General features: G+C 46.5%; 1 protein-coding gene and 7 long non-coding RNA genes across 14 annotated transcripts; 5 read left to right on the forward strand and 3 right to left on the reverse strand.

Annotated features, from left to right (window-relative positions):
* Positions 1–11,985: 11,985 nt before the first annotated feature.
* On the reverse strand, positions 11,986–126,016 carry SERTAD2 (SERTA domain containing 2). Of its 4 annotated transcripts, XR_012003628.1 has the most exons (4): positions 125,905–126,016; positions 125,234–125,308; positions 39,747–39,862; positions 37,752–39,122 (listed from the first exon to the last, which is right to left on the reverse strand). XR_012003628.1 is itself a non-coding variant. In XM_072768621.1 (3 exons), exon 3 carries the CDS (start codon positions 17,436–17,438, stop codon positions 16,437–16,439), a length of 1,002 nt encoding a protein of 333 aa, XP_072624722.1. In that variant the 5' UTR covers positions 17,439–17,442; positions 125,234–125,308; positions 125,905–126,016; the 3' UTR covers positions 11,986–16,436. The 4 variants fall into 4 exon arrangements, 3 of the variants coding, with proteins under 3 accessions (XP_072624722.1, XP_072624723.1, XP_072624721.1); XM_072768621.1 differs by lacking the exons at positions 37,752–39,122; positions 39,747–39,862 and adding an exon at positions 11,986–17,442; XM_072768622.1 differs by lacking the exons at positions 37,752–39,122; positions 39,747–39,862; positions 125,234–125,308; positions 125,905–126,016 and adding exons at positions 11,986–17,442; positions 35,314–35,512.
* On the forward strand, positions 17,168–21,564 carry LOC140600368 (uncharacterized). Of its 2 annotated transcripts, none has more exons than XR_012003629.1 (2): positions 17,168–17,557; positions 18,027–21,564. It is a non-coding gene; the product is annotated as an uncharacterized lncRNA (long non-coding RNA). The 2 variants fall into 2 exon arrangements; XR_012003630.1 differs by having other exon boundaries at positions 18,303–21,564.
* LOC140642325 (uncharacterized) lies at positions 103,260–107,449 on the forward strand. The gene is made up of 3 exons (XR_012038800.1): positions 103,260–103,438; positions 105,760–105,927; positions 107,327–107,449. It is a non-coding gene; the product is annotated as an uncharacterized lncRNA (long non-coding RNA).
* A 17,138-nt stretch (positions 126,017–143,154) lies between the features above and the next one.
* LOC140642326 (uncharacterized) lies at positions 143,155–145,767 on the reverse strand. The gene is made up of 3 exons (XR_012038801.1): positions 145,452–145,767; positions 143,682–143,819; positions 143,155–143,393 (listed from the first exon to the last, which is right to left on the reverse strand). It is a non-coding gene; the product is annotated as an uncharacterized lncRNA (long non-coding RNA).
* A 5,238-nt stretch (positions 145,768–151,005) lies between these two features.
* LOC140642327 (uncharacterized) lies at positions 151,006–153,979 on the forward strand. Of its 2 annotated transcripts, XR_012038803.1 has the most exons (4): positions 151,006–151,494; positions 152,265–152,438; positions 152,548–152,711; positions 153,669–153,979. It is a non-coding gene; the product is annotated as an uncharacterized lncRNA (long non-coding RNA). The 2 variants fall into 2 exon arrangements; XR_012038802.1 differs by lacking the exon at positions 153,669–153,979 and having other exon boundaries at positions 152,548–153,162.
* A 15,896-nt stretch (positions 153,980–169,875) lies between these two features.
* On the reverse strand, positions 169,876–183,061 carry LOC140642328 (uncharacterized). Of its 2 annotated transcripts, none has more exons than XR_012038804.1 (3): positions 182,401–183,058; positions 181,757–181,874; positions 169,876–170,810 (listed from the first exon to the last, which is right to left on the reverse strand). It is a non-coding gene; the product is annotated as an uncharacterized lncRNA (long non-coding RNA). The 2 variants fall into 2 exon arrangements; XR_012038805.1 differs by lacking the exon at positions 169,876–170,810 and adding an exon at positions 178,872–179,990 and having other exon boundaries at positions 182,401–183,061.
* LOC140642329 (uncharacterized) lies at positions 181,108–183,591 on the forward strand. The gene is made up of 4 exons (XR_012038806.1): positions 181,108–181,616; positions 181,796–181,901; positions 182,768–182,888; positions 183,150–183,591. It is a non-coding gene; the product is annotated as an uncharacterized lncRNA (long non-coding RNA).
* Positions 183,592–248,920: 65,329 nt separating this feature from the next.
* On the forward strand, positions 248,921–272,582 carry LOC140600370 (uncharacterized). The gene is made up of 4 exons (XR_012003631.1): positions 248,921–249,130; positions 250,005–250,208; positions 255,902–256,067; positions 265,680–272,582. It is a non-coding gene; the product is annotated as an uncharacterized lncRNA (long non-coding RNA).
* Positions 272,583–288,358: the final 15,776 nt, after the last annotated feature.

A 288,358-nucleotide genomic window follows, 5' to 3' on the forward strand; every position in this document is an offset into this window, starting at 1 on the left:
GTGGCTCTGTGGTCTCCTAGAAGGCTCCATCTGGGAGATAGAGAAGCTGTGCCCACTCCCTGACCCAGAGGAGGCCAGAGTCCCTGGAGGCAGCAACTGGCCCACCTGTTCTCCACCTCCCTCCAGAGCAGGGCTGCCCGGGACCAGGGCCTTGGAAACAGTGTTGTGAGGACTGAGCCTTTACAGCAGCACCCTGAGCACCTGTGACATCCTCTTCCCTGAAGATCAGGAAAGAGGTGGGGGAACAATTGCGGTTGCCAGTACAAAGGACCCGGAAGCCCCCCAGTCTGACTTCACCTCTCCTGAATGAATGAGGGGATGGATAAATGAATGATTTGGCTCTTTTTTTTTTTTATTTCTTGAGTTAATTAACATAGGATAAAATGTTCATGGAAAGAAGAGGTAGTACACACATGCACACACACACACACGGAGGAATATGACTCAGCCGCCAAAAAGCATGAGGCATTGCCATTTACAACATGCATGGACCTGGAGGGGATTATGTTCAGGGAAGTAAGTCGGACAGAGAAAGACAAATACCATATGTGGAATCTAAACCCTATAAATACAGAGAACAAACTGATGGTTGCCAGAGGGAAGCGGGTTGGGGGACGGGCAAGCTGGGGGAAGGGGCGTGGGAGACACAGGCTTCCAGTAATGACACAAGTCGTGGGAACAAAAGGGACAGCATAAGGAATATAGTCAGTGATACTGTACCGCACTGTGCGGTGACAGATGTGAGCAGGGCGCGACACAGAGAGAGGTTGAGGCACTGCGTCGTACACCTGAAACTGATACACCATCGTGTGCCAACTGTAGTCAAGTAAAAGCTGTTTTTAAAAACTCTGTAAGGGTGCCAACCTGTAGACGATAGCTAAAGATGGGCGCCCGAGGGGCCCACCCTTGACTGCAGCTCGGGTGGCGATCTCAGGGCAGTGGGGTCGAGCCCCCAATCGGGCTCCTCGCTCAGCAGGGAGTCTGCTTGAGATTTTCTCTCTCCCTCTCCCTCTGCCCCTCCCCCTGCTCATGCTGCTCTCTCTCAAATAAGTAAAATCTTAAAGAAAAAAAAAAAAAAGAGGGAAATAAACCCAGAAGCTTATCTGAGCACACAAGTGTCGGTGGGGAGTCACATTTTGCATCTGCTGCTTTGGCTTAGCAGCTAAACCCAAACTGGGCCTGCAGGGCACTAATAGTTCCACCAAGTCCTGACCAGGTGAATGAATGATTTGACCAGACATCTCAGATAAGGCAGGACCAGGGGAGGAAGCTCCGGGTGTGCCTCCGCACCACATAGAGTTGAAGCCACTTACACTTCTCCGCGTGACCTGAGAAGGGGTGAGAATTTGGAGTCAGGCGCCCCCAGATGGGAGGCTCAATTAAAAACGCAAAATTCACAGAGCAGGAGGGCCAAGGGCAGACTGGGGGGCTTCCGTTCACACCGTTCACACCACAGGCTGCGCTCCCCGCTGGCGTAACTAGACCAGAGCATCTGCTGAGTGGGACAATCCAGGGACACCTGCCCGGGCTCTAGGTCTTCCCCCACAGAGTCGCTGATGCTCTAAGAGCCACCTCTTCTCCACATACGCACTCTGACCCTGTCCTGGGCTATCCTGGGTGTTGGATGCCTGAGCCACAGTTAGGGTTTGTGTGGACCGGATTCCCTGGAGGATGAGCTCCTGGCTGGGACCAGGTGCCTAAGAACTTCTGGGGTGAACCCAACTCGGCCTCTGGGGCCTCCGGCCTTACTGCTCTGTTGTTGACTCAGGTGGGGGGTGGGGTGGGCGTTGAGGCTCTCCCCATCTGGACTTGCCCCGGGGCTCTGGCCTTCTGCCCGGCCCCTGGGTCCCGTCTCCCACCCTTGGACTCCCCTAGACAATGGGCTGCTCCAGCCTGAAAGGGGCAGTACCAGGGGGCAGTGCCCAGGCCCGGTCCAGCTGAACCTCGGCGCCAGGCAGCATCTGGAGTGCAAGGCAGGCCCACGAAGCTGGTGTTTTTCTCTTGGGGAGTGGCCCCTTTCTGTGACTCAGACCCTGGGAATCTGGGAGCCTCGCTAGCCTAGGCTCTTGCCGGCTCCCAGGAGCCCCCACCAGGCTGAGAGTGAATGCACTTGGGTTTCTTAGCTCCCCTGGCCCCCTCCCACTCCCCTCAGTGGGTTCCTTTTGTTGTCACTAAATCCCCTCCAATCTCCCTTTCCAAAAGCCGGCAGATCCAAGTGGAATTCAACACCCAAACACTCACACAAAAGCTAGGATTAATAGCTGGCTTTGTCTGGGCACAGATGTGCAGCAGCTTGGAAGGGGGGTGGCTTTCCTGCCACTTGAGTCAACCCGGCTCCACACTGGGGGAGGGAGGGGGAAGGAAGGAGGCACCGGGAGGGTGGGGGGAGCCATGCCCGACCCCTCTGAGCTGGTGTGTTCTTGGGGGTCTGGCCCCACCAAGGAGGAGACAAAGGTCCCCCCTCGCTGGGAGGCGCTGGGAGGCCCCTCCGTCTCTCCTCCTTCCCCTCCTAGCAAGTCACACTCCCCGGCGGCAGTGGGCAGGCGCTCAGTCTCTGGACTCAGTCCCTGCCCTTCTGGAGCCTGAGCCCCGAAACAGGCCCCGGCAATCCTCAAAGAAACCCTGTGAGCCCAGAGATAACAGGTCGCTGCCGGGAAGGCAGGCAGGGAGGGCTCCTGGGGGCGGCGGGGCTGACGCTGAGCTCCAGAGGCCTGGGGCAGGGTCTGGGGGGCTCCAGGGGAGGAAGGACTTCAGAAGAGTCTGGCAATGAGGAACCTCCGAAAGTTATAGGCCCGGAGGAACACGGTGGGGTGTGAGGAGGACAGGCTGGTAGGCAGGTGGTAGCCGCTGGGGCAGGGCCGGTTCTCACCCAGTGCCCTCTGCCTCCAGTAGGAAACCTTTTTAGAACAATCCTTGCTACTGTTCAACCACAAGATCCGGGAGATTCTGAATTTGGTCCTCAACACTTATGGGAAAGATATCATATTTCCCTATTGTTCTATGTCAGGTAAACCAGGCTCCATTCCCAGCAGGATCGCTGGTTGGAAATATGACATCAGTCAAGTTTTGGAGTGGCTGGAGGCTTCCCCCTCCCCAGAATGGTGCAAATATCTACGGTCCCTGGCCTGGCCTCTGAAGAATTTATCAGCCAGATAAGGTCCCTACTGTCAGGAGGTTTATATGCTACAGGAAATAAATGAGTAACAAACAAGGAAACAAATAAATGAATGAGATGACGTCACATGGCAATAAATGTTATGAAGAAAATAAAACAGAGCGGTGTCCCTGCCTGAGGATGGTGTAGCATGGATGCTCAGGGATGGCCACTGTCTGAAGAGGTGGCATTTGAGCTGAATCTTGGAGGATGAGAAACATGGGATATATTAGGTAGAAGCTCATGTCATCGTGGATATTTAACTTTTTTGGGGGGCGGGTCTACAAAAATACTAATTTCATAGGGTTCAATGAAATATAAAGACAGAGAGGAAAGGAACAGCAAATGCAAAGGTCCTGAGGCAAAACCAAGCTGGAAGTGGTGGTCCAACCTCAGAATGGTTAGTGGAGTTGCGTGGTGTCAAGCAAGGAAAAAACACTTAGGAAAAATGAGGTTGGAGGGGAAGACTGGTCAGGGAAGGAGTCGGAAATTTAAGTTCAGTGGTAAGTTGTTGGAGGGCCAGGATATAGCCTGATTCTTATTTGGAATGTTGAGATATCAAACGTTTTTAGAATTTGAAATTAAAAACTTAACACCGGTTATATTAACACTTTTTATACTTAGGTATAAATCTCACAAAATCTATGGGCAAAATAGATATAGATAGGGAAGGAATATGAAATGCTGACGAAGGAAATCAAAGATCTAAATAAATGTTCATCACAGTCTACTTGGGGATGCCTCAGAGCCACCCGAGGCCTGTGAGCTCCTGCTGCCACCGTTCACCACCCCCGCCCTTGCAACCTGGGACTAGGGGATGAAAATAAACTTCATGTTCATGGAGAGAGAAGACTCCTAGATGCCTAGTCTTCCAAACTCGACCTACAGATTCAATACAATCCCAATCAGAATTCCAACTGATTCTAAAGTTTGTATGGGAAGGCCAAACCCCAGAACAGCCAACACAATATCGAAGGAGAAAACAAAGTTTAAGGTCTGACCACCTGACCTCATGACTTACAATAAAGTCACGATGATCAAGACTGCACGGTATGGAAGGAAGAAACACAGATGAGTGGAAGAGAACAGAGGAACCCGGAAACAGACCCACACAAATATAGCGTCTAATCTTTGATAGAAGAGCAAAGGCAATTCAATGTAGAAATGATAGTCATTTCAACAAAACGTGCTAAAAAACTGAGTATTCACAACACACCAAATGAATCTAAACACAGACCTTGTACTCTTCATGAAAATCAACCCAGAACATGTCATAGACTTAAATGTAAAATGCTGAGCTACTTGAAACTTCTACAAGATAACATTAGAGAAAATCTAGGTGACCTTGGGTTTGGCATTTATTTTTTATTTATTTATTTTTTCTTAAAGATTTATTTATTTAGCCATGGGAGACACACAGAGAGAGAGAGGCAGAGACATAGGCAGAGGGAGAAGCGGGCTCTCCACAGGATCCCAGATCCCAGGATCACGACCTGAGCCGGAGGTGGACACCCAACCGCTGAGCCATTCAGGCGTCCCTGGCATTTATTTTTTAGATAAAATGCCAGACGTGTGATCCACGAAAGAACAAATTGAAAAGTTGGACTTCGTTAAGATATAGCATTTCTGCTCTGCAAAAGACACTCCTAAGACAATGAAAGGAAGTCATGGAGTGGGAGAAAGTCTTAGCAAAACACATGTCTGATCGTGAACTGGGATCCCAAATATACAATGAATTTTTCAACAATAAGGAAAGAAACAACTCAATTAAAAATGGGCAAAAGATCTGAATAGGCACTGTATCAACTGACGGATAAGCATGTGAAAAGATCATCAACATCATAGATCATTACCACAAATTAAAACAACAAGCATCGCTACACCTATTAGAAAGGCTAAGGTAAAAAAAAAAAAAAAAAGGAAAGGCTAAGCTTCAAAACACTGACAACACCAAATGCTGACGAGGATGTGGAGCAGCAGGGACTCTCACTCATTGCTGGTGGAGTGGCCACTTGGGAAGACAGATTTGGCAGTGTCTTACGAAGAAAACCCTTGGGGCGCCTGGGTGGCTCAGTCGGTGAGGTGTCTGACTTTGGCTCCGATCATGACCTCAGGGTCCCGGAATCAAGCCCTGCGCCGGGCTCCCCACTCAGCGGGGAGTCTGCTTCTCCCCCTCCCTCTGCCCTCCCTCCCCACCTCACCCTCTACTCCTTCCCTCTTTCTCTCAAATAAATAAATATTTGTAAAAAGTACTCTTACCGTACGATCCAGCAATCGTGCATACAGCTATTTTTCCAAGGGAATCAAAATCTTACGTCCACACAAACACCTGCACACGAATGTTTAGAGCGGCTTCATGCATAACTGCCAAAACTTGCAAGCAGCCTTCAATAGGTAAATGGATAACCAAATAGTGGTGCGTCCAGACAGTGGAATATTATCCAACAGTAAAAAGAAGCGAGCGATCCAGCCATGAAATGTGTATTGCTAAGCAAAAGAATCCAGTCTGAGAAGACGGCATAGGATAGCATCCTAATTACACGGCGTTCTGGAGCAGGCAACACGACGGAGACAGGAAAAGGATTAGGAGGGGACAGCGGGTCCGGGGGAGAGAGGAGGGAATGAACAGGTGGAGCACGGGAGATTTTAGGGTGGAGGAACCATTCTATGTGACACTGGAATTAAGGACATGACATCATGCATTTGTCAAAATCCGTAGAACCATCCAGCCCAGGAAGTGAACCGTCCAGCCCTACTCTAAAAGATAATATTAATGCGTTGAGATTGGCTCATCAGTTGTAGCAAAGGTTAACATTCGAATACAAAATGATATAATGGGGGAAGCGAAAGGGGGGTAGGGAGAGGGGATAGATGGGAACTCTGTACTTTTTTCCTGAGGGGGAGGGGGCCGAGGGAGAGAGAGAAGCTCAAGCAGGCGTCCCTACAGGGCGAGCAGAAGGCTGCCCTGAAACCCGAGGGAGGTGGCAGTGATGGTGCCAACCTTCCTGGGCTGTCGTGGTGTAATGAGCTACCTCTCGGATGACACTTCGCCGAGGGCAGGCCTGAGAAGAGACTGACCACACCGGTTGGTCGCTGCCCCCCGTGCCTGTCCTCCTGCGGGATCAGGGTGTAGCTCGCAGCAGGGCAGGTGCCACCCGCGTCGCTCGGGCCTGGAGCCAGGGCGCCCGGCGGGAGCTAGTCCGTCCTTCCACCAGCAAGTCGTTCCTAAGAGTCGGTCCCCACGGCCAGGGCCACCCAGATGCCAGCCCCCGTGGGCTCCGCGATGCAGTGGGGGGACGCTGGTATCAGGAAGGGAAGGTGCCCCCACCGGGCGCCAGGCCCGGGTGCGTGTGAGGCAGGTGCGCGGCCCCCTCGCGGACCCGCTGGGTTAGAAGCCACCCTTGTGCGGGATCCCGGGGGGTTTGCGCGCACATTGTGGGGGGCACGGTAATGACTTCTATTTCCAAAGGAGCATTCTGCTGTTCTGTGGAAGACAGATGACCCCCACAGGGGTGGGGGCGGGGACACCAGCCGGCGGCTGCGGGACCCCCCTGGAGAAGGGTGACAGCGTCAGAGCCTGCATCCATCGGCTGGGAGGCAGAGCACAAGGTGAGCGGGCTGGTGGGGGGGGGGCAGGACCGACTCCAAGGACTCGCCTCATCCGCCAGGTGAGCGGTGCCACCGTCTACTGCACCTGCACCGGGGACTCGGCAAAGGCTACTTGAACAAATGAGCCAGGAGGGTCCCCAGACCTGAGGTGCCCCTGACGAGCCCCGGGGGTCAGCCTTGCTGGGCGGGAGCCCTCCTGGCCTCCGAAGTTTCTCTCCTCCCGTCCCGTTCTTCTTGCAGCCCAGCTGAAGAGGTTGGCAGGCCGGGGATGCAAACTGCTAGGGTTTGGGGACCGGAACCTACGCCTGGCCCCTATTTTCCTGGGCCCGCCCCGAGGCTACAGACAGGGTCCAAGCATCGCAGGGTAGCTTCTCCACGATGGCCCAAGTGCGGCCCGGGTCCCCTGGACCGAGGGGGCTGTGCACCCCGCCGGGTGCGGAACAGAGTCCCACAGGCACACACAGCACCCCTGCCCCGAGACCCCAGGTACCAGCTATACTGCCTTGGACAACTCGCCTGACTTTTCTGGGCCTCAGTTTCCCTTATGGATTAGTGACAGGGTGGCCAGAGAGGCCCAGCCCAGTGTCCACAGAACGAAGCGCCTTGAAGGAGGTCGTCTGCCCGCGCTCATCTCCCTGAGGACCAGGCCCTCAGCCCGACCCCTCGGCCTCCCTCGGGGCCAGCCGCCCCCGCCCACACCGCGCGCTCTCGGCCACTGAGAACAATGACCCACACTCGTCCGATGTCCATTCCCTGCGAGTGCCACCGGGCCCTGTCCTCTGCCGGGCAGAGAGCTGCCCGCAGAGCCCCCTCAGCCAGGATGACACCCCCAGCGGCTGGGCCCCCCCCACCCAGGGGTGCTCAGGCCCACGGGCTGGCGACACTCAGTCCCGTCACAGCTGCTCAGGCCGCCCTGGGACGCAGAGCGAGTCCTGTGTCCTGCCACGGACCCCGCAGCCGGTGGCCTCACGTGGGGGGCTGAGGACTCAGAGGCAGCACCCAGGCCCCCGAGGGCAGGGACCCCCCACCCATTGTCACTGGGTCACTCGGGCTGTGCCCAGTCCCCGGATCCCAGGGCAGAGACTCCGGGCAGTGCAGCCCACATTCAGGCCCTGATGTAGGAGCCGGAGCGGCTGAGAGTCAGAGACCTGGAGAGACGGAGAGACAGAGAGACCCGGAGAGGCGCAGGGCAGCCCCGGGCCGGTGGCCACAGAAGCTCAGCGCCGCCCAGGCCGAGGGGGCGCTTTGGTTTGGGGGTGTCCTGGGCTGTGCTCAGCACTAGGCCGACTCCGCGAGCGCCTGACTTTCAGCTGAGCGTCTGGGGGGCCCGCCTGGCTGGGGAAGGCCGAGGGCTCAGCTGAGCTGCGTCTGCCCCCCGCAGCCCTGGGGGGGAGCACCCCGGATGCGAGCTCCCAAGGCCTTCAGCCCCTGCTCAGAGCCCCGGCGCTCCTGGGGCTCCCGGAACCACGGTCCTGGCTTCTGCGGGCGCTGAAGGCAGGACCCCAGGGCTGCAGGCAGCCTCCCCCGCGCCCGCTGCCTGGGCACCTCGGTCTCCCCAGGGGTGCCCCGCCGCCCCCACCGCCGCCCCCTTCAGAAGAGGCGTGAGAAATCCAGCGACTGAGCCACAGCCCCGAGCTGCACCTGTGCGCAGGTGTCGGGCCGACCACCCCCCCACGCCCTCAGGCCCCCTCCCGAGCGCTGGGCACCGGGCGCTGTGCTGGGGCACCTGGCGGGCAGGTGAGTGACCCCCCCCGCCTTCCTAGCGCCTTCGGCCCCCTGGACAGTGGCGCAGGCTGGTCACCGGTCGCAGCGGGAAGACGGTGAAGCCGGCGGCCGGGGAGGGGCGTCTGTGCTGGGCGACCCGGGAGGTGCGGTGGGGAGACGGGTCCCCAGCTCCCCCTCCTCCCAGCCTCGGGCCTGTGCTCCCTCAGCGCCCCGGCTCGTGCCTGCTTCACGGAGGCCCTGTGGCAGCAGTAGCTGCTTGCGGCCCAGGCAGCTGGCCTGGGGGGCTCCCCAGCTCCGGGGACCCCTGGCCCACGCACCCCCGGCCATCCCAGAAGCCCCAAAGGCTGGCCCTGGTGCCCCCGGGGCAGTGGGAGCCTCCCCGCCAGGGTTTGTGGCAAATCCTGGAGGCCCCGAGGTGCTGGTGCTGGAGGCCCGGAGGTGCTACCCATCCTGGGATTCTAAGTGTCTGCGTCTGTCCCCCTCCATTGCCACCGAGCCCCGGAGTCTCCCAGGGGGCAGGGGCTGGCCCGGGGTCACGGAGGGCCAGGGCGACAGAGCCTGGCGGGTGTCCGGCCCTGCGGGGGGCCCTAACTTGGGGGTCACTACCGGGGGGGATGCACAGCCCAGGGAAGGAGCGGTGGGTGAGGGGACAGGTGACGGAGCTAAAGCACAGAGTGGGGCAAGGTCTCTTGGCCCCTACCTGCCCGGCCTCCCACCTTGGCCTGTCCCCACCTCCTGACGCCAGCAGGAGGGCCACAGGAGGGGCTGCCGAAGGGGTCAGGACAAGGGGCACAATCCCGGCGGTGCCACCTGCCCGCTCGTGAGCCTGGAGAAGCTCGGCACCCCCTGAGCCCGGGCTCCCCCTCGGGGCGGTGAGGCGCCCACCAGGCCTCCCCGCGGCCTCCCGCCGAGCGCTGCCCGGTCCCTTTCCCGGAGGAGCCCGGGGGGGGGGGGGGGGGGGCGGGGATGAAAGCACAGAGGAAAGAGGCAGCAGGCCCCGGCGCCGGCAAGCAACAGCTGACGCCCCGACAGGTACGACCAGGACGGCGTCGGGAATCGGCCGGGTCCCCGCAGAAGGTGCCTTCTGCCGCCCTCCCGGTGGGCGGCTGCCCTCAACGTCCTCGACCGAGTGCTGTTAATCCCCAGCGTCGCGGGGAACAAGCCCAGGCGTGACCCTTGTGGCCCTCGTCCTAGCGATGAGAGCTGAGGACACCGAGACGCGGGGACCTGCCCAAGGGGACGGGCCGCGAGCGGTGGCGCGGGGCCTCCGGCAGGCCGTCCCCTCGCAGGGCCCTGCCCGACCCCCTGCGGGACACCGCGGCTCACACTGGACGCTAATCGCGCGCCTCGGCTTTTATGTCTGTAAAATGGGGCCTTTTCACCGCAAGGATGTGTCCAAGCCTCCTCCCACGCCCTCGGCTCTCAGACGTCCACCCTGGTGTGACTTTGCCGCCGGCTCTGCCCTGGGCCGCACTCGGCCCCGGAGCCTCCTGCCCCCTGCGCTCAGGCTGCTTTCGGCCCGCGCCCCCGAGCACAGGGCCTGCCTGCCCCGCTCTGGGGCCCCCGCTGCCCTCAGACACCGTCCTAAGCCTTACGTGGTTTGCACAGACCGGGGTTGGGGCAAACTCTGGTAAGGGCCAAATATCTCAGATTCGGGGAGACTTCTGGGCTCCGCGCCACGTGGTAGGGCAGCAGCCACAGGCAGTACCCCGAAGAACCAGGGCGGCGGTGGGTTGGCTCTGACTCGGGGGAGGCCCAGAAAGCCTGACGCGCGGCCACTTGCGCGTGGCCTTGGAGCGATGGGTAGAATTTCTACAAGCAGGAGTAGGGGCACGAGCAAGAACATGGAGCGCGCCGGGAATGGGGCACCCGGGCGGTTGGGCTAGGAGCGGGCCTGGGACCCAGGCAAGAAGGACCGAGCTGCTTCTGGGCTTCTCCCACATGGTAGAAAAGAGAGAACTATGCTTTTTTTCTTTTCTTCTTCTTCTAATTCAACAGACACACCGAGTGCCTACTATGTGCTAGGCACGGCCGTGGGCAGGAGGACGGACACTACCCGTACCTTGCATTTTCATTGCACTGCGAACATTTTCAAAAAGATTTAGGACCTGTGACTTTATCTCGCCCTCCCAAGCACAGAGAGCGTGAACGATCTGCCAAAGTTAGACCTCTAATTAATAGCAGATGCTCATACTGCAGGGACCAGCCACTCCACCGAGCAGCGCGCTCTTATTTCCAGCTGCCTAAGGAGAATCTTCCACCGGAATGTTTGGAGAGAGCTCATCCTGCCCGTTCTCCCCTGTGTGGGTTTGCTAGGGCTGCCATCGCAAAGTACCACAGACCAAGTGGCTTCAACAACAGAAAAGTATTGTTCTGGGGGCTGGAAGTCAGAGGTCCAGGTGTCGGCGGAGTTGGTTCCTCCTGAGGGCGGGGAGGATCTGCTCCACACCTGTCCCCTAGCTTCTCGTGGTTTGCTGGCAGTCTCTGGTGTTCGCTGGCCTGCAGACGTATGGGCCGCTCTCTCTGCCTTCATCTTCACACGGTGCTGTCCCTGTGTGCTCAAGACCTCCCCGTCTTATAAGGACATTAGTCATATTGGATTAGTCATTTTAATCTGGTGATCTCTGTGAAGACCCTACTTCCAGATGTAAGGTCACATTCTGAGGTCCTGGGGGTGAGGACGTCAGCACATTTTTTGGAGCACGCAATTCAGCCTGTAACACCTCCCCGGCACCAACCCCCCACATATTCCACTGCTGGCTGACTGGGATCTTCATTACACAGGCCCCTCAGGTCCAGCTCCATTCCCTACCAGCTGCTATGGTAGGCCAGGAAGGCCTGGACCAGGCAAGGCTGGACCCCGTGACTCCCATCAAAGAAGGTTGCCCAGCATCTCCTCCGTGAACCTCTGGAAGATGATGGTGAGTAAGGCGGGCAGGGAGGGGACCTGCTGGAAGAGGAGGAACACGGTGGCGAACCACTGGTGCTTTGTAACGTCAAGTCCAGCCTCAAGGATGTTAGAGAAACCTCGGGGGCACTCAGCAGATAGGAAGCAGCTGCAGCAATGGGAGGCAAGGAGAGGCGGGCCCGGGGTAGGGAAGCTGTGGTCGGGATGGAAAGGAGGCAGCCCGGGAGCGCGGATGTGGTGGCGCGGGGTGGCCGGGACTGCAGGGAGGCCCGGAGGGGCAACAGGGTGAGTGTGAGGTGGCAAGGCTGGCAGATGCTTCACGCCAGGGCCTGAGAGAGAGGGGCAGGAGCTGGACACCAGTTTTCATAGTCCCAAGTGGGTCAGCTCCCGCTGGGAAAGAGAAGTGAGAACGAGGAGGTCGAGAAGGGTCAAGGGGGGGTAGGAGAGCCAGGAGGCCGAGACAGTTTGAGAAGTTCAACAGCACCAACCCCAGCACAGGCCGCCGAGTGGGCCGTTCCTTCACACAAGCAAACTGTGACACCCCAGCTGGTAGTGCTCCAGTCAGAAGCAAACTGCAAACACGCCTCTCTTCATCTTTTAACTGTTTATTGTATAATATAAAACTACAAAAGTAAGACTGCTCATTTCCATGTACATTTAATCTGTCCAATTGTTTAGATTACAGCCCGAACCTACGTGTGAATACAGCTATCTGGGTTCCGATGTAACGTCTGTAATATTGCATAGAAAAGGCACAGCTCTCAGGTCTGTGGGGGAAAGGTTACACCTCCTTTCTGACAAAAGCCTTCCTCAAAAACCATGCACCAAACATGTCACTATGTACATCTCTTCCAAAATCTTGTTTGTTTGCTTGTCTGGACTGCACTTCTCTTCCAAACTTGTTATCCCCAAAACACGTCCGAAATTTTTATTGGCTTTGTCTGCAATAGCATTTGATCCTGGCTAATTTTCAAGAACCATTTAGACTCATTCTTAGAAGCACTGAGAACAACTGTACACAAGCAGGACGCACACACCTCGCTGCCTTTGGCAGTTACAGGAAGTTAACCATTCACAGCCAGAACAGGTTAGGTATGCTCTTTTCAGTATTTTCGTAAAATGTATAAAGGTCCAATTTGTAACAGCAAGGTTTTGAAATTAAGACAATTCATACAGAGGGTAACAATCGCTGCACAAAGTAGAGTCTTTTTGTGTTTGTTTTTTTTTTTTTTACATCTGTCATTTAAGAAGGCTGCCCTGTGGTATTCATAATTCATTGTTTACCACAAAGGTGGTTAATAAATTTAAGCTTTAAAAACGATCTGTAAGATGATACTTTGGCTCTTTGGAGCTTATTTATTTAAGAAATTTTCCTTGATTGACCTCAGGGCAGTTGGGATACTCCACGGGGATATGGCAATAAAAAGCTCAATTGATAAAGACACTCGAGGTGTAGCGGAGGCTCTGGCTAGTTCTCACCCTTGGGGGTGAACGAGGGTCTCAGTGTGGTTGCCCCTTCTGTCATCAAGAGAAAGTGTTACTAAAAAAAGTTTAAAAATATCAACCCTTTGATGCTTGATTTTCTTAAAAAAATTTGGAGGTATTAAAACATTCCTCATCCATACCTTTTGCATATTTCAAATAGACCTATACAGAGAAGAGGATAAAACTGAACGTGGACGGTGCATACAATGAGAAGATCCAGGGGTCTGGCTCGGACCCCCTTTGAACACAGACTGACATTCCTACAAGAGAATGAATACATTCCTACCATACATTCTGCACATGGTACGATCCAGATGTTGTTAGAGCTCCACAGTAAAATAAATATATTTACACAGAAAAAAAAGGAATAAATAACTTATGAAAAAAATCACTTCAAATTCAAAGCTCTTATTATTCTGCTCTCATCTTGTCATTTCATTGCACATCACTGTCAATAATTTTCCTCTCCCAGCCCCACCCAGCACGTCTTTCTCATAAAGGCACCTCAAACCGCCTGCCTGACTCCAAATGCCACACCATGTCCTTTAGAAAGGGGGAAGGCACTACAGCCAGGTGGCGTCTGGAAGCGCATCCCAACACTCAAACTGGGGCTTGGAGATCACACCCAGGCCCGCATTCTTCCCCATTGGGACGTCGCTTTGAAAAAAATAAGACAAAGATAACTTGGACGCTTGATGTTTTTGTTCTTCGTAAGATGGGCCATTAATTTCCCATGTCTTCCTCAACAGACCTGGAATATTGAGCATTTATGACAAGGGTGTCCAGCGTTAAAAAGCACTTGCCTGCTGTTGTTGGGGGGGTTTTGTTTTGATTTTGAAGCCCAGCCTTACAAATATGAGAGAGTCAGAGAACCATGTTTGGGCAACACTTTGCTGTGCTTATTTGAACTGTTGCCCAACATATGGGATTTGTTTAAACACACGATTTGCTAATCCAACCAAAGTACAGTTGTTCTAAGTTACTGTAAATCAGTTTTTAACAATGGCAAATCAACCGCCTTGCCCTGTTATTGTTCAGAATAATCAACACTATTGTGTCTGTGTACGTACGTATGTGTGTGCGGCATGTGGGGACTTTGCCGGGTTATCAGAAGGATGGTGTCTGGGCAGACTTGTTCTCCACAGGAAAAGGAAGCTCTTAAAATGGACAGGCACAGTGACACGGAAGCATCTACAACCACCCTCACCCTAACTGTATGGTCCCTGGTCCTGTCAAAGGAAATGACACATCTGCAGCAGTGAGAGGTGCCCAGGTGGAGGCTGCTTGTAGGAGAACAAGTGCAATTTGATCTGTTTCTCACTGCTCGGAGTTGACAATTAGCCTTTAAAAACACATTCAAATGGGGGAGGGGGGGAAGTAAATTCGATTATAGAAAAATTTAATCCTATCACACGCAAATCTTTTGCTTAAGTGAGCAGTTCCTTCATCACAAATGTATTTGCTTTGCCATGTGCATTATAAAAATAAAACTATCTATGGCTTGTTTAAAGTGCCATTTTATAAAGCTGTCTTATTTTAATTGGCCAGAAAGACTCAATTTTATCCATGGCAAGAAGTGAGCAGAATTGGTGACTGAATATTGACAAATGACCAACAACAAAGACAACAACAATAACACAAATCCCATAATTTAAAAATTCTTAAATAAATATAAAAGTTATTCCTAAAGAAGCCATCTGCATTTCAACAATATAAGGTTGTAACCAGCTAAAGTACCATTGGAAGAAAGAAAAAAAAAAAAAAACTGAAACGAAAAGGCCATCAACAATTTCGGCAACAAGCATGATACATTGCAAATGTTTTAAAATTAAATGTACACCGCTAGGAATAAAAAGCTACTTCTCAAGTGTCCTGGGGGTGGGGGTGGGGGGTGGAGTGGAGGGGAGGCAGGGGGAAGGAGGAGGAACATGCATAGAAAGTCCTGTCTGTGTATTTGGGTAAAACAGCCTTGTAAAGTGTAGTTGAAGCGGTTGATTCAAGGAAGCAACCAGACTGGAAGCTGTGACATAACGGTACCAACTCCAGGTTCAAGAGCCAACGGATGTTACAAGACAGCATCCCTGGCCGGGCCGAGGTGAGCTGAGCTCACTGTGGTGATCATCAGGATGCCATTTTCAGCACTTAGCAACAGAGGGAACAAAAAGCTCTAGGGAAGGGAAGCTGGAAAAGACAATTGAGCAACACAGTGGATGGATGCCTTCTGGGGTAGTTTCTTCCTTGCGAGCCCTAAGCATTGCAAACAGGGTTTAGTTCCACGAAGAGGTCGGTTTCTTTTCAGAAAATTTTGTTCTCATGTAAAATTTCAGGTCATTGTAAAAATTATGCCAAAAGGGAAAGATCTGGGTTTCTGTCTAAAAAAATAAGAACAATTAAAAGCACAAACTTGGCATAAATACGGTGAGTATTCGGTAGCCTTCCCCTCCAGAGAGGGAGCTAAAGAGAACCATCACTTCAACCCCCCCCCCTCCCCCGAGCTCCAAGGCCATCTCCCGCCAACTGCTGAATGCAAGTTTGATGAGCGGATATGGCTCTGGCTTTGGAAGTCACAGTGCTGGCGGGTGTTCATGCCAGGGGGTCGGTCGCCTGTGGGATTTGGGTGTGATGCATCGCCTGGCCCTTTCTTAAAGCAGTGTGTGTGTGTGTGTGTGTGTGTGTGTGTGTGTGTGTTTGCATTTGGGGACATCGACTGCGGATTAATTTGATCCAATTTTCTCTTTGCACCAAACACATATAAAACATTACAACTCTATAAAAGTACAAGTGCAACTTGTACATCTGAAGTTTTGCAGGAACTATGTGAGCAAATCCTATCAAAATAGCTATCTCATATGTATAAACAGCATTTGTTTTTAGAAAAACAATATCATAAACTGCAGAATCTGTACAAAAATATAAAATAAATTTGGGCAGCAGTTTCTAAACAGCCATGTAAATGCAACACTTAGGAGGAGTAGTTAATGCCTCTAAAAAGGCTGAATTGCCAAGTCAACCTATACAGGGCGAAAAATGCCAGAAAAGGTACTGAGATTATCTAAATAATATATATATATATTTTTTTCTCTTTTTACCTCTTGCAATAAAACTTATAGAAAAAATAGACAAATATGCACATGCAATTTACAGCTTTTCCAACTTCTTCCTTGTGCTTCACTTGAACTGTTTGTCTTTTGTCATTCGGCATAGCCACGTGGTCTTCAAAGGTGTTCCTTCCTATTCCAGGGCAGGTAGGTCTCTGGGAACCACTCGAAACGGCGTATTGAAAGTGGTCCTACGTGGATGAAGGCACTCCAACTCTGCTCAAAGCAAAAAAAAAAAAAAAAAAAAAAAAAAAAGGAAAGAAAGAAAAAAAAAGAAAAAGAAACAAACAAACAAAAAAATACCCCAAAAACAAACTAGTGTGATCCTCGAGTAAAACGATCTTCTCTGGAAAAGGCAAGCAAGGGCGCATGCGCAGTGCGGAGAGCTGAGGGTGCGCGCCGCCGCCGCCGCTGCTGCCGGGCGGGCGGGGCGCGGGGACGCCGGTCCGCGGGGCCCTCAGGAGCCGACCAGCACCTCCATGATGTGGTCCAGCTCCGTGAGGTCCATCTTGAAAGGCTGACTCGGGGCGACCGGCTGGCTGCTGTACGGGGCCAGCGTCTTGAGGAGGTCGTCCGCCGACACCGACACCGGCGCCATCTTGGAGGCCGTCCCCGCCGCCGACGTGCAGGGGTCGAAGTCGTACATGGACGTGTCGATGTCGGCGAACAGGATGTCGTCCAGGGTCAGGTCCGTCAGGAAGCCCGTGGACGTCGTGATCTCAAAGTTCCCGGGCAGAGGGTCCATGAGCTTCGGGTCGTCGGGCTTGGCGGCCGCGCCGCCCCTGGAGCCGTCGGGCCCCGCCGCCGCCGCCGCCGCCGCCGCCGCCGCCGCGGCCCCGGGGGAGGTAGGTGTGGGGCACAGCTCCTCGATCTCGTCCAGCGCGGAGGCGAAGCTGTCCTTCTCGGGCGCCGGCGGCGGCGGCGGGGGGGGCGGCGGCGGCGGCGGCGCGGGGGCCGGCAGTCTGAGGGGAGCCGCGGGCGGCGCGGCCGGGGAAGTGCAAAACGTGCCGTCGTCGTCGTCCTCGAGCAGCGAGGCGGGCGTGAGGCAGGCGTCCAGGGGCGTAGTGCTTCCGAGGTCGCCGCCGGCCGGCGGGGGCGGGGCCGGGGCCGGGGCCGGGGCCGGGGGCGGGGCCTCCCGGTAGCTGTCGCTCAGCGGGCCGGGCGGGGGCGGGGGCGCGGGCGCGGGCGCGGCGGCGGCGGCGAGCGCGGGCCTCAGGCTGCCTTCCTGCTTGAGCTCCTCCTGGATGCGCCGCAGCATGTTGTTGATGAGAACGGTCTTTTGCAAGCTGGGCTCCGTGAGGGGCCTGTGGTTGTAGAGCTTCATAAGGGAAATGTTGAAGATAGTCTGGCGCTGTAAGGTGTAAGACACCTTGGACGGACCGTCGGAGGGAGCCAGGATTTTGCCTTCCAGCCCATCTTCATGCTCGTCAAACTTCCGTTTTTCCCCTTTACCCAACATATATCTGCAGAGGAGAAAGGAAAGGGAGCGGCATCAACCACACGGAAACTCATCATTTTCTGCCCTAAAAGGGACGCCGATTCGGGGTTCGGGGCTTGGACTTCAGTTGCTTGCCCCAGGTTGGTGAGAAGACACGAACTGGCGGGGCAGGGCGTGTGTGTGTGTGTGTGTGTGTGTGTGTGTGTGTGTCTGATGGAATGCGAGAGCATTGGGAAATCTACCTTTGTATGCTGGTGGAGCAATTTTTATCACTAGGTAGTCTGGTGAATGTATTTCTTGAGAAATGTGTACGACACGGACAAGTTAAACGTTACCATGGAAACCATGATTTTGACTTTCTCCACTCGTGCGCTTGCGTTCGCCTGCCTAACATTACCATGCAGGTTCAGTTTCCCTCCCCCAAACAGATTTATTTTTAACGCCCAAGAAAACACCTACAATGCTATGACCTAACAGATAAAGGTGTCCCAGATTACAGCTTGAACACGTCTCGAAGGATTAAAAGGACCAAGGTGGGGGGGGGGGGAGAAGAGGAGGGCACACACAATTTTGCTAGAACCCTGTGCAAAACGTCTTTTCCTTCCTCAGCATGCACAGAGCTTTTCTGCCTGTTGGGTGACATGTGGCCTAGCACCCGGCCTGGGTTAAGTGACCACAGCGATGGAGCAGCCACCGCTTCTCAGCCCAGAATAAAGTGGAGGAATGTGGCTTTCCCAGCCCAAGCGCCAGTGGCTCAATTTGATTGCGTACAGTTAACGTCTGACTGCAACCGCACGAATTTAAAAGTAATTTGTTCTGATTATAAGACCTGCTGTTTGAGTACGTGAGACATTTCATAACAAAATACCTACTGTGATTCCACAGATACACACGTGCTTCGGAAAAGAGCCAACCACCTCATATCTCAGACCTTGACATTTGGGAATGGCGTGAGTTTTAACACCTGCCCTGCCTCACCTGCCGCTCCCTGCCTATGCCGCTGCCTCCTTGCCTGCTCTGGCCTTACTGAGGACTCCCTCGGCCGGCTGCACCTTCTGGAGAGTGTTCCTTCCTTTCAGAACTTCTACCGTCTAAACAGAACAACTGTTCTGTTTAGTTCTGTTTCAGTACAACTGCAAGCCCACTGGTCTTTGCCTCACAGACCTCACTTTCTAACCATTTAATCAGGAAAGTTGTTCTCCTGCTGTCCAGACCAGAAGACATGGTTCTCATTAAGCCGGGCCTGTGCTTGCTCCCCCAGCCGGTCTGCAGCACTTACCCACAGGCGAGTGTTAATCCTCTCCTGGGTGCCACTCACTGATATCTTCATATACAAGTAGTTTGTACTTATCCAATTTTTCTTCTAAAAGCGACTTGCCTTTTACTGAATTGCTTCAGCTGATTTTGATGGAGCCTCATTCAGTCTTTATATTTGTTTACTCATTCTGCATCTATGCTGTCGTGGGCACTCTGCCAGAAAGTGGGTAGTCCTGCCAATGAATAAAGCCTGGTCTTCAAGGGGCTGAATATCATCTCCTACACCTCATTAGCATTTTGAGTTGAGTCTCATCCTAAAGGAATAAAGCTAACCATAATAAAACCTCACAGATCTTCCTTGCAACACTTTGTTAAGGAAGACCACGCCACACCACCCCCCATCCCTCCAAGGCGGACAAACATGCAAGTGGGTCACAGGACACACGAGTTCCACTTGCAGTAGTCACTGCCTTCACGTGCCTCAGTCCCCAGGAGAGAGAGACAGCCGCAACCCATCAACGTCAGAATCAGCTTGCGAATTTATTAACGTTCATAAAGAATGTACAGTTACTTGTATGAAACACTCTGCCTTATGTAAACATTAAGAAAATGGATGTCAATCACAAGGACCAAAGACCTGTCCCATAATGTTCTCTGAGGCAAGGAAGATACGCTAGTAATAACTCTTATATCTACTGCTCCACATGACAAAAACATTTCCTACTGTTTAGTGCTAAAAAGTCATTTGTATATATACTTTGCATAGAACATTTCCTATCTAAAGTATCTGTGCTCATTTAAACTTGAGTGTGAATCAGAGACGAGGTGATTCCATTTCACGTTACAAAACACTTTTTCCTTTATGCCTTAGAAGTGTTACTGGACGACTGTGTTTTGAAACAGTTATACTATTTGTATCTGTTTAAAATTTAACCTTTAAAATACTCACTTCTAGGAAAATTCCATTTTTGCCAAAGAGCTCACTGAGCATGTGTAATTCTCATTATAAGGCTATAAAATGGTCTATGTTACTGGTTACAGGTAATCGCACCTGATACATGTAAACCTGTGCAACAGTACACATATGCATATAAATACACTCTAAAACAGTGTTTCTCAAAGTGTGGTCTGTGGAAGGTGCCAGTCTGTGAACTGTTACTGGCCCCTGACGAGTTAAACAGAGATACTGTGTTATTTAGAAACTTTTACAGCAAATTTACAGAATAATTGTATATCTGTATATCTAATTTCTAAAATGGGGCTTCCATTTTTGTCTTTGTACTTTGATTTCACTTCTCTAGTAAGTATTTTTATGTTTTACTAAAGTATTCATCTATGAAGGAGGAAAAAACAAGATGATCCTTTATCACAGAAAGTTTGAGAAGCACTGTCCCCAAATGTTAACCAAAAACAAATAACAAACAACTAACAACAAATTACAGCAAAGACTTTCCTTTTAGTCATCGATACAGGATTGTCTTTTTTAAAGAATTGGTGACAGGATAAACAATACTTTCTCAATAACTTTCTCAGCAAGGATTACTTACTTCTCTAGAAATAATTACTGAATGAATAAAACTCGAATATTTACCAAGCATGCAGTACTATGGGCATTTAGCAGAACTCCCACAGCTGAAGGAGACGGGTGGCGATGTTTTGGATGAGATTTCAAAGTGAGAAGCACTTAATTTCCAAGTAGAATGATCCAGCTGGTCATAGCTGTGTGATAATCCTAATGATTTAGGAACAGCCTGGTAAGATGTTGTAATGCTGGAAGGGGAAGGTGGAGGACCCTCGTAAGCAGGATAGACAAATCGAACCTTGGATGCTTTTCAAGTGTGTAAATAAGAACCCATGATAGAGTGTGTCTCAAAGCAGGTTTGCCTTCATTTCTCTATAGCATTTTATGAGGCAAAACTGGCTCCACACACCCAGTGAGATTGCAAAACGCACACGATCCTGAGTCGTATTCCTGATTCTATCTACCTTGTTATCAAAAGGAAGAAAATGCAACAATATAATAAAAACAGCCCCACGTTTTCCCTTAAAGACTTTAAATTAAAAAGAAATTTTGTTAAAGGTCAAAGTTTTTCCAGAGTTTGCTTTAGCACATCGTCTGAGTCCAGTCTTCCCACTGACCACGTTCAGAGGAGGCCTCCAGCTCCCGGAGTGGGAGGTTTTGAGAACTCTCACTCGCAGCGCAGTAAGGGTGTTAATGACCACCTTCTGGAGCAGGGCACGCTTCAAAGAAGACGAGACAAGCCACTCAAGAACCTGAGGGCAAAGCCAAATGGTGTCTCTGGGCCTGGAGCTGGGCTGGCCAAAGCCAGGGTCAGCAGCTCCTCAGAAGCCTCTTTCCCCAGGCACGCGAAGAAAATAACAATAGCTCTTGAAAGCACGCCTAGTGGAGACGCACGTGACCTTTTAAAAGGCCTCACTAGGCTGCAGCTTGAAGATGAAGCAGTAGCTGGGGCTCATTTAAGGGAACCCTGGGGCAGGGGGTGTTCCGCTGTTCCTGCCTCAGAGGCCCCGGCTGGGGACAAGGGGCCTGCCGTCCACTGAAAGGAGGGGCTTGTGACAAGTGTGGCTTCTAGGCCATCCAGAGCCCTGACCCCCCTCTTTGTCTCCTCTCTTGGCTTGTGAGGACTTAAGCCCAAAGCGCATGTCTTCTACCCAAGTTTTCAAAGATCCAAGACCAACCCTAGAACTTGAGGGCTGGTTAGAGACCTCCTCACATGGAGGAAGGAGGTGGCTGCTTCCTCCCTTTTCTGCCCCTCCAAAGGAGCCGAAAGCCAACCACAGGCACTCTTCTCTTGGATATCCGGTGGTTCTTAATATAAGCTTCTTGAGATAAAACACCCTTCTTTCCAATAAACCTGTTAGAAACAAACTTCTAGCGTACTGATTCTCTTAACGTAAATTTTAGCAAGTATTCACCACAGCAAACTAAGTTTTGAAAATAAAGAGTGAAATTCTTGAATACCAACATAAATGAAAATGTCTCTTTGGGGTTTTCTAGGAAGTTTAATACTGAATACAACTCTGTACACCAAACCTGGCTTTCAGTTGCACAGCTTTCACCAGAAAGGACCCTGCCCTCAAAAGGTACAATCTGCCTGGACAGAAGATCAAAAGTAACAAAGGGTCACTAGGGCTGTCTTCGGAAGAAGGAGGACCAGAAACACAGGGGCTGATTTTACCTCACTCTGGAGGGGTTTGCACTTCCAGATTTTACTTTATTTATTTACTTATTTGAGAGAGAGAGAGAGAGGATAACGTTATTTTTCAGCCCTTAACTCTGTAACTCAACAGTATCAAACTACTTTCACCTTTTTAAAAGTTAAAGTTCTTAAAAAAAATTCAAAGTTCTATATTTACTATGGTATATATTTATTAAGAATTTAAACTCTTTTGAACTATGAGAGAGAGAGAGAGAGAGAGAGAGAGAGAGAAGTGGGAGGGAGAGAATCTTCAGACTCCCACTGACCCTGGAGTGAGGTGGGGCTGATCCCAGGACCCTGAGATCACAACCGGAGGAGCCCTGGAATCAGCAATCAAAAGTCGCCTCCTTACCTGAGACTGAGCTACCGAGGTACCCCTGCACTTCCAGATTCTGAGTGACATCCATAGCAAGGTTATTATGGGCTGGGGTGATAGGAAAGACTTTTGGAGATAGGATTTGAGATTTAAATTTAAGGCGGGATTGCCTCATAATGCCTGTTTCCTACTCCAGATGGTAAGCTCTATGAGGGCACAGACTCCGTTGCATTCATCTCTGGATTCTCAGGACAGGGCAGTCCCCAACACACACAGAAGATGCCCCATAAGTAATTCCTGACCAGGGACACCTGGGTGGCTCAGTGGTTGAGCATCTGCCTTCAGCCCAGGGCGTGATCCCGGGGTCCTGGGATCGAGTCCCACATCGGGCTCCCTGCAGGGAGCCTGCTTCTCCCTCTGCCTATGTCTCTGCCTGTGTGTCTCTCATGAATAAATAAAACCTTAAAAAAAAAAAAAAATCCCTGGCTAAATGAACGGTAAATGGAAAGAATGAGGAAAGCCTCTGAAGGACAGCCAGAGAACTGTAAGGCAGAGACAGAGATGTGTGTGTCTTTCCCTGAGTGTGAACTGTGCATGGGAGGGAGGGTCTGAGGAGGAGGAGAACTGAACAGACCTCCCAGGTGACAGCTGTACAGGGCGGGACCTCGTAAGGCAACTTGGCTGGATTGAGGCACGTCGGGTGGGCAGGGAAACCTTAGCTCTCAGAAGGCTGTCTCGTGAATGAATGCCTGTCACACTTCTCGAACATGGGGAGCATCCGACCCACCTGAGGGCTTGTAACACAGAATGCTGGCCCCCTTGCCGCTAAGATTCTCATCTAGCACATCTAGTGTGGGAACCCAAGAATCTGTATTTCCAGGTTTACAAGTAATGCTGGTCTGGGGACCCTATTTTGAGAACCACAACCACCTCTTTTCCCTATCTGGCCATTTCATGTTTAAGCCTGTGGATATTTTTACCCAATTAATCTTGAGTCCAAAGGTCTTCCCTATTTGTGTCTAAGCAAGTAAGGAAAAAAAAAGAAATGAACAGTGCCTTTGCAATGGCAACTGACAACTGACATTAAAAAAAAAAAAAAAAAGCCTATGCAGATTTAAAGGGTCTTCAGTTTAACTTTAATGGTAAAGCCCAGCTTCTCAGCCTAATGCATCAGATCCCACTGGCTCAGTGGGACCCAGATTCTTCTTGGCTGTGATCTCAGAGTATAAGCTAGTGAGGCCTTAACCCCAGTGTCCAAAACGGAACTGAAACAGTACCTCTGTGTTACCCATGTGTTAAAAGGCTGACGTTTCATAGCTTTTGAATTGTTAAGGCATTAAGGAAAAAATGCAAACTCAATAAATAAATAAATAAAGTTCTTTTTAACTCCATGTTTTTCAACTTTTTAAAAGCTGTGCCTTAAAATTAAAAAAAAAAAAAAACACCCTCTCCTTTAATGCTATTTGAACTGTCAAACATAAGTATTATATTTAAATTAAGACTATTAAATCTAGGGACGCCTGGGTGGCTCAGCAGTTTAGTGCCTGCCTTGGGTCCAGGGCGTGATCCTGAAGTCCCAGGATCAAGTTCCACATCGGGTTCCATGCATGGAGCCTGCTTCTCCCTCTGCCTGTGTCTCTGCCTCTCTCTGTGGGTCTCTCATGAATAAATAAAACCTTTAAAAAAAATAATATTAAATCTACTTTTGCAAACTACCACCTCTGTCACCCACCCACATCCCCACCCTCCCAACAACCCGTTGCTTTAACCTGCAGGCTTTCCACAGCACTCCTAGGGACAGGCCCCAGCCCCCCCCTCTCCCCCGCAGCATCCCTGGTCCTGTGGGGCCCTGAATGGGAAGTCTCCTCAGCCTACCAGGAGGGCTGACTTTCTGACTATGTGCTGGTCCAAAAAGGATGTAGATCATTTCTTCAAAACACCTCAAGGCCGAACTGGTTCATACCTTGTATGCATTTTCAAGAGCCTGTTCCAATTTCTTTTCGACTAGTAAATAAAAACTAGAAATCCAGTGTTTTCCCTTCTCAGGAGTGTTAGCAGGCTTCACGATTGACATGTTGTTTTAAAAGTCAGTTAAGGAGGCAGAGCTAAGCCATGATGTCTGCAGTCAGGGAAGGGTAGGTGGGGCGGGGGGCATTGCTCCTGGGGGGCCGGTCACCAGCCTGCACACTTGGGGTCTGTGCGTGTGTTCGTGTGCATGCTATACTTTCAAAAAACATGTTTTAAAAATACAGTTAAGGGATCCCTGGGTGGCGCAGCGGTTTGGCGCCTGCCTTTGGCCCAGGGCGCGATCCTGGAGACCCGGGATCGAGTCCCACGTCGGGCTCCCGGTGCATGGAGCCTGCTTCTCCCTCTGCCTGTGTCTCTGCCTGTGTCTCTGCCTGTGTCTCTCTCTCTCTGTATGACTATCATAAATTTAAAAAAATTATAAAAATACAGTTAATAGCTCTTGAGAAAAAGGCTCCCAGTTCAAAGGGGAGCTTTGGAAGCCGTATCCCTAATCTCTTCAACTGTATCCTGCAATGTGACCGCTGGTTGCTGAAGGTACAGAAGTACCAAAGCTGACGCTAAAAATCATAAAAACGAGACATTTACAGTGATGCCAACAATTCAGAACCATGGTTTGATCTCATGGATCAACTTCATCTGAAGAAAACAAGAACCTAAGACAAAATGTGTGACAAGTGTCTTCAGAAAGGCTAGCAGGGGCTATTTCCTCATCTGACATCCTGTGCTGCCAAAACCCACAGCCCTTTAAGTGGAAACACACACAATCTTTCAGTTTCTTTTGGGGGTAGTAGTAGAAGGAAGGAGTGCCCTTGGCAAAAATCATTGTGTGTGCGTGTGACAGTCGACCAAGACCCAAAGCGAGGCTGGCCAGAGAAATGGCTCAGAGACAACTTCTGAGCACGGAATATTCTCATTTCTCTTCTCCTCCCCCCATATACTTGCCTTAAGATGCATTCTGGGTCCTGTGTTTGAGGTGGTCCAAACAGAGAACTTCTGTGCCTAAGAAAGGACACCTCCCACCGGCCACAGGGCACAACTCTGAGAAATGGTTCTCCTGTCAGACTGTCACACAGCAACTCCCAGGCAGGACGGAAAAGCCGGATCCAACTGGGGGCGGGGGGGAGCCACACTTGCTTAGACAACTTTTTACACTGGTAAAATAGTACACCTTAAAAAACACACAGGACTCAGAAATCTGATAATGTCTACACTTTTTAACACCCTCCCTCCCCCAAGTAACAACAGAACACACCCAGAAACAAAAAGCAAAAAGGCCACCCTATAAAGGACGCGGTAGGTTGAGGGGTGGCGGGGGCAGGCGGACAGGATCACGGAAACAGCAACAGGAACAGGCCCAGTCCTCCAAGGGCTCGCCACCCACGGCTGTGCCGATCGCCACGCTGCTCCTGGAGGTGGTAACAGAACCCCCAGCTCGGGGTGGGTGGTGGCGTGGGTGGGGGAGACCGGGCGGAACCAGCCCTCCCAAAGGCGGCCTTCAGACCCCAAAGTGACTGCCTCTGGCCTCGGGGAGTGGCGGAAACAGGGGCAAAATTCCAATGGGGAGCAAGCCTCTCTGCTTATTACAGGCAGGGCCAGGACTCCCAGAGGACAGGGGACAGTGTCAGTAACAGAACCCCTAAAGCTGCCCGCACTGGGAAGGGGTTTTGCTTTGTGTGTGTGCGTGTGTGTGTGTGTGTGTGTGTGTGTGTGTGTGTTTAAACAGAGCAAAAAAAAAAAAAAAAATCCAACCGAAGCTCATCCAGGATGAGGTCCCTGCAGTAACATCCATGCTAATTGGTAAGTAAGACAAAGCCTCCCCTAACAAATCAGCAATGTAATTATGAAGCCAGTCACTAGATGAAGCCAGTTAGGCGCGCTCGGGCGCTATTCTGAAGCTGTAACCCGACACCACTGTTTGCCGCGGCGCCTCCTCCGGCTCTGCCCGCTGCGCTGGGGTCTGGGGGGGCTCGGGGGGCTGGGGGGACACCCCCCCCCCACTGCACTGCCTTGGGGACCCAGGCAACAGTCCTCTCGGCTTTCTCGACAGCGCCTTAAAGCCTAGAGATAAAACCCAAACCCGGCCAGGGAGTCCGCCTGTAACTAAATTGAAAAACATAAAAACAAAAAACTTTTACTCTCTGCGAATGAATGTCTTCTGAAGTCCACATTTTAAGAAACTCCAGCTTTCCCTCTCAGGAGTTTTACTTCCAAACTTCCGTGAAACTGGGGACAGTTTCAGACACAGTTGGTTTGTCAAATATAATCTTTTCTCTTGGAAAAAAAAAAAAAAAAAAGCAGAAATTTAAACCTGGACAACTAACTGCGTTTAGCAGGCAAAACAGACTCAAATTCTGGGAGAGAATGTTTCAAGTAAATATTTCTTTGGAATATATTATGGCCTTGCTAATAAACATCTGCAAAGAAAAATGGTCTTTTCAGAATGTAACTGTTCAGTAGTATAAAGGGTTTCTAATAGCCTCCTTATTGGTTCCTCCACCAGCTGGGCATTTTAGTTCTAAGCTAACCCTGAAGAAACTGGGGACACCAGTCACCTTCTTCCAAAGACAGTGGAAATGCTAACTATTTAGTTTATTTTACCTGGGGATTCTGGCTAAAAGCACCACACCCTTAAAATAAAAGACTAAGCAGAAATATACAGATTCCTAAGTTGAACAAAAACATAACCAATACATGATGCCTGGACTTGCTTTAAAATGCTCTAGAAACAAACAAACAAACAAAAAACCGGTCATGGAGCTGAAATAAAATCGACAAAAACGTCGACAACTATTGAAACCGGGTAATAAGTACAAGGGGATGCGTTGCACTCTACTTTTCGGGTGTTTGGAATTTTCCATAATAAAAAGTTAAAAACACCCTCCCAACGCCACGCGTCCATACAGACGTTTAAAATCCCACGAGTGAAAAATCAAGTAAGCGCAATACATCAATTGCACCGTCGGCGAGAACTCTCCATGACTCGATGGTGAGCTTCCCCAGAAGGCGGCTGTCGAGGCCGAAGCCGATGCCGGGTAAACAAGCAAGCCCGGGGCAAGTCCACTCCTCTCCAGCTCCGAGAAGAGGCGCAGGCACAGCCGCGAGGGGGCGCGCCCGGCAGCGACCTGGGGATCTCCCCAGGCCCGCACAGGCCAGGAGGGGGGCCCCACGGGCCAGGCCGCGCGGGACCCTGCGAAGCAAGCCAACAGCCCTGCCAAGACCCGACTAAGTCATGTTGGGCTACGGGTCAGGCTCTGAAAATGCTGTCCTGAGAGAAAGGCCGTTGCCTGTACCCAAGTGACACTTGCCGTTTCAAAAACCACAGGTCGAAACCCCTGGAGGAGTCCTGAAGTGAGAATGCACAACAGCAGCAACAAACATACAAACATACAAACCCAAGTCAGGACTTGGGAGAAGCCAACAGTTCAGAATTTCCAGGGGAGGGGGTGGATCCTAAAGTGGACTCCCAACCACACCAGGAGTCCGTCTTGGTGTCAGCATTAAGAATTGTACTAGTATTGAAAAGCCTTCGATAATCCTAGTGCTTCTTCAGAACAGTGCTTCCACGCTAAACAGCTGCTTCAGGCAGTTATTTGGGAAAACTTCATAAAGGATACGGGGAGGAGCCATTTAATTGTAAAATGTAACAAAGTTAACCTTAGATAATGAAACCAGTTACTGTGTAACTAGCTTGCTGAAGTTTTTTTTTCTACTCAAATTACAAGTTGTGGTTCTATGATGCTGTATGTTCCACAATAATGTCCATGAGCCATGAACTATTATCACCAATCTTTCCATTTGAAACTTTATAAACATATTATTTTTATAATAATTTATTACAATTGTTAAAATTACGATGCTAATTCATACTAATTGGGTGTCAGGAACATCTTTTAACATGCTGAATCTAAAGACTCATAATCAATTAAGGGAAAAAATTCTTAGACTTCAATTTCTTTCTTTCCCTTGAGATAATGTGTCCGTATAGGCGAGGCGGCCTTGCTCCACCCCCATTCCCGCGCATAATGAAAATATTTTTTTCTCCTGTATTTATAATTGCTTGGATGGGATTCTGGTATCAACTCTCCTGTAGCGTCTTTTCCCCAAAGATACCTTGTTTTTCCCCTCACGTTAGAGACCCTTAATAAACAATGTCAAGGGGAATAAAAAGGCTTAGGGTAGAAACCAGATGCTTTGCCAAAAGTTAAGTGACAGTTTTTTTGTATGTTTTCTTTTAAAGAGAGCCATCGGATATATTAAACAGTCACCCTAAAACAGGCCAATGTAATTTGTTAGAATGAATCTGTATATTAAAAAAAATTGCATCTTTAGTTAAAACAAAAGGTTGTCTTCCAGGCTTTGTTAGCCAACTACTTGCCACTGAAACTAACAAAAACTAAGCATGTTACTTACATCAGGAAGCATTTCTATGCAAGTGTTTCTTATGGACTATGAAGGTTTTTGTTTTTTTATTTTATTTATTTATTTACTTTAAAAAGATTTTTTTTATTTATTCATGAGAGACTCAGATAGAGAGAGGCAGAGACACAAGCAGAGGGAGAAGCAGGCTCCCTGCAGGGAGCCCGATGCGGGACTCGATCCCGGGTCTCCAGGATCACGCCTTGGGCTGAAGGCAGGTGCCAAACCGCTGAGCCACCCAGGAATCCCTATGAGGGGTTTTTAAACTCAAATTCAGAATGCTTTATTACTGTAAAAAAAAATCATTTTAAAGAAGACAGGTTATAAATATGCCTCACAAATATCGAACAAATTTTGTCTTTTAACTTCTACATGCAGTCTAGTTATTTTTTAAAATTCACTTAATGAGTAAAACTGAACCCTGTACCGTAATGGTCCAAATCTGGTTTCCTTAAAAGAAATTTCTACAACAAGACATACATGAGAGGATAAAAACTAACTGAAGGTATAGGATAACAGAAATATACTTAAGAGACACATGAGAGGGAGTAAACTATGGAGGGTGCAGTCCCATATGAGTGACATCCATACTTGGCATGTTTATTTTAGTTACTCCTAAGAATTAGGCAGGCTAGTGATAAGGTTTTACAAAGACAATTTAAACTTTATATCATATACTTGAATAATTTCACAAAGTAGAAAAAAAGACAAACTAAACCAGAGAGCAGTAGATGATAGTTTGTAAATATGGCCAGCATTCATTTTTAAAAGTAATTTTGGGGCTACCTTGAGATAAAACCTATTTCTTTATGAGGACTTCTGCATATTGATAATTAAAGACCCATGGAATGGAAAGTCACTTGGTGGAAGACAGTAGGAATAGCCAGAGTACCACACTGAACATGGTAAGTATAGTTTTCTACGGAACCGACCTCCTAACACTTCAAAGACCTTCAGTGACCCCTAAGCACAGCCTTCCTCCAGCCTACTGCACTTGCTACCCCTAACATGCCGTTCGCCCTGCCTATCTTCAGGAGTTTCAGAAGCAAGAAGGCAGGTGCCACTGGAAGAATCCACGCTTTGAGTCTGTAAACCGCTCGAGCTAACGATCGTCACCAGGTGAAATCGATTTTATTTTACGTTTCCATATGCGGTAAAACATATTTTTAAAAAATCAGCCTGTTTTAAAAAGTACTCGGAAAAGAACATCACCAAATTCATGCCAAGCAGAGAGGCAGCACAAACATTTCTTCTTCAGCTGCAGACCACAGAGTTCAAATGCACATGGAGGCTCCCTCCAAGGAGAGAAATCTGAAAAGCAAATCTGTCGCATGCGTTATTTTAAAATGGGCTAACCACTCAGGGAGGATCAGTTTAAAACAGTTGCCACCTTGTTATCTCAGTTAGTGTGGCTAGAGTTTTATGCAAACCTGTTTTGGGGTAGAGATGACCTTGGGACTTTGAGATTCCCTGAGTTCAACTCCGGTAACACTTCTAAACACCAGGGTGGGGTGCTCCAAACCCCAGGAGCTGCGGCGTGGCGTGGAATGATAAGCAGCCACCAGGAGAGGAGAGCAAGGAGCTAAAGGTTGATCTGCAGCAAGCAAGTGGCATATCCGTGTGTAACTCTGTGACCGTGGCACATTCAAGTAGTTCTTTTTTTCTTTTGTTCCACGGATTCACACAGCCCTCTCTAACCATGAGTGTGCCTACAGAAAATGCCCTTAAGAGCCGGAATCCCTTCCCTTCACTATTCCACACGGAACACCCTAGAACCACAGAAGATGCCTGGTGTAGGGGGCTTCTTGGCAGTTAACCGCCTATGAAGCTTATTACGGCAAAAACCTGAGAACCGCTTGGTAACTCTGCAAAGTTACAGGTTCTTGCAGGGAGACAGAAAGATAGTAATTCAGACATGAATCAGTTTTAAGAATTTAGGTTTGCTGCTACCTGGAGTCACCAGAGAAACAAAGCTGCCTTTGGGCACCTAAAACTAGTCAGACCTGCTGTAGCGGTTGCACGGTGGTGGCTCGAGCTGCCCTCCGCTCTCCTCCCTCCAGCCCCCGCCCCGCGCATCCGCATAGCTCGCTTCCCCCAGGGCGGTGCCGGGCCGGGCACACTCACCCCTCGTCCTGCCATCCCCGTCCCAGGCCTGCCTGTCCCTGGCCGGCCAGGCCTGCTCGGAGGCGGGCCCAGCGCTGCACGCCCAGTGGGTGAGTGCAAGGGGAGGCCACACGGGCCAGCAGATGCCCGGCTCCTTTCTGAACCCAGGGCGGCCAGGGGGACAGAAGACAGCTTGTGCGATCCTGGGTTCCTAAAATACATAAATCAAATAAATGGTGGTGTCCGTGTCAGTGAATCCTGGCAGGTATTTCCAGTTGAGTTCAGACGAGGGACAGAAGACCTTGACTGGAGACGAATGAGCCTTTCCAGGTTTTGGAACCCTCAGAACCACAAAGAGAGCCGAATTTCCAAAAGGGAATTTGCACTGTCTCAAGTGCTGAGGGGAAGTGAGAAGCATTGGTTTTGTTCTAGTAAAAGTCATATGTTTTCAAAGATACTGTGATTTTTTATTTTGAAATTTTTGTGTTTCAATGAAAATTTGTTTAGACTGCCAAGCATGTTTTTGTTTGTCTCATGATCTTCAGGAAAAAAAGAAAGAAAGAAAAAGAAAAAGAAAAAAAAAAAAAAAAGCACAAGGCATCTATTTATTACCCAGAATAGGAATGTCGTCTTATTGGCCTGACATATGCCATTCACAGATTCATACAAAGAATGAACTGCCACACAGTGCTCATGGAGAAAGACACTGCTCCACACAATGAGTGATGGGCGCTCCAGGGGACAGTTCTGTTCACAGGGTTTCCCAGCATCTGCACAGAGGGCAGAAGTTTGCTTTTCATACCAATTGCACTGGCCATTGGAGACAATTTTTTTTTTAAAGACACGCCAACTTTGGTGAGTAGCTGTTTCCTTCAAGAATATTAAAACTAAATATTCACATACTTCTTAAGCAGGAGTCCTAGCTTATGGGTTTCTATCACCTGTTTAAGTAATAAGTATTAACAGTAGGTAGAAAATTATGGTTTATGTATATGCAAGTGTCTGCAGAATTTTTATGTTCTGTTGCTCAGTATTAATGGAAAGATCTATGAAGGTAGGTGCTACCCTTACTGTAAGGCCACTTTTCGCTTAAAACTGAAGCTTGCCCTCTGGTGCCTTTAGCATATATGCGATCTTTGGACTCAGTAATCAAAGATACCTCTCTCTTTCTCTTTCTGTCCTGTGCCAAGAAACTACTGTGACTAGAACCATCTCCTACAGGATATGCCATAACAATAAACATGAAATTTCTGTAGCAACAAGAGTTTTAAAAAAATTCTACAAGTGAATTAAAGTTCACACTCCTCAATATCACATTTATCTCTACACGTTTGTAATCTACATACAATACTGACAGTGGTCTTGATTTTTCTGATATAAATGGAATACGAAATAAAGCTTCGTGCTTTTACTAGTAATCTTTAACAAGAAACCACAGCAAAAAAACCAAAAACAAACTCAAAAAGTTCCTGTTGTAGATTTTACCTTTTTTAGTTCATTAAAGTGTAAAATATTTTGACAGAGGATAGCCTTGTAATATAACTTGATACCAATAATTTGTAGTATGCTACTTTATTTAAGCAAAAAAAACCTCCCCTTTATGCATTTGTCTGTATTTTTGACCTCCCCATGCCTTTTTTTATGTTTTGTGTCTGTGTCTCTCTAAAGTACTGTTATACTTTTATTCTGCCATTGGAGCGTTATTTAAAATAGTGGATACCAAAAATATCAGTTGCTACATACATTTGAGTGAGTTTTAAAATAGCAAAATTTTTACTATTTTCTATGTTCATTATTAATAATACAGTGCACGGCAACTGAGTAAAATTTATATTTCAGTTTCTCGCTAAAAAAGCTTCCAAGAGGGACAATTCAGTAAACGGGAGCCTAAAGAATTTCAAAATCTGAATTAATATCCTTCTCTTAGTTCTTAAAGGGAAACAAGCCTGAGCAGCTGTTACCTAAGAAGCTGTGACACTTGCCTGACAATAACACTGTTCCTTAGGACACCTCTTGTTGTATATACTTGGTTGGTATTATAAATTGTGAGTCCGCTCTCCTACCTGTTGTAATACAGCAAGGAACAGACTGTTAAAAGGGGAGAGAAAAAAAAGACTATCAAATCCATTTCGTAGGATTTGTCACCTGACAGCAACATGGTTATGTACGTTTTAATGGGGGGGGGGGGGGTATTTCCAAGGGTTCCAAACTTGATGAGCAACATAAACAACTTCACATTAACATATAATTTCTCTAAATCAGTCAGTGAGGCTAAAGGAAAACTTTCCAACATTTGTCTTTCTTTTTTTTCCACAAAGAAACTGATAAAATTAACAGGAAAAGCAGAGATCCATGTAGAAGCTATTCTTGCTCAGGCCAGAAGCTGGGTCTTCCGATGGGTATTTTCACCCTCACAGCACACCCTCGCTCACTCAAATCAGAATAGACTGCTATAAAAAGTGGGAGCAATGGGAGGAGCTCTTGGAGTGAGGCATGCCTTCTGGTTAGCTGAGCAACTATCCCCTTCACCCCCCTCAGCAAAACAATGGAGAGGCTCTCAGGTGGACTGTCCTCCAGGGGTTGAGTGGAGCCAAGAGCCCACTTCAATCTTGTCAGAGACTAGTCCTTAATTATAAAATGCTACTTTGAGCACTTAAGGCCTCGCAGATCCTATTGGCTGCGACAACTTCTAGGTTCTTTACACACACATTATGGACATTTCTTAACATACATTGGGAAATCAAAAAGCTTATTTCGCGAACAAAGCTCGAAAACACGTTCTGCCTTCCTTAAGACTAAGCGGGGCTGCCCAATGCAGTTCGAATAAAAACTGCTATCGTGTGAGGCTGTATGTCTCGCCCTGCTGATTGCCCTTCCTCATTCAGAGCCTGTAAAAACTTACTTTCTACCACCCGAAACATTCTGAAACTGCCCATTTTGAAAGCAAAAAGTTATCCTAAGACAGGCTACGTACACCTAATCTTTTTGTGAAATTTAAGACTAAACGCAAAAGACTCCTCCTATCTCTATCGCTACTACTTCTGCTAAAGGTAAGCTAACTAGCTGAGGGCCAAGAATAAAAACAAGAACAACTTGGGATTTTCTCTGGATGCGCTGGCCCTCTGACGGCACCCTCGGCCCTAGAGGTACAAAGTCCAGGGCCAGGGCCAGCTGGCTCCCCTCGGCCCCCTCCCTCTCAGGCAGAGGCGGTTACCACCAAGATGACTTGTAGGTTTCTAACTCAAAAGCCAGTGTCACGTTAAGTTTAATACACACATACATTCAAAATCCATTCACTTGTCACGAGCGGAAGGGGGAGGTTTTCGAGCTAAAAGCACAGGCAAACTCACAGAAACACACCATAGCAAGTTAGATGAAGACCCGGTCAAGGAACCCAAAAGTGAATCCAGCAATCCGAGCCTTAAAAAAAAAAAAAAAAAAAAAAGTCTCGTGCGTTCACAACAACACAACGGCCACAACACGCACACACATCCCAGCTGTAAGAGCGACAGCTCAGGCTGCCTCGGCCCCAGCGCCGGGCTCCGGGCAGCGCCGACCCCTCCTGACCCGGGCCCGTGACTGCCCGTCCCCCGCCCTTCCCCCAGCAGATCAGCCCGCGCAGGCTGGGGGGGCCCGGCGCCGCCCCCGCCCCCGCCCCCGCCCCCGCCCCGGGGGTCTCAGGGTGCGCGGCCGGGCAGCAGGGGGAGGGCGCGCTCCTCCGGGTACCTGCACCGGGCCAGGTCCCCCGGCCCCGGGCCCCCCTCCGCCCTCCGCCCTCCGCTCTCGGGCCCCGGCCCGGCCCCAACGCCGCCCCCCACCCGCCGGGAGCCCGGCGCATCCGAGGATCCCCTCCAGCCTGGCGCCGGGAGAACTTACCACATGCAGCTCCACCTGGGAACTAACGCATCAGGAGGGGTTTCCGCCCACTCCTCAAGCTACTCCCTGTCCATGCGGAGTCCCCGCTCCGGGGGCCCGAGGGTGGCGCCGGGGAGCGGGCGGCCGGCGAGACCGAAGCTAAGACTCCGCAGTCCTCCGCCGGCGCGCTCGGAGCATTATACAATGGTGGCGGCGGCGGCGGCGGCGGCGGAGGAGGAGGAAGCGGGAGGCGGGCGGAGGGGGCGCCCTGCCCGAGCGAGCGGCAGCTCGTGCTCCAGCACCCGCCGTGCAGGAGTGACGTGCGGCCAGCGAGCCTCCCGCGAGCTCCGGCCCCGGCGCCGCAGGCCCCGCCCCCGCCCGGCCCCGCCCTCCCCAGGCCCCGCCCCCTCCCCCTCCCCTCCCCTCCCCTCCCCCGGCGGTCCCGGGAGGCGCGATAAAGGCCGAGCCGGGCCCGGCCGCCGCAGGCCCCGCCCTCCGGCCCCGCCCTCCCGGGCCCCGCCCCCTCCAGGCCCCGCCCCCTCCCCCGGCGGTCCCGGGAGGCGCGATAAATGCCGAGCCGGGCCCGGCCGCCGCAGGAGCAGGAAGGGGCAGGCGGAGCACGGGAGACGTCGGGTGGCAGCGCCGCCCCCGCTCCCCTCGGGCCGGCGCGCCCTTTATTTTCTCTTAAGCAAAGACTTACGGAGATGGCGAGAGGGACAAGAGGCAGTCCGGCCAGGGGACCTCCGCTAACCGCCCGCAATCCCCTCGCACTCCAGAAAACACTCATGCAAATGACCGAGCGGCTGGTGACAAAGGCGGCGGCGAGTGCAGCGCGCGCACAGCCCGCTGAGTCGCGCGACCGCAAATATGACAAGCATCTGAGCTATTCGGCAACTCGGGGCCGGTCAGCGGGGCGGGCAGGGTCCCGCGGGGGAGGGGGGCCGCGGAGGTGAGGGGCCGGCGTTCGACCCCGGGGTCACCGGGTCCTCGCGGTCCCCGGAGGGCGGCGGGGGGGGGGGGCGGGAGCGTCTGCAGCCGGGACCCTCGCCTCCGGGCGCACGCGTGGCCCGCAGCGCTGCACCGGGGCTGCTCCGGGGCTGCACCGGGGCATGCTCCGGGGCTGCGGGGGTCGCCGAGCCAGCCGCTCCCCGGGAGGAGGACGGAGCCCCGCCGCTCCTCCGGGCGGAGCGCTCGCAGGTAGGGAAGCCAGGCTCGGGGTCGGAGGCCGAACTTCCCAGGGCACCACCTTCCCCACCCCCACCCCACCCCCACCCCTTAAGAAAGCACCTACTTCCACGTAGCAGGAGCATTTCTACTAATTGCGAGAGCTGTGCCAATTTACAAACACCAGGAAAAGAGAGACAGGCTCCCTCTGGAAGATGAATGCTCCGTTTAAAAATTGCACGCGCGTCCAGCGTAAAGATGCTACAGAAAAGTGATTCAGGCACCTTCAGATTTTGGCTGCCACTCCAGTCACTACCGTCTCAGATCCCTGGCGTTTAGGGGTTCACTACACTAGTTATAGTTAAGGATAAGAAAGCGTTAAGGCCTAGCTAACCTAAAGTCGTTGCCATCAAGACCGGTTGAGACCTATTCAAGTCTTCTGGAATAATTTTGTTATCAATTAAATTGATGATCTTATTGAAATTAAACCTGGGTTAAAATGCTGGTAGGGACGGCGTTGTTTTCTTGTTTTATCTCTAAGGAGAATAAAAAAGGTTCTTACTTGACCCTCACTATAATTAAAATCTCACGGATTTTTCTTTTAAGTGTAACCAATGCCCAAACCTAATTATTTGTGGATATCTCTGGAAAGTTTCGTTCTAGTGGCGCTCCATATTACACATCATGGAAGTAGTGCTCGGGGCCCTCTGCAGGTCCTGCTCAGTCTCTGCCTGGGTGGCGGAGCATTCAAACATTTTGCTGCGAAAGCCAAGATATTTTTCATTTCCAGAGTTCTGCCTTTTCGAGACAACGGTAACTACTAACAGTTTCCTAACCACCCACTCACTTATACTTTCAAGCGCTCACTTTAAGGAAAAGCCATCGAAATAGAAGCTGCAGTAATCTCTTCCTGTGATATCTTTGCAGCAGAGGCCAGAGGCTCTGTTGAATTTAAAATTTAAATTGTTATTCATGAATGGAAGTTAGCAGCAAGTTAGACTTGCAGAATTTTTGTGACACTTGGGTACTCTCTACCAAATGGATTTCCAAAGGCAGCGTTCCTGTACAGAAGAACTGAGGTCAGAAAAAAGAACTGAGGTCAAAGTGACAACTGTTGTGTCTCCAAGTTCTGACTTCCTGGGAGAGCAACCTGAGTCTTTGGGGGATAAGGTTTTCACCTTTCCACACTTTTAAAGGAAGTAGCCTCTTAAGAGTGTGCCCATTATATATACGGGTTCCACTTCCCCCACTTTTAGATTCTGGTATCTTTCACCAAAGCATGAAGTGGCAGCTTGGGCAGCTGCTACTGTGGTGCGACACAAGGTGGTTAACCGCCCCTCCCCCAGGCCGAGCCCCCCCCAGCCCGCACCGCAATCCCTGCCTGGCCCTGGGAGCCCAACTCCACAGATAGGAAGAGCCCTCCCTTGGGCTTTTGAAGTCCACTCCCTTCAGTATGCAGTGGTCTGATTTTTAAGAAAGCCTTGCTTATTCCTAGCCAATGAACAAGAAATGTTTCGTGAACATGTAAGTGTGGTTTTTCACTCTCACTCTTTGGAACATTTAAGAAGCCCATTTAAAATAATCCTACCCTCAGGATTTAGAGTTTAGAGTTTCTCCTTCTCACTTTCACGTATAAGAAATGAGGCCAGCCATCCACATTCAACTATCAGCAACATATCCGTTTGGGGAGAGAACAAACATGGCTCTTGTAAGTACAGGACGGTGATGGTAATTTGCAAAAATACTCATTAGTTTAGTTTCAGAGAGGTGCTTCTCAAGCGTGCTTTGTATTCTGGGTACTAGTTTGCACTTCACTGCTTCTCTTTGAGAGTTTCTGTGCCTTCAGGTCTTGCAAACTACTAGACTACTTCACTAACCAAAGGCCACTTTTAGCACTTCATTAGCATGCACCCAAGAAATGACACCAGGACAAGCCCGCTGTATAAACCAGAGAAACAAAGACTTTAAAACGGTTCTAAACTTTAATTTTTCTTTCTCCTTTACTGTAATTTATCTGTGGTTCCACTTAAAATACTAGTAGTAATCAACTCCACCTATATACCTGGGAAATGTTGGTCTTATGGAGAAAAAATAAGATAAACATGTCAGTTACTGAAACACATTGTATGCGGCCAGCTGGGCTAAATCATCTTTTCATGGAAAATACAGACATCTCACTGAACCTGGACTTCCCATTCACTGATAACTTAAAACCGTTAACTTCAAAATCAAGTTCTGGAAGTCACATCACCCAACTGAGATACCAAGGAGTTGATACAGGACACAGTGATCCGGAAAACTCTACTTTCTCACAAAGATGGCACAGACAGGTTCAGTACTTTGCAGCCACTAGCAATTTAAAGCTTCATGGTAGCAACCGAGCACCTTAACACGTCCACTTCTGCACACTCCTCTCCACCTACTTTTGTCAGGTTTTTTCCCTCTTTCTCCCTGAAGTCATGGCTCACACAAGCAGAACTTCAACTCCAGAGAAGGGCTGCTTTTGCAAAGCTTCCCTAATTCTTACTGGCCTGTTTTGCATTGACAGTCCTTCCCTCATGTTCTGAGAGAGGGTTATTCTTCTGTTAGCAATATGCCTTCCTCTCTTTTAAAAATCTGACAGTAAAAAAAAAAAAAAAAAAAAAAAAAAATCTGACAGTATTGAAATCCTAATTTGGGACAAAATCTTAATGATAATATTTGAAGAAAATGCTTTTAAAACCTTTTTTTATTTTCCTAACGTTGATTAATCCCTTCTAACCATTACTAGAAAAGATAGCTTCTGTTGGGCATTAGCTTCCTTCCTATTCCGTTTGCCACTACTTGACGTTAAAATCTTCAGATAAACTTTGAGGTCCAATTGGGAGCAGCTCTTCTTAGAGACTCCAGCCTTTGCTCTCACTCTTTTCTCAGCTAGAAAGCGAAGGCCCTTCCTGGTAACAACTCCAGTGTTTCCTTCCTGCTGGATGCTGCTCCACTGAAGACTGGTGGTGGCTTCTTAAAAGCATCTTTCCTCGTCCCCAGTTCCCTGTACAGCACCACCCTCTCAGTGGCTTCTGCATGCTGACTCTGTACTACTTGTCTGTAAACCATCCTCCCTTCCTGAGAAGTTCATAGTCTTCTCATGATACTTGGCACTACTGGCATCCACAGAAAACATCAAATAAATGTTAGAAATCATGTGGCCTCCAGGCCTGCCTTGTCCTTGGGAACCAGCTTGATGAGATGATGAGTCCTGGAGCAGGAGTTGGAAGATTTTGTACAAATACATCACTTAACTGTGATTAATTGTTGACTTTTTAGTTTCTTAATCCATATGTCACAAATTTAGGGGCAGCACAGGTTCTGGGGAAAAGAGCACAGGTTGTTGGTCAGGAGATTTCAGGTCTAGTTCCTCAGCCACAGCCAGCAGGGTGGCTGAATCAGACCCTTGGCATCACGGGGCCTGCTTTCACAGCCTTCAAAAGGAGGTGCTCAGGCTCAAAGACTTCTGCAGCCCCTTCCCAGAGTTAGGAGTCTATAAAAAAGTGATTACAATGGAGACTACCCCCATGGAGGAGTTTTAGGCTCCAATGAGATCATCTGCTCAAACTGGAGGAATATAAGGCTAACTTCACATTCACACATTTCAAAAAGAAAAGTACAAATAATGACAATATACTCTATTTAATAGGATATGTTCTTGGAATTACTTTCATATCTAGAAGACAGATTTGAGCAATCTATCCACATTCTCCTGGATCTGTTGCCCATTTTGGTTCAGGTCATTTAGCAGGGAAATCTGTATTCCGCCGGCCCCCCAGCCCGGATGCCCCCAACGTTTGGATAGTAGTGGGATGGTTTACAAGGTACTTTCATGTGGATTTACATGTTCACACTTCATAACACCTTCCCCATGCCATAGGCAGGACAGGTACTCCTTCCCACATCTTACAGAGGAGTTAAACAGAGGTTTGGGGATGGACTTACCAGTTGAACTCCTTTATCAAGCTGACTCCCAAGGACAAAGAAAGTCAGGAGGCTGTGAGATTTCTAACATTCACTGAAATTATTTGTGGGAGCCAGTAAAGACCCAGCTGAGGGTCCTGAGAAGAGAAGAACATGAAGTCCTCATGAAAGGAAGGTGGTTTCTAAGCAGGAAGTACAAAGTTGACATGCAGAGGCCACCAGGAGCATAGTGCCGTGCCATGACCTGGAAACCACTTTGCTTTGACCCTACACTAGAGTCATAAAATAACAATTCTACTTCTTACCCAAAGAACTCCAACCCCGCAACCCTCCCTGTCCTTGGCTTTGTTAGCATCCTATTTTAGTCCACAGAATTAATAACCCATAAACACTACAACAAAAAAAAGAAAGAAATTTCATCACACCCTTCAGTCCCCTCACTCATTTCTACTACGGTTTGCAAAACTGGCATTCTTGTTTACCACTTTGTCTCTAGCCTCTGGAACAGTACCTGACACAGCAGGTATTGTAAGTTTTCACTGAACGAATAATTCAAAGAATGCCGAAGAGTTTATACCAGCTTCATCAACTCAAAGGGTTAATCTTTCCTGCTAATGTTTTCCTCTCACTGCCTTTTCACTAAGCGCTGTGTGTGTGTGTAAATAACACGTATAAATAACCATATACCATGAATTTTTAAGTGGTATTCGAGGACCTTCATAATTAGAAGAATCACTGTGAGTAATATAATATTGTCCTTGTAACTGCTTTTCAGCAATTCTAAAATATACCAGTTGGGTTTAACATAGTTACAAGGACTAATGGGCACTCCCATAGTACTGTTTGTCTATACAGTCTCACTATGCGGGGAATAACCCTGCAGATAAATTATGCCCTAACTCTACCATTCTGTACTTCTTTATAAGGATTTTCTCTTCCTACTTTAGAATTAAGTCTTGGGGCACTTGGGTGGCTCAGTCAGTTAAGTGTCTGTCTTTGACTTGGGTTATGATCCTAGGGTCCTGGGATTGAGCTGGAGTCAGGCTCCTTGCTCAGCAGGGAGCCTGCTTCTCCCTTTCCCTCTCCCTGCTGCTCCCCCTATTGCTCCGTCTCTCTCTCTGTTGAATAAATAAATAAAATCTTAAAAAAAAAAAAAAAAGAATTAAAGGTCTCAATCAAACGATATTTAAAACCACAGCAGCATTTGATAATTACAGAGGGAGTATGTGCAAAGACTCGCCTATCCAAATTTTCAGTGATTATCTGAAAGGTTCAAATGCCCACTCATAACTGACACCTTTATGCATTCATGGTCATGAAATATAAAAATATGCCAATGTCAAATACATTATGAATAGCATCAACCAATATTAACTTCCAGGAAAACTTGGCAAAATGATGACAGGAAAAATAATTTTTTTTAAAGTATTACTCTAATGCCAGCTGTCTTTTATGTTTTAAAATCAAGCATTTATATAACTGGCTAGGCTAAATTCTATTTTTGGCTAAACAGAGTCTCATATCTCTTGTAGAAACTATCTAGGATGTGTACCTTTAAATCACCAATGAGTACAGAAGTCACTTAAGAGAACTCTGGTAATTTGGGAAATGTAAATAAAATATTTAAGTCATTTTTGAAGTCCCAGCTGTAAAAATTCTACTTTGAGAAGTTAAAAAAAAAAATGCAAAGCTTTAATGTGTATAGATGCCCAGGAAATGCCTCTAACTTGAGGCTATGAGGTATCATTAGAAAATAAGCATGTGGCCAGAGAACCCAGTTTAAATGTAAGCATAGTATACAACTAAAAATGAATCAGCTTGTTTGCCACTTTGAATTTTTACTGGGTTTTCTGGAAGATAGGTAACACTTGGGTAAAATGGTATAGACTTTTCTTAGTCACCAGTGTAGAACTATTTTTTTTTAAAGACTTGTTGCCAGAATAAACAAGAATACACAATTTTTTCAAAACTATCCAACTGTCCAATCATATTGGCCCCTTGCTTTAAATTGAAAAAAGGTTATATTTTTAAGTTAAAGTTTTTTTTTAATTTAAAATTTCAGAAATGCACAAAGTGAAGTCAAGTAGGAAAAACCCAAGCAAGCATCCCAGATAAACACTGACACATCAGATACACTTGTGTGGCCAGTCAGCTGTTTTTCTAAACATGCTTTAAATATTGAACAAAAAATTTAAGCGTGCTAAGTAACACTTGTTTCAAAACTGTTTTCTTAGAGAAGTCTCGTTTGAGTTATATGAAACTCCTTAAATGGGCAATTATCAGAGAAACTGGCTTTTAAGGAGAAAATAATAGTGTGAATGAGCTATATGTAACTTCCCTTTTTAAAAACAGAAGTTGAATCTGAGACACCAAATTTAGAAAGGAGAGTGCGAGAATATCATGTTATAGCATAGACGCCCACTGGTGTGCTGTTCTGTTACAAATCAATGTACACGCTATGAATTTGAGTTTGCTCACACAATATATGTAGTTAATCATTCCTAAAGATGATTCTTTTAGGAGAAAATATAAATGTGAAAGAGTCACATCATCAAAACACAAAAAACCCTCACTTTTTAAAGGGCCAGATTCCCTGATTTTGCAGTGATTCATTGGCCTTATTATACAGAGTAGTACTGTCCACGCTGGGGATGCAGGTAACTAGCTTTTGTGGGAATAATACTTGTAATTTCAAGAGCATTTATACTTCCTTTTAACAATATTTAAGAAATTAAGGCCCAAATTACAAAAAGGTTGGCAAAAATTGCAATGAATCAGATGTTCATTTTCAATCCATTCTCATTTGTTACCACTTTAGAACTGTTAGACATCATACTTTTAGTTTGGGTGATAATAACAGCTATAAAGATAAAGACTCCAGAATTACTATATTCACATTTGGCTAAAAATGAAAAGTGAGAAAGCAGAAACCTTTCTGAAAGTTCTTCAGATGAAAAGAACAGAATTTATGGAAAGCTATACCATTTATGGACAGGAATACTTAATACTTTATAAATATCACTTCTCTCGCCCCTCAACTCATCAATAAATTAAATGCAATTCTAATTTAAATCCCATTTTTTTTTTATGGGACTAGGTAAGGAAATCCAGAAATCCTCTGGGATAGCAAAGGGTGAAAGATTGCTATAGTAAGTTTAAAGCACAAAATGGGGGATGTGTCCTGTCAGATATCAAGGCTTATTATAAATTTCTAGTAAAGGAGAGTGTTGTGTCATAGGGATAGATAAATAAATCAACAGAACAGATTTGACAGTGCAGAAATAGCCCCACGCATATATGGAAGCGTAAAATATGACACAGGTCATATTACAGATCAGTGAGAAAGAACAGATTATTCAATAAATGGCTAAGGGTCACCTGGTTAACTTCATGAAGAATAAAATAAAATGAGGTTCCTAATATTTTCCCAAAAAATACATTTCAGGTGGACTAAGTCTAAATATGTAAAACAAAATTTTAACAGGTTTAAGGAGAGAATATAGAAGAATATGTTTATGGCTTCAGGATAAGGAATGTGAAATTACTGTTTAATTCCTAAGATTCACTCTCTACTTGCCTTTGCCTTGCTCCGTGCCTTGAAACATTGACCCCCTAGGAACTAAGCTCTTTTGCCAACTGGTTGCCAGCTGGATTCAGTGAAAGCAAGGCAACAGAAGGAGACCAGTGAGCCAGAGGGGAAAGAGGTATTTCTCTCCTGATCCTTCCTTCTTTGAGCCTCTGTCATGGCACTATCCATCCCTCCACACCCACAGCTCCTGTGGGTGGCCCCTTCTCCAGGGCGTCAACTCTAACAAATTCAAGCAACACCATTCCCCCCACCCCCTTTCCCCTTTAGATTTAAGGATAGGAACAGCTTCCTAGAGTTGTTGGTCCTCCATGCCTCAAATTTTGTCACATCTCTGTAAAAAATCCCTTTACTAAAGTCTCAGGAGTTGTATCATTTGAATGGAATTCTGTTTCCTGCCGAGACCTTTTGACTGTTCAGAAACAAGACACCCGGTACAGAAACCATAAAGAAAAAGATAGATAATTTGATGACATTAAAATTAAACATCTATTAAACCAAACAAAGGCAAGCTAAAGGCTGTGGAATGATGTATGTGATTCATATGATCAACACAAGATTCGAATTCAGAATAAAGAACCTTTCTGAATCAAGTTTTTAAAAGGCATATACATCCAACAGAAAAAGGGGATAAAGAGGAAATTTAAAGGTCCAATAAACATGTGAAAAGACACTCAAACTCATCAGTAATTAGAAAAATGCAAATTATAAAAAGATAGTTCACAACTACCAGACTGACCATCTTGGGGTTGGAGATGATTTGGCATGATCTGGTAACTCTGGAGACACATACGCCTGACCCACAGACACGCAATCTTTCTTACTGGGCTTCCATGAAAAAGTAAGCCCTACAGAAAATGATTCAAGTGGCTATTTCCTCAATTCTCCTACAGATGGTATAAAGCTAAAAACCAGTCGTGTGCTGGTAAATGTTTAGCTAGGTGGATGAGGAAAGGAGCTTTTATTTGTAGCATTTGTTGATTTCTTGGTGTGAATACCCCTATCACGGCTGATTTCAAGCTTCCCAAAAGGACTCAAGACTCAGAAAGAGATTCACACAACTGCTCTCAGAGGCAGGTATCACTCTCTGGCTCCAGCCCAACACTGGAACCATTCTAGACTTACAGGAGCACAGTTGTTAACTCATTACATATGATGGATGCCTCAGGGTACTGGAGCTTAATTCTCTGGAGGAATTCTGGATGAGAAGAGCTAAATCTAGAATCCAGAGAAACTCTAGCTTTTATCCCCCATGGAGACACAGAAGAATGTTCGTAGCAGCTTTGCTTGTAATAGCTAAACACTGGAAACAACCTTAATGTTCATCAAGATGAGAACCAACTGGTACACTTGAAAACTATAGTGGTTAAGAAGTACTACAAGTACCATATATCGACATGGTTAAATCTTAAAAAACATAAATGTTGAAGAAAACAAAGAAAGCTGTTAAATATGTACAGTATACTACCATTATACAAAATCTTTTAAAACGTGCAAAATATTGCTATACATTTGTTTACAAATACACAGGTTTGCAATTACAGAATACGAACATCAGAGATAAAAAATATTTAGGAAAGTAGTTACCTCTGGTAAACAGAGGAAGGTAATGGAATCAAGGAGAGACACACAGGTGCCTTCTCTTTTATCTATAATGTTTAATTTCTTTTTTAAAAACATGAAAAGCAAGGAAGTATGTTGGACTAAACAATTTGAATTTCTTGATTTAGATTTCATCACGTTAAAAAAATACCTTTCTTTTCTTTCTTTCTTCCTTTTTTTTTCTTTTCTTTCTTCCCTATGGTTCCTGTGAAGTAGAACTTCCTAAGTTTTTTCCTACAATTTCCAATATCTATTAATAAAGCACTGGGCAGTATTTATATTTGATGTATCTATTTATCCCCCATTATTTCAGTAATAACTTATTCTTTTCATTCGTTTTGATATATTGTCCTACTCTCTCTCTTAATAACAGACTGTAAAATCCAATGATAACACTATAATAATCTAAAGTTCTTAATAGGAAGCCCAGCTGACAGGTCAAGTACAAGAGAATAATTGGTATAAAGCCCAGGTTTGGGGTGTATTTCTCACCTGCCAGGCTAACTTCTATCATGCCAGAAAGGATAAAGGCTTCCTCACAAAATATGGAAGGCTTGTTACTTCCTTAATATGCCAAATAACGCATTTAGCACTAAAAAGTGACGTGTGTGTGTGTGTGTGTGTGTGTGTTCAAACAACGGAAACACATTTACCCATGAAATAAATATCTTTCACTTGTTGAGGTGACCACTGGCTGCTATACCAAATGCATTTTGATTCTTTCTTATTCTAGGTCTCTTGATAGAGGGATAGAAATAAAGCCCACATGCTCTCTTGACCTCGGGGAACATGATGTTGTCTCAGTGCACGGGTAATGTGACTTTTTTTCAGAGATTGTCTTGAAATAAGCCTATGTTTTAAATACACACTTTTCTGCGTGCTAGCAGGCATTCTGAAGCTAGGTGGTTCTAAATAAAGAACTCTAGTCAACAACAGGAAATAACTCCCACAGAAAAAAGGGGCAGAAGACAAACTCTCACCAACTCTTGTACACAGTTCACAACGGCCTTTTGTTCCATGCACATTAAGCCTGAAATCTTTACTTTTCAGAGCATGTCTGGGCCTTTGCAGAGCAATTAAACCTTTCTTTTCCCTTTGCCGGTGTCCTTGCCTTCTTCTCTCTTCTCTCCGAGGAAGTTAACCTTACAACTGACTTCTTACTATGAGGTAGCAGATCAGAAAACGGGACAGTGTCTATTCTGAAACATAAAGTTTTTGGTTTTTCTAATGGAGCTTCTCACGGAGAAAAAAAAAATCAATTCTCAGTTCATTCAAAACTCATTTTTCCTTCTACGACATACAACGCCACATAAACACGCACGTATGTTCTAAAGGAATCTGTTCATCTGCAGTACGTTTCTATGTTTCTATGGGCTAATGTTGACGAGGATACATCACATCAACCTCTAAGTCTACACTGATGGGATATTAACACTTTGCTAGTGACTTTTCAGCAAATCAGTACAACTGGAGGATAAATTTACATTCTATTCAAAGGTTCCCATCTTGAGTCTTTTATGAAAAACTGGGAGAAAAATCCAGATCCCAAGCTAACCAAATAAAAAGACATCTGAACGATAGTTTTCAAAGTCAAAGTGACTCCTACTGGAAAGGGCTGGTGGCATTCAACTAGAGGACAGCACGGGTACTCCTGACAAGAAAATGGGGCCAAGGAAAACAGCCTGAGTATGAGTGCAAACTGCTATTTCTTCCCTCTCCTCTACACTCAGCCTTGCCCTCACTACTGGCTCCTTCCTGAAGTCAATAAATTATAGACTCAACACTCTCTATCTTCAGTTTTAAAACAAGAAACAATCTTCCTGTTCTTCAGTGCTGCAGGAATGCCTGTGGCTGCTCCTGTCTCTACCTTTCACAGCTCTAGTCCCACCTCCTTCCTCTGGCTTCTGCAGGACACTGTGGCCACCCCTTGACCACCTTGAGAAAAGAGCACCAGTGCCCTCCAAGCACCAAGGCCAATGGACACTTCCCAGGTCCTCATATTACTGAGCCTCTCTGCAGCACTTGACATTACTGGCAGCCTCCAACCATCTCTTTCAGTGACTTTGTTTAAACTGTGGTCTGCTGGTTCTTATCTCTCTGGGCACTTATAGTTTCCTTTGCTGGCTCCTCTTCCTCTGACCCCCCCTATAAACCAATAGTTCTTGACTTAAAAAAAAAAAAAAAATCACCTCCAGTTGCAATTGGGACCAGAGAATGTCAAGGAGGTGAGTGGGAGATAGAGATGATTGGAATCTTCACTGGAGACATGAGTGTTTTGAAAAAATTTTGCCAGTTGATAATCACTATCTAAATGTTTGTATTCTCTATGGTTTTCTTTTGCTCCTTCTTCTCTTCTCTCCTATAAACTCTCCCCAGGCAACCTCACCCACTCTTAGGGCATCTATATGCTAATGATTCACAAAACATTAACCACATTCCAGACCTTTCTCTTTGAGCTTCATATCTGACCTTTATATAGAGAGAGACCACATATCCCAGTTTGTCAGGGTCATTCCTAGTTTATGTTTGTCCTGGCATAATTATTAATAGCACCTGGTTTCAATCTCAAAACGGTCCTGGTTTGAACAATAAAAGTATATAATTAGCCTCTTTGTATCCCATTGCCTATTAGGCATCTCCACTGGGTATCATAAAGGCGCCTCCAACTCACAGCACATCTAAAATCGGCCTAATCGTATCCTCCTCCTTAAATCTGCACCTCCTCCTGAATGCCTCAAGACGGTTAAGGTACCGACGAGGTACCCCTGGTGTCTAGGCTGGAAATCTAAGATTCAAAGTATCTTCCTGCTCCCTTTCCCTCACATTTAACCAGACATACAGTCCTGTCAATTTTCCCTCTTGAATATTTTTCACATATGCCCCCTCCTCGCCATTTTTCCCATCACTGCCCTAGTCAGGACCCTAATCATCTTTCATCTTGATTACTGCAACAATCCATCTCCCTACTTCCGGTCTTGAATGCTCTCCCTCTACTCTATCTACACCTCCTACTGCGTGACTGGTAGCATGCTACGTACTAAAAATGCAAAACGAACAAGAGAGGCTCCCACCAAATCCACAGGGAAGACTAACTCATCAATGAAATGCAATCAGTTACGTGGTGATAGAGACATGCGCAGGGTGACAATGGACACTTATGAGTGGCCACAGAGCCTGGCCAGTGTGAAAGCCATGGTGACGGCTTTAGGGTAAATGGGGATTAGTCAAGGTCATTAAAGGCAGATGGAGCAGCAGAGATGGGGAGGTGAGAAATACCATAGTATATGGGTGCAGATCTGAAGTGTAAAGTGTAAACAAGGAGCAACAACATACAAGAGTAAGGAGTTTGGCCACACAGGTCTAGGAAGGCCTTGGATGCCACATTAAAGGGTCTGGACATCATTTTTTTAAAAAGATTTTATTTATTTATTCATGAGAGACACAGAGAGAGAGAAAGAGAGAGAGAGAAGCAGAGACACAGGTAGAGGGAGAAGCAGGCTCCATGCTGGGAGCCCAATGCCAGACTTGATCCCTGGACCCAGGATCATGCCCTGAGCCGAAGGCAGGTGCTCAACCGCTGAGCCACCCAAGGATCCCCTGGACATCATATTCTGAAGGCGGTGAGGAGTCATTAAAAGATTTTCCATGGGGGAGTGGCATGATATGATTTTTTATTTTCAGACATTAATTCAACATCTATACCTGAACTTGACAGAATAATCTTAAAAGTTATTTAGAATAACCAACAAATGGAGAAAAATAAATTTTACTGAAGATGTTAAAAAGCTATAATAATAGAGTTGGGTTCTGGCCAAAGAAAAATACAAATGGATCTGCATTGAAAAACTTGAAACAGATCTTAGTATAAAGATCTAACATAGTCAAAGATGGCATTCTTGTTAGGGTGAGAGGAATGTGTGTACAGGAGTTTACTATTTAAGTGGAAAGAATGGATGTTAGATTTTTGCCTCAAACAATGTGATAAAACACTCGAGATGAACTAAAGAATAAAATATATTTTTAAAAAACACGAGAACTAAAAGAAATTACAGAGGAATAACTGATCATAAAGGTAGATAGGTAGATGAGACCTTTCCGAACATAAAGCAAAAGAACCATAAAGTTAAAATGGATTACACTACAAAACTATACACCAAAAACACCATAAGCAAAAGTACTATTATTATTATCATTATTATTATTATTCTTTTTAAAGATTTTATCCATTCATTCATGAGAGACACAGAGAGAGAGGCAGAGGCACAGGCAGAGGGAGGAGAAGCAGGCTCAAGGCAGGGAGCCCGATGCGGGAATTGATCCTGGGACTCCAGGATCACGCCCTGGGCCAAAGGCAGGCGCTAAAAGGCTGAGCCACCCAGGGATCCCCGTAAGCAAAATTAAAAGGACAAACTAGGAAAAAATATTTGTAACACAGTTAATGAAGAGTAAGTAACCTTATTTCCTAACAAGGTCTCAGGAATCAATTAGAAAAACGCCAATACTAAATTAGAAACACATTGACACTGAATTGGAAAAATGAACAAAGGATACAAGCTAATGATCACCCAAAGAAAAAAATGCATGAAACAACAAACACCAATTTATTCAATCAAAGCAATACAAATTAAAATAGAAATATGATTGCCACACACCACGCTGGCTACAGATGTGTTAACACGGATAACCATGTGAGGGCACAGTGGGCTGGGCTGTCAGATGAAAGTGTAACTGGATTCAACCTTGAGAAGACAGGGTTTGTATTAAGAACCTTTTAAAATATCCATATCTTGTAATATGGACCTTTTGCTTCTAGGAGAAGCATTAGTTTCTCCATAGAACTAATCAGAGCTGTGCGTAGAAATTATATTCGTTCAACAACTACTTATTGAATGTCTGTCGTGTCCTAGGTTCTGGGAGCTGGAATGTGGCAGCAAACAAGAAAACCCCACAAGGATCCCTGTTCTCATGGCCCTCACATGCTAGTGAGGGGAAAGAGAATGCACAGAATAAATGAGGATATCATATGGCGTATCAGAAGTTAAGCGTTATCCAGAAGAGTAAAACAGGAAAGGAGGTTGCGGAATGTGTGCTTGGGTGTGTATGTGTGGAGCGGGGGTGTGATTTTGAAGAGGTGGTTAACAAAGCCTCACAAAAAAAAAAAAAAAAAAAAAAAAAAGAAAGCCTCACTGAGAAGATGGCAGTAAGTAAAGACCTGAGGGAGGTCAGAACTGATGCCAAACCCAGGAGCTTTCCTGGCAGAGGGAACAGAAAAGGCACACATGCCTGAGGGCTCCATGTCCAAAGGGAGAGGAAGAATGGAAGGAGAGGAGGTACACAGAGGGGGCAAGTGGTGGAGGGCCCTATAAGCCAATGCAATGACTTTGGTTGGCTTTTACCTTGAGTCAGAAGGGAACCGATGACTCCTGACCCCTAACGATGTACTCTCTAGACAGTGGCCAGTGATGCTTTTAAAACAAAAGTCAGGTCGTGACGCTCCTACTCAAAACCCTCCAATGAGGGTGATTGTGTTGTAATGACCGATGTGCTTGGCGTTGCTTTGAGTTTTGAATCTCTTCAAGTGTGCCAAAAATTCTAGTATTTGAGAACGTGCCACGGACATTAAACAACTGAGAACCAGTTGTGTAACCAGTGGGTGTAACGGTTAAGAGCTTGAGCTTTACAGTTAAGGCAGACCTGCCACTTAGGAGCTTTCCGCCACTGAACCCTGGGCATGTTAATCAATCTCTGATTCTTAACTATAAAAAAAGAGGAGGGGGAAATATTATCGACCCCGGAGTGTTACGGAGATTAAATTAGATAATGTATTTGTTTTTCAAAGTGAAGGGTGCCACTGATGGTACATGAGGTGATTTAAAAGGTACAAGGAGTTGGCACTAAAGGATCGTCTTGGAAGAGAGAGGTAACAGCTTGGTGAGAGGTGGGTGTTGTTTGAGGGGATGCAATGGTTTCCCAGGAGGAGGAGGACTCAAGGTTTCTTGCTGCCTCCCTCCCATGCTGCTGGAGGTGGCCAGGTGATGCAGTTTGGGCTGGCGGGATGTAAGGGGAAGTCAGTTTGCCGGGAGCCCTGGGGAAGAATTTTACCACTCTGATTAATAAGTGAGGGGCACACAGGCTTACAGAGAGAGCCCCCTCCCCTGTTCCTGGCTGTGTGTGAGGATGCGGTGCTTTCCTGTGTGCATGATGTAAAAAGGCTAAGCACAAAAGTCCAACACACTGAGGCTGGTGGGGCAGAGGTCGAGGTGGAGCCTGGGTCCTTGACGACATCACTGAGCTAGGGAGAACCACTGGCGCCAGGAATGCCCATCCTGAACTTCTGAGAGAAACAACAAATGGCTTATGGGTATGTTTATAACGCTGTAGGTGAGGTCCAAGGGCCATGGGCCTGCGAATCACCTAGGGACTAGTTTAACCCCCATCCTTGGACCCTGCTCAGCTCTGCTAAAAACATTATCTCTGCGGGAGAGGCTTGAGAGGCCTAAGAATCTATCTGCCTTTTATATTTCTCCTTTGTACTGGTTTCCTATTGCTGCCCTAACAAATTACCATAGACCTAGTGGCTTAAAGTGATGCAAATTTATTCTCTTACTGTTTTGGAGGTCAGAAGACTAAAACTGCAGTGTTGACAGGGCTGCATTCCTTCTGGAGGCTTCGAGGGAAATCTGTCTCCTTGTCTTTTCCAGCTTAGAGAGGTCACCTGTACTCCTTGGCTCATGGACTCTTCTTCTCCTTCAAAACGCATCATTCCAATCTCTGCTCTGTTGCCCCATCCCCTTCTTCTGCCCTAGACCTTCTTGCCTCCCTCTTATAAGGACTCTTGTGATTACATGGAACCCACCCACACAATCCAGGATAACCTCTCCATTTCAAGAGCCTTAATTTAACCGCATCTACAAAGTCTCTTTTATCAAGTAAAGTAACAGAAGGGGCTGGGGCAGGGCGGGGGGTGGGGGAGGATGGATGAAGGGCGCTCTTCTGACCACACTTCAGCTGATTATGAGACCATTACAAATCACAGGTTTAAGCCACTGTTTGTTGGCCTTTCTGTAACTTGCACATGAAAGCATCCTAGTAAATCACTTACTGGTCATAAAAACTTAACCTAGTGGTCCTCAATGGGGGCAGAGATGAGGGGTAGAGGATGGATAAAAGGGTCTGGGAAAGTGAAGAAATATTAGAATTGTTTGTTTGTTTGTTTGTTTGTTTGTTTGTTTTCCCAAAATATATGTGTGTGGGTCCTGCCCTAGACCAATGGAATTGAACTATCAGGTATAGACACCAGGCACGTGTGGGTAGACAAGCCTCCCTGGGAGATTCAGCTGGAACCCCTGGCTAAATCCACTGATAATCTCCAACCTTCGTTTTCTTATCTGTAAAATATGAAAATAATGTATGTCCTGCCTATCTCTCATGATCATGTAAAGATCAAGCAAGGCAATATACATGGGGGCATTTTATAATTGGTAAAGAGCTATAGAAGTATCACTGATGATTAGAGGTAACTGATGCAGAATGATGGTATCGGGTGGTATGATTCATCCAAAGAGACTCCAGGTATGTGGAACTAACAAAGCAAGCAAAAATAAATCTTTGAGAAAAAAGAAGAAATCACAAAGCCCATGCACCAAATCCCATGCATTATCATGTATTTCCTGAGTGTCTATTTAATCTTAAAGACACTTTTAATTTTTTCCCCTCCAAACCATAGATTGTAAATGGAAGTCAGAAGAGAGAATGGATTGTACATGATACTAGCCAAAAGAGGGTGTCGGAGGCAGCTAGCAATTTGAAAGAGGACAAGGGTTTCAAATGTTGATATAAGAATTCCAAAAATTTGGTGATGTGGGATTATTTAAGGTAGTGGTAAATAACACCATGCCCCTCCCTTGCTACTAGCCCTGCCCTAAGGTATTCCAATAGAATACTTTAGCAATCTGAATGATCCTGAATTATGAAGAAAAGGTAGGATTACGCTCAATGCTCTCTGTGGGGAAAAACATAATAACAACAAGAACAATAATGGTATAGGGAAAGATTTTTATCAAACTAGCTCACATTTAACAAATTTGGGTGCTTTTTTTTTTTTTTTTAAAGATTTTATTTATTTATTCATGAGAGACACACAGAGAGAGGTAGAGATACAGGCAGAGGAAGAAGCAGGTTTCCTGCAGGGAGCCTGATGCAGGATCTCAGGACCTGAGCAGAAGGCATTTGCTCAACCACTGAGCCACCTAGGCGTCCCAACAAATCTGAGTGCTTAAAGGGAAATTTTAAATATCTATAAAATGCATGGGTACAGAATGCCTGTACGCTATATAAATAGTCATTATATGAACTATAGCTATTATAAATCTATACATAAGTCTGCTGATGTGAAGAAGTCCTCATGCATCATAAGAGCTCAATAAATCTGTGTTGTTTGAGAGACCAAAATTGCCACTGTCAGCTTCATGAATGAGGGATGGTATTAGATCAGTCCATCTGCTGGCTGTAAAGTATACGGTAACGATTCCACACCTTAAGGGCTGCTTGGGTGGCTCAGTCAGTTAAGTGTCTGATTCTTGGTTTCAGGTCAGGCCATGATCTAATGGGTTGTGGGATCCAGCCCTGCACTGGGATCTATGCTCAGTGGGGAATCTGCTTGAAGATTCTCTCCCTGTGCCCGTCCCCCATGTGCAATGCACACATTCTCTCTCTCAAATAAATTAACTTAAAAAAATGATACCACGTCTTTAAATCTATATAATTACTTATTTACACATTAGAAAGCATGTTGACATCATTTTCTTATTTGGTCTTCTCTCCCTAAAGCCCCAAGAGCCAGCTACTATTATACTGTTTTTCTTTGAGGAACTGAGGTTCAGAGAGAACTTTTTCAAGATGCCACAATGACCACGCAGCAAAGCCCAGACTGGAATCTAGATCTGATTCAAAATCCACTTTTCATTTCCAAATTTACATTATGGTAAATAGCACTTCACTTAACCATGTAATAAAGACTCTTGTCAAGGCACATTTCTTTATTTTAAAAAAGATTTTATTTATTTATTCATGAGAGACAGAGAGAGAGAGAGAGAGAGAGAGAGAGAGAGGCAGAAAGAGAGGCAGAGGGAGAAGCAGGCTCCATGCAGGGAGCCCAAAGCGGGACTCGATCCCAGGACTCCAGGATCACGTCCTGAGCTGAAGGCAGGTGCCAAACCGCTGAGCCACCCAGGGATCCCCTCAAAGCACATTTCTAAAAACAAATTCAGATGGGCACTTTAAGTGTGGGGATCTATCTCTCTACTTACCTACCCATCTACTTATTTACAAAGCACAATGAATCAGAAAAATTTTAATAGATCTTTTAATATACATATATTATCTCTTTCTTTTTAATATGCCCACACACCTGCTAAACTTCTATAAACAGCTTTAGCTCCAACTGAAATTTTATGACTGAATCTCAAACACTTAAATAAATAGAAAATGCTGCGCTGGTCTAAGCTAGTAAACAAAATCATTAGCTCTAAAAACAAAAAGCTCAAAATGTGCAGGTTTCACAAGTATTTGGTTGCTGTAGGAAATGCTGCTGTTATTCCAACGGTATATTTTACTCTTATTTATATTTCTAGTGGACTACTATGCTTCCATGCAATTTCAGCCCACATACGTTGATGACACAAGCAGAGCTTAAAATGCCATGATTCATCAAGGCTGCCACAGTCGTGCAGCCCAGTGATATACCCATCGGATGTGAAGCTGCACTCTGCCTAACGTAATTCATGCTCTTTTGCTCCTACCACACATTGTGTGTAACTCCAGCAGAGCATATTTATCCACCTCTGACCCACCCTCCCACTTGCAGGAGAGACAAACTGTTAAACTAAAGTAAATAAAAAAGGATTCTGTAAAGAAATCATCTTTTCTACATTAACAATAGAAAAGTCTTCACTCTGACTTAGGCCGCTCATATCCATTACCTTTTGATTCTTTGCAGAAAAACCAAAATACAAAATACAGAGTAGTCAGAGATTATTTAACATGTAGCTAAGCAAACTATAGTCAACATTTTCTGACATGCCTAACAACACTAACTTTGGAGTCAAAAGGTCCTGAGACAGACAGAGTTTCAAGTTCCAGTTTGACCATATGTTGGCTATCAGACCTTAGGCAACTTGCTTACGCCTCAATTTTCTCAGCTGTAGATAGGGGACAGAACCAGGACCTGAGGCTGGTGTTATTGCGAAGGTTAAGTGAGATGATGCATGCAAAGAGTTAGCCATCTCAAATGTTAGAGTGTCCAAATAGCAAGTATTTCAACTTAGCACAGTTACCCCAAATAAAATCTCTTAAGTATTCTCTTAACACCAAACGAATGGGAGAGGATTCTGGGAAGATGGGCAGAGTGGAAAGCACCAGGAATCTGTCACTCCAACTAGGCAACAAGCTGCACTAGCAGAATCTGTCTGATGTAACTATTTTGGAACTCTGGAGTCTGCTGAAGGCATACAACTTCCTGGGAAGACTTACACAGTAAATTACAGTGAATTTTGGTTAATTTCAGACAAGTTCAGCTCTTAGAACATTAGCAGCTACTCATCCCCCACCCCCAGTTGTATGTATGCTCTTGGAGAAGCTCGCAAACAGCTTATGTGAGCCAGGAGGGCAAAAAAGAACCTCCTCCCCTCCAAATACTGGGGATCTATGCCTTGATTTTTTCCTAAAGTAAGCTCTCTACCCAACATGGGGCTTGAACTCACAACCCCAAGATCAAGAGTCACACATTGTACCAACTGAACCACCCAAGCGCCCCATACGCCCTGTTTGTTGATTGTTGTTTCCAGTCATAGAGGGGCGACGAGGTAGGCAGACATTTTTGTGGCACCTCCCAGTACTGCTGCAAGCCTTTCCCTCTTCCCCTGAATTGACTTCCAGGTGACTTAAAGGGCCAACACCCTTTGCCTCCACTTTCTTTTTTATTTTTTCTTTTCTAACCTTTTGGGGAGCTGGACATTAAAGGTTAGGGCATTTAATAAAGAACTACAATATACAGGGAAAATAAGAAAGTGACCAAGCACGCCCAGAGAAAAGCTCAGGAAAAAAAAAACCTGAGGAGACTTTAAATTTATACCTCAGGGGCAGCCCCGGTGGCTCAGCAGTTTAGCACAGCCTTCAGCCCAGGGCGTGATCCTGGAGACCTGGGATCCGACTGAGTCCCACGTCGGGCTCCCTGTATGGAGCCTGGTTCTCCCTCTGTCTGTGTCTCTGCCTCTCTCTCTCTCCTCTCTGTGTTTCTCATGAATAAATAAATAAAATCTTTAAACAAATAAAATAAAAAATTTATACTTCAGGCTGATCCTTGACACAGAGACAGCCTATAGCAATAATAATAATAAAAAAAAACCCCAAAACAATAAATAAAAACAATACAAAAAAACAGCAAACGCTGAGGAAGGGGGAGAGTCTGATTTCCAAGGTTGCCACACTATTTGATTCCAATGTCCAGTGTTCAACAACAACAACAACAAAATCACAAGGCATTAAATAAAACAAAACAAAACAAGAAAATATGGCCCATTCAAAGGAAAAAAGAAAAATCACTAGCAAATGTCCTTAAAAAAAGACCTAGTGGAGATATAAAGACACCCATAGAACTAAAGGAAAATGTGGAGAAAGTCAAGAAAATTACATGTGAACAAAATGAAAATACCAATAGAGAGATAATCTTAAAAAAAAAAAAAAGCGAAAAAGAAGTTCTGGAGCTGAAAAGCATAACTGAAATGAAAAGTTCATTAGAAGTATTCAAAAGTAGATTTGAGCAGAAGAAAGAATCATCTGAAGATAGGACAGTATTGAGTCTGAGGAGCAGAAAGAACAAAATTGAAGAAAAGCAAGCAGAGCTCAGAGGACCTGTGGGACAAATGGAGCAAAAACATCCACGGTGGGACTCTCAGAAGAAGAGGGTGAGGAAGGAGTAGAGAGAATATTTGAAGAAATAATGGCTGAAAACTTCCCAAATTTGATGAAAGACATGAATATAAACATCTAAGAAGCTCACCAAACTTCAAGTAAGATGAACTCAAAGAGAACTGCACTGAGACATATTATAATAAAATTTTCAAAAAACAGAGAATCTTGAAGGCAGCAAGAGAGAAGTCAATCATCACATCCAAGAGCTCCTTAATAAGATTATCAGGACATTTCTCATCAAACTTTGGAGGCCACAAGATAGTTAGCTGATATATTCAAAGTGCTAAAAGAATTAAACCATTAACCAAGAATCTTATATCTGGCAAAATTGTCCTTCAAAAGTGAGGAAATATTCAGACATTTCCAAATAAATAAAAGCTGAGGGAGTTCATGACAAGTAGGCCCATTCTGTAAGAAATGTTCTAGGGAATCCAGCAAGGTTAAATGAAAGGACTCTGGACAGAAACTCAAAGACATATGAGGAAATAAAAATCTCAAAAAAGGTAAATAATACATGGACAATTATAAAAGCTAGTATAATTGCAAAACTAGTTTTTAGCTGCAATTTTTGTTTTCTACGTGATTTAAGACACAAATAGATTTAAAGAAAAAATAATTATCAGTGGAAAAGCTGACAATAGGACAATTATTGTAACTTTGGTTTGTACTCCAAATTTTGTTTTTTCTACAATTTAAGAGACGAATACATATCAACAACCAAAAGGAGTTGGGATGGAGCTATAAAGGAGCGGTTTCTATATGTTATTGAAGTTGGGTTGGTATAAATTCAAATTACAGTGTTACAACTTCAGGATGTTAAATGTAATCCCTATGGTAACTACAAAGAAAGTAGCTATAGAATATACAAAAAGAAATGAGAAGGAAATTTAAACATTCACTACAAAAAAATCAGGTCAGCACAAAAAAGAAGACAGTAATACAGGACATGAGGGACAAAAAAAAAAAAAGGCTATTAAGTCATATAGAAAACTAATACCACAATGGCAGAAGTCCCTCCTTATCAGTAATCACATTAAATCAGTTGCATTTCTATACAGGAACAATGAACAATCTGAAAAAGAAATTACAAAAACAATTCAATTTACAGAATCACCAGGATTAATCAAGGAGGTAAAGGACTTGTACAGTTGAAACTACAAAAAATTACTAAAGAAATTAAGGAGGAAATAAATAAATGGAAATACATCTCATGCTCATAGACTGAAAGACTTAATATTGTTACAATGTCAATACTACCCAAATGACCTACAGATTCAATGCAATCCCTATCAAAATCCCAGTGTTGTTGCTTTTTTGTAGAAACAGAAAAACTATCCTAAAATTCATACAGAATCTCGGGACTCTGAATACCCAAAACAATCTTGAAAAAGGACAACAAAATTAGGACTTATACTTCCTAATTTCAAAATTTACTACAAAACAACAGTAATCAAAATTGTGGTATTGGCACAAAAACAGATGTATAGGTTAGTGGAAAAGAACAGAGAGCCCAAATACAAACCATATATCACATATAAGGGTAAATGACTTTTGACAAGGATGCCAAGACCCTTCAATATGGAAAGGACAGTTTTTTCAACAAATGGTGCTGGGAAAACCAGTATCCACATGCAAAAGAATGAAGCTAGATCCTTACCTGATACCATATGCAAAAATTAGCTCAAAATGGATTAAGTCCCTAAATATAAGACCTGAAACAATAACTCTTAAAATGAAAACATAGGACAAAAGCTCTACAACATTGAATTTGGCATTAGTTTCATAGCAAAGGCACCAGTAACAAAAGAAAACAGACAAACTGGACTTTATGAAAAATTTAAAATTTTGTGCACTGTCTACAGGGGCACCTGGGTGGCTCAGTTGGTTAAGCATCTACCTTTGGCTCAGGTCATGATCTCAGGATCCTGAAATCAAGCCCCGCATCAGGCTTCCCGCTCAGCAGAGAGTCTGCTTCTCACCCTCTGCTCTTCTCTGCTTGTGCTCTCTCTCATATACTTTCTCTCTCTCAAATAAATAAATATAATCTTAAAAAAATAAAAATAAAAACACTGCCAACAGAGTAAAAAGGCAACCCACAGGATGGGAGAAAATACTTGCAAATCATATACTTGATAAGAGTTAATCCCTTATCTTTATCTTTATCTTTAATGTCCAGAATATAGGGAGAACTCCTAGAAGTCAACAACAAAAACAAATAACCTGATACAAAACATGGGCAAAGGATTTGAAGACATTACTCCAAAGAAGATATATGAAAATAACCGACAAGCCCATGAAAAGATGCTCAACATCACTAATCATTAGGGTAATCCAAATGAAAACTACAATGAAATATCATCTCACATCCATTAGGAGGGCTAATATCAAAAAAAGAGAAAACAACAAGTACAGACAAGGATGTGGAGAAACTGGAAACCCTGTGCATCAATGGTGGGAATGTAAAAATGGGTGCAGCCATTGAAAACAGTAAGGCAGTTCTTCAAAAAATTAAAAACAGAATTACCATACGATCCAACAATTTCCTCACTTCTGGGTGAAGAATCAAAAGCAGGGTCACAGAAAGATATCTGTACACCCACGCTCACAGCAGCATTATTCACAATAGCTAAAATGTGGAAGTAACCCAAGTGCCTATCAATAGATGAATAGATAAGTGAGACGCGGTATACACATACAATGGATATTATTCAGCCTTCAAAAGGCTGAGTTTCCTGAAGGAAATTCTGCAGGATGCTACAACATGGATGCACTTCATGCATGGATGAGGACATTATGCTAAGTGAAAAAAGCCTATCACAAAAAGACAAACACTGTATGATTCCACTTTTATGAGTAAGTACCGAGGGTCAAAATCAAAGACAGAAAGTACAGTGGTGGCTGCCAGGGCTGAAGGTAGGGGAGAATGGGGAGTTACTGTTGATGGGTATGGAGTTTCAGTTTTACAAGATGAAAAGAGTTCTAGGGATGGATGGTGGTGATGATCACACAACAGTGTGAATGTATTTAAACACCCCTGAACTATGTACACTTGAAAACGGTTCCTATGTTAAATGCTATGCTAAGTGTCTTTTACCACCAAAAACAAAACTGAAAACAAACAAACAAACAAACAAACAAAAAACAGAATGAAGTAACCGGGGGAGTAGCTATAACATGGATAACTAACAAAACTGGCCGTAAGCAGTAAAAGATTGGGCTTAAATTTATGATTTCATTGTGGGGAAAAAAATGAATGAAGATATCAAATGATTATTAACAACTGAAATGGCTTTGTATTGGTCAGTAATGACCACAACAGCATCCTGGCTTACTCCTATAACCCTTTTCTCTGAGGAACTCCATATGTTTTCTACATATATTAACTTTTCTCACGAGGTCAAATGAGAAATTTTCCAGAGGATATCTGCATAAGGTAAAGGAAAGAAATACAGGATTCTAGAACCACCAAATGAACCCTTGTGCCAAGTACTATGCTAAATGTGTTACATATGTGCCTCATTTTCTCCTCCCAGGGACCCCGTGAGGGATTCGGAAAGGTTAGGCAAGCTTTTAAAGGCTATTCAAGAGAAATGCAAACTGAGTCTCATTAGATTCACGAAAGCTGAGTGTGCTGAACCGAACAGCCTCTTCATTAACCCAGTATTCACCCCTGATCAAAGAGGTTTGCAAGGCGAGCCCTTGTGAGTGGTACGTCCAGTGAAACCAACAAAAAGGTCTCAATATTGAGGTCAACATAGTCAAGTCGTCGGTGCTAGACCCGCAGAAGACGGGAAGAGAAAAGGAGGAAGAGAAAGGGGGGCGGAGCTTTGATCACTGAAACAACTCCCAAACACTTGTACGAATTAAAACCACGTCACCTCGGGTACTCTTCCCTTTCATTCAAATGTAAGCTCACAGATGGGTAGCTTTGACATAAGGAAATTAAACCTTAAAGAACACGTATGCAACATATTCAAGTCCAGAATATATTCAAACTCGGCAGGGTGTCATATAGCCACTAATTAACATTAGGATTTGGTCCTGAACATAGTTTCTAACTCAATCAGAGCTTATTTCTAAGTCTGTAATCATTCTCTGGACTTCCCCCTCCCCCAAAAAAGTAGTATTACAACATTATTACTAAGCAAAATACTAAAAATACTAAAACACAATGGAAGCTATTCTTCTCTGAGCACATATACAACTCCCATTGTTATTAAGAGAGCTGAGCACACACTCGTTTGGAGGAAAAAAAAAAAAAGAAATACCGTGTAAATGCCTCAGAGCTATTATAAGTGATGCATTAGCTTCCTATGATTAAATAGAAAAAGCAGAGACTGGTTAGATTTACAGTTTTCAAATATGTACATGTCCCACCAATTACTTACTTTGTGTTAACTTTAATTTAAGGAATTGTCCCACATGAAGTGGTTGCATCACTGATAGATTAGATCATGACACTCTTTTCAGAAAAGCAAAGATAAGTTTAGTAAGTTCAAAAAATAGACTAAATAAAGGTTCCCTTCTTCATCTGAGAAAACATGTGAGTTGAAGTCAAGTATGGGGACTTCTGGAGTCAGTTTCATAATTACTTACAACCCCACAAGCAGTTAGAGCAAAACTTCTTTATAGGAAAAAACTGTTTTAATTCACAATTATGTGGTTGCATATATACTCACCACTAGCTGTGCAGAATCATAAGGTCTCAAAAGCAAGTAAGTACACTCTTTGGGTTTTGAGACCTTGGTCTTTCTTTGAAGAACGGGTGTGGTGGTGGTGATGGGGGGGGGGAACCCTTATAGCCAGAAGAAGCCTGGAAAGCTCACCCAAGACTTGCATATGAAAAAGATAGATAAGCCAACACTGGGCCCACTTACTGAAGATTAACTGCCTGGCTGCAATATCACGGATGTATTTCTTTTACTGCCGTGTATGTGTTGAGGAAGTTGACATGATTTTTAATTGGATGTTACCAAAATGAGTTCATGACACTTTTTATTTTTAAACTAACAAACATTTTTTTAACTACAACATTTATTCCCCCCAGTGGACAACAACTTGGCGCTCCTAATGGCTTCATAGGAGTTGGTTTTTAAAACCTGGAAACTGATTGGGTGATATTTAATCTCCAAGATTAAAATCACTTGGTGAATATTGTATTGTTCCACTGTTCTCACTGTCATTTTGGCATTTGGGGCCTCGCTCTGCTGCTTCTGCTGGCGCACTTACCAGCTAATGAAACCTAGCCCAGGAGCAGCTGCCTGAATCTATGTCAAACTGCATCTGGCACCCATCTATCTTCCAGCCATCTAAATTCACCTCTGAAATCATACAAAAGCAGCGCAGAGCTCCCTGCAGCCACACCAACACACCAGTCTTTGTTTCATCGAGACTGTAAAGCAATTTTAGACCTCTTTTTTTTTTTTTTTTTAATTTGCTACATATTTTAGAGTGGCAGCTCTTGAAAGGAATGATGGAAAGTTTTTGTTTTGGATTTTTTTTTTTTTTTAATCATGAGACTATCAAGTCTTAAAAATATCCTGTTAAAATTTGGTAGACCATCATTAGCACAGTTTTGGCTGAAATAGTACATTTAGGGGCTTGCCAGTAGAGACACACTGGTGCCGACAGATCCCAGACAAGGAGGCGAGTCTGCTTAAAATTCTTGAGTTGTCACGGTTATTAAATATGCTGTGCCACAAAACCTTCCAGTACTCAAGGTTTTCTCCATATCAGCTCTGCTAAATTATCAAAAATGCTAGTTTTAGTAGGAAAATATTTACATGTGAATTCAAGGAACATTATTTTCAAGGACCATTGTGTGAGAAAGGTTTTCCTGGTGAGGAATCTATACTTAATACACATATATTTAATATGTATGTATTTAATTTATATAATATATCTTTTAAAGATGAATCCTTTTCCCAAAAATAGTAATTAATTGGATCATTCTGTAACAAGTGACTCTTCTGTCATCCTGAGGACAATGACTTTAAAAAGGAATACTATTTTCTTTAACTGCAATGGCTAAGGCTTGAGCCAGTAACAAGGAGTGTAATAAAAGAGAGAGAGAGAGAAAGAAAGAAAAGAGTGAAACAAATATGTGCAAAAGGATCTACAAAGAAAGCCAAATCTTAGATAATGCCTCAAGCAAACTTAGTTCTTAGATCAGAAATAAGTGAAAAACAGCTTTTCTTTTTTTGCTCATTCATTGATTTTATTCTAACATAATGTTAGAATTATACATATATAATCAATTTCTCTTTTAGACATATGTACCCACATCCTATACTTTCTATTATGCATTTGCCATCCAAACTTTTTGAGTTGCACAGTTCAGTGGCATGAAGCACACTCGTATTGTTGTACAACCGTCACCACTATCCATTTTCAGAACTTTTTTTTAATCATCCCAAACAGAAAGTCTATACGTTTTAAGATTTTATTTATTTATTCATGAGAAACAGAGAGAGGCAGAGACACAGGCAGAGGGAGAAGCAGGCTCCATGCAGGGAGCCCGATGTGGGACTCGATCCCGGGTCTCCAGGATCACACCCTGGGCTGAAGGCAGACTCTCAACCGCTGAGCCACCCGGGCGTCCCAAGTCTATATGTTTTAAACAATGACTCTCCATTCTCTCCTGCCCCTCAGCCAGCCTCTGACAACCTCTATTCTACATTTGTCTCTATGAATGTGACATTTTAGGTACCTTACATAAGTGGAATTGTGCAATATTTGTTCTTTTGTGTCTGGCTTATTTCACTTAGTATGTTTTCCAGGTTCACCTATGTTGTCACATGTATTAGAATTTCATTTTCTTTTTAAGGATGAATAATATTCCGTTCTATGTAGATACCACATTTTGTTTAGCCAGTCAGTCATCTGTCGATGGACATTTTCGGTCATTTCTACCTTTTGGCTACTGTGAGTAATACTGCTCTCAACACGGGCCTACAAGCGTCTGTTTGAGTTCTTTTGGGGATGCCCTAGAAATGGAATTGCTGGATCATATGGTAATGCTATAGTTTTTTGAGAAACCGAAAAGTAGCTTTTTAAAACAGCTTCTAAAACTTAAATTTGTCCTTGTAATGACTCAGTTTTATGACTGAAATTTTTCCTTTCTGATGTGTGGAGGTTACCAGTTCCCTACACATTGCTAAACCCAATGGTCATTCTCGGTCCTTGTCCTACTGGACCCACACGGTTGATTGGCTGATCACTCCCTCCTCCTTCAGGAAATCACCTCGTTCACTTGGCTTCCAGGATCCTGCACTCTTGGTCTTGGGTCTCCCTCTCTCTGCTGGCCATAGCTTCTCAGCCTCTCTCAGCTCGTTCCTCTCCCTCTCCCTGACCTCTATAGGGTCCCTCTATAGGCCACATTGGACTTCTTAATTACATTTCTTCCTTGGAGATTTCATCCAGTTTCATGGCTTTAAATACCATACAAATGCTGGCAACCTGCAAACTTAAATGTCTGGTCCTCTGAGCTCCGAACTGGAATATCCAACTGCCCATTCAACATCTCCACTTAGGTGTCACAAATTCAACATGCACTCACCTTCCTCCCAAAGCTGTCCCTTTGGACACCACACACACCAAGCCCTGCAGTTTCCCCCATCTCAATGGCAACACCATTTGTGCAAGTCCTCAGCAGAAAAACCTTGGAGTCACCACTGGTTCCTCTTTCCTTTGTACCTAACATCCAATCTGACTGCAAATCCTGCTGGCTCTGTCTTCAAAATCTAAATACAAACGAATCATTTCACATACCTCTACTGCTATCACCCTTGTCCAAACCACCATCACTTCTTGCCTAAAATACTGAAATAGCTTCTGAAGTACTCTTTCGTGCTGTTACCCTGTTCCTCTACTATCTATTCTCAACACAGCAGCCAGAAGGATGACCCTTTTGAAAATGTTAAGTCAGGTCATGTCACTGCTTCATTCAAAATCCTCCAATATCTCACATTTTACTCAAAGTAGGACCCAAAGATGACAACATCTTAAAGGGCTCTCTCTATGCTCCGCATTTTCATTGTCTAACTTTATCAGTCAACTACTCTCCCTCACTCATTCTGGTTCCTCCCACACCAGCTTCACTTCCTTGCCGGTTCTTGAACATATTAGAACTTTTCTTTTTTTTTTTTAGATTTTATTTATTTATTAATGAGAGGCAGAGACACAGGTAGAGGGAGAAGCAGGCTCCATGCAGGCAGGGAGCCTGATAGAGGATCAGGTCCTGGGCTGAAGGCAGTGCTAAACCGCTGAGCCACCCGTGCTGCCCAATACTAGAACTTTTCTACCTCAAAGCCTTCACACTGGCTGTCCCTTCTGCCTGGAACTCTCTTTTTCCCCATACCTGCTTGGTCTTTCCCTTACTTCCTTTAAGGCTGCTCAAAAGAACTGTCCTTTGGGGATGCCTGGGTGGCTCAGCGGTTGGGCGCCTGCCTTCAGCTCAGGTCCTGATCCCAGGATCCTGGATGAGTCCTGCATTAGGCTCCCTGCAAGAAACCTGCTTCTCCATCTGCCTGTGTCTCTGCCTCTCCTTCTCAGTCTGTGTCTCTCATGAATAAGTAAATAAATCTTAAAAAAAAAAAAACAAAAAACTGTCCTTTGTTTCTAAATCCTCTTTATTTTTTTTATTTTTTTTTAAATTTTTGTTTATTTATTCATGATAGACAGAGAGAGAGAGAGAGAGAGAGAGGCAGAGACACAGGCAGAAGGAGAAGCAGGCTCCATGCACCGGGAGCCCGATGTGGGATTCGATCCCGGGTCTCCAGGACCGCGCCCTGGGCCAAAGGCAGGCGCCAAACCGCTGCGCCACCCAGGGATCCCCTAAATCCTCTTTAAAATCGCAAATTGCAGCTCTCTCACTCCTATCTTTTCTGTATCAAACCCCTAACCCTAAACAACCCCTTAAAACTTTTTTTCATAGCACTTCACATCTCCTAACATATTGTATAATTTATGTATTATGCTTGGTTTTTGCCCCAGTTAAACTGTAAGCTCCATGAAAGCTGGGGCTCCCTTCCCACTGATTTTGTTTACTGCTGTATTTCTGGCATTTAGAAGAATGCCTACCATGAGGCAGATGCTCAACAGTTGTTAAATGAATGGGTCAGCAGACAGACACCCTTCATTTTGGGATGTGCTTAATATGGCCACCTTCAAATATTCTGCAGCTCTCACTCTTCAGGAAACCCACAAACGTTTTAAAGCATCTTCTATGAGTCCGGCACTGTCCTAGCTGCTGGGGGAATAGAGATAACCCTTTCCTTTGCAAAGGTCACAGTCTAATGGAGTTGTAAGAAGTTCATAATTTTTAACTTTGAGATAAGTATATTTTCACATGCAGTTGTAAAAAACAATACCAAGAGATAATACCATGTATCCTTTACTCAGTTTCCCCCAAGGGCAGCATCTTACAAAACCACAGCACAGGGGATCCCTGGGTGGCGCAGCGGTTTGGCGCCTGCCTTTGGCCCAGGGCGCGATCCTGGAGACCCGGGATCGAGTCCCACGTTGGGCTCCCGGTGCATGGAGCCTGCTTCTCTCTCTGCCTATGTGTCTGCCTCTCTCTCTCTCTCTCTCTGTATGACTATCATAAATAAATAAAAATTAAAAAAAAAAAAAAAAACCACAGCACAGGATATTAGCTTTGATGTAGTCAGGATATAGAACGTTTCTGTCACCACACTGATCCTTGCCTTTTTTTAGCCGTATCAACTTCCCTCTCTCTCACCCTCTACCTTCCTCAACCCTTGGGAATCACTAATCTGTTCTCCACTTGTGTACTTTTATCACTTCAACATCGTTATGTGCATGGAATCATAAAGTGTGCAACCTTTTGGGACTGGCTCTTTTCATTCAGCACAATTCATGCAAGTTGTGGCGTATAATCATTAGTTGGTTCCTTTTCGTTGCTGAGTAGTGCTGCATACTAGTTAGTTTAATCATTCCCTCATTGAAGGATCTGAGTTGTCTCCGGTGTGGGGCTATATGAATAAAGCTGCTCTAAACATTCACATACAGGTGTGTGAATGAACCTGAGTTTCTGTTTTTCTGAGTTAACTGTATGGGTATGCGGCTGCTGCGTCATGTGGTTGTGGCATGTTTAGCTTGCAAACTGTTTACCAAAGGGCCTGTGACATTTTACATTCCTACCAGCAATGTATCTGTAATCTACTTTTTCTCAGCAGCCTCACCAGTATTTAGTGTCATCGCTATTTTTTATTTTAGCCATTCTGATAGATCTGTATGTATCTCCTTGTGGCATCAATTCTCATTTCCCCGGTCTGATGTCCAACATCTTTTTGCCATCTATCCATTTTATCCCTTTTGGTGAAATGTCTCTTCATGTCTTTTGCCCATTTTTTAATTGGATTTTTTTTAACTGTTGAGTTTTGAGAGTTCTTTATATATTCTAGATACTAGTTCTTTGTCAGATATTTTCTCCAAGTCTGCAGCTTGTCTTTTCATCTTTTTAACATAGTCTTTCATAGAGCAAACTTTATCTTTGATGGCTTAACTTGCCAATTCTTCCTTTCACAGATCATGCTATGTGCAATGCAATTTATTTTGTAATGGATCTGGGTCTTTACTGAGTAAGAGTTTGCCAGATTGAGAAATGAGGAAGAACATTCAGGGCTAACGTGTCAGAATGGTAATACCAGCTATGATTCCAGTTGGCTTAAAAAATATGAGAACTGCAGAACTCTGATAATCCTTTTCTTACAATAATACTCTATGTGTAATCAGAACGTTCTATACTCTTTACAAGATGGTGAGGATGGGAAGTAATAGCTGTATGTTTGTAATATGCAATATCTGGGACTTGGCTAATACGGATAATTTCTTTAAAAACAATTTACTAATGCCAACCACTCTAATATACAATTCTAGATATTAGAAATGGAACTCAGAAAGAATTTTTCTATACAAATAAAGTGGAGGTAATTAGATAAAGAATATTATAAGTAGAGGGGCCGCTCCTTTATTTGACAGGATCATGTTCATAGAATGCTCTACATAAATACATTTTCTAAATAATTAATGAAACTTACTTCTTTGGGAGTGCCAAAATGTTTTCTCTTTTCACCACAACGAATACTCTGGATCACTGTTACTGAATCTAAGTATTTTACTAAGTGGTAATGTTGTTAAATGAGCAAAGCTTTGGGGCTACCAGAAAACTGTATGCCCTATATCAAATTTCTCTGAACTGCCAGCTTAGTTTTAGCCTCAGCCTTTTGTATGTCCATATTCGTTACTGGACATTCTGCTCTCAATTTTCAGAGTTGTCAAGATGCCTACTTCTTACTACACTTCCTCCTAATCTGCAGTGGTTTGGGAAGCCTTGTAACTATGCTAATAAGAATTCTGTCTAAATTAAAAGTAATAGGCTCTGAATGAAGACATGATTTTACTCACCTCTGAGTAAAATGCATTAATGCATGGCCATGTGATATCCATTTTAATGCTGTTGAAAGCTTTGCACAGAGGCTTCTAGCTTGCCCCAATATATATTCTCCCTTTCTTCAATAACAATGTAATTTTTAGTTAAGGCCACGACTGCCCAACCAAAGACTAAATTCCCTAGCCTCTTTTGCAGCGGTGGGGGGGGTGGGGGGTGGGGAAAGAGGTGGCCAGTTGACTAAGTTCTGGAAAATGAGATTTGGGCTGAAATGACAGCTTATGTGACATATGTGTGTGCCCATCCCCCCACCCCTCCCCAGCCTGTTTTCCCTTTCCAGTGGCTGTTTTAGTGGATGTTGCACCATCCTGGACAAAGGTAATGCTCCAGGGTAGTGGAGCAAAAAGATAGAAGGTGATATGATAACAGTTCTTGTGTACTGTTCCCTGGTCCCTTATCTATGACATCTTTTGAGTATCACTAATATTTTCAAGAAATGCTGTAACATTCTTAGTAAAAAAATGAATTCTAAGTTAAAATACATATTATGTAGACCTTTCTGAGAGGAATGTTGTAGGAGGCAGCCTCTTACATGGTCCCCATCGACTCCTGCCTCCTGGTATTCAGGTCCTTGTGAAATTCTCTCCGCTTGACTATAGGCTGACCTGTGACGCATTTCTAACAGAGAGACGAAGCAACTGTGAAGGGATTTCGCCTTCAAGATTAGATGTACAAAATGATTGTGGCCTCCATCTTACTCACCCATTCTTGCTCAACTGCTCTGATCGAAGCCAGATGCCATGTTGTGATCTACTCTAGACAGAAACCCACAAATTAAGAAATTTCTTCCAATAGCCCATGAGGGATGGGGGCCTTCATTCCAACTGCCTGCGAGGAGCTAAATCCTGTCCTCAACCATGTGAGTGAGATTTAGGAGATCCTCTTTCAGTCAAGCCTTCATTTGAGACCACAGCCCGGCTTGGCAATGAGAGATCCTTAGGATCTCAACCAGGCTGCACCCAGATTCTTCACTCACAAAAACTAAAATGATAAATGCTTATTGTTTGAAGCTAAGTTTTGGGGTAATTTGTTATACAGTAACAGATAATATAGCTGTCCCAAAATATAAATATTGATGATAAGAGATTGCAATTTCAAAAAGTTATATATATGTGCTGTCAAAGTGAGCAAAAAAATGTCATATATAGATTTCCTTTCATGGTTTTGCTGCTTTTATACATACTAGAAATTTGTAGGTAGTGCTTATGTGAAAAAGAAAGGAATATATTACCTAGAGTATGAAAATAACTTTGTTTAAGTTACACAATTTGGACACTAGCAAATCAGATTTTGAAAGTGACCAAATAATTAATTTTTCTAAATATTTGAGGACTAACGTTTTCACATCAAAGTAATGCTCTATATTACATAGTCATACAGGTATCTTATTCTTTTCCACCAAAATAAAATAGCATCTTGATAATAGTACAATTTAGTCTCAAACTCTAATTGTGACATTTATAAAATGTTATAAAATCCATGAGATATCAAGAATACTAAGCAAATTTCTATATGTTCAGATTTGGAAATGTTTAATTATTAGTAATTTAACTATTTATATCTTGGTAATCTCAACCCCCTAAGTAGACTCTAGTACAGGAAGCAGCCAACTTTTTTTTCCTTCAGATTCATTTTTTTAAAACGCAAATACAGCAGAGAAAAAATTTTAACAACTTTATTAAGATATCATTCACATACCATATGACCCATCCATACAAAGCATCTAATTCAATGGCTTTTAGTGTAGTCAGAGTCATACAACAAACTAATTTTGCACTTGGTGTTTTGAGAGGCCAGGATGGAAAGAAAAGTAGGAACTTTCACAGAAACTATCACCCTTTCACAGGCTAAAGTCCCACCTTCCAAAGCTAAACTGCAGGCATTTTTTCAAAGTTTACTCTTCTTCAGACAACTGGCTAAAATTCCTAGATTCTGGGGCGCCTGGATGGCTCAGTTGGTTAAGCATCTGCCTTTGGCTCAGGTCGTGATCCCAGCCCTGGGATCAAGCCCTGAATCTGGGCTCACTTCTCAGTGAGGGGCCTGCTTTTCCTTCTCCCCCTGCCACTCCCCCTGCTTGTGCTATCTGGTGCTCTCTCTGTGTCAAATAAATAAATAAAATCTTTAAAAAAATAAAATAAAATTCCTAGATTCCTTTTCAGTCTTTAGTTTAATGATGCTGTCCTCCATCCCCCTAGTCTTACAGTTGTTCCTGGCCTGCTCTTTCCCCTTCCTCCTAGCTGCTGATCCAGAGGCCTCCCAAAGCACATGATACTCTCTAGTGCAGAGCTTCTGTACAGTGTGCAAAACGTCACAGGTGGGTGGCAGGTATGCTGAGATGCTGATCCCTCAGTCTGTAAGGCAGCCCAAAGCAATGGAAACTCTTCAGCCAGTGCAGAGGCAAGGCTCACCCTCTTCAGCATTTTCTATGGATCACAGCAGGAAAAAGATTGTGAAGCATTATTCTAATTTGACTTATTTGGTGAACAAACATCAACACCAATCTCGTTCCATCATGCTGCTGCAGACTGGGGCAACAAACCAAAAGACAGTCAGTCCCTTATGGTATGGCAAAGGGGACATATAAGTATTTCTAATACACTGTGATATGAGCTCCAAAGTAATGATGTCACAGAATGTAACATAGAAAGCTCCTAGAACTGGTTTGAGAAGAGAAGAGAGAAGAAAAAACAGATGAGAAAAGGCTGCCTCTAAGCCAAGGAACTGCCTTCTCAGGGAACCTGGAAGCGAAGTGCCACCTTCTTCACCTCATCACCACATCCCAACACCAGCACAGTGCCTGGCTTATTCCAGGTAGTAAATAACTAGGCTGTAAGAACAGAGTTCAGGCCTCTTCTTATGCAACGTGACCCAATAACCAAGGGTTCCCTTTTGTCAGACTCTGAAGAATTACAAAACCGTTGGAATGTGTGATCTTTGTCTTTTGTCTCCTGGGATTAATTGATCCTTTTGGGGGACTCCTATGATCTGGTATTTCTCAATCCTTCATTAAATGTAAGCATAAGAATTCATTTAATTTAATTCAACAATTAATGAGTGCCCACTCTGATAGAAAGAAAGCCTTTTACTGGAAAGTTTACAGATTTCACAATATTCTTTTTTTTTTTTTTAATACTATCTGCCAAATAAACTTGGTAAGTAAAACTAGGTTCTAAGAAAGTTATGCCCTTTCTTTTCCTTCTTTTTTTTTAACGTAAGGAAGAAGCTCTGAGAAGAAATAAACAAGAACCACCTTGCCCAAGAGGAGACACCTGGGAACATTAAGAAAGAGGGAAGGCATAGTAAAGAACTTGAACTCAGAACAGGGAAACAGTGCAATGGTCACGTTCATTTTGTATCTCCCTGGCAATTTATGAAGGCTTTAGACTTCATCCTCTGCAACAATGCATCTCAGAATTCAAGTTTGCTTGGTGTTTATTTCCCTTTATTTTTTAAATACAGCTCCAGACAAAGAAAAACAACCCCTCCTATTAGAGAGTGAAAAAGAAAATCGCGGAAAGTACAAAGTGACAGCCAGAACACCTTCTATTTACTTTGAACTATAAAAATATCACTGATGCACAGCTGTCAAATATAGCAAACTCAAAAAATGTAGAAGGAGGACGTGAATACAGGAAATAAGAGTGCAAGCAATTCCCAACAATAAGGCGTGTAACTATTACTCTGTCACACTCAGTCCCTGGGATCCACAGCACTTAAGGAATTCCTGGTGGCTGAATCTACACATAGGAAGAATGATACTCGGTCCTTAAAACTGACTTTTCTCTGGGCCAAAGATCATCTAACTCTGAGCACTGCACTCGATCTAATCAAACCATCCAAACTCCCCCAGAAAAAGAACCCTAATAAAGTGTTCCTTGAGTCTGCCCTCACAGTCCATTACCTCTCAACCTTCTGTCTGGGGTAAAGATTCACACTTCAGAAGGAAGATTATCAAAACCAGAAAGAAACTGTTCTTGAGAAGCAGGTGGACAAACATATTACAATAGCTTTGAGACGAATAAACGAAGTTAAAAATTAGAATCTGAAATTGAATTTCACCTATAATCCTGAAATCCTAATTTTGGTTGTTTTATCTTTGTGCATCCTTCCTTCCCCCACTCCTACCCCCTACACGAAGAAACGTTTTAAAAACACTATTAGAATGTAGCAGAACTGACTGGTTTGGTTTTAAGTACTCCTTCCTGTATCTGGGAGGCTCATAATCAGTGAAGTGTTTCAAAAGATGAAGAGCAAAAGGAAACTGAATGAGGGGGCTGGATTATGTAATTTGATTCTAACAGAAACAGAAAACTGTATAATCCCTGAACGGAATAATCAGATAATGAATCATCAAGAAAGGATATACATTTACCAAATATCCTAGAGATTAAGTGAATTTTCCCTGATTTTATTTTTCCCTGGACTAGTATTCATTTTTTTGCTGAACACTATAAGTAACTAGCTTATTATCTTACAATTCAGATAAAATTGAATCTTTAAGATCACCTTAATTAAGGACAACGTGATTCCTTACACATTTTTACCTCACTTCATCTTTTGCTTCAACAAAACACCACAAATTGTAGCACAGATTATTTATCAGTAGGCTTGATAACTGAAGAGATCAACTATTACACTTGTACATCATCATTTGGCACATTAACGGTTTGGTCTCTGTACAGTTTTATTTCTTTTGTCAGGTATTTGTTTATAATCTATGGTGCTGTACAACACCCTGTAGTAAATGTATACTATGAAAACAGGTTTCTTGCAAATGAAATCTATAAATGCTCACTATGTGTTTTTCAGCATCTTTAACTGGATTTTCCTGAAACTTATATTATTGTTCTTGATCTCAAACTTTTTATTGCCTGTTTTATATACATTTCTTGTTCAAAACTGAAAACAAAAAACAGAACATAGAAATTGTGAAGGGTTCTTTTTTTTTTAAACAAATACTATTTCTCCATAAGTATAACTAATCTTTCCAAGGAATCTGTCTGAAATAAATTAATCATAACTAAATTTGCAACTAAGACTTGTTTAAGGGGATCCCTGGGTGGCTCAGCGGTTTAGAGCCTGCCTTCGGGTGTGATCCTGGAGTCCCGGGATCGATGTCCGCATTGGGCTCCCTGCATGGAGCCTGCTTCTCCCTTTGCCTATGTCTCTGCTTCCCTCTGTGTGTGTCTCTCGTGAATAAATAAATAAAATCTTTTTTAAAAAAGACTTGTTTAAATAACTTGTATTATATCTCAATAACCAGATCTCAAAACAAGGCTATGTATCTTAAATAAAAAACAATTAAGCAGTTAATGTTTTAGTTTTCAAAATTTCATTTTAAAAAGGTACTGCGTCATATTTTAATGATGCAAACAGGAATCAGACTCATAATACATTTAATTTTATTGTTCTTTGCAAAGAACCAGTTTTTGTTTCATCATTTAAAAAATATTCTTTGGTCTTTTTCCTATTTTGTTTATTGATTTCTCTTTATTATTTTCTTCTTTCTATTTACTTTAGGTTTAATTTGCTTTTCTTTTCCTAGTTTATCCAGGCAGAAACAAGTCATTGATTTTGGATCTTTTTTCTTCACTAATATAAGCATATACATACAAATGTATAGTATATACACTTCCCTCAGCACTGCTTTAACTGCATCTCACAAATTTTAATACATTGCAATTTCATTTTCTTTCAGTTCAAAATATTTTCTATTTTCCCTTACAATTTCTTTAAACTATGTGTTATTTTAAAAATGTAAAGTTTAATTTCCAAATATTTGGTAAATTTCCCAGGTGTATTTCTGTTGTAGATTTCTAGTTTGATTCCATCACGGTCACAGAATATATTCTCCATGATTTCAATCTTTAAACATTTACTGAGACTTTTTCTATAGCCAGTAATATAGTCTATCTTGGTGAATATTCTAGTACACTTAAAATAATGTACTTTCTGCTACTGTGCTCAGATCACAACCTGAGCCAAAGTCAAGTGTCAGATGCCCAAGTGACTGAGCCATCCACATGCTTCCCCAGCACAATTTATTACTCTGAAATCTATTTTGCCTAATAAATAATAATAATAAAGCTTTCTTTTGATAAGTGTTTGTACAGTTTATTTTTCCCTAATCTTTTACTTTTAACCTTTCTGTGTCTTATATTGTAAGTGTATAAATAATATATAATTATAGATGTTATTATATAGTTGGGCCCTTCTTATAGTTGAATCTTATTTTTTTTTATCCAGTCTGACTCCTTTTAATTGTATTGTTTACACCATTTACACTTAATGTAATTATTAAACTAGGTTGGCTCTAAGTCTAGCATCTCATCTGTTCTTTGTTCCATTTTCCCTCTTGTCCTCCCTTCTTTTGGGCTGAGTATATTTTACTATTTTATTTCATTTCTTTATTTATTTTTATTTTTTTTAATATTTTTTTTTATTTATTTATGATAGTCATACAGAGAGAGAGAGAGAGGCAGAGACACAGGCAGAGGGAGAAGCAGGCTCCATGCACTGGGAGCCCGACGTGGGATTCGATCCTGGGTCTCCAGGATCGCGCCCTGGGCCAAAGGCCAAACCGCTGCGCCACCCAGGGATCCCTTATTTCATTTCTTTATTAGTATTTGCAATATTCCTTTTAAACCTACCACAATATACCTCCAAATAATATACAACTTCACATATTGTGAGAACCATTCCTGGTACTACTGATGTCATTCACCTTTCTTCTACACTATGCAATAAGACTTGCAATACAATCTATTTGTTTGCTTTATAGTCAATTGTCAAAGAGTTTTGTTTTGTTTAATATTACATGGAGAAAACTCTTTTCATTTATTCACATATTCCCCACATCGAGTCTCTTTATTCTCTTGTGCACATCAAAGTTTTCATCAGGGATCCCTTTCCTTCAGCCTGAAAATTTTCCTATTATATTTCTGGGTGTGCAGGTCTGCTGGCCATAAGTTCTTTCACTTTTGTTGTTTTGTTGTCTCAGACATTTATTTTGTCCTCATTTTTGAAGGATGTTTGCACCTGGTATGCAATTTTATATTGGCTGTGTTTTCCTTCAGCATCTATGGGATGTCATTCCACTGTCTTCTGCTTGTATAGCTTCTGATAAGTAGTTTATGATACTTTTCAAAAAAATTCTCTGTATGTAAAAGTCTCTCTAAATAACTTTTTTCCTCCTAGCTTCTTTTAGGATCTTTATCTTCATACTGGTTTTCATCAATTTGGTTATGATGTAGCTTGGCATGGTTTTGTGTTTGTTCTGTTTCAGATTCATTTAGCTTCTTGAGTCTGTAGTCTTAGTTTTCAGAAAATTTGGCTGTGTCCTTTATTTTGTCCAATACTTTTTCCCTCCATCCTTAGAACTTCAATAGATATATCAGACCACATATTCTGTCCCACAGGTTATTGAAGCTTTGTTCATTTTTCTTTTCTTCTTTTTGGCAGTCATTTCTCTCCATGCTTCGTATTGAATAGTTTCTGTTGCTATGTCTTCTAGTTCATTGACCCTTTTACTCTCCATTTCTAATCTGCTGTGAATACCATTCAGTAAATTTTTCATTTCAGACATTGTACTTTTTAGCTCTAGAAGTTTCTGTTTTTAAGTATTTTCCATTTCAGTCCTTATTTATGATTATGTTTCAAATCCTTCGTCATACTGATAATAATTGTCTGCTAACTCATCATCTTAGTCATTTCTAGTCCTCCTTATACTAAGTTTTTTGTTTTTGTTTTTGTTTTTTTCCTGGTAAGGAATCATATTCTCTACTTCACATGCCTAGTAATTTTTTATTGGATGCTGGACATTATAAATGTTGCATTTTTAAGGGTCTGGATTTTGCTGTCTTCCTTTAAAAACTGTTATTTTGTTTTGACCAGCATTCAAGTTATTTGCAGATCAACTTGATCCTTTCTAGGCTTGTTTAAAGTTCTGTTAGGATAGCAGGGTTTCTCAATCTTGGTACTGATATTTTGAGCCATATAATTCTTGGTCAGGGGCCTGCTCTCTGGATTACAGGTTGTTTAGCAGCATTCCTGGCCTCTACTCATTAGATATCAGTAGTACCTCCCAGTTGTGATGACACAAACTGTCTCTAGCTAAATGTCTTCTGATGGGGAAAAAATTATTCCTGGTTGAGAACCACTAGTCCAGGGTAGCTTTTACTCTAGGTCTGGTTCAGACCTATTTCCAAGGTGTGACCTTTCTGGTACCTCTACCAAATGACCCCCTGGCTACTCAGGATTCAAATAGCATAATGCCGTAGGTGAGGTCTGGGAATCATTAGCTTACAGGTTCTCCCAGTTCTTTGTCTGGTGTACAGAAAACAGTTAACATAGCAGGCCAGATTGCTATCTTTTGAAAGGCCTCCTAGGAACTTGGACTTCAGAAGTGTTCCCAACATACTGATAAGAGTGGCTCACTGGACCTAAACTGTTTGTACAAACAATATGGTTTATGCTGAACATCTGCTTTCTTTGTGAAAGTCTGGAATTTTGGTATGTGTCAGGTAGAACAAGCCTACGTGACCAGCTCCTAATAAAAACCTTGGTACTAAGCCTCTAATGAGCTTCCCTGGTAGACAACATTCCACACGTGTTGCCACAGGTGATTTCTGGGGAAGTTGTGTCCTGTGTGATTCCGCTGGAAGCATTCTCTTGGAAGCTCACACCTAGTTTCTTCCAGACTTTACTCCATGAACCTTTTCCCTCTGCTGACTTTTGCTTTATATCCTTTCATTGTAATAGATCTGAGCCAGGAGTATGACTATATGCCAAGTCCTGTGAGTCCTCCTAGAATATCAAACTGATGGTGATCCTGGGATCACCAACATACCCAGCTTTGTGGAGTTTAACCACAGACATGCATTGCTTAGTATTCAGCAACAGACTCAGGGATGCCTATGTAGATGTCTGCATAGCTCTCCCTCTCTAGTGCATGGCCTCGCAAATTCTAGTCTCTTCAGCCTCACTGAACTCTAATCTGTCTCTCCTCAGTTCAGCTACAATGTGGACAAACAATGCTCCAGGCAGAAACCTGTAATGATCTCAGGGCTTACTCCATTTCCCTCTCTGAGAGATCACGATCCTGTACTGCCTGTTGAGCAGTTATGCATCTGCAAAGGGCCAGGCAGCCACCCATTGTCACTGATAGTGATTATATCCTCTGTTACTACAATTTTATCAATGTTTTTCTTTTATTCACTTAGCAAACTCTTGATAATTTTTTTTGCTTCTTATCTACATCTCATTGAATAAGACTATCTCCTATCACTCTGTCCTACATGCCTGTTTATCTGAATCACATTCATTTATCTGTTCCAATAGATATTTATTATGCACCTAGTATAGGGGAACCTAGTAGGTTAGTTAAGAGCAAGAATCTATAACCAGGACGCCTGGGTTCAAATTCTGTTTCCTCCCTTTAATTGCTTTGTAGTCTTGGACAAAGCTCTTCTTTGTGCCTCAGTTTCCCCATTAGTTAAATGGATACAACAGTATCTCCCACATAGGGTTGTTATCAGGGCATGTGACCCTCTCAACAACCCTATATGAGACAGACTGTTAACAAAGTTCTTAGAATAGTGCCTGGCACATAGGAAGATCTACAAAGGGGTGCCTGGCTGGTCAGTCAGTTAAGCATCTGCCTTCATCTGAGGTGGTCATCTCCAAGGCCTGGGGTTAAGCCCTGCATCCGGCTTTCTGGTCAGCAGGGAATCTGCTTCTCTCTCTCCCCCTGTCCCTCACTACCTCTCTCTCTCTCTCTGTCTCTCTCTCTCAAATAAATAAATAAAAATCTTTTATTTAAAAAAGGAAGATCTACAGAGCACTTGCTGCTGCTGCTGCTACTACTACTACTAATGCCAAGCATTATCATAGATGTAAGACAAAGCCCCCCTTTTTTTTACAAGAAACTTAGGACCCATTAGAGGGTACACAAAAGGAACAATGTAATAATATTTCAGTAGTTTATATAATTACAGTAAGATAATATTTACTGAGCACTAAATAGTTTTATCTGCCACTTAATCTTTATAGCAACTCCACAAGTTAGAGACTATTATGACATCCATTTTACAAAGAAGGAAACTGAGTACTTAAAGGTTTACAACCAAGGTCATATAGCCACTATGCTGCTGGGATTTGTACAGCATGATACAGTTAAAATATTGCTAAATGACCACACTGGTGACTGGGGCTGTTCAGGGCCACCACTAGCCCCCCTTCCCCACAGAAGAGCTGAGAAGATTGGAGCTGGAGTGTGAGGAAGAGAGCTGGGCTTCCAGTTGAGATGACAAAAGGCTGGAGAGAGATGTAATAACAGGAGATAGAGCATTTAGGAGCGTAAACTAGAGTCTGGGTTGAGGTAACAAATTTAACTCCAGATATGCTGAGTCAGGGGAATGTAAGACATTTAGAAAGATCCTTTGTAATACCTTACTGGAGATCAGATGGAAGGTCTTACCCATTATCTCCTTTTCTTACCTTAATTAATTATTACCTTTAGTGTTGCTTTCAACCCACATGTCCAAAAGTCTTCTGGATGTATGAAAAAGCACTGCTGAATATGTTTGGAGAAATATGTCTATGAGTTTGAGGGGGGGGGGAAGTGGAAGGGTTAGAAGACAGTGGTGGAATGAAAATTATCAAATTTTTAGAAAAGTGACAAATACAGCTTCTGGTGTATCCTTACAATACGAGCACAGTCAACAAACAGTTCTTAAAAGTAAATAGGAGGTAGCCAAACAATCGGATTTACTAGGTATTAGGGAAGGTAGAATGCAATTGTGCAACACTGGAATTTGACCAAACCATTAGGGGCAAGTAGTTCAATGTAAAAGGTGCTTCTGATCACCTGGATGATAAAAATGTCTGCCATCCTATGCATTAAAACAAAACTTCTAATCATACTGGCTCTTCAGTTTTTTTCCTTAATTTTGAAAGTAATCTACCACACTTAGATGTACAACCAAAGGATAGAAAAGATAATACCCAAAAAGATATATGTAACAAAAAATCTTCTAATTAGTGATTTTTGAAATAGTTTAATCTGTGTATTAACAACAGTAGGTCTGTAAAAAGAAACCATGTGGAGAATATACCAACATTTAGTTTATGTTTTCACAAGTATATGCTGACTGTCTTATAATTAAGTACACAGAGCTCAGAACAGCCAACGCTACAGAGAGCTTACCCTGACTGCTAACCATTACAGAAGAGGTTGAAAGATATTTGCTAATGACTACCATAAAAGGAACGGATGACTAAGAACGGAGAGGATGTGTGACTAAAATGTCCCACTACAGTTCTTTGAAAATTCCCTGAATAACTAGGCATGCCAAATGTGGTCTGTCATAAAATTATTTGATGCTAAACTCTGTAGTTAGACAACAAATACATGCTTTGCCCAAAGGATAAAGCCTTTGTATAAATCACTCAATTGCAGAGTGCTAAAGCAACAAGATCATTAATAAGTGAAAGTGTTCATCAAATTAAAGTGTGGCCCCAAGTTTTAATGCCACTAGGCTAGATTAGGCCAACTCCACAGATAATTCATTTCCATTCCATTCCAAGGGTGTTGGGCTACACATAGGGCTACTGCTGTTCTTTCCTATACCGGAAAATGTACAGAAAGTTTCTCACAGATCCTCAAACATGAGAATAATTCAAGTCAGCACATTATAGTCTTATCTTTGGTAAATCAACTTTTGCACCCCAAAGGCTCACCACAGCTACACTCAAACTGCAGATATCAAAAGAAAGTCCCACTACACAGTTGGGAATGCATCTTATTTCTTTCATATACATGCTGTCTCTGCATATACTGACACAGTTGATTTTCCAAAGGAATGTTATTTTCTCCCAAATAGTAATTCCAAATTGTAATGACAATTAATAGTTACTATACAAATAATGTCATTTTGTCCTTAAACTCGTGAGGTAGATATTACATCATTTTTCAGATGGGGCTGCATGCTCATAGTCACATCATTTAACATCAGATTGAAACTCAAGTTTGACTGACTCTAAAACTCATGTTTGTTTCACTACACTTCACTGTTTCTTGATATTTTTCTGTTTGTTACCAGCACTCATGGTAGAAAACACATTGAGCAAGTACTGACTCAAATGGGGAAACAGTTTTGAATAACAACAGAAATATCTTGTAACACACGACAGTGACTTTTCATGCCATGTAACTGATAGTATAAGTATTTATCTTTTCAGTTTTATATTTTTGGCTTTCCTAAACATGTTTATAGCATGCTATCATATTTTAATAAAATACGGGTTTTTGGTAAAATGTCCATTTTCAGCATGTATGAATCTTCAAGAACCCATGTTCTTATGTATACAATGAAAAAGAAAAAGTTCATCATTCCTCTACACAGCTGTCTTTCATTCAATATAATTGATTCAAAATGAAGGATGAAACTTACTTTCTTTATTGGGTTTTTAATATTTCCTTTACCTAGTGACTGATGTACAGGGAAAAAGAACTTATTTAATAAAAAAAATTTTAATTTTCTGAAACAATAAATTACAAAGTGGCATTTTGCTCTACTGAAAGAATGCAGAATCCAGTATTATTAAAAATGTCAAGTACCATCATTACAGAGGACATCTGTTGCTTTTGTTGCATCTATTATTATTCTTCCATAACAGCACCGTACTTTTCTTTGTGAGCCACCCCTCCCTTTTTTTCAGTCCAGCTGATTCTACTCTCAATACAGGGATGGGCACATGACATAGGCCTGGCCAATCAAAGCAGTCCATCTCCCTTGCCACGGTGATCAGTTCATACTGATCAGATGCATACATGTCCCAAGACAGACCAATGAGATCCAATGCCAAGATCTTTGCACAAACGACTGGGAAAGAACTGCCCTCTTTCTGTTAAGGATACCAAAAAGGTAAGACCATTGCCTCTGGCTGTCCCCACTATCACATAGGGACGATATACCTAAGACTGAAGACACCACAAGAGAAAACAATGAAGAAAAGTAAGGAAAAATTACATACATATTCTTGATGCTATTATTTGAACAGAAGCAGGTTCAGAATGGGAAGGCTGGTGTTAAGAGCCTATCCCTGTCATGTGGCTACAGACGACTCAGCTTCTCTCGACCCCTTGTTTCTAGCCTTCCAGGCAATTCGTGGTGATTCAGGAGAGCACCTGAATTTGGTCCATTTATGGCTTAAGTAGAAGAACAAAGTTAGTTTCTGTTTTTGCAACCAGGAACCCTAGCTGGTGCGATAGGCAAACGATTTTATGATCTTAGGCTGGAGAAGGCCTGCCAAAAAAGATAGATCTGACTACATAACAATCTAAAAAATAAACAAAGAAAAATAAATATGTGAATATTTATGTGATAAATATATATAATATATATAATATAATATAAACAAATAAATATGTGAATATGCAATTCACAAAAGAATACTAGTTAACATATAGTTTAAAAAATTTCAAATCAATGAAAAGAAAAGAAATTAAGGTAAAAAGGCAAACCAGAAAGATACTAGTCTCCCAAAACCACAAATCCTGGGAAGGCAAAAACCAGTTTTGTGTTGTTTATCATTGAAACCCTAGCATACCCTGGCACATAGTAGGCATCCAGGTATTTATTAAATAAACAAGTGAATCAGTTTAGGAAATAAGCAAATGGATATGATATAACATATAACGGATTTTGTTACGTACTGTTAGGAGGAGCACACACTATACAGACAGTAGAAAAGAAATCGGCAGTATTAGAAGTGTTTTATTTATTTTTTTAAAGATTTTATTTATTTATTCATAGAGACACACACAGAGAGAGAGGCAGAGATACAGGCAGAGGGAGAAGCAGGCTCCATGCAGGGAGCCCAATGTGGGTCTCGATCCCCGGGGTCTCCAGGATCACGCCCTGGACTGAAGGCGGCGCTAAACTGCTGAGCCACCCGGGCTGCCCTTAAGTGTTTTAATGTACATTCTACTAAACTCAGCAAACCTATAGCAAATTTATCTTACTAAGAAAAATGGAAAAGTGTGCAAAGATGTAAGTGTAAGTGATATTCCCAGCAGTACATTGCTTCCACGAAAACAAATGAAAAACAATGCAAATGTCTGGCAATATTGGTTCAGTGAGTAAATCATTATACATCCATTCACACTGGAATACAATGCTGCTATTTAAAAAGATAATCTATATTGACATGGAAAGGTTTCCCTGCCTGAAAACAACAGAAAGCAAAACGGCTTCTATAGTATGACTTTATTTAATGAAGTTATTAATTTCTACATATCCCCTAGGGGACGGTCCAGAAGTTTATTCATCAGAATTATGCCAGCAGATTCTGAGTGGACGATTTAGGGGGATTTATACTTCTATGGTTTGGATTTCTGAAATAAACAAATATTATCTTTGTAAACATACAAAATAATAAAATGACACACACATGCCTATGCATGTAGAATTAGTACAATATCTAAAGGAAATAAATTTAGTATGTCGTCAGATAAGATATGAGAGACTCTTAATCATTATGGTATTGTAAGCCTAAAACTGACCAAACTGGCTTACCCAGGAATAAAATTCCACCCCCCCAACACACCTTCATTCTAGTGGTGTAAGACCCAACACAGATGCTAGAGAAGCTACCCAGGTAATGCATTCTGAGAAAAGAACTAGTTTTATCTTATAAATGATGCTTTACTGAATTAACACAAAAAACAAGTAAACTGAGGAACTGAGGGAGCAAACCAAGGCTGTCAGTTGTTCAGATAGTCACTGTATCAGTTCTGATCACTCAGAAAACCCACACTAGAAAAGCCATCCGGGACGCCTGGGTGGCTTAGCAGTTGAGTGTCTGCCTTTGGCTCACGGCCTGATCCTGGAGACCTGGGATCGAGTCCCGCATCGGACTCCCTGCGTGGAGCCTGCTTCCCCCTTTGCCTGTGTCTCTGCCTCTCTCTGTGAGTTCTCTCATGAATAAATAAAAATAAAATCTTAAAAAGAAAGGAAGGAAGGAAGGAAGGAAGGAAGGAAGGAAGGAAGGAAGGAAGGAAGGAAGGAAGGAAGGAAGGAAACACATCCAAAATGCAGTGGAATCATTTTGTCCAACACTGCCAGAATGTCTCTCATTTTGCTGCAAACTAAAACATATTCACCCACCACTGATTCCAAAATCCTCAAACATATTATCAATTTAAAAAGTAGTAAGCAGGGGCCCCTGGGTGGCTCAGTGGGTTAAGCATCTGACTCTTGTTCTCAGCTCAGGTGAGGATCTCAGGGTAATGGAATCCAGCCTCTCCTCGGGCTCTGGGCTCATTGCAGAGTCTACCTGAGATTTTCTCCCTCTCCCTTTGTCCCTCCTCCACACCCACACTCTCTAAATAAATAAATAAATCTTAAAAAGAAAACGAAAAAGTAAATTGTTTGGCATGTAATATAGAAAGCAAGATTGATGCAGGAAGAGGTAATGTAATACAAGTTGTCAGTCTAATAACAGTAAATAGCACAACCAGTGCATCTAAAAGTCTTGTTTCAATGGCCTGTAATATCCTGAAGTACACAAAATCTCAAGAATTCTGCCTTTGGAAAAAAAAAAAAAAAAAGAATTCTGCCTTTGAAACTGAAAACTCTCTGCGGGGTATCATAACTTGTACAATTCATCCAAGTTAATATCGTGAGCTTTTTCTCTTTCTCTTTCTTTCTTTCTTTCTTTCTTTCTTTCTTTCTTTCTTTCTTTCTTTCTTTCTTTCTTTCTTTCTTTCTTTCTTTCTTTCTTCTTTCTTTCTTTCTTTTTTTAGAAACAGCACGTGGGGGACTGGGGCAAAGGGGAGATGCACAGAGAGAGAGGGAGAGAGAGAATCCCAAGCAGGCTCATGTCCAGCACAGACCCCAATGTGGGGCTCAATCTCACAACCCTGAGATCATGACCTGAGCTGAAGTCAAGAGTCGATGTTCAACCTACATCGGAGCCACGCAAGCGCCCCGAACTCTCTCCATTTCTTTAAGAAATAAGATATATGCCAAACGCAAGAATGTTAAACTCCATCTCAGAACTTACATATTCAAGTACAGGTAGTGTAGCATAGTGGTTAAGACTTTGGGGGCAGATGGTATGAGTACAAGTCTTGGCTCTGCACATACTAGTTACGAAATCCTGGACAAAATAAGACCTGCTTCAGAGCTATAATGATTAACTGAGTTAATACACATAAAACACTCAGAACAGTTCCTTATACAGAGAATGCTCAATAAATGTATTAGCTATTATATGATTATGGGGCATAAATGACTCTAGTACTCTAATGCAGTGGGATAGCCATGGAACTAGCCAGGCTAAGTTTAAGTTTTAAGGCATTTATAATTCAACTCATTATGGTTCTGACTTTTTAAAAAAGTAGTGAATAATTAATTTTACGTCTTTGAGATGCTTTAAAACTCTGCATTAACTAAATGTTATTCATAAGCTTACACAGTACAATTGTTTCAAAGAGTTCAGAGGCTTAATCTAATTAATTTTCTGAGCCAAAATGTGGTAATTTTTTTTCAAATAGGCAATTTGTAAAAGTGAGTATGTTTATCAGTTGCAGGTTTTATTCTGAAAAGAAAACATCTTTGCAAACATGACACACATACTTCAAAGAACTGGTAATGAGTTGTTTACAATAGTAATTACTACAAATTTGAAAGGGACCATTACAAAATCCAGCTATATAAAAAGCCTTGTACTAAGAAATGCTCTAATCTTAGATGTACCTTTCCCCCACTTCATTATATTAAAATGAAGCTTGCTTCTTTTTGCTTCTTTCTCACTCCATTTTGAGCCATCCCTTCATTTCATTAACAGATCACTAGACTTCATTTCATCGTCCCTTTTCAGTAGGGATGCTCTTTTAAAATAAATGTCTATTTTTGCGAAAAATCATGAGACCTAAAATCTGGCCAACTCACGGTATCACTTAATCTACAAGAGTGCCTTCAACACATAGCAGAGTTAGTTTTGGTGAAGATGATCTGTAAAACACACATTACTAGAAATCCACAATATCCCAGCATATTTACCATTTATCTTAGTGTAAAGGTCTCTGGTGTGATGACTGGTGATTCTGTTCTGTTGTGAGATTTGAGGAAGTCCCCTTTGCAGCAGGTTCAATTATTTAAATGTCATAAATATGGCCCCTGTTTTTGGTTAGTAAAACACTTTAACCACTGTATTCTACTGTCTCAAAATAATTTGGGACAAGCAAGAAAAAACACAGTAGTGTGAGGAGCATATGGGTAGCTCAGTCAGTTTAGTGTCTACCTTCAGCTCAGGTCATGATCTTGAGGTCCTGGTCTTGGGGTCCTTGTCCTCGTCCTGCTCTCTGCTCAGCGGGGAGTCTGCTTCTCCCTCTCCTTCTGCCCCTCCTGTACCCCCCCCCCAAATACATACATAAATTTAAAAAAAAATACAGTAGTGTATTATCCAGGAAGCTGGAGGGGACGCCTGGGTGGCTCAGCGGTTAAGTGTCTGCCTTCGGCTCAGGGCGTGATCCTGGAGTCCCTGAATCAAGTCCCATGTCAGGCTCCCTGCATGGAGCCTGCTTCTCCCTCTGCCTCTCTCTTTGTGTGTCTCTCGTGAATAAATAAAATCTTAAAAAAAAAAAAAAAGAAGAAGAAACTGGAAAATAACAATTTAGGTAGCAAAGGCAACTCCCTCTGTTTTACTTATTTTATCATGCTCAAAAGGACAGGAGAGGGGAAACGAATTTTGCACCTTTAGTCCATTTCAGTATTTAAGTATCCCTCCTTAATGACTCAAGAGAGTATTTAATTAAGCGGAGTGTGGTTTTAGTATTAAGAGACCTTTTTCATATAACATTAGTTATATGCAAGTCAACTATTTCATCCGGGCCCAAGTAAAGAAACCGTGATTAGTCTACTGCTGCTAGGGAAAACTGGCTCTCTGGGGAGACGGAATGTCATTTCACTGCGCACCTTCCTGGGGATTTACAAGAGCAAGTTTGACCAAATGCAATTTCTGCCTTACATGCTATCTTCAAAACTTATCTCCTGCCTTAGATGCAACTCCACCATATGCATGAGCGCTGTACGTGCTACTTCAATAACAGTGAGTAACAGAGGCCAGATAATTACAGAATGCAATTCATGCTCATCTAGGCCATTACTGCGGCTTTACAGTCTCTTACAACCCCTCACAGCATCTGTTCAGTTTTCCCCCCCACTGTCCACAAAGTCTCAAATAGATCCGCACCCCATTTACAGTTAGTGGCTGACAACAACACCTACTTTATAAGATGATGGGGGCCATGGAGTATCAGTTCCTTCCATTTACTTCACTTTCACCACACAACTCTCTGTCTTGAGGAGCCAGCCCCTCCTCCCACGGACTGGAATCTGGTCTCACTGCGTTCATTACTGAAACGACTCTTTGAAAGCCACTGATGACTTGGTTGCCAAGTCCAAGCACGACTTGGTCTTCATCATTCTCTCCCTACAGCAGTGAGTCTCAACCTTGCTACCAACGAGATACTTCTCTCAGTACAAAATAAATGCTGATGCCAGGGCCCCACTTGCAGACTCCCAATTTAACCGGTCTTGGGTTGGCAGAGGGCTGGGTTCTTGCTTTAAGCTCCCCAAGTGATTCTAATGTGCAGTCAGGGTCAGGAACCACAGCTTTGGATGCCTGGGTGGCTCAGTCAATTAAGCGCCTGACTCTTGATTTTGGCTCAGGCCACGATCTCAGGGTCCTGAGATTGAGCCCCTCATAGGGCTCTGTGTTCATCAGGGAGTCTGGGGAGATTCTCTCTCTCTCTCTCCCCCTCTGTCCCCCACCCCCTTGCTTGTGCTCTCTCTATATATAAAAAAATAAAATCTTAAAAAAAAAAAAAAACATGGCTCTACACTGCCTTTGTTCATCAGCTCACCCCTTCCACTTGAAACTACTGGTCACCATGATACCCTACTCCTCGGGTATTTCTATTTCTATTGTTCCTCTTCAATACCCTTGTCTGGAGTATCTTCCTCTGATCCATTTGCTCCGCCAATTGATCATTTTCCTCTCAACCCTTAATTTAAGGTTCCTAATGATCTGAAAGCCTACATCTAATCTTGAACTCAAGCCTCAGCTCCAGACCCTCCCCTCACATAGATATTGTCCCTCTGAATTTAAACTCCACATAGCCAAAGCATCATATTGTGCTAGTTGCCACTCTCCATTCTACTAATGGCTATTTCAGTCTTTCTGCATTTTTCTCAAACCCCTACCACATCTCTCTTTGTTCACAGCAGAAAACCTTGCTCCTACTTCACAGAGAAAACAGAAGCCTTCACACTCTCTTAGCACCACAACCTGACGTGCACCCTGTCTCTGCCTCCCAATCCCTCTGGGGTTTTTGTTGTCAGCCACCATAGAGACCAGGACCTGTGGATTATTTCCTTTCCCTTTTCTGGATCCTTCCCATCAGCATCTAAGTATACTGAAACCTTCTTCATTTTCAAAAAAGAAACTCAGAAGATTGCTCAACTCTACACTGTCTCTTAGGCATCACCACCTCTCTTCTCTTTGCAGTCAAAATTCTTAACAAGTGCCTATATTGACTTTTTCCTCTTCCCGTTCACTGCTCAACTCACTACAAGTTTCCATGCCAGCACTCCATCTAGATGGAGTTAGATGTTCTTGTCACAGTCAGCAAGGGCCTCCTTGTTACTAAGTCCATAGAAACCTTTCTAGAGCTTAGCTTTCCTGAGCTCTGGACAGGACTGTAAACTACTGTACCATATTCTATTGTTTTTAAACGTCCTCTTCCCCTGCCTTCCAAAACACTTCACCTGGATTTCTCTCCACTTTTCTGGTGAGGCTCAAGTATTTCAGAGGATGCTTTCCTCACCTGCTCACTTACGTCCTCTCCCTGTACACCCTCATCTACTTCCACACACCAACTGTGGGCGGTATCTGCTGACGCCTCCTAAGTATTTCTTCACCCAGATCTTTAATGAGATTTGCACTTACACGCTCAAATGCCTAACTCTACTTCTCCTCTGAGAATTCTGTCTTCTTGGTATTTCGAATTCAACATGTCTAAAACCGAACTCATTCTCTTCTCAAGCCTCCCCTCAGATCAGCCGCTCTTCCTCTTTCTCAGTGGGAGGCATTAGCCTCATCCATTCAGTTTCCCATGTCAGAAACCTGAGCACCATTCTCATCCCCTCCTCTTTCTAAATGCACAGCGTTCGAGCAAGCACCAGGTTTTGCCCGTTCCACTCCAACTGCTCCAGTGTATTTCCAGCTGAAATTGTCCTGCTTTGAATTTTACTGGGACAGAATCCTAACTGGCCAGTGTGATCTCTGGTGTAGATCTCATCATGTCACTCTGCTGCTTAAGACTACCCAAGGTGATGCATTTTATATAGAAATGGGAATACTCCGACAGGTTTATCAGATGGAACAGAGTTCAGAAACAAACCCAGAAAAATAATTTTGTATGTGATGATGCTTAAAGCAGCATTTAAAATCAGTGGGAGAAGATTCAATTAATGCAGTTGGGATAATTGGCTATTATTTTAGTCAGGAAAAATGAAAGTCATATCCTTACCTCATGTAATGAACAGAAATAAATTCCAGATAAATTCAAGATCTAAATGTAATAAAAGAAATCATAAAAGAACACGGAAGAAAATATATGAGAATATTTTTACTAATCTGAGGATGATTAAGGCACTTGAATAAAAGACCCACACTCCAAAAGGCTTTATAAGGACCCCGGCTCACCTCCTTAATGTCATCTCTCTCACTGCTCCTACTCGTCCTCTCCAGTCATGAGAACATCTTGTTCCAAGGGAAGCACCACACACTCTCTCTCACTTCAGGGGCTTTACAACATTCTCTTTATCCCTTCTTTCTATTTATTGAACAGCCCATTCTCTTCCCTCTGATTACGAAAGCTGTATTTATCATATCTTAAGTTTGGTTCTATGTCTTTTTTTTTCCCTTCTGGATTCTATTCCATTCCATTGATCTGTTAGTTTCTTCCTGTGCCAATGGCATAATTTTTTTTTTTGTCAATGGCATCATTTTTAATGTACTAATTATGCTAGATTTAAGGTAGAACTATACCCATTAGGATTATTTCTTTCACTATTTCTTTCTTATTCCTTTTCACTATTCTTCTTCTTTTTTTTTTTAAATTTTTATTTATTTATGATAGTCACAGAGAGAGAGAGGCGCAGAGACACAGGCAGAGGGAGAAGCAGGCTCCATGCACCGGGAGCCCGACGTGGGATTCAATCCCGGGTCTCCAGGATTGCGCCCTGGGCCAAAGGCAGGCGCCAAACCGCTGCGCCACCCAGGGATCCCTCACTATTCTTATTCAAATTTTGAGAAACAGTAGAATCAGCTTATCAAATTCTATTTAAAAATTCCATTAGGACTTTTGGTTGTAATTGCACTGAATCTATAGACCACTTTGGGGAAGACTGGCATCTTCTCATCTAGGAATATGCCTCTCTATATATTTAGTCCTTCAGCAAAATTTTGTTATATATCTTACAGAATTACCATTAAAATCTTTCCTGAATATTACATAGTTCTAATTGCAATGGTGACGGGGGCTTTATTTCACTACATTTTCAAAGTGATCACTGATGATGTACCGGGAAGTTATTGAATTCTGTATATTTTCTTTGCATCTGGCCACCTTACTGTTTTTTTCTCACTAGCTCTAGTGGTATTTATTTCTACTAATAGTTATTCTAGGACAGTGAAAGAGTAGTAGATTCCACAGGAAAGAAAAATGACAGGTAGTTGAAGCAGGTCTGTATGCAAGATAATGAGGTCCATATAAGAGGCTGAGTTTAAAGTGATAATGTTATACTTAACTAGAGATATCCTAAAAGTATACAGAACTGGAACAGAGAGGAGATGTGAGGGTTGAATAAGAAGTAGGAGTCATGCGCATATAGGTTAAGAGCTGAAAACAGCAATGTTGATGCCAAAATTTGCTACAAAAAATAAAATGAAAAAGACAGTTTTTTTCATTGTGTGGTAGTTTCATATAACAATTACTGAGTACAGACCGATAAAATGTATTTTTCCAAAAAGAATTTCAGAAGACCAAGGGTGGGGTCTCCCAATAGTGGGTCTGACTATTACATTACTACTGTGGGATTCATGTGAAAAAAAATCCTGACGATCAAAAGTAAAGGCAGGAAACGGGTGGCGGGAAAGGGAAATGCTGAACTACAAGGTCATGGTCAGGAAACCAATTTGGCGAGGTATGTGGAAAACCAGCACATATAGAATCAAGTGCCACATACAGTAGTGCACAGTCCAAAGGCAGCTTTGTTTCCCTAACAGGACTCGAGTGGCAAGGGGAAGGCCAGTGCCTGTGATCCATAGAGGGAACCACCTTGAAATTCCCTGTCAAGCTTGTTTTCTTTTAGTCACTCTTACTACTGAGACAGACTATCAAATGGAGCTCAGACAAAAGGCTGCCCAGGTCCTAAGAAACGCATTAGTAATAAATGCCTGATGTTTGTCAGCAATGTATACAAAGTCCCCTTTTAATTCATTTCCACTATTTTTTCAAACAAGTCAATGGATAATACTTATAAATCACACAATGAAAGAAAATTAAGATCTACTATGTGCAGCCAAATGGTAATTTTATGGAAGAAAGGTCACTGTGTGTGTGTATACACTCTATGTGTGTGTGTATTCATTGAAAAAACAGCGGAAGAGCACTTGTCAAATTGTTAAAAGTAAGTATCGCTAAATGCCACAATTTTGCATAATTTTTATTTTTTAACTTAATCTTTTCTGCATTTTTACATAGTTTTCTATGATGAATATATGTTGATTTGATAATATAAAAATACAATACCAGGTGTTATAAAAAATCAAAGATCCAGATAAAATTTTAATATCAAAGAAAAAAATCACAACTGTAATACAGAATTTCAGATTACTCAGGAAGATAGGAATTCTGATTAAATCTCCAAATTTTCAGAATATAAGTAAAAAAGGAAGATGTACATCTAAATTTCTGCTCTAGAGAAAGCTAAAATAAAAGGGTCTTTTAAGGGGTAAGTGTGAAATCCATAAAGTCAGGGTAGCAGCATGAAAAGAGAACGTAACTGATGCTCTCATTACATTGTAGACTGGGAAAGAGGTCAGGGAAGATAATCACCTCCAAACTGACCCCTTTAAAAACAGCAAGTCAAGATGGGGTCATACTTTTCGGAAAATGAATGCAACATCTCTCTGAACCCAATGAGGTGTACAGGGTTAACTGCAGGAGGGAGCTGCTTCTTGGCACAGTCATTGGGGGAAGGGCAAAATGGGTGGCAGCTAACCCTGCCTTCCCCTGAGACAGCTATTTCCTAGGCTGGACTCTCACCTTCCAGCATCCCCAACCAGGCTGCCTTCCAGGTGCCCGGGCCTTCTGGAGAGTCCCTATCAAATCCTATAACCCAGACTCCCACCCTCCCTTCCTCAGGACACAGACTTTTAAAGCTTAAAAGGAAGAGGCTAGGAAAAAGCAGCTAAGTGCACAAATTAAGAGTCCTCTAATTTGAAGCTAGAAGACAGTCTGCCAGAAGATAGCTGCCTAAAGCCAAAACTAGTTTACTTATGATCAGATGTGAAAAATGGGTATGTTTATTATGCTCAGTTGAATACACACTGGTTTAGTGTCTTCTACAGATGAGGTACTTGTTAGGAGCTGCAAGGGGATATAAAGAACAATTACCCTCCTAAGGGAGCTAGTGCTGACAGAGATGTGTGTGGGGTGGGAATAAAGTCAGTCAATAATAATGCAATACAATAATGAGAAGGAATACTGCACAGGGGATGAGAATGGGCTCTGGAGTGAGAGAACTGAGTCGAAACACATGGTTTCCTACCTGTGTGACCTTGAGCAAGTCACTTAACTTCTCTGTGTCTTAGTTTCTTCATCTGTAGAATAATGATAGCAGTGGTATCAACCCACAGGGTTCATGGGAAGGGTAATTAAAACATAAGAGCTAAGAACAGTCCCTGGCACATAATTTTGTGTCCCTATGTAGCAACATGCTAATATTTTCTATCTTGTACCTTATATTTAAAAAGGGGGGTATCATTAGCCCTGTTTGTAGGTGAGGAGACTGAGGGCCAGAGAACCATGTTATTTAGATACAATCGGGAAGGAAGAACTGAGTTATACAAGCCCATTTCTGCCCGAATGCAAAGCTTAGGACTTTTATGACTACTTACTATTACTATGAAACAGTAGCAGTCAATATTTGCTTAGTTCTTACCCTGTACCAATTACTGGATGCAGAATTGCAGCGATTCCCACAAGATACTATTTGACCCCATTTTATGGAGAGAAGAAAGCCTACACTTCGCCCTGCACCCATGCTGGAAATCATTAAGCTGGGAAGCAGCAAAGCCAGGATGGAAGCCTGTGTCTGCCCTCTCCCAGGGTAAGTCAGCCCTGGCCAGCGGTGCTCTACCGGGGGAGCTTTAAAAGCAAGGGACTTCAGAGGGTCCTACCCCTAGAGGTTTCTGGGGTGGGGGGCCGTGGCAGCCAGTGTCCTCACCGGGGGTTCTCAGGAGCCTGCACAAGCATGTTTTGTCGTCGGTCTTAAATGCCAAGGTGAAAAGTTTACACTCAATTCATCTAGAAATGGGGAGTCAATTAAGGTTTTTTCAGTGAGGTTTTTCAGTAAGCAGTGTTTTAGGAAAATTAATCTGGGGGTAATGAATAGGATGGACCAGAGGGGAAAGAAAAGTGTGGCAGAAACCAACTGGCAAGGAGACTATTCTCAGCCACAAAGCTTATTTTAGTCTTAACATAGCTATATATCAGACACACAGAAAATAAGCCCTTGGAAAAAGACCCACCTAAACACGAAATGACTTGCAACTGCAGAAAAATGTATTTTAATATACCAGATCAATATATAATAGCTCAAATAAGAATGAGGTTTGTCCTTTTTAAAATTAACAAAAGAAAAATACACAAGCGTATGTACAAAACACCGAATTTTTAAAGGAAACTCTGAGACACAGTAGGTATGGAAATACGATTGAATTGACCTAGTATATTATGAAGAAAGGAAAAAGTGGGATTTTAAAGGAATTTATAGTTTAAAAAAACTAGTGAGATGAACTTTCTGGAAATATTAAAGAAAAGAGAAGATCATGTGTGGGATTTATTTTACATAATAAAGGATATCAGTTATTTAGATAATAAATTCATGAACTTAAGTTATTTTTAATTTATAGTACAGCTATAAATGTATTTATGAGATCCTAATTTTAAGGAAATAGTATTTGTTGTCAATCTGAGATTAAAAAACTAAAATCAGGGGGATTCCTAGGTGGCTCAGTGGTTGAGCGTCTGCCTTCGGTCCAGGGCGGGATCCTGGAGACCCGGGATCAAGTCCCACATCGGGCTCCCTGCATGAAGCCTGCTTCTTCCTCTGCCTGTGTCTCTGCCTCTCTCTCTTTCTCTGTGTCTCTCGTGAATAAATAAATAAAATCTTAAAAAAAAAACACTAAAATCAAGGCAGCTCAGTCAGTTAAGCGACCGACTCTTGGTTTCTGCTCAGCTCATGATCTCAGGGTTGTGAGATCAAGCCCCACATCAGACTCTGCACTCAGTAGAGAGTCTGCTTGAGGATTCCCTTCCTCTGCCCCTCACTCACATATTCTCTCTATCTCTCAAACAAATAAGTCCTTTTTAAAAACCCTAACATCAAAATTGCAGTAAAATAAGAAAGTTTTATAGTTTCTAGGTTTATTATCATTAGAGCATTGAGCAGATACAGAAAGTACTCATTTTTAGAAAGGAACTGACACAAGCACCATAAAGATATTATTATACCCTCTGACTAAATAAATCTACTCCCAGGAATCTGTTCGAGGAAAGTAACTGAATAAAAGCAAAATGGCATATGTAGAAGATATACAAGCAGCGTTTTTCTCGTACCTAAAAACAAGGAATAATCTAACGATCCAGAATTAAAGAATGCTTGATAAATTATGATTTATAAATCTAACAAAACTTGTATAATGCTAAATTTCTATAATAAAAATGACATAGAGATACAGGAAAATGATTGTTATATTTTAAGTGCATATTGCAGACAACATCATGGCATGAATTTTACTTATCCTTATATAAATAGTATACTTGGAATAAGGCAAATGTCAAAAATAAAAACAGTAGTTCAATGGCTTTGATTAGGTGTCTTTCCTAAAAATAAAAACTTTAAATATTGTTATATTGTCTTTATACCAATTTTTAAATTTCTTTTTTTTTTAATTTTATTTATTTATTCATGATAGTCACACACAGAGAGAGAGGCAGAGACACAGGCAGAGGGAGAAGCAGGCTCCATGCACCGGGAGCCCGACGTGGGATTCGATCCTGGATCTCCAGGATCACGCCCTGGGCCAAAAGCAGGCGCCAAACCACTGCGCCACCCAGGGATCACCCAATTTTTAAATTTCTTTAAGGTGGAAGAAACTTCCTAAGGCAAGGCCACCTCCCATCCTCATCCCATATCATAACCTCTCTCATGGATGGTTTTTGCCTAATTAGTCTCATTTGTAAGACAGCAGTAACAACAGCCTTTCTTCTCATTCTTAATATTTATATTAACTGGAAATAACATAAATCACGATCCCTTCTCAAGATTCTGAGTCCAGGGCAAATCCAGGCAAATCCAGGAAAAGTGTCCCCACACCCACATGCCTTCCTGAATTTTTGGATAGCAGAGCTCAGCAGCCACACGGGTTGGCTTGCAACAAAACCCTTCCTATTTCTAAATAAAGTATTTCTCTGTGCTCATAAGTGGAAATGCACTCAGATTCTCCCAGAGTTCATTTTATCTGGGCCATTAGATAAAGAATGCCTGACAAAGGGAGAATGAGATTCAGGGAAGTGAGAGCTGCAGATGGTTTTCCAGAGAAGTCTGTCTACTGCCAGGTTTTTAGAAATAATTTGGGGGTGGTTGGGGGGAATCAGCAGTTATAAGCAGGTTGCAATAGGAACACCTTATCATAAACAATTTTTCTACTGTTCTACGCTCAATTTCAGGGAAAAAAGTCTCGGGGAAAAGAGGTAGTTTTCAAAAAAAATTTTTTCCAGCTTTTTTTTCTGCACCCTTGCATTGTGAGAAATAACCCAAATCGTGGTTTGAAATGGGCCAACACAGATCTTGCAGAATAACATGTAGACATCGGGCAACCACAGGTCGAGCAAAAGAATTGAATTTCCTCTCCCCTGATCCAGTCGCCTCCCCTCCCGTTTCCTGTTCTCTCCAGTCACCCCACCACCATCCACTGCCCAGGTACTGTTCCCTCACTCCTTCACGCAGCCTCTATGTCTTCAGAAAAGCCAGTACATCCATGAAAATGCACCTGCTTCCAGTCCTCTATCCTGAGTACCATCAGGAAGATTCGCCTTCTTTAAAAGGCAGCTCTCTCCACATTAGCCTCTGCTTCAAAACACCCACTAACTGGCCAGATACCTCAGCGTAAACTTCAACTCTCTCCCTAGCTGGCCCATCCAGTGTTCCTATGTACACCTCGGGCTTTTCCATCTCTGCATCTCTGCTGACAACATTCCCTCTCTCTGGAATGCCTTTCCTTCTCCATCCCCATGATCCAGAACTCTACCCATCCTTTAAGATTCAAGTCAAAACGCACTTCCTCTAAAAAGCCTTCCATGCTAGCACGTATGAGTGCTTCCTTCCGCTGAATTGTCATCCTAATCTCTGCCTCTATTATGGCATTCATGACATCTCAGAAATTTTATGGTTATTTGTAAATAAACGTATTTCTCCACCATAAAAGCGGTGACAATAGCCTCTTCTACGCCCCTCACGACCATAGACTCAGCAAAGGGCTAAGTTTTGGTGAAGTTAAGAGTGTATGTCCACACTCACATGTGCATGAGTGCATGCCCATGCACATGTGTATGTAAGAAGTCCTCACTTGTTTAGGACTTGGAATGGGCAGGTGTCCAGGCTAACCTCCACAAGTATACTTAACCCACACATAGCTCGAGTGCCTCCAAGCCCTGGCTGCACATCATTTCCCTGAGGTGCTGTTGGGTCTCACCCCTGAAGAGATTCGGATTTGAGGGACGGGGGCAAGACCCAAGCACGGGTCGGCTCTGTGCCTGAATGTGCAGTGGGAGGGCAGAAAAGGTCTTAACAACCTCAACCTGAGTGTGGGGTCCTGGCAACAACATGTATGTGGCTCAATAGGGAGGAGGAAAATGAAGAAGATTTCTCCCCCTTTTCTGGGGAAAGAAGGCACCCAATCCCATTTCTTAGTCTTCCTCTCCCCATTGCACAGAACCTCACGATGCTCTAAATCCCCTGCATTTCCCACCTTCACCTGCCCCTTTCCCTAGAATCTCTCTGACAAAAGTTCCCTCCTATCCTACCACTCCTGAAACGTCAGTTCCTCTAGGGAGCAGAGTTCAATTAGATATTTGCAATAAAACATGGTCAGAAAGAAAATGTATGCTAGAGGGATCATTAATGAACCTTTCAATTTTTTGCATTACATGGTAAGAGCTACTATCTCCCGAGAGCTTACTACATCCTAAGCATGGGCCCATGTCCGGTGTACGTACACAAGTCTTAATTTAATCCTAGAGTGACCTTGAGAGAGAGTTATAATTATCCTCATTCACAGAAGACAAAATAGACTTGGCAGGTGAAGGAGAGCCACCTGCCCAAAGATTCCACAGCTGGGATGTGATTTCAAGTCTGAAGCATCAGACTCCAAACTCATGCTCTTATCTTCCCTGCTACATGTTAAAGAAGACTCTTGCTCCCCCTCTCCCCCCCCCCACACACACATTTGTTAACTGTGTTCAGTGGCACTTGACGAGGATGAGTAAGAAGAACTCTGGTAGCAAGGCAAGAAGGCAGGAAACTGCCACAGTGTGACCAGACTGGTTCTGTTCCTGGCCTCCACTCCCCTGGCCACTGTTTCCATAATCTTCCCTCCTTCCTCTACTCTGACCCTCAGATTCTATGAGCACAGATAATGCCTCCCGTGGCAGCAGCATCTGGGTCTGGTTAAAAGGGGAAAACTGGGGCAAGAGCAACAGCCATTTGTGTATAGGGTTGCTTATAATTAGACTGCCCTATTTGAAATGCATCAGTAAAAGTGCAATTAGTAGTTTCATTTCTTAGATTTCTGTTATATCTCACTTTGTGAAAGACTTGGGTTAAGACCTAAATCTTAGAAATAATATCCTGAGAGGAGTTAAGGAGAAAAAATATGTACTGAATGTGGGTCCTGGTTGTGAAACAACAGGCCTATATTATCCAAAAATGTTTTTATTTATCTAGGGACACTAACCCTTAGCAAAGGTAAATATCACTTCAAAAGAAAAAAAAAAAAGATTAGTCCGGACAAACTATAAAAAGAGCCTTAATTTATTTTCTAACATCCTTCACTCTGTTGGCAGAGATTCTCAGCCACTTTCGTGAAGACTTCACATGTCCACTTAAATCAGAGCTTGTTCTACAGGCATATCCTCCAGGGTCCAGCAATCTTTGCCTAATCTGTTGCAACCAAGCTGGGATAATGCTCTTCTCTCAGGGCGCACACTCTTGCACACACAAACCCAGAGTGTGTGAACCTCTGCCAAGGAACGAGAGGAAAGTCCTGTTGGAAGACCAGGCACATCTGCAGCTCAGCTCCACCGCTCTGCAGTCATCCTGACAACTGAGAACCGGGGAATAAACACTCCTCTTGGCTTATGGCGCGGGGATGGAGGTTGAAGGCCATGATTAGTAGCCGAGAATTCACACCTCAACGGACTCGGTTCCTAACAGACAAAACTGAAATGATTTAGGTCTTTGTGGTTTTCTAAATGTCCTCATTCCAAGTCTCAGAACATAAGGAAGCACAGTAGATGGTGCTCATGTACATACAGAACATGACTGATGGTCCTGATCAGAAGTGGGAGAGCCTGAGCTCGGCCTGCAGCAAGAGGGCCAAAGAGGTAAACACAAAAGAGTCCGCAGCTTGGTAACTGTCTCGAATTCCTTACAATTTATCTAGCTTCATGGGAAAAGCAAATCCTAGGAGTCACGCAATCTAGACTAGTCTTCGCTTTGGTGCAGTTAGTTACTGATCTTTTCTGTCCCTGGGTTTTCTTACCTATGAAATACAAATCTTAGGACCTCGGTGGGCTTAGTTCAGTGTCACAGAGATAAAATTTGGCCACTTATAACACACGACCATAAGTAAGAAAATCCAGTAATGCTGAAATCTCATTGCTATTTCTTCTTTCATTTGTAGTCACCAGAGTTTTAAGATTTAATAACAGCAGAAAGAATCAGAAATGGTTTTAGTCTCCATTTAAGTCCTCACTCAAGTCACTTTTCACTCTGTTCCCCTTCCAGAAAATAAGGATATAGGAACAGCTTCTACAGAAAGGTTCCTAAGTCTCAAATAACTAAGTACTACATGAAGTTTTGAATTTAAAAAGTTTCCTGGTCATAATTTTTACTGCCTTCGCCACGTCAGTAATGAGGAGGAGGAAAACGCACCTGAAGTATTTGAATTCCTACCTCAACTTGTGATAGAACCAAAGGAACCACAGCCCAAAAAGCAGAAGAGGTTGGACAAATACATCCCGCATCCAGTATAAAGAGGGGAACGCTGGAGGGTGGCTCCTCCCTTCTCAACACCCCATCTTACTAAACCAGAGACTAGCAATACTAGCAAAAGTCAGAGAACTGGACTTGTAACTAACAAACACAGAGAAAAGTGCATAAATACAGATGGACCGAGTTGCATATTATAGAGCGACATCCCCACCCAGGTCAAGAAATAGAATATCGCCAGCATCCCAGAGGCACCCTCCCCACTAGACACCCCTCCTCGACCCCCACTAAAATGTATGGATCCTGGTGTATCCTGGTGCACAAGAGCTGTGCCTTCTCTAGGGCAGCAGTCGTCAAGCATAGTCCAATGAACACCTGGAGTGGAGAAGGGGTCCCAGGATCCCAGACCCCTTCACTACTGAAAAACTGGAAAACTGAGGGGGCACCTGGGTGGCTCAATCGGTTAAGCGTCTGCCTTGCACTCAGGTCATGATCTTAGAATCCTGGGATCAAGCCCCATGTCAGGCTCCCTGCTCAGCGGGGGGTCTGCTTCTCCTTCTCCCCCCAGCCCCCTCCACCCAGGCTCGTGCCTGCCCCCCCCCACCCCACTTCCAGCCCTCTCAAATAAATAAATAAAATCTTAAAAAAAAAAAAAAAAACATTGGAAAACTGGGATGGGTTCAAATGACATGAACAAAGGCAGGAGTACCAAACTGCACAAGCAATCACTGTGTTCCTCACCTCCGCACACTAAGGAAAACATGCCAGCTTCGCATTAAAACGGAGCAGTAAAAATACTAATTTTGTTCCATCTCTACCCTTGAGAACATGTCTTTTTAATATTCTGTGACAAAACGCGAGAGTACACATAAAGCACTTCTGCTGCATACCAAGGTTCGAAGGTTGCCTGGAGAAAGACACTTGGGCAATTGTTTGCCTTTGAGCTGACGGTGGCTGCTTTTTTCACGGGACACCATTTTTACTGAAGGAATGACAGCCAGACGAACTCTGGTTATTGAGACTTGAGTATCTGGCAGACAAGGAAGCCTATCACTTCAGAAAAACAACTGACAGTTTTGGTGCCAGTGATAAAATTCGGGCTTTCAAGTGAAAATCGGAATTTTGGAAAACTTGTATCTGCCACTAGGGTGCTTGACAGCTTCCCAATACTTAAACAGTCTTCTGATGAGATCAGTAGTGGAGTTAAAGAATGTGACATCTTAATGTTGTATAATGAAACGTGTCAACAATGAAAAGATCCGCATAATTCAGTAAACTAGTATTTTCCAAATAATTGGATGTTTGGTGTTACAAAATCATGCATGAGTAAAAACCTATGCAACGTGCAAGATGAACTAAGATATTTTAATTAATAAATAACTACAAACTCATTGACATGGTTTCAGGTTTCATACTGCTACCGAGTTTTAAGAAACTACCATTTGTGGGGCACCTGGGTGGCTCAGTGGTTGAGCGTCTGCCTTCGGCTCAGGTCATGATCCTGGGGTCCTGGGGTCAAGTCTCACATCAGGCTCCCCAGAGGGACCCTGCCTCTCTCTCTGCCTGTGTCTCTGCCCTTCTCTCTGTGTCTGTCATGAATAAATATTTTAAATATAAAAAATATTATAAATTATAATATTTATATATAAATTATAAAAATATTATAAATATAAAAAATATAAAATATTTTGTTAAAAAAAGAAAGAAAACTACCATTTGTAGTTTTAGTTGGACATCAAAGAAGAATATCTATAATTGTTCGAAAAGGTTATTAAAATACTCCTTTTTCAACTACATACTTGTGCAAGGCCACATTTTCTTCATCACTTCAACCAAAACAACATACCACAACAGATGAATGCAAAGGTGCAGATATAAGGACCCAGTTGTCTTCTATTAAGCTAGACATTAAGTAGATTTGCACAACTATAAAACGATGCCACTCTTCTCACTAATGTTTGGTTTGTTTTGGTAAAATTTAGTTATCTTTCATATAAAATGTTACTTATGTCAACACATAATGGGTTTTCAATGAGTAAACAAATATTCTTTAAATTTCTCTGTTTTCTAATAAGGCAGATGATACCATTAGCTATAATCCACATAAACAAAAGTTCTTTGAGGTCCTCCATAATTCGTAAAAGTATTAAGTGAGATCAAAAGGTTTGAAGAACTGCTGCCTGAAGGTATAATCTGGGAGTGAAACTGCTAGGTCACAGGATATCTTATCTTCAGCTTCGCGAGATACCACCAGACCTATTCCTAACACAGTTGTACCAGTTTACACTCCCACGACAGTTCTTTGTATTCTGAATATGAGTCCTTCGTTGTAGCTGTCCTAAATGCTTTTCCCAATCTGTTTGTCCCATCTTTGTAATGAACGGAAGTTAATCAATCGTAGTCCAATTTATCAGTCTTTTCCTTTATGGTCAGTACATTTTGTGTCTTGTTTATGAAATCTCTCCATATTCCTGACTCTGTATTCTCCAATATGCTCTCCTAAACGTTTCACCGCTTTGCATTTCGCAAGTGAGATTCATGGCACTGCATGCTTATCGGTTTAGGACCTCTATGAGCTCTACTAGTCCTCTCTGCATTTCCATGTCTCATTCAGGAGTCATTCCATACCTTGGCTTTTCAACTGGCTCTTGGTAAGTAAATATATTCTCCGTCTCTTTATAATGTTACAGTGATCAGCAAAGCTGCCCTTCACGCTGCCACAACGAGGTTTTCAAGAAAGTCGTGTTGATGCTTTAAGAGAGAATTGAAAGCACTTTGGGAAATTTTCTAGGTCTACAGATTTCAGTATTTCTCAGCAAAAGGTAAATCTAAAACAGAGTGAAGTGCATGCTTGCATACAGTGCTGGTTTCGTTCACTTTAATTGACAGAGGTCTGGGTAGTGGCTCCAGGATTCTTCAGTAGGAAAAGCACCATCATATTCACCATGGGAATTGGGAAGGGCTTTCATGTCACATATTTGTCACCCTGAGACTCCAGCATCTTTTTAAAATGTAAGTTATTTCTTCAACAAGACTCAATAAATATTCATGCCCAAGTATCTGTTTTCATATGAACTGTCTGCTACTTTTAACGTCTAGCATAGTATTTTTTCAAACTAGAGATCATTATCCACTAATGAGTCATGAAATCAATTAGGTGAATTAAAATCAGTATTTGTTTAACGAACTACAATAGAATGTAATAGGAAATATCAAAATGCCTTAAATCATAGTGAAGGTGAATACTGCTTCATGAAAAATAAATATTTAACGTGTGTCTAATGTGCGTCTCGATGTAAAATGTATTTTTTACCATGAGTTTCTGTCAAAATCCTCGAAAGGCATTAGCCTGGCATGTTGTAGTGAGCACACATGCTACAGAATTTTCTTCGCAACGATCATCTCTTATCCAGGGAAATGCCCATCCACCCACCCACTTCTAGTTGTGTGGGTAAACACATGCGTCACCATGTTCCTACATGACCCCCACCCCTGATCCTTGCTGAGTGTTCCAGGAATGGACACATGACCTATATTGATCTGATGAGTTCCCCGACTATGATTTTTTTTTTAAGTTGGCCTCCAGAGAACTTTTTGGTGACAGAAGCTAAAAAATAAACTGCTGGTGGCCATGCTTCCAACTCTGTGGGGAAATGGTCTGCCAGGAGGAGGAATGAAACAAATGTGCAGAAAGAGGTGAAAGGAGAACTCTGACCACGTTCAGGCCAACTGCAATCCTACACTTCACATGCGTACCACAGTTGGGTGACCCAAGCCTTTCTTAGATTCTGTAAGTCAAGTCTCTGTTTTCAAAGTTACTTTGATAGGTTTCTGACACTTTCAATCAAGCAGGCAGACGTGCAGTGCCTGTTTTTCTCCTCAAGTCTTGGGGCCTGAAGTGATGAATTGAAAATTTAATCCCAATGAATGACGACTTGGGTTCTTGCCCTAAAAATCTATGGAACTCCCCTTCCCCCCCGCTCCACCATTTATCATCTAAGAGGGAAAACTAGCACAACTCAGAAGGAGGCTACAAATATGAAAAAGGCTGTTATTGAAATTCAACTTTGGTCTTCACTACCAAAATGAAATAAAGAACACTTTGGGAGAGACACAGTAAATGGAGGTAGGACCCTCAAAGCCTCTTAAGCAAAGTTCACATCTGCACAATTTATAATATTTTGCCTCTGTCTTGGGCCTGATTTGAAGCCGGTAGCATTACAGTAGAAAGGTACTGCACAGGCCTCAGTCAATGGGATATCTGTTTATTTTTTAAAAGCAAATCCAAAAATCATTCCATCAAGTTCTGAGGCCCTGGAGACTTGAGGGAGGGCAGCACTGCCTGATTACAACCAAGTACTGCTGAGTGAGATTCAAGGACTTGGAGGCAGAAACGTGAGAGAATGGAGAGAGACTGGCTGAAGAGCAAAACCTGGAGCTCACAGAGGTGAGTACGAGCCAAGTCAAGAGACGGGGAAATTGAACACAGCTTTTAAATTAAAGAGAAACGCCTCTTCCTCTAAGAATGTAACATAGCTTCCTCCTGTCTGTGCTTTACTGGAGGCTAGTTTGCCCTTGAAATTTATAATCCAGCTGCCTTTGTATGTGTACCTGAACATTTCATGCACAATACTGCACAAACTGACCCACTTACACAATGCAGTTTGTTCAGCTTTGGAAACAGCTACTGAGAAAGACAAGTTTAATTCTGGTGCTAGGAAGGTCTATAAAGGCATTCCATGAGTGTTTTTGTTGGCAAAGTAATCTCTTATATAATGGGACTTGTAATTATTCTGATCATTTTCTGCATTCCCTATCAATTCAGCTTGACTTGGAGACTGCCCAAATCATGAGAGGCTTCAAAAAGGTTCTCCAGGTTTTCAGCTGAAGAGCACTCATGGAGGGCTAGCAAGTGTGTGACATGCTTGCCGTCAGCTCCTTGAAAATGTATGCCGAGGAATTAAAAGTAATCAGCAGAGCTTTTATAACAAGGTACAATAATATATGATGTTCTCAGTCAAAACTTGTAGGGACAACACCCAAAGAAAAATCTGCTGCTAACAATTTCATTTGCTTTTTTTTTTTTTTTTTTTTTTTGGTCCAGATTTTTTAAATTACTCACTTGAGAGAGGGAGAGTGTACACGAGCGAGAACAAGAGCAGTGGGGGAGCGGGAGAGAAAGAAGCAGACTCTGCTGAGCAGGGAAGCAGGGAGCCCAACGTGGGGCTCGATCCCAGGACCCCGGGATCGTGACGTGAGCTGAAGGCAGACATTTAACTGACTGAGCCACCCAGGTGCTTCTCGTTTGCTTTCAATTTACTTTTATTTTTTTTAAGATGTTATTTATTTATTCATGGGAGACACAGAGACACAAGCAGAGGGAGAAGCAGGGTCCCTTTGGGGAGCCCGATGCAGGACTCGATCCCAGGACCCCAGGATCACGTCCTAAGCCGAAGGCAGATGCTCAACCACTGAGCCACCCAGGCGTCCTTTCAATTTACTTTTAATCTTTATACCTCAGTTTCTCAGGGAGGAACAGCATTTTTCTGAAACTTTCCAAAGTGGTCACAATTGTCATTTCTTCATACAGATAGAAGGTTATATAACAAAGAGCTTCTTCATAAATGTTTCCAGAAGGCCGAGGCCAAATCTGAGTTATCCATGAATTGATCTATGACAGTCCTGGTCTTTCAAATGTCTGAACACCGAGCACTGGGTGCGCCTTAGCTTGAATGAAGTCTCCCCCGTTGGTTCCCACACTCCTGTGGCTCTGGGTCCAGCACCGGGCTCTGCACAGGGTAGGCACTCAGGAATGTCTGCTGGAAGCTCCTGTCAAATTAGCTCCTGGGATGGCAATTGTAGCCTCTGTGTAGGGATGTAGACTTTTATTTATTTATTCATTTTTGGGAGAGAGAGGGGCAAAGGGGAGGGGGGCAGAAGGAGAGGGAGAGAGTGAATCTTAAGCAGGCTCCATGCCCAGCGCAGAGCCCAACATAGGGCTTGATCTCACAATCTTGAGATCCTGACCTGAGCCAAAATCAAGAATTGGTGCTTAACCGACTAAGCCACCTAGGCACTCCTGGGAGATATACTTTTTAAAAGAAAGAGCACACTCATCTGGGTCTGGGGAATGAGCCCTAAGTCTTATTTCTTTGCAATTAAATGAAGTTTCACTCTCCTAATGGAAGAGCTTTACTGTAGATTAAAAAAAAAAAAGTATATTAAAACTGAACGGTCCCTAAGGTTCATTCTGCACTACCATTCTGCTTCTAAGTAAGAAATAACAAGACTGCTCTTTTTTTTTTTTTTATTGGAGTATTAACTTCAAAGTCAATCAAGAAGCTGCCCTTTGATAATATATGTGCTCTTACCCTGAACATGACCTGGTCAGCAGTCTGGATTTGCTGGCTGGGGTTTTCTGGGGAGATACAAGCGTGAGAGGTGGGGAAGACTGCGAAGCTGGATGTCATCAAAAGTGCTTTGCTCCTGGGATGCCTGGGTGGCTCAGCAGTTGGGTGTCTGCCTTCAGCCCAGGGCGTGATCCTGGAGTCCCAGGATAGAGTCCCACATCGGGCTCCCTGCATGCACCCTGCTTCTTCCTCTGCCTATGTCTCTGTGTCTCTCTGTCTCTCATGAATAAATAAAATCTTTAAAAAAAAAAAAAGATTAACTCTACAAAAGTGCTTGCTCCTGGCTTGGCGGAGGGAACACTGGGGCAGCAGGTCAAAAGCCAGGGATCCCAGTCCGTACTCTCCTGCTTACTCCTAGGTACCCTGGACAAGCCGTAAACGTTCAGAATTCTCCTTATATATAAGAGCGGAGAGCACAACCCCAGGAGGTGGCAGTGGCCGTGGCTGTGGGAGAGGATAATGCCCCTGGAGCGCCTCCAAACCGCGACGCACCATGCACCTCGACCTCGACGTGGTGTCATGATTTGTAAGACGTCTGCCAAATTACCATTTTTCAACAAACTCTGAATGGTTAAAAATAAAAAGCTAATACTTCTATGAAGGGTTAAAAGTAAAATTCCCCCTTTGTTTCCCGCTCACATCAGAACCCCCCCCTCCCCCCCCCTCCCCCCCCCGCCGCCGGTGGAACAGAAGCCAAGACCCTTACCCAGGAGTCCTGGCCCACGGCCCGCAGGCTGAGCTCCTCACGCCCGCCCCTACCTCTACCGGTGGCGTCTAGCCCATGAGGACCCCACCTGGGTTGCAGGAGAGGCTGAGAGCCTGGGGCACGGCTCCCTAACCTGCAGGGCGGCAGAGCCGGGCCGTCCTGCAGGCCGGGGCTTCCCCAGGCTCCCTGCTGCCCGGCCGCTGGTGGCAGCGGTGACTCCAGGTGTCCCACATCGCTGCCCAGCAGGACTGAGGGGCTCCGACTGGAGGCCGGGACTGACCCCTTATTCCTGGTCACCCACAGGTCGAAGGGAAGGACAGTGAAAGTGTAGTCACCTGCTTTCTCTCTTTTATGTACTTGGTCTCTATTCCTCCGGCCCGCTGGGACTGTAAAAGCCGGCAGTATCATCTTTTAAAGGCAAAAACGATTTTTTCCCCACTCGATGAAATAATAAATAAAATGCAAAATAAACAGCTCTTTTGGTTCATGTTAAGTCATGCAATAAAATACATTTCTTTTCACCCCAAATGCACTTTTTTGGGTATATATTTCAGTGAGCTCCTGTACAGATGCTAGCTTATCGAGGTTGCCAACATAGTTGACTTCTGATTATCATAGCTTCATTTAAAATTCATTTTTGAGTGCCTACTGTGTTCCAAAGTGCAGCGATAGATAGCAGCCTTTAAAAAAATCGTATTTGCCTTTTGGATACATGGAGTTTTAACTGTTTTTCTGTCAAGGCTAAGGTAAAATCAACATCAGTTTGCATTCCCTAAACATACACCTCAAAATCAGGGTGGCTGGCTCAGGTTAGGGCAGTCAGCAGAGAAGTTAAAGTACAAGTAATTTCTTGTGGATAATCTACACATATTTAAAACCCTCCCTGCCTAGTCCTAATGTCACAGTGAAAAACCATCTCAGAGTCACAAACAGAAAACTAAGGGTTATCTACAAACCTAAAGTAGTCCAGGGACGCCTGGGTGGCTGAGGGGTTGAGCATCTGCCTTTGGCTCAGGTCATGACCCCGGGGGGTCCTGGGATCGAGTCCTGCATCGGGCTTCCCGCAGGGAGCCTGCTTCTCCCCCTGCCTGGGTCCCTGCCTCTCTCACTGTCTCTTATGAATAAATACATAAAATCTTAAAAAAAAATAGTCCAAAGCCATATATGCAACTAACTATAAATCATAGAAGGTAAAATTCTTCCTTTTCACTTTTTGCAGCTGCCTGAAAATACACTAGAAGTGGCCACGTGAGAAAGACAACTATTTTACATAACAAATAAATTATATTCTTACCAGTGGCTCAACTCTCCTCTCCTTCCCAATAAAAATCTGACTTCTAACTAATAGAACGGCTCTTTCATGTTGGTTTTGTCTCTTCCAGTTAACAACACAAAAGAACTGTAATCATTCATTCTCTCAATTTTATGTTGCTTTCAGAAACCAAATGAAAAACAGGATCATCTTGTTAATAAATCTTTCCAATTACGCTGGGGAGTGTAGACTTACACTAGATTTTCCAAAAGGCTCTGAGACAAGGGAGTGGGTTGCCTTACTGTCAGAGGGTTCCCAAATGCATCAAGGCTATCTGATTTTAATGCGCAGATGTCTTAACAGGAAAAAAAAAAAAAAAAAACCTCATAAATCATCATCTCCACACATTTCAGAAGGGAGAGGAAGTAACAGAATAGAACAGTTAACAATTACTAAAGAAGTTACTTAAAACAGTGGGAAGAGAGACAAAAACCGTGTTTAGAAGGCCTGAATCTCAGTAATACCACCACTGGCACACTTTTTAATTCTCTGGACTTGAGTTAGCTCATTTCTAAAACGGGGAAAAAGTCCAGTTCTCCCGCTCATCATACAAGTTTCTTGTTAGGATTCTATGTGCAAATTCAAGGATAAAGACTTTAGAGACAGCTTGAAAGGCCTACCCCGGATTCCTGACATTAACAAATTTCCCTGCATGACGTTTACTCAAGTGAGGCTGAAGGTGACCAAAGCCCGTGACAGGCCTTCAACTGCGCTGCCAACGGAGAATCTCTAAAGTGGGTCTGCTATCACCGCTGCATGGGGTGACGTCAGGCTGTTGTTTACAGGAGAAGAAAGGCTGCCAATTTCCAGTGAGCAGAAGACCGCAGTGGCCAGCCTCCTTCAGCTGCTCGTGAGCAAGAATGGACTCTTTATGTGTGGCATGTGTATACATGCGACAGTCCATGGGAGCCGGGGAGGGGGGGCCAGAACACGAAAACTGCTTTGTATGTGTGCACCAGCACACACTTTGGGTCTTAGGTTTTCACTAAGATGCCTGATCAAAATTGATCAAAATGCAACTTTCACTTTTGTCATTCTGAAGAAAAAAAAAAAAATGCCACTCCCTGAAACTTCATTGTTTGATTTTTTTTTTAAAGTATTTTTAAAGCAGAACAGTCAATTCTTCTGGTTTTAACAGACTGCTCAAGTTCCACAAACATTCACTAACACAAAGAATTACGGAAGATCTATTTCAAAGCACAAAATAGATTCATCAGAGTGCAGTAACCAAGTTTTATAAGGAACGACTTCATTTTCAGAGTGGCTGGAGCTGCTTCCTCCTAGAAGTTCAGGAAGTACTCACTCAAGTATTAACACACAGCAACTGAATCCACTTTGGGGAGATATTTTGTTAAGTTTATTACTGTAAAGAGGGGGGAAAAAAAGGTCTGGCTTATTAACATATGCCCATTCATGAAATTTCCTGGCAGGAAGCAACCTTATATTAAATCAAATTTAGAAGGGCAAAAGAAAATAGGGACTGTATTCATTATATTCTTTCTTCAATGATCCATCACCTTCTGGGATAGCAGTCAAATCAGGAATAATATGGCAACAGATCATGTTTATAACTGGCACAGGAACTTTTTACTTCAGACAATAAATCTAGTGTATATCTTAACATTTGAACACTGAAGAAGAGACGTGGGAAATAGTTTTGGTACCTGAAAATGTATTTTCTTTGGTCCTGCTATAAGTATAGCTGAAAAGAGGAGAAACTACAGCTCGGTAACAAATGAGAATGAATTCTGAGTTCTGCTTTTGGCTTTGCAGCTGATTATCATATAATGCTAGATCAAACACTTAGCCAAGGCAAGCCTTAGTCCCTGTATCTGAGAAATGGGGACGATAACAACAAATATTAGTCTCCAATTTTTAGGAAAATGTAAGAAAAAAGAAGCTAACTAGTGAAAGTCTTATGTAACATTACAATACACTACAGGAACTAGAAAATAATGGAAACATGGTCTGGGAATCCAGCCTGATATTGGCCAACTCCTTTGAGAGTTGGGGAGGAAAACGTGTTAAACAAGTAGGAAGTGTTATTAGCACTTCTTTCATTTTATAGTTAGACATAACAGTAGCATGAAAAATATGGCACCAGTTCAACTTTTTTACGGCCAGTTCCAGCAAATAACATTGGCGACATATTCTTAAAACACACCAAGAAACCTGAAAGGCCATCTCTGGGCTCCTCCTTAACGTGGAATGACCAAAAAATATAAAATAAAATGAAATAAATAAAATAAAATAAAATAAAATAAAATAAAGGATGCCAGAAAACCCTGTAGAAAAATATGGAAGTAGGTATAGATTATATCTGAAAACGGCTGTCATCAGCATCATTCCTTCACATGGTGAAGAATACCTGAACACACAAGTCCACGATGATACAGAACAATGGTAAAATGGTGGCACACAGGAACATTAATAGTCTGACAGTCACAGATGTTTTACAATCACAAGTATTTTATTGACTGAACAGAGCAGTGATTACAGCAGAGCTTCCCACATCCTGAACCAGTACAGAGTTCATGAACTTTTTTTTTTTAAAGAAATAAAACTGCATATAAAGTAAAGCGGTCAACTGATAAAACAACCAGCAAGAGGAATAGTAAGAGAAACCAAACTGATGGTAATCCTCATACTTAGTATTTTTCCCTATCCACCTTACTTCAAACTCTAAAAGCAACAATTTGGGATTGATTTTTGTTGCCCGGCTGCCAAACTGACAGGATCGCTATAGAGCGCACTGAGAAAAATGAAGGTGTATGAAGAGGAGACAGTTTTAACTGGATGGACCAAGTGCCCGAGTTTCCACTTGACAAATCATGCTGTAACTGCTACATTCCCGTCCACCAAAACATCATCCACCATGCGGCACACTATTTAGAAAAGTCATAACACACGTGCTTGCTATACATCTGCTTCACAAACTGCCTCGGTGAGAGTACAAAGGGTTCCAAGAACTCAATACACTAATGCTCACAGGCGACTACTGAATCATTTCAACTTCAAAGACACACCTAATAAAAGAAAACTCAGTTCCATCTCAGTCACTGACTGAACAGGACAGAACTCCCCTTTGCCAAGAATTTCTCGCTAGTCATAAACACGTCTCTTTTCTTCTCATCACATAATGGTGTACTGAGCATGTACTAATACCTGCATCCAATATTCAAAAGTTAAAGAATAAATATTCCAAAGTGCATCTCAATGCACTTTATATTCCTCAAGGAAGAAGTAGGGATACTGCTAGCTGGAATGTCAACCCCTTGGACAAAAACCAAATGGAAAGCTCTGAAAAGGCTCTCACACCAACCATGCCTACCAGGGTACAAATGGTAATGGAAGATGAAGCAGAATAAGCAAACAAAAGGCTTCCACTTTATTTTAGGAAATGGCAAATCCATTTTTTAAAAAAACACCTTCTTATTCATACAATTATTCAAAAATAAAAGTCACAGTTTCTGCAAAGGAAGTGAAACTGAGGCCACCAGAGCAGTTGCCAGAGGCCATATGAAATGATCACACAGATGAACAAAAAGTGGTGGCAACAAGCACCTCTCCTCCATCACCCCCAATATAGATTCTTTGCCCATCTCCCCATCTAGTCATCACACAAGAGCAAAACATTAAAAAAAAAAAAAAAAAAAAAAAAGAAGAGTGGTCAAATGCCTTGGTGATCCTAAATTAGTCCAAATAGAAAATGTGTCGGTTGTCATCATATTGTTCTCAGGGCGCATAAGTACTGCAAAGAACAAAACCAAAACTTCATGACCCACATCAGTGTAGCACACTCACCACTTGGTAGTCACTATGTTAGCGGTAACATGTGAGAGGAGCCGCAGTGTAACTTGACAATGCTGAGAAGACAGGGGCGTCCCTGTACTACCAGGTTTTCATGCTCAGTTGGGAGAAAGACGGGCTGTACCACCAACAGGGTCCATGACTTGGTTTACAATAAATCTAAATGTATTGGCTAATTACAGACAAATTTTCTGACATTCAACTTTTCACTTAAGATTTTATTTATTCATGAGAGACACATAGAGAGAGGCAGAGACATAGGCAGAGTCCCCGCTGGAAGCCTGCTGCAGGACTCGATCCCAGGACCCCGGGATCACAACAGGAGCCAAAGGCAGACGCTCAACCACTGAGCCACCCAGGCGTCCCTCAAGTTTTTTAATAACACAGTTCCAATACTCTCAAATGACCCTTTGCTTTTGTCCAGCTACATATTTTTTAAAAATCACTTCTCAAAACTCAAGATGGCCAGTAAGTACCCCCAAATACTTCATGACTCAGTCACACAGCATATAGTTGAAGATTTATAAATTGGATGGCACAATGCTCGAAGTGGCAAAATGTATTCATGGCCCTAAAATCTTCCATGGTACTGGGTCTTCTGCAAATAATAACAAAAATGATTCTCCAAGTATAATTTCTTTCCCACATAATTTTTAAAAGCCACTGTAAATGTATTTTTCTTAGCTGGTCAAGAATTTTTCATTGATCATGCTGTGATTTTCAGTCAAAATAAGAACTCCGTATGAAAAGTGAAAAAAATGACCCGAGATGAAAGCAGTTTGCCCTTAGAATCTATTCCATACAACTTAGACCCAACACAGAAGAAGCTCCAAGACAGAATACAGAAATGAAAGAATCAAGGAAGAAACAGAGACAAAGCTCTGGCAATTACTCTATCATTAAAGTCCTGGGTAAAAAGAGGCGATTAATGCACTGCTCTCCAACCCACTATCACTTAGATTTTTGTTCCATTCTCTCAAGAAGCACAGTAGAAACATTTCTCAGTAGGGAGTTATAAAAGTTGAGTCAATCTCAACCTCTAAGCCTTGATTGGTTTCTACGTGCCTGATTGAGTGTCTGAAGACAGGGATACATGCCGATCCAACTACTAATCCCAGCAATTAGTATGGCCAACTGTATAACTATGAACAAATGTTTCCTACGTATGACTCTTCACATCATGGCAAAACTCAGGCGTATTCTAGTTAGGAAATTAAATTTTAGTTTGAGCTTTTGGATCTTGATCTTTGCTTTCTTTTCATTTCTTTTTTTAACACTGCATAGTGGAAATAAAAATAAAATCTGGTATTAGACGGGAAACAACAGCCATTTCACTTTTCATTTTAGCCTCTGAGCCACTGGTAGCAAACCTTAACTAAACAGTAAAAGCATTTGTTACACAGCAAAGGGAATCTTGTCCACAAAACTTTCCGGCAAGGCGCTAAAATTAAAAATCTGCCCAGACAAAATCAAGTTTCATAAGCTATAATCACATGTCACCATTTTTAAAAGTAACCAATAGCAGTCTGAGGAAATGCAATACAAATTTCAAACTTCTTTTTCTAAAACTCTAGCACTTTTAACTAAAGTTATAGCCACAGCGTCCCTTAGCTGGCTTCTTAAATAAAATTATAACTTATTTCAGAGTTCTGCTTTGATTGTGCTGCTTCATAACTAAATGTTTAGAGAACATTTAGTATAACATTCTTATACATTCAGATGTATAAGAAACATCAACACACACTTAAAAAGTCCCTTTAAGAAATATCTCTTTGGGAGCACCTGGGTGGCATAGTCATTTGAGCTTTCAACTCTTGGTTTCTGCTCAGTTCTTGATCTAGGGTCATGGGATTGAGCCCCGCGTTGGGCGCCACACTCAGCACAGGGTCTACTTGGGGTTCTGTCTCCCTCTGCCCCTCCTGCCTGTGCACGCATGGTTTCTCACTCTCTCTGAAATAAATACATTAATCAACCAATCAATCAATCAAAATAAAAAATATCCCTCTGGCTAAAATGATTCATGCCAGCAGAAGGTTTGACTTATAAATGGAACCACTCAAAATCTGACCATTTTCAGTATTCACAGAGCTTACTAGATTAATAGATACCTCAACAACAAAATTAAAGACAAAGTAAAAAAAAAAACGTAACGGAAAAAAGATGAGCCAAGGTTCAGCATCTTCTAAGTCGGGAGAGATACTGGGTTTGTCATTGTTCTTTTATTTTCTCGTCATGGAGGTTAACAGGAATTCAATATTCTACTTGAGAGGTCAAGAAGGAAGGAGCAATAGCTTCCTTTTAAGAGTGATCGGATTATTTAGGAAGAGAAGTCAAAAACAGGGTGATGATCTTCCCATGTGATTGGCTTGTAATAATTCTGCAGAACTTCATAGGTGTTTCAGAAGTGCTTTAAAAATTCCATAGGGAGAAAAATATGACAATCCTTCTCTACATATTTTGAAAAGGGCACGTCTGAACAAAGACCCTCCAGCGTTCACACATATTGGAAAACACGAGTTTGGAAGATGACTTTCTCACGGTAGGTGAAAGAAGGTCAAAAGCAAACAATCAAAAAAAAATAACTGCTGGTAAACAAGACACAATTCTTTTTAGAAAGTAGGTTCTGAAGAAGTCAGAGTAGCTAAACTATGATGATAAGCCTAGATTTTCCCAAGGTATCAAAGATCTGGGTTATACTGGACAAATAAGATACTATATTTCAAATATAGCAATTTATTTTGCTGACTTTTTCACAGGTCATGGTGCACTTATTTTATTTTAATAAAAGGGGAAAAAAACTATCTCAACTTTGTTGTTTTTACAGATAGTGACATTAAAGAGATTTCTGCTCACATTTGATCTGGATCTTGATAAATACATACCCACTGTTGACAGTTTCATTTCCCTGGCTCTGCATTAATATAAAGTGAAGCTGAAATATATAAGAAAACATAAGATCGGCCAAAACAGGTTAATGGAGGGTATCTGACCAATCTACAAAGCTCACATAAAATGTTTTGCCTTACATACTGAGGTGAGAGGATGCACAAGAGACCAGGTAAGGAAGAGTCACTTATTATGTGCTCACTAGTATGTAGTGTGACAGTGTCAAAGGAAGACAGAATTTTTTATAAAATGAAAAGGAGAGATATAAAATAGGAATTGGCGTTATTAAGCATCAGTTTTGTGTTTGTCGCTTTACCTATTTTATGTCAGTTGATAGTCACAGAAGTAGTAGACATCATTGTTCCTATTTTACAGCAAAGAAAACAGAGGCTTGGAGGAGTGATGAACACTGTTAGTGGTATACCCAACGTCCATTCCTCCCTTCTTCTCCCTAAGAAAACCCCATTCCCGGTCGCTGGTCCGTAAGTAGGCAGAGATGTTCAATTAGACAGAAAGACTGACAGATCACACCTGTGGGGAGGTTTCTGACTTCCTCTGAATGGCATAAAGTATGGATGTGAACCAGCTTGAGGGAGGAGCCCAAAACTAGTTGGAGCCAGTAAGGAGTCTGGCATGGCGGGGCTATGCTAAGATCCCAAACGACAGAACTGACCAACCCCAGAGCCTGCCCTACCTCTGGATTTCTTGTAAAATAATAAATTTCCTGATCACTCCAGTGAGCTTGAAGGCAGTTTCTGACAGCATCCTAACTAATATAGAATTCTGTATCTACAAGGTCACCTGCAGTAAGTGGCAGAGCAAGTGTTTGAACCAACATCATTCTGGCTCGAAACTGGGATTTTTTCCATTAAACTCCACTGTGGCATGAACTTTGGTAAGTGACTTTTTTTCTCATTTCATGATCATGCGATGTGAGAGCTAGGAAGGTTCTTACCTCGTCATACATAAGAAAATGCATTTATCTCAATAAAACGTTTTAAGCAAACACAGAGGAAAAACACATCATTAGCAAGAACTCCCAGAATTTCATGTTCTGAAGAATTTATTTCATATGCACTTAATTTTTAGTAGAATATGAATTCATATGCCTTTAATAAATGGAATTGAGGTCTTAAAGAGCATTCTAAGTTATTATTAATTTTCTTATGTGTCATAATGGTATTGTGGTTATGTAGGAGAATGTCCTTATTCCCAGGAGATGCGTCCTGAAGTATTTAATAGTAAAGAGTCACGATGTCTGACACCTATTTTCATATGGTACAGCAAGGTATATATGTAGAGAAAAGAGAATGTGAGCATAAAGCAAATGCTGCAAAAGGTTAATAATTACTGAGTCTAGGTAAAGAGAATACAGGTATTTGCTGAATTATTCTTCCCAGCTCTCTACATGTTTGAAAGTTTTACAATAGAAAGTTTGAGTGTGGGGGAATAAAGCTTGAGTGCGAGGAAATAGTGTGTATGCACACTGAATAACCTGGCGGCATTAAAAAAAATTCTTAAATGAGGGCTTCACCCTGGGATTGTGCCCTGGGCACGGGTAATCCTAATGTGTATGGTTGGTATGCTAGAAAGAGCCTCAACTTTTAAGTCACAACTCTGATAGTCCCAATCCTGTAAAGATAACTCTGAAAAATTTTCTAGACTATTTATTATTCATAAAAAATTGCCAGGGTTTTAAACTTAAGCATTATTCCAACAATAAAGAAATTTCCCTGAAACATACATTGGGTGACATAAGGAATACTCAATTAATAGCAAATCATCATTTTAACAGAACATATATTAAGTCTTCTGTGCTGTGCTCAAGACCATGGGGCATGAAGAGTGGAGCAGATTTAGTTCTTCCTAAACAAATCTATTCATAGAGTCTATAGTTCAGCATGCCAAAATTTAGTTTATAAAATGGAAAAAAAAGGGGGGGGGACAATATTTAAGAGGAAGCATTAAGCCATTTAACCTCTTTTAAGAAAAAGAAGGTCTTACTAAAATCATGTTCTTTACTCCATGCCAAAGATGAGTCATAATCTGTTAAACTACAAGGAAAGGAGGATTTCTTGAAAAATATACAACTCTAATTCTCTAAATTCAAATGTGTACAATTTACTTAAAGATACTCCAGTGAGCCTTACATATGGAAAAAAGCTCTCTAAGGTCCCATATCTAAATTTCAGCTGACGCATAGGCCTCCTCAGTTCTATTTGTCTTTCTTAAAATATATGTGTCTGGGGTATAGGACGGAGGTGAATAAATGACAGATAAAATAAAAGAGAGAAATAAAAAACAAATGACAAACTTTAAAAATATAATTCTTATAATGGGGATTTTATCTTGAAAATATACCTTAAGACCTAAGTGGCTTTTTAAAAGTTTAATTGATATACACAGATTTAAAGTACATAATTTCGTAGGTTTTGACATATGTGTATATCCCTGAAACCACCATAGCAATCAAGATGATGAACATAACTACCCTAGGTGGCCTTTCAAATCAAATAGATGTGAGATGGTTCTTGCCCAGATATAGTTTTCAGGAAAAGAAATACTTGATAGAAATTGTTATTTAAAACAATAACAACACCAATAAAGAAATCTATACACAAGTGTCCAAATACCTTCAACCGATAAAACATTTTATCAACAGATAAAATACACATTAAGGCTTTGGATTTTTTTTTCCTTCTAATTTAAATCTAAGAGACAAGCACGTGATGTGTTATTCTATCGTAGACGAGGTCCAAATAAACAAACAGATGTACTCTAAAAACAAAGAGATGCTTATTAATACCTTCAAATATCTAGGGAAATGAAAACAAAAGCCATAGGCACACAGATTTTTGTTTGAGAATTTAAATACACACATATCAGGAATTTTGGCCAATTCTGAAGCAAAACAATTTAGAAAGATGGTATCTACGGATTATAGCATTACATACAGACTTGCTAAATTTGGCATATCAGGCCCAGAGCATGCCTATCTCCCAGGCAGGGCTGCTCCAGGCAAAACTAAGGAAGAAAGAGTGACGGCCAAAAGCCTCAGCAGTCTACACTTCTTTTCCTCGCCTCTGAGTGCTGCTTCTGCTTTTCAGGAAATTCCCCTTGTTTGCAGGGCCTCCATTAATATATCAGTCTTCCCAAACCTATGGAATAATTGTTTGGCCTCAAGAACCTGAACCATATCCATGGTATCTATATACACATTCCATTCACAGGCGAAGTTTCTGCCTCTGACACGGTTTGCTAGTGAATGTTAAGAAATGCCTAGGATGTGGGCTCCATTCCCTTTCCTTTCCCTTCCTTGCTGAGCAGTTGCAGTGGCTAGAAAGGGGACTGCACTGCCCTTAGGTGCCTAAGGCACCAAGAAAACCTCTTTTAAGGCTTTGCCCAAACTGAACAGGATAGATGGAGTCCCGTGAAGGCTAGCCAGGGCCTCCAGGAGGCAAGTCCATTTGACCAAGGGTTCAGCTTACTGGAGCGGCCTGCAGGAGACTTCCCATCAAGCTAAATCCCATACTGCCTAACAGAAGAGATTTGATTTCCGTGTGGGGATATTTTGTCTCCCGAAAAGGGCTGTGAATACCATTATGAACAGGTGCCATGTCTTATTAGTCTCTGATACCCCCAAGCACTTGAATTCATTTATGAATAAAAATTTAAAAATAAAAATCATTATATTATATCGTATCATATTAATGCTGTCTGTACAGCAAAAACACTTAGGTATATTTAGTATCTGGGGTGGAAATGTACACTAAGGGTTTTATTTGTTTGTTTAAGGAATTACATGGTTTTGACAATCATGGAGACAAAAATTAGGTTTTTCTTTTTAATTTTTATTTATTCATGTGAGAGACAAGAGAGAGAGAGAGAGGCAGAGACACAGGCAGAGGGAGAGGCAGTCTCTCTGTGGTTAGCCTGATGAGGAACTTGATCCCAGGACCCTGGGATCATGACCTGAGCCAAAGGCAGACACTTAACCACTCAGCCACTCAGGCGTCCCCCCAAAATTAGTTCTTTACGTATACTAGACAAAGCAAACTTAATATTTTCTTGTTAATTGTGCAATATAGCTGAGATGACCACATTTCATTGTGCAATTTTCAACGTTACACATTTTTTTCAGGCTCTGTCACAAAGAAAACAAAGCAAAAGGAGAAAACAACTTTTAAAGTGTAAAGAAGGACCACCTGTGTGTGGCTCAGTCAGTTAAGCATCTGCCTTCAGCTCGGGTCATGATCTCGGGGTCCTGGGATCCAGCCTTGCATAGGGCTTCCTGCTCAACGGGGAATCTGCTTGTCCCTCTCCCTCTGCCCTTACCCCCCACTCATGTGGGCCCTCTTTCCCTCTCTCTCTCTTTGAAATAAATAAGTAAATAATCAAATAAATTAAAAAATGTATAAATGTATAAAGAAAACAAAGAAGAAATTTCAAACTGTATCCACTGGTAGGTTACCCAGGGTTCATAAATGAGGCTGATTGCAGGATTTCTGGTGGAAACATCCAGCAACATTATAGGCATTTAACACTTCAGCTCAAACTCAAATGATAATTGTCCATTCAAATGGAGTTTTGTTTCAGGAGTTAGGATTCCTTTTATGCCAAATTGAAGGACATAAAATCCGTATGAAGAAATCTTACTTTTTTCCAGACCATTATTACACAATGTTTAGTTATGACTACTGCATATGGTAAATAACAAGCTTTATACACACCAGAATGGATTGGAATGTAATTTCTACAAGGACAGGAATATTTGACTCTTTTCCCCAGTAAGAATAGCTGGTACACAGTAAATGTTCAATAAATATCTGTTGAATGAACTGAATAAATGAATGAATGGAAGTGAGGAAAGGGATACAGGTGTGCCTAAAAAAAAAAAAAAAAAAAAAGATCAAGTTTTTCTATGAGGCATAGGTTTCACAAAGTACAATTCTGGAAAAATCTCTTCCTTAACACTAAAATACAGCTTATCTAATCTTATATTTGTTGAAGTTAAAAAAAAAAAAGTAGCAATGGACTGTTTATTATCTAAATCAAAAGGAGGAGTAATTTTGTTTAATAAAACTGAAAGGTTTTCTACTATTGATGTCTGAATAATGTCAGATATTTAGGGAAACTATTAAACATTCTCTCCAAATCAATGGATGTGGGTCCTTAGGAAACTTTCTACCCAAAGGATTTTTATGTAAATCTTTTTTGTTTAAAAATACATATTCATTTTCATACCCTTTGATTTTCTGGGTGAAAAGAACCTTAAAATCAAAACAAAAGTTAACCCAAAGGGATACATTTCATTTGAGTTGAAGCCATGGAAGACAATAAAGCTGATGGTTACTTCACCAGGAACCATTAATCATCCAACAATGGTGAACCCTGGAAAACCTCACAGTGGACATGGTCTGACATTCTGTCTGGTTTTAAGGAGTTAACGACAAAACAAAACAAAACAAAGGAGCTGCTCTTTCCGGCTAACGTGATGTTCTCAGGCCAGCCACCCCCAACGTGGTCAGGTGGCAATGGTCACTGCTGAGACAGCTCCAGAGCTTGCCAGCACGCTGGACACGGAGTAAAAGGCGCACCAGAAAGCCTGGATCTTTGAGATGTCTCAAGGTAACATGGATGAGGAAAATGCTGTGGTATTCCCCAATAAGAGAGGCGAACAGAAAAGCAGTAAATAATAAGCATGTCACAGTTTTGCCTTTTTAGCACCTCACATAAGCCAAGACCTGGTTATAGGTTTACAAAATGGTCCCCTGAAGTTTTGTGTTGGTAAGATGATCCGAGAGTTCATCTGTTGAGATAAGGCCAAGCAAATTTTCTATACAGAAAATTTTGTATGTTGCCACAGTCTCATAAAAGCAGACTGAACTAAATGAAAACCCCTCCTCTATACCTTACACAGAGGCAAAAGAGAGCTAAGGAGAAAACCTGCAGTGATAGAGGGGAAAGAAACCAATGCGAAAAGGAGATGGAGCAAATTAGAAAGATGCTGCATTAAAAGAAAGAAACTCGTGGAAACACCTAGAAAACTGAAAACAATGGTAGTACAAGGGGTAGAGGGCTGTGAAAAACAGATCAAATTTAGATAAAGGAACTGTCTTGATCATTTTATTTAATAGCTTAAAAGTAAACATACAGTACTATAGAGTTATATATATCACCACACAAAATTATAAACATCAACATAGACTTTAAATTCAAAAGTGGAGAAGAAATCTGATCATTCCCCAAGTTTCTATCAGTTGGAAACTGAACAGTAAGGACAAAAGGACAATATATTTTTAAAAGTTGCTTTCTGCTTAGCAATCTTGCATTTGAGGATCATTGTTCCCTATACCTAATATTAAATGGAATAAATAATATTTCTCATATGTCCCACTTGTCTTAATAGGCATTACTCTGAGTACACTAGAATTTCATGTCAACTTTAAAAAGTGAGTAATGTCATGAGGTTGTGTCAATGCTTCTCTACTAACCAAGAGAGAGGAAAAGCTAAATTCAAAGAAACTTACATAATGTGCCAACCCTGGGCTTTTTACTTTTAAAGACTGCTAACTTCACTTTTAGAGACAAAGAAAAAAGAAAAAAACTAGTTGCCTAACATACAGCCTTTCCATATGTGTCTTCACTCACCTTCCCAAATAAAAGATTAGCTATAATAAATGAAATCTTCCAATTCACTATACATATTCTGAAATGTGCATATTTCAGTGCATTCAAGGTACAAAATAAATGAGCATAGGGAAAGCTCTTACAGCCAAGTAATCCTTTTAAAATTTAAAAGTAAATAATATGATTAATTTTTCTCTTCGAATATACGTCTAATGGAATCTGATATATCTCAACTTCCTACAAAGTATGTGCAGGTTTTACAAGCTTTAACTGAATGAAATGAGTTATCTCCTCGATACACACTTTGTTCTTCAACATCAACATCTGCTCTAACTCAGGATATACCAAAATTCGGTGGCAACATTAAAATCCCATTCAATTAAACCAGAGTTCCTTGTCTTCTTAAAAGGTAGCTTACACATTCTTGTGAACACATCAATAAGAAGTCTCTTCAAACACAAAGTTAAAAGGAAAAATGTCCTTCAGACAAAAGATCTAAAAGGTTACAATTTTTAAATAATGATAAACAAACATCCATTTCTAAATGCTAATGTTTATTTTGTGTTTGCTTGCATTTTGTCCTTCTCCAGTGCTTTTAAAAAGCACTTAGAACCCCTACAAAGTCCTCTCTGAGTGAGGGCAGGGCAATGCCTTCCCTCTTCCCACTGAAAGGGTAAGAACATGGGGAGTAGAAGTGAAGCGCACCCGATCAAGGTCACGTGCCAATCAGTAGCACTGCTCAGTCTAGAACTTCATGGACCTTACTTCTAAGTTGGTCAATAGATAATGTACATATTATTTCCTCTCTTTTCGATCACTAACAGAGTGCACAGTTACTCGTTTTCTCAATGTTAAAAGACAGGGATAGAAATCACAAGTCCTGAAAGTTATTTCTATCCCTCTCCTCTACTTTCCAAGCAATTCTTCATCAGAAACATTGCTTTTTTAAAAGTTGGACCCATCATATACATCTGCAAAATGCTAATAAATACTTTACAAAAATGGTAAAGAGATATGAACGACAGAAACAATGTCATGCTAAAATGTGTCAAGCAAAAAATAAGCAACTTTCCATCAAACAAACCAGACACTAAGTTTCTAAGTGTACTTTCTAAGTGTCCATAAGTTAACGTTTTTAAGTTTCATTTGAGATTGGCTGCTTTAAAAGTATATGGATAAAAAAGGGCAAGTTTATTAAATTAATTGTTTTAGCCAATAAAAATGCAATACATTCAGCTAAATTGGGTAACCGATGATTCAGTTAAACAAAGGATTATGTATACCATGGTGTAGTAGATAGGGCACATACTTGAAAAGTTTTAACAATGTTATGAAACACTGTACACTCCTGAGTAGATTAGTATTCAGGTTTCTTTGCTGAGGATCTCCCTTTCATGAAAGTCATTTCTTGCATTTTATAATTTCAGAGGGCACAGTAATTAAACTGCATTTTATTGACAAGTAAAACAGAATGATTCTATAAATGAAGCAGCTGGTAGGCCCCATCAATTTTGCTTATTTAAAAAATATATATATTCCCCAATTGTGTAATGCCTATTAAGTGTGCAGTGAAGTTTAAAGTTTAAGTGTTTTACTTACTAATTACATATACCTCCTTTATGATTCCTATTACACTATTACTACAGCTATTTCAAAAGTTAATTATTTATTAAGAGTGCTCAAGAAAAAGAGTTTTAGTCTTGAGTGGAAAGAGAAATGAAGATTTGGTCCTTAAGGAAATGATGTTTGCTTTATTTTCACAGTGTGAGTATGATAAATTCTCTTTATTATTATTAATTCTGAAGCCAATAACAACATCATATCATCATTTGGGAGACTCAAAATAGAATTTGTATAATTCATATTAATTATAGTAACACCCAACTTAGCGACAAAAAGTTTGGGAATCAGAAAGTCTTACAATAAAAAATGGACATGTCAAATAACAAAGGAAATTATTCAACATGCACTTTTCAGACTATTTTAAGTTTAATTTTCAAAATGAAAAATATGTTCTTAATAAAATGTAAGTAATACAGTAATTCCCCTTGTTTACTCTCTATTTACAAAAATAATAATTGAGAATGTAAAAATTCAATTCAGCAATATTAATAGTATTCTCCACAGTTCCACAGTATCACCTAAAATGTCATTCAACTAGTCGTAAACAACTTGAGAATAACAGTATTTAAAACTTATTATTTGGCATTCATTAAGCATCTTTATGTACCCAACACTCTCCTAGGCACGAGAGATTAAATTTTGAATGAAAAACGAGTCTTACCCTCAAGGGGCTTTCTGTTTAGTATAGGAGAAAATTGTAGATAACAGCAAATGTGTGATAGGTACCATTATAATAGAGATCTATACATTCTGTGATGCAAATTTAAATGAAAGAGGGACCGACTCATCTAATAACTAAATATCATGAAGACTCATATAAGCTCCAGCTTAAAAGTATAAATCCAATAAAACATCATGCATATTGATAAGAATTCTGCTTATTTCATTGATGGCAATATATCTTTACCAAAAATGTACTTCTAAAAAATACAGCCATTGGTGTTTCAAAACATACACGAAACACTACAGAGAATTAAGTTCAAAAAGACCTACCAAACACTAGTCAAGATCTTTGCATATTATCAACTCATTCTAAACTCACACTAACCCTATGAAGCAAATGCTACCATTATTCCCACTTTACAGATGAGGAATCTTGAGTTAACTTGACCAAGGTCACAAAGATAACAAGAGGAAATTCTGGGACTTGAACCTAAAGGGTCTGGTTCTAAAGGCCACACTTTGAAGCACTACCCTAGACATCCTCTCGGCAGATGGTGATGGTGATGGGACAGCGAACACCCCATGTTCTGTGACATGCACTCTCTTATTTATCTTTATATCAACCCTTTGAAGAGAAGTCATCCTTTCCAACTGCAGGAGAAAACCAGCACTGGCCAGGTTTGAAACTTGCCCAAGGTCAGACAGCCATTAAGGGTAGGCGGCAAGATTCAAACTCAGGCAGCAGGGCTCCACTATGCTATGAAGGCCTCTCAATGATTCAGTCTCAGACTCATGAAAAAGGCCACAAGAAAAAAAATTTATTAAACAATTCCAAAAGGTTTTGTATAAGTCTTCCTGAAACACTTTGCAAGGTTTGGGGGCTTATGACAAGCATTTCCTTACGATAGCATTTACATTTGAGTCAACATTACTACTTTGGGTTGATCATAAACACATTTCTGCTCTTTAAAAAGAAATCTTTCTGCAGAAACTTGGCAGATTTCAGTACAGGAACAGTCTATTCTTTAAAATTAAATTTAGTAACAACTTATTCTGGTTAGTCTGAAAGAAAAGGAGAGAATGAACTACTAAGAGGCCTTTCCTGTACTTTAATATTTCAAAACATGTTTGGTTTGGCCTAATTTGAATCTTGTGGACAACTAGACCAGAACTTGATTCAAAAAGAATACTACCATTTTTAAATAGGCTGAATTCTCAAAAGTGACCTCAGAAGCCGATTCAAAGTAACTATTTCTCATAATTTTTACTTTTGTCTCAAATTAAATATGAAAGATGCCTAAGGCAAGATTCTCATAAAGGATATAGGGGCAGCAGGTATGTGTACCTTTGAGTCACCCACAACCAAGAAACCAAATTAAATCCTACAAAATTCTGTAGCATGACATTTCTTAAGAGCAGCGAAGTATACAAAAAATGGATATCAAGAGGAAAAAAAAATCCATATTTATCCTTAACACATCCCACTGTGCCTAGGGACTGAGAAAAAAAAATTCTGTGCGGTAATGCCTCGCTTGAATAGAAGTGAGATAGAGATGAAGTGTCAAGCTGGATTTCCATCTTACCTTGCTTTCTTCCAACAGGTTCAAAGACTTCATGGTCTTTAATACGGAATGCATATTCTTCCCCCAAAAGGGAACCCATAAAACTATTTTAAAATAAAAATACTAAAGCCGTGCCCCTAGGCAACCTGTCTTCCCTCGCTCTATCCCCACACATTCAAATCAGAAATATCTTTTGCTTTGCCTTTATTAAATAAAAGTTGAACTGTGATTCAGAGTAAAATGCACTCATTAGGGGTTTTACACTTTTTGCAGGTCAGTGAGATCTAGGGGATCCCATCGCTGACTATTTATCGCTCACTAAGCATCCTAAAGACAGAAAGAAAAAAAAAAAACAAAACATGCCATTACCGCTCATTTTATAAGCGTGATAATGCCCCGATGGTGGAAGTCTGGCAATACCTAGAAATACAGCAAAGCTGGTGAATAAGGAGTCGAGGGGCGGGGGAAGAGGGAGCGAGGGAGGCAGTCGCCACCTCGAATCCACGCCGGACCAGGAACCTCCAGCCTACAACGTGATCCCTGCCCTCCCCGGAGTGGACAGGCTGCATTTTTCCAGATCCACACCGCCTCCCCCCAACCCCAACCCCAACCCCAACGCCAACCCCAACACGGTACTCACCCTTCTGCGAGGAAGTCTGCAGCGGGTCCAGCTCCGAGACCGGCCGGGGTGGCAGCGAGGGAGGGGACGTCTGGGCTGTGGGCGGGGGGGGGGGGGGGTGTCGGTGCGTCACTCGAGTGCAGGACGGTGAGTTCGAGGGGTGGGAGCGGAGAGGAGCGGGGCAATCAAGTCACCGCCCGAGGAGGAGGAGGAGAGGGAGGGGTGGGGGGTGCAGAGCCCCTTCCCTAAAATAAACCCACCGGCCCCTGCGACCCCCCGGCCCCGGGGAGGGAGAATAAATCGGGGGAGATAATAGACGAATAAATCTCTAAAACGACGAGAGGCGAGGAACAGACTTTAATTTAAAGGGGGCGGGGGGGAGGGCTTGAGCGAGGGCTGGAGGGGAGATGGAAGTGGCTCTGGATCTATCCCATGCCTTTGCAGTCCCCAAGCAGAGGAGGCTGGCACAGGGGAAGTTGCAGCGGCTCCCGAGGAGAGGGAGGAGGAGGACGAGGAGGAGGAGGAGGAGGAGGAGGAGGTTACACCGTAACAAGTACAGACAGACAGCCATGGATCACAGGGGCGCTGCGAGCAGGGGCGGCCGCGGCGGGGCGAGCGGCGGCGGCGGCGGCACCCCCTGCTCGGCTCGCTCAAGACATTTAATTGGATTGATGGGTTGTGCAGTGACTCACAGACTTTACAGAGTCGTACAGCAGTCCCCGCCCAGCTGGACAGGGGAGCTGCGGCGGGGCCGGGCGGGGAAAGGGGGCCGAGGCAGCGCCGGCAGGGGAGGGGGCGAGCCGGAGGGCGAGGCGGTGGGGGGGCGGGCAGCGCAGCGCAGCGACTGGCCAATGGCGAGCCCCGCCGCTCCGACGGGCGTGGGCGTCGGCCAATCACGGCGCGGCTCCATAGGCGGCTGGCTTCGCCCCTGGCCCAATGAGTCTTCTAAGGACACTGCCGCGAGCGGGGCGGGGGAAGCAGGGGTGGGGGGTGGGGAGCGGTGGGTGGACGTTGAGGTGGGGGGTGGAGGGAGAGACGAGGCGCCGGGGACCGGCGGAGTCACTCGGCCCTGCTAGCGCCGGAGTGCGCCGTCCGCCAATCGGGAGGCTGCGCGGGGGTGATGGACGCAGGCGTGCGACCAATGAGGAGGAAGGAGGTGCCGCCCCGAGCCCGAGGGGAAGGAGTGGGCGGGCCAACGCCTTCCCCTCCCTCCCGCCCGCCCGCCGGCCCGGCTCGGGTCAGTCACGCAAATAACAGCGTGAGGGCTGGGGCCGCGCGGGGGAAGGAGGGGAGGGGAGGGGAGGGGAAGGGGGCGGCGGAGGGGCCGCGCTGCTGGCGGCGTGACAGCCGCAGGCACTGGCGGAGCTGCGGGCCCCGCACCGGCTGGAGGAGGCGGCGGCGGGGGCTGGCTCGGTGCTCGGCTTGCAGGCGGCCGCTGCTTCCGCTGCTGCTGCTGCCGCGGGCGCCCCTGCGGCCAAACCCCACTCCCCACGGGCGACCGAATTAGCAGTGGATCGGATCCGAACTTTGCCCCGGGTCCCCGCAGTGCCCACACCGAGAGGCAACTCCTCTGACGTCCTGCGGGGCGGGGCTCGGGCATCTGGGGAAGCTGGAAGCCCGGGAGCCGGGGCTTGGCAATGGCTTGAGCCTCCTTTGCTTGCAGGTCTTCTGGGGAAGTCGGGGTAGGGTGTGGACAGGTTGAAACAGCTCCCGAACACATGCCATTTCTTTACCGAGCTCCCGGAAAAGGCACTTTGCTAACCTGGCAGGAGCGAAGCCATATGGGCTTTGCTTTTTTTTTTTTTTTTTTAAATACGTGTGTGTGCCTCGGCCTCCCTCCCGCTGGTGTGCCCACCCTCCACCTGGCACCCCGAGGGCAGTGCTGGGGAGCGAGCGTCGCTGCTGGGTCTTCTCACTGCTCATTCCCAGCAGCTCTGGCTTTTTCTCCATTTCTTGCCTGCGGTCCAGTGATCATCTTACAGACCTTCACACTCTCCACGCGCTTCTACTTAGAAGTCACTTTAATTACCCATCTGACCAGAGATGCTCACAAAAGTGAAGACGGTGGTAAAAACCCACTTTCTTTCCCACAAGGTGCCTTTCCGCGCGTTACTTGAAACTTAACAATTGCTTCCTCCCAGAAAACCAAGGAAAAGACAAAGTATATACTGCGTGCCTACAAGAAGATTTTCAACTCCGCTTAGAATGCCTGCTGTTCATTTCTCATGGACAAGTCAACTGGAGAGACCTAAGGGTTGACTTGAGGTCTTTTCTTTTTTTTCTTTTAAGATTTTTATTTATTTATTTGCAGAGAGAGGGCGAGCAGGGAGAGTGGCAGGCAGAGGGGGAAGCAGGCTCCCCACTGAGCAGAGAGCTTGAGGTGGGGCTCCATCCCAGACTCTGGCATCATGAGCTGCGTGAAAGGCAGTTGCTTAACTAACTGAGACACTCAGGTGCCCCTGATTTAGGGTCTTGAAGTGAGCGAGATAATTTTTTTCGTAATTATGAGATTAAAACCTACAGTGGTCTGAAATTCAGAGGACAGATAATAAGCTTAGCACAACGGCTTACTCTAGCCATATTGAGACTTTCCTAGATTATTGTCATTTTAAAGTACTGATCCTTCCCCTGAGCCCTAAGTGTGGGCTGACTCTGACTTTAGCCCTACTCCATGGTATCAACCTTTAGTCTTGAGTCCTGGTGAACGTGTTATCTTAGATACTGTATTAGTAACACAGAAGAAGATTTTGAATCTAGACATACACTAGGATCTTTCAGAAGATCTCCAAATACCCAGGTTTAGCATCCTGTGGCAGAAAATGCCCCCAATAAGGGGAAACCCTTATTGGCATGCTTTTAATCTCTACCATGTGTCATTTTCTAATTCTGTGCCCTCTCAATTCCAGTATTTCTTAAATGGTTGTCGAAGGCCCACCCAGATTCCTAGGCCTGCATTCAGATCTATTGAATCATCATTTCTGCAGGCAGGACCTGGGCATCTGCTTTTGTCACAAATACCCCAGGTGACTTGAATAAATATTAAAATCAGCATTTGATTTGAGAACCCCTATTTATTCCTTCCTTTTGAAAATTTGAGCACCCGTATTATTTTTCTTCTTTCTTCTTTTCCTTTCTCACACAGTACCTATTTCCTTTTTCCTGTATATTTCCAAGCTCTTATTTTGATGATCACTTCCCTTTCTACATTTCTTGCACACAAGTCTATGTTATACACTGGCAGGGTAATCCCCCAAAAAGGAGATTGAAGCTGGCAAATTGTCTTTCATAAATATCATAGGCATACCTTATAACTATGACACTTAAAGCTACAGGGAAGTCATAATTTTATAAGCTTAAAAATATCACTGTAATCGATATTATATATGAACCTCCGATATGTTGAGACTTAGTATTTTATAGTTTCAAAGTGCACAGATATAGAAGTTTTCATATGTAGGGGTCACATTTCAAAACTCAAATTTCACCATGCAAAAAACATATTTATATTGTTATCATAATTTTTCTAACCAGTGGAATGAAACTAATGATATACCAGGAAGTGTGATGACTACCAAAAAAAGAATATATGAGATTTTTGTTGCCTCAGACCTAGCTGAGAGGCTCCAAAGTACACACATGCAACAGTTAAATAGGAATCTGAGAAAAAGTCTAGGAAGACTTTAAGTGTGTTTAATCACAGATGAGGATTTAGTTCATTTTTTATCTAGTTTTCCTTTTGCTTACTTATTTTACTCTGTTATGATTTAGAGCCATATGTTTTAAAATCTAAAATAAAAAGTATACAAGCAGTATGCGATTATAAACTATTTTGCTTTTACTGCTATTTAGATATTTATATGATTGTAGCTGACCTCAATTAGATTATAAGCTAGTTATAAATTAGTTTGAATATATACTACCCACATGGATCAGGAAGTAAAAGCACATCCTTTATTGAGAATAGAAAATAGGTCTCACAGAATTCCCACAGATAGAGACTAGACAAGCATGAGCTCACAATCCAAATTACAAAACAAATGAAGTAAAAAAGCCATCGTGATTGAAAGGAAACAGAAACAGAGAAAAAGGAAACTAGCAGAATTAGATTCTAAATGCAAAAAAGGACAGTTTAAGAAAAATACTGGCCCATTTCACTTATGAATGTAAATGCAAAAATTCTAAATAGAATATTAACTCACCAAATCCAACATGCCTACTCCAGTGAACTCTGAAAAACCTTGAGCCTCATTTTCCTATCTTTATACATCTCTCTAGCTTCCTATCCAGCCATTTATCATGAATATAATAGATCAGGTAGGGTTTATTCCAGAAACTCAAGCATGATTCAGTATCAGAAAACCTACGGTAATTCATCTCAAAAAGACTAAGAGAGAAAAAACATTTGAGAAAGCGCATCACCTCTTAATAATAAGAACTTTGAGAAAATTAGGAATAGGAAGAAATTGACTGAACTTTATGAAGGACCAAAACGTACAACAAACTATTAATAGATTTTACTTGAAACACATTCCATTTAAGTATGGGATGAAGATAAGGTTGCCATTGCTGTTTAGCATGATACTAAAAGTCCTGGCTAACAGGATAAGATTTGCAAAAGGAAGAAGAAAAACAGAAGAATCCAAAGGAAAGAGATAAAACTGGAATTGTTTGTAGTAACTTGATCAACCATATAAAACATCCAATAGAAACAAGCTATTAGAAATAATCAGAGAAATCGGCGAGGTGACAGAGATGCGTTTCTCCTTCTTCCATAGTACTATACTTTTTTTTTTTAACATGACACAAGGCCAGCCAGAACACAGACAGCATTTGCCAGCATCCCTTATATTTAAGTATTTCCATTTTCCAAGCAATAGGTTAAAAGTGGCATTGGAACGTAAGTCCTAGAAGGGAGAAGATATGCCTCGTCCTTTTTCCACGATCTGAAATGAAGACATGGCTTGGAGCTTTAGCAGTTATCTTAGAGCATGAACTGACCTTGGGTATGGAAGCCACACACAGTGGAGCAGCAAGACAGAAGGCATCTCCTTTACCAGCACCGGCCTTAGAATATCTACCTTGAGTCTTCTTGAACTTCCTGAATAAACCTCTATCTGATTCATGCTACCGTTATTTTAGCTTATGCGTGTATGTGTGTTGAATGTTGCCTATAGCCAAACCCCATCTAACTGATACAGCAAGATCCGCAAACACAAAATCAATTCATGAAAACCAGAAGTATTCTTACACAGTAGTACTAACAAACTGGAAAGGAAGATATTATTTACAATAGCAGCAAAGCTATAAAGTCTCTGGCAATTAACCTGAAAGAAGGCACAAACCTTTATGGAAAAAAATGTTAATTCTGTTAATAGACTTCAAAGAAGACCTAAATAGGGTTATGTATAATGTTTGTGGATAGGATAATGACATTATTAAGCTATCAAAGATCTCAAAATGTATTCATAAACTCCATGCAAACTATTCAAACTTGTAGCAGGATTCAAGGAATTTAAACATTTTCAAATGCATATGGAAGACTAAATTCCATATAATCTGGTCATTTTTTAAAAAGAAAATCAGAGAGGGGAAATTTACCCTCCCATATAGTAAGATATATTCTAAGTGACAGTAACAGGCATGTAGAACTGTGGAACAGAAGAGAGATCTCAAAAATCCTTACCTCTAAGAACTCGGTATGTGATAATGGTGATGTCACAAATCTGTGAGGAAATCACATTGACACAGTCAACTATTGCTGCAATAATAATACTACATAACAGACAACCCCAGAAAATCAGCGGCTTACAGCAGCTATTGTTTTTTCTCCCTCTCGGTTCTGTGTGTGAACTGAGATTTGCTGATCTCATCTGGATTCACCAAGACTTGATTGGGCTCCACTGAATTCACTGGGCTTAGCTCCAGGACACAGGTTAAGTTCAGGTCTTCATCACATGTCTCATTCTGGCAATTACAGAAGCTCAAGAGGTGAAGCCAAGTCATTCAAACACATTTAATACCTCTGCTCCCATCACATATTCTATTGGCCAAATAAGTCACACGGCCAAGTCCAACATCAGTAGTAGAAGGTGCTACAAAATCACGTGGCAAAGGGCACGTGTGTATAATTCAATAGCAGGAAAGACATGAAGGATTGAGAATGACAATCCAATCTAATATAGAGGTTTTGTTTCATAGGTAATTTTAGGAAAATCGGTTCACCATGGAGAAAAATAAAGTTGCATCCATATGCAAAGGTGAGCTCTTAATGAATTGAAAAAGCCTAAAAAGGAAAGAGAAACTGTTAGGTGTATAGAGGTTAAAAATAGAGTTGCTGTGGAGTCTTAAGATAGGAAAAGACTTCTTAAATAAGACTCTAAAAACATAAACTATAAAGCCAAAAGAATGCTAAACTTGACTGCATCAGAATTAAAGTTTTCTGTTCAACAACAATACCATAGACAACTTAAGAGAGAGTTGATCGATTGAAGGGTATTTCTAAAGGCTAAAACCAAGAAAAGATTAATATCTAGAATATACTAGGAATTCTTGCAAATCATCGAGGCGGGGGGCGGGGGGACAAACAGGAAATAGTAGAAAAATGGCCAAAGGATATGAACAGGCAAATTTACGAAAGGGAACCTTGAGAAAATAACAAGAAGATGAAGAGATACACCACCTTGCTTATAATCAGATAGATGCATAGTAAAACAAAAACATACTTCTTTACATCCATGAAAGAAACAAAAATGTGAAAGTTGGATAACACCAAGTGTTGGCTAGGATGGGCAGGAGCGTGAACCCTTGTATGTCGCTGTTGGGGGTTAAGCCCTGGTACGGCCGTTCTGGAGTTATCTGGCCATCCATCATGAAATGTAGCATCTGTTTTCCTGTTGGCCCAGCAGTTCCACTCCTGGGGATACACACATCTAAGAAACTCTTGCATGGATCCCTAAGAGGGCACAGCTGAAGACGCTCATCACAGCAGCACTTGAGGTAGCTGTATGTTGCAGGTAAACCTGAGTATCTAACACCTGTACTAGAGGTAAGTAAAATGTAGCAGGTGCTCTGGGAAAATATGAACTAATGTACTAAATGTACATCGTATAGCACGAATCAATCTTTAAAATGTTTCGTAAAAAAATAAAAATAAAAATAAAATAAAATGTTTCGTAAGCCTGAAAAGGTAAGAAACAGGGCAAGAGCATGTAAGCCACTGGGCTCTGGCTGTTTTGCATTACAGGGATGTTTTTCATGTCTGCTCTTAGCTGGGGCACTTTGAGGGAAGGGTAAGGAAGGTGCTGTTACAGCTCCCTTCTTACTCGAATATGTCCTTCCTGTTTCCACGCGAAGCCGTGGCAGGTTTTCATGCAGGGCCTCCCCCGACACCCCAGGGCGATTCCCCCTGCAGGCTTCCCCAAGTGTCTCCCAACGTGGCATTGCCTATCACGCCCCTGCGTCCACACACATATTTCATATTCGTGCATCTGGTTGTAGGCTTCCTTCGCAAGCTGGGGGGGAAACGAGCAACGGCCCTTGAAGAGTGAGCCAGAGTCAGAGATAGGGAATCCTGCACAGCCTTGCCGCTCTTACCCCCTTCCAAGGGACAAACACCCAAACATGACTGGATTTTTCAAAAGCTTTATTTCAAGACTGACCTAAAAATGCATTTGCTTGTGTATTTTTATGTACCTCTTAGTGTGCTGTCAGTGCTAATAATAACCATAAGGATGAAACAATAGCGGCTGATTGTAATATTAGCTTTGTGTCAATAAGCTGGAGACACACAGGCCTTTTAAAGTTGATTGGGAAGGAGGAGATGAAGAAAGATAATGAGCTGTAGAGATCTAGGTTAGAGATCAGAAATAGCTCCCTGAAATCAGGGTGGGTAAGCAAGGCAAGGAATTACCAGAGGGTTTGGGGATAGATGGGTAGTTTTCTGAAAGATTTGGGAGTTTTCTAACCTAAATACGGGGGGAATGGATGGGACGGCCCTTGAAGTTTCTCCCAGCCCTGTCTCATCATGAATCTCCTCGGAGCCAGCATCGTTGGAAACACAATGGTTTCCCACAAAGATATACTGAGAATAGCCCCTACTTGGGTTATGCTGCCTTAAAAGCCTGTCTCTGCCTAAAGCTTTCCTAATGGCTCATATGAAATTCTGACCCTTAGTAATGGCTATGATTTCATGGCCTTCAAAATCCCATATGCAGGAGCTTGCGTGAGCCCAGATAGGGAGCTTCGTGAAGCCCAGCAGCCCACACCCCTTCCCAGTGACCAAAGCGACAGCCCCACCAGGCTTCTCTCCAACTAGCTTTGGATCTCTGATTTTTGCAAAAGCCAGAATGAGATCCCGCAGAGATGACTCTTTCCAGCATCACTCATCTTATTATGTTTACCATTTGGGGGCTGCAACACTCTGTATTGGGGCATTAATGTTAGCTGACTTGTATTACATAAATCTCACCCTAAATGGTCTAATGATTTATCCATCGGTAGTTTTTGTAACTCCTAGAAGCCGTGTAATCCAATCACTTCGAATTATTTGTTCAACAATTACTTACCGAGTTGTAGGGAGTCTTAGGAGATGTATTTGGAAAAGCAGATGGAGCCCAGATTATAGAACCTTAAGTGCCTGGTTAAGAGTTTCAATTTATAGGATAAGGCAATAGGGAGCCTTTGAAGGTGTTTCAGGACTGGCATGGCATGATGAGAAGAGTGTTTTAAATTTAATTGAGCAAACACTGAGGGAAAGGACAAAGAGTTATTAAGTCCCTATTACAGGAAAGGGGGAGAGAGAGAAAGTCCTTGCCTTCAAGAAATTTATAGTTGCTGAGTGTCGTTCTGTTTTTGTTTTTTAATAGAGAGGGTACTATTTTGAGATATTAGCCGGTGTGCTTCCTCTGCATTTCCTATACCCTAGTCCCTTCCCTTGGGGTATGGATACTGTACAACAGAGACTCAGAAAGAAAGGAGAGTGAATTCTTGACCTCCAGGTCTGGAAATGGGCTTTAAGACCTCACAGCAGAGACAATTCGTTTTAGAGGAAAGCCACAAGGCAACGTACACCATAGACTTGCAAGTACAGTTTTTTTTGGAGGGGGGGCACAGCATAATTTGCAGAGTCCAGAAAGAAGCGCTTAAATAAAAAAAGTTTGCTCTTTCTTCCACAGTCTCTCAACCTATCATGTTTTTTAAACACTTACTTGGTGATATTCTAAGTAAATGAAAATTTTAAGACTTAAATTGTTACCTGAATTTTCTTGTTCATTTTTTTTCTATTGCGAAATACCAATTTTAAATGCAAATATAAGAGCATTTAACTTACAAGCAGAATCCCGGAAGTGATCCAATTCATGTGCTGCAGCTCGTATGTGCCTATGTATTTTATTCTTCCCAGAAGAGTGGACAAGCCAAAACTAATTCAACTGTTTTTATGTCACTTCCTGATCTGTGCACATTTCTACCAACACTCTACTTCAAGGAAGGATTGGGAGGAAAGGAACCATGGGGTGCCCTACATTTCTTTTTCCTTCTAGGTCTTCATTTTCAGCCTATGTGGTTGCCTAATAGAGACAGTATCAAAAGTAAGAAAGAAAGACAGTTATCATATGATAAGGTTCTTTGCCGGTTCATGCTTTTAGAATGCCATTGCCCTTTTTTTTTGCCTTCAAAACAAGTCCTGGTTTGAACAGAAAGCCTGACCTCTCAGGGCTGTCAGTGCCCCCACTTACTCAATCAAAGATGAAACACACTTGCATCTTGCTGAACTCCAGAGGGCCTGGGACAACTGGAATTCTGTGCTCATGGTTGGGTTTGGGATGTGTGTGGCAAGAACAGCAGATATACATGTGCCCTTGGCTCATGCTCCCTTGTCCAGGGTGGGGGAACTTAACACACAAAGGTTCAAAAGTAAAATCAAGTTTGTAGATACAGAAGAGCCCATCCGAGGGTGCGACTGCGCCAGTGATGGTACATCTGTGACACTGGCCCTGTCTGGAAGGACAGATGAAGGGCCAGGCTGTCCTGCCTCAGCTGAGAGAATGATGCTCTGGGCCGGTGGCCGGGGCAGGGGGTGGGCAGTGAGAGCAAAAGCAGAGGCTGTAAGCATGCTATGTCTCTGAGAGAGGGGGCTCTGCATTCCGCCCTTGAGCCCCACACTCCTAGTTTTCCACCAGTCACACCCTAGAAACCACTAGAAGGTGGAAAACTAAAAGCAGGGAAGGACCTGAATCTCACTTTCAAGGTTTCATAGCATTCGTTGAAAACATGAAAAATACAGAAAATCATCAGGAAGGAAATTAAAGTATTTAGAATCTGACTGTCCAGGGAGAGACACCATTAACGTTTTTGCCCGAATGTGATCTATAATATGTTTGTACGAAATCTGTCAACGTAATAAGCATTACTCACTGAATATGCCGCTAGGAAACAATTTCACATGTAACTTTGCATTTAAAAAAAAATGTTTAAGATTTATTTATTTATTTTAGAGACCGGAGGGGTGGGGGAGGGGCAGAGGAAGAGGGAAAGAGAGAGAAGCTCAAGCAGACTCCCCGCTGAGCATGGAGCCCCGTGCAGGACTCGATCTCTGGACCCATCATGAGGTCATGACCTGAGCAGAAACCAAGAGTTGGACGCTCAACTGACTGAGCCACCCAGACACCCCCGTAACTCAACACTTTATTAGGGTGAATATTTGGCAACTGTTTGCCCAGTGAATTCTAGAGGGAAGAATCTGTCGACAGAGAGCCTGGACGGGAGATAAATGCGAGAATCGCAGAGGGGATCTGGGTTGGGGTCTGCAATAAGGAGAGAGAGGAAGAGGCTGGTTGAGGCTCACAAATAGAAGGCTGAGGGGGGGAAAAGCAAGTCATCAAAGAGTCCATCTGCTTAAAGTTCAAAGGTGGATAAATCTAGACGTGGATATCCAGACACTTGGATATCCACAGGTCTAATCACGCATGGCGGGGAACTGGAAAAGCTCTCTGCCCTGAGAGTGTCCACCTTGCAGCGTGAGTAGCAGGTGATTATCAGGTTTTCCAGCTTCCGGAGCAGCCACCTCAAACCAATCCGAGCATGTTGAAGGGGAGCAGTAGCTGCCAAGTGTCTCACAAAATGTTCTGCAGGTTATGACAAAATTGTCAAAAACAGACAGTTGGGTGGTGAGCTCTCCTTTTCTGCATCCCAACAGGGGAGACGCGCTACCTGAGATGCTTCCAGCAGGTTCACAGACAGTTTTTATTCTATTATACTATACACAGTATATTTTGTCTAGTGCTGTGTACTGTATAATACACACACATAGACACATATATACCACGGACACCTAAAAGCCGTGATTATTGCTTAGAACAAAGCTAAGGGGACAGCCCGGGTGGCTCAGTGGTTTAGGCCCAGGGCTTAACTTCAGGGCATGATCCTGAAGTCCTGGGATCGAGTCCCACGTCGGGCTCCCTGCGTGGGGCCTGCTTCTCCCTCTGCCTGTGTCTCTGCCTCTCTCTCTCATTCTCTGTGTCTCTCATGAATAAATAAATTAAATCTTAAAAAAAAAAGAAAAGCTAAGGTAGAGAGCAGAGTTAGCTTGAATGATTTTTTTTTAAACCTTTAGAAATAATATTACAGCTGGTGCCTAGAGATAGTACGATAATAGATAGTACGGATCACGAAAGTGGTTCACTTCGGTGGTACCTGAAGGTGGGAAACATCTCACGGGGACTTTGCAGTTCTTGAGAAAGTGGCATATGGTCTGTGAGCAGGCTTGTCCTATGACCTGAAACAGAACTTGTGACCCAGGAGACTATTGTAAACCTCTCCCCATTCCAATAATAATTCTATTTTGAGCCGTTTTTAACTGCCAGACTTTGGCAAAGTGTTCTATGTAGTTAGATTGTATACACAAAAATTTGCAATATTTTCGTTTGTGCAAAGACACTCTTCCTCCTCCTTGTCTTCACCATCATCCCCATCACAGAGCATTGGTGCTGGGCCCTCTGACGGAAATCACCCTGGCAACACCAGTCCTACCCCGTTCCTGTTGCTATACTGAAGAGGAACAATATAAACTCAAGTAAGAAATATCTACAATATCACTTTGCAACATGTAAGTGTATCAGATCAACATATTGCATACCTTAAATGTGTTCAAGGTAATATGTCGATAAAGCTGGAAAGAAAAAGTACCTACAATGAAACTGAAAATATACATGATTTGGCTGATCTCTGGTATAACCTCATAGTGCAACCCCCTTGTCTATGCCAAGACCTCTTTTTTCTCTCTCTGTGTTGGAGGCACATGCACTCTGTGCACGTTACCTCACTAGAATATCATGAAATCTAACCAATCGATCTTTTTTAAAGAAAGATTTTTAAATAAAATTTTTTAAAAATAATAATAAATAAATAAAAAGGGGATCCCTGGGTGGCTCAATGGTTTGGCGCCTGCCTTCAGCCCAGGATGTGATCCTGGGGTCCCAGTATCTAGTCCTGCGTCGGGCTCCCTGCATGGAGCCTGCTTCTCCCTCTGCCTGTGTCTCTGCCTCTCTCTCTCTCTCTCTCTGTGTGTGTCTCTCATGAATAAATAAATAAAATCTTAAATAAATAAATAATTTTTAAAAAGAAATATTTTAGTCATTCATGAGAGACACAGGGAGAGAGGGGGGCGGAGGGCAGAGACAGAGAAGAAGGCTCCCCGAGGTGCAGGAAGCCTGATATAGGGACTCGATTCCAGGTCCCTGGAAATGGGCTTTAACCCATTTAACCCACAACCTAGCCAAAGGCAGATGCTTAACCAACTGAGCCACCCAGGTGCCCTCAGTTGATCTTAATTATAGAAAATCGCTGGAGGAAGTATGAATTCTAGTAAATAAAACTTTGTTTTAAGCAACAGCCTGATGTAAAATAAAATGGGTGAATCATAAATCTCTTTGAATAATTATTTTATAATAGATGCTAAATAGACCTTAAGTCTGCCTCAGCTCCCATTCATAACATGCCCCATTAATAGAGAAAAAAAAATCAACAACAGAGTGCTTTCTTTACAAATGCTGGTAATAGAGTTCTAGCAACCTCTGGGCAAAGCATTTCTAAGATGATTCATAGTTCAGGTAGAGCCAGGTGAAAAGAGTCCTGAGGATAAAAGCTTAGCTTAGCTTTTTTTGGTTTTGCTTCAACACAGTAAACGTCTCTAAAATGACAATAACCCCAAATACAGAACTGCTACAAATTGAAGAGAGATCTATCATATATAGTTAAATTTATAAAGAACTTAAAGGTATTATTAGTTAAAAAACTGTAATAGATGATGCATTCTCATGGAACAAAATTCAAGGATACAAAAGGACAGATAATAGAAAATATGTTTCTCCCTTCTGTTCCTTCCCAAGAGGCAAACACTATTACCAGTTTCATAAATATTTCCATATATGGGGGCAGCCTGGGTGGCTCAGCGGTTTAGCGCCTGCCTTCGGCCCAGGGCATGATCCTGGAGTCCCGGGATCGAGTCCCGCGTCGGGCTCCCGGCATGGAGCCTGCTTCTCCCTCTGCCTGTGTCTCTGCCTCTCTCTCTCATGAATAAATAAAATCTTTAAAAAAATATTTCCATATATGTACACATTTGATACATATAAAAGTTAATATGTGCACTTATATTTATCTTTGAAAAAAACGATAGCATTTTATATTGCCTCTGCGTCTTTCTTTCTTCACATAACAGCACATCTTGGAGATACTTCCCTGTTGATATGAAAAGGGATTTCTTCAAGGCTATGTAATAGTTCATTACACACATGTGCCATTATTGCAGGACATTTATACGTGTCTAATCTTTGGTTGGTACAAACACTGTAAAGATCAACACTTCACATGTATGTACTGCATCTGCAGCATAAACTCGCAAGAGTGGAATTGATGGGTCCAAGGGTATAAGCATTTTTTTTTAAGATTTCACTTACTTATTGGAGAGAGAGAATGCAGAGAGAGAGACAGAGTGAGAGAGAGAGAGTGCACAAGTAGGGTGGGGAAGGAACGGAGGGAGAGGGAGAGGCAGGTTCCCTGGGGAGCAGAGACCCTGATGCTGGACTCGATCCCAGGACCCCAGGATCATGACCTGAGCCAAAGTCAGACGCTTAATGCACTGAGCCACGGAGGTGCCCTGGGCATTGGCATTTAAAAACGTGATGGCCACTCTCAAGTTGCCTCTCACCAGGGGCATTTTGAATGTACTGTAACAGTTGCTATTGAGGTCATACTTTAACTTCATCAAAAACTTACACAGTATTAGGATATAGTACCCTCCACAGCAAAATCATGTCATAAAAACTGTTATAACAGACACCCGTCACTTAATAGACTGGGTGTTAGCGAGAATGACATATTGACTGTTATTTGGGTTGCATTTTGCTGTCTTAGAATTACCTTCATGGTAACAGATCTGTGGTTTAGCTATACTTTTTTAAAAATAGACCTACACAGAGCTCAGAAAATTTGGGGGGTGGTAAAAATACTTTATATGGTATTTTAAAGATGAACATATGTCATTACACGATTTGTAAAAACCCATAGAATATACAACAGCAGGAGTCAACCTGAAGGTAAAGTATGGACTTTGGTGATTATGATGTGTCAAGGTAGGCTCATTGTTGGTTACAAATGTCCCATTCTGGAGAGTGATATTGAGCATGGGGGAGGCTGTGCATGTGTGGGGGCCCAGGGCATACAGAAAATTTCTGTATATCCCCCTCTCAATTCTGCTATGAACCTAAAATTGCTCTAAAAAATTGTCTTGGGCAGCCTGAGTGGCTCAGTGGTTCAGGGCGGCCTTGAGCCCAGGGTGTGATCCTGGAGACCCGGCATCGAGTCCCACCTCTGGTTCCCTGCATGGAGCCTGCTTCTCCCTCTGCCTGTGTCTCTGCCTCTCTCTCTCTCCTCTCTCTCTGTGTCTCTCATGAATAAATAAATAAAATCTTTTTAAAAAATTGTCTTAAAATAGGCCTGTGTGTACATATGTATACCTTTTTCTTTAATAAATCTAAAAGCCAGTATTTTGTTAGTTGACACCAGAGTTTGGAAAGTGAAACTGAATAGAAACCGAGATGAGAGATAATCATCAGGCTTCCTCTTCATTTGACTGCCGCACAAACAACCAAATTATGATAAATAAATTACGGTCTAAAAAAATTCCCTGTTTTAATTACTGCAAATGTTCATGTGACTAGGTAAGAATTATTTTTAATCACCTCTCATCATATAGATAGTGCACATCTAAAAGCATAAAGTCAGTATCAGAAAGCCACAGTTTCAAAAAAACAAAACAAAACAAAACAAAAAACAAAAAAAAAAAACCCTAAGACAAATCTGCTTTTGTTTGAAATGTGCAAGATTTTCCCTTTCTGGGCTTCCTCTCCCAAATAAACTGGCCCGCGGGAATCGCCGGCCTGTGGCAAGCGGAGAAGCCAGCGGGAAGCATCTTCTCTCCGGATCCAGCTGCGGTTGCGCCTTATCCCGTCGGAGCCAATTTTCGGGGCGGATCTCGCCAACTCCCAAGAGACGCATTTATCTGGCACGTTTAGGAGACGCGTGAAGTCGCGTGGGCTGTGAAGCTTCAGAACCGCGGCCTTCCCGGGCCTTCCCGGGCCTTCCCCGGCCTTCCCGGGCCAGAGCGCGCGCCCAGGCCGCCAGCACGAGGCCGTCCTACCGCGCGGGTGCGCCCGTCCTCCGGGGTCGCGGTCCCCAACCTGCCCCGCCACGGGGGGGAGCGCCTGCCCCTGCGGCCCCGCGGCCTCTGTGAATAGACGGTGCGTCCCTGCCCCGCCCCGCGGCCGCCCGAGCCCCGCGCTGCACCCGACGGCCGCCCCGCTTCCTGCACTGGGGGGGGCGGGGAATGGGGGGCCCGGGGACAGAGGGGAGGCGGGGAACGGGGGAGGGGAGCCCCAGGGAAGGGGGGGTGCCGGGAACGGGGGGGGAGCCCCGGGGAGCGGGGGGGGGGGCCCAGGGAGCAGGGAGGGGCCGGGAACGGGGGGGGGGGGGGCGGCGGGGAACAGGGTGATGCCCCGGGGAACGGGGAACGGGGCTGGCCCCAGGGAGCGGGGAGGGCCCCGGGAAACGGGGGGCGCCCAGGGAACGGGGGGGGGGGGCCTCGGGGAGCGGGGGGGTGCCCGGGAACGGGGGGCGCTCAGAGAACGGGGGGGGCCCCGGGAACAGGGGGGCGGCCCGGGGAACGGGAGGTGCCGGGGGAATGAGGGGGTGCCCCGGGAAATAGGGGGCCCTCGGGGAACGGGGGGGCGCCCGGGGAACGGGGGGTGCCCGGGAACGGGGGGCGCTCGGAGAACGGGGGGGGCCCGGGAACCGGGGGGCGGCCTGGGGAACGGGGGGTGCCGGAGGAATGAGGGGGTGCCCCGGGAAATGGGGGTCCTCGGGGAACAGGGGGGCGCCGGGGAACGGGGGGTGCCGGGGGAATGAGGGGGTGCTCCGGGAAATGTGGGGGTCCTCGGGGAACGGGGGGCCCCAGGGAGCGGGGGGGTGCCCGGGAACGGGGGGCGCTCGGAGAACGGGGGGGCCCCGGGAACGGGGGGGCGCCGGGGGAATGAGGGGGTGCCCCGGGAAATGGGGGGTCCTCGGGGAACGGGGGCCTCTCCCGGGCGCGCGGTCCTCGGCGGAGAGGCGGGGGGCTCCGGGCCCGAGGGCGCCCCAGCGCGGGTGCCGTCGGCGTCGCCTCCGGCCGCTGCCCCCCCCCCGTCCCCCCCTCCCCCCCCTCCCCGCCCCGCCGGAGGCAGAACAATAACCGGAGCGCGCGGGGGAGCGGAGACCCCCGCGGAGGGCGGAGGGCGGAGGGCAGGGGAGTTCCGCGGGGGGCAGCCCCCGGCACCGCGCGCCCCTGGGGGGCCCGGCCCTGGGAGGTGGGGGGCGGGGGGGGGCGGGCGCGGGGCGGCCACGTGGAAGACGAGCTCGGTCTGCGGAAACCTAAGATCCGCAAGCGCCTGCTGGAGGCCCGGGATCTCCTCGAGCCCAGGGGGCAGGAGCGCGGGCGGCGGTGAAAACACTCGCGGAGCGTGTGCACTTGGGTCCTGTTCTGTTTCGGGTCTGAACCTCCGAAGTCACTTGTGGAATTTCCACGGGCCGGTCTTTTTGTAAACAGATGGGTCTGGGCTTCCCCACCCAGGCTCGAGGCTCACTCGGCTTGTTCTTCCAGCCCGACCCGCTCGAGGTCTCCAGATCGCAATCTCCCTCTCTCTCTCTCTCTCTCTCTCTCTCCCCCCTCTCCCTGCCTCCCTCCCTTCCACACACACAAACTACTTGGTCCCCTTTACACTTTTCCTTTCATTGTAGTGTGTGTGTGTGTGTGTGTGCACCCAAGTCCTACAGTTCTTTTCCCTTCTGCTTGGCGCCTCCATCGGGTTCCCCTGCCCTCCTTTCCTGAGTTGATTTTATTTCAATCTTTCATAATTTGGCTCCCTTCCATTCCTACTTTCTTTTGTTTTTCTTTTATAAACAATAAATTTGCATGTTTGTTTGTTTGTTTTTCTCCCCATGGCCTGAAGTTCTGTCCTCTTAAGGACTCAAGGGTTCCTGGAAAAAACCAGGAAGGTTTCATGGCATTTTATGTCAGGGACGTGTGTTATACAGTTCCACTTTCAGAAAGTGTGCGCTAGCTGGGATTTTTATACTTATATATAGGTCAAGCCATCTTAGCTGAAGAAATCACAAACTGTAATGTCTTGGGTGCTGGGCTGCTTACTTATAATAAAAGGCATGCAGGAAAAGCAAGAAAAGTGTGTTTTCAAATCGTCTCTGAATGTGGATTTTATATCCCCCCACTCCCCCCACTCCACATACACACTTAATACGTTAAGTTTCATTTTTATTTTTGTTTCTTGTTTTAGAGAGAAGGCTCGAGCAGGAGGAGGGGCAGAGGGAGAAGCAGAAAGAGAATCCCAAGCCAACTCCACACTGAGCAGGGAGCCCAAAGCTGGGCTTTATTCCAGAACCCTGAGATCATGACCTGACCCAAAGTCAAGAATCCCATGCTTAACCGATTGAGCCACGCGGGCACCCCCATACACACTTATTAAGCAAAATTTTGATCATACGGTATTTGAAAGTCATAGAGAGCCATCTCCTTGGTCATCATCTTGCACTTGTTCCCATCTGTGAAATGTCTGACTCTTGGCTCCTTCCTCTGAGTCTGGTATAGAGTATAAAATACAAACATTTATCAAAACACAAATCAGAAATAGCTCCTACACTTGGGACCTGAAAAAAAAAAAAAAAAAGCCAGGCAAAAGAATGGCTGAAGTTTTAACGAAAAGCATACCTTTTGTGGCTAACATGTTAGGAGGTGAGAAAGGATGTGAGTGGCGAGAGGAGAGGTAGGAGTAAGGGTTGTGCAATAATGCATTTCCAGGAGTCAGCAGGCTTCGCCAGGGCTGGCCTCAGGTTAGGTGGAGACTGAACATTGCACAAAATCACCTACCTCTGCAGGTGGAAGGTAGCGGGCAGATTGGTCTTTTCCAGCACCAGCTGTGGGTGAGGGGCCTTTCCACCATCTTGCCACCACTTCCGCCCACCTTTCTGAATTACCAAACCCGCATTTCTCCAGCCTGGACCTAAGCTGAAGGTGGATCAAGAGCAAAACATAGGTTAGGAGCCATCCTAGTCACATAAGCCACCTTCACGCCTTCAAAAAATTATAAGGATTTGGGGGGCCCCACAGGTCAGGCCTAGCCCCCAGGAATAAGACTCAAAACTGGTAATGTCATCATTTATTGGGACTTATGTTATGCTAGGCACTCTCCTGTGAGTCTTAATGTTGTATCTCATTTAATTATCACAATATTTTGAGGTAGATATTACTACCCTCATTTTAGACTTAAGAAAACAACAGAGTGGGGATCCCTGGGTGGCGCAGCGGTTTGGCGCCTGCCTTTGGCCCAGGGTGCGATCCTGGAGACCCGGGATCGAATCCCACATCGGGCTCCCGGTGCATGGAGCCTGCTTCTCCCTGCCTGTGTCTCTGCCTCTCTCTCTCTCTCTGTGTGACTATCATAAATTAATAATAATAATAATAATAATAATAATAAAGAAAACAACAGAGTAGTGGCTAAGGGTGTATCCGCCCAACATCACAAGGCTAGGGAATGGTAGCTGGGCCCTTGACTCCTGTTCTAGCCCCAAAGCCTACACTCTAATCCCCTCTCAACCAGGGCAGGAGATAAAGGCTGTCCCCAACTATGAGGTCGTGGGGACTCCCCCTGGGGTGGGGGAGGGCTGCAGTATTCCTCCTTGTGTGTCTCCAGGGGCCAGGTCTTTGTTTATGGGGGTGTGTGTAAGTCTGCACGGGGTCACTATGACGTTCACCTTTGCCCCTTTGGACCTTGATTCTGGTTTTTTGAAGGAAAACCTGTCCACCTAGAGAGCAAGACTTCTTGAGAGGTCAAAAGTACTCCTCCCTAAACCATGCCAGCAAGGTTGGGGGGCGGGGAGGGCAAGCTTCCATCCATTGTGGGCAGCAGAGTTGGCTCTTCACAGCAGCCAGACGGCAGATCCCTTACGGGGACCAGCCACAGCAGCAGCCCCTGCTAGCTGTGATGAGGCGGCCCGGGCAAGTCACAACAACTCAGCAGTGGTGAAGGAGAAGCAGGGTTACAGTGGGGGAGGGGCCTTGAGCAGAGACAGGCTGGCGAAGGCCCCAGAGATGAACCAACTGTAGGTCAAGCAGGCATCCAGAGAGGCCCAGACACTAACAGGGCTTAGTGCAGGCAGCCCCAGGCTGGAGGTGTTTATCTAAGACAGAGGAAATTACCGGGTTTGAGAGCAGGGGCTTTGGAGCCAGACAGCTGGATTCAAATCCTGCCTCCTTCCCTTCCCAACTCTGACCTGACAAGCCAATTAACCTTCTGTGCCTCAGTTTTCTTATCTGCAAAATGGGTATACCAATGCTGTGAATGGCTCTTTCCTAGGGCTGTTAGGAGGGTCAAATGAGAGAATGTACGCAAAGCGCCGAGAACAGTCCCTGGTACGTTGTAAGTCCTCTCTCAGCTAAGTGCTCTGTGATAATCATCCAACTCGGGCGAAGACAACAGGGGGATTCCCGCTTCTGGTGTACATTCCCCCAGTAAGAAAATGAAGCAAAACCAGACAACAGAAAGACTGCTGGAGTTAGAACTCCAGCCAAACACTGGAAAAAACGTCTCGGCGTAGCGTTAAGACCCTCAGTTCCACTCCCCTCCACCCCACTCCCTACCTGCCCTGCTCCAAGAGCTTGAAACGAGGATTCCACAAAACGAGCAGCAGTGTGGGGGAGTGAGGCACGCATTTGACCAGGTGCCAGACGACCTGAGCTTAGTACAAGTTGTAATCTTGAGCGAGTCACTTAATTTCTCTGAGCCTGAATTTCCACATCTGTAAAATGAGTCAGTGGACTTTTTGTTGAAGGGGGGCAGTCTGCCCATCATCTTCCCCACTTCTTCTGGGAACTGTTTCTTTCCCACACCCCACCTGTTGTGATCTCCGTTTTCTTACATGCTACTCTCTGGCCATAGTCGATTGGTCCAGGAGGGGGCACCTGTCCGGAGCTGAGCCAATCGGAGCGCTTCCTTGAGGTTTTTTGGTTTGGGTTTTGAACTGGAACTGGGAAAAGAGAATCAGCGCTTCTGAGTCGAGTGTGCAGAATGGAGCTCAGGACCGCTTGGCAGTTGTTTCCACCATGTAAAGTCTAAGAAGCTAAAACATGCAGAGATAAGAGATCGTTCTGGTGGCATTTGGACCAGGTGTCTCTGGGACCGACACATACCCCTGCCTTGCCCACAGTTAAATGAGACACTCGGATTGATTCCAATTAATTCACCCTTTTGCTTAACCTGGTTTAAGTTTATTTTCTGTCATTTGTATCCCATCCCCCAAATCCCTGACTAATGCAGACTAATTTATTTGTAGAATCCCTTTTTTTAAAAAAGATTTTACTTATTTATTTGAGAGAGAGACAGAGAGACAGAGAGAGAGAATGAGCAGGGTGGAGGAGCAGAGGGAGAGGGAGAAGCAGGCTCTCCACTGAGCAGGGAGCCAGATGTGGGGCTTGATCCCAGGACCCTGAGATCATGACCTGAGCCAAAGGCAGACACTTAACCAACTGACCACTGAGGTGCCCTAGGATCCCTTTAACTCTCAATGTCTGTGCTTTTATATAAACAATAGATGAATGGTGTTCAAATAGGGCCATGTGTCTGAACCTTGGATAGCTGTGTGAAATATCAAAGATTAAAAAAAAAAAAAGAAAAAGAAACCTCATTTAACTCACTTAAAAGTGGAGAAGAGGTTCAACACTCTTTATAGCCTTTTATTATATCTAAATGAAAGAAATAAATAGGTCAAGAGCTAGTGTTTTGGTGAACTGTGAGGAAATCAGCCATTAAATTATAAAAATTGATTTCAAGACTGTTGACGTAGTGACCTGATTTTGAAATTGAATCCATTTTTCCTATGCCTAGTGTAACACAAGAGGGAGAATAGTAACTCTGGCTTGGTGAAGACCAAGAATTTAGAAAGACTCGGTCACAAGGTGGCAATTTTGGCCCAAATTCCCTAGTTTGTCTACACTATCTAGTTAGTAATGAGTGAGTGAAATCGTTTCTTTGTTTTGGTTAAAAGAGATAGTGTAAATAGCTATGTAAGTCTCTCATTTCTGATTTCTATTCTAATCCATCTGTGTATTATTAAAAATAACTTACATTTTAGCTTTTAATAAATATTTTTTATTTTGGCTTCTTCAGCATTTATGGATTTCAATGTATAAAATATTGCAATTTTTCCCATCGTTAAGATAACTCGGGAAGAGCAGGTGACAATAGATCTATTTCTAATGATCTTTTCTCAGTGTTAAACTTGAGATATATGCATATGTGTCTCTGTTTATATCTGTAACTGTACTTATTTTCCTATAGTTAATTCTTGATAGTTAATGGTATGAGGGATGATATTTGCATATCATGTTGAAATCCACGGAAAATGAGGAGATCTCATTTTTGGTATTATTGTCATTTAAACCTCCTCCCCGGAAAAATACCTTAAATCCGAGCTTACACATATAGTATGGTACATGTACAGTAGTAAGACCACTTCAAGTTTCACAGACTCCCTTAACTCACTTTTTATTTATTTATCTTTTTAGTTGAAGACTGTACAAGATGTAAAATCACAAGTAAGGAAGAAGTGAGAAGAGGGAGGGGAGGCTGGGGCTCGTATAAACCACTACTGAGATATTGATATGTTTGAATAATAAAACCAAGGTGACGTGGGATGGATCCTGAACATCAGTGGTGCCTAATGACTGGCTCTGACTCCCCAGATCATCCTCTGGAGGCTGGCAGAAGCCTAGCTGTCAAGATCACCCCTCCTGAAAGGTAGGAGCCACGTATCTGGGAAGATTTTCACTGTATTCCCACTTGATAACCTCCTGCGTAATCCTTCCTGTCAGGGAGCTCCTCACCAGCCACAGACAACTCAGCTCAGCGATGTGGTGTGTGATCTAAGCCCTAATATACCCTCTTCTTTGGCCCTAGAACCTTCCCTACTCTAACCCCCTGCCCAGGCATCTCCTCACCCTGCCTCATGGCCACTGTGTCTTGACCACAGAATATCCTGCCCCCATTGGCTCTGTCGTGCCTTACCTCTGGGTCCCACCTCATTACAATTAGAGGGCCCTGGTGATGGGTTTCCTAGGAGACAGCAGGTGGGCGGAGACGCTCTGGGAGCTCACTCAGACCCTTGGCTGAGCTTGGCATTTAATCTTCTTTCACTCCGATTGTTGTGTGTGGCCACCGTGCCCAATGGCTGTGCCTGATTTTGGAACAGTTCCTGCTTTGGCCCAGGCCAATCCGGCTTATCCTCAGTTTCCCTTTTCCACCCTTTTCAGCTTACACAGCCGGAGAGAAATAGCCAGTTTTGCCTGACAGCAGTACGCTGAAGAGAAGACGCGACACCACTGTACGCATCTGCAGAGTTACATAGCTCCCCTTCCCAGGGACGCGTGGAACAGAGCAAGCAGGACCCCATATGCGTCAGTGGTGGCTCTCCTGCATCTGGTTCAAGCCACGGGTCAGAAGACTGACAGACAAGAGACCAGCACACCGATGGACGAGCGATGGGCTGCAGAGCCCGCACAGGTGGATGAGTTCAGAATAACATGTGAAATGTACTTTGGGTACAACAGGACGTGCAATCCCTACGACAATGTTAGTCAACAAATATTGCAGCTTGCTATAGACCTCTGTACAACTTGCTGGAAATGTGTTAAATGCTAGAGAAGTTATATCCAGTGCCAGCCTAGAGATAGATGCACAGCCGGGGGGGAGACTTCTGTGGGAACTGTAGATAATTTTATGGTTACTGGGAGACGTTGCTTTGCAATCACTCTTCACTTCTTTAGGCCCTCGTTGAATCTTTTCAACTTTTCAAGTGCACAACCAGATTTTCAGGAATTTGAGGAGTGCCTAGCTGGCTTAGTCAGTAGAGTCTGTGACTCTTGATCTTGGGGTTGTAGGTTTGAGCCCCACATTGCATGTAGAGAGCTCTTAAAAATAAAAATCTTAAATAAATACATAAATAAATGTGGCTCAAAGTGGTGGTCTTGCCATACCAAGAGATAATAGGAAGGTCTACGGCTTGGATTCCTAAATCCTCAGGAATATGAAAATGTGTCATGAGCATAAAAAAGACACATTTGAATTATTAGAACAACTGTGATTAATTGTATGGTATAGACTAAGAACCCACACAAGAGAAGTAGCATTGTTTGGGGAAGAGGAGCAGGAGAAAGAAGAGACTCTGGCATGTGTTTGGTGGACATCATCATCTATTTTCTGCAATGACAGTGGCCTGAGGACATGGTCCCAGACCCCTCAGAAGAGGCCCCCCTTACCTATGATGAGAGGAAGAACTGCATCCGACAAATGATTCATTCATTCATTCATTCCATTAATTTAAAAAATTCAGCCGGGGCACCTGGGTGGCTCAGTGGTTAAGCATCTGCCTTTGGCTTGGGTCATGATCCCAGGGTCATGGGATCGAGTCCCACGTCGGGCTCCCTGCATGGAGCCTGCTTCTCCCTCTGCCTGTGTCTCTGCCTCTCTCTGTGTGTCTCTCATGAATAAATAAATAAAATCTTTTTGAAAAAACAAACAAAAATTTGACCACTAAATATATACCAGGAACCTCGGATATACTACATAATGTGTCCTGGGGCATGAGATGATGCAGTGACAGGAGATCTACTGTCTCTGCCTTCCCTGAGTATGTTATCCTAGTCCAGGAGGACAAAAACTAAGCAAACAGCAAACAGTGACAAGCACTGATGTGTTAGGAAGAAAATCAACAAAGGGATAAATTAGAGCACCGTGTGTTTGGGAGGAGAGACTCTTTTTAGAGAGAGCTATCTGGGAAGGCCTCTCTGAGGACAGGATCCCTTCTAATTTTTATTTCTCTCATCAGCGCTTAGCAGCCCGCAAAACCTCCTCTGAAGCTATACAGAGACTTCAGGGAAAGAAGCTCTGCATGCTGTCCTGTATGAAGTAAGCTCTTTATATTTTTCAAATTAATAAAGAATGGTATGGAATCACCACTCATAACTTAATGAGGAGAGCTCACAGTCTCTCAGAGATGAAAGAAGGGCAGTCTACCCCTTAGGAGGACTGGGAGTGGACAGTGTCAGAGAGGAAAAGGAGGGGATTTCAAAGACCATCACAAATGTGTTGAAGACCTGTATCCCCACAAAATCGTACACAGGAATGTGTCTAGCAGTCTTTTTTTTTTAAGATTTTATTTTATTTATTCATGAAAGGCACAGAGAGAGAGAGAGAGAGAGGCAGAGACACAGGCAGAGGGAGAAGCAGGCTCCATGCAGGGAGCCTGATGTGGGACTCGATCCCGGGTCTCCAGGATCATGCCCCGGGCTGAAGGCAGCGCTAAACCGCTGGGCCACCGGGGCTGTCCTGTGTCTAGCAGTCTTAATCCAGAATTGCCCAAACTTGGAGGCAACCAAGACACCCTTCAGTAGGTCAATGAATTAAAAAAAATTTTTTTTGTGGTGCATGCAGACAGTGGAGTACTATCTGGTGCTGAAAAGACAGGGAGTGACCTTAGATGCATATTACTAACTAAAAGAAGCCAACCTGAGAAAGCAGGTATGGTAGGGTATGATTCCAGCTCTGTGACATTCTGGAAAAAGCAAAACCATGGACCCATTAAAATGATGGTGGTGGCCAGGGGTTGTGGGGAGGGAGGGATGAATAGGAGGAGCACAGAGGATGTTAGGGCAGTGAAACTACTCTGTGTGACCCTGTGATGGTGGACGAGTGTCATCGTACATTTGTCAAAACCTATAGGACGTACAACATCAAGAGTGAACCCTAAGGGAAATTCGGGACTTCAGGTGATCATCATGTGTTGATATAGGCTCCTAGAGGGTGACCCATGTATCACTCTGGTGCAGGATTTTGGTGTAGGGCAGGCAGTGTGTATGAGGAGGCAGGGCGTATATGGAAAATCTCTGTCCATTTTGCCATGAATCTAAAAGTGCTTTAAAAAATACAGAATCTATTTTTTAGGGCAGCCCGGGTGGCTCAGCGGTTTAGCACTGCCTTCAGCCCAGGCCGTGATCCCAGAGACCCAGGATCAAGTCCCGCATCGGGCTCCCTGCATGGAGCCTGCTTCTCCCCCTGCCTGTCTCTCTCTCATAAGAAAGAAAGAAAGAAAGAAAGAAAGAAAGAAAGAAAGAAAGAAAGAAAGAAAGAAAGAAAGAAAGAAAGAAAGAAAGAAAGAAAGAAAGAAAGAAAGAAAGAAAGGAAGGAAGGAAGGAAGGAAGGAAGGAAGGAAGGAAGGAAGGAAGGAAGGAAGGAAGGAAGAAAGAAAGAAAGAAAGAAAGAAAGAAAGAAAGAAAGAAAGAAAGAAAGAAGAATCTATTTCTTAAAAATCCAGATTGAAGCGTTTACATCAGCCATTGTGAGTCCAGCTCATGTGAGTCCACTTCTGAGAGCTGGAACCCCCACAGTGTGCCAGGTCTGCCCGTCAACCTGGACTGCAGTGAATGGACCCAGATTGTTCTTCCTGCCTCAAATGTTGTTCTTTTCTTTTCCACCAAAGACTTGTTCCTCACCGGTTATGGCCTGATGTACTTATCGTCCTTCTGTCTCCCTCTTGGGCCTTGCCAAAGGACTCATTCTGCACTCCTCTCGCCCTTGGCAGAGGTTGGTGCCCTCCTCTTTGGTGGCACACATCAGCAGGTCATGGCTTCGGTATGTCGCTCCTGTACTGTGGGCTCCTCAAGGGCCGGGATCCTGTTCCCACCTCCCCAGCATCTGGCATGGTCGAAGCTGTCTAGAGAAGTGACATTATCCCACCTGTATCTTAAAGCAACGGCGCTGGCAGCTATGTGAAGAAGGCTTGGGGGGTGAGAGGCCAGGGGGGTGAAGATCCTCCCAGGCTCCCAGTGATGGGGTTCAGGGAGAAGTTAGGGTTAGGGTTAGGGTTAGGGTTAGGGCCAGTGGGAAATGCGGGTTAGAATCATTAAACCTCAGTGATGGATTAGATAGATGGTGAGGAAGAGGCAAAGGAGGGCTAGAAACTCGGGGACTTCTGGAGATTTCTAACTGGTCTTTTGGCATCAGTCCTTGCTCTCCTAAGAACTGTGTAGACGGTTCTCAACGCAGTGGCCAGTGAGCTGATTAAAAAATTAGGATCATTTTCCCCTTGCACTCAAGACCTTTCATTGCCCGTTCTGGCCTCACCCTCTCTGGACTCGGTGCCCACCCCCCCTCTCCTGTGCCTCCCCCGTCCCACGTTGCTGTTTCCTTGGCCTGTCATCTCTTCCCCGACCTGGTGGCCGCGCTCCCTTCAGATGTGTGCGCGGCAATCGCCTTCCCAGGTCCTCCCTGTGCTCCTCCTCCCCTTACGCGGCCCTTTCCTGTCTTGCTGTCTACCGTGTATAGATGTTAGATATTCTTCTGCTTGTCCCCTCAGACTAGAGCTCCCTAAGGACAGGGACTTTGGTCTGTTTTGTTTGCAGCCCCAGCCCAGGGCCCAGGGCCCAGGAGCGACCTTGTCCAGCACGTCGTTGAACAGATGCTCTGCAAACCCCGACTGGTTGATGCAGTGGCTTCTCATGACTCACCTCCAGAGCAGGTCGTGAACATCCCCTTGTGTCCCATGCGGCGTCCGGCAGGCCTTGGACGTGCGGCAGGTGACCAAGTGGACCCTGGGGGGCGGGCCCTTTCCAGGGTCCTGGCCCTGACCCCTCCCCTGCCAGGGCTCCTTTAATCTGCTTTGCTCACAACTTGCTGTCCCGACAGGAACAAAGTCAGGTGGGTGACAAGCCGGAGTCCTGTGAAGAATGAGCCCAGAAGACGAAGTTCAGCAAGGGCACCTCCCAGGTAGTGGTGCAGGCAGCCCCGAGGACTGAAGTCCCCCGGGAGGCCAGGATCAGGCTAGATCTCCCCGATGTCAAATGAAGCAGGTAGAGCCCTCCCCCCCCCCACGCCCCCCGTCGTGGGAATCAGGGCTGAGGAGTGTGGCGCAGGGGCGGGAAGGCCTGGACCAGGTGAGCCCAGCAAACGAGGGCCTGCACCCCGCCTGCCACCCCCCACCCGGGGCAGGATGGCGCTGATGGCCTCGGAGGTGTCCCTGTCGCCTCGCCCTCAGGCCCCTTGGTGGCCTTACCTGCCGCGGCCCAGCTGCACCTGCACCACCTGCCCAGCTGCACCTGTACCACCTGCCCGGCCCACCAGGCATTTCAGGCGGCGCATTGCCTCCCTCGGTCCGCAGCAGCCTTGACCCTACGCATCAAACATTAGACGAACACGTCTGTGTCGTGCTTTAAAACTGATTAGGACGGGGTCCAAAACTAATGTCAAGAAATTCCCGGTCCCCAAATAATGGGCCCTGCGGCTGGGCTAGCAGCACGGAGGAAGGAGGAAGGAGGGCTGCGGCCGCTCGGCCCTGCGGACAGGGAGGGCCCCGCCTGCCCCTCCCCGCCCTCCATCAGCCCCGGGAGCCTCTGCACCTTTCTGCTTCCCGCCCCGCCCGCCCGCTGCCGGCCACCCTCCCCAGCCCGCCTCACCCCTGCCCGCCCAGGCCTGCCCAGCAAGCTCTTCGGCTCCCTTGGCTCCCGGCTCCTCGGGTTAGTGGCCACAGGCCTGGGCAGGTGCAGCCCAGGGAGGCGGCAGCGCATCCTTGGTCCCTTCCCGCCGCCACAGTGGCTCAGGAAGAAGCCAGTGCCCCGGCCCCGCCTGCCCGGGAACAGGGCCGAGGCCCCGGGAGCGCAGCGGCCCCGGCGGCTCTGGATGACCCAGCGGCCTCGGGCCTCAGGCCTCAGGTTTGAGAGCGGGGATCCTGCCGCTCGCTCTCCCCCTGTGCCCCCCACAGCCCCATCCCCAGCGACCCCCAGTGCCCAACCGCTCCGACCCCTTGGCAGACACGACGCACTCGCCGGAGTTGGACCTCGGCCCACTGCTTCTCAGTTGCCAACCAGCCAAGACAACACCTGCTTCTCATTCTCTTCAGGGCAAGTGTGAATTTTCCCCTTGTGCTTGCGCTTGAACCCTTCTCCCTGTTTGCTTTTTTTGACATCTTCTAACCTCACTCTCGAAGGTGTCCGAGTGAGCCCCAACATCTGCTCTTCACCGTCCAGGATGGCCCTTGAGTTCTTGCAGCCAGTCTGGGAGGGTCCGGGGCGGCCGACTTTGCCTCTTGGGTTTTGGGTTCCTTTGTCTACATTTGGCTGGCATAAACACTTCTAAAAAATGGTCTGCAGCTAATGCCTTTTAGTTTGGTTCCCTTTAACGAGGGGTTTATAAAACCACTCTTACTATGCAGAACACATGTTCTAAGTATACAGTTACTTGACGGATTGAAACAGTGCTGAGGGAAGCAGAACACATGTTTCAAAATATTCCTGAAATGCATAATTACCCCGTGGACCAATCGGGTACATAATATACATTTTAATACACCATTTAATTGCTGTTTACCTAGGAGACAGCAACCTTGCGGGTCTCTTGGGTTAAACTACAGATTTTTTAGAAACAGTCTAAACACATATTTACTTGATTCATTTTGGTCTCCTGGGTGAAGAATCCTTTTGCAGAGAAGTGGCTGTACATGCAGAACAAGAGAATTAAATGCTCTAAGGTAGTGGCTACGCATGGAAAAAACAAAAACAAAAACAAAAAACAAAGGCTTTATCGTTCATGATTCAGGGATAACAATCCTAAAGCGTGGGCTGAACCCAAGGGCCCTAAAAATAATCTGTCCCAGTAACTCCACATTCCTGAAACTCAACCCCTCCCAACACCTGAATATTTTTTTCATCGTAAGTCTTTCTGATAAAAATGTGTACGTCGCATCACAGGGGCTTTTTTGAGAAAGAAGACCAAGGAGATACAGCTGGAGAGCTTCATCTCTCGAACCCAAGTGCAAGGGAGCGCTCCTTCTCTCTCCTCCCCCTAAAACCTGCTTCTCCTCACATGTTGTCCATCCCAGCAAGTGGCACAAATACCCACTCGGTGCTCAGATCAGAAACCAAGTGTCACCTTTTACTCTTTCCTCCCTCCCTCCCTCCCTCTCTCCCAACATCCATCCAGTCAGAAACTCTTTGGCCATGTTATTTAGCTTCTCTGGGCTTGGTTTCCTTGTCTGTAAAACAGGGATCACAGTAGTACAGACCTCATAAGGCTGTCACTGTAGGCTTTACATGCCAATGTTCGGGACAGTTCTTAGCACACAGTAAGTACGACGGAGGTACGTTCTCCTTTTTCCTTCTCCTCTCCCCCTTTAATATTTCTAGAATCTGTCCACTTCCCACTACCCCCACAGCCCATGCCCTAACTCAAGCTGCCATGCTCTCTCACCTGTGCTCCTCGCTGGTTTTCCAGCATTCACTCTTTCTGACCCTACTCGGCCCCACCCCAATCCAATTCTTCGCGAGGAAGCCAGAGCTGTCTCTCACATTCAAATCTGAGTGTGGCTTTCCTAAGCCTAAAAGCCAACCATGACTCCTCCATCATTCTTAGGGTGACCAACTTTTAGAAATGGCTTTCGAGGCCTTTCATGATCTGGCCCCAGCAGGATCCCGCTCCAGTCCCGAGTTCTAGAAGGTTGTGGTTATCAGAAGTCTGACTTCAGCCTAAGTGGCACGAGACTGTACATGTGAGGCATTACAAAGTCTGGTCCCCTCTCTGACAACAAGAGGGCCCTCTCAACATGATTTTTTTTTTTTAATTTTTTATTTATTTATGATAGTCACACACACACACACAGAGAGAGAGAGAGAGAGAGAGAGAGAGAGAGAAGCAGACTCCATGCACCAGGAGCCTGACGTGGGATTCGATCCTGGATCTCCAGGATCGCGCCCTGGGCCAAAAGCAGGCGCTAAACCGCTGCGCCACCCAGGGATCCCTCAACATGATGGTTTTAAGGAAACCTGTGCTGTCTCCCCTAAATCCTTCTCCTAACCAAAGCCTGAGGCTTCACTGTTAGCATCATTGACCTCATAGAACACCAGTACCCCCGAGAGGGGCATACGTGAAGCACCTTTCTTATCGTTCGTAGATACCTGACTTCTCCTAACAGAGCACAGAAAAGTTTGGCTCCCGGCCCAAGACAGATCTGGGCACGGGCTGACAAGGGTTGGCCACCTTGTCCAAAGTGACAAACCACAGCTACCCAGGGGAAAAAGAACCTTAGTCTTGTGAGGGAAGTGGACCTGTTACCTCTGGGGAAAGAGAGAATCCAGAAGAACCACAGGAGAATGGTTCTCAAACATGAGCCAGCCTCAGACTTACCTGGGAGGTTTGTTAAGATACGTTGTGGGTCCCACTGTGGAGATCTGAATTCGGCAGGTAGGAGGATCCACGGGCCTGTGAGAAACCACCCAAAACACCACCTGAGACCGTGGCGTCTGTGTGACCAATGTTGTGGCAACCCTTTTGCTCTCTTTGCTTTGTCGGCCCTCAGGTTGCTGAGGCCGGAGGCCACTAACTAGGCCAAAGAACTGAGCCCTCAAGCTGGCAGGCCAGGAGGCAGCTTCGGCAAGGATGTGCGCATGAGCGGGGCTCCCCGCAAGTAGCACCCCAAGGGAGGCCTTGTATCCTGGCACCTCAGAGCAACTCATTCGGCCCCGGCAAGCCCTTAGCTTCCAAAGGCCACGGATCGGCCCACAAGCCTCAGAGTCTCTGAAGCGATTGCCGCCCTGCCCCACCAGCAGCCGCCAGCGCCCGGGTCTGTGGGCATCAGCGGGGACCGCTGCTCACGCGGGGGTCCTGCTGTCGTAGCGAAGACCCGGGGCCGAGGGCCCACCTTCTAGGCCATTTTCACTGCACGTGCACGAGACAGGTTTCAATGGTAGGAAGGTCAGTGGGGGAAACTGAGAGGGACTGAGCTCCCTAGAAGGTAAGCACCCAGGAAGTGTGAACAGACGGGAAGGGGGGCGTAGTTCCTCTGTGGCACCTGTTTCCATGGTGATGGTCCAGAAGGGGAGCAGAGGTCTCACGGGCACCAGGGCCTCACCGCCAACGGGGAGACCAGAAGGAAAGGTTGACGATTACACAGACTTTCTACTGCCTGTAGCAGCAGAGAGGAGGAGTTCCCAGTTGGAGCCCCAAGGAAGCCTCAAAAACTCATTCACCACCATAGATTTTCCCCGCAGAAGGTGCCCCTTGGCCAGCTTATCTGAGCAGGGGTGACAGATGCTGAGCCAGACCTACTAGGGCTTCAGAGAACTTTAGAGAGAAGAGAGAAAGTAGGGACCAAGGGCAGGTGTCAAGGGGCTGGGACCAGGGCAGGTGCAACGGCTGGGATGGAACAGAGGGCCCCCTCCCCGAACAAACTGGGGCCACCGAAGCCTTGTGCTCTACAAGACAGCCAGCAATCCAGTACCCAGGGAGACCCCTTCAGTTTCCAGGGACGTCTAAGAGGTCGTGATGCAAAAGTTAAGCTTGTCTGGTGCAACAGCTGATTAGTTCCCGGTGCAAGAGCTGCCTGACAGCATTTCCAGGGATGTCTACGGGGTAGCAAAGGGTGCTAGCAAGGATTGAGGTCCAGGTAGTGGCCATCTGGCTTCAAACCCTAGCTCAGCCCTTCACCCGCTGTGTGACCTTGGGCCGGTCCCTTGAGCAACCTGTGAATGCTTGTCATCGCTCAGAGGAGAAAATAATAGTACCTACCTAATAAGGTGGTGTGAGAATGACATAACATAAAAAATGTGGGAAATGCTTGGCATCTTGCCCAGCACAGCGTGAGCGCTGAATTTATTATTATTACTGACAAGCAGTGATGTCTGTGATATATTATTAAGTGAATAAATAAAACACATTTTTGGCACAATCCAATTTACGTAAAAAGGAACCACTATATTTCCCTCTGTGTGTGTGTGTGTGTGTGTGTGTGTGTGTGTGTGTGTGTTTATAAACACAAAAAGAAAAATTGGGGAGAAGAAAAAGAAAAGCCAGGAAGGATCAAATTGTTAACAGTGGTTACTTCTGGGGAGTGACATTGGGGAAGTAGGTGAAAGGGGGTTTCACCATTTCGCTAACGAGCATGTGGACGTTTGGGCATTTTGGGGGTGAGGAGGGTAGGGGAGGCGGGGGTGAAAGGTATCTTTCTGTCTTAAGGGGCTGTGATCTGCAAACAGGGCTTCGCCAAGGCTTCAGTGCCGATTTACTGATGCAAGACCTCAGGCGTGCCCTTAGGTAGCAGTCCCTGAGCTTTCTCGCTACGGTGGTTCTGTTTTCAAGGCACACACTGCCCGGCCCCTGTGCCTTTGCGTAGTGGCTGTCTTTTCCCCATGGCCAGGGCTGACTGGCCCCAGCCAGGGCATAGCCCAGCTCAAGCTCCACACCAGGCTAGACAAGCCAGGAAAACCTGAAGAGCCAGAGACACATTCTTTGGTGCTCAGCACTGAATGAAGTTCCCTGCATTGACCAGTTCCCTGATTCTGATGCCTGAGTGATGCCGAGGCCATTTTCTCCTTCTTCCTCTTTGCATCGAGTACCCCTGTAACGCTCTGGGTAACAGCCCCCTCCTCAGCCCAAAGAGCAAGTTCTAATCCTTGGAGCCTCTAAGTGTTACCTTTCTTGGGGGAAAAAAAAAAAAAGATCTTTGCGAATGTGATTAAGGATCTCAATGACCTGCATGGACCCAAAAAATGCAATTATATGTATCTTTATAAAAGAGAGCTATAAAAAAATAAAATAAAATAAAATAAAAATAAATAAATAAATAAATAAATAAAAAATAAAAGAGAGATAGAGGGGGATTTTTACCTGGGCAGAAGAGAAGGTAATCTGATTCCAGAAGTGGAATGGTGAATGGAATGGTGTGGGGAACACATCACGGAATGCTGGAGGCCGGCCGGCATCAGAGGTCACGAGAGGTCGCAGGAAGCAAGGAAGGCTTCCACAGGGAGACCCGCCCTCCCACCTTGATTCCAGTCCAGGGATACTGATGGTAGACATCTGGCCTCCAGAACTGTGAGAGGATAAGTTTCTGTTGTTCTAAATCACCAAGTTTTTGGTAATGTGTTACGGCAGCCACAAGAAACTACTACCAGTGCCCTCCTCCCTGGATTTGAGCTGGGCACGTGGCCGCCTTGCTGGGACTCCATCTCCCAGTCCCCCCGACACCTGGGAGCGGCCACGTGATGCCATTTGGCCTGTGAGTAGAAATGATGTGTGTAATTTCTGCTTCCTGGGTTTCACAATAAGGTTTCTCACCCACCACGTTCTCCTTCCCCTCCCCACAGCCTGGAAGGCCATCACGGTGCCGGTCAGCATGCTGGGGCTGAGAGGAGACGACAGCTGGAGCGACGATCTCAGGCACAGAGGTGGCCGCAGTGAGCAGAGGAGGGTTCCTGGGGCCCCGCACAACCTCATGGAGCTGTGGTGTCCTCCCCGCTGTGCAGCTTCATGAGAGAGGAATGAGAATCTGTCTTATTTGAGGCATGCTGTGTTGGGTGTCTTTGTTACGCAGCCTTACCCAGCTTATACTCCGACTAAAACATTGTGGTTCTGTCTTGTTCTGATAACCGGAGCCTCTACATGCCCGTAAGTCATCCCTACAGCCTATGCCTGCATCCTGGCTTCTACCGACCTACCTCCCCTGGGTAGACAACCATCTTCCCGGATTTCTGAATATCGCCAATGCCAGGTTTTCTGGCTGCGATACTTTGTTTGTCTTTTGGGGGCACCTCCACTGCTCTGTGTGGGGCTGGCTAAGGCAGACCCCTTGCCGGCACTACCAAAGTTTGCCCCACACCACACCTTCCAGATGTCAGCCTCTACCTTCACTGCCCCTTCAGCTGGCTGGGCCTCCCACTCTAGGAGGAAATTCTGCTTCTAGGTCTTGACTCCTTCTTGTCCCTCGTGTTCTGTAGGGACTGACTGTGTCTTAAGATATGTGGAGGAAGGGTGGCTGGCTACTGGCAAGAAACACATGTAACTACCAAGTCTTCCCTGACACCTTCCCTAGCCAACCTCGAAGCGGCCCAGATTTTCTGCCTGCAGCGTAAACCAGCAAATGACTAGGCTGGGCTTTCATAATAGACATTTCATTGTTTGATGACTTACACTTGTATTTGTTTTCCTTCCACAACTTTACGGTTGAAAATGTACCACCAGGTACGACGTGGGCCTGAGGATGTACACTGTTTCAAGAACACACATTTTAAACTTGGAACGTGTCCGGGTCTAACGTCCGGTAAAGAATCACCTGGACACACGGTGAGAAATACATCTGATTAACCCTGAGCTGCACAAGGAAATGCATCCAGTGTCCTGGATTAGACAGCTCCTGTTTATTTATGCAAAGAGTAAGAGAAAGTCATTAAAGCCCCCATTCCTGGTAATTGTCTCAGAAATTGCATTCCCTGGTCTAGCAATTAGTTTTATACAAAGCAAGAAGATATTTGGGTTAATAACCTTGAGTTTTTATGACTCAATCAATATTTTGGTTGCTGCAGGCTGCTTTGCTACTGTAAATTTTGAGTACAGTGCTTGTGGGGTGTATAAATATTTAGCTAGCCATTGAAGCATCAATTAATGAAATCATTTCTTCTGTTCTTTAATTTAGAAGATACCGTTGGCAGTGTAGTGGTATGAGGTGTTTATTTTAGCTACTGTCATAGATGGGGAAACCAAATTGCTGTTGTGCTTTATGTTTTATTACTGTGTCACTTTGCATATCCATGTTGCACGCGTCTCTTTTAGATTCATCTCCTTCCAACAGATCTCGAATAACCTAGTTACTTGCTTCATACGGTTTTGATCTGATTTTTAACTTTGCCGCCGTGCTTCTCTGTTTTAACGTTTGTATTATTTTGTATGCGTATGTGTATGTTGACATGTGTGTGCATGTTTTAGTATCACAAGTGTAGTTGGAGTCAAAACCAGGATTGATTATTAAGTCCTCCCTTTTACAATGTGATGCCTTTAAAAAAACAAAGAACCTGGGGACACCTGGGTTGCTCAGTGGTTGAGCGTCTGCCTTGCCTGGTTGGCTCAGGTCCTGGGATGGAATTCCACATCGGGCTCCCTGCAGGGAGCCTAATTCTCCCTCTGCATGTGTCTCTGCCTCTCTCTGTGTGTCTCTGATGAATAAATAAAATCTTTAAAAAATTTTTTTAATTAAAAAAAACCCCCACCTAGATAATCAGAGTCCAAAGCTATAGCTCTTCAATACCAAAAGGGCTAAGTCAAGTGAAGCCTTCTTTCAACTGGTTGTTCTATCTAAATCAAGCTTTCCCAAAATGCGTTCCTCAGAATATGTATTCCTGGGATGCTAAAAGGATTCTATTTTGTTGCCATTTGGAAAGTCAAGTGGAAAAATAAAAGGTGGCTCAATCCAGTTATTAGTATCTTTGCCAGCCAGGAGACATCTTGAGGGTAAAGGACTGAACACAATCCGCCCAGTGTTTTTCAGGTTGAATTATTAAGAGGCCTTCAATTCTTTAACGGTGTTTTAGAAAAGAACTATCAATGATTGTATATTTTTCAAACATGTGTTCTTTGGTACTGGCACTTGCTTATAAAACCGAGTCAATATAATAATCGGAGAGTTCCAATCGTCTTCACTAGAAAAGGGGCCTTGTTTTTTAGATAATCAGGAATATTGAATATGAACTGAATACAAAATATTAAGAGAACATTCTACTCTTATTAGGTGTGCTAATCACACTTTACATAAGAAAATCTCCCCCTTTTTTGGAGATGCGCACTTAGGTAATTAAGGGTAGGATATCACGCTGTCTGGAATTTCCTTTAAAATAGTTTAGCAAAAAAGGAAAGGGGGCAAAATGGTCAGAGACAGAACATGTATGACAGAAAAGCAGTGGTTGCCCAAGCTGGATAATGAGTATATACATGATCTTTCCACTTTTATTTACATTCAACAATTTTTATGATGCAAAAAAAGTTCTGTGGTCAAATAAGTTTGAGAAATCCAAGCTTTAATAAAATAAAATTAATCTTTTTTTTTTTTTTACCATAGGCCTTCTTAGGACCTTTACACATCCTATAAGTGTGTGTATAAGTCTTTTCGTTTATTTGTATTTGTTACTTTCTCTGCAGAGCATCTTAAAAGATGAATGTCCTGCCAAATACGCTACTATACTTTAGAAAATACTGGCCTTATCTCTACGTAACTACCGGTTTGGATTGAATTGCCCACACTGACCATTACTGGTTCATGATGAGAGTGAGCACTTTTCTCCCTGCCCTTCCATCCACGTCAGTCACCACGCAGCTGAATCCTGGGGTTGAGCCTTGGAACATCAGATGGGCTGAGGTTTGGACCTTGGCTCAGCCACTTACTAGCTCTCTAATCTTGGGCAGGTCACTTAACCTCTTTGTCCCTCAGTTCCTTCATCTGTAAAATGGAATAATCCTAGTACCCTCCTCCCAGGGTTGTCACATAGAATAAATGAGATAATGCCTGTAAAGCATGTATACACTGCCTGGCATGTGGTGAGTCTTCAATAAATCTGAGATATTGTTGCTGTAATCCATTCTGTAAAGCCCAGCTTAGATCACATCCTCTGTGTGAAGCCTTGTGGGTTTCCTTCACACAGAATCAATTCCCTTTCCTTCTGTATTCTGTTTCATACCTTTAATGTGTAATTCATTATAAATGCCCCGAGGAGAGGGACCGTGCTTATTCATCTCTGCATTATGGCAGCCTTCTAACAGGCCATCAGACCCAAAGGATGAGAAATCCCAGCAGATTCAGCTTCTTTTAGGTCCTTGGAAGATCCATACAAAAATATCATCTACATATGATTGCTCAACCACAAGAGAAGCTGAGAAATGTAGTCATCATTCCAGACTTCTCCACCGCTCTATCTATGTACCGTTTAGGTATCCATCTTCCATGTCTGTCTGTCTGTGTATCTGTCTATCTGTCTATCTGAAATGAAGCCAAAGGGTCAAGGCTAGTCCTGTAAAAAGCCCATTGCCTGCTCTCTGATGAGTGGAAAAGACTCTCACTGCTTTTAACATAGTGATTTCAGGATAAGAAAACAGCTTCCTGATGTTATTAGTATCACTGGGCCTTTGTCACACTAGAAAACATTTTTTTGTATTGACACACTTGAATACTATTTAGAAAAAAGCCTTCAAGGAAAAAATATCATAAATGCCTCTGTAGCCATAACGTCCCCACTGAGGCATAGTGAGCACACACACTGAGCATTTCGACAGGAAAACATGCAGATATTTACTTTGGCAATAGCCAGATTTCACAGTTAGTACTTCCCAGGTCCAAGCTTTATAGTCATACATCTTCCAAAAGAACATGCAGGCATCAATAAGGAACCTTGGATTTAATCAACTTATACCTGTTTCTTTAGCATATGAACAAAGCTGTCTGCCAATTCATGAGCATCTTTGACTGTTAGATTTCACTTTCTCTTTTGGTGAGATTTCATCCAGTTGGCAAACAAATGATTACTTGTCCATTGCCCTTTGCTTCCTTTCCCTTATCACTGAGGACGTTTCTTCTCATTGAAATTAATTAAAAATATTAATGAAGTCTTCACTGTTCAATGTAAGAAAGACAAACTGTATGAAAGCACTGTCCTCACCAAGTTTAGTTTACAATCCAGTTGGCTTTATTTGTGGTTTTTGTTCATTTTAACCAGATAGGAGCATATTATATAACTACTGTACACTTCGGGTTTTACTTATATATCGTAGGAAGGGTTCCATAATAGCATATATAAAAATATGGAATATACAGGAATATGGAATATTTCTACAAAGGGAATATGCAATAGTCCCAGGTAGGAATATGGAAGTCAAGAGAATTGAATTACCTCATTATTTTTTTAAAGATTTTATTTATTTATTCATGAGAGACACAGAGAGAGAGAGAGAGAGAAGCACAGACACAGGCAGAGGGAGAAGCAGGCTCCATGCAGGGAGCCTGACATGGGACTCGACCCTGGGTCTCCAGGATCACACCCTGAGCCGAAGGCAGGCGCTAAACCACTGAGCCACCCAGGGATCCCATCTCATTCTTTTTTAAAGCTACATATTGTTCCATTGTATAAAAATACCACAATTTACTTCACCTGTCCACAAGTGATACACATTAAATCTTTTGCTATTACAAATAATGCTGCAATGAATAACTGCATGTTTTCTATTTCCCATCTGGGCAAATATATCTGTAGGATAAACACCTAAAAGTTGAAGTGCTAGGTTGAATCGCAGAGAACATGTGCTCTTGTGATTTTGTACTTATTATAATCAAATAACTATTGTCAAACTGTCTCCCATGGAAGAAGACAATTTAAATACTCCATAAAAACTTATATATTTACTCTTATATATTTGGCTCTTTACTGTTGAGTGCCTTCATAAGAGGGGAAATTACCAAACTTTGTGAATTTTGCCAACTGGAAAGATAAAAAAAAGTCCCCTCATTTTTAATTTGCATTTATTTTATTATGAATGAGGGTGAGTGCTTTTCGTATGTGAAGCAGATATTTAGATCTATTTCGGGATCCTCTGTTCTGTTTCATTGATCTGTCTGTTACTGTCTTTTTCAGAATTAAGAAGGATGATTCTCGATTGAAAAAGAAGGTAGAAGAACAACTGAGCTCTACCACTGACTGGTTAGCTTGAATGAATCCCTTCATCTCTTTGATCTTAGCTTCTCCAGCAGGAGTGTTGGATCGGATGAGTTCATTTACTCAGTGTGTTTTTTGGAGTGTTAGGCTCTGCTCTGGGGATGCAAAGGAGAGCCAAAGCAGGTGCTGTCTCTGCTCTCATGGAGTTTACAATCAGTGTGGGGAAGGGGTAGACACTAGTCAAACCCCACACAGATCATCTAGAGTCCCTAGCAACGGAGGAAACAGGAGAAGTGGGGGAGGAGGGAGGAGGGAGGGCCATGGAGATTTCCTTTGGAAGGAAGTGAAGGAAGTAAAACAGATCTGCTGGGAAAAGAGTTAGCCAGGTGAAGCGGGGGAGGAGGGTGGTGTGTGTGGAAAGGAAGAGTTTTCCAGATAAACTTTCTGGCACGTGAGGATTTGGCATGAATGAAAACCTCTCTACTGTAGCCGGAGATAGAAAAATGACAGGAAAGTGGTAGGAGATGAGAGAGGCTATAGAAGTAGACAGGAATCAATCCATGTAGTCTTGGATAAGTATTTTGGTCTTTATCCTAAACATTTGTCTTATCTGGGACCGCTAGGAAGTCAATTCTGAGTTAAAGACTAAAGTGGTGCGTTTGTGCCGCACACAGAATTTCTCTAGAAAGCTTATAAGGAAAATCACATTTTCAGAGCCATTCTTATCAGGGAGAAAGGAGGGAGTGATTCATCTGCCTAGTATTCTCCCATCTTCCATCGTCCATTGTTCCTGTTTCACTCTACAAGAGCTAATTCCCCTGTGCTTTCAGAGCAAACCACCCAGCCTCTTCAGTGGTCGTGCCCAAGGTGAAAGGCGTTTCATCCAAACCTGGAGGTTGAGGCATACGGGGAACACCAACCCGGAGAAATAAAAGGATACTGTTAAGGGAATCCGAGAAGCATACAGAGTTTGTGTCCTGTATCATTAAAAGAATCCATGCAAGAGAGTGCCACAGTCTGGCAACGTTGTGGAGAACTGCGTAACGAGCGTTGAGAAAGGATGTACAGAAACCAGCTGGGAAGCTACTGCAATGGTCCAGGCAAGAGCAGATGGTGCCCAAGGTTGGGGTGGTGGATGTGGAAATGGAGAGAAGCGAATGAATATGAGAGATTTTAGCAGGTATAAACAGCAGGCCTAAGGGAATGGTCAGATTTGAGAACTAGGCAAAGTTACCAAGGATGTCAGGTTTATGAGACTTGAGCAACCAGTAGATGGTGGCATCATTTGTTGAGATAAGAATCTGAGGTAGAGACTCATGTTTGGGAGGAAAGATTGTGACTTGGGGTTTGGACTTGTGGCTTTGAGAAGCCGAGCTGGAGATTTTGAGTAGGTGACTGAATGTATGAGCCTGATTATTGGAGCTGTAGCTGTTTAAGGTAGTGAGGGAATATAGTGGGAAGTGAAATGTAAAAAAAACTGAGACATTTAATGGCTCTGTGGAGAAGGATGGTAAGGAAAAGAAGACGGAGAAAGAGCGGGGAAGAGGTAGGAGGAAAACAAGAAGAACCCAGGGAAGAGGGTCTCAGGAGGGAAGGTCCCAAAGTGGCCAGGAAGGTGAGGACTGAGTCCTTTGCTTTCCAACATGGTGGCCATTAACCGGTGGCCAAAGTGATGGGGCTGAGAAGTGAGGGAAAATGATGAAAAGGAAGATGTAGTATAAACCTATTCCAGAAGTTTCACTGGGAGAGAAGGACAAAATAATAGCAGGAAGGGGCTGTGGGTTGAGGGTGTTCTTGTTTTATCTTAAGAGGAATTTTATGATTCAGTGTAAAGAGGAAGGATTCAGTGTCAGGGAAGGGTGGAGTATACAGGGGAGAGGAGAGAACAGGAGGGGCTGGGATCCAGAACACAGGGCCTGACCTCAGGGTAGGAAGCCTCAGCCAGGATGGGAGGAAAGGAAGGGGGATGGCGCCAGAGAAGGTGAGGCTGTAGCAGGAAGTTGAGGGTCTTGGTCAATGGCTTCAATTTTTGAAAAGTAGGAGGCAGGTGAAATGCAGAAATGTGTGGTGGGGGTGGAAAAGTGGGAAGAAGAGTGGAAAGGGTTTGAAATAGAAGAAACCCCCGGCTTAGTGATCTTGAGAGAACTTCCTTCATGGGCAGCATGGAGAAATGATTACTGGGTGGAGGGAAGAGGGGAGACGCAGACAGGAGACGGAAGGGAGTCCCAGCCAAAGCCCTACCTTTTGCCTCCCTACTTGCCCTCCAGCCAGTCTTAGCTCTGGCCTTCCAGCTAAGGAAGCAAACAAGGTGGGTCTGATACAGCAACTCAGAGTTTCTGGCTTCCGGATAACGAAGAGGATGTCATTTTTGTGATTCACAAATAATAGCTTAACGCAAGAATCGATCAGTTTTTGAAAATTCTTCTTTTATTGTGGCATCCTGATGATGCCTCCCAATGTTGACCCTGGAAAATAGAATATTGTGAGCATCCACTAGAATTTTCACGCAGAAGTATGTTAAACGTCTTTTGTTCCTTGGGCTTTTCTTTTCGGCTAGAACAGGACCTAACTGTTTAACTTGCGGTTAAGGATTATTTGTGCAGGGCACCTTGGTAGGTGAAATGTAGTGGATTTGGCGTTTTGCCCGTGGAACACTGGGCAGGAGCTCCAGTTACAAATTGCAGCTGTATAAAATAACAGGAAACGTGGGGCTTTGAAAGATTCCACTGGAAAGATTAATTATTTGGGAAAGAGTTATGCCGCAGCTTCGTGTGTTTTTGGAGAAAAGGTGGCCCACGCCATTTTTAATAGTGCAAAAGAAAATTCTGCTACTAGGACTTAAAGAGGGGAAGGGAGGAGGAGCTCTCTTTTTCCTGGAAGGGCTCGCATTTACTTTAAAAACCATCTTTATTCTCTTTGTTAGGAGACAAGGAACTGGAAATGAAAGCCACATGGAATCCCACAAAGATCCGAGGCCTAGAAAGGAAAGCTCCAGATTTCCTAATTCTCTGAGATGACTTCCTTCCTTCCTTGTTTGTTTGTTTGTTTGTTTGTTTTAACTTTCCTCCCACGGCCCTCACCCTGCCCCTCAACATCTAACAATTTCCTCTATATCAATCCACCATGGACATTCATGTTTCTGTGCCTGAGAATGTCATTCAAACAAACCCACAACTTCTGTATGGACATTGACTTTGGATTTAGTGAATCTGTGACGTCCAGAAGAATAAACCAGCATTTTACCGCACAAGTGGGACGGCCCCGATGATCACACGAGACAGCACTCAATAGGCTTGAGCACAGCTCTCGGAGAACAAGGTGTTTCTACACATTTGAAGGAAAATATTGCAGCCTCCCCGGCGTGCTCTGATTGTGAACTGCCAGGAAATTGGAGGGAAGTTGGTATTTCGGTGGAGGGGAAAGGTGTTTTCTTGAGTTCGAGAGAGATCTGTCTATAAACATATGGAGAAAGCGATATATGTTTCCATGTCGGCTCATCGCTTTGTTTCACCTTGAACATCACTCGTCTGAAATCCGCCCTGGAGAGATCTACGTGGCATGAAGGCTTACCTGAGCGATGGAAGGAGCGAATTTTCCCTGTCCATGCTCCATCTCTCAGAGGTGAGCCTGACCCCCAAGAACGAGAAATGTTTGTTATGTGACATGCTCGGGCAGTGGGATGTTCAGGCTAACCAAGTGACAAAGAGCGACCATTGGAAGACTTCACGCGCGGTGTGTACCGCACACCCAGTTGTCGTGTCGCGGAACTCAGACTGTCTTGGCGGAACAGGACTTCAGGACTTTGGAAACTTCCAGTGCGTTGCATCATCATTAGAACAACAGTCAACCTCATGGAGGGTAGATGGGTAGTAAACTGGATATTTCCAATGAATAAAAGGTCAGAGGAATAAAGCTTTTACCATAGGGCTGTTAAATTTCTAATTGAATTTTTTAAGTCGGGGAAGGGTGCTTTTGGAGAGATGACGGTGGCAGTGTATGATTTCTCCTTGTTCCTAAAATCTAATGGCGTAGTCCTTGGCTGTCCCAGAGATGAAGGGGGAGGATGAGCTCTGTGCGGCACCTCCATTTCCTGTCCACCCTCCCCCTCCTGCTCCCCCACCACCATCCTCCCATCCCTCTGTTCTGGGACCGAGGCCCTCTCATCCTCTTCAATAATACGCTTCTCGTGGCCTTGGCGCTGAGGGCGAGGACAAGGCCAGACACAGTCCCTGCCTTCAGGGGCATTCATTTTCGCTGGAGAGGCCTAAGCACAGTCCATCCGGGGAGGTGGAGGTTATCCTGGCCGAGGAGTAGAAGGGAAGAATCTAGAGAGGTGGAGGCCAGAGGCAACCCTGTCAAATACCAAGGACGGTAGGCTGGTGAATCAAGTGAGGCCCGTGGACTCGAGGCTGGAAACACCTGCTGTGTTGATCCCCCCACCTCTGGAGGATCTCAGAAGGCACATCCCACTGCTTTTCCAGCCTCAGCTCACATCTTGTTCAAGAGTCTCCAGCTAGCCCAGCCTCAAGCCCTTGCTTTCGCACTTACTTTATTTATTTTTTTAGGATCTTATGTATTTGTTTGGGAGGGAGAGAGCATGAGAGAGAGAGAGAACACGAGCAGAGCAGAGGGGCAGAGGGACCCTGGGTTGGGGGCGCTGGGCATGCACTCTGTTCCTCGCAGGGGCTGTACCCCTCCCACTACCCAAACTCCCCCTCGGTCCAGCCTCTGCTCCTGGGGCATCCACACCGCATGTGCTGTCCCCCACCCCCCACCCCACCCCCGTGCTCGGCCTCCCTGGCAAATGGAGCCTAAAAGCCTTTTAAAGAAACTGGAAAATCATTCAAGCCAGTTCTTTTTCCATATGTCCGATCTGATCCCATCCTGCTGGAGCGACGGAGGCTGATTGCTTTGCAGTGTCCCCGGCCCAGCGAGGAGCAAGGCAGCCGGCGCCTCTCTTTGGAACTTATCCCGCCTTCCTAACTGTCGGAGGCCCACACCAAGCCCACCGGGTCCCTTCAGGTACCTTAAGCAGAAGGGACATGCCTAGGAGGCCAGGGCAACTCTCTCCCCAGCGTCTTCATTACTAACACTTGGAACAAATCACTTAAAGGCGGGTGACCGGTAGATTTTCCGTGTTTTGTTGTTCTATTTAACAAGTCCTGCCCAGAAGTTCCAGCGCCTTTGTAACCTATTTTATCATTTAGAGAGCCTTATTTGCACCTAACATGACAAGAGAAGTCCTGTGTTACCTCTGTTATTCTCGATAAAATCAATATTTAAAATCTGTAGAGTGCTTTCTCAGGGTGCCCTAGACATTGTGTTCTATGTGGACGGCACCCTGGAGTTGTGCAGTGCACAGCTTGTGCAGCTGAGCTGACAGCCTTGTGCTTTATGGTTTTAAGAGAAATAGGCCCTTTCGCATATATGGTAGTAGTAGTAATGATCAAAACAACCAGCACTACCATTTTTTTTTTAGCATATAAGATGTACCAGGATATATTATACAGTATATTTAATCTTGACAAGAAGTCTCCTTTCATTCTTTTTTTAAGATTTTATTTATTTATTCATGAGAGACACAGAGAGAGGCAGAGACACAGGCAGAGGGAGAGGCAGGCTTCCTGCAGGGAGCCCAATGCGGGACTCGATCCTGGGACCCCAGGATCACAACCTGAGCCAAAGGCAGATGCTCAACCACTGAGCCACCCAGGGGTCCCAAGAAGTCTCCTTTCAAATAAGGAAGCCAAGGCTCAACTTCTTGCCCAGCAATAAGCCATCGGGATTTGAATCCAGTCCTGCTGTCTCCCTAAGCCATGCTCTTTTCCCCTTTTCCCTTTGGATCCAACCATCGTTCTACACATGAGCAAACTGTAGCTCAGAGAGGTTGCACTGCTTGCTCTGAGTCATACAGGGTCTTCTACTCTATGTCACAGAACTTCTAGGAACTTGATAGATGTGTAAGTATGTGGCCTTAAAGGAAAGTCTCAGGGAGACCTAATAATGTTGAACACACACACACACAAAAAATATAAAGCTCAAGCTCTTTGGGGCATCTCTGTCCCTTTACCTTTACTCACACCTCTCTTGGCGTCCTGGGGGAAGGTGGCGTTGGGTGGCAGGCAGATCCCAACAGAGGGGAGCTCTGAATGTATTTCCCATGGGCAAGTGTTTGGTTCTCTTAGGCCAGATTAATTGGAAAGAAAGAACTTAAATGTGAGGTGGGCTCCGGGCAATTCTGGGAAGTGAAATTGGAATTCTGTAGCTGAATAGTTGCATGTTTCCAAAAATGAACGTTTCAGGGGCACGTGAGTGGGTCAGTTGATTGAGCTTCTGACTTCTGATTTCGGCTCAGGTCCTGATCTCAGGGTGTTGAGGCCAAGCCCCAGGCCGGGCTCTGCGCTGAGCGGGGGAGCCTGCTCAAGATTCTCTCTCTCCTTCTGCCCCCCTCCCCTTCTTCTTGCACGTGCACTCGCTCTCTCGCTCTCCGTCTCTCTGAAAAAATAAAGAACATTTCAGATTTTGGGTTCTTATTAAAGAACATGCTCATGTAGAAAATGAACATGATACTGCAAAGTATCAAAAAAAAAAAAAAAAGCAGTAAAATCCTGTTACCCAGAGAGACGAATGGGGTTTGTTGGTTTATTATTTTAAAGATGACAAAGGGAACTTGCTCATTGATTTGTTCCTTGCAGGCTGTCCTGCTGGGGCTGAGCCTACAGGCATTTGTCAAACCTTCTCAGGAAGTAAGTGAGAGAACAGGGAAGATTAGAACTCAGGTTGCATACTAGGGAGCCGGGGCCCCCAGAACCCTAGAATCTAGAGCTGTTCGTAGACAAATTATTCCTTTTTCCTTAATCTTCAGTTAAAAGTCAGGCTCTTCTCTCTTAATTCTGCACTAAAAGTGATTCGAGGGTTTGAAGAACAAATCCTTCATGGTGGGGGTTGGTGCTTATAAATGCTCTGAGGTTAAATGGAATGACATAGATGGACAACAGGGCCAGGGACCAGTGTCTTAGATTTTATGAAGCTTGGCGTGACTGAAGAATTAAGGCAAACCCATTAGATCTGGCTCTGCCCTCCTAGTTGGTGGCTTTGGGCAAAGATTCCACGTGTGCCCAGACCGAAGCTGGCACCAAATACAAGGCAGCCCTAAACTTTCCAAAGGGGAAATCCTCCCACATCATTGGCCAACGTGAGCACAGAAAACATTTTGTTGCATAGACTTAACTGGGATACGCTTGCTCGATGTATGAGTTTAGTTACACACACATATTTAAGATCATTCATGCAATGAATTAATTTATGCAAAATATTTCATCTGTAAGGACCACCTTGTTCCCACTCTCCTGTTTCGTGAACCAGATCTATTCCAACTGTTCACGCGCCTCTTGGTCACCTGTGTCCTCCTGGTCATGAGGGCCACTTATTAGGCGTCCTCACTTCCGCCGGGATTGCTGGGGATTCTCAGGGACCCTGTAGGGGAAGCTGTCGCTGGAAATTTTATCCCAGACTACAAAGTGCCCATCTGCATAGCATTGGTCGGCTCCTGTGTTCTCTGGTCTCTCCAACATAACTACTCACTGTTCTGCTTTTTACAGTGATCCTAAAAGGCTTGCTTATGACAACTTCCAGCATTGCCAATGTGAAGTCGCATCCCCTGGAATAACTAACAAATCTGTGTTCCGTTTCCTCGTCCCCCTTTTGTATCAAGTCGATGATCTCCAGAAGCTTCCAAAGCTAGCGTGGGCGAGGGGTATTTTAGGCTAATGTCTTCCTCAAAACTGTAACACGGTTGTTAAATAAAAAGCAATTTAGAAAGCATTGATGTAACATGGGAGCCGTTGCAGGGATCCTATGATATTGGGATTTCTATTACGAAATATGTATATTTGGTCTTTGTCCCCGTTTCCGGTACAGAGCTCCTAAAACCTCAAAATTTCCTAAGTGATTAGAGCCATAAAGGAGAAATGGGTGTCTTTTGTTATTCCTATAGCAAGCCCCTTCAACCATACCTGAGTTTATATCAATGAGGTGATTTTCGGAAAGTCCCAAGATGACCTTAGGATGGGGGCTGGTTGCTGGAGGAACCAATCAGTCCCACCCCTCTCCCCTGACCTGTCTGACTAGGGGCAGCGGAGAGGAGCTGGAGGGTGAATCGATTGCCAATAGCCAATGATTTAATCAGTCGGGCCTATATAACAAGGCCTCCATAAAAACCCAAAAAGGACATGGTTCAGAGATCGTCCTGGTTGGTCAACATGTGGAGGGGCCTTGAGAGGCCGTGGAAGCTCTGCACCCCCTCCCACGTAACTTGCCCTATGCCTGTCTTCCATCTCCCTGTTGTGAGTTACATCCTTTTTTTTTTTTTTTTTTTTTAAGGTTTTTTTGTTTTTTTTGAGTTACATCCTTTTATGATGAACTGGTCGTGTAGTAAGCAAAGTGCTTTCCTGGGTGTGGTGAGCCACTCTAACAAATCAACCAGAGGAGGGGTTTGTGGGAGCCTCTGGATTTACAGCCAGGTGGTCAGAAGCCCAGGTGACAAGCTGGACTTGTGCTTGGTGTCTGAACTGAGATGAGGGGGGAGGGGGACGGTCTCACGGGGCCGAGCCCCTAACCTGTGGGATCTATCTCCAGGGGGAGAGTGTCAGAATTGAGGTAAATTGTAGGACACCCAGATAGTGTCACAATGGCTTGAAGTGTGGAAAATCCACACATCTGGTGACCAGAAACGTCAGAAGTACTGACTAAGGGTAGTAAAGGGGACACTTTGTATTATTCCTTTATAGTGTGTTTAGTATTTAGTATAGAATTTGTAGGCCCAAAGATGAAGTACTTTCGTCTTGCTAAATTTGGGGGATCACATGAAACGAGGACCACCATCTCTTCCACCATCTTGCCTCTCTTCCAAGTACTTCCCTCTTTTCTGAATGATAATTCCTGGGAAAAATACCTCGTCTAACTGACAGACACATATAGTGGTTAATATCTTTAGACTTTCCATGCCCACGTATAAAACGTAGATAATATAAAATGTGGATAATAGTTGTAATTAACTGTGAACTCCTTGGGGCAGGAATCATCCAAATTATTCATCTTTGTGCTCTATGCCTAGCACAGTGACTGATTCATAGCAAGTACTTAATAAATATTTGTCTGACAAGTGAACGAATCCAAAAGCATTACTCTATTTAAAAGGCATGCATCCACTTCTGTCTGCAGACTGTCTTGACACCAGGCTCTTACGGGTTCTAGGGTAGGACGTAGAGAATTTGGTGCAAATCGCATGATTATTTAGGCTAATGCTTCCCACCCGTGATCCCTAGTACTTCATATACATTGATCTCAAAACCTACGTAAATTTGAATGTATTCAGACAAGATGTTGGGTGGTCTTTCTTTCTTTCTTTCTTTCTTTCTTTCTTTCTTTCTTTCTTTCTTTCTTTCGACACACAAAGAGAGAGAGAGACAGGCAGAGGGAGAAGTGGGCTCCATGCCGGGAGCCCGACGTGGGACTCGATCCCGGATCTCCAGGATCACACCCTGGGCTGAAGGCAGCACTAAACTGCTAAGCCACCGGGGCTGCCCCCCACCCCTTTTCTTTTTTTAAATTAAGTAAACTCTGTGCCCAATATGGGGCTTGACCTCTGGACCCCGAGCTCAAGAGTCAATTGCTCTACGGACTAAACCAGCCAGGCAACCCAACAAGATGCTGATTTTTAGATGTTGCGGCTCCCACTCCCTCTGGGCATCGCCCCATTGCCTTTGGTTTTGGGACCTGCACTGTGCGACGTTCCAGCTTCAACAGAGAAAGGTTTGCTCTGGGAGAGGACCCTGGGCTTGGGGTGGGGGTGGGAAGTGTCGGGGCCAGGGCACCACACCAGAGAGGGGAAGGGACCCACATATTACTAAGACAACATCTGAAAATAGGGACTAGCAGACAGGAGTGAGCTGGAGTCAAAAAGTCAAGAGTATGGAAGTTGGGTGGCAGTTCCATGGTAGAGAGAAATCGCAAGAAAACTAATAACCAGTCAGAAGAGGGTTGGAAGGGACGCCTGGGTGGCTCAGTGGTTGAGCGTCTGCCTTTGGCTCAGGGCGCGATCCCGGGGTGCTGGGATCAAGTCCCACATCGGGTTCCCTGCAGGGAGCCTGCGTCTCCCTCTTCCTGTATCTCTGCTTCTCTCTCTGTCTCTCATATATGAATAAATAAAAAAATCTTAAAAAAAGAAGAGGGTTGGAAGATCAACATGAAATTTCTATTGACTTAAATAGGTATCACTCCACCACCCCGATTATTAAGAGGACTTTACCATAGCCCTCGTGTGTGTGAGTGTATGCGTGAGAGATGAGTGTGTATCATGAGCTACAGGCCAGCTTCCTGCTCCTGAAAGGTTGAGAGAATGGGATCAACAGAGGAGAAAATACACATCTGCTGAGCCCCGGGAATGCCAGGCACGACAGTGCTCTGGTTCCACGGCCCAACGGCCTAGATGGAAGGCCGGCTCTCCTGCTTACCAGCTGGCTCAGCTTAGCCCCGTAATTAACACCTCTGCTCTCAGTTTTCTCCTTTCCAATGTGGATAATTCTAGTACCCACCTTGTGGGGCTGCTCTGAGGATTGCGTGAGTCAATGCATGCTGCGGTGGTTAAAGAGAGCCACAGAAGCTGTGCTATTCCTCCCAGCAAATGGTCGAGTCTACGTCCCCTCCCCTCGAGTCCGTGACACTAGTTTTGACCATGCGATCAGCAGAATAATGGCCCCCAAAGATGCCCACGTCCTAGTCCCCAGAACCTGTGAATATCTTACGTTATGTGGCACAGGAGGATTAAGGTTGCCAGTCCGCTGACCTTGAGGCCGGGACATCGTCCTGGACTGTCCGGCTGGCCTAACGAAATCACCAGGGTGCTTAGGAGTTAAGAGGGAAGCAGGAGAGTCAGAGTGATGTCTGGGCGGCCACTGCTGGCTTTGAAGATGGAAGGAGGCCACAAGCCAAATAATGCAGGCAGCCTCTAGAAAACAAGACAGGAAAGAAGACGGATTCTCCTCCAGAGCCTTCTGACTGGCTCGGGCCAAGGGATGCTAGCAGATGTGCCACATGCAGAGGCTTTCAAGGTGCTCTCACACGGGGTTTCCCCACTGGGGCTTCTGCACTGGCCTTAAGAAGGCCCGGGAGGCCTGTACTTCTTCTCAAAGAGCGAGAGATGTGTGGAGCAGAGCAACCAGCCTCCCCACGGGCCCGTGAGCCTGGTGGTACAGGCCCAGTGCCTTGTGTCACCGAGGCTGGGGTACTTTTAATGCAGTCGGAGTTGACTAATAAGCCACCTGTAGGTGAGAAAACTGAGGCCCGGCGAGCTTTGTTTAAAAACAAGACAAAGCCCATGGAATGTTCATGAGCAAAAAAGTATCTTCTTTAGAGAGTCATGTGACAGTCCCTGGACCAGTGTCCTAGGGCTCCCAGAGCTAATCATCGCAGGTGACTTCAAATGACAGATCCGTATTCTCTCACAGTCCTGGAGGCTGGAAGTCCAAACTCAAGGTGTGGGCGGGTCATGCTTCCCCCGAAGGCTCTAGGGAGCATCCTCCCCCGCCTCTCCCAGTTCCTGGTGGGTGCCGGCCACCCGTGGTGTTCCCAGGCTGGGGGACGTGTTACTCTAGGCTCCGGCCTCCGGGCTCACCCGGGGGCTCCGTGTGGTCCCCCCTTTCCTTTCTCTTAGCAGGACACCAGGCAGGGGATTTCCTCTCGGGGTGGAATTCCTTCGGGATGACCTCATTGTAGCCAATCACAGACCCAGTTTCCAAGTAATGCGGCATTCTGGGGTTCTAGGGTGGATGTGAGTTTTGTGGGAACACACTTCGATCCAGAGCAGCCCCTCTATTTAATGCTAGGACACTAGGGATATCATTAGGCTATCGTTCAGGTGAGAGCTGCAGGCAAAAATCCAGAGGAAGAAGAGTCCAAACCTCAAGGAAAAAAGGGGTTGGAAAGACTTCGGGTGGAAGGTCAGACCGCGCCTCCACGGACGCGATCCATAAACCTGAGGTTTGGGCCACGGGAAGGCTGTGAGCGCTGTTGCCCTCAGCTGACCCTGAAGGGGAGCACTGCTCGCTTTGAGGAAAACTCTCAAGCCCTTTAGGAGCTCGCATGGAGCACCTTTTAGGAGCACCTTTCGCTAGCCACTGGTTTTCCCGTCCATACCTCTTGTAATGCGCGTCCGTCCCGAGGAGGTCCCCATGGGCGGCGGGGGGCCCCTCGACACCACCTCTCTAACACCCACTATCTCCCAGGAGATTCATTCATGGAGGAAGGTATTTCAGAAGTTTGGGAAAACACTCGCGCCCACGTGAGTCTTGGCAAAGCTACTTCCAAATATGTACAATCTGGCTCTTTCAACATCAGATCTGCGTGTGGACAAGACAAAGCTTGCGGTCCTCAGCTAGTCCGGGGTGCGTGCCAAGTTCAAGAGTCGAAGACACCGGTTCTTGGCCTAGTTGAGCCAACTACAAAACAGAGTGTGAAGCGTTACTACTACCAGAAGTCCTCCTGGACCCTGGGGTCAGGCAGGCCCGGGTTCAAGTCCCGGTTCTGCTACTTGAGCAGTGATGAAACCTTGATAGGGACCCACTCCGAGCTGCAGCTTGAAAATCTAGAGGCTGCTTCCGACACCCCGGCCAGAGGGCTGCTGACACCCTGGCCAGAGGGCTGCTGTGGGGATCACACGGAAGAGTAAAACGTGAAATGCCTGGAACAGCCCGGCTCTGGAGCAGGCCCTCACGGGACATCGCTCGGTTCCGTGGTTCTTACCGTCCGCACAGACGCACAGACGTGAGGCCCGTGGAGAGGGTGTTAGCCATGGCTGGTCTCCGCAGTCCCCAGGGCTCAGGATGGCACCTCCTGCTCCTCCCTCCAGACCGTCCTGGGGCACCTGAGGAGGTTGGGGGTCAGGGAGACCCTGGAGCTGGGAGTTTGGAAGGAGCCTGGACAGTGCAGAGACTAAGGGGCAAACGAGACACAAAAGCTCTGGAGGAAGAAGCTGGTGTATGTTCCTCGGTTCGTGGTGGGCTTTTTGCCCCCCCGTGGGTGGAGGTCCGGGCCGAGGGAGTGGGAGGAGTGAGGGCTTCCTGGTGGAGGCAGCAGGCATGCAGGGGGTGGGGGCGGGAAAGGGGGAGCAGAGACCAGGACAGGCTCGGACAGCAAGGGGAGCCAGGAGAGAGGCCAGGCCCGGGAGGACAAAGGGAGCAGGGCCTGGGCTAAGGTGACGGGCACCGGGCCACCGCACCAGGGCCACCTGGAACAGCAGTCAGGGTCGCAGGCGTGCTTACGTGGCTGCACATCAGCTCAGCTCATCTCGATTACGCTCTGCAAGACGGTCACGGTCACCGCCCTCACGGAGGCTCGGGGAGGCCCGGTTGCCGGTTGCAGAGGTGAGCCAGTGATGCTTGCCTCCTGGCGTCGCACCCCGAGGACTTCCTCCTACACTGAACGAGGGCGCCCCCAACCCCGACTCTTGCCTGCGACCCCGCCTTTGGAGGACATGCTTCCGTAGCTCAGCCTTGCGCCCCTCTGCACAGAGCCCGTGGCATTTGCCCGTCTGCTGTAGGTGACAGATATTGGGACCGTCCTGCCTCCCCGGAGGTCCTGGCCCAGCGAGGCCTACCCCTTCCTGCCTGTCCCCTGAGGGCCGGGAAAGCACAGGCCTGATTCTGGTGGCGGCGGAGGGAGGGGAGCAGACTGCCCCAACCCCCCAAGTGTATCACTGCTCCTGCTGTCAGGGTGTCAAAAGGCCCTAAGGGGGCAAAGACTAGTGTGCTGTAAATATGGTAGGGAAGAAATTTCGAGAGCAAATGCCAGCTGGAGAAAGAGGTAGGCACCCACGTGAAGTCACACCAAGTGTAAATGACTCTGAGAGCTCCTGTAAATGACAGGGAGGGAGATGAGGGATGAAAAGACCCTTGGGGGGCACCTGGGTGGCTCAGCGGTTGAGAGTCTGACTTCAGCTCATGTCGTGGTCCTGGAGACCCGGGATCGAGTCCCGCGTCGGGCTCCCTGCATGGGGTCTGCTTCTCCCTCTGCCTGTGTCTCTGCCTCTCTCTCTCTGCGTGTGTCTCTCATGAATAAATAAAATAAAATCTTAGAAAAAAAAAAAAAGACCATTGGAAGGAGGAGGCAGGCAGGAAAGGAGGGCCCGGCTTAATCAGCGTGAACACAGTTCCTCCAACTGGTCCTGCCTGGAAGAGCTGGAGGCCTGTCTTCCAAAACCTCCAGCTCCCGGGGCCAGGACAATGCTGGGGGAGCCAGGGCCTGAGAGAGGGGCGTGGGGGAAAGCAGTTGGACTCATTCACCGGATGCTGATTTGCCAGAAAGGGAAGTGGGGGGTCAGGGACATTATTTCTACTTCCTGGATACATACTCAAACACGGAACAACCGAGTCCTAACAGGACGAGGCAATAAAATAGGCGACCACCCCAGGTGGTACCACACCCAACACATTTCAGAATCGAGTAGGAACTGGTAGTATTTTTCAGGCCTAGCTGCCACCTTAAATATGAAGGACAACAAAGATACCTCAAGAATACTTAAAAAAAAAGAAAAGCCAGCTCCAAAGCTCCAAAAAGATTGAACACAACCTCTTTGCCTTTTATTTATTTATTTATTTTTAAAGATGTTATTTACTTATTCATGGAGACACACAGAAAGAGGCAGAGACACGGACAGAGGGAGAAGCAGGCTCCCCGCAGGGAGCCTGATGCAGGACTCGATCCCAGGACCCCAGGATCACGCCCTGGGCCAAAGGCAGGCACCAAACCACTGAGCCACCCAGGGATCCCCCCTCTTTGCCTTTTAATAAAATTAAATAATTGTGGTACATTTAGACAAAGGAATACTATGCAACCACTAAAGAAAGTAGCCACTTTCCACATAGTGATATAGAACGATCACCAAGAAAAATGTGAAAAAAAGCCAGAGGCGGACTATTCTGGATAATACACTATGTACCTTACAAAATACATTTTTTACTACATTTGTATAAAATAATAACATCCGTATTCTTGCATATGTGCAGATCGTCTCTAGAAGGACACACGTGAACGTGTATGAGCTCCGAGACATCCTGAGGTTCTAAGTTGGGATAGCGACTAGGCCAGTGGGGGGCTGGGGGTGTGTTCCCCACCTGCGTGCGGGTTACCCCATGTGTTCGGCTTATGAACCCTCGTTTGCCTGTCCTTAGGATTCCTGTACTATCCTATGCTACACTCTGATAACAGTTTTCAAAAAAAAAAATGTTTTGGGTAATAAACTAGATGAATCCATGAAATAAATAATTTTGGATAATAATGGAAACAGGACTCCGACCTAGGCGGTCCGGGAGGCTCTCAGCTCCTTTCCCAGCAGATTAGTCCTGAGTGTTACCCACACACCCCATTCAGGACGGGGGTGGGGGGAAGAGGCGCGGAGGGTGGGGGAAGAGGCTTAGGTTTCAACGTTCCCCAATCTGGCCTCATTTACTCTTCCTTCACACTGACCTCAGCCTCTCAGCCTCTTTATCAATTGCTTCAGGACTTTTTTTTTCCTTTCCCCAAACAGATTAAGCCACAGTTGTTCATCTGTTCAACAAAGTCTGCCCGCTGTGCAATCTGTGGCTCTCCGGGGCTGGGGTGTTGAAGAAAACCTGCTGGCTGGGGAACAGAAGGGGAGTTGTTTTATTTCATGCCGGTACTTTTCAATGTGAGCAAGCATATTTCTTGCTAAAAAAAAAAAAAAAAAGAGAGAGGCGAAAACCTAATCTCTCAATCTCTTAAACTGAGAAGAAAAATTGTGTTTAAAACTTACAATTTTCCTCATACAACATGGTAATATTTTTCCTAAAGGCAGGGGATGGGGTGGGTGGGTGGAGGGATGCAGATTGCCCCAGAAAGATAACAATCAAGTTCTCTCCAACCCCATTTTCGGATTCAATCCCAGGCATTCCCTTTGAGGGCAGTCGGGTGTTTGCCCAGGAGGTCCAGAGCGGCAGCCTATACTGACTCACACCCGGGCCGTAAGTAGGACCTCCTGGAGAAAGGGCGGGAAGGAGCCTGGCATGCATTGAAGACCTACTGTGTGCTGGCCACTGTGCTTGGCACTTGCACCATTTTCACATTCAGACCTCTGAAGTAGCCCCCGCTCTTTTGCCCATTTTTATAGAAGGAAACTACCCCTCTGAGTGGTGAGGTACCTTAGCTGAGGTCCTACTCTGTACACACCCCCATACATGGGAGCCTGAAGCCTTGGTTCTTATGGTTCCCTGGAGGCGTCTGCAGGCAGATCTCATGGGGGGGGGGGGGAGTCCCATGCATTTGCAGTTAGACGTTGGCTGGGGCTCTAGCTACGTGGAGGCTCCACTGAGCCACATGTCCCAGCACAGCTTTGGCTGAACAGATAAAGCTGGAGCAGTCACTCAAGGTCTCTCAATCTCTACAAAGTGTCCCATGCAGCCTGACAGGGAATGTCCTGAGAGTGAGCATTCCGAGAGGCCAGGGCAGAAGCTGCAAGTCCCCTGTGGCACTAGCCTAGCACTACTCCTACCCCAGGCTCCAGGTCAAGGTGAACCACAGGCCCAGCCTAGAGAAGGAAGATGGGGAATGGAGGCCATCTCTTTTTTTTTTTTTTACTTTATTTATTTATTTATTTATTTATTTATTTATTTATTTATGAGAGACACACACAGAGAGAGAGGCAGAGACATAGGCCGAGGGAGAAGCAGGCTCTCCACAGGGAGCCCAATGTGGGCCTCGATTCTGGGGTCCCGGGTCCCTGAGCCAAGGGCAGACACTCAACCCCTGAGCCCCCCAGGCACCCCTGGACTCCATCTCTTAATGGGAGGAGGAGTGCAAAGAATTTGCAGCCACCCCAAATCTACTGTACCTGGAAAGCGGTAAGGTCCGGATTTGAACCCAAGTCACCTGACTCCTTCCTTGATGGTCACCTTCAGGCTTGACTTGGAACCTGCTCAACTATTGGAAACGGCCCTTACTGTTGCTGGTGTCGGAGAAGGCAGTTAGGTGGCGATACCAACACCACTGAGACGTGCCCCTCGTTAAGGACGCCAGCAGGCCGCACCCAGCTCTCTCAAGAGGACCCCAGTCTTCCCACCACCCACAGGACGCTGCCGTCTTTTCTAACAATAGGGAGTGCCTTCAGAACCGCTGACCCCATGCCTGCAAGGCCTCTGAGGCCGCTAATTCTTCCACCAGAAGATGATGAGCCCTCGTCGAACCCCTGACCCCGGATGCGTAGAGGAGGCGTTTTCCAGAGGCTTTCTAGTAAGTGCCATTTGGAAGCCTGAGCAAAGGTTGGCGAGCTCCAAAAATAACTTTACTGTGGTTCCTTTTCCTTTTCGAAATGAGAGCCCCTGCCACCCACCTTGGCCCCTGTCCCAACAATACTCCAACCGGACACTTACCTTGGTTTGCGCCTGTTGTTGCGTCTTTTGCTTCTCCAGGTTCTTCGGCGGTGCTGTCTGGCACTATGAGACCACGGTGTGATGGGCTTCACCGGGGTGTAAGAGAAGCCCCGTCATCCTGGGAGTGGAGATTTAGTCAACACAGGTCAGTAAGGGAACATCTATGGAAAATGGAGGCCTTGTCCCCAGAAGGACTGGGGGGTGTTCTATCCCTTTTGCTCCCCTGCAGGGTCTGTTCCTCCCTCAGACCTTGCAAGCCTCGTCTCCTCCCACATTTCTAAGCACCTCTTCCCAGCACCCCCAATCCCTGTGGGGCTCCCAGAACCCCCTTCCTTCTGCTCCCAGGATTCACTGAATTTTAGAAAGATTTCAAATCTGAGGGGAGGAGGCAGCTTAGAGCATCTCAATGCTGCAAATTGGAGAGTTTAAAACCTAATTACTGTCTGCACTCGGCCTCGAAAGGCCTCGGTCGATATTTATTGAATGACTGAGCAAACTTTACATTCACACTGTTGGTAAATAAAAGGATTTTCCTAATAAGCAAATCATTAGACGAGATTTGCAAGAAGGAGTTTAACTTAATTGAAGGGATTCTTCGCCAACCTTTTGTCCCTCCCCCCCCTTCCGAATAATAGGCTTCTTACAATTTTCAAGTGCGCCTCAGGTATGTGTTAAAGGCAAGGCTGAGGCTCGTCTCCAGTGGATGAGATTTCGTATCAGTTCATCTGTGTCCGCACTTCAGGGTACTAAGGGCGAATGTCTTGGCAATGGCCCTTCTCCGAACTTTCCACCAATTCAAATCGGCAGTAACTTCCTCCATCCCCCACACACCCAAAACGTATCCTGGCACAGCAGATCCCAGGAGTACAACTCAGTGTCTCCGTCGGTGCCGTAGAGAGTGAGGGCGGCCGCCTCAGACACGGGCCTTTGAGAATTCAGTGAGATTGGGACAGGAAAATATTTTGACAAATTCGCAATTTTTTTTTTTGTAACAGCGTATTTACTTCCTAGTGCCCCTTGGCCTCCTCCTGACCCGTCTGTGGTGTTTCCTTATCTGGCCTGAAGTCAGCGGCTCTTGCTGCCTCAGGGGAGGAGCGATAAGGCCCAAAAGCCACAGGACTACTTAGCAGTGGTAAGAAGGAGCCCTTTGGCTCTGCAAAGTTTAACACGTCACCTCTGTGGCATAAATACTGAACACAGAGTTCAGAGGACAAGGCAGAGGAGGATTATCGAGGCTATGGAGGCAGGAGAGCCACCAAGCGGGCAGCAGGGTCCCTGAGAAAGGCCTGCCCCGGGGGAGGGCGCGGGGGGGGGGGGGGCGCTCTGTCAGGCAGGAGGTGGGAGTGTCAGGATCTCTCCAGGTGCCGGAAACCGTGGCTTGTTCTTGGTCAAGGGGGAGGTGGACGTGAAGTAGAAGCAGAGACGACCGTGGCTTTGAGGTGTGAGCGGAGCACCGACCCTGGCGGGGGCCTGACGGGCCGTGAAGCCTGGCAGTTTGGACTGATGACGTTCATGTGGACATCGGGACCCACCCAGTGGAGGCTACGTCACAGAGCTCAACCCAAGTCAGCCTGAGCTTGGGAAAACCATCCGTCAGGGAAAGCGAGCAGACAGACGCCATCACAGCCCTCAGTCCTGCGCTCCCCTGCGGCCCAGCCTCCCTGCCCCCTGCCCCTGCCCCGTGGGTCCCGGCCTTCCCGGTCCCGGCCTTCCCGCGCTGCCTCTCCTAAGGCCCTGTGAAGCTCACTCTGGCCCAAACGCCCTCGGGAACAGCTCCACGGCTTGTGAGGCACCTCCCCTGGCCCAGGGATTTTTTTTTTTTTTTTTTGCCTTGAATAAATGACATTAAACTCCAATTGTTTTAGTTTTGTCACTTGACAGGATGTAATGGCAGATGCCACCATGGACCGATGGACACCAGAACATTGAATCCCAGCTACTTCCCATCCATCCCCTGGAAACAAGACAAAATCTGGTTATAGAGCAGAAGCCAAAGCAACAGAAATGACCTTTCTGACACCCAGCAGAATGGGTGTTAAAAACAGAAGTCGAAACCATTTATTCAATTCTACACATCTCATCCAGACCTAGGGTGAGATTTGCCCCCACTAAGGTGACGATGTAAGTGCTGGTTTATATAATATGTGCTCAATAAATGCTAGTTACTGTTATTTCCCTTGGTCCCAAGACAAGACACTGAGGAAAGTCCTATTACACACTCGAAGAAAGGCCTATTACCAGATGTGAGGGGGATCTGGCTGAGACATGCATCATCCCGCTGATCACCAGGGTGGATTTGGCTGATCTGGCTTAGCTACGTGGGTGTCCCCTTCTTCCCTCACGACTCGGTGTGTCCCTCGCAAAGCTGTACACTCAGCTGAAGAGGATGACCCTCCCCCATAGAGAACTATTCTTTAGTCAAGGGCCTAGGACCAGCTGCACTCCCCTGCTGGAAACTCTGAACAAGCTCTCAAGGTCCATTTGTAGGAGAACGTAGGATAGTCAAGCTTCCAAGACTCCAGACACATCTAAATGAGGCACTGCATGTGACATTCTACTTTTCTTTGAAAAAGAAAGATAGAGGGGCATCTGGGTGGCTCAGTCATTAAGCATGTGATCCTTGGTTTTGGCCCAAGTCATGATCTCAGGGTCATGGGATCCAGCCCCGCATCAGGCTCTGAGCTCAGTGCAGAGTCTGCCTGAGGTTCTGTCTCCCTCTCCCTCTCCCTCTACCCTCCCCCTGCTCTCTCTCTCTGTCTTAGGTCAATAAATCTTTTAAAAAGAGAGAGAGAAAGAAAAAAGGGCCTATCACCCTTTCTTAGAGAACCAAGAAGGAAAAGATGGGTCACATTATTCTTACCAAAGGACACTCAGGTTAGTACTATGAGCAGTCATGGTGGGAAGGTGCGCTGTCGGCATCCCAGAGAGGACGGCAATGGAGAGCCTCCACGACTAGGAGGCTAAATTTCCTCCTTACTTGTCTTTTTAAAGATTGACTTGACTACTTACAGTCTTCTACAGAAACCACTGTATAGTCATCAAAGTCAGCTTCCTTTCGGAAACACGGTGAGACTACATTTCCCAGTCCTCCTGGGAAAGCAGGTGGGATCATTCGACCAATTCTGACCAATGGAATGGGGTAGAAGTAAGATGCTACTTCTTGCTCCCTAAAAGCCTTTCAGGGGATCCTCTGCAACTGGAGCCAAAGTATTCTGAGGACCTAGGAAATAGGCAGAGCCTGGGTTCCTGAGAAGCCCCTTGGAGAAGAGCCATAGAAGTAGGACACTTGGGTTGGACTATTCCTAAGTGAGAAATAAACTTTCCTTGGGTTAAGCCATTGATACGTGCTGGCTGTTTGACGTAGCAGTCAACTCTAATACACATCGTGTGTGTTAGGGTAGGAGTACTGAGTTCCTTCCTAAAGTGATTGTGGCTCCCTACCTTGGACTCCCTTGATCGACCCTGCTACTGCATTCGGCCTTTTGAGCAACCTTCCCGAAGGTCCGAGAGTGGGTAAGTACAACAGTAGCTTGCTTGCCTTGTTCCTTGGAATTAAGGCACTTAAGGGAGTGCACATGAGAAAGTTTCATTGTAGGAACTTAAACATCCTAGATTGAGGGAATTTTAGTAAATGGAAGGTGCATTTGTAGTCATCTGGTTCAATTATTAAAATAAAGGAGAAGGAAACCGTAGCCTTTGAGGCAAAATACTGACGTAGGGCTATAGGCTGGATTGTACTAGAACCAGTCAGCTCCCGCTTTTTTGGAGCTCCCTCCAAAATGCCTATTGATGCATCTGGACGTCCAGCGCAGCATCGCATTCAGAACTCAAGCTTTAGAGTCGAACCAAACTGGGTCAAGGTTCTGGCTCCCCTTCCTACAGGGATACAATTTTACATCTCTAACCATCTCTGACCTGGTCTGTAAAATGGAGAAAATGATGGCAGTACCTTCCTCTCAGGGTCGTCACAGCCACTACACAAACTAATGCTCGCGGAGTGCTTAGCACACATCTGACCCTAATAAAATTTTGTTAGGGTTCTGCCATTATTTAAAAGAATACTGAACTTGTATGAAAACAATGCCGCAGGCTTCACAGAACAGCATTCCACACAGCTTGAGGATTACTTATTTTGTGAACAGAACTCGGCATTTTCCACTCATGCTTTTGAAGGAGATCAAGAACATGCTGCTTGGCCCTATCGATTATTTTGAGCTGAAGGCACTTGAAAAACAGCAGAGGCAGGGAGGGGCTCTCTCTGAACTGCCCTCATCTTTCTAAACTCAGAGCCTCTGAAAGGGTCTCCATGGTCCTAAGTCCCCAACCCGGGAGATTCATCAACTCTAGCGACTCCCACCCCAGGAGAGGAGACTACAAGTCCACACCACACCCTCACACCTCCCATCCGTTCTTCTGAGGGCCCGTTCATCCTTCCCAATCATTTACCCTCCCCCACGTGACCTGCATCTCCCCCCTCTTCTCCATTAAGATGGTACATAGGTTCTCAAATCTCATCTTTTTTTTTTTTTTTCAGGTATTTGCTTTTTTTCCCTCTCGGATGCCCTTGTCCATGTAATATTAAAAATTAATAAATGTGTTTATCTTTTCTCCAGCTAATCTGCCTCTTGTCGTTGATTTCATTGACCCCACTATCAAATCTAGGAGGGTAGAGGGAAAGAGTTTCCTCTTCTACGCTTTATTTGGGGCATCGATTCCTTTCTTTATATGCCTGACTCCCTCCTCTACCAGATGGTAAATCTCTTGTTATCTTCTTTCTTTCTCTTCCCTCGGGGCAATGACTTGTACAAAATTGGTGCTCCCTTGAAGCTTGCTGGGGAGCAGAGCCTAGCAAGGGAAAGAAGAACATAAAAAACTTGTGAGTCTCTAATACCCCATTCTTGGCCAGGGTTGACTAGGTCCCAGCCCTGCCTCCCTCGGTTGGGCTCCAGCTCCTGCTGCAATGAAGAGAAGGCAGTTACTGCTCACCAGCTGCCTGGCCCTTATTAGAAAAGACTTTGACCTTAATAAGCCCCCAAGAAGGTGGTGGCCCCAGAAATGCTTGACCCGTTCTGGCCACCAGCAGGCAGACCTAGTTTACTGGGCTCTTGCTGTCTCTCTGTTTCATCCTCAGGACAAGAACTGCTTTATGAAAAGCAGAAGGCTGGAAAGTCTTGATAAGCCTCGCTACTTGTTCCAAGGCACACAATCCACGTTTGTGTGCACCCTGCCTCTAGAGCCTTGTGTCCAGAACCCTTTTTTACTCTACAGCAGCACCCCCGGAGCAGGGACAGTCGGGGAAGGTGAAACTCAAATTAGGCTGACTGTAGTCCTGGGAAATGGGGAGATTTGAAGCTACCTCTCTAAGAACCAGTCCTACTATTTGTTGATGGGAATTTGAGGATTACCCAGGTGAAGGAGAATTTTTCCAAGGCCCCAAAGGGACCCCCATTAGCAATAAAAACTCAGATTTCCTTGGCTTCGGCCCCCACTTGCGTAACCCAGAACTTCGGCTTCTTCTGGTGCCGATTTTAGGAGGAGCACGTGAGCTCACTGTCTTGGCCCTGGAAGCCAAGGCAAGCATTGGCGCTGCCACTCCTGCCAGAGAGGCTAAGGTGGCAGCCCAGAGCACTGACCCCAGGATTCCCGGCTGCCAGCCCTGGAGATCCCAGCTTTACAGCCCTCACCCCCGAGGTCCCCACTCCCCAGTGCGCCGCACCAGGTACCCCTTGGGGTGGAGTGAAATGGACCTCTCCCAGCCCCCATGGCACAGCGGGCCCTGCAGACCAGGTAAACTGCACCCATGCTACCCTGTGCAGTGCAGGCCCGCGGCCAGATCTCGTCACCTGGCAGGCCTGTGACTACCGTGCGGTGCTTGGCTAAGCAAAGCTGATATCCTTTTAGCCCCTGAAACGACAATTTATGGGCTGCCAGCTGCTTCCGGGGTTTGATAGAAGCCGGAAATCATCTTGGAGCAGATTTTTTTTGTTGTTCTAGGAAGATATTTGGAGTGGCCCCTTGTGGTCGTGTTAGTGGAGTCTGCTGGGGCGGGGGAAAGTGCAGCAGGATCTTTTGTGGAAGACAAGGTCCTCTCTACCACTCTTCATGTGCAGAGCTGATCTCAAGAGAAAAAGGAGAGCCAACTTGCAAAAAAGTCCAGGAACTTTCTGGGGCTCAAGGATGCTGTGGTGGCTGGGTGGAGCAGGAGCCTGCCCACCTCCAAGGAGGCAGCACCGGCCGTGACCCGGGATCAATCAGAAGTCCCCATGGTGCCAGGGCCTGCCTGGCGCCCCCACCTCCTGGCTTCTCCAACTGCCCTGTGGGGGGTCCCTCCGAGAAGAGGGACCATGCATGAGGAGCCTCCGGGCCAGAGCCTGACCCTGCCGCACACTAGCGTCAGCAGAAGTGCATGGACAGGTGTGGACGCGGTAGGGTTCCTACAGCCAGCGGGGCCCCGGCCTCCCTAACCGGGTTACCGGTGGGAACAGTCAGGGCCCCAGATGAGCGCAGGAGCAAAAGGTGGTATCTCCAAACAATGGACTATTATTCGTCCTTCAAAAGGGAGGACGTCGTGCAATCTGCTACAGCACGGCTGAGCCTTAAGGACGTGGCATCATTAGTGGAATTCGGGAAAGGACCGACATCGTAGGATTCCACTGGCATGAGGCCCCCTAGGGAAGGCGAACTCCGGGGACAGAGGGAGGATGGTCAGAGGCCGGGGCGAGAGGCGTCATGCCTGGGTCGGTACCAAGGGTCCCTTTGGGACGCTGAAAAACTTCCAGATCAGGGGTGGGGTGATGGTTTGCACAATGATGTGAATGTAGTTAATGCCACTGAGCTGCACACTTAATAATGGTTAAAATGGAAATTTTTATGTGATGTATATTTTACTCTACATACACAGAACAATAATACCAGAGAGGTGATCTGGGACTTTTAAAAGGTCGGTGACAGGGCACCTGGGTGACTCAGTGGTTGAGCACCTGCCTTCGGCTCAGGGCATGATCCCAGGGTCCCAAGATCGAGTTCTGCATCGGGCTTCCCGCAGGGAGCCTGCTTCTCCCTCTGCCTGTGTCTCTGCCTCTCTCTCGGTGTCTCTCTTGAATAAATAAATAAAATCTTAAAAAATAAATGGTGACAAAAGCAGCTTTTTAAAGGAAAGGTGTTGAACTTTCTGGGTAGGAGGTTAAATAGGAAAAACAGAAACACTTGAGGCAGGGGCAGGCCTGAGGCTCTAAAGACAAAGAAATAAACAAGCAAAAAAAAAAAAAAAAAAAAAAAAAAAACCCAACCCACCAGGCTTCCACTTTCCTGAAGGCATCAGGCACCTGTTTGAGTCACTCCTTCTGCATGTTAGTGGTGAAGGCCCTAGGGAGAGGGTTGCTCTGGAGTCCCAGCCATTCCCCTTCCCCTCAAGCCTCATGCAGGGACCAAGAGGTGGACCTAGAGCACTGGACAGGGGTCTCCCGGGAAGGGGAGCAGAATAGGCCTCCCCGATACATGCCATTTGGGCCTGAGGACTAATTTGAGCTGAAGATAATTCTGAAGAAGCAGATACAGACAAGCTCTCTGTCCTCCCCCTGTGTGCCTAAAAAGGGAAGATATAGATTTGTATGGGTGTCCCCCTCCACCCCACCCTCTCTGTCAGGAAGGACACAAGTCAGTCCCTGGAGGCTTCTCTAGACCCTCGGTAGCCCAGAGACAGCACCAGAGGAATCTGTATCACACACCTTGCTAATACTAGCCCGCATCTTCCTCCGTTTCCCTGGCTATTTGCCTTCCCACACTCTGCCCTTAGAAGTTCAAAGTCTTCTCCTTTGTCCTGTCTCTTTTTGAAAAATACATTGTGATTTGGTGCAGAGGGCTCCATGGCTATGCACGATGTGTCTGTTTGTAAACCTCTGTTTTTCTCTCATTATTCTGTCTTCTGTGAGTCAGATTTACAGAGCTCCAGCCACTGAACTTGAGATGGATGGAGGGAAGAATTTTTTTTCCTCTCCTACCCCAGCAGTTTGGGAAGACTAGAAAAGTTCAAGAGAGGTGCCGGCTGCACCTGATCTGACGGGCTGTGTGATATTTGACATCTGCAGAAAGGAGCTTTTGGAGGGGCTAGAAGCTTTCACATCTTGAATATTGATCTCAGTAGTAGTTGCCCAGGTGCAAAAATTCAGGAAGCTGTATCCTTAGAACCTGTGCACTTTGCTTTATTTAAATTATAGCTCAATTAAAAAATTAAAAAAAAAAAAACAATGGCCAAGTTTAGCCCTCAGAAATTCTAGATTTAAATAATCTGGGGCAGGGCTCAGGCATCAATATTTCTAAAGCTCCCCAGTTAGTTCTAATATGTAGCCAGCATTGAGAAACACAAGCACATCCTTGTGTGGGCTGGCCGGTGACTGGTCTACGCCTGGCCTTCGGAAGCTAGACCAAAGGGATCAACTTTGCAAACCCACCCTGCAGGCCAGCACCCAGGGACCCCTCACCTCTGCCTGGATATCTGAACCCCCAACGACAAGGGCCTCCCAGAGTAAAAGCCAGAATCCGAGGCTTCGGCCTCCAATGCCTCTGGCCAGGGCATCACTTCCCAGTAAGCCAGAGAGTCAGAGGCTTATCGCTGCAGGAAATCAGGGCCCACTGCTTCCACCTGGCACTAGACACATGGCCTGCAAGAAAACGGGGTACACAGTGAGGCAGGTGGTGGGAGGACACAGACGATTCCAAGGACCCTGGAAAAGAATGAGAGAGAGAATTTTGGCTGGGGAGCCCTGAGTAAATGCAGTGTAAAAGCTTTGTGACTATGGCCTGGGGAGTCGTTGGAATGAGTATTTATGGCTGTATTTTTCATTGAGCTTGGCTAGAAGTCTTCAGAAATGAGAGATTTTTTTGGCACCAGAAGCCTTGCACCAACCAGCATATCTCTAAATTAAGTAGTGAAGCAGACAGGCTCTGAGTTACTGGACACAAATTTCATGCCACGGCATGAACATTCAAGCTTCCTGAAATGAGCTCTTGCAATTAGACATTTAAAAATATCTAATGAATACCAATGAAGAAAGAAAAAATGAAGTGAAGTCTACTCCAGTAGCTATTTAATGGCAGAAAGAGAGTATAGAGTTCATCTGCAGGGCAGCCCACGGCAGGGACCACCCCCTCCTTCCCTTTCTTGAAGGTCAGAGTCACCCTAAACCACTCACATTTTCCCTGAATAACTTCCCAGCCTCTGAAGCTGTCGGGATACATTTGAGACACCCCATCTTCCCCTCGACCCCAAACATAAAAGCCGGACCTCCTCCATGCCTCTAGGCCCTCCGCACTCACTGTGCTGCCTCACCAGGGCTCCCGGCCCCAGGCCCCAACCCCACCACCCCTACCACACACACCCCCCTCTGACCGCCCCCCCCAACCTCCTTCCCCGCCCCTCCCCTCAGCAGTTTCACTTCTCTCCTTCCTACTGTTTTCTTTCTCTTTTCTTCTTTGTCTTCTTCCCTTTTCTTCTCTATTTCAGGCCAAAATTCCAGTCATTTTGTGCCGCCCTCGTGATTTTTGCATATACTCAATTTACTTAAATTTTTTTTGACATTGCTGTTTTTTTCCCCCTCTTGACTCCCTCTTAAAAACCTGAATACAATTACTTTTAAAAGGAGGTTTCCATCAGTGAAAAAAAAATCAGTATTCCTTGCTATAAGCAGGAGGAAATGATAAAACAGGAAGAGATATACAACGAAAACAGAGCAATGGTATGAAACTCTGGCTGGATCCTGTCGGTCGGTCGGGGCAGGAGGCCCAGAGCTGGAGGCCGACCCACCTTGGTGATGGGGGGAGATGGGAAATGTTAAGAGACGTGTCGAAGACAGACTAGCCCCAAGCTGAGGCCTTCTCTTTCACAGCATCAGAAGCGACGAAGGGATAATCTCAACACGTTATTGATTTAACGCCCTGTCCTTGGATCATGTTGTGTCGCCCAGGGGACCGTGATGAGACGTCTCTGGGCCCTGCTGCCCTTTCTTCTGTCTCTCACTGCTCCCTCATCTCCTCCCATCTCCCTCTCCCTTCCTCCCCCTCTTTTTAGTAGAGTAAGCAAGTACTTCTGTTATTCGATGTTCTAACAACCCATGAGCAAGAAGACAGAGGAAAGAGTTTCAAACCCTGGACAGATGACCCGAAGAGGCCCCTAGCCAGGCTCTCTCCCCGGCCCTCCGCCTCTCCTCCAAGACGCCTTCGTGTCCTCAGCACTGGGTTCGACTTCCTCTCTGACACAGTTTTTGGAAACAGCGAATGGAGATGCAGGGCCCTGTCAACCCCTCTGTCCGCCCCCAGGCAAACCCGGAGAAGAGTGACTGAGGTTGGGGTCGTGTGGACAGACTCATCGGGCAGGGACTCCCCACAGCACACGGAGGGACGGCTGTGCCTGACCGAGGAGCTGTGACGCCGTCTCAAGGTAAAATCGGGACTTCCGTAGAAATATTCAAAACATGAACCACGTGTTAAAGAATTTATTTTGCTGGGATCCCTGGATGGCTCAGCGGTTTGGTGCCTGCCTTTGGCCCAGGGTGTAGTCCTGGAGTCCCAGGATCGAGTCGAGTCCCGGGATCCCGGGATTGAGTCCCACATCAGGCTCCCTGTGTGGAGCCTGCTTCTCTCTCTCTCTCTCTCTCTCTCTGTCTGTCTCCCATGAATAAATAAATAAATAATATTTAAAAAAAAAGAATTTATTTTGCTCAAATGATAGGACAGAGCCAGGCAGGTAGATGTTATAACTGGTTCAAAGGAAAAGTCAAAACAGCACAAATCTACTTGGAGTTAAGGGAATGTTGAGATGAATTGCAAATGAAGACTGGAATGGATTTTTTTTTTTTCCTGCCAACGTGGTGGGGGTGGGAAGAAGTCAAATCTCTACCTATAGGACCGAATTTACCTGTCTATCAATTACCACCTACAATTTACTGAGTTGCAAACCCGCTCGAAGAGTGGGACTAGGGCTTGAATCTCACGACCCTGGAGGCTGTGCTGTAGACGAGGGGCACGGATGATCCAGTTTCCAGCTGCGACACGAAACCGTTTGCCCACCACTACGCTCTCCACCCAGCAGGTAGGGCAAGGAGCAGATGCTCCTTTGACAACAGCTGTCAGGAGAGCTGGGGACTTGGGTTCCAGGGGTGACTCATCACTAACAGCAGGAACAGCACGGACCAGGCCAGGCCACCTAGCCCTCCAGGCCTCCTCATTAAAGTAAGGAACTGACAACTATGGGTGCTCTGTCTGGTTTCTCTGGCTCCAAAGTTCCAGAATTCCAGTAGGTAAGAAGCTGATGCTCATAAATCTCAAAGTAGCCCAAGGACTTCTGGCAAGTACCCAAGAGGCAACCCGCAGCTGGGCCCCACCAATCCAGCCACACCCCGGGCTGCAGGGCAGGTAAGCCTCTGTCTTTAGGGTTCTCCCTTTGTTTGGTATTCTCATCCGCCCCTTCCCACCAACTTTTAACAGCTTGGGGCTCCCGATCCATACCCTCATACCCTCTGCCTCCCCCAGACTCAGGTCTCCCTGCACGGGGGACGGGGAGACACCCTAGGAAAGCTCAGAGAGGCCTCCTGCACACCGGAGCCAGCCCCACACCACCCGGCCTGACCAGGGCCGGTGCCACCTCCGGACCCCCTCACCCCGCACCCCCCGGCCCCCTCCCGCTGCCGCGCAGGGAACCGTGTGAGTCACGGCAAGGGGGGGCTGCAGGAGGCTGGATGCCCAGAGGAGCCAGGACCGCGGAGGCCCTCCCGCAAGCCTGTGCCCGAGGCCCGGCCAGCCAGCCAAGTCCGCAGCCTGTCCTCCGGTCCGGGGCCCCTGGTGGCCCCAGGGACAGGAGGGGGAGGCGGGGCAGGGGCAGGAGCATCTAGTTTCCAGTCGCTTCAGCCCTAAATTCTCCCTGAGACTGCCAGAAAAGATGCTAATAAAAGACCACTTGTGTGGCCGGAGTGTTTTCTTCGGACTTCTGCCCGGGAAACTGGATCGGCAGCACAGAAGCAAGGTCACCAGTCCCATCCGGTAGCAACACCTTTTGCTCGCTACTGACCCCTCCTGGGGTGACAGGGACAGCTCGGGGAGGCCTGGGCGGCAGCCGAGACAAAAAACATCTACCTGGACACCACTGCCAGGTTTTACACCCAATGTCTGCAGGAGGATGATCTTCCCTAGACCCCAGAGGCTCACATTTTGGCAATCCCCTTTCCAACGAGGGGCCCCAAAACCTTTCATACGGGAATTTCTCTTTTGCCTGAATCTCCCTGACATTTCGTCCTGGGGAAATGGGGGACCCTCAGGAGAATGAACTGAACAGGGTTAGGTGTTAGCACTGAGACCCTAAGGGCAGGGCAAAGGGTGGACCTGGTGGCAAGGCTAAGACCAGCCAGGGATCCTTAGAGGTTATTTGATGACTCTCGTAGGTGCTGGCTCTAGCAGGGGGCTTTAGGAAGTGCCCCACCGAAAATGTGGAGGGGCTGCAGGAGGGCAGAGGCAGTGGATGGAGAGATGCGGGAAGGGACCCCTGAGGGTTGGGTGGAGTAGCCCCAGGGAAGGAGCCAGCAGACTGTCTCCACACACCCTCCACACCCTTCTCCCCCGCCCCCAGTTGATTTTTGCTGACCGGGTTAGTGCTACATCCTTCTGGCACAACAGGACTCTAAGCAGAAGGGCAAGCATGGGACACAGAAAAGAGAATGAATGTTGATTTGGGTACAACGAGACGCGGGTTCTTACAGTGGCTGAGAAGGAGGACTTCGGCATCAATCTGTTCAAAGCTGGGCTTGGCCTCTCTGCCAGCCAGTGACCTGACTCAAGTTGCTCTGTCTGTCAGCCTCCGTTTTTTCACCCGTAGAGAGTATATAACACCTACCCTACGGGGTTTCAAATTTTTTGTTTTTAATAATTGAATGATTTCAATCGCTTAGGGGCTAGTAGTTCAGGAAATACAGGCACACACACAAAAATAATGCTATAAAAATAAGTGCATTGATTGTTATTAGGAGCCAGACATTGTATTAAGCATTCTGCATAATCTCATTTAATCTTTTCAACAGCCCCACGAGGTAAGTATATTCTGATCTCTGGTTTACAACTGAGAGAACCGAAGCACGGAGAGTGTAAACGTCTGACCCAAGTCACACAGTAAATAAGTGGTAGAGCCAGGACTCAAACTTGGATCTGTCCGACTCCAAAATCACGGGCCTTGACCATCACACGGATGACTTCATAACACGTACAGGTCAGGGCAGAGAACAAAAGTCTTGGCTGGAGCTACAGATTGAGGAGCTGTCAGGATCTGATAATCGCCGAAACCACTGTTAGAGACGGAAATCATCCAGAAGAAGCCAGTACACTTGAGGAGGGAAGGAAAGACAGGTATTTACAGTGCAAAGGAAGAGAAGTCCCTGAACAGACTGAACAGGAAAGGCCAGAGAGGTAGGAGGGGGTGATATCGATATCAAGGGAGGAGGGCAGGCAGGCTTCAAAAAGGAGGTGTCCACAGGAGCACCCTGAGCCGGCAGCTGTGGCTTCAGATGAGCCCAGGGATGGGTCCCCAAGGAGCCCAGGGACGGGTCCTGCAAGAGCAGGGTAAGGGCAGAAGCCAGGATGAAGGGATAGTGAGAAAGAGGTGAGCCTTGGCAGGAGCGAGGGAGGGTGATCCTGACAGGTGCGGCGGGGCGTGGCGGGGGTGGCCTCTGGGTTCCTGAGGAGTAACGCACTGAGACAGAGAAAGGCTTCCTCCAGCAGCAGGAAAGGACAAGCATTCTGAGCGTGAGGGGTTTTACAGCCAACGGTCTCTCTTTCCCGTGAAATTAGAAGTCAGCTGCAAAGGGTGTGCGCTGGGAGCCGGGTAGGCAGTTGGAGCGAGAGCCATGGTGAGACGGGAGACCACTGCTGCGGAGAAGGGGGCAGGGGTGGCGGGGAGCCGGGCTGGGCCCAGGACTGCCCAAGCAGGGGAGGCTGGCCGATGTTAGAGACGGTGCACCAGGAACGGCCGGTGAGCTCATTCGGGGGTCTTTTCCCCAAGAGCTTCAAGAGGCCCTAACGGGGCTGCCCTCCATCCCAGTTTACCCAGGGTGGTTCCAGTTTTAGCACTTGAGATCTGGGATCCCAGACGTTCCGTTTAAAAAAAAAAAAAAAGAAGCAGGGGTGGCTGCGGAGGGCAAAGGCGGCAGTGTCCATCAGAGAGGCGACAGTGGCCCAGTGGGGTGTGAACGCTATTATAAAAACTCTTCTCGACTTTAGATTTTCACCTGCTCAAATTCTCACCGTCTCTCTCCTGCCTGAGATGCGTTATGCATCTATCCGTGCCCGTTAGCTCTAACCGATACTGTAGTGAACCTTCTGTCGTATCTTCCTAAATCCTCCACCCAAGCACTCAGACCCCCTGACCCTGGAGGACACTCTGTACTTTCCTACTTCCAGCCCCCGAAATACAGCGTCCCCCACCCGCCACCTCCTACCAGGTAGCCAGACCCCCCCCATCCGTCACGGCCTGCCCCGAACCTAACCACTTAGTCTGTAACCACATAATATCAGTGCCCTCAAGAACATTTAAGACCATCCAGGCCAGTATCGTGTGTCTTCAGGGAGCTCCCTGTGTGGACATAGCTCCCGGAGAGTGGGTCCAATTTTACACTTCTCAGGGGTCCTCTTAGCTCCCAGCACAATGACTGATACACAGAACAGATGCTCACTAAGTACTTATCGACTGACGGATTAATCAATAAATGCTCACCGACGGAGGAGTGAGCGGAACGGCCCTGCTTTTGAATCTTGCAGCCCTCAGGAGAGACAGCTGGGGAAGGTGGGAGCGGAGGCTGGCGGAGGACCCAAGAGGCCCTGCTGGGCAGCCCCGGGACCCTGGGGTGGGGAACGAGCGATTACAAAGCTGAAAGCCACAGAGATCATCACCCCTCAAACGGACACGTTAAATGACAAATTATAACCCTGACTGTCTGGGCGGCGCACGTGGGTATCGTGTCTGCAGGAGGGACTGCGCCCGCTGCCGCCCCGTCACTGGCCACTCTTACCACGGCCCTGGGGCCGAGATGTTTGGTGGGGGGCAGAGAGCTGCAGAGTCCTCCGTAGGGAAACTGCCTTTCCTGGCCCTGGGAGGGGTGGGGGCACTGGGGGGATGGGGGGCCTTTCTGTCCTTGGGTGCAGCAGAGCAGCAGGAGGAGGTCTGGATCCACCCCCACCCCACCCCCCACCCCCAGATGATTTTGGATTTCCAAGGAGCCCGGAAGATCCTGAAGATTCTGGATCCACTCTGGGCTTCACGGTGGGGTCTCTTTTTAGTGATCAGCGGCCCAGCGGGCTCATTGGTTTTAAGAATTGGTCCACCAGCAAGCGCACCTTGACTGAGGGCTGCTTAGGGGCGTGGGGGGTGGGGGAGGGCAGCAGCCCAAGCACAGGCCACAGCCCCCGTGAGGGAGTCACAGTGCAGCTGATGTCTTAGCACCTGCAGCCTTAGACGGTGGGTGAGCAGGATCCGAGCGGCTCGGGCCACCCGGCCTTCCTTGCACCGGCTGTGCCCATGTTCCCTTCAGACCTCACAGCCCCAGCCCTCGGGGCACACGCCGCGGGGTGCACGCCCCGGGGGTACAGCTACGGGGTACAGGCCGCAGGGTGCAGGCCGTGGGGTGCACGCCCCCGGGGTACAGGCCATGAGGTGCAGGCCTCAAGGGTACAGCTATGGGGTACAGGCCACAGGGTTCAGGCCTCAGGGGTACAGCTACAGGGTACAGGCCGTGGGGTGCAGCCTCAGGGGTACAGCTAAGGGGTACAGGCCACGGGGTGCATGCCCCGGGGGTACAGCTACGGGGTACAGGCCGCAGGGTGCAGGCCGTGGGGTGCATGCCCCCGGGGTACAGGCCACGGGGTGCAGGCCGCCGGGTACAGCTACGAGGTACAGGCCGCGGGGTGCAGGCCTCAGGGGTACAGCTACAGGGTACAGGCTATGGGGTGCAGGCCTCAGGGGTACAGCTACAGGGTACAGGCCGCGGGGTACAGGCCTCAGGGGTACAGCTACAGGGTACAGGCCGCGGGGTACAGGCCTTAGGGGTACAGCTACGGGGTACAGCTACGGGGTACAGGCCGCGGGATGCAGGCCTCAGGGGTACAGCTACGGGGTACAGCTACAGGGTATAGGCCGCAGGATGCAGGCTGCAGGGGTACAGCTATGGGGCACACACCGCGGGGTACATGCCCCTGGGGTACAGCTGCGGGGTACAGGCTGCGGGGTGCAGGCCGCAGGGGTACACGCCCCAGGGTTCACGCCCCCCAGGGTACACTGCGCTAGGGCACACCCCCCCAGGATATATGCCACAGGGGTACACACACCCCGGGGTACATTCCGCTGGAGTACACGCCCCCCGGGATCCACTCCGCTGGGGTGCCCGCCCCCAGGGTACACTCCTCTGGGTACATGCCCCCGGGTCACACTCTGCTGGGGTGCCCGCCCCCGGGGTACACTGTACTGAGGTGCCCGCCCCCGGGGTACACTCCGCTGGGTACACGCCCCGGGGTACAGTCCCTTGGGGTACTCACCCCCTGGGGTACACACCCCCCGGGGTATAATCCGCTGGGGTACACCCCCCAGGGGCACACTCTGCTGGTACACGTCCCGGGGTACACTCCGTTGGGGTACCCACCCCCCGGGGTACACTGCTGGGGTACACACTCCGCAGGGTACACTCCGCTGGGCGGCAGAGGAAGAGGCGGCCCCTCCTGGCTTTGAGGATGTAAGGGCAGGAACCGGGTGGCAAGGCCATGCTCCGGCCTTAGGGGCGGCCAGCCTGAGAGGAGGAAAGGATCCCAAAGAGATAAAGGTGCAGGGGAGCACCGGCGGGGACAGACAGACGCCGGGTCTAAGTCTCTCGTTGGTCAGCCCCCCGCCCCCACCGAGGCCACAGGCTCCAGCTCCCCGATGAGGTTCAAGGACACGCTGCCCCCAAAATATGGCATCTCAGCACCTTGAATATTTCAGGCTGAGGGTTTTGGAGAAAACAGCGGAAGCCAGAAGATGACTCTGGGCGCCCCCTTCTTCCCGGGAAGGAATCCGGAACCCGCGGACCCCGTGTGAGGCCGCCCTCCACCCGGGAAGGGAGCTCCGGGTCTCTGCGGACAAGGGCCAAGGGGCCGGAGAGGAACCCTGCGGAGAGGCCGCGCTAGGCCTCCCCCAGGTCGCCGGCCCTCAGGCCCCTTCCCCCTTGTCTGAGCTCTTCCTCAGACCCAGCATAAGACACCCCGGTTTCTTCCCGCCTCGTTTCCTCCTGAAGGCTCGTGGGGCACCAAACACTCGATGAAACGGGTCTGTCTGCTGTTTGCTCGCCCGTCTCTGGGCCCAACTTTCGGCCGCGGCCCGGCCCGTGAGGCCTGAGGGAGTCGTCTTTGCTCCCTCAGGTGAGCCAACACTTTCCCCCACCCCGTTCTACTTTTAGGCCAGGCTCCCCCCCCCCACCCCCGTCAGAGGAGCCCCAGGAAGGAAGAGGGGACACAGTCCTTGTTCGGCGAGGCCGGGAGTCCTTCAGGAGGAGGACCTGGAGGGGTGGAGAGGAGAGAGAGGGGCCCCCTTCCCTGCACCCTAATCCCCTTCCCTTTGAAGGCAGAGCTGGGACGCGCCAGCAGTCCGGCCTCGAGCTGGCTTTATTTCATCTTCTGATGTTGACCACATCTCCTCCAGCCATTCTCTCCTTTTCAACCTGCTTCTAACCCTCGCCTTTACTTGGTAACCGTGTTTTAAAATGTCCGAAAGCTTGCTCCTCGTTGTGACCCTCGCTCTGAGGAGGGGGGCAGCTAAGGGACCCTAGATCCCTACTTCTCAGGATCTGCATGGGACTCCCTGGCCTGCTGCTTTGGAACTGCTCCCCAGACAAAGGCAGGGTTCTGGATGTTCTCATGGCAAACCTGATTTACATCCCAGAAGGAGCCTTCTGGATCACCAACTGGATGCGGGGCGGTGTTCACTGGGCAATGCTTGCACCAAAGGCCTGTCTGCCAGCCACGTCAGGGTGCCGCTGGGGCCCGAGCCCACCTGTCTACCCCCCTAACCTCTGACTCTTCCGACCTTGCTCCTTCCTGCTGCACTAAGGTGGGGCCGGCCGCCCTCCCCCACTCAGTCCTCTGTGACTCAGTGGAGGCCGGTGGCCACTTCCCCCCACCCCACCCACACTCACATTCCAATGGCCAGCTCACTGGCTTCCTGGCACTCGACCCACACCCACCAGGCCTCTGCCTGGAGTCAAGAGTCATCTCTTTACGGGCTGATTTACCAGGGCCGCGGCCAGCCCTGTAGTGGAAGGGCTCACGTGTATTCGCCTCTGAGCACGTGCCTGTCTCTCCACAGCCAGTAGCTGGCCTCCATGAATCTTCCTTTTGACCCCTGGCTGACCTGGGGCACCTTGTTTAAAGGAACTGAAGACCTGTTCCTCAGTGTTGTACCTAGCACAGTCAGCGTGGAGGGTCATTAGGCCACCCCGCCCCTGCCCCCACCCCAAGGCTTCCCCAGCACCTGACACATCCGGCCACCTGCACATGGGCTCAGTGGGGCCAGGGTAAAGGTGGAGCGGGTGAGACCTGGGCTGAAGCCCTAGCTCTTCCACTCCAAGGCCTCAAGGGCATCCTCATGTGACCCACCTAAGCCTCCGTCCCTCACCTGAATAGTGGGTGTGACAGCTTCTGCATCTCATCCATTCCAGGATGTACAGGTGTTTACCTTTTAATAAAATCCCTGAAACTGGGAGATGCAGGATATGTCTTCCAATCAATGCAGACGTCGGGAACTGTACGACCATTTGCTGCAATGCCCCTCCCTGCAGGAGCCCGCCTCCCCTCTGCGGAGCTCAGGGGTGGCCATGTGACTTGCTCCGGCCAGTGGAGTGTGCAGGGAAGTGACATGTATCACATCCTGGCTGTAGCTTTAAAAGGCAGCCAGCGAAGTTCCAGATAGAGGGTGTTCCGTGGGCCTGGGTCCCACAGCGGAGACCAGGTGGGGCCCCTGGGCATTTAAGGGGAGAGGAGCATAAACCTTTCTTCTTTAGCCATTGAACTTTGGGGTTCTGTTTTGACCACACAATCTCCCATATCCTGAGCAGTATCAGCTCTTCCAGTTTAATCAAGATTTTTTTTTTCTTTCTTAGCTGCTCGTAATGGTGCAACTCACCATCGATGGTGATGTCAATTCGGTGAAACACAGTGGTCCCTCTCACAGACCGAATGAGCCCGTCACTTAGCACAGTGTCTTGCCTGCAGTGAGTGTTGGATTCGCCTTTGCCATTGTCATATTTCTAGCCCTCTGTGCACAGCCAGCGTGCATTGTAAGTTTAGAGTAATGATCTGATGACACAGAGAGTTCGCAGCCCCCTCAGATCCCTTGTGGAACGAGAAAGGGTATAAATAAGTTCAAGTAAGGGAAAATGTGGCTTTGGCACTTGCTACTGGTGGTTCTTTGGGGGTGTAGGTGTTTTAGATGGCCTTCCCGAAAGCCAGCCATTAAAAAAAGCCACTTGTTTAGGTAGGTAAACTAAGAATGCTGATTTTTTTTTTTTTTATTGTTAAAGAATCGTTTGTTGCCTGGGATATGAGAAGGTGGGAGAAATTACTAGGTTGAGGGATGGCAAGTTTTGGGTGCAACAAAATAAAGAAACTCCTACCCTTTTAGACAGAGCAAAATATCTTACAGTCTGGAATTTCTGCAGAATTAGGTATGGGCTGCAGATCCAGGCTGAAGAGATAAGACTTCCAGCTCATTCTTTACCTTCTGTATTATACCCCGTATGTTTTAGAACAACTCTCTCCAGGAACTTTCTGGCCAACTCCTGCAGACCTGAGCGCAGTGAGAGCACGGCTCGCGGGCACGGCCCACGCCTCGGGTACCTGCTCCCCGGAAGCTGCTGGTAGCTGCCTGCCTCCTCCTTTGCTTCTTCCACTCGGGAAGATGACACAAGTCATTTATCCTCAGGTGTGAGTGATGTACGCGTTACTTCCTCAGGAGCATTTGTATTTTCAAAGGGAATCTGGAACGTGAAAAAGGAAATGACAGGGCATCATTCAAGCTGATGTAGGTTTAAGAGAAAAGGCTCATTAATAATAGGAAACTGGGATTCACATGAAACTTGACTGCAGGTAGTATAGTTGCGGCCTCAAGGGAAAGGGAAAGTTCTCGATAGCTGCCCTCTCCAACTCCCTCTCACTTGCCTGCCTGTGTCTACCTCAGCCTTTTCTCCCAGCAGCCAGCTTTCTTCACTCAATTATTGGCCCCACTGTGGCTGCCCGAAAATGGTGGCCCCAGAACCTCCATCCTCAAATTTACCTCATGATCCTAGATGGCTGCTAAAGCACCCATCATCACATTACATTGGGCTGCAGGCTGGGAGGAAAAAAAAGAAAGACTAGAATTCTCTCCCACTTCCTGCCGAGTCATCTCCCTTTAAGCAGCCTTCCTGGGAGGCCCACATGATACTCCTGCTTATATTATTGCCGAAATCTAATCACATGGTCACCTCTAGCTGCAAACAAAGTCTAGGAAGTGGAAGGGGTTTTTTAAGGAAGACACATTGCCACCCAGAATATAACCTAAGTTCTGCAACCCCCCCGGCTCCCCCCCAAAAAAAAAAGAAGCAAGGAGAGCCATTAAGGAACACTCAGAATCTCAGCCACAGATGGGAAGGAAATATAGGACATCTTTGGGATGTCTTTAAGTTGTCTTTTTCTGTAAGAAAGGTGTGCCACTTTGGAAATTTAAAAAAAAAATAACTAAAAGAACCACTTTGGGGGGAAAAAAAAAACAGAAAAACTCTGAAAAAGAAAGGTCAGTGTTTCACCGAGGAGTAGTTTGTGGAGGTGGAAGTTTAGGCATCAGAGAGAGAAGTGGCGCTATTTTAGAAGTGGGAGTAGAGACCTCGTCATGCCACGTGGGCAAATGGAAGGCTTACGCAGATTGTGTGAGGGTTTTGTAGGCAAGGATGTCCCCTCCCTTCTATAGGTGAAGCCAGAATTGGTCCCCATGTGTGTCCGCCCTTCTCCACTGCATGGTGCTGCTCCCGCAATGTAGAACTCCCAGTCCCCTCCTCCCCACAACCAGCCCCTGCTCAACTACCCGAGAGCTCCTCGTAAAACACAAAGCAAGCCTGTCCCTCTGCTGATTAAATCCTTCCCAGGCCTCCTGACCCAGGCAGGGAAACTCTCCCTGTGGAGCCCCTTCCTTGTTTCCAGCCCTGCTTTCTGCCTCCACCCTTTCCCCACATCTAGCCTTCCTGAAGCTTCTCCCTGGGATGTCCCGCCCCTCCTTTGCCTACCAAGCAGACTCCTACTTTGCCTCCGATCCCTTCCTCAAAGCCACTTCCTTTGCACCGCCCTCCTTGATTGCTCCCAGGGCCCTTCGTGTACCCCTCTCTGCCCGGGTCTGTCGGCAGGTCTGTCTTCTCCACCAGAGCACGAGCTCTTTCAGAGCAGGTGCTGGGCTTCGTTGTTGTCTGTGCCTTGCTGCCAGGCGCAGAGCCTAGCATCGATGGTGCCCAGGGTAAGGCCGCCGCAAAGCGGTAGAGCATAGTGGCAATGAGCCTAGACTGTGAGGTCAAAGCCAGGCTATGCTACTAGCTGTGACTTGGCATCTCCGTGCCTCGATGTCCCTTACCTATAAAAGGGGGTAATGATACTTCCTATCCCACAAGTTTTTGGTGAAGTTTAAATGAGGAGACGTACACAAAGCGCTTGTCACTCATTACGTGAGAGTTGTTACTATTACCCTTGTTATTTCTGAATAAGGTGCAGGAAGGGCACGCCTAGCCCTCCTCTTCATCAGCTCAGCAATTTTGTTTAGGCAAGACTATCTCTCTGAGACACTCAGGGCTGAGGTACTTAGAAGTATTTTGTGCCAATGACACGCTGGCGTGTTGGGTTCCTAGAGAAACTCCGGCAAATTGCAAAACTCTATCTCTGTGCTTGAAGGCTCTTGCCTATTTCTTCGGCCCTTGTCCATTAGCGGGGAGCACATTTAATAACCCAGAGTGTTGGAAAAGTCTTGGCAGGAAAGGGTTAATCCCAGAGCCTTAGAAGGAATTGGGCTCTGGGGAAAGCAGGGCTTCCAGCCCATGATGGAGAATGAGGCCTTTCTGCAACCATCTGAGGTGCTGGGAGGCATCGCCATGGTGATGTGGAGTGTGGGTCCACTTGCCATCCATGTGGGGCTTTTTATTTCTCCTGTTCTGAGGAGGTTCAGTTAAACCACATTATGATGAAATGAGGCACAAAGGGAAATGCTTTGCTCAGCCAGGGTGGCATGAGAAGCTATGGGAAAGGCAGGGACTTGCTCCCCGATGCTTTCAATAATAAGTATCTATGAAGCCTGTTCTGTACCCGGCCTGATTCCAGGTATGGAGAACAAGTCAGACCTAACGGAGATGGCAAGCAATCATGAAAGAGGCAAACATATGCCATATTTCACTGATTCTAGGATGCCCTCCCCCGCCCCCAGCATTTTTAAATCCCTAAAATCAGAATAGATGCATCTTATCATTCTTGGTGGTCCTAAGAACATTTTTTCTTGCATAGTGATGCATAAAATAATGCTGCACTTTACAATCGATGGCACCTGAGGTTTAATAAAATATAATAATATGTTTCAGGTGATGGCGTCCTAACCCTCCCTGATACTGATTTCTTTCCCTTCCAGGCACGTTGCAGTAGAAACTTGAAGCCTCAAACAGACCATGATCTCTCTGACTGATGGATCCCTGGGACTTCCTTAGAAATCCTCAGCTCTCTCAGTTATATTTCCTTTTTTTTTAAAGATTTTATTTATTTATTCATGAGAGACATACACACACAGAGGCAGACACAGGCAGAGGGAGAAGCAGCTCCATGTAGGGAGCCTGATGTGGGATTTGATCCCAGGACTCCAGGATCACACCCTGGGCTGAAGGCAGGTGCTAAACCCCTGAGCCATCCAGGGATCCTGAACTTACTTCCCTTTGAAACCAAGAAGGATCCTGCCTGTATCAGCAAAGAATTAGTTTGGCTGCAAATAAGAAGAAAATCCAACTTATAGTGACTTACACTAACTTGCTTAATCCCAGGGCTGGTGCAGCTGCTCAAATAAGTTGTCGGATACTCAGGACTCTTCTATCATTTTGCCCTACCATTCTCAGCTCATGGCTTTTTTTTTTTTTTCTTTTTTTTTTTTTTTTTGCTGTTTCGCTGTTTTTAAAAATTTAATTCAATTAATTAACATAATGTATTCTTGGTTTCAGAAGTAGAGGTTAATCTTTTTTTAATATTTAAATTTTTATTTAAATTCAATTTGCCTGGGCAGCCCCGGTGGCACAGTGGTTTAGTGCCGCCTGCGGCCCAGGGCATGATCCTGGAGACCCTGGATCGAGTCCCATGTTGGGCTCTCTGCATGGAGCCTGCTTCTCCCTCTGCCTGTGTCTCTGCCTCTCATTCTCTCTCTGTGTGTCTATGAATAAATAAATAAAAAATCTTAAAAACAAAATAAATAAATTCAATTTGCCAACTTATTGTATAATACCCAGTGCTCATCACATCAGTCTTATATAACACCCAGGTCTCATTACATCTCGTGCCCTCCTTAGTGCCCATCACCCGGTTACCCCATCCCACCCCCCTCCCCTCCTGCCATCCTCAGTTTGTTTCCTATGATTAAAAATCTCTTACTGTTTGTCTCTCTCTGTGATTTCCTCTTGTTTTATTTTTCCCTCTTTTCCCCTATGATCCTGTTTTGTTTCTTAAATTCCACATGAGTGAGATCATATAATTGTCTTTCTCTGACTGACTTATTTCCCTTAGCATAATATCTTCTAGTTCCACCCACATTGTTGCAAATGGCAAGATTTCATTTTTTTGATGGCTGAGTAGTATTCCACTCAGCTCATGACTTTGGTCCTCATGGTCACAATATGGCTGCTGTAATTCTTGGCCTTACATCCATATTCCAGGCAAGAAGAAAGAAGAAGGGCAAAGGGCTCATCCGTCCTTTTGTTTTTGCTTTTTTTTTTTTTTTTTTTTTTTAAGTCAGGGAAACAAGCTTTTCCAGAAATCTCACCTGGCTGACTTTGCCTACATCTCATAGGTCTAGCATGCTGAGCTAGAAAGGGTGATGAAAAAGATAATTGCAGATGAAGATGAGAAGCAACAGTATCTGCTCTGCTGAAGAAACAGAACAATGCAGTTCTACGAGCGCACTGTCTATATGTATGTAATAGCGCTGGTGGTGGGGCTCAGAAGGAAGAGGGGACACGTTTCCCACTTTGGAAGGGAAATCCCTGATGGATTTGTCTCACCTGAGAATGTGACAGAAGCTGGTCAGTACACATTGAGACAAAGCCTGGCTTTCTTCACACTTGTCTCCAAATATCTAGTCAACTCGAGAAACAGGATGATCTCACGGACCTGGCCATGTGTGACTAACTCCCAAATAAGAGGAAAATAAGCACGTCAGATCTAACTCGCAGAGTAGAGACTCCATTCCTCCCAGAGAAACTGAAACGACTCCCAAAAGACAGTAGAAAGCAAGGGAACAGGACTGCTAGATGGAGAGCGGGGAGATGGAGAAAGTCTCCTTCAGCACACCCTCGTGTCTTGAGGGCAGGCCCCTAGACTTGGGCAAGGCCCAGCCAGGTTCTCACACCAACGGGAGGAAGAAGGGGGGCTGGATCAGTGGACCCTGGGGGTGGGGGTTGGCTGTTGGGGAAACAAGCACATTAACAAAGGTGTCACCCCTCTGACTACCTTCTTAATCAGTCTGGCGGTCTCGCTCTTCCAAACAGCTTTTCAGCGTAGGCTTGTCAACTGACACGTCCATGTAATTTCTTTTGGAAATGGTTGAAAAACTACACACACTCACAGAATGTACTGGTATCCACAGCAGTAGGCTGCCAAAATGGCCACAATCTTTTGTCATTCCACTTTGCAAGATGACTTTTCAGCCCCTCCCACCAATAGCGAGAGGCTATTTCTCTACACATTTTTTTTTAAAGATTTTATTTATTTATTCATGAGAGAGAAGGAGAGAGGCAGAGACACAGGCAGAGGGAGAAGCAGGCCCCCTGCGGGGAGCCCGATGTGGGACTCGATCCCAGGATGGGAATCACAACCTGAGCTGAAGGCAGATGCTCAACCACTGAGCCACCCAGCCGTCCCCAGATGTTTCTACTCCTTGAACTCAGGCTGCCCTAGTGACTTGCTTTGCCCGGAACAGTGCGGTGGGTACTGTTTGTACAGTTCCCCACCTAGGCCTCAGGAGAAGGCACCTACTTCTCCCCGGGGCACTCACGGGAACAGGCCAGGCCAGCCTGTCGTGAACCGAGGGGCCTCATTGTGCACAGGAGCTGCCCCCACTGAGGCCGCCCCAGACACGCCAGCCCCTAGGTGACGGGGCAGCTGATGGCAGAGCACGAGTGAGCCAGCCTCAATATGCCAAACTGCAGAATCATGAGCTAAATAACTGTTGTTTTTAAGCCACTAGTTTTGGACAGTTAAACAGAAAGAGCTAACTGATACACCGACTGTGTGCCAGCCACTGGCTTTGTACTTTATGTAATTGCCCTCTTTCTTTTAATCGTATTAGTGCTTATTAGTGTGTAGAATGTTCTGGGGGGAGAAATAGCTCCCAGCCCACCCCTCAGCTTGCTTCTTCCATTCTGATTGAATTTCTGTATAGTCATTTGCTTCGAGTCTCTGACAAATGGACTGGCATGTTCTGTGATAACCCCCTATCCCTCCTCGGTCTCCTGTCCCTTAAAAGTGTGTGGGGTTAGGGAAGTGGCAGTCCAGTTGGAATCCATCCAACTTCTCATTCTACAAGGGGCTCTTTTGGAGCTTTCTTACTGTGTTTAAGTATATGTAGGTTCCTAGATGTCAAGGACCAAGGGGTGACCCTTTGGTGCACCGATCACACCAGTCATAGGGCACCAAGAAAAGAATGAAAGATCCTTAATACTTTGTATGCAGAAAGAAGTGGGAGTAGATGAAAGGTAGTAGCTCAAAGCCTTTGGCAGGATGACAGTCACCAAGGCAGTGACCATGATGAGTGCCAAGCCTGGGCAGGCACATGCCAAAAGGCAAGTCGCAGCCTTGGGCTGGTGGCTCCTGCCGGGACAGGTGCGCTCGGCTGTGGATACCCCTCACCCTGGAGCTCATTGCAGGATGCCAGGCACAGTTTGCTGTACCCCTTGGGATAACAGACACTGATTTAAAGTCAAGGTGTCTGCCAAAAGATAATAGCTTTAAATGTAAAATTACAAATCATTATGGGTAATGTGATGCAAATTGCAATAGAAGCATTGGCAGTATTTTACTTTGATTTCATTTTTGCTTTCCTTGCATTGCCAGCCTTGTCCAAAGTCGCTGCTAGGGATGCCTGATTCGCACCCCATTGACCCTTGGGCTCTGGCACTGATGATGTCCACCCCAGAGGACATGAGTGGCACCCAATGAAACCGCAGAGGAGCCCTCCTACCTACACCAGCCGTGGTTATTTCTAAGAAACCCAGCCTTCACTGTCTCAACACTGGTGCCTTCGTTTACCCTGTATGCCGGGCCTTGGAAGTCAATTTTCATGGCGAATCCAAAAGGCAGCCTTCTCCGAATGCTAAGGGAAGGCTTTTAAATAACCAGTCGGCTGGATTTGTTTCCTCTACTGTCTCTAGGCCTCTGCTGGAGGAGGAAAGACTTGTAAGCCCCTGGGTCCTTAAAAGGTTCAAGCTCCAGTTCAGTGTTCTTTCTTCCCAAGGGACAGGGGAAATTGAAAAGTGGCCATTTCTCAACGGCTTCCCTTTGCAGCCATGGGGAGGTGGATGTTGCTGAATTTAAGATCTGTCTCTAAGCAGCAAAACCAGAGAAGAAACGAATAAGCAGGAAAAGATAAAAGAAAAAGAAAAAAAAAAAAAAACACCCAGAAGTGTTAAAACTCTTTTGAAATGTTCTGTATCAAACTTCTTTCAAGGAAGGAGGCCCAAATCGGCTGCCCGTTCTTTCCCTGAGAGAAGCCCTAGCAGACATAACCCCAAATACAGTCGATGTCTCCAAGGGGTGGCGGCTGAGGGGATCCTTGACCAAGGTTTCTGGAGTTTTCAGGTTGAGAACTGTCTCCTTGAGGGGCTGTGTGGGTCTCACCTCACTTTCCTTTCTCTCTGCTCCCCTGTGGCCTCCTGTTTCCGAGGAGCTCAGTGCTCATAATAACAAGGAAACCCAGAGGCTGAAAATAGAGCTGATTTCCCAGAACCTCAGGTACCAAGAGGGGAGAGGGTGGGGACTTCTTGGACATGAGCTCATGTGAGTTGGTGACATGTAGTCGTTCTGTGCCCCGCAGCTCTGTCCTGGTGACAGAGAAGGAAGCCAGTCTCACTGGGAAATGCTGCAGAGGTGTGCACCATGGTTTCGTGGGAAGAGCTGAGCTTCCACACGCTGGCAACACGGGCCGGACTCAGATGATTCTGTGGCTGGAACTGCTTTTCCTAATGAAAGTGCTCGTTCAGTTCCTCACCAAGGGAGCTGCGTTAGGTCAACAGCTCCAGAAGTCTTGCTTTGCTGTTTGTTTGTCACTTGAGCACTTGGGGTCATCTGTGAACGAGGTCTGACAGCCCAGGCATGTCCTCCCGGAGACCTTTGGCTTAGGAAGGACACCTCAGATGGGTGTGAAACATATCATTTCCAAAGAAGCTTTGGAACTTGTCCAGATGGTCCTGAGCCCATCACGTGACACACCACCTAGGAGCAAGGTGTCCTCCCTCAGCTGCTGACACTGTCCACGGCACACCTGAGCCGGAACATCTCCTTCTCCAGCTTCTTTGCTCAGAGCACCGACCCAAGAAAATAATAATAGCAAAGTTGTCTAGTAGTTCTCCGTTGCCGCGTAATAAATTATCCCAAAACTTTGCTACTTCTAACAGTGGTAAACGTTGATTATCTCACACAGCTTCTGTGGAGCAGAAATCCAGGAGTGACTTAGCTTAACAGCTCCGGTGCAGAGTCTCTCGTGGAGGTTTTAGTCGAGATACCAGCTGGGGCCATAGTCATCAGAAGGCTCGACAGGGGCCGGAGGGCCCACTTCCAACATGGCTCCCTTACCTGGCTGGCGACTTGATGCTGGCGATTGAGAGGAGATTTCAGCTCCTAAACTATGTGAAGGTATTCCTATTATTAAATCTAAGTATATGTTAATTATTAATACAATTAAGTAAACAATTATTTTTTAAAAAGATTTTATTTATTTATTCATGAGAGACACAGAGAGAGAGGCAGAGACACAGGCAGAGGGAGAAGCAGGCTCCATGCAGGGAGCCTGACGTGGCGGGTCTCCAGGACCACACCCTGGGCCGAAGGCAGGCGCTAAACTGCTGAGCCACCCGGGCTGACCAAGTAAACAATTATTTAACTAAAATACTAAGGGGAATACTAATATATCCACCAGCAACTGGGTGGCTCAGTGGTTGAGCATCTGCCTTCGGCTCAGGTCATGACCCCGGGGGTCCTGGGATCGAGTCCCACATTGGGCTCCCCACATGGAGCCTGCTTCTCCCTCTCCCTGTGTCTCTGCCTCTCTCTCTCTGTGTCTCTCATAAATAAATAAATGAAATCTTAAAAAAAAAGAACCCCAAAACTCAAAAAACCAAATTTCCCTACTGCTGTAACTTAGCCAGGACTCGTTTATGTGGACACCTGTCTCCTGTGGGGCGCATATCTACCTGGCTCCGCTGAGCTGGGTGCTGCGTGGGTTCAGGAACCCCGAGTCACTTCTATTCCCCGCGCCCTGCCATCATGTGGTCCTGGTCAGCTCACCTTCCCCCGTTGCCGAGTGGTTTCCTCAACACGACACACACACAGAGGGCTCAACATGAAGAGGATTCAGTAGAATCACGTTCTACCCGGGGAGGCCACCCCACAGTGGGGACGAGACTGACCCTGGAGGGAATCTCCACACGTGTCCAATGAGAGTGAGCCGGTCCACACACAAGGCCCCGAATGGACCCACAACATCAGGGGTGCAGCAGTCCATGGGAACAGAGGAACAGGAGCAGAGGCCCCAGGGATTTCTTTCCTAAGGTCAGAGGCTTCACCCTCTCCCAAGTCCCAGGCAGGGTGGCCAGGGGGGAAGGAGGTTGGCCGCCCTCAGATGTGGTCCTGGTCCCAGTGGAGGAGTCAGTCCTCCCAGAGCTGTGGGGGGCCCCCAGTGAAACAAACCCTTGATGTTTAGAAGGAAAATGTGTTCTCTCCCCCCCAGAACACCCCCTGTGGGCTCACCCTTGAATGGGCATTGGCCAGAAGGGGAGGAGAAACAAACAGGGGAAGTGGGGGGGCATTTCCTCTCAGGGCCTGGATTGCCGAAACTGCTGCCCTAAGACTCTTCTCTGTGGGTCTCCGGGACGGTATGCCCTGCTGCTTGTCCCGAAAGTCCCTTCTCCTGTCACCCTCCCTCTAGAGAATGGATTTCCTCTCTGCTGTTTCTCATCTCTCCACTTGCCCACTCTCTCCTCCCTGCTCCCTGCTTGCCTAGAGAAGAAACCCACTTCCCATTAAACCAGAAAGGGGATGTGCGGGCACAGAATCACCGTGTGGCTGGGCAATCCCACTCACAGTTATTATATACCCACAAGCCTTGAAAACAGGTATTGAAATGAATACTCATAAATGGATGTGCCCAGCATCGTTCTTCATACTAGCCAAAGGTATAAACAACTCAAATGGCCATAAGAATGAACAAACAAGGGGATCCCTGGGTGGCGCAGCGGTTTAGCGCCTGCCTTTGGCCCAGGGCGCAGTCCTGGAGACCCGGGATTGAGTCCCACGTCGGGCTCCCAGTGCATGGAGCCTGCTTCTCCCTCTGCCTGTGTCTCTGTCTCTCTGTCTCTGTCTCTTTCTCTCTCTGTGACTATCATAAATAAATTTAAAAAAATTAAAAAAAAAAGAATGAACAAACAAAATCTGATATCTTCTGGTATATTCATGCGGTGGAGCATTATTGAGCCCTCAACAGGAATGAAATACTTAAACACCCTACAACACAGATAAACCTTGAAAACATCATGCTACATGAAAGAACCCAGACACAGAAAAGGTCACCCGTTGTACGATTCCATTTACATGAAACTTCCAGAGCCAGTAAAGCCATGGAGGCAGAGAGCAAACTAGTGGATGCCAGGGGTTGAGAGGAAGGGGGGAATAGGAGGTGATTGCTTGATGGGCATGGGGCTTCCTTTTGGGGTGATGGTGATGAAAATGTCCTGGAAGTGAATAGAAGCAATGGCTCCACAACACTGAATGCGCTCAGTGCCACTGAACCACACGTTTTAAAATGGTTAATGGTTAATTTTCAGTTATGTGAAATATATCTCAAAAAAAAAAAAAAAAACGCCAGTGCTTAGAATATAAAATCTAATAATTTGGGTGGGGTCGGGGAGGAAAAAATAAATGTTTGAACTCATCTAAATGAAAAGTCTGAAGTTGGCTTCAGACGTGGTTGGTACCTGGGACTGGGTGGTGCTGTCAGGGTTTGGTCTCCATCTCTGAGCTCCATGAGCATCTCGGCGTCCCTCACTGGCCTGGTGTCACAGGATGTTAGGGAGCGAGTGAGAGAAGCTTGGTCGTGCGTCTGTCCTTGGGCCAATCACTGTGATCAGAGTATGGAGCCCTCTGCTGATCTTGTTCCAGGCCAGGATGGGGTAAAGGGAGAAGGTGTGAGGTCAGTGCCACCAAAGCACAGGGGCAGAGGGGGTCACCGTGGAATGGGGAAGGGTAATTGCCCCAAGGTAAGCGGCTGGGTAGCGAAAGTAGTCCTTCGCGAAGCCTTCGCTGGGCCAGGGCTGGGCCCCCTTGCCATCTTCCCTGGAGACCTCCCCTCCTCCCCGCTCACCAGGTGCCAAGGCCCAGCTGCTTCCCCAGAGCATCTCTGCCCGAGGTCCAAGGGCCGCAGGAGGAAGAACGCTGAGGCCATCCTTACATTAATCATTTTATCTCAGGTAGAAACCCATCAGCACGCTTAGAAAATACTAGGGGGGCAATATACAAAAATGATACCCGGTCTATCATGGGGTGGTGGGATTATAGTTGATTTTTTTGCTCTCTTTTTTATACCTTTGGTCCGAATTTCTTTTTATAGAGCATGTTCTACTTTTATATTCAGAAAGCAGCCTTTTTTTTTTCTTTTTAAACAAGAAGCCTTCATACCATGGCATATTTCTTTTTTTTTTCTTCAAAATTTAACAAAGGATGAAGAGAATTGAGACCCTGAATCCACCTTCAGCACAGGGTGGTGTCTCTTTTTTTCTTTAATTTTGGCACTTTTTATTTTTTAAGGATTTTATTTATTTATTTATAACTAATGAGAGAGAGAGAGAGAGAACGCACAAACAGGGGGAGTGGCAGAGGGAGAGGGAGAAGCAGGCTCTCCGCTGAGCAGGGTTCCATCCCAGGACCTCGAGGGATCAAAACCTGAGCCCAAGGCAGACGCTGAACCGACTGAGCCACCCAGGTGCCCCTAATTTTAGAACTTAAAAAAAAAATAACCCCCCTCACACATTACAGGAAATAGGACTAAAAGAATTACTTAGTAGTTTTATAGATTTTACCCATAACGTGCTACTGTGCACAGTCATTTAAAATACAGTAGGCTGCCTTCCCCCCGCCCCCCAACCCCCAGGAGAGTTTGTTCTGAGGGCTCAGAGCAGTCCCTCCACTGCCTGGGGCTGGGGGCAGGGGTGCTGCCCTAACTCAGCAGCTGCCCCTACAAACTGGCTTCTTCAAATAAAAGCTGGCTACTGTGTGCTGGCGGCTCGGTGCTGCCACGTTGGAGTTTCTGAAACCCCTCTGGGGAACTTCCAGAGGTTCTGAGGGACCTGGGCTTTGTGCAAAGCCGCCCCCCCCCCCAGAACTCCCCCCTCTGCAGACTTGCTGCAGGGGAGCTCTGGGGTCTGAGCGGGGTAAAAATTACCTCTGCTGCCTGCTTTCCCCTTCCTGCTGGGTCCCTGCCTGGCTCCTCCACCGCCTCCCCTGGGTCCTCTCTGGCCAGCTCAGCTTTTGTATTTGGGCCAGGCAGGGCGGGGGTGGTGGGGGGGGGGGGGGGGTAAAAAAGCATTTGGCTCAGCTCCTTGTTTGTCAAGAGTCCAACATTACCAGGGGTCTCGCCTGGTTTCAAGTATTTCCCGGTGCCTTTCCTTGCTCCGTAGTCAAGTTTCTAGCCAGGATTTCTTGGCTCTGGGAAAGATTGAGTGCCTGTCTGAGCCTTCTAGGCCTGTGTTTCATTTGCAGCCGCCTGGCTCTGACTGGGTGACAGTCCCAGCCCTCCCTGGTCAGCCCATCCCCTTCTGCTTGGCCAGCAGAGGAGGCCCTTTGTGTCATCTAACTGGCGCTTGGAAGGGAGGAGGCTCCTAATTTCCGTCCCCAGCGCGGTGCCCTGGGTTTGCTGCAGCCCGGGCGCAGGCTCAGGGGTAGGGAGCACTGTCTTCCAAGAGCCAGCAAGTCCTGCCTGTCTGCTAAGACAAGAATGCCAACCCCAGCCGGCCCGGCCCCTGAGTCAGATTGAGACCTGTTCAACACCTGGTGCTTTCCTGCTAGAAATTTCCAGCTGTTCTGATCTCTCACACAAGGCTTGGCAAGGCTGCAAAGGTCTGGAAGCAAATGAATTCAGGAAGCCTGCAGAGCATCAGGCCCGGGCCGGTGGGCACGCACCTCTCCCTCTCCCGGCCTGAGACGCCCTCCCAGACTCCCCAGGCACTGTCTGCCTTTGGATTCATCTAGAAGGCCTGTTGGGGCTGCCGGGGGGGCCCTTGGAGTCCCGGGGAAGAGGGAACAGCTCATCATTGCAACACTGTGCCCCAGGCAAGGTGCCCGAGGGTAGCCAGCCCAGTGCAGAGAGAGGCCGAGCCAAGGCCGCAGGTTCCAGGAGCCGCCTGGGAGCCTGTTCGGGACACGGACACAGAAGGGAAGAAATCAGGGGACCCCCGCGTGTGTGTTCGCATCACCACCAGCAGCGCCCTGCTACTTTAGGGGCGTGGGGAGGCTGTGAATGTTAAAATAATACATCCTTGACAAAGACTTCCTCTTCTTTCGGAGTATAACCTATCTCCTGAGCTCTTGGTTGCTGTTCTTTCGGGTACCGTGATCAAAGGTTCGGACAGTAGGTCAGTGTTGGCGGCCCATGCACGGCGGCTGTCAGGAGAGTGCGGTTTTAATTATTCCAGGCGGAAAAAGCCATTGGTGGGGGGGGTTTCCTCTTTACACATCTCACACTCTGGTGAGTATATGGGAGGTCAAATAGGTAGTTGGAAAGGCGCCCTGCGCGCTCCATCCTGCCAGCTCCCTCCCTTCCCCGGGCTGCTCAACCCCACCCGCTGCCGGCCCGGAGAGGAGCTGCACGAAAGGCCAGGGCTGGGGTGCTGAGGAAGGCCGCGTGGGCCTCTTGCTTTGAACCCCGGGAATTCCCTGCATGGTGGGCGGAGCCGGAATGGTGGGTAGGCGGAGCTGCAGTCTCCCTCCGCTGCCGGGCAGGTGGTGACAGGTCGCGACCACGACCTGGGTTTGGCCCAAGGAAGACCTTCCCGCCCCTCCCTGGTGGGGTCCCCACACCGCCCCCACGACAGGTGGAAAAGGACCAGGACACTGAGGCTCAGAGAGACCGTGACCGCACGTGACTCTGGCTGGTTAAAGCCCCCGGCGGGCCGGGGGTCTAGCGTCCCGACTCCTGGGCTAGGGGCGGGACCCGACTTGGCGCGCCGGGTGCCACAGCCGACCCCAGGGCCCGGTCCCCTCGGCCTCCTGGCTTGGGGCGGAGGGCGGGACGGGGGCGGGGGAGGGGACCGGGGCGGAGGACTGGACGGGGGACGGGGCGGAGGGCGGGACGGGGCGGAGCAGGGACCGGGGCGGAGGGCGGGACGGGGCAGAGCGGGGACCCGGGCGGAGGGCGGGACGGGGGACGGAGCGGAGGGCGGAACGGGGGAGGGGGCGGGACGGGGCGGAGCAGGGACCGGGGCGGAGGGCAGGACGGGGCGGAGCGGGGACCGGGGCGGAGGGCGGGACGGGGCGGAGCGGGGACCGGGGCGGAGGGCGGAATGGGGGACGGGGCGGAGCGGGGACCGGGGCGGAGCGGGACAGGGGACGGGGCGGAGGGCGGGACGGGAGACGGGGCGGAGGGCCGGACGGGGGACAGGGCGGAGCGGGGACCAGGGCGGAGCCGGGACCGGGGCGGAGGGCGGACGGGGGACGGGGCGGAGGACGGGACGGGGCGGAGCGGGGACCGGGGCGGAGGGCGGGACGGGGGCGGGGCGGAGCGGGGACCGAGGCGTAGCGGGCCGGGGGACGCGGCAGAGCGAGGACCCGGGCGGAGGGCGGGACGGGGGACGGGGCGGGGCGGGGACCGGGGCGGAGCGGGACGGGGGGCGGGGCGGAGGGCGGGACGGGGGCGGGGCGGGGACCGGGACCGAGGGCGGGACGGGGAGGACCGGGGCGGAGCCTTGCGGCGCGCAGGGGGCGGGGGGCGGGGAGCGGGGCGGGGCGGGGCGGGGCGCTCGCGGGCGGCGGGGTCGCGGGCGGGCAGCCCCCGCCTCCGGTGCCCCAGCTCCAGCCCCGCCGCCCCGTGGCTGCCCTGGAGGCTCGGGCCGCGGCCAGGGGCCCCCGGAGCCGGGCGGGCGGGGAGCGGCCCGGCGTCGGGTTGCGGGGCCAGCGGGCTGCGGCCGCGGGGGGAGGGGGGAGGGGGGAGGGGCGGCCCGCGGCCGCCGGCCGGAGGGGGAGGGGTGGGGGCCCCGGGGCAGAAGCCAGACGACGGCCCCCGTTCTCGGCCTTAAGGGGAACCAGGACCGATTTGTAGCCAACTCAATCAACAAGCCCCGCGTCAGGGACTGTGCGGGCCTTGGGTGGGTGCAAAGCGGCACACCCGGGGCTCCCGCCCGAAATAAGAAATCCCCACGGAAGAAGATCGCGGTAGACACCTGGAAGTAGGTGATCAGGCCTGAGAATCACGAGCAACGAAACCTGTGGGGGTTCCAGGAAGTCTGTTCCCACCTCCTGCCCCCCAGGTGATCCGGGAAGCCTCCGGGAAGTGCCCTGACCCCTCGTCCAGGCCTCCAACCGCGGGGGCAGCGAAGCCCCTCTCCTCCACGCCCGCTCTTGCCAGCCCCAACCCCTCCCCGCCTGCTGGGCAGCCCCTCCCCCGCTTGCTCCTCCCCCCCCCCCCCACACACACACCATACTCCCTGCCTCTACTCTAAATCTCCAAGGCTAGGACCCTCACTTCCCTCTTCTGGAGCTTGTCTGTGCCCGGAGGACACAGCTGTCCCCAGAGCTCTCTCCACTGGAGGTTCTTTGCTCCCTCGGGCCATGCAGAAGTGGTCCTTTCTTCCATCTTCCAAACTCCCAGCTCCTCCGTCCTGTCATCAGAGTTGACTACTCACCACTTGTCCTAGTTAGTGTCACCTTACCATCCTCCTGGTCACTTTCTCTGTTCCTCGATGATCTTGGCACCAGGCTCTATCTCCTCCACTGCCATCATTCTTGGTGACCTCAGCATCAGTGCTGATGACCCACTCAACACCCCGGCCCCTGATCCCCTTGACTGCCCTAGGCCTAGCAATATATTTTCTCTTGCCCTGCCTCAGCTTCCTGGTCATACCCTGGACCTTGGAACCATGACTACAGCATCCCCAATATCTCAGATTCCAAGATCCGACCCCTCACCTGTCAACTCCCCAGCTCACCCCCTCCAGTCTTTCTTTAAAAAAAAAAAAAAAAGGTTTATTTATTTGTTATTTTAGAGAAAGAGAAAGAATGGCGGTGGGGGGTGGGGCAGAGGAAGAGAGATTCCAGAGTAGACTCCTCACTGGGCACGAGCCTGATGTGGGCCTCGATCCCACAATCCCAAGAGCATGACCTGAGCGAAAATTAAGAGTTGGATGCTTAACCAACTGAGCCACCCACGTGCCACCCCCTCCAGTCTTTCTGCTCCACCTGAGACCTGCAGTCCACCTATGTGTCTCCCCTCCGGTCTTCATTCCTCCGTGAGCAGAGACGTCAGGATCCAGCACACAAGATCTCCCTTGCAAACACTCTTAGCTTCCTTACACTGGTCTCTCCCCGTCGAATCCACCTGGCGAAAACCCAACTGTGCTTAAATCAAACTGTTTACTTCACACCTGCAACCGAGCAGTTGCGCACCGCTGCAGAGAATTCCCCAGCTGCCCTGGATGGGCTCACTTCAAATTTATAGCCATAAATTTCAAATTGGCATTTGAACTGCGGGACAACCCTACTACAGTTTCTTACCAAACGCCTTTCCCTCTCGGCAGTGCGGCAGTGCGACAACTTCACACTTTCTCCTCTCTCTGCATGTCTGCAACACTCTTCCTCTTTCGCTCTCCCGTGACCTGAGATATCCTGCGCATCAGACCGACTGTGTGATCTTGCTGCCACCACAGCCGCCAGGAGGTCCGCAGCTCGGCATCCTCTGCCCCCATCTGTGCCCTGGGCCCCTTCCCCTTTCAAAGCACAACTATTCCCTCCCGTTCATGCCTCGCTGACTCCTTCCTCTCTACTAGATCCTTCCCATCAAAGTAAAACGAGATTTCATTCTCCAAATTCAAAAAATGTATTAGCCTTAGCCTCCTGTCTCGGGCCAGCTACTCCACTTTGTTGCTCCTCCGCAGAGCAAATGTGCCTGAGAGAGTTGTCTCTAGATTGACAGTCCTCTCCCCACCCCCCATTCTCACCTCCACCCACTCCAACTGGGCTTTTATCCTTCCATTCAGTTGTAATAGCTCCTACTAAGAAGGCCGGTGACCCCTATCTAGACTAGACTAGTGGCCAGCTCATGATCCTTGTCTCCTCTGGTCTCCCAGGGGCACTGAATGTGGTTGACCACTCTGGTGGATTGATTATTGATCCTAATTCTTGTCACTCTTCCTTGTGTCACTATCTTCTTCTGTGTGATATTGTGGTCCCTCCCACTAGAGGCAGAGTTTACTCTCTTGCTCTTTGACTTTGGGCATGACTGTGTAACCTGTTTCAGTCAATAGGATATAGGAGGAAGTGACATGGTGCCAGTTCTAAGCCTTGGCCTCAAGAGGCATTTTGTGTTTCTACGTGCCTACTGTGCCCATGTTATTACCATGGAAAAAAACCTGCCCTGCCCACCCCGCTGGTACAAGAATGGTTAGGGACGTATATATAGAACAGACTCGGACCCAATAGTAGCTTACAGCTGCCCAGCCAAGGTCAAGCACATCTTGTTGACCTCCAGATGACCCACAGACGCATAAATAAAATTAATATTTACTGTTATACGCCACTGAGATTTTTGTAGTTGTTTGTTACCCAGCAATAGTAGACCACTACATCCTCCTTCTTGGAATGCTTCCTTTGCTCAGTTTCCTTATAATCCACTCTTGGGTTTTTTTACCCCCAGCTTCACAGATTATTCTTCTCAGGCCTCTCTGCTGGTTTGCCTCTACCAAATCCTTAAGTATTGGCATGGCTTCAGTATCAGCCCTCTCTATTCTGTTTGGACTCCTTCCCTAAGTGGAATTATCCAGGCCACAGCTTTGAATGTCATCTACAGGCTCGTTCTCAAATTTAAATCTGAAGGCAAGACACCCCCAAATTCCAGACCCAAACCTGCCTCCATATGTCCAGCTGAAGTGTAATAGGTCTTGGCATGGCCACGACAGAACTCTGATCCACCTCTTCCTTGGAACATCTAGTTAGCCTAAAAAGTGGAGGTGTCCTCCTTAACTCCTCTCTTCTGTCACAGGTCAGATCATCAGTAAGTCCTACCTACTAAACCCCCAGAACTGCTCCAGAAATCAGCACTGCATCTCACTATCCCCATAGCCACTACCCTGGTGTTATTATCTCTTCTTGCCAGAACTTCTGCAACCTCATCTCAACTGTCTCCTCGGCTCCTAGTCTGTGCTCTGCAAAGCAGCCAGAGTGATCTTTCTAAAGGGTAGATGAAATCTGTTCACTCCCAGCAAAGAGGCTCCAAAGGCTTCCCACTGCAACCAAAATAAAACTCACACTCCTTACCTTGGCTCACAAGGACTGACGATCTAGTCCCTGCCTATGTCCCCAGAGCCCCTCAAAGCTCCTTGTTCACATTGTCCCAGTGACAGTGGTCTCCATGGTGTCTCTTCAACCCAACAAATGCTTTCCTGCCTCAGGACTTTTGCCCTCATTATTCCTCCTGCTTGGAGCACTCTTCCCCAGATCTTCACACAGCTGCCTCCTCCCCATCCATAAGGTCTCCAAAGTCATCTCCACAAAGACACCTTCTCTGTCTAACGAAAGCAGCACCATCAGTCGCACTCATTCCCAACACACCTATTTTAGCACATTAGTTTAGCTACTTTGTAGTACTTATCAACGAGTGAAATTGTTTGGCTTTTTTGTCTACTCTGTTCCCTTCCACTAAAACAGAAAATCCTTATGTGCAGGTATTTGTCTTGATCTCTGATGTATGTCCAAGGTTGAACATGCCTTGCTCATGGTGGGCTCTGCATGTTGGCTGACCTACCGATGCCAGAACCAAATGGAGAAGGGACGCAGCTGGCTGCGTGGTGAAGGTGGGGAAGGTATCCCAGGAAGGCACTGCAGGACCACACAGAGAGGCTGGAGAATTCAAGACCTGTCCCAGGGGCCGGGAGGGGCCAGGTGGGCTTCAGGGGAGAATGCCTGTAAGGAGCTGGGGAAGGAAAGTCTGCATGGCGGGAGGGCTTGAACTCGGTCACTCCAATCCCTTGAATTAGTGGGTGCTGCTGAGGATTATGAGTCAAGGGCATGATATATTCAAAGCAACAGTTTTAGGATGATGAATATGGTTGAAGGGCATGCATTTCAGTGTCCTTAACTAAGTGCTGTCCTGTGGGAGCACAGAATTTTAGAAGACAAAGACATCTAGAAGAATCTAAGAGCCCAGGGGAGCCAGAAATCTGTTCCCTCGGATTTCAGATGCAAGAAAAACCCATTACCCAACCTTTTAGGGACCAGTATTGAGTTCCCAGTTTTGGAAGATCTCCCTGAGTAATTAAGGGTTTGCTGAGCGCACAGCAGGCACTCATGCACATGTGTTAACGAGCTGGTGCCCCATGCCTTGGGCTCCCTTACATCCTCCCCCAACACACACACACACACACACACACACACACACACACACACACTCAGGACTAAATTGCTTTTTCACCCAGTGACTGTGCACAGCTTTACCAGACCCCCACCCCAAGGATACACCCGGTCCCAGCTACTTGCCTTCCCAGCCCCCTCCACCCAATTCCATTGTCAGAGCTGAACAAAAGGCCCAAGGCATCCTGGGTTAAAGCATTTTAACTCTGCCAATCCCAGGAGGCTCAAACAAGAAGCAGCTTCCTGCAGGAGAAAAGTGACTGAGAAATCTCCCCAGGGGACAGGGGATTTTTTTTTTTCCTCAGGTCTGAAAAACAGAACCTAGCGGCCAATCAGACACCTCCCCCAGAACCTCCCCCAGCTCCCCCTCCCCCCCTCCCCCCACCCCCAGGGATTAGGAGTTTTATCGGCTTGAGACCTCCCAGCAGTCCAGCAGGTCTTTGGGTCTCTCGGCCCTGGCCTTCCATCGAGGCGGTCAGGCCCCTTGCTTCCCCCCAAGCCCGAGGATGCAGGACCCGTCCCCGTCCCCGCCACCCCCATCCCCCATCGGACAGGACTCCCCCCTCTGCTCGGCCCCGGAGCCCCTGCCCTCGGCCTCCCCGACTTCGCCCTGCAGCCCGGGAGCCCCGGCCGCGCCCCCCGCCCCCCGCAGCCCTGCACACAGCCCGGGGAGCGGGGGAGGGGGGTGCAGGGGGGGACACCGGCCCAACACACCCTCCCCGGAGAGGCCAGCGTGCGCGCGGGCTGGTGGTCTGCAAGGCGCGGGGCTCGCTGCGCTCGGGCCGGTGCGCCGCGTCCTAAGCCCGGGGTGGCCACTGGGGAGCCCCCCCCGCCCCCCCGGCTGCTCGGCCCCAGTCCACAAGGTTTCTGGAACAAAATTGCATTTGGTGTCAAACCCCTCTGCCCGCCCTGGAGCTCAGGTTAGGCAAGAATCTTTCTTCTTGAGCTTCTCACGTGCAGGAGATACCGGGTAAATTAGAAACATGTTTGGGGGGAGAGGGAGCCCTAAGGGGGGGCGTCTCAGCAGCCGGGGATGCCCCCGCCGGGCCGCTCGCCCCGCGGCCCCGCAGCGCCCTCTGGCGGCTGGCAGCGGGGACACGGCCGGGGCCCCGAGTCTGCGAAGCGACTTGGAAGCTGGGGGGGGGGGGGGGGGGGGCGGGGCGCCGAGGGCCGCTTCCTGGGGTCCCGCGGCTGGCACCGGGGCCCAGAGCCCGGGAGAAGGGCCCACATAGGAGAAGGGTCCTTGGTCCACCGGGACGCAGGGCACGGTCTTCCCACGCAGCATCTCCCTTCACCTGCGGGCTTTGCAGGTGACATTCACGTTCCTCAGGGAAGGGGGACCCCTCTAAACAAGGGCGGGGGGCAGGCTGTGTCAAAACATGACCGATGTCAACCCCCACGAGGCAGGCTGGTGCCATCGTAGGTACACTGTGTGGTGAGGTTAGTGCGGATCCCCCCAGCCTCCCCCCCACCCCTTCCCCCTACCCCCTGTTTGCTGCCCGCATCCTTTGGTCCTCTGGGGACCTACTTCAGGCCATCCTCCCCCAGTGGCCGGTCGCTTTAGATCAGTTGGCTCCAGGTTCTCGAGGCCCTGGTCCCTCCTAAACGTGTCTCCCCACTGCGACCCCTTCCCCTGGCTCTCTCGGCTGCGCTGGAGTTTAGGCTCCCACAGCTGACCGTCTGCATCCCTGCTACCCCAGGCGGAGTGGAGCCCTTCTGGGTGCACTGGGTCCCAGGGAGAGTGGAGGGGCGCCCACCTGCAACAACAACCCTGTACCTGGAGAGGGGCAGCCACTGCTTACGGCTGGGGCGGGGCGGGGCGGGGGTGGGGGTGGGGGGCGTCTTCCCCCAAACCCACAGAGCCCTCCTGCTTTGGCTTCCACACTGACTACCTGGGATTTCCCTTAGAAAAGTACTGCCATTCCCCCACCTGGTGGAAGCCAGAAGAGGTGACGCGCTGGGTCCTCAGGGACCCAGGCTGCTTCTCCTCCATCATTTTCCTTTGGATCTCTTTTCCCTGCCTCATGGATTTCTACTTATCCATACGGCCTGGTGGGAATTGCTCCAACCTCCCATCTTCCTTCTCCTTGATGTATTTCTTGCTGTATTTACTGCTGCATTTACTGCATTCTGGCTGTATTTACTGTGCTTTCTAAGCACAGCAGTTTAGAAGGAGAAACGTATTTATTCGCTCATGGCTCTGGGGATCAGCGGGGTAGTTTCCAGACAGGCTGTGCTGGGCCCACTTATGTGTCCGTGGTGAGCTGGCAAGTGACCGGATAGCTCAGGGCGGCCTCACTCACATCTGGTGCTTAGCAGGCTTGGCTGGAGTGAATAGGCGACCAGGCATCTCTCATCCAGGACAGGCAGGCTAGCCTGTCCAAGCTTCTTCCCAGGGCGGCGGGGTTCCGAGGATGGGGTGAGCAGAAGCTGTAAGGCTTCTTAGGGCCTAGGCTTGGAACTCACACCCTTGCTCCCACCATATTGCCTTGGTCAGAGCAAGTCACAAGGCCAAGCACACTCACAGGGTTGGGAAGTGGGCTTCACCTCCCGAAGGAAGGCGCTACAGAGTCCCTTAGACACTTTTGCAATCTGTCACACTGGCCCTCCCCTTTCCTGGGGTGCACTCCTGAGAAACTAAGCACACTTCTGGATGTCACATCCCTTGTACGCCCCGAGGACAGCACAGTTCTGCAGCACACAGGCCCAGCCTGCACCAGGCCTGGCCTTGCATTTGGACTCCGTGTTTATCAAAGAGGTAACCTAGGACGGTCGTCGTACCTCTCTGGGCCTCGGTTTCCTAATCTGTCAAAATGGAAATTGTAAATATTAAACAAGTTCATCCATACTAAGCCATTAGGTGGTGTCTGGCACATCATAAGTGTCCAAGAAGTGTCAACTATTATGCCACGAGGGGACCACTGGCTGCCCACCGGGAGTGCTGAGGCCACCAGCACCGTCTTCCACACAGGCTCTGAAGCCCCCTCCCAGCACTGCTGACCCCAACAGCCCCCAGCCAGCAGCTTTGCTGGTGGCACTTGGTGTTTCTGGTGCCCCACTGAGATGCGAGTGAAATGACCCTGTCAGCCTTTACCAGCTTCTTCACTGGAGCCCGTTCCTCTCAAGCTGGCAGAGATTAGCTCTCACAAGAAGGGCTCTGAGTCATACGGGCCTGAGGTGTCCTTCCAGCCCTTCTTCCTGAGACTTGTAGATGAGTGAATTCATCTCCCCGCACTTCAGTTTCCTCGTCTGTCAGATGGGAGCACGGATGGCCCCCTGCTCACGATGGCTCGACTTAGGAACTTTCGACTCCACGATAGAACAAAAGTCATATACATTCAGTTTCAATGTGAATTCCAGTTTGAAACCATACTTGGGATTTTGAATGTGGATCTTCTTTCCAGGCCGATGCTACCCCGCACAATTCTCTGCCGCAGGTCCGGGTCAGCCAGGGGACCAGGAGGGTTAACAGCTGACACGTTTATCACCGTTCAGCACCCATACAACCATGCAGTTTTTCACTTCCAGTTCAATAAATTGCATGAGATATTCAACACTTTATTATAAAGCTAGCTTCATATTTGATGATTTTGCCCCAACCGTAGTCTCATGTAAGTGTTCTGAGCACATTTAAGGCAGGCTAAGCTAAGCTGTGAAGTTAGATGGGCTAGGTGTATTACATGCGTTTTTGACTTATGATATTTTCAACTTTTGATGGGTTTATCAGGACTTAATTCCATCTTAAATCGAGGAAGATCCCATAGAACATATAAAGCATAATATTTGGCAGCCATAGGATACAGAATCTGTGTTGTGCATGAAATTGCCCTTCCCAGAGGTGCTGAGAAATTGCCATGGATGAAAACTTTTTCCCGTAAATATCCTTCATCATTCACAAAGCCCTCCTTTCCTCAGTTCACCAAGATGGGCCAGGATCCTGGAGAACAAGCTGAGATCTCCTTACTTCTGCTGGCTTAAGGTCTGGTCCCTCCACTATACTCCGTAAGGCCTGATCTTGGTTTCATTTTCAATCTAGTATCTCTAATGCTTAGCATACTAACTTGGCCAGGTAGGGGCTCGATACATATCTGATGAAAGAAAGAAAGAACGATTGAGGGTGTAGGAGAGGAAAGACTGCCCCTGTCCCCTCCAAGATTCGATAGCGGGGTCTATGAAATAAATTGACAGCAGACAATGAACAGGAAAAAAGATATATGCATTTATTAATTTTTAATATTACGCGGACAAGGGCATCTCAGAGGGGGAGAAAAAAACTGAGCACCTGAAAAAAAAAGATGAGATTTGAGAGCCTATATACCATCTTAATGGAGAAGAGGGGGAGATGCAGGTCACGTGGGGGAGGGTAAATGATTGGGAAGGATGAACGGGCCCTCAGAAGAACGGATGGGAGGTGTGAGGGTGTGGTGTGGACTTGTAGTCTCCTCTCCTGGGGTGGGAGTCCCTACGGTTGATGAATCTCCCGGGTTGGGGACTTAGGACCATGGAGACCCTTTCAGAGGCTCTGTGTTTAGGCAGATGAGGGCAGTTCAGAGAGAGCCCCTCCCTGCCTCTGCTGTTTTTCAAGTGCCTTCAGCTCAAAATAATCGATAGGGCCAAGCAGTGTATTTGGATGGTAGCTCCTGAACTCCCTCAAGGACTTTATTCTGATAGGTTTTTTTTTTTTTTTTTTTTTCCCTTGGATGAAGTCAACTTCTTTTGGATGACTTCCAAACCCAGTCAACCTGTAACTGAACTAACGTGAGTTCGCTCCTTGGTGAGTCACACACAGAAATTATACCAGGTGGAGTTGTCGCACAAAGGAGACTTTATTTGCAGCAAATAAGGAGATCAGAGGGAAGAACTTGCAGAGCCTTGACTCCCCGAGCAAGGTTAGGATGAATATTTAGAGAGGGGAGCCTCGTCATCATATATAGAGGCGGGCAAAAGGTGGTGCCATGTCCCTTAAGGAAACACGCCTCTACCTGCCTTGTGGGTTATGTAAATGAGGCTTGTGCTCTTCCTCGGGTGAAGATTTTAGTATTATAGTGAGGTTAAGGAGCTGTCACTCATTCTATGGGTCCCTCCACAGTCCATCTGCCCAGGTATGAGTGTGTGTGGGGGGGTGGTCTGGTGGCATGGGCTGGCTGGGATTCTTTGTCCGGGCAGTTGTTACTGCTTGAGGGGTAGCTTTAGTTTCCATGGTTTCCATCACGGGATGCTGGGCCCCTCTGGTCTTTAGCCTGAGTGTAGAGATAAAGGTGGAGAGGAGAGCTTTAGGAAAACCTTGGGACAAAGGTCAGTGGATCCAAGGAGGTGAGCCTTAAAGGTCAGGTGTTGGGGTCTAGCTGGTGACAAACCCATTAGTGCAGAAGGGAGGATGTTTCCAAGAGTAGGGTGGGAGTAGGGTGCGGTTCCCGAACCTGGCTGCCGGGTACAATCACCATGGAGGAGGCCCGGGCCCTAGACATTCGGCTGTAATGGGCCCACAGGCAGCCAGGGTGTCCAGCATCGGGAGACAGCCGAGCCTTGTGCACATTCATCATTTCCACCGCGTCTCTCCCGGACTCCGGGTCTCCCAGAGTTGACAGTGAGGAGCCCCAGGTTTCATGGATGCTTCCTGCAGAGTTCAGACGACGGCAGAAACGGAACGATGCCGAGCAGGGATCCTACGGACACCGCACAACCAGTTCCATGACTAAGTCTGTGTGTGTGTGTGTGTGTGTGTGTGTGTGTTGTGTGTGTTTAGACACACACAGAAAATCCGATCAGTCGCAACTCGATGAAACAACTCACGAAATGAGTTGATATTGAAAAACGCGTGCTGTGCAAAGGAAATGTGAATCCAGAGGCAAAGCAGAGGGTAAGGACGGCTGGCTGCGGAGCGGATTCCAGGGCCCCGGGGCTCTCCCGAGGGAGCCAGGGTCCAGGAGTCCTGCTGGGAAGTGAGCCAGCTGACAGGCGGCCACGCAAACCCTGGGGCCTGGGCCGGGGGCAGCTTCTTCTGTGCCTACGAGACTGAGGTATCCCCTATAGACCAGGATGGGGAGGGGAAGAAGGAGAAGCGGGGCTCCTGTGTGAAGGAAGCTGAGCTCTTTTTTTTTTTTTTTTTTTCATTTATCTATTCATGAGAGACACAGAGAGAAGGCAGAGAGACATGGAGAGAAGTAGGCTCCATGCAGAGAGCCCGATGTGGGATTCGATCCCAGGACTCCAGGATCATACCCTGGGCCAAAGGCAAATGTTCAACCACTGAGCCACCCAGGCATCCCATGGAAGCTGAGTTCTTAAATCTTCTTTTTTTTTTGTCTGCTGCACCTTCAGCTCGGCCCTTTTGAAAGCTGGAAGTATGTCCATCTGCAAACACATTGACCCATACCTAGCTCAGAAGTGTGCAGGTGGGTGTGCTTGCGGGGGAAGCACGGGCATAGGCAGTGCTCAGGCTGGAGTCTGCATGGACTTTGAGAAGATGGGGATCTTCAAGGAAGGTTTAGTTCTAGGACTGGGCAGTTCGAGGAAGGTTTAGTTCTAGGACTGGGCAGGTGGTCACCTGCATCCAATGAGACTTGTAAACCCTGTCATTTAAATTTAGACCCCCTGGAAAGGGTGGGATTGTTCAAAAGATAAGGAAGTAAGGCTGAGGTGATCTGAGTTGAGCCCTAAAATCTCTCTGGGTCACACGGGCTGCAACAACTTGGAGGCAAAAGGTGGCCCTGGGTCATTAACATCAGAGTGACCTGGGCTACTGGTTCCCAGGGTGCTCTGGGGCCCATCCCAGATCCACCTGAGCTTGGGAACCAGGCTTTCTAGGGATTAGGCCTGGGGAATTAAAAATCTTAAATACATGCATCAAGTGATTGCAAGGTACCCAAAGACGGAGGGACTTTAGAGTTGGTAGAGACAGGGCCAGCGGAGGGTTGAGAATGGGCCTGAAGCTTTAAAATCTAGCCTCAGCCCCTGCTTGATCTGCGGTGAGATCAGGGATCTGTATTCTCGTGCCATTCCACAGATGATAAGGATAACCATTTACATTAGGCGTTCTTGGAGGGAACTAACTGGAAAGAAACTTTCCTCATCTCACCTGACTCTGCAAGGCTCCTCCCACTGCCTCTTCCCTCAAACTGGATTGCACGGGCCCTCCCCACAGCAGGCTGGAGGCCATGGAGATGATGGGGCCATTGTGTTATTCCCCCCCTCCAGCTCTTCTGAGCTATAACTTGACAAATAACATTAAGGCGTACAATGTGTTGATTTGATACACTGATAATATATATAATGCTACCGTCATGGCATTAGCTAACACCTCCATTATGCCTCATAATTATCCTTTCTTTTTTGTGGTGAGAACATGTAAGATCTGTCTTAGCAGGGACACCTGGGTGGTTCAGTGGTTGAGCATCTGCCTTCAGCTCAGGGCGTGATCCCGGGGTCCCACATCTGGCTTCCCCCAGGGGGCCTGCTTCTCCCTCTGCCTGTGTCTCTGCCTCCCTCTGTGTGTCTCTCATGAATAAAGAAATAAAATCTAAAAAAAAAAAAAAATCTCACTTAGCAACTTTCCAGTATATAATACAGCATTATGAACTATAATCACCTTGCTGTACATTAGATCCCCAGAACTCATTCATCTTACAACTGAAAGTTTGTTCCCTTTGACCAACATCTCCCCATTTGCTCGCTCCCCCAGCTCTTCGTTCCTGCCATTCTACTCTGTTTCTATGCATTTGGCTTTTTTAGATCTCACTTATATAAGTGATTTCATATAGTATTTGTCTTTCTCTGTCTGACTTGTTTCCCTTAGCATCATGCCCTCTAGGTCCATCCATCCAGGTGCAAAGGGCAGCATTTCCTTCTTTCTTGTGGCGGAATAGTATTCCATTGTGTTTACATACCACCTCCTTGTTATTCATTTCTCTGTTGGTGAACACTTAGGTTGCTTCCATACCTTGGCTGTTGTGAATTATGCGGCAATGAACATGGGAATGCAGATATTTCTTTGAGGTCCTGTTTTCATTTCCTTTGGATATCTACCCAGAGGTGGGATTGTTGGATCATGTGGTAGTTCTACTTCTAATTTGTTGAGGACCCTCCATACTATTGTCCACAGTTCCACAATTGGCTGCACCAATTTACATCCCCACCAACAGTGCCACACGGGTTTCTTCTTCTCTATGTCTTCTGCTGACATTTATTATCTCTTATCCTTTTAAAAAGTTTCTACTTAAATTCCAGTTAGTTAACGTTCACTATAATATTAGTTTCAGGTGTACAATATAGTGATTCAGTATCCCTTATTTTGTGATGATAGATATTCTAACAGGTGTGAGGTGAGTGGGGTATTGTTTTGAGATATTTTTGAATTAATAAGAAGCCACAAAATGCTTTTGGCCTCAAGAGAGGGAGTCTGGCCACCATCCTGCCAGCTGCAACTCAGAGCAGCAGGCAGCAAAAAGTCATCTGTAACAGAGTTCTAATACTCGCAGGATGTGAGTGGCCATATAAACAGGCATGTGTCTACACCAGCTGAGGCCCTGCTTTCTGGTACCACTGGCCATCGAGGCTGCATCTTGGCCAGTGGGTGCATTTCAAGGCAGCCTGGACTTCAGCCCTTAGCCCTCACCAAAGGCAGCCTTTGTTTTATAAAATGTCTTCCAATTCTTTTCCAAAAATAACACTCTATGCAGTTAATACTCTACTTAATATCAAAATGGGCAGGGGGTCCACAAGGTCAAAATTGTTTTCACAATAAAATGTTATTTGCCTTTTTTCCCCCAGCTCCTCTTCTCATGAGCATATGAAGCTATGTGCTTTGGGAAAACTCAATTTGATATCACAACTGAGGGAGTCCAAAAGCAGATATGAGACTCCATCTGTCTTTTATTAGGCTAAACATTTAAAAAATTTGAAGGAATGTAAAATGGTGCCACACTTCGCACTAACATTTTTTTGTTTTGGAAAATACGGTTATTTTTTAGATTATGTTAATGCGGTAGAAATTTCATTATTGTAATTTTAAGTAAATAAGTGTTCTTTTCTTTTCTCTTTTCTTATCTTTTCTTTTCTTTCTTCTTTTCTTTTTTCTTTTCTGAGAGACACAGACGGAGAGAGAGGCAGAGACACAGGCAGAGGGAGAAGAAGCAGGCTCCATGCAGGGAGCCCGACGTGGGACTTGATCCTGGGTCTCCAGGGTTACGCCCTGGGCTGAAGGGGGCGCTAAACCGCTGAGCCACCTGGGCTGCCCTTTTTTTTTTTTTCTTTCTTTCTTTTTTTTTTTTTTTTAGAGTTTTTCAATTTTAATTTCTAATATGACAAATTGGGGGAGGTTGACCCCACATCCATAAAAAAAGGCTCTTTGAAGTCTTCAACACTATTTAAGGGTATAAAGGAGATCAAGAGATTTGAGAACCATGGCCTTATTTCTTCCCCAAGTTGTAGATTGTCCTCTAGGCTCCCTCCCCCAAAACTTTCGAGGGTGCAGCTCCCTCTCCCCTCCGACGCCTGGGCGCCACCCTGGTGACAATCTAACATCTCTCACTCCTTTGCAGAAGCTGCCTCAAAGCTCCTCGCCTCCTCCCTTCCCGCCTTCCGGAGTGAGAGTGCATCCGTGGACTCTGCTCAGCAAACCCAGGATGGGGGCAGTTGAGGAAGGGAGGGACGAACGCACAGTCTCTACCCTCGAGGAACTTCTGGCTTTGCGGGGAGATTCCGACAGGTACAGCAGGTGCCGGGAGGTCCCCGTCCTTGCCAGCTGTTGTGTTCGCCAGCTGACGCCCCGCGGGAGAGCAGGTATCCAGCCCCCCTCCACCGCCCTGCACTCCGCCGCGCCCCGCCCCTTCCCCCCTCACCGCCCCGCCCCTTTCCCTTACACCCCGCCCCTTTTCCTCTCACACCTCGCCCCTTTCCCTCCCGCCCCGCCCCTTTTCCTCTCACCCCACCCCTTTCCCTCTCTCGCCCCGCCCCTTTGCCCCTCCCGCCCCGCCCCTTTTCCTCTCTCGCCCCGCCCCTTTCCTCTCTCGCCCCGCCCCTTTTCCTCTCCCGCCCCGCCCCTTTCCCGCTCTAACCCCGCCCCCTTTCCTCTATCGCCCCGCCCCTTTCCCTCCCGCCCGCCCCTTTTCCTCTCCCGCCCCGCCCCTTTCCCGCTCTAACCACGCCCCTTTCCTCTCTCGCCCCGCCCCTTTTCCTCTCCCGCCCCGCCCCTTTCCCGCTCTAACCACGCCCCTTTCCTCTCTCGCCCCGCCCCTTTTCCTCTCTCGCCCCGCCCCTTTTCCTCTCCCGCCCCGCCCCTTTCCCGCTCTCGCCCCGCCCCTTTCCCTCCCGCAGCCCGGGATCCCCGCCGTCCTGGTCCCGCGCGCCCCCTGGTGGCCGTGCCTCGTCTGCGCAGCCTCTTCCCTCTGGAGCTGCAGGACTCCCAGCTAGGGCAGGACCTCAGCGGTGTCTAGGGGGTCGCGGCGCTGGGGGCCGTCCCTGCGAGGGTCTGTCTCGGTTTCGGCGGCCTTCTGTAGGTCTCTGTCCATATTTGCCCCTAGGTGAGTAATTCCAGCCTGCTTCTGCCTCTGTGCCTGCCGTTGACCTTGTGTATTCTTTTCCCCCACCAAGCCCATGAGTAGGTGATGGAGCCTGTCAGGGTGGAAATACTCTGAGCTGCGGCTTGGACCCAAGTCCAAGGAGCACGATGCCAAAGTTCCCCTTCCTATTGGTGTGTCCCGCAGTAAGTAATCTGCTGTCTAAGGCAGCCTGGACACTGGTGAATGATGGATGTTCTACGTTGGGGTCAAGCTCCTTGTGAAGGGGGCAAGTGAATCCAGAGCCTCTGAATCTCAAGGCTTAGGCTGGACCTCCTGCTCTTCCGGAGAGTGTATTTCCTGCAGTCTAGTGTGGGGAGGCAATACCCTAAGACCCCCACCCGTCCTACCAGGGCTTTCTTCCGAGAAGGTAACCCCCCAGGCCCCTCTAGTGCTGCAAACAGGACTCCAGGTGGTCTTCCATTAAACCTCACAACTCCGCAAAGTGAGTATGCAATGAACACTTTGACTCTGGTTTACTCAATACAAAAAGAAAGCCCTAAAATTGAGGCAGGAAATACCCAAATGTCTTTTTTTTAACAAACCCTAGAAATTCAGAATGAAAGTGTCCTCAAACGGGGGATACTGAGAATAGGGTTGGGGGATGGAAGGGAGTGTTAGAGACAGCCAGACAGCCTCGGGGAGCAGCCTAAAGATTTCTCCCACATCTCTGACCCGAAGTCCATTAGCAGGAACCTCACTGCCCCATAAACAGGCTCAACCATCTTAACCTAGTGGTTTCTATGGTAACCATCAAAGAGTGATCCCCTTTTCTTTCCTACAGATGTTCCTCCAACCCCTCCCCTCCCCAGTCACTTTCAGGCAAGACCTAGAACTAGATTCTATTCAACTGCACTTGCAAATCGATTTCCCTCTTTTAATCCATGTTTTAAGAAAGTACAAACCATTTCTTTAATTTACATAGAAACACCCACCCTTTAAAAATAAACCAGTAATGTCAGGTACATGCAAGCACGGGAATTCTTTTATTATTCTTCTTGAGTACACTTAAAATTTCTGATAATGAAAAAAATTTTTAAAGTAAATTTTTTTAAAAAATTAAGGTAATCTCTATGCCCATCATGGGGCTCAAACTCACAACCCTGAGATCAAGAGTTGCATGCTCTACCAACTGAGCCAACCGGGTATCCCTAAAGTGAGTTTAAAACATTTTTTTTCCTAAAAGAATTTAAGCAAAAGAGAGGAAAAAAAAACATTCAAAATCCTCTTTCAACATATCTGCAGAAAATCTGGTCTTTGTGAACAACGATGAGAGGTCACAAAATAAATACCATTTTCTACAAGAGGAACTGATAGATTATAAGCCTCAATCCTTATTAGGGATGTGGGGAAGATGGCATAGTCTTCAGACTTCAATCTGGAAGCTCAAGAAGATGATAAATAAAACTTTAAGGTAAAAATAAATGTAGATGTTTGGGGGAAATTTTAAAAGATCCATCACATTGTCTTTCTTCCATAACTCCCTTCCCATCTTTTACCCACGTCTCCCCCTTACCCTTTAAAGTCTTTGAACTTCCACAGTGAGAAACCCAGCACGTGTGAACACCTGCTGCTCTCGTCCTATAACAGAGGTTGGGGAAATCGTGGTCCTCGGGCCTATTCTGGCCGGGTGTCGGCTTTTGTCTGGCCGGTCAGCTAAGAATGGTTTTTTCATAGCTAAATGGTTTTTTCATTGCTGTAAAGCAAGGGAACGCACAGAGAAGGATGCGTGAGCCGCCCTGGCTGTGCCCCCTCTGGCCGCATCTGGTCCGCGGGCTGGAGCCCTGGTGAAGGGTGGCTTTTCTCCCATCCAGGCAGCGATGACAGGAGGTACAGCCAGGAAGTTGCCATGCCGACAGGGAATTCAGTTCTTAAAATAGTAAACTGTGCTTAGGCATTTTCGGGGTGGGTGGGTTTTGGAGGGAGGGGGTTAGGGAGAGGGGTGGAGAGAGATGATAAACCAATGAGTCAGACCCAACTGGTGACAGCTGCTCCGTCATCCCTCTGGCAACATGAGGTGGGAAGGGGACAGCTCTCGAAAATGAGGCCTGAAAGAGACATTTTCCATTCAAAGAGCAGGAGAGCCCTGTTTCCTCACTGTTTTCCTGCCCGACAGAGGGAAATTCCCCTCCCACCTGCCCTCCGTCTGTGGGTCCACGCTGCAGAGAAGAGAAGCAGGCCCCCCTCACCTCACAAAGAGCCTGTGTGAGCAGGGAGGGGGGGGACCTGTGTAGGCTGGAGGGGGGCTCTCACCCGGGGCTGCCTCAGGGCTCCCTCCCGGCAGGCCTGAGTCTCTTCCTCATCATCACGATTGTCCTGGGAGGGCAGGGGACAAAACCTGCCACCCCAAAATGTGTCTCTTTGGCCCGTGGATTATTGTAGGCTGATTATTTTTAAGAAACAGAAGGTTCAGGAAGAACCTTGGACCTTCCTCTAACTGCCCAGAACAATTTAGATAGAGGGCCTCCTCCAGGAAGGGGGCTCTCACCCGGGATAGCCGCGGCGGAATAGGAACTGGGGGTGGTCGACAGGCAGGACCTTGGCAAACTCTCTTTGTTAAAATTCCTCTCTGTGTCCCACTGTTTCTATTTATTTCAATATTTACCTACCAAATATTTACTCTTTTTCCTCTTCCTGTGAATTGTCTTCCTTCCCTTTGTGGTCCCAGACCCCTGCCCACTCCTCCTCCGCTCTGGGTGCCATCTGAGCCTCAGTTGCCTGCCTGACTGCCTATGGAGCCCCTTAGATTTTGATTTTTCTCTTGTTAATCTGCCTCATGGCAATTTAATTCACAATCCAGCCAAAAAAAGAAAAAAAGACTCTTGAAAGATAGAGGAAATTTTTTCTTCCCCAACAGGACCAAGATGAAAGTATATCACTAAAAATGTCTTTTATCCAGACAGGCCGGATCAATCAACGATCATTCTCTGAGCATTTCCTGTCACCCTTCTGTTGTGCCCTCAATGCCTGGAAGAAAAGCCAAGTACTTTTCATTGTGGTAAAATATATATAACAAAAAAATTTACCATTTTAACTATTTTTTTAACTGTACCATTCAGTGGCATGAGGTACATTCACATTGTTGTGCCACTATCAGCCCCATCCATCTTCAGAACTCTTTTATCACCCCACACACTGAAACTCTGTACCCCCAGCCCCTGTCAACCGCTATTCCACTTTCTGTCTCTACAAATTGGCTATTCTAGGAGTCTTACGTAAATGGAATCATAAGCTGTTTCTTCTTTTGCGTCTGGCTTCTTTCACTTAGAATATCGTTAAGGCTCATCCATGTGGAAGCATGTGTCAGAAAGTCATTCCCTCTTAGGGCTGAATCAGATTCCCTTGTGGGTATATGTTACATTCTGTTTATCCGTTTGTCCATCAGTGGACATTTGGGTTGTTGCCCCCTTTTGGCTACTGCGAATAATGCTACTATGAACATGGGTGTACAAATAGTCATTAAGTCCTTGTTTTCAGTTTCTTTGGTGGCAAAGTCCATTTTCAGAAAGAGAACAAAGAGAAGATTGAGAACCCACCAGGGCACGGAAGACACTACGGCAGCATTTTCTTACCTGTTCCATTCCGCCATCTCAAGTCCATCTCTGAGTCCGCCACCAAGCCCCTTGCCTCCTGCCTGCCTCCCCTATCCATTCCGTGTCATTCCCATGGCACCTCTCGTCCCAGATCCATCATCAAGGGTAGTGGGGAGCTTTAAGGATGATGGTTAGTTCTCATATTTTTTTAGAGTTGAGCATTATTAGAAGAAAACCAATGGTATCTTTTAACGTGGTTTCGATGTGTGTTTGTAGTAAAGGACTCATTTCCCACCAGGGGCAGGAAATGGAACGACTCGGTGCATGGCGTACACTAGGAATGGTTTGGCTGGGAATGGGCACATGGTCTCAGTTGGCTCAGGCTGAAGGGAATGAATTTTATTTCATGGCTGGGCACGGTTTGGTTTTGTTTTTCTCTAGAAGTGTCCCACTTGAGGACGATCGAGAGGATGCTGGGCTGTGGATACAGCTGATAGCTAGGAAGGAACGCAGAGCTGAGAGGATAGCAGAATTTGGGGGCTAAAGCCCGGATCATGCAATGCCTGAAGCCTGATCTACTCCAGTTACCTCTGAAAGAACTAATAAACCACCTTTTATTTTAAGCCAATTTTGGTAGGGCTTTCTGACCCTTGGGGCCCAAAGCGTCCTAATAGGCACAGTCTGCTTGGTGTTAGGATTTCGGTTTTAACCCCAAGAAGAGTGGAAGGTCATGAGGTTTCAACAGGGAGAGCCCAGGGACAGGGTGACTCAGTCAGATCCGCCCCTCAAAGCGTCTCTTTGGTGGCAGGGCCGAAACGGGTCAGTAGGGAGCTGGAGTGGTTGCAGCTGCGGCCCTGCTGTGCTGCTCCTGGTGAGAGGTTACAAAAGAGAGGAGGGAGCTGGGAGATTTGAAGGAAGTTGGGTCACTTTGGCAGGAGTCAGTAAGGTTGACAAGCCTTGGTGAGGGTTTGGAGGGAGAGGAGGGAGGGGTCAAAGGGGACCTCTCGGTTTGTGGCTTGCTCAGCCAATGGATCGGGGCGCTACCCCCCACGACAGGGTTGCTGCTGGGGAAGAGAAGATTGAACGCTGATGGGGTCTGGTTGCTGGAGAAACTGGACCCCGGTCGGAGGAGCCACGGCCAGCATGAGCTTCGTGCTAGCCACCAACCAAGTGCGGTTGAAAAAGTGCTTTGCCTGCGTAAACGCATGAGCACCATGGCCTCATTTCCTCTTTACGGATGAGGAAACTGAGGCACGGAGGGGTGAGTAACTCCTCACAGGCCGTACAATCAGCTAGGAAATGAGATTTGAACCCAAGTACTTCATCCCCATGACGTTCCCAAGGAATATATGGGCCACGAAGGTTCAGATGAGAAATGGCAGGTAGTACAGTCCTACTTTGGGGGACCTGGGCCCCCAGCTCCAAGGCGGAGCGCTCTAGGAAGCTGGATTTTAATTCCTCGCCCAGCTTCCCTTCAAGTTACGTAACACGTCCGTGGCTTCTGGCTAAGCGGCCTGGATCCGTAGCCAGGTCCGGGCCCTCAGCAGCGTCTCCACTCTTGGCCCCGCGATCAGAGAAACCCCAGCCGGTGACACCCCAGCGGGGCCACTGCCCGGAGGCTGCTGGCTTCCTCCAGGCCTGGGGCTGGCCTGGCCGACTGTCCGGGGACCACAGCGTCAGCCTGCTGATGCCACGCAGAAGGCAGGCCCGGGCGAGCCTGTGCAGAGGGCGGGGCTAGCCTGCTGGGGTCACCCCAAAAGAGAGAGGCATCCTGGGTGGCCGTGTCCTTGGGCTGCTCTGCCTTTAGAGAACTGTGCCCCGGAGTCGATCAGTTGTCCCCTGCACATATGCGGACACACAGCTTCCTCGTGGCTTCTCTTGTCACACACGGTGCTAGGCAATGTCCCCAACAGCAGCCTTCCAGCAACAGGGGGGTTTCCTGGAGGCTCCCTCAGTACAGAGGACTGGGGGGGGCCAGCCCAGCACCAAGGCTACTGAACGGGGTGGGGAGCCGACACGCCAGTGTGCGTGGTCACCAGCACCGCTGCTTCATCATCTTCGTCGCCGTCATCACAGCGATGTCCATTTACTAAGTGAACGCACGAGCTGACTGGACCCCCAAATATCAGATGGGGGCTCCCTTCCCCGTGAGAGCACAATGAAATCACACTGACAGACCCCCCCAAACACGCAGACACAGACATTCCCGAGTCAACGGCTGCCTAAAAGAACCACCCTTAACCCCATTTCTACTAAATTGGTAGCAGGGAAGAGGTTTTGTTTCCCGTAGACTTTTCTGCCCCACGGGCTCCCCCATTTTTTTTTATAGTATGTCTCTATCATACATTTTTGTATTAGTCTCAGAGGTAGAATTTGGTGATTCATCAGACGCATATAACACCCAGTGCTCATCACATCACGTGCCCTCCTTGATGCCCATCACCCAGGTACCCCATCCCCCCACCCGCCTCCCCTCCGGCCACCCTGTTTCCTAGAGTTCAGCGTCCCTTACGGTTTGCCTTCCTCTCAATTTTCATCTTATTTTATTTTTCCTTCCCCTTCCCCTATGTTCATCTATTTTGTTTCTTAAATTCCACCTATGAGTGAAATCATATGGTGTTTGTCTTTCTCTGACTCATTTCACTTAGCCTAATACCCTCTAGTTCCATCCTCATCATTGCAAATGGCAAGACTGCTTTCTCTTTTTTCTTTAGAAATTTTATTCATTTGAAAGAGAGAGAGAGAGAGTGTGTGTGTGTGTGTGTGTGTGTGCATGTGCACCCCCATGAGCAGGGGAGGGACAGAGGGAGAGGGAGAAGCAGAGTCCCTGTTGAGCAGGGAGCCTGATGCTGGGTTTGATCTCAGGACCCCAAGATCATGACTGGAGCCAAAGGCAGACACCTAACTGACCGAGCCACCACGTGTCCCAATATTTCATTCTTCTGATGGCTGAGTAGTATTCCCTTGTACCACATCCTTTATCCATTCATCTGTTCATGGCCATCTGGGCTCTCTCTATATATAGTTTGGCTCTTGTGGGCCTTGTTCCTATAAACATTGAGGTGCAGGTGCCCCTTTGAATGACTATGTTTTTATCCTTTGAATAAATACCTAGTAGTGCGATTGCCGGGTCATAGGGTAGCTCTATTTTTACTTTTTGAGGAACCTCCACATTGTTTTCCAGAGTGGCTGCACCAGCTTGCATTCCCACCCACAGTGCAAGGGGGTCCCCCTTCTCCGCAACCTCGCCAACATCTGTCGTTTCCTGAGTGGTTAGTTTTCCCGTGGGCTCCCATTTCTAAGAGTGGTCTCATTTGCTCTGTCAAGTCATGGCTGGCATAACACCCCGTCCTTCTTTGGTTTCCCCAGAAACAGCCCCTGCCCTAGACTGCCCTGGGGACGTGGACTCTCAGGCCCATGCTGTCGTGTTCTCCGTCTCGTCCGCTGCAGCCCTCATCGTTGGGCACCTTGGGAAACGGGAATCAAAGACTTGCTTGCTGGGGGGCAGGCTAGCCACAAGCCATAGGCCAGGTAAGTCCGCAGCGTCTGCAGGAGGACCGCAGGTTTAAGAGACACGGAGTCGCTGATGGCTCTCTTGCAGAGCAAAGACCTGAAATGATTCCATCAGCAAATATTTGTTGGGTGTCTCCCGTGTGCAGCAGTGGTGCCAGGGCTTACGGACGGAGGTGACCTCATCGCTGAGCCCTGGAGGCGGGTTCCCAGCAGAGGGGAGGACGTCCGCACACTGCTGATTGCCAAGCAGTGGACCAGGGCGAGTGTTGGTGAATATGCCCAAAGGGGTCCCAAGAGGAATAGAGTCTCTTTTGTGGGGGGGAAGGTGGGTCGAGAGGGCTTTCCAGAGGATGTGACACATGGCTGGGCGTTGGAGGTGAAGCCTGGCCCCCCCTTGAGAGGAGGGAGAGGTCAGCACAGGGTGTGTGCTTAGAGCTGGGCCCAAGGGGAGGGGGCTGTGCAGGATGTGACCCGCCTCACCCAGAGGCTGCACGGGTTCCCTGTAGGGAATGGCTGGGTACCCAGCAAGGATTTAGCCGGATTCCTAGGGTCCATGCCTCCTCCCCTCCATGCTGGGGAAGAGCAGGGAGTGGGCTGGGTGAAAATCTTTGAGATGCTCACTTCCTTTAATCCGACCCCCAAGCCGCTGAGGCTCTGGCTCCCTGGAGCCTAAGAGGGAAGAAAAGAGCGCATGGAAAATGAGAAAATCCTTGCATAAAAGAGTAAAAAGCAGCTAGGAGTACAACACTCGTTTGGAGATGGGGTGACACATGAGATAAAATCCTAAATAAATATCTTGCATGGCACTCATTGCATTTTAAAAGCTGCCACCAGAGAGCAGATAAAAACGATGCTGTATTTCCTTAGTGGCCCCCTAATTCTATGGTATTTGCCAGCAAGCCCTATTAAAGCACTCTGTAATTAAAGACCAGTTCTGGGTCCTGTAATTTAGAACATTATCAAAATATGGCAAGTGGCTGGAGGTAAAGAAATGGAAACAAACACACTTTCATGAGGTCCTTGTCGATCACCCCGCATGTGAATTTTAAAAGCTCAGCTTCTGTACCGCCCCTGCCAGGAGGGTCTGTCCGCGTCAGTGTTGTCCATTTGATGGGCAGCCAATTCCATTTTTATTATCCTACAGGCGTGTAGGTGGAGAATTAAATCAGTTCTTTTTTTAAAAAATGATTTTTTATTGCGATATAATTCTTATAACATGAAATTACCACTTTAAAGTGTATAATTCAGGGTGTGTGTGTGTGTGTGTGTGTGTTTTCAAAACGCTGTGCAGCCATCGCCACTACCTGACTCCAGAATGTTTTCATGGCCCCCGAAAGGGCCCCCGCCCCCGTTGGCAGCCGCTCCCTCCTTCCACCCCCAGCCCCTGGCGAGCACTCATCCACCTGTCCCAGTCCCACTGTAGGTTCGCCTCTTCTGCTCATTGCACGTGAGCGGGCTCGCACAGTATGTGGTCTTCTGTGACTTATCTTCTTTTTGCTTCAAATATCGTCAGGCTCACCCGTGTTAGAGCATGTGTCAGAGCTTCATGCCTTTTTATGGCCGAATAATATGCCGTTGTGCGGACAGACCACATTTTGTTGTCCACCCATCAACCGATGGACATTTGGGTTGTTTCCAGGTTTGGGCTCATTATGAATAATGCTGCTAGGAACATTCCTGGACACGTTTTTGGGTGAACATAGGTTTTCAGTGCTCTCGGGTATACACTTAGGGGTGGAAGTGCTGGGTCATGTGGTAACCCCATGTTTCAACCTTATGAGGAACCACCACGGGCTCCATGGCGGTGGCGGCGGCCTTCTGCATTCCCACCGGCAGGGCGTGAGGCTTCTGATTGCTCCACATCGTGGCCCACACTTGCTGTCGCCCATTGCTTTTCCTCCCAGCCATTCTGAAGGTGAGAAGTGGAATCTCATCGTGGCTAAATTTATCCTTTAACCATGAGAATAGCTACCGTGGGCTTTGCCCTTTGCGGTAAAGCACGGCTGGGCTCCCTGCGCCAGGCCTGCAGGAGACAGTCCGTGGCCCTGCCTCTCCTGTCGCCTCCCCTGGGAGCTGGCCTGGACCTCCCAGCCTAGGACAGGACCGTGGGTGGTTAGCAGGAGCTCAGCTCCTCTGCGCTCGCCGTCAACCCTCCTTAGGACCCTTAGCAGGTGTAGTGATAAAGGCCACACAAGAGAAGGCCGGGAGCGAAAAAAGAAGGCTGGGCCGCCCAGCAGAGAAAGGCAGTTTGAGGAGCGCAGGGACCCAGCAGGGACCCAGCAGGAGGAAAGCTGATGAGGGGAAGAAAACAGATGACACCTGTTACTTTATTGTGTCTTTTTTTTTTTTTTGAATTGGTGATATATGCATGTGGTACCCGGTTATAAAAACCTCCCGCTCCCCCTCCTTTGGGCTCCAGCGCCCCATTATTTTCCCTAGAGGGAACATCTCTTATCAGCTCTTTGTGTATCCTTCCAGAAATGCTCCATCTCAGGGGTTCTCAAACTTCCCGTGGATGAGGATTACCCGGGGGGCTGTTAAGTCACAGAATGCACACCCATCCCTGGAGTTTCTCTCCTGCCTCAGAGGGTCTGAGAATCGGCATTTCTTTTCTTTTTTCTTTTCTTTTTTTTTTTTTTTGAGAATCGGCATTTCTAACGAGCTCCCAGGCAATGCGGACTCTGCATTCGGGAGCCCTACTGTGAGAGTGACTCTTCTAGAGTATTCAGAGGAATCCTTTCTGTGCTTTTCTGAAGTCACGTAGTCTCTGTTCCTAGCAATGGAAATGTCCCTAAGACACCGTAGTTATGGCACAGTCCCTGCCCCTGTGCCTTCTCTCTGCTGGTTTCTCTGCCTAAGGTATCTTCATTCCTGACCGCCACACATCCAAGGCCTGCTTCAAAGGCCGTCTCCTCCAGGCAGTCTCCCTTGGTTCTTTCCCTAGATGGAAGAAATCGTCTGCTCCTTTAAACTCCCGTACGAGTGTTTCGCTGTATCCCTCTAAGGGCACCTATTATTTACTAGAAGATGCTAAATGGGCTCTTTCTGCTTTGTTTTCCACAATTTTGGTTAAAGAGATATCCGAAAGCGAGTTTAAGAGCTCTTCACACGCAGAACTCAGGTTTCAAGACCTTTGGAATTCCTCTGGAAGGTTCCTTGGGAGAAGGTTGTGCTGTAAGTCTAGAGTGGGAGGAGGCAAGATCATATGGGGGTGGTCACCTCCTTCCCCTTGAGCTCAGAGAGTCGGGGCTTCCGTGGCTGCCTGAGAGCCTGATGTGGGCTCTGGCGAGTGGGGGCCTCTGCGGCCCAGGGTCAGACTCACGCCTGGCTGAGAAGGAGGAGGTGGCCTGGGCAGAGCAAGTGGGGTGTCAGTCAGCATTTCTCCTGGACAAAGAAAATTCTCCAGGGCAGCCATTGTGGCAACATCTGAAATCCTACGCAATACGGCCTGGGTGGTAGGGGGCAGAGAGGAAGTGGGAGGTGAACCAGATTCCACGGCGACACCAGCTTGGGGGATCTCTGAGCAACACCAGGGAGCCCAAGAGCCCCCTTTTCCCCACGTGCCATCCAGAGGATCCCGGTGTCTGAACATGCGGGCCCCGCCTGGGACTTTGCCTTCCTCCCGTGGGCTGGGGCCTGGTCCGCCTGCTGGGGGCAAGAGTGGGTGGAGACGGAGAAGAAGTCACCCCACCTCCCTCCTCAGGCAGCCAGGGGGATGGAAGGGAAACGGAGTCAAACTCCAGGTGCTCCTTAATGCACAGGATGGACGTGCCGCTGACGGGAGACGGGGGCCGTGCCTGAGAGAGGCGGGTTCCCACGAGCAGTCCGTGGCCGGGCTGGCCTTTCCCCGGGGCAGGCACGCACGCTCCCGCCGGGACGTGGGTCTCACAACGACACTGGGCTCCTCGGTGCCCAGCAGCGGCCCAGGCACGCACCGCACACGATGGGCACCTCCTCCCAGGCAGGGTTTACTGGGAACCCAGGCCTAACGGCGGCCCCGGGGCGCAAATGCAGCAGATGTGCCCCCGATCTTGGGGTCTGCCGGGGTGGTTGTAAGAGAAGCTTCGGGAGAAAGAGGGAGCTAATTTAAATCAGGGCCAGGCAGGTTAGACGGCAGGCGCAGCGGACGCGGCCCGACAGTGGGCCGCCCGGGCTTCGGCAGAGCAGGGCCTGACCCCTGACCCTCGGCAGGCCCCAGCGGCTCCGAGCGTCCGAGCCCACTGGTGCCACGTTGCCTGTTTGCCCGAAAGGAGTGAGGAGTCTGCTTTTTCGGGTGAAATGCCCCCGACGACGAAACACATCTGCGGCCTGGTTCCGCCCAAGGAAGCGGCTCTCTCCCCGCTGGCCCCCGTGGCACAAGGGGCTGCCAGAAACCGAGAGCCACGTGCTGCTTCTCTGGGGATTAATTAGTCAGGGTTTGAAGAGGCTTTATACAAAGAACTTAGCTTTATTAAGATACTCCTCTGGCCCGAAGGATAAATATTTTTAAAATCCCAACCCTAAGTGCTTAAGCCGCTAAAATGTGCAACAAATGGAATGAATGCTGCAAAGCACTTGCTTCCTGTTTCAGAAGAGCCCCTGTGACCTCTGCAATCTGATTACAGAGAAGTGGACTCTCCTGCCAGGAAAATGACAAGAAGCCACAGAAAAACCACGTCCCGGGGTGAGGGGAACTAGCCAGCCGGTTGCATTAACGGCCATTTCATTACCTTGACAATGATTCCGTGGGTTGGAGACCTAGTGACGGCTTCGGGGCTGACGGTTTTTGGCTTCTGGAGCTGCTCTTTGCTCCCTGCCCCGAAGCTGCTGGGACCACAAGGCCCAGGAGCCAGGCCGTAAGCGGAGCGGGAGAAGTTCTGGGAGACAACAGGCGATCGGGCCGGCAGCCCAGCACAAACAGCATCTCTTCCAAGTGCTGTGTCCCGTTCTGGGGACAGACCCAGCGGTGGCCCTCTCTCTGTACGGGCATGATGTGTGACTCCTTCAGGCTACAAATACAGTCCCCTTTGTCTTTTGTTTTTCACCATCTTCCACCTCCCCTCTAGCAACCACCAACTTGTTCTCCGTAGTTGGAAGAGGGACGCTTGAGCCCACGGTCGTGAGTTGGAGCCCTACCTTGGGTGTAGAGATGACAGGAATAAATAAACAAGCAAACAAATAAATAAGTAACATTTTTAAAAGACTCTCATTTTTTTGTCTCTTTTTTTTTCATTTGTTTAATTCCTTAAATTCCACATACGAGGGACGCCTGGGTGGCTCAGCAGTTGAGCCTCTGCGTTTGGCTCAGGGCCTTGAGGGAGGCTTTGGGATTCTCCCAGAAGACTGGAGGAGGGATCCCCAGCATGGATCATGTCTAGGAGTCAGGACCAGACCAGGCAGGTATAGAGAGTTCCCCAGGAAGCCAGAAAGTGCCACATGCTGCCTCTCCCTATATTTGTCCTGCCTTATTCTTTCGTTAAAGACTTCCCAGAAAAATGCATACTGGTGCCAGTCTCCCTTTCAACTATTTGTGATCATATGACTTGGTTTTGGTCAATGAGATATAAGCAGATAAGCAGAAGCGTTTTATAGAAACTTCAGGGAAAGCCCCTAAAATAGAATTAGTTCTCCTTTGACCCTTCTTTTCTCCTTCTTCTATCCTGATACCTGGAAGAGGTATGTGATGGCTGGTTCTCTAGCCATCAAACGAGACCACGAGGGTAAAAATCACACTTTAGAAATGATGTAGTCACAAACCTGTAGCTCTTATAACTATGTGGAGCTGCCATAGCATCCCTGGACGGCCAATCTGTGACCCTCGTTCAGGGACTAGGGAAAAACCTCCATCCATAAACTTGTTTATGTCATGGTTATTTTAGGTTTTCTATCACACTTAGCTGAGTCTGAACCTAACTGGAATAGCCTGCCTAGATTATTGGGGTGGGGTTGGGGGATCCTTGAATGCCAGACCACAAAGTCCGGTCTCCATGCTATGGGAGCAGGAGAGTAACGTGTCAAAAGCTGTGTTCTGGTAATGTTCACTTGGCCACGAGGCACAATATCCACGAGTGTGAAGACAGTCACGTGAACAGCTTAGCATGGGGTCTGGAATGGCCACACCTGTTTTATTTGGGTTTGTTACCTCAGGATTTTAATCAAAATGGGCCTTTATTTAATTTGGACCAAATTGTAATTTAATAACCACAGGTAATGAATACGCTTTGGCTTGAAACTTTTGGATAAACTGGTTACCCTGGATAAAGCTGTCAACCTGTTTTGTGTTCTTATTTTTAAGAATATAAATCATAGAGAAAACGCTATCCTCCAACCGCCTTCAGAGATGGCCTTGGGTGGTACTGGGCAGAGCGAGTTGAATCGTCAGCATCTGGTGTTTAGCTCCTGTGCTTTTGCACGACACAGCTGGCCGTGCACAGGTTGTGCAGCCCACTCCCCGACCGCTGAACACTCACATAAACTCTCGGCCCTACTGTCTTGTTTCTCTTTCCAAAGAATACCTTCCCGCCTGCCTCACTGGGAAAATACAAGCCGTTGGGAAGGAACCACCTCAACCCTCTGCTGCCCAGTTTCAAGCCCCTGCTCTGGATCCTCTCTGTACCACTTCCTTTTCCAAGGGGAGGGTGTCCCTCCCACCACCAGGGCCAGCTCAGCCCCTCCAGCTGGGCTCTGGACCCCCTTGCCTCCTGCCTTCTCAGGCCCCTTGCACTTAACCATCATCCTGGATCACTGTTTTCAACCTCATTCTCCTGGCTTCTTCCAACTGCCCCTGGAACATGTTCAAAATTCATTAAAAAAAAAAAAAAAGTAAAAAACAAAACAAAAAAAACCCACCTTCTTTCCATCTGTGTTGTTAGGAAGTAGATTTGACTGCTATAAAAACCCACAATAAAAAAAATAAATAAATAAATAAAAAATAACCCACAATAAGGGGCACATGGGTGGCTCAGTGGTGGAGCATCTGCCTCTGGCTCAGGGCATGACCCCAGGGTCCTGGGATCGAGTCCCGCATCGGGCTCCCCACAGGGAGCCTGCTTCTCCCTCTGCCTGTGTCTCTGCCTCTCTCTCTGGGTCTCTCATGAATAGATAAAGAAAATCTTTAAAAAAAAAAAAAACCACTATAAGAGAAGCTTAAAAGATGAAAGTTTACTTGTGTCTCACATCAGCATCTAGGCCTAGGTAGCCCAGGGCTGGCAGGGTGGCGGGCACTGTGGTGTCAGGGATCTCAGCCTCGTAGGTCTCCTTGCTCCACCATTCCCAGGGTGTGGCCCTTGTCTGCAAGGCCTCTGAGAGCTCACATTCCTGTCAGCAGAATGGGGGAAGAGCAACAGGGAGGACCGGAAGCACTTCCTTAGAAGGGCACACCTTCCACTCCCATCCAACCGGGCCAGAATTTTTTTTTTAAGATTTTATTTATTTATTCATAGAGACACACACACACACACACAGAGGCAGAGACACAGGCAGAAGGAGAAGCAGGCTCCATGCAGGGAGCCCGAGGTGGGACTCGATCCCGGGTCTCTAGGATCACGCCCTGGGCTGAAGGCGGCGATAAACCGCTGAGCCATCCCGGCTGCCCTAACCAGGCCAGAATTTAGTGACATGGCCACACCTACCTGCAAGGCAGCCTGGGAAATGGAGTCATTATTCTGGTACCCACCTACCCACAGAGGCTGTATTGCTGTAGAAGAAGGGAAGGTGGACACTGGGATACCACAAGCATCTTCTACCCTCCGAGGACACCCGATCTCCATTTTCTCTTTCTCGGTCTATTTTCAAAGGGCTTGTCCACATCCATTATCTCCATTTCCTTCCCGTGTTTGTTGTCCATATGCTGTGAGGGTCTGAAAAAGTCTTTTGTAGAAAAAAAGGGAGGCTATCACACAAATCCATTACTTGACCGTGAGCCATGGTAGCGGTTGGGTGGTCTACCTGAGAAGACCATGCGTGCGAAGGGGAGATCGGGTCAAACCACAAGAGGTACCATTGTCCAGGTGTGCTGAGCCAAAGAACAGACTCAGAGGCAGGCTGAGAGAGACGGAAAGGAAAAGAGGTGAGGGTGTCGATGGTGTCAATGGTGAAAAGGCAGTGGGGTTGGCAGCCAAGAGTGGGTGGGCCACATGGGACACAGCAAGGGTGCCCCTTTCAAATCGTGGTCTTCCAATTCTTTAGGTATGTGGGTGATGGGGGGTGCATTCCCAGAGTGGGGTAGCTCTTGAAAGCACGACAGAAGGACAAAAGAGTAGGATGAAAGCCTTACAAGAGCGATTCCTTTCTGCTTACATCTGCTCATACTTCCAGCGTTTACAAGGTAACACATGCTTCGGGAGCCGCAGATAAAATCTGTGAAGTCTGTGAAAACACAGCATTTGATATCAACGCAAAGCACATGTTAAGATTAATCTGGACTTAAAAAAAAAGATTAATCTGGACTGTGACTTACCCCTCTTTTCCCAATTTATGAAGTGGGAGTGATAACGGTACATTTAGTTTCCGTAAGGTTGGTTGAAAGTAGCAGAAAACCCAATCCAAACTGGCTTTAACAGTAAAAGGGAATTTATAGGCTTATGTAAGTAACAAAAAAGGCTAGTGGTAGGCCTCAGGTGTGGTTGATCAAGGCTCTGGCTCAGCTTTTCTGAGGTTTCCTTTGGCTTTGATCATGGTGGCAAATTCTGTAGGAACTCAGACTCACCTTTGCACACCAGGCCTTCCAGGGCAGAATGTTTGCATCCTATAATTTCTGGCAGAAGTTCTAAGACTCACCCCAGCTGGGTTGGAATGATGATTGTGGAGTGATGATCGCTGTGGCCAGGGCAGATGGGCGTAGCGCAGGTGCTGTGGGGCACCCTGGAGTTCGGTAAGGAACAGGCTTTCCTGGAACCTGCTGGACTCCTCAGAATCAGAGGCTGAAGGGAAAACGCAACCACGAGAAGCAAGCTAGACGACTCTGCTGTATCCGTGTGCGCTGCTTTGATCCGGGGCCCTTCCCTCTAGCAGTTATGCTGCCCTGATGGGAACTCAAAGAGGGAAAGACAGAGCCACTTGGTTGTAACTAGGGAAGATTGGACACACTCATAAAGGAAAGGGCATTTACAAGCGGTGGCAGTGCCATTGTCCACACTCATCTCCCAGAGGCGCGTGGTAACACAGATTGATGCCGATTATGAAATCCTTTCTCCAGGGCTGCAGCATGGTTGTTTGGGGGTCCCAAGCACTCTTCCTTTTGTAGCCCCTTCCACCCACATAAAATGTGAGAAATTATGTTTTATAACTGAGTTGGTATAAAGATGACCATCTTATGTATTTTTTAAAAGATATTTATTTAATGACCGATTGATTTGTGAGCGAAATTAATGCATTTTCATGGGTCCCTACAAGTGTCACAGCAGGTACCGTACTTATTACGCCTGGTGAGTCAGTAGACCCTGCCTCTGTCGCTGGTGCGCCCCGGGGGGGGGATACTTTTGATGTGCACTTTTCTAAGAATTCTATCTTCTTTATGTTGCCCTTTCTGGAACTCAGTCTGCCATCTTGCTTTGAAAACTCCAAGTAGTCTAATGTTTCCATGGCAGGCTAGGGGATCCAGATCTCCACCAGGGCCGTAAGGTGGAGGTCTGGCAGAGATGTCCTAAAAATAATTGCTTGGACTTACCCAAGAGCAGAAAGGAACGTGTTCTGTGCAATTTCCAGGCGTTGGGGTTGTCCAGTCTTAGGGCCACTGTAAACCCCTGTCAGGGATCCCTGGGTGGTGCAGCGGTTTGGCGCCTGCCTTTGGCCCAGGGCGCGATCCTGGAGACCTGGGATCGAATCCCACATCAGGCTCCCAGTACATGGAGCCTGCTTCTCCCTCTGCCTGTGTCTCTGCCTCTCTCTCTCTCTCTCTCTCTCTCTCTCTCTGTGACTATCATAAATAAATAAAAATTAAAAAAAAAAAAAAACCCTGTCAGTCAAGGAGGAATGCTGAAGTCCCATAAAATGGTCCCAACTGCCCACATACTTTCTTCCCTTTGGTTTTAATATTAAGGTTCTGTAACCTTGAGTAGTTTCATTTTTTTTTAATTTAATCAGGTTAGGTTAGGTTGTGAAGATGATGCCCAAATCTCAGTGCTTCAAGCAACAAAGCTTTATTTTATATTAACTTTTCACACCCGTCTTGGGTGGCTGGGGGCTCTTCTCCATGGTCCCATGCTGATGGAGTAGCCACCATTTGGAACGGTGACAGCAGTAATGGCAGTAAGAAAGACGTGACAAGTCGTGAACTGGCTCATAGTGTCTTCCACTTGGCAGACCCGCATGGGTCACTTGCACTAACTTCCTTGACCACCAAAACTCATACAGCTTCATTAGGAGGGCCGGGAGATGCAATACCATCATGTTCCCAGAAGGGGGAGAATGAGACTATGGGTGGTCAGCCTTCGTAATTCCTACAATTGCAGTCCTCCCCCTCGTCCCCCATTAAATTCTCATAAAATCTGTACCTAGTAACCAATAGCTCCACGTTAGGGCTGACAAAACAGCCTGGGTCACTGCGATCCCTGGGGACAGGAAATGCATCCACACGCCAAGCTGTTGGTGACATCTTGTGGCAGCCAAGAAGCATCTGACTCCCTAGGAGGAGCAGGGGACCTGCTCTCTTGTCTCCCCAGGTGAGAATTACCAGAGCTGGCCAGGCCTCTTGGGCTGAGGAGAGGTGGGGTCAGGGGGGTGAACTGGGGAGGCACGGGGTGGAAGCAGGGAGGGTTATTCTCGGTTGTGAGAGTCCTAAAGGCTTCTGGGGAGGGAAGAGTTTCTCCTGACAGGGTCCATGAGACGTGGGACCTCTGAGGAGTGGAACAATGTGACCTCACTCTGCACTCCCAGCCAGTAAACCGGGACATGTCATGATGAGTGGCCCTCTACGTGATGGGATCCTTTGTGGACATGGTCGGGAAGTATAGATAATGACCTTGCATCGTGTCCATAATATAAGCGAGGTGGAAAAAACCAGGATGCAGCAAATGACAACAGATACAGTTGTAAAAGATTGTGTGTGTGTGTGTGTGTGTGTGTGTAGATTGAGGGGGCAGGTGTGACTCTCAGCCTGCCAACTATGTGAGCAAGAGATATTTAATTCCTTTATTTCCCTTTAATCAACTTCACTCTGCCTCCAAATGCTGTATGAGTCCTGGTGGGAGTCAGGGCCCTGCGACACCACAGTGGGGCGGGTTCCTGGTCTGTCGCAGCCCGGCATCGGTGTATTCCTGTGATTCGGGTTGGATATAACCAGCACAGGCCCCGCTGACAGCCTCCCTCCGTCCCCTCAGCGGCTGTGGGCCTGACCTGGGCACAGCAGTCTCAGTGGGCCGGATGCTCCTTCCCTCGGAGGCACCGCCTGAGTCATCACCCCCCTGAAATCTTGCCACCTTCCTTCTCCCATGTTCTTTCTTTTCTCCCTTCATCCCAACTTTCTCTTAGCCGCCTCGATACCGCTGTCTCTCTCCTGCCCCCTTCGGGACACATACTCTCTTCACTGGGTTGCAGGTTTTCAAAAGGAAGCAGTATAATTACAATTCTACAAATCTTATAAAGGAACTACCAGCCACACCGGAACTAGATGATTTGAAATGTTTCCTACTACACACTCCTAGAAATGCTGAGCTTTCAAGAAGAAAAAAAGAAAAGAAATCTCCAGGTACCAAGTCAAGAGCCAAGACTTTATCTTGCTTCAGGAAGCAAGAAACAATGGTGAGTAAAGAAACAGGTAAGCCAGGGCATAAGCCTACAGATAATAAAACTAATTTATACAACTGATTTACGATATGTCAAAAATGAGGAAAGACTGAAATACTAGATAACAATACGTTAAATGGGAGGCTGGTCATCTGATTGAATGTTTTAATGCCACTGAACTGTTTAGGAGGGGAATGAAGATACTGATTCACTACCTATCTTGTAATGTCCGATTTGCATGTTTGAAATCAAAGGTATCCAATAAAATGATGAAAATTGAGTTTACATCTCCCACTTTTATTTTTTTTATTTTTTAATATTCTTTTTTTTTTAAAGATTTTATTTATTTATTCATGAAAGACACAGAGGAGAGAGAGAGGCAGAGACAGGCAGAGGGAGAAGCAGGCTCCATGCAGGGAGCCCGACGTGGGACTCGATCCCGGGACCCCAGGATCACGCCCTGGGCCAAAGGCAGGCGCTAAACCACCGAGCCCCTCAGGGATTCCCACATCTCCCACTTTTAAAAAGTCTGGGTTTTCATTTTAAAAGGAAAATGGAAGAAAAATGCAGAGAATAATACATGACTCAAGAGTTAGAAAAAATCTGCCATGTGTTTCTATTTTTATATGAAAGACATAAAGGAACTACCTGCTGGTGCTACGGTGATGGTGTGCGCAGAGGGTCGGGCCCCACACCTGCTGAGCAGGGAGCCTGCTTCTCCCTCTGCCTGCTGCTCCCCCTGCTTGTGCTCTCTCTCACTGTCAAATAAATAAATAAAATCTTAAAAAAAGATAAAATACAATCTTAAGAGAGAGAAAAGAGGCAGGGTTACTGCGTGTGGCCAACAGAATGTGGCAGACGTGGTGATGCGGCGCCTTGTGTGGACGTTACAGAAGCCTACAGCTTCCGTCTTGGCCCCGCTCTCTTGCTTTCTCCTCATTTACTCTTGGAGAAACTGTCACTGAAGGACTTCAAGGACCTGCATTCCGACCTCAAACTTTCTTTTTTGTTGTTTTTTATTATTTCTTAATTTAAATTCAATTAATTAGCATGTAAGGTACTGTTAGTATCAGGGGTCTCTGACCTCAGACTTTCCGATTAGGTTCTTCTTTCCAGCTTATCTCTGTTCAGGCAAAAGGCCTTGTGGGCAAAGCATTCCCTGACGGGAACAGAAACTACGTAAGGACTGTCCTGAGCTGGGAGGACACCCCGCACCGCACCCCCACCCAAGACAATGATTAACTTGACCTCCGCTGCCTTCCTGCAGTAGCCACTGACCTCTGTCTTGCATTTTCCTCGTATTAATCTGGAATATTGGGGGCACTTTGAAGACAGACTTTGAAACGCTAGTCTGCTGTCTTGCCAGAGTTGGCCTCCCTAAAATACATTCTTTTCTGTTTCACCTCCACTTGCCTCTCTGCCTTTGGATTTTGTCAGTGGCAAGTGGGCAAACCTGGTGTTTGGGACCCCCAGAGCCAGGCGCTCTTGCACCCCTGAGCTCCGGCCACATCATGAGTAACCCTAGCAAGAGGTCCACCTGCTGTCTCCTGTCAACAGCCGTGTGAGTGAGCTTGGACATGGATACTTCAGCCTCAGTCTGGCCTGCAGATGACACTGCAGCCCTGGGCGGGGGGGAGGCATCTTGACTGCCATCATCTCCCAGGAGCCCCTGAGTCAGAACCATGACACTAAGCCTCTCCTCCTAACGGAGGTAATAAAATGTTTGCTGGTTTAAGCTGCCAGGTTCTGGACATAATCTCTAACGTAGCAACAGATAACTAATACTTCTTGTGCAATTTTATTTCTATATAATATACTTATGTTGCTTTACAACCGAAAAAAAAATATTTTTAAGCCAAGTAAATCACTCCAGTGTGATAAAGGACAACCTGTTCAGCCATCTCGTTATATGATTGGTGTCCAGCTCACCTGTACCAACTAAAGTCACACACATCTCCTGTGCCAAGTCAGACACTCCAGCTACACCAGTGGGAGCCTGGACAGGGGCCGCCTTTAATTTGGGTTGCCTTGCAAGATATCCCAGGGAATAATTCTTTTCATGTGACTCAGGTCTTATAGCTAAAAATATAAATATGATTTAGCTAGAAATCAGTTAACTTTCTTGAGAAGTTGAATAACTTTTAAATGTGGTTCACTGGGCAGCTCGGGTGGCTCAGCGGTTTAGCACCGCCTTCAGCCCAGGGCCTGATCCTGGAGTCCTGGGATCGAGTCCCACGTCGGGCTCCCTGCATGGAGCCTGCTTCTCCCTCTGCCTGTGCCTCTGCACCTCTCTTTCTCTGTGTCTCTCATGAATAAATAAATAAAATCTTTAAAAAATAAATAAATAAAAACAAATGTGGTTCACTGATTCATATATTGTATAAACTGATAAATAACATTATCACTCTGTTAATAGTGCCGTTGGACTCACAGAGAAGTTCCTAAAGCAAGGAACACATATTTCCTTTTCTTGAAGGCCCTTGGGCCTAGAGGAAAGTATGAGGGGTGAAAAGAATGCTGTATTAGCTCCGTGGCTCTGGGACAAGTCTCTTGGCCTCTCTGGGCCTCGGTTTATATGTGAAATGGCAAGGAGGGGACTGGCTTTAATCTCTCTAAAAGTCTGTTAATTATTAGTCCTGCCTTAACCTGCCATGGAATTTTGGCTCTTCAATGACAAGCCATCTTTAAGCCAATTTGAGCCCCCCTCACGAGGGACACGGCTCCGTCCAGTATGAGAGGCACTAGCCACGGGGACCTTCTTAAATTGAAAGTAAGTGAAGTTCATGAAAATTAAAATTTAGTTTCTCGGTTGCAATAAGTAGCTACATTTCAAGAGCTCAATAGCCACACGTGGCTAGTAGCCGACGCGCCAGCCGGACACAGAGTCAGGACGCTTCCATCATCACAGAAAGTTCTATCAGCGCTCCCTGCATGAGGCCTCGCCTTCCAGTCTGGGCCACGAAAGGGGACTGGCGTCACCTGGGAGCCCTTAGACCTGCAGGACCTTGGATCCCAAGCCAGATGTGCGGAACCAGAATCTGCTTTACCCAGATCGCCAGGTGCTGCCTGCCTGTGGGAGCTTGGAAAGCCTGACTGGGAAGAGCCTTTCCCCGAGCCCGCGGCTGCAGGGACAGAGCTGTGGCCAGCGAGTGGCGCGGCCTCCCGGGTGCCCGGGACTCCCCTCCTGCCCACACAGAGCAGGGGTCGGGGTGCGACCCCCCCACCCCCGACCTGGTCAGTGCTCTCCAGGGGGCTGCTGGTTAGGTGTGGACTGGGTGAGATGCAGGGTCCGCGGGCCGGCGGGCCAGGTGGCTGTGTCCCGCGCGGTCACCGGGGGGCGCCGCGGCACCACCGTGCCCTCCTCTGCCCCTGCTCCCCAGCAGGCAGCCAGAAGCTGCCCTGGACTTCCAGGTCTCTCGCCCGGATTACCAAGCAGCCGGAGCCGGGCCAAGCATTCATCCGACAGATAAAGGGACACAGGCCGCAGCTTTGTGCCCGCGGGAAAGCAAAGCAAGGGCGGGCGAGGCATTGATCGGGGACTGTGTGAAAGTCCAGCTGGAAGCAGGAGGCTTCTGTTGGAAAGCCAGGGCGAGGGAAGCCTCGGATGGTCTAAGTCACCTTCCCAATGACCTGGGCTCCTCATCACAGCCTCACGCTGTGGCTCTTTGCCATCAAGCGTGTGTGTGTGTGTGTGTGTGTGTGTGTGTGTGTGTGTGTAGGTGGGGGAAGGGGTGCAGCTAAGGACTGGGTGGTGATCAGGGGCTGGATGGTGGGGGATTTTTTTTTTTAACCGCTGGGCTCCATCTCAAGTTTCCAATTTGGTGTGAGGTCTAGGGTGGCCTGCTAATTTGCATTTCAAACAAGCTCCCAGGTGCTGCTGGGTCTGCTGACCCAGGGACTGCCTTTTGAGAACCACTGCTCTAAACTTCTGAGAAGCTCACGTGGGACACATTATATAATCCCAGTTCAAAAGAAGGATGCGACTCCAAAGGAATTACTTGAACCCCTCCGTCCCCCGCCCCCCTTGCCTCCCTCCAGGATGTCTTTTGCTCTCTCAGAAAAGCAGTCAGAAACCCAGTGTGGACGGGAAGGATGGCCAGGGAGCAGGAAGCCAGAGTTCACCTCCCCGCCGCCCCCCCCCCCCCAGATGGAGGCAAGGCTCCCAACTCATAATCCTTGATCTGTTCCGAGAAGGGTGATTAAGACTCTCAAAGCTCACTGAGCCCCACTTTGGGCACAAAACCTACAGAGACCACTGTCTGTGGTCCAGTCCAAGGCAGGGTCACTTTCACCAGGAATGGGTGGAAATGGCAGGAACCTGGATTTATCGATGGGAGTGTTGGACCCCTCGGAGGGAGTGCAGACAAATCAGATGGGCCCCCAGTGGCTGGAGGGGGAGTTACAGCAAAGGAACTGGAGCACTTGTCACTATAGGAGGAGTTCTAGGAAAAGAACCTGAGACCCTCCTGAGTTCCTCAGGTGCCATTTGTAAAGGGGTCTCTTCTCCCATACCGGGAAGAGGAAGACTCAATTACCACAAGGAAGACTCTCATGAATGGAGAAGACCCCAACTTCATTCTCTATAACAATAATCCTTATCTTCCATTAATTTTCCCTATGTATTCACTTTCCCACAATTTACCTAGAAGCCAAGCCCCTCACTTACTCTGTCTTGTGACTTCTCCACCCGTTATCACCCTTAGTTGGAATGGTATGCCTCAGCTCCCCTGATCATGGAGCCTGCTTAGGATTCTCTCTCCCTCCCCCTGCCCCTTCCCCCTTTATGTGAGCACATGTGCGTGCATGCTCACTCTCTCTCAAAAAAGAAAAATTTTAGAACTTTAAAAATGACATGGTATGTAAGCCCCCCAGTCTAACCACTTCTTTGGCATTTGCACTCTTTTCTATAAGACTTCCTCGTGTGTATGCAAAATAAACCTTTCTCCTATTAATCTGCTGTTAATGGGTGTGATTTGTGTGCCCTGGGTACTGAGCCTAAGAGGTAGAGGGAAGGGTTTTTGAATGTCCTTTACACCATAAGAAAGAATTTTCCAGAGTGTGCAGTGAGTTCTACTCATGGCCCATGAGATGAGTGAGGGAGTTTGGAGACTAATGTGTTTAATTTAGGTAGTTTTGAAAATAGTTACTTTTTTAGGATTGGAACGAAGATGAAATGAATTTGGTAAAAGTGGTAAAATCCAAATTTTATCGATTTGGATAAAAATAGTAGGCTATAGAATACGTGTTTATCTGAAGTGTGGGAAACACTGGCCCACAGAATCCTCTCACGCTAAAGCATTGGTAAACAATACAGATTTCACTGGAGATTTCTCAGCGGAAGATTGAAGAGGGGTCTTTATATAGCACAGCCCACGCCCCACATGCCCATAAATCCCAGAGGAGACATTTGTGCTCTTCCCAAGCCCATTAATGGCACACAGTCACCGAGTCTTTTAATTTTCTGTGTTTCTGCCACAAGGACCCATATCCCTGGCTCTCCCTGGGGGCCTACCTCACACTACCCCTCCATCCTTTCCCTTTATTATGAAGAAAAACTTAGCTCTCTCCCCACTGCCACCCAAATTCTGTGGCTGAGGAAAGCTTGTATAGTTCACATGTAGGGATCAATAAATACCAGTAACACCATTTTTAAAAGATTTTATTTATTTATTTATTTATTTATTTATTTATTTATTTATTTGACACAGAGAGAGAGTGTGCAAGCAGGGGGAGCAGCAGGCAGAGGGAGAGGAAGAAGCAGGCTCCCCACTAAACAAGAAGCCCATTGCTGGGCTTCATCGAAGCAGGACCCCAGGATCAGGACCTGAACTGGAGGCAGACACTTCACCGACTGAGCCCACAAGGCACCCCCAGGTAACACCATTTTTTAAAAATTACTTTTATTTAGTCAAGATGGCAATGTGAAATGGTGCAACTACTTTGAAAACAGAACAGTTTCTTGAAATGTTAAACATACACCTACTGTGTCCCGGCCATTCTACTCCTAGGTATTTACTGTGTCTACCCAAGGGAAATGAAAACATAGGCCCGGACAAAGACTTGGACATGAATGTTCACATAGCAGCTTTATTTGTAATGGTTAAAAACTGAAAACAACTCAAATATCCATCAACAGGTGATTGAATAAATAAATTAGGGTGTACTGATTCAATGAAATACTCTTAGTAATAAGAAGGAATGAAGTATTGATACGCACTATGACATGGATGAATTTCTAAACAGCTTTATGCAGAGCAAAAGGAGCCAGATGGAAAGAGTGCACACTATATGATTCCATTTATATAAAATTCTATAAAACGCAAACTAATCCATGGTGACAGGAAGGAGATCGCTGGTTGCCTGGGGATGGGGTAAAGGCAGGAAGGGTAATGGGAGGATTATAAAGGGGGAAGGAAACTCCTGTGGATAATGGATAAGCTCATTATCTTGATTGGGGCGATGGTGTCACAATTTCTTATAAATACACGCTCAGGATATGACCCAGCAATCCTATTCCTAGATATTTACCCCAAATAAGTCATGTCCATTTTAAAAAGTTCTGAACCTTAAAACCTTTAAAAAAAAAAAAGTACATGAATGTGTATAGTGCTTTATTCATAACTGTCAAAAGCCACAAACAACCCAAACATTTCCCGAGGAGTGGATAACAAGCTGCATACATCACACAATGGAGAACTGCTCAGCAATAAAGGAATGAACTCCCAAAGCACGCAGCAACACGAACAAATCTCCAAATAATGATGTCGAGTGAAAGAAGCCAGACTCAAAGGATACATACTGTAAGATTCCATTCATATGACATTCTGGAAAAGGCAAACTAGATGATGGAGAACGGCTCACTGGTTCCAAGGATTAGGAGAGAGGGATTTTTTTTTTCCCTAGGTGATGAGAACTAGGTGATTGTGGTGGTGGTGACACAATTGTATACACCTGTCAAACCCTGTAGAACTCTACATCAAAATGAGTGAATTTTACTAACTGTATGAAAATGTAAGAATACGTTTTAAAATCGTAATCCGTAGGGTTATAAAAGTCTGCAGCAATAAAGAAATGTGGGAAGGAAGAAATGGTTTACACAAACACAATACAGAGACTTGGGCCTTCACCATCGTTAGCTGTTTACCAAGCATCCTCGCAGAACACTTCCTACAAATACAAATGAATTTATGTAATAGAGTTTTTGTTTCATAGAAACGGGATTACACTGTACAAATGGTTCTGCAACTCCTTTTTCGTGCAAAGTTGTGAGGGTCTTGCAGAAGTTGAGACTCCAACGTACAATTTGGAATGACTTAAAGCCACTGTTCGGTTTTCTAGTTTACCTAAGTTATGATGCTCTTCTTGTACCACCAGTCTGGGGAGAAATCAGGCTGGGCCTAAGCCAAATCAGGGAATCCTTAAGGAAAATTCAGAATCAAATACCCATCTCCCTGCTTTATTAGATTCTCCATAGGGATGAGTCGATGCACTGTTGGGAAGGAGGCACACACTTCTCCCCAGACTTGGTGATGGGGTGGGAGTATCTTTAAAGAAGCCTGATGAGCAGAACAGGGGCTGACCATGGTCAGGGTGGGTAGAGCCAATGTCAATTTTCTAAGGTGAGAAAGAAAACTCTTTTTTTTTTTTTTTTTTTTAAGATTTATTTATTTATGAGAGAGAGTATACACGTGCATGGACGTTGTGGCAAGGGCAGAGAGAGGGAATCTCAAGCAGACTCCCTGCTGAGCGTAGAGACTGAGGCGGGGCTTCATCCCACGACCCATGAGATCATGACCTGAGCCAAAACCAAGAGTCTGACCAACTGAGCCACCCAGGCGTCCCGAGAAAGAAAATTAATATTAACACAGCAGAATATTTTAAATCTGCAATTTGGGAACCTAAGATATGCTCCCTTTCCTTGATTCAGAGTCGAAATCATGTCCTTGCCCTCACTGGGAGCTGGCACTGTGGAGGGAACCAGGCTCTGTGTGTCCTGGGGTGGCTGAGCTGGAATCACAGCTCTCAACTTTACCAGCTGGATCACCTTGGGCAAGTCACATGACCTTCCGCCACTGGCTTCACAGGCTTGTGGTAATGCTGAATACGAATATGCAAATGCCTGGTTATCAGCAGCCACTCCTAGGATCAGTCATTTTACTGCTGTTCTGTTTGAATCCTGTCGCTTACTTCCCGTGGAGGCCACTGACCTCAGATCTAAGGAAGATTAGACTTCTGTCTTGTGGACAGAGTGGCCACTAAACAGCCTTTGCCAACAGCCTGCCCCTCCTCTGCAAGGCAGCCGGGGCCCCTCTCAACTTTCCGGCTCAGCACCCACGAACAGCTGAAGCTTGCCGTGAAATCTTGGCTCGCAGGGCCTGGTATTGATTTTTGTTCTCGAAGCCTTTCAAGTGGCCGCTGTCTAATCTCCCTGTCAGGCCCGGTTACAAAACGTGGCCTCTCCCTTTCCACAACTGCCAGAGGCTCCTCTCTTTCTGGAAAGAGCCCCGGACCCCGGCACCCCTAGGGTCAGCCTTGTGTTTATCTTCAAACCACAAGGTCTCCGAGCTCGGTACCTTCCAGCAGGTTATCGAACAGCCACACAGATAAGGGCTAAGGGGTGTGCTCAACGACTCGTGCCTCGCCTCTACCTCCTTTCTCCATCAGTTAACAAGTATCGATTTCGCCCTGCTGTGTGCAAGCAGGGAACAAAAGCCTGCAGGGTGCTCTTGAGGCCTTTAGGGTCCGGGGCTGCTCGGCGGCTGGGTCAGTGAGAAACCTCCCGCTGAGCCCCCCACACCATTCCTGCCAATATTTAAACCAGGTCAATTCTTGCAGCCTAGCACACCATTTAAGTCTTGTGGCAGCTGAATTGTTCGCTAGTCTTGACAGCTAAGTAAGGACTTGGGAGGGTAGAAGGTTCTGGAAAGAAACCCAGACCTCGGGTCTGCCTTGTGTTTATCTTGAAACCACAAGGTCTCAGAGCTCAGAACTAAAGATACCAAGACCAGCACACGGCCCGGCTGAAAGCCTGCAGCTGGGTCCCCCCGCTAGTCACTGCGAGCCAGGTGTGCGGCCTGTGACGTCACGTACCTCTCTGCACTGGTTTCGCTTGTCGTTTTTCTAGTGTTTATGGAAATAAGGCAGTAGTCTCAGAATATTTTTTCTTTTTTTTTTATAAATTTATTTTTTATTGGTGTTCAATTTGCCAACATAAAGAATAACACCCAGTGCTCATCCCATCAAGTGCCCCCCTCAGTGCCCATCACCCCGTCACCCCCACCCTCCGCCCACCTCCCTTTCTACCACCCCTAGTTCGTTTCCCAGAGTTAGGAGTCTCTCATGTTCTGTCTCCCTTTCTGATATCTCCCACTCATTTTTTTTCTCCTTTCCCCTATATTCCCTTTCACTATTTTTTATATTCCCCAAATGAATGAGACCATATAATGTTTGTCCTTCTCAGATTGATTTACTTCACTCAGCATCATACCCTCCAGTTCCATCCATCGAAGCAAATGCTGGGTATTTGTTGTTTCTAATGGCTGAGGAATATTCCAGTGTATACACAGACCACAGCTTCTTTATCCATCATCTTTCGATGGACACCGAGGCTCCTTCCACAGTTTGGCTATTGTGGACATTGCTGCTGTAAATATCGGGGTGCAGGTATCCCGACATTTCACTGCATCTCTATCTTTGGGGTAAACCCCCAGCAGTGCAATTGCTGGGTCGTAGGGCAGGTCTATGTTTAACTCTTTGAGGAACCTCCACACGGTTTTCCAGAGTGGCTGCATCTCAGAATATTTTCAAGTGTAACTTTTGTAGTCTACAGAAGTTGCTGTGGGGAGGAGTGAGGGGAATAGCCACCAACCCAAAGCGGTAACGACCTTTTTCTGTTTTTAGCCTAGAGTTTTATGGATCCTCATTTACGAAAGGGGTCTCCCCCCAAATCTCCCCCTAGATACCTCCCACCCCATCACACCCGCTTTTCCAGAAATGATATTGAGATTCACAGAAGAGGGGAGTCTTGTACTTATGAGTCCACAAACTTAAGTTATACATTTGAAAAATAATTCAAGCAGATATTTTGAAAAAATATGCTCTTGAAAAGAGATCTATATAAAACAAGAAGAATCTCAGCAAACAAGGTAAAGCAAACATCTGAAATAATTCAGAGACATACTATAAATGTAATTGTATAAAGGGGCCATGATCATTAAAGACTTGCAAATTAAAACAACAGGTATGTGTGTGCCGCTACATATCTATTAGCATGGGTAAAATCCAAAACACCGACAATACCAATTGCTGGCAAGGATGTGGAGCCATAGAAGCTCTCATTCGTTGCTGGTAGAGATGCGAAATGATACAGCTACCTTGGAAGACAGTTTGGAGGTTTCTGACAAAGCTAAGAATCTGCACTTACCGTATGATCCAGAGATCACCTCCTTAGTATTTACCCAAATGAGCTGAAAACGTGCAGCCACGCAAAAACTGCACACACGGTGATGGTAGTTTTATTCCTAACTGCCAAAACGTGGAAGCAACCAAGATGTCCTGCAGTGGATGAGTGGATAAACCGTAGTATATCCAGACAGTGGACTATTACTCGGTTCTAAGAAGAATTGAGCCATTAAGCCGTGAAAAGCCAGGGAGGAGCCTTAGATGCGTATTATTAAGTGAAAGACGCCAATCTGACCCCTACACCTCAGCGGCCTGGAGGACTGCTCTAGACTCCTAATAGGTTTTGATTTTCAGTTTCTACACTGTGGCCAGTGTAATCCTTCTGACATGCAGGTGAGTAGAATTCCTCCCCCTGCATGCCGGCTGCTCTAGGATAAAGCCCAACTCTTTCCATCTTCCATCTTCACGATGTAGCCCCTCCTGCTCGGCTCTGCAGACTCATGTCTCCCCACTTCCTCCCTCGTCCTCTCTGTCCGCTGAGCAGTCGTGGAACTGAGCGGCTCGCATCTCCGGCTGCAGGGGAGCAGAGTGGATCGACGGCCTTGGCTTCCATCCTTCTGGAGCTTTCATGAGTTCACATCAAGGCCACTTTCCCTTGAGCTACTCACAGTCCAGGGCCGAGCACAGCAGGGGTCTCCACCAGACCCATCGCATAGCTAATCTCTCCTTGGCCTCTGCTACTCAGCAGACCCAGACTAACACACACTTGCCATACGGAAGTCCTCGCAGTGATGTTCTCCTCCCCTCCTGCCAGGCTTCGCACATGCTGTTCCTTCCGTCTGGAGCATCTTCTTTTTCTCCTCTTACCTCCTTCCTTGACCAACGCCTATCCATCCCTCAGGATCCAGCCTAGAGGTCACTTCATCCATCAGAGACATTCATCGATGGCTTGTTGTGATCCAGGCATTGTTCTGTGCACCAGGAATACGTAAGGGCTGATGAATGGGCAGTCCCTGCTCTCATCAAGCTCTCTTTAGAAAAGGTAAATGATCAATAACTATATTTTCCAACACAGATCCATAGTATATCAGTGGAGACTGGAAATACTGTAAAGAAAACAAAGCAGGATAAGGGATGAGAACAATGAAGGGGGTGGGGTGGATGGGAATTCTTTTATACGGAAAGATCGGGGAAGCCTCCGTGGGAGGAGGTGACATTTGATCAGTCTTGAATGATACGAGGGAGGGGGTCATGCAGACATCTGGGGGCAGATGTTTTCACGTAAGGAGAAAACATTCCAGACCACAGGGACCACAGGAGGGAGACCACTGGGGCTGAGAACCCCAACTCTGGGGAAGGTGCCCCTGGTATGTGCCCCTACAGCACCTCCCGCATCCCTAGTGAAGGGCACGGGGGGACTAGTTAAGGCCTTGTCTGCTTCCCCTCCTGACAGTAAGTCTGAGGAGAGAGACCCTGCTTGCCAGGCTCGTAGGCAGGCACAGTACCCGCAAGCCTGGTGCAAGGTGGGCTCTCAATACTGACGGCAAATGCTTAATTACAGTAATTATGGTAATGTCCATCAGTTAATGGGGGCACTTACTGTGTGCCTGGTTCTGTGCTAAATGGTTTAAGGGTCTTTTCTCACTTAATATTCCCAAGAGCAAAGTAGGTAACATCATCGTCCCCACCGTATGGGGCCATAGTGGGCCCCACCACACTTTCTCTGCAGACACGAGGAAACTGAGGCACAGAGAGTCTGAGTCACTTACCACGGCGATATAGCGAAAAGTGTATAAAAAGAGGTGAGGCCTTGAACCCCACCAGGCCGAGGACTGAGTCACAAGCACTCAAGAACCTCTCCCATTTCTAACATGGGGCAGAGCCTGATAAACTTAGCAGGTGCTCAGCTCCAAGGCAGGGAGCACCCCAGCTCCTTGTGGGGCCTCTAAGCGTGGTTCTAGCCAGAGGCTGCCAGGAAGCCAAGGTCAGGGGGACCTTGAGGACACCCAGCCCAGCGCCTGCCTACAAGGGGGCTGAGCTAGAGGGCTGGGGTGATCTCGAAGCCGTCCTGCCAGTCACTCGTCCCTGCCACCTCGCCCAAGCCTTAAGCCTGACGGTGAGGGTTGTAAAGGCCATTCGATCAGAGGCCTGGGAAAACGTGCTGCTGTGCGGGCGGCGATGGGAAGAGAGGACTGGATGCGTGCCAGCAGGCCGGCACCCGGGGGGGCCCGCGGCGGGGACTCCGTCGTCCTGGCCACCCCGGAGAGTCTTGGCAGGCTCATGCTTGCCTCAGCGTCGCCACTCTGCTTGCTGTGATGCCCGGTGGCCCCGCCGGCCCCAATCCTGCCACTTCGTGGCTTCTCGGGCGCTCCTGGCCGGGTCAGCATCAGGCCCTGCACAAGAGGCCTCGGAGTCATTGCAACGGGAGAGACTGCCTCTGGCGCCACAGTTTCACAGAAGTAGAAACTGAGTCCCAGAGAGATGCTGTGACTTGCCCAAGGTCTCAGGGCTGGTTGGGGGCAGAGCCAGACGAGACCCCATCCGTAGCCTCTTCCTCCTGCCTGAGCGCTGCGTCCTGGCGGGCTCCCTCCCGGTGATGCCCATGCTGCTTCCTCTGCAGCCCTGAGAGCCGGCCTCCCGGGTCCCTGCCCAAGGCCCCAGCCCGAGACGAGCCCACCCTCACTTGTGCCCGGGCCTCTCGGCCTCCCTTCCTGTCCCCTCCTCACCATTCTCCTCACCGCAGCCAGACTGACCTCTCCAAAAGCCAGGGCCGGTTATGCCACGACCCTACGAAAAGCCCCTGGTCACTCCCTGTCACCCACAGACGAACCCTCAACGTGGCATCGGGTCCTATCCAGCCTGGGCCTGAAGCTTCTCGGCGGGTTCGTTCCCAACGCGTCCTCTTAGGTGCACGTCGCATTCCAACCACACCGCTCACCCAACTCTAAGTTGCTGCAGGAGTCAGACACGATCCGACTGTGTACAGCACCCCGGGCATGGTAGGAGCCCGGCAAATGTTAGCTCCCCCGGGACCTGGGCACTTCCCCAACAGGCTGGCTTCTCGTACCCACCTGTGCTGGCCCGTGGCTGAGCTCTGCTCTGTTCTCTGGACTGGGAGACGTGCCCTCCACTGGGACCCCAGCCAGGCCCTCAACTCCTCAGATCCAGGTTATCTACTCCAGGAAAAGGGGAAATGAAGAACACCTAACCTGCCCACTATTTTCTCAGGGATTTTTTTTTTTAAAGATTTTATTTACTTATTTATTTACTTGAGATCGAGAGAGTGCATGCACGTAGAAGGGCAGAGGGGGAGGGAGAGGGACAAGTTGACTCTGCCCTGGGTACAGAGCCCCTCGCAGAGCTCAACGCCATCACCCTGAGATCATGATCCGAGCAGAAATCAGGAATTGGAGGCTCAACCTACTGAGCCACTCATGCACCCTTCAAGGATTTTTTTTTTTTTTTTTTTTTTAAGAAAAAAGACTCAGGCGCCTGGGTGGCTCAGTCGGTTGAGTGTCATGATCCCAGGGTCCTGGGATCGAGCCCCACATCCTCGGGCTCCCTGCTCAGTGGGGAACCTGCTTCTCCCTCTCCCTCTGCAGCTCCCCCTTCTTGTGCTCTCTCTCACTGTATCAAATGAATAAATAAGATCTTTAAAAAAGGAAAAGATTGAGGTCATGCAGATGGAACGGCCACACAAGTTATTCCCATCCCCTGAAAGCGGGTGAGCCACCGTCCCCTTGGATTCTTCTGCCTGTACCTGCAGGCCTCAACCTGGACCTGGGGAAGGACGCCAGGGATGTTTCACCCCCTGGCACAAGGGGGATAATGGGCAGTTGGCACTCTGTGTGCTGACTGCTTAGGACCACATGTGCCTACTTGTAATTTAACAGGCAAAAGCACGAGGGGCCTGGTTTCATGAATGCATCATATCACATGCAGAGGCGAGCAGTGAGCTGTGCCCGAGCTGCAGGGATGGTCTCTGTGAGGCCTCGTGATGAAGGCAGGTTCCAACCTGCACTGAGAGCCAGAAGCCATCGGTTCATTAGGATGTCTGTGCATCCATCCATCCAAGCATCCATCTTTCCATCCATCCATCCATCCATCCATCCATCCATCCAGAATACATTAATTTTGCTTCTCTTGTTTATTGCCAAATAAGACATGTGGAAGACAACCATAGACACAAACATTCGTTTGTGTTCCCCAAAAGTCACATGACGAAGCTCCAATCCTCAACGTGATGGTGTTTGGAGGTGAGGCCTTTGGGAGGTGATTACACTTAGATGGCGTCATGAAGGTAGAGCCACCATGGTGGGATTAGTGCCCTTATGAGAAGAGGATGCAGGGCGCCCAGGGTGGCTCGTCGGTTAAGAGTCCAACTCTTAAAAAAAAAAAAAAAGAGTCCAACTCTTGGTTTTGGTTCAGGTCATGATCTCGTGGTCATGGGATCAAGCTCCCTATTGGGCTCCATGCTGAGGGTGGAGTCTGTTTCAGATTCTCTCTCTTCCCCTCTGCTTCTCCCCATCCCCCATCCTGCTCGGTCACACTCTCATGCTCTCTCTCTAAAATAAATTAAAATCTTAAAAGAAGAAGAGAGGATGCAATAGGATGGCGACTATCTGGAAACCAGGAGGAGGACCCTCTACCACACATAGATTCTTCTGGCACCTTGAGTTTTGGACTTCCCAGGCTTTAGAACTGTAGGGAAGAAATATTTATTGTTGAAGCCACCCAATCTATTGTAGTTGGTTATAGCACCCAGAAGTGACGGGGACAAAGAATAAGGAAAATCAGAAAAGCAGATAAGCTCTCCCAAACTCATTGCAATCCACCCTCTCTCCCTCTCTCCCTCTTTCCTTCCCAAATTTCTTCTGTCCCGACAATGGACAGGCAGTTGCTAAGATGATAAGTTACAAGTCCTTTTCTCCCTTTATTGCAGTTAATCTTTTAGCCTCTGAAGTATTTCAAAGGTATGGAAAATTGTGGAGAATAATGTTGTCACCCAAGTACCCATCACCCACTCCAATGAACATTAACCTTTTGTGTATTTGCTTTGAGATTCTTTTTTTTTTTTTTTTTTAGGAAACAAAATGTCATGACTGCAAGTTGCCTCCCTCGGCCCCACTGTACCCTCTGTGTCAGCTCTCTGCAGCTAGTAGGTAGTGTTTGGGTAGGTTTGGGGCTTTTACTACGTTAGTGTGGCCCCACTCACAATGCACAGTATTGTTTTTTGTAGTTTTGGATTTTCTACACATGATATCATACCTTATGCATCCTTTTACAACTGGCTTTTAATTTTATTGGATTTTTTAAAAATTGCATGTGTTGTAGATGCCGGTTGTAACAAGTCGGGCAAACGGAGAGGTGGGTACAGGCAAAGTTGATCATCTCCTTCGCCCCCTCCAATCCCACCACACAAGGTAACCACTGTCAACAGGGGACAGATGCCTTTCTGCACCTTTCCTCTGCTCACACAAGCACACAGAAGGGCTCGGACGCCGAGGGAAGAGCCGGGGAAGGTTCTCGGGATGGGCTGGGGCAGGCAGGGGTGGCCACAGGAGCATATGTTGCCTCTCCGGGGCTGCAGGCAGGAGAGGAAGGGCAGACAGAGGCTGTGGGGGAAGGTGTGCAACTTCCCAGGCCGTTAAGCCACAGCCGGCCGTTGAGCCATCCAGGCCCCTCTCCCGGCGGGCCCTGCGGTCTGAAGGCCTCCAGGTCAGCTGATGAGCAGTGTCCTTCCTACGAAGTGTCCTTGGGTGGCACCCGATCAGGGTCTGCCTCAGGACAGCTGGGGGTGACCACAGGCAAGCCGTGCAACCTCTGTAGGGAAGACACCACAAGACCTCTCCGGTCCTTTCCCATCGATGACTGTCACCCAGACTGTCCTCGCCGGGGCTGACCTGTCAGCGGGTCCGAGATGTTGGAGAAGCTTGGGGAGGCCTAGTTGGCTTCAGCTGCGACCGAGAAGGGGTTCACAGACAATACGTGTTTTCTGACCCCTCCAGGAACCTGGAGTGAGCGCACAGAATGCCAAGAAAGTTTCCAAGGTTTTTTGGTTTTGTTTTGGTTTAACTTTTTATGAGCGAATAGGACCAGACACGTTATGCTTAGAGCTGGACTGGAATGTCTCTTCATTCCTTGCCAAAAATAGAGTCAATAATTAGAGCTTAAGTTATTTCGTTTCCAAAATGCACAGCGATGAGAGAACGTGAGCGGGAGACGTGAGCTGCTCCACGGAGCAGGAGGCCTGCCGCCAGCTCGACTCCTGAGCCCACCGGGGTGTGAGGATGGCTTACAAACCGGGGTTGGAGCTTGACCCTGAGACCCCTCCTGTTGTTAAATTCTATAGTTCTGTGTTTTTCCTTTTCCCCCCGACTCATTCATTCAACTATTTTTTTTTCTTTGAGCGCCTACAATGTGTCAGTCGTTGCACTAAGAGCTGGGGATGTCCGTGAAAACTCAGACGGGGGCACTTGGGTGGCTCAGTTTGCCTTTGGCCAAAGTCAGGATCCCAAGGTCCTGGGATTGGGCTCACTGCTCAGCGGGGAGTCTGCTTCTCCTTCTCCTCTGCCCCTCCTCCCAGCTCTTCTCTCTCACTTTCTCTCGCTCTAAAATAAATAACTAAAATCTTTTTTTAAAAAGAAAAATTAGACAAACACTTGCCTTTGTGGAATTCAGAACTCCTTACAAACAATCTCAAAACACAGACTTCCCCTCCTTATCAATATTCCAATAATTCATTCACTCATCTTTGAGATGAAAGGATTTCCACAACACCCTCATGCCAAGTGGACACAGGTATTCCTGGCCTCATTTTCCCACTGGGCAGACCAAGAACAACGAGTATGAGAGAGGAGCGTCAGCATGAATGTTGCAGCCTTGAAGGAAACACACACACAGCGGTGGAAAGGCCCAGATCTCACTTCCTGGAACCTCTATGAAGCTCCTCTCACAGGCTGGGAAAAACTGGAATGTACGGATCTCCTGATTTAATAACAAGAAGAAAGCTGACTGAAGAAGAGGTGGCAAATTGGGGAAAATGATATGGGGTGAGACAGGTGAAGCTTCCTGACTCCTTGGGCAAATAAACACTCCTTAGCTTGCTCCGTTTCTCCAAAATGTTGAAATCCCCGGCTGGCATTCCAAAGGACACCGCAGCCCCATCCAGGCTGAGATACTGGCACCTCCTCAGGTGTTAGAGAGCCTGGTGGCCATTCGGTCCCTTCCATTGATGCCATCCAATAGCCAACCCTGGGGCTCCCTAACTCGCCCAGTGGGGATCCCACAGGGCACTGAATAACTTACCCCTGGCTCTGGTTCCCCCAGCTCTGGGCTCCCAGCCAAGTTCTCCAAATTGTTTTCATTAGCAATGAAAGGGCTTTTTAGCCTTGCAGCAGAATGCATGGGCTTTTGTCTCTTTTCCTCACAGGGCTGTGAGGTCCTTTTCAGGCTGTTCTCTTCTCCCGGCATGGCCCACCCATCAGCCAACGTCCAGTCCTGAATGTGGGCCTGCTGGACCAGAAGGTGGCTCCCAACAAACTCCCCAGGTGGCCTCAAGTTGGCGGCACAGGCCTAACAGACTATGTGAATCTAATCTGTTCCTAAAAATTTGCTGGAGATTTTAGGATATCAAATGTCTATATTGCATTAGTTAAAATGGGGAAAATAATGATGCATTCCCAGCCTAACAAAAAACCCCAACCGACGTCCTCTTAATCACTAAAACACTCAAACAGTTATAAACAACCCAGCACGGAGCTCTAAATAATATGAATCAAAGTGTGGTTGCAGACCAGCAAGCATCGGCATCACGTGGGAACTTAACAGTGCAAATATTCAGACTCCAAACTAAGCCTACTAAGTCAGAAGCTCTGAAATAGGGTCCAGCAATCTGACTTTTAGCAAGACCTCCAGAAGATTTAGATGCATGCTAAGGTCTAGAACCACTCATATAAAGCATTTAACAAGTATCAATTATTCAACATTTAAAGAACTCATTAGTGGGTACCTTTGAGGGGTTTTGTTTTTAAAATTTTATTATTATTTTTTTTATTGAGGTATAATTGAACTATACATTCAGGTGTACAACACTGTGATTCAACATTTGTAAATGTTGCAAAACAGTCACCGCAGTAAGTCACCATCTGCACCTCACAAAGCTAATACGATATTATTGACTACATTCCCTGTTTCATACATTAATTGCATCCCCATGACTTATTTTGTAACTGGAAGTTTACACTTCTTAATCCCTTTCACTCATTTGCCCCCAACGCCCCTGCCCTCTGACAACCACTAATCTATTCTCTGTTTATACGTATCTGGGTTCTGTTTTGTTTTTTGGATTTTATGCTTAAGTGAAATCATGTGGTATCATCTTTCTTTGTTGGACTTATTTCAGTTATCCTAATACCCTCAAGACTCATCCATGTTGTCACAGTGGCAAAGTTTCATTATTTTTTATGGCTGAATAGTATTCCAGTGTGTGTGTGTGTGTGTGTGTGTGTGTGTGTCTGTGTACCACATCTTCCTTACTCATTCTTCCATTGAAGGGCACTTAGGTTGTTTATGTCGTTTCCATCTCTTGGCTATTGTAAATAATGCCAACGTGAGCATACAGATGTATGTATCTTTTGGAATTAGTGTTTTCATTTTCTTTGGAATGATAGATACCCAGTAATGGACTTACCAGACCATGTGGTATTTCTGTTTTTAATTTTTCAAAAAGATTTTATTTATTTACTTGAGAGAGAGAGGGAGTGAGCATGAGTGGGGGGTAGAGGCAGAGGGAGGGGGAGAAGCAGACTCTCCAGTGAGCCAGGAGCCAGATGTGGGGCTCGATCCTATGGTCTTGGGATCATGACCTGAGCTGAAGGCAGATGCTCAACTGACTGAGCCACCCAGGTGCCCCTATTTTTATTTTTCAAGGAAACTCCATACTGTTTTCCATAATGGCTGCACCAATTTACATTCCCATCAAGAGTACATGAGGGCTCCCTCTTTTCTACATTCTCACCAATACTCATTATTTCTTGTCTTATTGATACCAGCCATTCTGACAGGTGCAAGGGAATATTTCATTGTGGTTTTGACTCACATTTCCATGATGTTGAGCGTTTTTTCATGTGCCTGTTGGCTCTCTCTATATGTTCTTTGGAAAAACGTTTATTTAGACCATCTGTCCATTTTTTAAATTGGATTTTTTTTTGCAATTGAATTGTATGAATTCTTTATATATTTTGGGTATTAACTCCTAATCAGGTATATCATTTGAAAATCTTCTTCATTTAGTAGGTTGCCTTTTTGTTTTGTTGGCTGTTTCCTTCATTGTGCAGAAGCTTCTTAGTTTGATGTAGTCCTACTTGTTTATTTTTGCTTTTGTTTCCCTTGCTTATGGAGTCAGATCCAGAAAATCATCATAAAGACCAATGTCAAGGAGTTTACCACGTATGTTTTAGTTTAGGAGTTTTTACATGCCTGAGCTTTGGGGAAAAAAAATGCCTATTAACTGCCCCACGAGGCAAGAGAAATTGCTAGTTCCAGGACATAGCCATGGGGGTGGGGAGGCAGGTGGAAATGTGGATACCATTTATCCCTCAGTGGGCCTTAAAAAATAGACACCATTGATTTCTTCATCAGAAGCTGCCAAAGCCACCCATTTGCACAGCACCTCACAGTTTTCCCACCCCACAAAGGAGAGGAAGGCATCCACCCAGATCACAGACTACAGACTTAGAAGGCCCTCCCACCCCCAACACACACACACACACACACACACACACACACACACACACACACGGTCCCTCCCAGAGGTCACCTGAAGCAGCAGGGTCAAGATAAGGACTTCCTCACTATGCAGCTTCTTATGGGAAACAGTGAGCACAAGAGTTTTCGTCTTGTCTTTTGCAATGCATTCTTCATAATGATTATTTACAGTGATTATCCATTAAATCACAGTTATTATTTAACACATAATAGATGAGAGGCATTGTGTGCTGAGCACAGCTTTCCCAGGAAACAAAAGACTTGAGTTTTCAGAATTCTCTTATGACTCCTCCAAACTATAAGCCCTTAGAAGAAGTCAGTGTCCCAAGTCTTAATCATCTCTGTCCTCACACACTCAGACACTACTGGCCTCTATAATGATTCAGTGAATTAACTCCCTTCTGTTCCGGGTTCTTCATTTAAGTGCCCAGGAGAGGATAAAAGAGAAAACCTTTGCAAACAATTCCCTAGGGGCCTGTGGGAGGAAGCTCTTTTGTGATGTTTGCATGGGACCTGTGGCATAACTGCCAGAATTCTGTGAACAAACGGGTTGGGAGTGTCCATAATCCTTCCAGGGAATAAGAGTCAGCCCCTGAAAAGAGTCCACTCACCATACATGGTAGGCCCAGAATGGAGGCCACCGTCTATCCAATGGAGAAGGTTTTCTCAAAGAGAGAGACCATCGTTTCTCTTCATCATTAAATACCCAGCACCATCTGAACTCTCACCCTCCAAATGTTTGCTATAAAAACTTGGCAACATTTTTCTTCAAAATTCAGTATATGAATAAAAAACCATTCTGTTAGAGAATCATCGTTGCTTCAACAATTGAGATTTCTGGAATCCCAGGTAGAGACTGTGCCATAGATCCATCTCAGTTCTTCTCCTAACAGTAGAAGCACCTCTCATGTTTATATTGTTCATACATATTGTGAACCTATCTTGTAAAAAGGTTGAAAAGCCTATGAATTATGATTATGAATTAAGTAGTTAACCTAAGACACTAGGGTTGTGATCCCAGGTTCCTGGGATCATGCATTGAGCTCCTGGTTCAGTAGAGAGCCTGCTTCTCCCTCTCCCTCTACCACTCCCTCTGTTGCTCCCCCTGCTTGTGTTCTCTCTTGCTCTCTCTCAAATAATAAAATAAAATCTCTTAAAAAATGGCTAAAATGGTAAATTTTATGTTACGTATATTTTACTATAATTGGTGAGTCATTGACTTTCTTGGTTTTGTATGTATTATTACAGGTGTTTAGTTAAGACTCTTTGGCAGTAAGACTCTGTGATTGCAAAAATGGAAAATTGTAAGGAAGCAGGGGTAGATCCCAGAACCCAAGGGCAGGAATGCTAAGAGGTCTCAGGGAGGAGCAGAATAAGGAGCTGGAGGGCCACTGGGACTTTTGTTTGTCTCTGCATTTCTCTGTGATCAGTTTCATCCTCATTCTCTCTGCAGCTTGGTTTCTCTGTCTCTTGGGCCCACAATATGGGATATGCTCACTGCCTTCCTGTCTCCATGGCTTATAAGTTCAGTCACCATGCTATTCCCATATTGAGAAACACAGTCTCTCGCTCCCAGTTAGCTGCATATTCCGAAGAAAGGGAAGCTGATAGGCACACCCTGGGTCACGTGACCTTCCTGGTCCAGTAAATCCTAGCCAAGGTGTGATACAAACACGGCCAGTTTCTCTGGGGAACCCAGACTAATGCACCATGTTATTCAAGTTTTTTCCATTTTGTTCCTTTCCTTCACAGTTAAATACAAAAGTCAACTACCATAAATAAAACACAAATATCCACATTCGATATAGAGCAAGGACAGATGATGTCTGCCTTTTGGAGGAGGGGTACTATAGGGATGGCATTTGATCTGGACCTTAAAGGATGGGGAATATTCTGGCACAGAGATAAAGATTATTAGGGTTTTAGGAAGTCAAAGAAATAATATCCTTTTTTTCCCCTCCTTCCTGAATTTTGAACTATCCGAGATGCAGACACAGGAGTCTGGCTGGTAGAAATGAAAATAGAGGTCTGGCTGGTGGAAATGAAAATATCACCCTCATTATCTGTAGAGCTGTTAAGATAACATGACTAAAGTCTCTGGCCCGTGGGTTTATGAAGGCTTAACTTCTGAATTAGACATACTCTCCAGTCTGGGGCCCAGTTGGGTGGACACTTTATACTGCACAGCAGAGAAGTCAACCAGAACACAGGCCTATCCCAAAAGAGGAAGGGGCTGAGGCCAGCATGCCCAGATCTTTGTCTTAGAGCCACCTATCAGATATCACTTCTGAGATAAAGATTAAGGGGTGGGGGTGGGGGGGAAGAGTGTTAACAGTTATCTATGGGAGGGAGATTGTGCTAGCTAAGACATAAATGTGTGTTGTTCTTCTACAATGAGCGTGTATTATTTTCATAACACTATTATTTTTATACTTAAAAATGAAGTCCTTCAGAATTGAGTGTAAGAAAGGAGGATCTACTTTCACTCAGGACACAGACTAAGGTCAGAAGAAAGAGAAAGAAGATTTTGTGACTGTAGTGGTGGGGAGAGTGTCCAAACCATGAAGCAGAAACTAAAAAAGATTCAGATTAACAAGCATACGTTATTGTTTTTAAAAGGGTTACCCCAGAAGTGAACAACTATTTATTTACTTGGAATTTGGAGATGAAAATCTGTAGTCCTAAGTAGGATACAATAGGTTTGGTGCCAAGATATAGAAATCAATTTTTAGACTTTAAATTAGGTTAATATTTTACTCTAAGAGAGGATATAGTTTAAATAAATCTTGAGGAGGCACCTGGGTGGCTCAGTCGGTGAAGCATCTGCCTTCAGCTCAGGTCATGATCCCAGGGTCCTCGGATCAAGCACCACATCAGGCTCCCTGCTCAGCAGGCAGCCTGCTTCTCCCTCTGCCTCTGCCTGCCGCTCCCCCTGCTTATGCGCTCTCTCTGTGTCCAATAAATAAATAAATAAATAAAATCTTTTTAAAAATTCAGGCAGCCCCAATGGCTCAGTGGTTTGACACCACCTTCGGCACAGGGCATGATCCTGGAGACCTGGGATCAAGTCCCACGTCGGGCTCCCTGCATGGAGCCTGCTTCTCCCTCTGCCTGTGTCTCTGCCTCTCTCTCTCTCTATCTCTCTCTGTGTGTCTTTCATGAATAAATGAATAAAATCTTTAAAATATAAAAATAAATAAAATTTTTTTAAAAATCAAGGGGCACCTGGCTGGCTCAGTCAGAAGAATGTGAGACTCTTGATCTCAGGGTCTTGGGTTCAAACCCCACAGCGGGTGTAGAGATTCTGAGAAAAAAAAAAAATAAACTTTAAAAAAATTGTCCAAAAGTAAGAGTCGGTGTGGCCTAGGAAATCCAGGTTAACATTCATAAGGAGAACCTGCTAGTTATCACTTTTATTCAGCTTCGTATTGTGTTTCTTTATTCATAAAAAAATCAGATTATGAAAGTTGGTCATATTCATTGAGAGAAATTCCAGCAATGCCAAAGTATACACAGCCCTTCCCCGCAGGCCAAGCCTGTTCTTGCCTGTTTTGTCTACTTCAATCTCTCTAATCCCTAACCCTGCACATAAGAGGGCTTCAACATGGCAATATCCCCTTTGCAGGGCTAATTAGCTAAGATGTTCCATTGCAGACGTCTCCTATTGAGGATTTTAAAAATAAACCTTTAATTTTAGAGTAGTCTTAGATTCACAGAAAAGACTGTGAAGGTAATACAGAGTTCCCATAGACATACACCCGCTTTGCCCTATTTTTAACACCTTTCTTTAGAATGTACGTTTGTCACAATTAAGGAAATGATATTGGCACTATATTCAGATTTCCTTAGTTTTTACCCGAGGTCCTTTTCTGCTCAGGATCCCATCCAGGATGCCACTTTGCATTTAGTCCTTCTGTCTCCTTAATCTCCTCTTGACTGGGACAATTTCTCAGGGTATCATTGGTTTTGATGACCCTGGCAGTTTTGAGGACTGGCCATGTGTTTTGTAGGATGCCCTTCTTTGGGGACTTGTCTGGTCTTCTTCACATGATTAGACAGGGGCTGTGGAGTTCAGGAAGGAGAACCCTAGAAGCAAAGTGCATTAAAGGTACATGTTGTCCATATGACTTACCACTGTTGGTGTTGACCCTGACTCCTGTACAAATCGAACCATTCCTCATACTACTAATTGGAACCTTCTGTCTTCCACATCAAAATGAACATCTGGTTCCAGTTTATAACAGTCAGTGCCCACAGTTCCTTGGACTTGGGCAACCTAAACACAGAGATGATTTAAAAGAGAGATGTGTGACTGTCACACTGTGGGAGGAGGTACAGGGTGGAGAGGAGTCAGGATGACCTGCTCACTTCTACAGCATGCCCAAGCCATGGGGGAGGCTTGCCAAGGGCCAAGGTCAGCTGCCAAGTGGGGCCAAATGCCCAGTCTACTTCCTGTTCACTGGTGATGACCTTTCATGGTATGGCTTAGCTTTTCAACCCCCTCTCTTTGGCCAGTGCCTTCCTTAGGGTAGTGACTCACCACCACCACCACCCCCGCCCGCCCCGGCCCCAGCACTGTCACAGGCAGTAAGAGTCCAGGGAAGCTAGGCCAGAATACAAGGGAAAGAGAAAAGAAAATAAGGGATTAGCTTTGACAAGCTCACCAGAAGATGTCTACTCTGCCCTTCGGTCGCAGTGCAAGGTTTTGTGGGATTCTTTCTTATAATAATCGGACAAGAATTCAGAATCATTTTCCTTGGAAGGAATTAGGGTTTGGAGTGTTGTTTTTCCCTTCCCTTTATTCTGATACATTAACTAGTTCAAGTAATAACTGAACGAGACCACACATAGTAATAAAAATATACTGTATAATTATTATTTTAGGCAACATTGATTAAGCATTTCACAACGTACCAGGAGCTGTGCTGAGTATTTTACGTATATATAGTTCATGCAATTCTCAGTAGCACATTGTGGTTGTTAGTTTCATTTTCTAGATGATTATACATGGTACAGGAAGGTTAAATAACTTGCCCAAGATCACATAGCTCATAAATAGCCAGGAAGGATAGAAACAGTCTGACTCCTCACTCCACATGCTATCCCATTTAACAAACCTAACCCCAAACTTCTATACAGTTTAACAAGCCACCACACCATACAGCTACTCACCGACAAGCCACTCCTCCATGCTGCTACACAACTCACCAAGTCTCCATACTGTATAGTAGTGTCTACAACACTCTCAGCAACTTGCAAGGTGCTGGGAAGAGGTGGATAGAGTCCTGGCCCAAAAGATCTCACTGTTGGTTCACTTTTTTTCCAGAAGTGCAGGGGATCCAGAAGTCCCCCATGCCCATGAGCAGATTCAGGAGTGCTGGGAGAGTTGGCCGTCTAGAGGAGACCTCAGGTCAGGATATAGAATTTTAGCCTGTGGTGACTTTGAGACGAAAGGAAATGGCATGGATTTGGACCATGACCCAAAATAACTAACAGTATTCAAAATGTTGACTAGTCAGGCTCAACCCATTAGAAAAGACATACACCCATCAAGATAGAGGATAGACCAATCAGAACAGTGGCAGCTATGAACAAGTAGAGGGGACTGGACATTAGCCCTGAGACAGCCCTCAGAGATAGAGCAGTACGTGCCCAAGACGCCCCTGTACCACCGCAGGATCACTAGGTGCACTCCATGCCATCGCAAGGAGCATCGGAAGGAGGAGGAGGGCTGGTTGGGTTTTCAGCATCTGTGAGTGGTGGTGTGAGTCAAAAAGAACACTATTGGGCACCTGGGTGGCTCAGTCAGTTAAGTGTCTGCCTTTGGCTCTAGTCATGTCCCAGAGTCCCAGGATTGAGCCTAAGCTGGGCTCCCTGCTCAGTGAGGGGTCTGCTTCACTCTCTCCTTCTGCCCCTCTCCCCACTCGTGCTCTCTCTTTCTCAAATAAATAAAAATAAAATCTTTTTAAAAAGAACACTAGATGTTACTTGTGTTTTCATTAATATTGTATTAACTTATGAACCTATAAACCTATTATTTCCTAAAGCCTCTAAGTCTAACATACAGATTTTTTTATTTTATAAACTAGTAATTTTTGTGTTGAAACGAAAAACATCCTCTTTCACTTTCTCTTTGTTTCGTTCTCAGTGAGTTCATATATTTGAAAGATTAATTTTTCCCCAAGCGTTGAACACATTTACAAACTTGATTCCTTAAATTCCTTTAGAGATCTCAAACCACAGTCACAAATACAACGTACCTGATTCTCCCAAGAACTTCAAACGCCAAACAGCAGACTTATAAATCTAAAAAGTAAAATCTTGGGCAGCCTGGGCGGCTCAGCGGTTTAGGGCCGCCTTCAGCCTAGGGCATGATCCTGGAGTCCTGGGATCGAGTCCCACATCAGGCTCCCTGTGTGAAGCCTGCTTCTCCCTCTGCCTATGTCTCTGGCTCTCTTTCTCTCTGTCTCTAATGAATAAATAAAATCTTTTTTAAAAAAGTAAAATCTTCCTTAATTACTCAAGGGACTCATAAATTGAAGCAGATTTACAAATTTCATAAATCAATCAGATGAACTTTGACCACTTTGAAGCACCAAAACAAACCAACCATAGATAAGCAGCACCACAATTTAAAAACTTGGCGTCGTGCCTACTTAAGCACAATTTACACTAAGGTATCAAAGTTGTTGATTCATCACACCATCCTATGGTAACAAATTACCCCTGCAACCAAGGGAAACTGCCATCTAAGGCTTGGATGAAGTCAACGGGCTCTGGACATGGGTGGCCATCGGGGCTTAGCCCTGAGACTTCTCATTTGCTCTGTCTGCGCTCACTTCCCGGCTGTCTCATCCAGTCCTTTGGCTTCAAATGCCATGTGTGTGCCAATGACTATTGTGTACCTTCAGCTCTCGGAGGCATTCATGCTGCTCGGCCATACTTCAAGTGCTTCTTTTTCCAGGAACACAAGAGAATTGTACTTCCTCACCCCTTTCAGGTGAACTGCAGCTACAGGACTTAACGTTGGCCAAGGAAATGTGAGTGGGAGGTATGGGCCACGTCAAGGTGGAAGCATTTCATTGCTGGTGTGAGACTCTCCAGCTCTTTCTTTCCCTCTGGCCACAGCAACAGTCCAGGGAGTGAAGCCTCGATTAGTCTGGATTCCGGAGTGAAAAAGCCATGAAGCGGAGCCCTTCGTAAGAAATCCACTTCAGTTGTGTTACCCTAGTGAAAGTTCGCAGCTGTTTGTTACTGCTGCCAGGCCTTGCCCATCCTGACTGGTGTTTAGTATTTATCTGCCCACCCCACACCTCTCTCCTGAGCTTTAGATACTGACTCAGCAGCTCCACTGCAATGTCCAGAGAGGTACTTCAAACCTACCAGGTCCACAACTGAATTTCTTATCTTACACCCTACAAACCCTGCTGCTCTCAACCTTCCCCACCTGGTGGATGTTGATTCCACTTTTCCAATTGCTTAGGACAGAGTCGTCCCTGTGTCTTCCCTTTCTCTCACATCCTACATCGGATCCACTAGCAAATACCTTTGGTGCTACCTTCAAAACACATTCAGATTTCTACTTCTCACCCTGTGCCCGCCCCCCGCCCCGCCTGACACTGCCCTGCCCTAAGCTACCATCACCCCACACTTGGACCATTACAACAGCCTGCCAGCAAGGCTCGCTGCTTCTATTCTAGATCCCCTGACAGTCTTATTCTTAACACAGCAGATAATTTTAAACCAGCTGAATCATGCCCCCACAGCCCGGCAGCAGCTCTCCATCTCACTCACAATAAAATCAAAGTCATGGCAGTGCCCTATGAGGCCCTGCCCGGGTGGCTCTCTGGACACCTCTCTGACCACAGCCTCTGTCACTTCTTCCCTTATTCATTTTACTCCAACCACACCCGCCTCCTTGCCATTCCTTGAACACACCAGGTACAATCCCACGTTAGGGAATGTGGTGGCTATTCTCCACACCTGGAATGTTCTTTCCAGATGCCCACTTGGTTAACGTCCTCATCTCCTCCAGTTTTTGCTCAGATCTCATGTTCACAATGAGGACGTCCAATTTCATACTGCAAACTGCTCACCTCTGGATCTCCTGATCCTTTTCACCTCACTCCACAGCGTTTACCACCCTCTATCTGACCTACTGTGAGTCTAATTTTTTAGGCTCATTGCACACCGACCTCTCTTAGCTAACATGTAAACTCCATGAAGACAGATGTTTTTGTGGGTTTTTTCTTCACTGTTGCATCCCAGATGCCTACAATAATAGTACCCAATAAATATTCAATGAAATAATTGGCTGGATTGTCAAATACCTGGATTACGAACAAAACACAGGATCAAAGTTCTCTTTCCAGGGTGATTTGGTCCCAAGCAAGTATTTTTGGGGCTAAGCTTTATTGCTACTTCCTGGATTTTCCTAGCGGTGCTTAGCTGCTAACTAAATCTGATGTTGATGTGTGTGTGGTTTGCTTTAGCATAAAGAGCATTTTCTGCAAACACTATTTGAAACTCATAATTGCCTTTTCCTTGAATGTACTATATTTTAGTTGTTTGAGTATCATTACATACTCTTGTTTTGCACAGAATTTTTTTTTTCTTTTCAATGCTCAAGTTGTTACAGTCTGGCCAATAGGACTCTCTGAAATCTCTGCAAGCATTTTTTTGCTTTTTCACAATGAGATTTTCTAACCCATTTCTACTTTCTGCTCCAAGCAGAAAGTTATAGTCAGCCACTCTCCAAGAAGTTCTGATTCCTTTTAGTAGAAAATAATACTAGAGAGGTGTCTAGGTGGCTCAGTCAATTAAGCCTCCGACTCCTGGTTTTTGCTCAGGTCATGGTCTCGGGGTTGTGAGATTAAGCCCCATGTCAGGTTCTACCCTGAGTATGGAGCCTGCTTGGGATTGTCTCTCATTCTCCTTCTGCCCTTCCCCACTCGCTCTCTCTCTCTCAAAAACCCAACCTAACAAAAAGAATTTGAAAATAGTATTAGGAACCAAAATGTTGCTGCTATAGGGACCCAGAGGCAACTGTTCCCTAGGAACATGGGTGGAGGCAGCATCACTAATATCACTTTGATGACAGACAGATGTGGTCCATCTTCAAAGATTCCATCAGTGAGGATCCAGGTAGGAAAACAAGAATCACACTAGGGAATTTCCACTGGATGAAAGATAATACAGGCAGTTGACGACAAAGGTGCTTAGATAGCAGGCCTGAGGGGGTCCGGGTAGTGAAAGCAAAAAGGGATGCTGAGGTGAACCAGAGATTGATAACCTAGCAGCTATCGCTGGGCTGGGGGGCAAATGGCAAGAGGTTATAGATGGTTCTAGAAACCAAGGCTTTCTGGGAGAGCTCGGCAGGGCGGATGCCCAGACCCCTCTCTGCAGGGTCAGGCTGGTCCTCCAGGGGCGGGGGGCGCAGGTCTGCAGGAGCCCGGGGGCTGAGGAGATGCAGGCGGTGGGTGCTGCCCCCTCCGAGGGCCTGGGCTAGGCTGGGGACCGCGGTGGGGACTGGGGACAGGAGCTAGAAGCTGGAGCTCCAGCTGTCTGCTGCTGCCCGTCATCCCCCAGTGGGAGGGAGGAGCAGGAAAGCAGCTGTCCTCCCCATTCCTTGGCCTTCCCAGCTCCCCCCACTGCCTCCCAGAACCCCAGGAAGCGAGCTGGCAAGGGAATGTGGGAAATGTGGGAGATGTGGGAGATGTAGCTTGGCCCTCACAACCCCGTGCAGGAGACGGGTGGGCCTGGATGGGCGACGAGAGCAGGACACACAGCACAAAGTCATGAGGTCTCCGGGACTTTCCAACTAAACTCCAACTTCTTTCAGTCTTTTTTTTTTTTTAATCTTATGCTGGTATAAAATATTTCCTGAGTTACCAGCTGTCCATGTGTCATATTTCTTATCAATTTTAATATGACACACTTTTACATGAAACTATGCATTTAGATATCAGCATAACATTAATGAACACTATTACATGTTAGCATCCATTTATATTTAACTGAGAGTCTGATCTGGGGACTGGAATTACACTCCCTTTCTCTTTCTTTTATTGTGATTAAATATGCACAACATAAAATTTACTATCTTGTTAAGTGCAGTAGAGGTGAGTCTATTCATATTGTGCAACCAATCTCCAGCTCTCTTTTCATGTTGCAAAACTGAAATTCTGTACCCATCACAACCTCCCTCTCCCCAGTCAATGGCAGCCACCATTCTACTTCCTGTCTCTATGAATCTGCCCCCCCTAGGTAACTGGTTTTATTTTTTTTTTTTAATTTTTTATTTATTTATGATAGTCACAGAGAGAGAGAGAGAGGCAGAGACATAGGCAGAGGGAGAAGCAGGCTCCATGCACCGGGAGCCCGATGTGGGATTCGATCCCGGGACTCCAGGATCGCGCCCTGGGCCAAAGGCAGGCGCTAAACCGCTGCGCCACCCAGGGATCCCGGTAACTGGTTTTAATGGAATCATATAATATATGTCCTGTGACTGGCTTATTTCACTTAGCATAACTTCAAGGTTCATCTATGCTGTAGCAGGTGTCAGAATTTCCTTCTCTCTCTCTCTCTCTCTCTCTCTCTTTTTTTCTAAAGATTTTCCTTTTAAGTAATCTCTATACCCAACATGGAGCTGGAATTCACAATCCAAAGATCGAGAGTTCCATGTTGTTCTGACTGAGCCACACAGGCGCCTCTCAAGGCCTTTTTTTCTTTTAATTTTTTAAAAAATTTATTCATGATAGACATAGAGAGAGAAAGAGAGGCAGAGACACAGGAGGAGGGAGAAGCAGACTCCATGCAGGGAGCCCGACGTGGGACTCAATCCTGGGACTCCAGGATCGTGCCCTGGGCCAAAGGCAGGCACTAAACCGCTGAGCCACTCAGGGATCCCAGCCACCCAGGGATCCCTCAAGGCCTTTTAGTATTCTGTTATGTATACACATATATACACCACATTTTATTTATCCATTCATCTGTCGATAGATATTTGGGTTGCTTCTACCTTTTCTGGCTATTGTGAATAATGCTGCTATGAACATGGGTACATTTCCCTTCACTTTGATAATGCTTATATAGCTTTTGGGTTGTTGTTGTTTTTTTTTTTAAGATTTTATTTATTTGTTCATGAGAGACACAGAGAGAGAGAGAGAGACACAGGCAGAGGGAGAAGCAGGCTCCCCACAAGGAGCCAGATGCAGGACCCAATCCCAGGATGTCGGGATCCACACCGAGCCGAAGGCAGATGCTCACCCACCGAGCCACCCAGGCGTCCCCCTTGTATAGCTTTTTGATCCTATTCTACTGGAGTGGTTCTTAACCACGTCAGATCTAGCACTTTCTTTCATCCAAAAATGAAATTTGAAAATAGGGGTGGCTCAGTTGGCCAAGCATCTGACTCTTGATTCCAGCTCAGGTCATGACCTCAGGATCTGCCCTGGACATGGAAGATTACTGGATGTGCTTGAGTTTTTCTCTCCTTCTCCCTCTTCCCCTCCCCCCGTTTCTTTCTCTCTCTCTCTAAAAATAAAGTTTACCTACCACATAGTTTTAGGAAAATCAATGTAATGAAATGATATATATTTTCCTGTGAGTCCATACCTGGGAATGATCACACAGGGGATATAATGAAATAATCAAATGTTTGCATGTCGCACATGGTGGCTACAGCCATAAGTGTAGCTGGTCCAGGAGCATTGTACTGGTGATTCAAATACCACAAGTAATGTTGCTTGGTGGCATGATTTCCTAATACGGGTCACCAACGCTTAGTAAAGTTTGAAACAGCAATCTTTCTTCAATATCCACAATAACTGTGATTATAGAAACACAGTTTCTATGCTGTATACAAATACAGTGCTTATTTGTATGGAACAAAAGATATTTGATGTTTCTGTCTAAAACAGAATCGGGTTCTTGGCTCAGATAATTTTAAACAGATTGTCCTCCCCTTGTGGATATCATAAAGGACACTGAAACTTCGTGAAGGACACAGGATGATTTGTTGTACAGGATGCTCCAGGGAGGGCAGCCCCCGTGGTGCAGCAGTTTAGCGCCGCCTGCAACCTGGGGTGTGATCCTGGAGGCCCGGGATCAAGTCCCATGTCGGGCTCCCTGCATGGAGCCTGCTTCTCCCTCTGCCTGTCTCTGCCTCTCTCTCTCTCCCTCTGTGTCTCTATCAAAAAATAAATAAAATCTTTAAAAAAAAAAAAAAAAGGATGGTCCAGGGATTTATAGGATATCAAACATCTTTGGCCCATGCCCACTAACTGCCAGTAGCATCCCCTCAACCATGATGACAGCCAAGAAATGCCCCCCTTCATTTCCAAAACTCCCCCTAGCAGGCAGTACAACCCATGTTAAGAACTCCTCTTTTAGGAGTAAGTAGAGTCACCAGGCTTCTGTCTGTTAAGTCTTACCACAATAATGCTGTGAGATTTTGGCAGCCATGAGAAGAAAACATTACAAACTTGTTGGTCGGACTGGCCAGTTAGTGTGCCCTGAAACCCACTGCCAATTTTGTGCCAAGGCCATGCTTCCCACAGGTTTCTCCCAGCCAATGGATGGGTGTAGTGGGGATAGCAAGCCAGACCTGTGCCTCGGAGGCTTGAGACTCCTCTGACAGCTGACTTTGGCTGAGGTTCCCCAGAACCTCGTTGAACTTGCCTTAGACTGCAGGGCAGACATGTCTACCCAACTTTCTTTCCCTCCTTCCTTCATTTGGGTGAGACTTGCATTGCCTTTGGACCCTGTCCCAGCACACTGTTCCTTCTCTTTTGTTTCTCACGTTGATATTCCCTGAATAAAATCCTTGTACATTTTATTCCATCTCGGCATCTGCTTCTTAGCAGATCTGGACTAATGCTGTAACAAAGAACCACAAAACCTCCAGGGCACACAACAATAGTGTTTACTGCTCACGTTTCTTGGGAGTGGTGGGGGGTGGGTGACTAGACAGGTCAGCTGATTGGCTGGGCACACTTCCAGATCTGGAGTAGTCTGCTGGTAGTGCATCCAGGATGACCTCTGCTAGGACGACGGAGGCCTCAGCTGGGCTCCACATGTCTCGAATCCCCCAGCAGGCATGCTCTGGTGGCCATGGCTTGGGCACAGGAGAAAAGCCTAACGTGTAAGCCTATTTCAAACCTCTGCTTGCCTTGGGTCAGCTATACCCATTGACTAAAGGAAATCCTATGGTTGAACCCAGATTGAGTTGGAGGACCTTGAGAAGTAACATAGCAAAAAGTCGGGAGACAGGGAGAGATGCAGAACGGGGCTTTTTTCATAACCCATCACAATGTCCTTGCATTTTCCCTATTGGTGAAGCATCATTCTTTCCCAGTTTATATATATATATTATATATATATATATATATATATATATATAATATATATAAAAACCCATAACATCTCTTAAAATTTTTTATAACCACATCATTGTAGAGTAACTTGGTAGAGAGGAAGTCTGAAATGCTGAGTATTTACTTAGAGACTCTGAGTTATCCACATGAAGCTATTTAACCTGGAGAAAAACTTCCATGACATTCACTGTCACATAAAGGCCATTTGCTACACCCTCCACCCTCACCCCCCCATGACCCAGTTCTGTGACTGCCCAGGACAAAGATTAGATCAACTACAGATAGCAAGTAATCTACATTTTCTTTGGGCATTTTAGTGATTGGTTGAATTTTCAAACCCCTCCCACACAAAAATAGAGAAGTTTGGGCATGGTTATTCTTTAAAAAATTTTGAATGAATTCAAAGTTATCCATATGATAACATCACTTCCTTGCAGCCCAACATTCTTTCTTAGTAGGAAGAAAATCTGCTGTGTTACAGGTCAGTAGCCAGGAATTACGTCTAAGCCTAGGTTCACCTGTCGCTGTGGGCACTGAGTAAAAGCATCATTTGTCACCTGTGCCCTAGAAGAAAATGAGTGGAGAACCTCACTTGGAGCCCACAGTGACCTCTCTCTCACTGCCTCAAGCTTCTGTAACCCTCACTTTCTGGTAATGTTACTCAAATCTCTTGTGCAACAAAAACCGAGAATGGAGCCTTCCTATTCCCACACACCCCACCCCATTCCATCATTTATTCTCCCTTGTAAAAATAATTAATGTTTATAATTTTTGAAAATTGTTTAGCCTGAAGAAAAGTCTTAAGAACAAAAGAGTTAACATCCTCACCTAGTTTTATCAACCATTAACATCTTGCTTCCCCCAGTGCACTGGTCTCACATTTCCCCTTTGCCAAGCCATCCAAGAGTAGTGTGCATACACCATGACACTATCCCTAAATACTTCTCAGCACTCTCCCAAGAATGAGACCATTGTCCTATTCTCCAGAACACGGTTGCCACATCTAAGGAACTTGACATTGGGTTTAACATACATGGAATTTCCCTAATTGTCTCAAGATTATGTTTTGCTTTTCTTCTAATTCAGATTTCACTGGATTTGGTTGTTATGTCTGGTTAATCTGTTAACTGGAAGAATAAGAAAAAAAAATATGTAAGTGACTGGGCCCTACTCCAGAGCTACAAAAACCCAATTTCCAGGGTGGGAGCCTTGAAATCTATTCTTTCTAAACCCGTCTTCTGAAAAGATAACTAACCTTACAAGTAGAACTCAGTCGTCCCCAACTTGACTGAGTTCTACTTGTAAGGTTAGTTATCTTTTCAGAAGTTCACTACTGTTTTCCAAACAGACCTCAGAGAATTCTGGGCCAGGCTTAAATTAAATTAAATTAAATAATTAAATTAAATTAAATTAAATTAAATTAAATTCTTGGGAGAACCATAAGCCATTCTAATTGATGTCCATTTCTTTTTTACACTAACCAACCTCCTCCTCCTCTGATCCTACCTGCTTCTTTTTTTTTAATATTTTATTTATTTATTCATGAGAGACACAGAGGGAGAGAGAGGCAGAGACACAGGCAGAGGGAGAAGCAGGCTCCATGCAGGGAGCCCGACGTGGGACTCGATCCTGGGTCTCCAGGATCAGGCCCTGGGCTGAAAGGCGGCACCAAACCGCTAAGCCACCCGGGCTGTCCCTACCTGCTTCTTTTCTTAGCATCATATGGGTGGTAGGGCTTATGATTTTTTGACTTTACCATGGTGTGACATTGATATGTACTTTGAATTTTTAAAATCTGGATGTTTTCCTGGCCTAGTGATATGCAGTAAGATCCTCTCTCACGATGCTGGGCAGTGGCAGCTGCTGCTCCCAGTCAACCACCCAATTAAGAGGGTCATCAACCAATACACTTACAACCAGTCTGTACCCATAAAATTATTCCCTTTTTTTTTTTAACCTTCAGTACGGTATTCAATAAATGACATGGATACTCAATACTTTGTTACAAAATAGGCTTTGTGGGGATCCCTGGGTGGCGCAGCGGTTTGGCCCCTGCCTTTGGCCCAGGGTGCGATCCTGGAGACCCGGGATCGAATCCCACGTCGGGCTCCCGGTGCATGGAGCCTGCTTCTCCCTCTGCCTGTGTCTCTGCGCCTCTCTCTCTCTCTCTGTGACTATCATAAATAAATAAAAATTAAAAAAAATTAAAAACAAAAAAACAAAAAAACAAAATAGGCTTTGTGTTAGGGGATTTTGCCCAGCTGTAGGTTAATGCAAATGTTCTGTATGCTTAAGGTAGGCTAAGCTATGCTATGATGCGCCACAGTTCACGTATATCTAATGCATCTTCAACTTATGATATTTTCAATTTTCTGTAGTTGAGGAAGATCCATCCATACTCGGGAAGAAGGATTTGATGGATAGGCTCTTCGAAGGCCTAGCCCTAGACCTTTTCTTGGATTTCTCTTTAATTCTAAACTCTGTTAACTCAGTGCCCTTGTAAATACTTTTTGATTGAATCTTTGGGTGGGGTAATGCAGGAGAGGAGGATTGGCTTGTCAAAATGCAGGTTCCTAGGCCATCCGCCAGGTTCAGGAACAGATGCACTTTGATCAGCTCCCCGGATAATCCATACTCCTTCCTTCTGTATTTCACTCAATGGACCTTGCAGAGTCATTCACATTCAGTAAGCAACTCAGTAAACATCTGGTTGTATTGATGAATTAAATCCCTACCCATAGGACCCTTGCCCACAAAACATAGACACCAAACTAACTTGTATTCCCACTCTGTACCTCATTTCCTCTGGTACTCCCATTTCACTGTTCTCTCTAAGAAGAACGTGTCAGCTAACATAGCTTTAGCTACTTCTACAACCATAGAAACAGACATCTTATTTCTATTTCATCCTGCCTTTTACTCCCACTCTGACCAAATTCCCTTTTTGGTGTTGACTCACAGTGTTTATCTAAGCCTGCACCTGACCTTTTAGTTCTAGGGGCATCTTTACGGCCCCCCTTTTTTTCTTTTTGGTGGGTAGAGATATACTGAGGGGAGACTTGAGGAAGGATTACAGATTACAAAGCCTCTGGTACTTTGATGCCACAATACCCCCATACCCTAAGTTGTCCACAATGGAAGAAAAATAGCGTATTTATTATTTTGGATTTTCACCTTGCTTGCTTTGTTTGCTAGGTAATCTGATCTATTTGAAAGGCAAATATTCTTTTTTAAGAAATCACATTACATTTTCTACAAAGCTGTTTTGCTGACATGGAAAGAATGAGACCAATGTTTAGCTTTTTAGTGTAACTGTTATTTATAATTGTGAAACTATCTGGTATCTCTCAGGAAAGGTGGAGAAGTACTCTGGAATCCAGACTGGCCTGCATGGGACACCATTTTCTTTTTTCAGTCCATTCATGGCAGAAAATAATTCCTGCTATGTGGTTCTAGTGATGCCATTATCATTCTAGTGAAATAATGCAGAAAATACTGAACTGGCATCAGATGTGAAATCAGAATTGAGAACATCTCTTTACTAGCAGAAGCCTGCAAGTGCATACAATACAAAGTATTGGCCAATACGTACGTATGTCAGGAGTGATAAACGGTGACTTTTGCCAATGTAGGAAAAGCACCATTGACACGAATTCTTAAATAAAAATTCCATAGTATTGCTTTAGTAAAGGAAACTAATTCTTCTTCATGATAGATGATGCAGTCATGGTTTTAAGAACATGATTAAATGATCCCAAAGGAACTTTCTGACAATTTGTCCAAAGAGACCCCAGAGCAAAGGCGCTTCTGGGAGTAGCGACGTGTGTGCACATGTCTAAGCTCTAAGGATGTTATTGTGGATCAAAGATGGCCGCAAACTTTTTGCTACTCACTTTTTTTAGAGGTGGAATCTAATTCTCCTCCCTCGAATCAGGGCTAGCCTTAGTGACTCGCTTGATCATCAGCATGTGAAAGAAGTGACACTCTGGAACTTCTTTTTTTTTTTTTTTTTTTAAGATTTTATTTATTTATTTATTTATTTATTTATTTATTTATTTATTCATTCATTCATGAGAGACACAGAGAGAGAGGCAAAGACACAGGCAGAGGGAGAAGCGGGCTCCCTGTGGGGAGCCCGACGTGGGAGTCAGCCCCAGGACCCCGGGATCACGCCCTGAGCCAAAGGCAGCCGCTCAACCACTGAACCACCCAGGTGCCCCAACACTCTGGAATGTCTGAGGCAAGGTCAGAAGTCTTGCAGCGTCTACCTAGATTTCTTAGAACACTCCCTCTGAGGGAGGTCAACCACCATAAGAAGTTTGACTATACTGAGATCACTATGCTGTGAGGAAGCCCACGCTAGTCACACTGAGAGACAGACAGACAAACAGAAGAGAGAGAGATACCCAGCCAGCCCCAGCTGTTCCGGCCACACTAGCCCAGGGACCAGTGGTGTGAATCTTGGACATTCCAACCTCAGTAGATGTATCATGGAAAAGAACCAAGGATCCCAGCAGATAGCCAGAACTGAGACCACAGGCATGTGGCTTTGGTTGAGCTGGCGCAGCCATGTCCAGTCCTGAAGCCACCCCAGCTAAGGCTCCAGTCTGAATTTCTGGC

Source organism: Canis lupus, chromosome 11 (genome assembly GCF_048164855.1).
Source record: "Canis lupus baileyi chromosome 11, mCanLup2.hap1, whole genome shotgun sequence".
Taxonomy (NCBI): Eukaryota; Metazoa; Chordata; class Mammalia; order Carnivora; family Canidae; genus Canis; species Canis lupus.

Bases quoted from the DNA above. Each gene is read 5' to 3' on its own strand.
- SERTAD2 (XM_072768621.1), bottom strand. From the start codon at position 17,438: ATGTTGGGTAAAGGGGAAAAACGGAAGTTTGACGAGCATGAAGATGGG.